The 264,433-nt window shown below is 39.1% G+C and overlaps 1 protein-coding gene and 1 long non-coding RNA gene across 2 annotated transcripts; both read left to right on the top strand.

Moving 5' to 3' along the window:
- Positions 1–22,832: 22,832 nt before the first annotated feature.
- Positions 22,833–247,478, top strand: LOC132098906 (plexin-A4-like). Its single transcript, XM_059505180.1, has 32 exons — positions 22,833–23,375; positions 52,650–53,964; positions 65,043–65,225; positions 166,286–166,417; positions 180,144–180,244; positions 196,578–196,701; positions 201,483–201,636; positions 204,155–204,254; positions 204,340–204,454; positions 209,119–209,319; positions 209,727–209,823; positions 211,445–211,635; positions 214,936–215,087; positions 215,759–215,876; positions 216,987–217,123; positions 217,603–217,770; positions 218,011–218,104; positions 219,580–219,819; positions 219,907–220,053; positions 220,428–220,662; positions 220,842–220,984; positions 222,135–222,403; positions 226,275–226,341; positions 227,659–227,805; positions 229,091–229,250; positions 231,478–231,581; positions 233,957–234,056; positions 235,534–235,724; positions 237,712–237,881; positions 241,211–241,423; positions 244,494–244,644; positions 244,755–247,478. The coding sequence occupies exons 2-32, from the start codon at positions 52,750–52,752 to the stop codon at positions 244,848–244,850; spliced, it is 5,715 nt and encodes a 1,904-aa protein (XP_059361163.1). The 5' UTR covers positions 22,833–23,375; positions 52,650–52,749; the 3' UTR covers positions 244,851–247,478.
- An 11,958-nt stretch (positions 247,479–259,436) lies between these two features.
- LOC132098905 (uncharacterized) lies at positions 259,437–260,043 on the top strand. Its single transcript, XR_009422993.1, has 2 exons — positions 259,437–259,543; positions 259,709–260,043. It is a non-coding gene; the product is annotated as an uncharacterized LOC132098905 (long non-coding RNA).
- Positions 260,044–264,433: the final 4,390 nt, after the last annotated feature.

The raw sequence follows: 264,433 nt of genomic DNA, 5'->3' as shown, positions 1-264,433 counted from the left end.
CTGTGCACTGGTGGTCTGAAAACAGACCACTTCTGCTGGATCTCTTTCACACACACACACATCCCTACTGTATGTTTGACTTGAGTCACATTTATGAAGTTAGTGGAAGCTAGATTGGCTAAATGAAGCTTGTTTTCTGGAGTCGTCAAGGCTGGATGGACAGCACAACACAATGAATCAAAATTTCAAGGCCAGGTTTTTGGTGTAGCATCTGGGAATGTGTTGAATCCTGTCAGAGACCCTGTCAGGTATGTTTTGCTCCATTTGAGACCGTCAATAGTCAATGTAATTAAATATGAACCTTATCTACTTCCTTAAGGAAATAGTTCACCTGAAATTTGAAAATTAGCTGAACATCTACCTCTCATTCAGACAGCACTGCAGAGGATCCATTGGTGAACAAGTGAGGTAATGCTGAATTTCTCCAAATCTGTTCTGTTTCATACATTGTTTGTGGTGTGTAAATCCAAAAAAACTTTCATATTTGTAATCTTTTGTCCTAGCTTTTTCTGTCTTCTTACATCAGTAATCCATATCATTCTTCATCTGTGCCCTTAATGGATCCATGGCCTTTTTCCCTGTCAGTCTTTTTGTGTGTCTACCTTTTTCCCGTCGACATCGTGCCCACAAAATGTTGGCTGTCTCTCACAGCTCTTGGTTTTCTCCATCATTGCCTCTCAGAAATCGGAGGTTAATCTTCATTCTGTAAAGATTATTCCTCTCAGGGCAGATTTCGCTCTCATCTACTCCCCTCAGAGCAGCAACAGGGGAAATACTCCTAAGTCCTCTCTACTTTATCGGTGCTTTTCCTGTCTTTCTACTTTTCGCTGTTAGCTTTTCAGATTGTTCCTGTTTGTGTGCTGTGTGAATGTTTCTCCGGCCTGTAATCGAAGAGAGTTTTTCCGAGAGGGATTATGGATTCTCTTTCTTTGCGTGTTTCTCAGGTACTCTGAACCTTGCCGAACTAACACTTGGCTTTAATGGAGTGACAACAAACGGATTCCTTGTTACATCTTAAAGTATTAGTTCACCAAGGAAATGAAAATATTCATACATTTCAAATCTGGAAGATTTTCCTTCTTCTGTGGAACACAAAAAGAAGATATTTTGAAGAATGTTCATGCTGTTTTTTTTCCAACAAAGGAATTGGCAGTGACAAAAAAATAAAAATAAAGTGGCTATATCCTCTACCGTGCTCTCCAAATAAATTATAAACGGCAGACTTTCTCTATCTTCACCCACACTTCTCTGCGCTGTGGTCTGCTCTCCGCTCTGGTCATTTGTTTCCTGAAAAGTGTAATAGGTCCTTTGCTGCTGCTTTTTTTTTCTTCTTCCATTTGCCCAAAAGGTTATTTTAATTGACCTGTTAAATATGGCTGGAACATTTATTTTAATTGTTGCTAATGTAATTCAGGCAAGACGGGGCATGTAGAATTAATTGTATTTAGTTAAATAATGCATAAATTAAAATCCCATTGACTTTGTGCAGGTAAATGGAGTGAGAGAGTGAGATTCTGACTAAGTGGGTAAGAAAGATTCAATCTCAATCCCTTTCTGATCAAGGGAATCCAAGGTTACAGTCGACATGCATATTTCCTCCTGAGATTAGAGACATGATAATGAGCTTCAGTGCTGCTGTCTTGGCGACAGGAGAGTGACCTTGTGGGCTGAAGGTGTGGGAGTTCCTGGTCTGGGGGTGCGTGTTTGTGAGGGATGAACCTTTCAGCGGGAGAAAAATGGAGAAGTCACAGCAGATTCCTGAGTGTGGCATGTGCTGATAGATGCTTACTTGGCTGCACATCTCTGTCTCTCCAACCAAAGCGAACTGAAGACTGGAAAAGTTACAAAACTTGTTGAAACCCTTTTACCACTAGCTAATATATTCCACTTCCAACTCACCTGAGTTTAAATGTTTTGATAAGGTGCTTTATATTGAGTTGTTTTGGAGACATGGCATGACCATTTGGAATTGAACTAAGAATACCATTTAGGTTCCAGATTTATTCCTTGAATTTGAATTGATGTAGCATACAGGATACAGAATTGCAATTATATATACAGTTCAGACCAAAAGTTTGGACACACCTTCTCATTCAAATAGTTTTCTTATTTTCATGACTATGAAAATTGTAGAGTCACACTAAAGGCATCAAGGGCTATTTGACCAAGAAGGAGAGTGATGGGGTGCTGCGCCAGATGACCTGGCCTCCACAGTCACCGGACCTGAACCCAATCGAGATGGTTTAGGGGTGAGCTGGACCCCTAATTAAAGGAATAGTTCACCCAAAAATGTAAATTTTGTCATCATTTACTCACCCTTAAGTCGTTCCAAACCTGTATAAGTCTCCTTTTTTATGTTGAACACAAAAGAAGACATTTAAAGAATTTTGAGGAACCAAGTTGTTGTTGCTCCCCATTGACTTCCATAGTAGGGAAAGAAATACTATGGAAGTCAACGGGGACCATCAAATGTTTGATTACGAGCATTCTTCAAAATACCTTATTTTATGTTCAACATAAGAAAGCAACTCAAGCAAGCAACTGGAATGACACGAGGGTGAGTAAATGATGTCAATTTTCGTTTTTGGGTGAACTATCCCTTTAAAAATTAATTTGGGCAGCAGTCGAGATTTTAGTGTTTGCCCATTTTAGAAGATAGTACTTAGTCTTGCATGCCCAAAATAGTTATCCAAAGTCATTGCAAATATGGCTGTCAGTTTAACTGACATCGGTTGATGTATTTTTTTTTTACCAGGTTAAAAATGCTTGTTCAAATGGTTGTTCATCAACTCTTCTGAATCTTGCTGGAAGTTGCAGGACATCCAGTTTCTTTTTGCCTGCCATTTTTCAAATACTTTATATTCAGATGTACTACTAGTTTGGGATGCTATTTTTGCAAATGTAGTTTGCATATTTGGATACAGAATGTACAGTATTCTAGTTTATGTTTCACCTTTAAAGTCACAATGAAGTGGAAGCAGTAAGTGACAGATCTTTTCTTTTGCATCGTGATGTACATCTGAGTGAGCACTAGCCATCAGCTGTTAACTGGATTTTGAGATGTGGGTGTTGCACTCTAAAGTGTAAGTCTTGCCATTTTCTGAATGAAATTTGAAATTTGAAATAAAAAGTTATGAAATTTTACAAAAAGATGACAAAATCAAAACATAAAAAAAGAAATGTAAAGGCATATATGTATTGTTCACAATAAGATCAATAACATGCATTTAGAAAATATATAAGGTGAATTTTCATTGCATGCTAACTTTAAGTAACAAGCCTTGTGGTAATTTAACAGGTACAGCCAGTGTGTAAATGTCTGATCCACAGGTGTACACTGACTCAAGCGTTCAGTATACGTGTTCTTTTCTCTCCCTTTGCTGCCGTTTTGTAGACAAAGTGCACTGAACATAAACCTATCCATGTGTGAACTCTCAATCCCTTTTACTGTGAGACTGGAAAACTGGTTTTCCCTTTGAGGGGATTTGAATGATTTCCTCTGCTAGTGTATCTGGCCCCCTCCTGCTCATGTACTCTCTGCTGTTCATCCCTCCCTCTGAGCAGCGCTGAAATGTCTTCAGTCCCTTTTACAAGGCAGTAATGTCCTCTTCCCTGCCCTAATCCTACACAAACCCTTCTTTTTTTATTTGCATGGCATGGGAAGGGGAGAGATATGATTCTATTAAACAAGCCTACAGCGTCACGCCAGACCAGAACTGGTTGATAAACTGGGAATAATGAGAGATTTGCAATGAGAAAAGATAAAAATGATTAATTTCTCTATTTTTCGGTCACACATTCTGAATATATTGTCTGATTCGACAAATGTCAAGTGTCTGTCTCAAGAGAATAGTTTGCTCTTTTTCCTCTGGCACACAAGCGCAGGCGAGATCACTATCGCTTTGTATGTGACTGCTTTCTTGTCCGCTTTTATTGGTTTGTGTCTCGAGGTTGTGAGATTCCACCAGGGGAGCATGTGGAGAAAAATAAACCCGTCTCCATCTTGACTCACCTGCAAAGCTTTGTCATTTCTGTTAGATGTGTTAAAGCTTCCTCAAACCCTCCTGCTAAGAGCACTGGGAGTCGACAAACTGCTCCCTTTATGATGAGGCTGCACACACACATGCTTGTGTGCGTGTGTGTCATGGCAGAAGAGCGATAACATACAGCCTGCACACACACACACACATAAACGTCATATGTGTCAGCTCCAGGTGAAGGGGGGTCCTCTTGACCCTTCCTTGTGGCTGTCCTGTTGACCAAAGGTGCCACTAAATCTCATTTCAACACATTCATTGAATGCTTATGCTCTTACTAATCTTGCATTACTTTCCTTTTTTTTAAATAAAGAGTTTTTTAAGCAGCTGAGTAGTGTTATAGCTTTATACATATAATTCAATGAATTAGATGAATATTCCAAACATATATACATTATTCATTATCATAATATATAGGTTATAACCTATTTTCATTCTCATTAGTCCTTATAACCTGTAGGCCTAATAAAGTATAATAATTTAATCTGAATTTAACGTTTATGGTTTAAAATAATATACTTTTAATTAATTATAAGCATGTATATCAAAATAATAATGTATTTATAAAATATTTATTAATATTTTGAATTGAGCTTTTATTTTTTAATATTAATGTGTTTATTTTTATATTGTTATCAGCTTAGATTTTTGTTTTAAGTTGTAGTTTTGTCTTTGTAATTTTTTTGTATTTTATTATATTTATGTTTAAATCATCTTAAGTTTGTTTAGCTGCATTTTTGTCTTATTTGTAATCATTTTAATATTTCAACTTCCGCATATTTTAGTAAGTGGTCAATTAATCCATTTTTAAGTTACATTTAGTTTTTAGTGTTATTTTAATTAATGCAGGTAACTAATTTTAAAGTTAACAACACTGATAGAAATAATTAGTAGAATTAAAGTTAATTCTGATGTATTAGTGACTGAGACTACTCCTTAATTAATCTGTCATTATTCAACTATGCTTGAAGAATCCACACATTTATATGTATTTAGCAAAAACAGAGTTTGAATAGATCTACACAGCTATTATGTGTGCACCTCTCTGCATTTCTTTTCTTGTTTGCTTATACTATATCTGTCAGTCAGTCAGTTTCACCTGGTGCATGTTGGGTGTCATTTACACTAAGGGCCATTGGTGTCCTGCCTTGTGTCTGACCTACTGCTAACCCTTTCCATATGATCCTGTAAGTCTGATCAGCCTGTCAGGCACAAAGCGGGACCCCTTGTCCGTTTAGTGTACAGATCTTTGTTTTATGCCCCCGCCGTCACCGGTTTCTATTTCAGATCTCATTCATTTCTTCCTTCAGAAGCTCTGTTTTTGTATGCAAATAGCCAAATAATTATTAGTCATATCTTATAAATAGCTCTTTAACATTCATTGCATTCTGTTATCTGCACTGTGTGGTTAAGAACAGAATAGTCATTGGCTTTGTTAATGTGTGTTTGTTTTTTTCAGTGGACATCTTCACACACAAAAGAAGCTAGCTCATTAGGGGCTGTTGAGGGGTCCTTCACTCTAGTGAAATAATCTTAAATGAGAACCCAATCAGAGGTAGCCAGCACTGATGCCTGATGGCTTAATTACATGTTCCTTTAACACTAATCATGGTTAAATATTTATATGGGGGAAATCTTTTGTTTAGACTTGACCTTTCTCTGTGGCTCATTAGCATCTGTTTATTAGCTTTGCTTTTTCTCTTTTCTTTTTGATTTTTTTCTTTCATGGCCCTTATGCTGTTATTGATTTTGATTTTGAAAGTGAGGGTGACCGCTATGAATGCGGGTTAACTCAAAAAACGACATGACATTTGCTTATCTGTGTTCATTGCTTGACATTTGGGATGAATTTGTGCATGTATATGTGTTCGAAGGGGGTCGAGGTGGTTGGGTAATAGTTATTTTCTCTGTCCGAGGAGACTGGGAGAATCTTATCTGTGGCACGCACCATTGTCTTCAATTGACCGCAAATAAATTAGATTCATATCCGCCTGAAGAGCGTGCATGTTTGTGTGGATGAGAATGGCGTATTTTGGTGTGCTCAGCGCTTTGACTGACCAGGATGATTAGATTTTGCTGTTCCATGCGAATTACCATCCAATACGCCCCAAATTCTACAAGGCTCCCCCACATACTCTTTTCCCTTAGGCCATCCCTATGCCCTCAATCACAAAAACAGAAAAGGTCTTTCATGTAAAAATGGAGTGGATAGCATTCCCTCAGGCGAACTGAAATGCAGCAATGCTTTTCTCTTTCTCTCTCACCTCCAGAGTGCGGATGTTTTATTGGTGAGCCGTGTGTCAGTGCTCTGGTCTCAAGTATTTCTCAAGTGTACTGCTGGATTTTGACTGTCCTGTCATGTGTTCATTGCCTATTCAATGTTTCAATAAAGCAGCTTACATGAGTTATACCATCTGTTCTTTAAATGTGGTCATTTTTTCCTCTCACTGTGACAGAGGAAAATTTAATTGCAACAATAATCTCCAAAAAACTTACTAAACATACCTGTAGTTAACAAAAGCGTTAAGAATTTGTTATAATAGTTGCTACACCCAATAATCTTGGGTGTTGTTGCATTGTGATAAATGTGGATATGTTTCAAACTTGAACATTAGAGCAGCTCACATGGGACTTCAGTTTCAGCTTGTGACGTATATTGATCTTGCCTTCTTTCTGCATCATTTCCGGTCATCTTTGTAGAGTTTCTCTAAATAAAAGTCTCGGAATGCCCAAAAAAATAGCATTTAAAACATGTACACACATCTTAGATGTCTCTGTGAGTCATTTATTAGTTATAGGCACCATGAACACTCACAATCCCCACTCTAGCTCGAACTTTTTACCCACCAGCCAGCTCTGATCCACAGCAACAGTCATCACAATTGACCCCGGCTATAGCCGATATACCCTACAAACAAATATCTCAATTTGTACTATAACTATATCATCATTACAAGGACAAATCAAGCCAATAAGTGCTGAACTGGCAACTGAAGTCTGACAAAAGATTTGCACTATCCCAGAGGGGAATCCAGTGGTCGGAGTTATAGATGAATGTTGCACTTATTTACAGAACAATTTCAGCATGCACTGGTCCTCTTCATAACCTCTAGTGGAGTTTGTGTGTGTGTTTCAACTCTTTATGAGACTGTGGCCCAAGGACTGTCATTACCACATGCTAAAGTGTGTACACAATACACACTCTGTCACCAACAGATAATAGACAGTCAATTTGTACCCCAAATAATTCCAATTCTGTTCACCACAGGCACATTTAAGGTCAGAGATCATTGCGGCAGAGGCAGAGCATCGCTGGATGACTTGACTGGCAACCGTCATTATCAAACATGTTCAATTCGACATGTGACTCCAGAATGAGGAGGAGGTGAGAAGGGCCCATGTTCAGTGAGCGTGTAATGAAGCCAGGTTTGGATTAGGGTCACTGGCTCGAATGCCATTTATTTCTGTGAGGAGACTAGTCTGCTGTGTGCTTTAAATGACTGCAGACGGGCTTGGTGAAACCTGGATTACTTGGTGCAGAGTGAGCAGCTGCAGACAGTAATATACTTGTGAGTAGTTGACATGAAATTTCAAGCAGTGATAGCCTTATCCTACAGTGTGTCATGTTATATAAAAAAAAATAAAAAGACTATTTGAATATCTAGATTTGTGTGCATTCAAATTTGAAATCCATGGAGCCAAACGGTTGGTTATCTCCTAACTGACTATGATCCAATTTGACTACGCACATAACTCATGAGATGTTCTGACTACTTTTATGCTACTTTTATGATACATTTTGAAGACCAGACCCACAATGGTTACAAATCAGTTTCATTGTATTGAAAACAGCACTGAACATCCTGCCTAAAAACTGAAGAAAGATGAGGATGAGTAAATGATGACAATTTCCTTTTTTTGTGTGAATTATCCTTTTCAGTTTAAGACATCATGAGAGACTGTGTAATATTTGTCCTTTTTTATTTTTATCCATTTGTCACTGCAGGGCCATTATATATGATATATGGACAATACGGTTTAAAAGTTTGGGTAAGAATTGTAAATGTTTCTGAAAGAGGTCTCTTATGCTCATGCTCACCTATTTTATGCTTTATCTGTACATTTATTCTTTTTAAAAATACAGTAAGAACATAAAACAATATTATTGCAATTGAAACTAACTGTTAATATTTTAAAAGCAATTTATTCCTTAAATGGCAAAGCTGGATTTGTCAGTCTTCGTGTCACATGACCATTCAGAAATCATTCTAAAATGCTGATTTGGTGATCAAGAAACATTTATTACCATTGTCAGTATTGAAAAAAGTTGTGCTGCTTAATGTTTTCATGGAGACCAAGATTTTTTCAGGATTTCTTTGATGAACAGAAAGCCCAAAAGCTCCATTTATTTATAATATAAATCTTTTGTAAAATAATAAATGTCTTTACTGTCACTTTTGATTAATTAAATTAAAAATTCTTATTGACCCCAAACTTTTGAATTGTAGTATGCAGAGTTACTGTATATAATCATCATGTCCCACTATGTGCTATGACTCTAACTAAATGAGTATATGTGTGTGTGTGTGTGTGTGTGTTAATAATTGTAATTTGTGTTCTCCTCACAGACCGTCATTGTCCCTGTGTTCCAGCCTTCAGGACAGAAGCAGTCGTCCATAAACCACATCGTCTAGATCTTTATTTATTTTGCCACCAATCGACACAGCTGCAGCAAGTGAAGTCACTTTATGCTCATTAGCATGGACAAGAGATGAGACCGTAGAAACACACACACTGATTCTCTCCCTCCACCCATCTTGGTGTGTGAGCGTGTTGTGTCTGTGTATGCAGCACTGAGGAGCTCCAGAAACCTCTCTCCAGATTTCGATCATACTATTTGTTCGCATATATATTTATGGTATCGATATATTTAATATGTTTGGATACAGGTTTGACAGTAACACTTTAGAGTAGGGAACACTTATTCACTATGACTTTTCCCTCAATACATTTCTAATTTGCTGATTATTAATAGTTAATAAGTTAGTTGTTAAGTTTAGGTATTGGGTAGGATTAGGGATGTAGAATAAGCCATTAATATGTGCTAAACTAATACTAATAAATGTCTAATATTCTAGTAATACACATGCTAATAAGCAACTGGTTAAGAGACCCTAAAATAAAGTTTTACCAGTTTGACTTCTCAGGAGGGAGCAAGTACCATCAACGCACACTCATACATGAAAATGAAGGAAGTAATATTTGAGAGGAGAGGAGAACTGATGAGAACAGATAGTACATGGTGGTATAACTCATATAAACTGCTTTTTATAATTGCAAAACTAACTTCCCAAACAGAAAAGTACCATAAATCATACCTAATAAATAAGATTCCATAGTATTGTGACAGTACTATATATATCAAGGTAAAGAATGACTTATATTGCAAATTGAAATTGAAAACATGTGAATGTACCATGTTAATCTACGAAACATGGTAGTACAATTGTACTTTATGTATAAATTAAAAAGCTAGCAAGAATATAGAAACATGGTTTTGAGACATTTTGCAGGTTCACCTTTAGAAGAACATGAAAATTGGAAAATTGGATGGCTGTTTTTCATGAAAAGGCCATTTTAAATATGAAAGTTTATCCAAAGAGTGAGTGGAGAGAAAAAAAACCTAAAGGAGCGATGAGGTGACCACGGGTATGAAAGCAATAAAAAGAGAGAGGAGGGAGAGATGGTTAGAGGATAAAAGGGAATTGTGGGTCAGAAAAGAGAAATACGAAAGGCTTTTGGAGTGGAGGGGAGAGATGCAGGGCTGCATGTTAGTTCCTCTTCATTTGCTCTCTGTATGTGGTGTAGAGGTCAGGCTGAGAGCTGGGACTCGGGCCATGAAGGAGAGAGCAAAGACAGCCTTAGGCAGGAATACACACACACACACACTGTACACACTCATGTTCTGTCTATATAGTCCTCTCTCACATAAACATAAGACATATTTTGCTATTTGTAATTTATGTGTTAAAGACATCAGTGTATTAAAAATCTAGTTTAAAACAGTTGGCAAGTTCTTAGACATGCCAGTTTCAAATGGTTTTGAAGAATCTTTTTTGAGTGTACACATATTAATAATTGTCAAAAAGTTAGTGATTTTAAAAGATCTGAGTCACAAATAGTAATGTATGTCACATGATCCTGGAATTGCAGAATATAATGATGTTAGACATAGATGACACACCGCATTTCAATCTTCTAAACATGCAGCAGGCCAAAGATTCCTCCATCAAGTGAGTTCTGTTTACCTTCACCTCAGTAATCATGGGACATAATCAGCAGATGGAGAGAGAGGGGCTGTGCTGTTTCCATTTCCGAAATCAAATATGTGCTCATCATATTTTCAAAAGAGGACGAAAAGAAAAAGCCATCAGAGAAATCCATCGGATCAGCGGAATAAATCTAATTTCCCTACAAATACATCTGTAATATTTCAAATCCACGGCCCGGGTTAATCTAACGCTTCATTTACATTCAAATAAAGCCAAAGTCGTGTCTTATCAATAATAAGAAGCCGGCGGAAAAATAAATGAAGTTTTAAGTCAGTGGAACGGAGACAATGTAGGGTTTTCTTGTGTGTTTTATTTTCAAAGAGTCAACAAAAAATAAAGAGACTTAATTATTCTATTAAGCTGAAACACTGCATCATCACTGAGCGTTACTTAGTCAACAGAGATCGTTGGGCGTGTTTGATAAGTAGCAGAGCCCCGCTGGAGGTGTCTGTTTTACAAATGAAAGAGAGGGAGGAAGTACTTTAAAAGTTGTGTAATGTCTCTGGAACTATGTTATTTTCACCGGTGTTTGCTATTAAACTTTGACATATGACTACTGCACCATTTGTGCCACAGGCATGAAATCTGCCTTAAATCGTTGTTTTACAATTTTTCAAAGCAATCAGACTTTAGCATGGTGGATATAAAAGTACTTTCAAGAAGGGATCTGGGGGCATTCAGTGTTCTAAATGAGGTTCTGAAATCTACATGGTTCCTATTCTGATTTATAGTGCAGTCACATTTACCATTGTTCATTTCGATAGGAATCCACACAATGGCAAAATATATAGCCATGCAGATTTTGCAACTGGTTTGAGTTGGCCATGTCTACAAACAGAAAGCTGCTTCGTTAGAATTTCACTAGTGGGATTGCACCTTTTGGGTTGTTTGCCGAGTTTTCATGAATAAAATTCACACAATGGCAAAAGTTTTACCCATGCAAATACGGATACACTCAAATTTGGTGTGTTTACCAAACAACAGACTGAAATTTCATTATAGTGTGATCATACCTTTACCATTGTTTTCTAAATTTTGCATGAGGATGAAAGATTTACCCTTACAGATTTTGCAACTAGTTCAGGTTGTTCATGTAGATTTGCTGCACTGGCCAAAACAAAGTTGCTTGGTTTCAATGTGAGCTTCATACATTGCAAAACAAAAGACAATGGACCTTTTCGACTGTACATTTTTGCCAAAATTAAGCTAATGTGACCACACCTTTAGGATGTTTCTGTAATTTGGCCCCAGGGGCCTGAAACTTTCTATTGTACGTCTTACAGTAAGATTAGAATGGTTTTAACTGAAAAGACCATAGTTATTAAACATATGGATGAGCCGGTTTTAAATGGGCCAGTAAGAAACCTCTTAAAAACACCATTGTAAACAGCCAAACCACTTTGCAACCTCAGCAATGCACTTAAACAACAACTCCCAAAACCATAGCAGATGCATAACAATACCCTGCTGTCATAGCGGCAAGCACTCATACTTTCAGAAACTGGACAAATTTAATTTTGATTAACTTTATGAATTATTTAATATTGTTCTCCAAGAGGAAGCTGAATGTACTGAGAGAGTGAGATAAAGAGATAGACTCTTTCTCCTCTCAGGGTGTGAGATGCATGCTGACTACACCACACTGCAGTAGTGAGGTCAGGTCCTCTTCATCATAATGAGACATTCTGAGAACAGGAAACTGCAGTGCTCACACACACCTGCAGTTTCCCAATGCTACTTAACATCCCTCTGTTTTCCAGTGTACAGACAACACAATTCATTTCAGTTACCTGCAGTAGAACACATATGATACAAGATCCACACGCTACTGTTGACATAATCACACAACACTTCCATGTTTAAAACAACACACATGCACCTATTCATTGCCATTGTCTTAAATTATGTACTATAGACTGTGTACTTGCACTTAACACTTTGTACTTGGCAAAGTGTTTGGATTTTAGAAGGGTAATATTGTATTAGTGGGAACAAACAGTATAATTGTTCCTTATTTCATGTTTCTGCTAGCTTTAGGATGTTAGCTTGCATTTTAACTTTTTTTCACATTTGTACATAATGTTTTGGTAAATGCACATTTGCCATTTTGACTTTTTATGTTAAACATGTATCTAACCTTTCACACTCACTGTACTGGCAAAAGTATACCTTTTCCATGGTACATGGACTATTCTTAGAGTTCTTTGCCGTGTTCAAATGTGATTCAAATACTTTCCCATCACCCAAAGTTGTGTGACTTATGCTGCCTTATGGAAATTGGACATGAATAGCCTCTCAAGTCATATTTACAACTGAGATAATTCTGATACCCGAGTTGGGTGGGCCATAAACTTGGTGGAGAAGAGAAACATAGCTGTAGTACTGATAAGTTTTGCACGTTTGAAACATGAATGTGCTGTGAGATATGGTCAAGAGATGTGTGTGGGTGTTTTATCATACTGTATATGTTTTATTGTGTGTAAATAGAATCCACTGTGTTGTCTGTACACTGGAGAACAGAGGGTGTGTTAAGTAGCACAAAAATGAGATAGAATAATGCAGACGTATGTAAATTTGGATAGACCTATCCATATCAGATATCAATTACTTACAGTAAAATACAATTTTACTAGACAGACACTATTCCGTTGACAATTTCATTCAACATCTCCTTATTTAAAATTGAATAAAGGTGCACCAATTTAGTAATGTAGTCTGAAACCACTCGCACACCTTTCACCATCCTTTTATTTAGCAACCAATACACAAAAACACAGGTGCACATTGCCTGTTATCATGGTCTGACACACACACACACACACACTCCAGGACATTATCAACCAACACACACTTGTGCTCTTCACCACTACTATTATGGCACTGTCTCAAACACACACACACACACACACACACACACACACACAAAAGAGGATGCTGTTCCTTCTCTGGTGTGTGGTTTGATGGTGATAAAGGTTTTTATGTGTCAGCTGCTCATGGATGCTGAACTGCAGTGTGTGAAACTGTCTTTTAAATGTCACCTTGTGAAAATGCACGGGAAACTCCCACAGGATACAAACACTCGCTCTCATTTTTCAAACAGAATTCTGATTCCCATTCAGGGGTATGTGCTCCACAAGGGGTACTTGGAAAGATTTCAGATTTGTTTTGTTAAACATATAAAACTGAAATATAATTTTAAAATAGAAATGGCTTATCAAGGTTGTCAAAATATTTAAAATAATTGAGAATAATAATCTCTCTTTCTCTAAAAATAATAAATAATAATTTATTATTGAATTCGTTTGCACCAATTCAGTAATGTAGATAATGTAGATTTGTCTACTGTAGATAAATTATCTACAGTAATGTAGATAATGTTTTATCTATCTATCTATCTATCTATCTATCTATCTATCTATCTATCTATCTATCTGCTGTCACTGTATGTATAATATTTACATTTTATCTAATAGATATAATTAATATTCTATAATAACAATGAATATTATAACAATTAAATTATATTAAGCCTTTAAATAAAATAAAAGTCTTTAGCCTATTTAAATACAAATCCTCATGGACCTACAGTACATCTGATATGAAAAAATAATTAAAAAATTTAAGAAAAGAATGAATGTATGGATATATCTGCTAATTTGGCACTCTTTTTTGTTGTTGTCATTTTTCTCTATCAAATCTTTAGTAATCATCATAAATTATATATCATTTGAAAGCTTAGAAGCCCAAGATTCATTCTGTGAAACCCATTTTGAAATTTGCATTACCATGAAAATGGTACTTTAGATTCTTATGACGTTCTCCTCCCCCTTAGTGGGCAGTGTCAAGTGTCATATTACAAATGCATTATGGTCATTTAGAATCAAAACTTTTTATAATCTTGGCAACAATCATATCATTGGAAAGGGCTGAGACTCAGGATCCCATATTTACAATATTGACAGAGAAATCTAGACATTTGTCACAGAAAAATGCATACATTTCTTTGGATGGCACCCGGTGGCTGTATGTGGTATGACACCCTAATTGAAAACATACAGGAACCTCAATTTTTTTCATATCAACTTCAATTTTGGAACATAGCTTATTTAGAAATAATGCTTTAATAGTATACCAATTTTAGAGTAAAACCTGTTATGTAAAATGTTTATAATAAATATAATTAGATTTATTTACAGGAAACTTCTATACATTTTTGATACTTTAATTTTTTGAAAACATTCCACATTTGCCATAATCTGCTGATTTTCTTCTTTAAAAAGAGACCAACCTTAGGTCTATGTTCCAAAGTGTTCATAAATTACAACAATTTAAGGTTGGATAGTGCACTTTTATGTTAAAAAAGGGGGGTTACAGTTAAGGGGTTAACTTTGTACCACCCAACAAACAAATACCAAAACTGCAAATGCAGCGGAAACAAACAACATGCTTCAGTTTGAGAGGACATTATTGGTGAGTTTGTGGTTTACTCACACTAATAAACCAATCATTGTAAAATAATAATCGCTATGTCCATTTCATTCATTCATTCATTCATTCTTTTTTATGCATTTATTTAAGTCCAACAACGATCCCATTTTTGAGTCAAATAAGTTGGGAAACGCTTTAGTAGTGACCCTGAATGTATGAAAGTAAACCAAAAAATTAGAATCCTAAACTTGTGTTTGTTTCCTAAGTTCTCATCCCAACAGCTCCGTCCTGTTTCCAGACAACTGAGGGGGCAGGATGCACCTCCACCCTTGACCCTAATGGGTCTGGGGGCAGTTTACAGTCACACTATTAGTGGTGAAAAATGATCCTCGCCTGCATCCCTGGGCAACACACTGACCTATTAATGCCAATCAAGTCCCACACAGACCAGAGAGAGATTATGATCTAAGCAGGCCAGAGATGGAGAGATGGTATCAGCTCTCTGCTTTCAATCAATACTGGCTGATTCTAATAGGCATTGATAGCATCAAAACTTTGAGCCCAAATCGCAGATGTGATTATGTAATGTACAGGCTGGAGGAAATATTAATCTTACTGTGTCACGTTACTGAACTCTGTCTCTCCGTTGTGGTCATTTTTTTTGATTTATGATATAATAAATCAACAAAATGTGTTGTGACAGCTAAGCAGCTGTGTAACAGTATAGCATGCTACAGTATACGAACAGAAGTATGCTTTGTTATGGTTGAATGTTTTTTATGTGCATGTATTAGTCAGTGAATGGCATCCAGGCTGTTTTTATTATTGGCAATGTGATTAAATAAAGAGTCAAGAAGTAGATGTTAAACATGGTTTCTCATGCAGTGTGTGTTCTAGTTGTGTAGACTACTTTTTAATAAATACTGTAAAATGTTTTTGTTTTCCTGTTTATAGTTGAGACTGGGGCTAGTTGATCACATGAGGAAGTTGGTCACAAGGAAATTTGTCACACAATGAAGTTGGCCACACGAGGACTATATCTTAGTAAGTAAATTATTTTTCAATTCTAACTGTGCTTTATTTTTCTATCTGTGCTTTTAGATGTTGTTTTAAAATACTTGACCTGTCCTAAATTAAGATATTTTTTTAAATTCAAGTATCATCATATTTTTGAATTAGGTTTTTAATGTTGAGTTCCTACGTAACTTGCTGCTTGTGTTCAGTCAGCTGTGTCTTTTTTTAACAACGGTGAAAATATGTTGCTTTGTAGATGAGCTTTTATGTGACTATGAAGAAAATGACTTTAAAAATTAACTTACTTTGAGAAATATGCACTAGTTGACATTCATTAGCTGGTGTTTTATTGTTATTTATATAGCTACTATTATGTTCTTTTTATTCATATTTCCGAGTAGCTTTTATTTCATATTTGTAGTTTTCATTCTTAATATTAGTTTATATTAAAGTTTATATTTTATAAAAGTTTTTATAAAGTTTATATTATCTTTACTTGTATATGAATTACACCTTATTTCTTTAGTACTTCAACTAAACAGTTAGTTGTTTAGTCAAGGCAATATTTCTGTTTCTAATATTTATATTTAATTTATTTTATTATTGTTGCATCTTTTCCTTTCTTTCTTTCATATCATTATGTACAGACCAGTCTGAGAAAGGATGGATGCTGAGAATTATAGTGTTTTCTGTTAATGGCAGGTGTACAGGCAAAGTTTGGTAAATGAGAGGCCAAGTATGAAATATATAAACTCAAGAAAGATTGGAAGAGATTGATTTTTAATTTTTTTTAACAAAAACATTCAGTCAGCATTAACAAATAACACAAATTAAATCTGCAATAAGATGCACATTCAATCAGTCTCAACAGCACAAATTCTCACAAATGAATTCTCCTTCCCACAAAGAACAAAAGATATCATTACCGCTCCACTGTTATTTTTGTGCTGCTGTATTTAAATTGCATAAGGATTGCTGACTTTCTATAAGTTTTAAGCAGAAGTGTAATGTCCTGACCATGTGATAAATGGCTTCTCTAACTATACAATATACACATTTATTCTAAGGTTTTTTTTTTTTTTTTACACATTCATCATTAGCATTATTTTATGCAATATTGTTGTCGCCACATTGTTTTTTAGGTGGTTTGTACAGGTGCATCTCAATAAATTAGAATGTCGTGGTAATTCAACTTAAATTGTGAAACTGTATTAAATAAATTCAGTGCGTACAGACTGAAGTAGTTTAAGTCTTTGGTTCTTTTAATTGTGATGATTTGGGCTCACATTTAACAAAAACCCACCAATTCACTATCTCAACAAATTAGAATATGGTGACATGCCAATCAGCTTATCAACTTAAAACACCTGCAAATGTTTCCTGAGCCTTCAAAATGGTCTCTCAGTTTGGTTCACTGGGCTACACAATCATGGGGAAGACTGCTGATCTGACAGTTGTCCAGAAGACAATCATTGACACCCTTCACAAGAAGGGTAAGCCACAAACATTCATTGCCAAAGAAGATGGCTATTCACAGAGTGCTCTATCCAAGCATGTTGACAGAAAGTTGAGTCGAAGGAAAAAGTGTGGAAGAAAAAGATGCACAACCAACTGAGAGAACAGCACAAGGAATGGAATGAGGCTGGGGTCAAGGCATAAAGACGTGTCAAGGAATTTGGCTACAGTTGTTGTATTCCTCTTGTTAAGCCACTCCTTAACCACAGACAACGTCAGAGGTGTCTTACCTGGGCTAAGGAGAAGAAGAACTGGACTGTTGCCCAGTGGTCCAAAGTCCTCTTTTCAGATGATAGCAAGTTTTGTATTTAATTTGGAAACCAAGGTCCTAGAGTCTGGAGGAAGGGTGGAGAAGCTCATAGCACAAGGTGCTTGAAGTCCAGTGTTAAGTTTTCACAGTCTGTAATGATTTGGGGTGCAATGTCATCTGCTGGTGTTGGTCCATTGTGTTTTTTAAAAACCAAAGTCACTGCAGCCATTTATCACGAAATTTTAGCACTTCATGCTTCCTTCTGCTGACCAGCTTTTTGAAGATGCTGATTTCATTTTCCAGCAGTATTTGGCACATGCCCACACTGCCAAAAGCACCAAAAGTTGGTTAAATGACCATGGTGTTGGTGTGCTTGACTGGCCGGCAAACTCACCAGACCTGAACCTCATAGAGAATCTATGGGGTATTGTCAAGAGGAAAATGAGAAACAAGAGACCAAACAATGCAGATGCGCTAAAGGCCACTGTCAAAGAAACCTGGGCTTCCAGACCACCTCAGCAGTGCCACAAACTGATCACCTCCATGCCACGCTGAACTGAGGCTGTAATTAAAGCTAAAGGAGCCCCTACCAAGTATTGAGTACATATATAGTAAATGAACATACTTTCCAGAATGCCAACAATTCACTAAAAATGTTTTTTTTATTTGTCTTATGAAGTATTCTAATTTGTTGAGATAGTGAATTGGTGGGTTTTTGTTAAATGTGAGCCAAAATCATCACAATTAAAAGAACCAAAGGCTTAAAACTACTTCAGTCTGTGTGCACTGAATTTATTACCTGCACCCTCTTTTATGTTAAAAATAAAGTGCATTGATTATAACAACAAATTACAAAGTCTATTTTAATATCATATTAACTTTAACAATAAATAAATAAATTATCCATCAATACTTGAAGACAATAGGAAGAATGATAGAGTGATTTTAGTTCAAATTTAAACAAAGAAACATGTCTATTTATTTCAGTATTTGATGTCAAAAATCCTTTTGGAATAACTTTGCTGCATAGGCTCTTGAATGATAGGAAATAGGCTTTCTTAAACCGCCAGAGAGAAACATCATATAGAAGAACCAAAACACAAAACAAGAGTCGGTGAAGCAGCCCTTGCGCTGTGCCTGCACACATTGCTGCCAGTGACAAGACCATGTACACAGATAACCTCCCGTTCAGCAGGCGTGATTGAATAGCCTGAGGTGGAAGAATATTCCAGAGATTCTCCTGTAAAAGTTTTAAGTCTGTGTTTGTAACTTGGGCTTATCACCACAGCCTTGGGTAACAGACACTTGCTGCGTCTCAGCCATGCGAATGATAACGGGTTATGATGAAGGGCAACTTCTCATGGAAGTCTTCATGTGTGCGTCTGAAGGCCCCGGGATCTTTGCAGCTTTCCTTGAGTATATCTCCCTCTGTAATAAACCATCCCTCCAGATGAGACTGTCTGACTTCGGCCACTGCACACACAATGAGACACACACAATGCACACAATGATTGCCATTGACCGAGAGGACATAGCGACCAGCTGTGTGCGAGGAACAGTGACAACAGTCATGAATACACAAAGGAATCTCATATAGGCGTCCAAATTCAGCAGACTGGTGAAATCATTGTTGTGAGGCCACATTGAGACATCAGAGCATGATAGTGAAATGAAACCACACGTTAATCCAGTGGACAAGTATTATCTTATCTGTTTGTGGTCTTGTGTAGCTAAACCTCTACAAAACTGCAAAATCTGGACCTCCGATAAGCTGAGGTCATGTACAGTGACTTAGTTTAATTTGTTTCATTATTTGCATGCAGTTTTGGGGTTTATTGGAAAATTGTAACTTAATAAAAGATGGAATGACAAATATTAGTAAAAATTAAATAAAATGTTAAGAAAAAAATGTAAGAAAAAATGGAAAAGAAAAAAATTCAGCTTTATTATATATATATAATAAAGCTATATATATATATATATATATAAAGAAAAAAAATATATATATATATATATATAAAGAATAAAAAAAAAAAAAAAAATATATATATATATATATATATATATATATATATATATATACAGGGCTGGACTGGGACAAAAAATCGGCCCGGGCATTTTTGTCCAGACCGGCCCACTATATGATGATAAACACCACCCATCTTTGCACGCCCTTAATTATATGCATACCAACTCCTATTCATTAAAACCACTAATGCCATGTAATGAGTGAGTATAGGAACGAGTGAGAGTTAACAGATGAAATAAGTCAAAATTTAATAATTATTAATACAGTTGAACTATACTCCACAGCGGTGAATCCTAAAACAAGCTATAAGCGGCTCTGGCATAGCAATACCAGTGTTTCTTACAGGATTTTTGTTAAAACTATGGTGGTGTGTCCTCGGTCCTTCTAGGGGGGTTCGGGGGCATGCCCCCCATGAGAAAATTTTGTGCATTTTAATGTTAAATTCATTAATCTGGTGCACTTTGAGAGTTCAAAATTAAAAGCTCCAACCCATATTCAGTGTGCAAATTAAACAAAGAAAATTTCAAACCTCTTTTAGTTACAGTGTCTATTTACATTACACCTATACATAATAATAGTTATAATATTAATCCAATGCCAGTAATAGCCATATTTTGTAAAACAAATGCACAAAAAAATAAAGGAAACTTTCTTAATTAGTTGTACCAATTTCTATACTTGAAAGAGATAAGCACATGATCTTTTTTTTTGACGCAAACTGCATCAAGCATCAAGCTTTTATTTTGGCGGAAAACATGGTTTACAAACGCCTCTTATTAAATTTCTAGTGCATTGCGGTAATCGTCAACTATGCAGATGTGGAAATAATCTACACTCATGACATGGCCTAAGTGTTTCGAAAGTAGTTATGCTTACCGCAGGCTCTACACTTTCTCATCTCTCTCCTGATCCTCCGTCCTCACTATCATCATCTGCCACAGGAGCTGATGAAGGTCAGAAAACATATGAGATATATCGGCCCAAAAAGCACGTCGGCCCACCGGGCAAATGCCCGGTATGCCCAATGGCCAGTCCAGCCATGTATGTATATATATATATATATATATATATATATATATATATATATATATATATATATATATATATGGTGTGTATAGATTGAATTTCTGCCAGTTTACAAGTAATCAGTACATATTTTTAAAGGATTCCATACTATTGAAAGAACTGTCATCTCTAAAGAAATTGACCTTTTTGTAATCAATGTGAGACTATGAATCAACAGTAATATGTCTGTAAAAACAGAGACAGATAACAAAACAGAATTCTGCTCATGCATGCCTGGTTTACTTGCTACTTCATACCTCAAATAAAAATCTGATACCTTTCAAAGATTTGACAACACTAACCTGGAAATGTAGTTCTTCCTCATAATAGTGCCTATAATATCAAGCTGTAAAAAAGGCATAAGATTTGTCCAGCATGGTATTTTGACACACGGCTGATTGCAGATAGATCGTGAGAACAGATGAGGTCTTGTATACAGCAATGACAGGGATGCTGTTCTCGAAAGGATGTTCATCAGACAGAAATCAGTCTTGAAACACACACAAAGCAGCCAATAAGAGGGTGGACACATTTATGAAGGCAGACACTATAAATCCTGTCTTTTCATTGACAGCCCATAAATAATATTGCCCATGGTGTAAAATGGCTTTGAAATTGACCATAGTGTATATGGAATATAGTGACTTTGGAACTGTATCCATTTGGGTCAACACAACTTGAGCATTTATCATCATTATACCAAAGACGTGTGCATTGATTATTGGCCATTTAAGATTGATTCCTCAGTGGCAAGCTTGTATTTAAATATCCTAAAATCTATTTGTTTTTAGTTTCTCTGTGCATGCAGAACAAGCACAAGGCCATGCTAACTCATTAAGATCTACCACTTCTTTCAACTATTCATTTAGTTAAATAGATAATTGGAAAGAATCGACCCACCTGATGACCAGAGCATCTTTACTATCCCCAAGTAATTATATGTTAAACATTGAAACACTAAATCCTTAACATTAACCCAAAACACCACCATTGTTGCCTTAAAACAGTTCATTAGTTCGTCTCTCCCAAATACTTGATGCACCGGAGGGAATTTCCAAATGTTCCCACGGGCCTCTCATGTATGCCCCACTTTCTGCACTGAATTTAGGAAATGGCTCATGCAGTGCTAAAGTTTTGTTAAATAAGCCAATTAAGCCAAACTATTTGAAAAACTATTTAAATGTTTAAAAAACAATCGGGGAGAAGAGTTTACCTTAAAGAAGAACACAAGCCTGGTTTGCATTTCAGCATTTTACAAACAAACGAGATTTAGATTCATCAAGATCTGAGCCGACTGCTGTCTTCAGGAATGAACACAAGACAATTACAGAAGATTTTTGTCTTTAGAAATGAATGACTGGTGCTATTTTGCACGACTCCTCATTATTGGAGGCTTAATGTCCTGAAATGGGTGTCTAATAAGAAAGACATATAGAGTTTGGAGTCCTTCAGGACCAGGATTGTGGATTGCATGAGGGGTCTGTCTGTGGCAGGCAAGCAGATGGAATATGGATGCAGTATGGGCCTGCAGGTGGAGCTGTGATGCAGTGTTTTGAGACCTTTGCGTTCAGGAATATTGCAGTGAATAAAGCATACCATGATTCCAACAAGTAGCCTACTTTACAGCAAAGTGGGAAAGATTGTCAGATTATTGGTAATTAAAGTTATGCAAATATCAGCCAAAGGTCATAGACACCTGCTGGACTATATTTTATGTCTGCAACGTCATTCTATGAAGCATCTGTAGAATTTTTATTGTAACTCTTGGAGTCAAGAGTACAACTCTATTGTAACTCATATCCATTAGCATGTTCCTTTTGTATAATTAACATCCTCACTTGGATTGATTTATTTACGAATCTGTTTATTCTGATTAATCGCGGAGGGATAAAATAATGAGCGTAAATAAATGAGTTTAAAGCTAATCTCCTGACATAATGTTTGTATTACATGTTTACATCCTAATCTCCAAATCATCTTGTCGATTAGATATTCAAATCCGTAAACCATTCTGTCCGCAGTGTTATATTCACCAGTGTTTCCCCCAAATCCGTTCCACTGTGTAATGCGTGCATTATAGACACATTAAAAGACACTGGGGTGCAGCATATGCCTCATTCATGCCAGCCGCGCGCGCTGATTGCAGCCAATAAGATTTTACAATTAGCCCAATCAGCGGGTAGACTCGGGATGTCACTGCAGTCGAGAAGTCAGAAGGGTTTGTGAAACAAGACAGTCGCTGCGTCTCAGCGGAAAGCCACTGTCTCACGCCTCTCCTCTGGTTACTTGGGAGTCAGCTGCGAACCAGCAAACTCCGAAACAGCCCCTCTGACTGCAGCACGCATTCGCACGGCGCGTTCTGTCCCTCAACTGCTGCACGCGGAATTCCAGTTGCCGTTTTAGCGCGCTTTAAATTCTGTCAAACAGCACGTCACGATGGAAACTATAGAGCGAGCGGCAGTTTTAACGGTCACCAGCACTTCGGTTTAGTGGGTGATGGGATTCTGCAGCTCGCCTGTCATTTCTTCCTGAGGAGATTGAACGCGGAGGATCTTTTCGATAAATTTAAGTGTCTGTGATACTCGAGTGTTTTAAAACGGCGCCTGGCTGTATTTGTGGAGTGAGTTGGGATTCCTGTAAAGGTGTCTATCATCCGCAGTGTGAGCGCGACTGCGGCGGTGAAGTGAAATCCGCAGCAAGAACAGGTAAGCGCTTGACACGGGACAACCGTGGAACGGGATTGGCGTTTTACATATTGAACTTGTTATTTAACAGAATAATGCTTGGGGAAAGGTTATTTGTGCAGGTAAGCGAGGCGTTTTACCTGCTATGTAGCCTAGTATAAGTGCGTACTGTGAGGAGGGCAATGCAGCATCCGCACCCGTGCATTACAGAATTGTGAGAGATTTTACTCCCTGGAGCTTTTACGTTTAAAACTGAGAATAGGATATGGGGACCGTTTTAAACTGCAAATTTAAAATACGCAGTTATTTATGAAAGGCACACAAGCACATACGACTCTTAAAGGGATAGTTCACCCAAAAATGATAAGTCTTGTCATCGTTTGCTCAACCTCATGTTATTCCAAACCTCGTTTACTTTCTGGATCGCAGATGTTGTGTATAATGACAGCCTCCGTCATCGGTCACTTTCATTGTATGGTGACTGAGGCTGTCAATCATTAATATTGTGCCTAACATCATATCTTGTGTACGGAAGAAAGTCATAATGCTCGGAACAACATGAGGTTGAGTAAATGACAATTTTCAGTGTGGACTGATCTATGTCTATAATAGGTAGGATACTTAAACTGTTTAGACTATGTTGTTCAGTTTGTCTCATAATACTAGGCTTAAGACGTGGTTTATGATAGAAAGTATAGCTGACGCAGTTAGCATTCATTATTTTACGCACATGTTTCACCGCAAAAGCGCTGTTTTGGAAACACTCTGCTTGGCTGGCCAGAGATGAAACGCTATAAACGGCGTGCATGGGACTGTTTAAAGTCTAAAGGAAAAAGAGCCCGTTACAGGCACGCGGCTGTACCGCGAGAGCGTTAACTAGAGAGCGCTACTTGCTCTTTGAGCCGCGTGCGCATTACCTGACGGCGCAGTGTGGGGAATGAGCGGCTATTATATGTGATCTATCATCAGCATTGTTTATGCTGGTCTATTTACATACACCGTTGCAATTATGAATGGATCAAGAGTTTTCCCTAATTAACATGTTAAACCAGAGTCCGCTAATTAATCCTGTACTCCAATGGAGCCATTGCCTTGTCAGGGATGGAAATTAACTTTTTTGTCCACCGGCCACTGTGGCTGGTGGATTTCAAAATCTACCAGCCACTCAATGTTTTTACCAGCCACTTTCTTGTTTTTAACCGACAATGTGTAACTGCGTGTGAAAATTAATACTACAAGATCTACAATACTTAAGCAGTTTATTTAATCTCAAGTCTCAGTGAAATACTGACATTTTCTCTTTCAGTGATGCTCAAAAATGCTGCCTATCTAGGCAGCTTACAAGGTTTTGAAACATCCGACTCTTGCTGAAGTAGCTCATTCTCTCAACTCCATAGCCCAACCGGATGATACACTGCACTGTTTTTGTACACATTAATCATGTTGTATTTAATTCCAAAGGAAAGGATTCACCAGTATTTGTATGTGTATTTTTATATTTTTTGTGGTTGAGGGAACACGTGGGGAAAAGTCCCCTGTTCAACACCGTATCACTGAAAGAAATCTCTGCTTGGAAACTTTTACACCATCTTCAAACGAACGCACAGCATTTTTAATACATCGTTTTTACGCGTCTCGTCACGCCAGAGCTGTCAAACATGTGTAGTGATACAATGTTGTTTCTACATAACTTACAACCCTCTACGGACACCTTGGCAATTGAATCGCCATTGGCTAGTAATTATTTTAGTTTACTCCCCAGTCAGTCAAGCTTTATAATAATCAAATATAATTTAAGAATAGAATTTTAGTAATTAGAAGTAAACTTGTTAACCATGTTTGAATGCTTATTAGTCGTTTTAACTGAACATTTTAACTGGACTGGTGGTGGTGCTTTTTTAGACATTCAGTGTTTCTGTGAAAAAAACCTTACAAAACTCCTGATAAGATAATAATAATAATAATAATTCAATTCCTACTAATAAAACACACTAAGGATTACTAAGGATTAATGAGCTGCTGGATTCAGGTTTTGTTTGTTCGCTCGAACTGATTTGCTGAAATCAAAACAGGGACGATAATAGGTGAGCGCCAGCCAATGAGATTGCCATTTGCGCATTAACTCCACCCACTACCGGAAAACCCAGCTGTTCTTAAAAGCTGAAGTCTTCCATAGGAACGCCATTATTTTGACATCAAAATACAACAAATAATATTGTTTAAATCTAGCATGTTAATCCCCTCTCTCTCTTTCTCTATATGAGTTTGCGAGAAAGTGACGGCGATTTATGCTCCTTAACACTAGAGTTCACGGTACATTAAAGGCCATGTTGCAGGTTAACCACCACTTTCGATTAATGGGTACATAAATCACTCAAGATATGCATGTCATTTTTAAAATGTCTCAAAAATGGTCTTAAAGACCAGTTTTTTACTTTTTTGGTATTAACGTTTTTTTTTACGCAACTCTGTGATGACGTCACGTTGGGGAGAAGTCGAGGAAAGGTAGCCTCAGCCTAGTATGATGCTGCGTTCCAGACAATCCGTAACCCGTGTTTTTCCAACCTTAAACCCGTGAAAGTGCACTGGAACAGCAGTCAAACCCGTGACTTCCCACCCATGAACTCGTGTCTCGTACTAGATGGATGGACTCAGAGTTCCGAGGTCACACAGCACGCGAAACAATGATGGCAGCCCCTACGAATAATACTGCCTATGGATGCAGTGTTAATGCAAGTGGTACACGTTGAAGTGTCCTGGTGAGTTGCTATCTTTTAGCATCACAGCAATGAGCACTGGAGCTAGTCTACGAGCAGCAGTGCACAATAGCGACACATATATTTTTTACTGTCATTGAATAGCAACGAGTGAAAAATCAACGTTTTCTTTATATCTAGTGGCAGTGATCATGACGTTAGTTCAGATAAGTACCGGTAACCTTTGTCATAGTGTCGTAGAACTGGTAAACTTTGTCTTTGTCATCTAGAAATAAAAGGCATCATGCCAGCTATATGGACGTTTCTAAGCGTTTATCTCTTCCTCCGGTGAAAATGTTGTTGCAAACATAGCCGCATGTCTGTCGCTGTGTTTGGCAGGTGCTTGTGTGGGCGGTGCTGTCCCATGGAAACTGCGTTGGAAAGCTTGTGCTGTAGGGAAGTGAGTGCGTTTTGGTCGCTGTTGGTCGATATCTCTCTATCTGTCGGTCTATCTATCTATATATCTAGTCTATCTATATATATCTATGTATTTATCTATTTATCTATAATCTGCGCTATCTGAATACTCTCGTCTCTCTAGTCACTCTCAATGCTCTCAAGGCGGGCTTTGGTAAATTCTCTCCCCAACGTGACGTGATGCAATGCATTGTGGGGGAAAGGAGACCGCTGTAAGATTTTACCTACTTTTTCGTATTATATTCCGTTTTGTGATACCCAACAACATAAAATACAATAGATAACAGTTTAAATGTTTATTACCAACAAGCAAATTGCACAAATTCGTAAAAAAATTAACCCTGCAACACGGCCTTTAAACACCGGTGCGTTGCGCATCCATTGAGGAAAAAAAAAAGCACAGATTGTCTGACGGAGAGTCAGAGAGTGTTCGCGAGTGAAAATATCTGTGCTAAACTTAGCCTCCAACTAACACACTGGCGAGTAAAATCAGATAATTTATTAGCCATTGGTTCATATTAGACATCATTTAGTAGCCAGAAGGAAGATTTAGTCGCATATGAGAGTGATTTACTCGCAATATAGAGGGTTAACATACTAGCCACAGAGCTAACTTCTGAAAAAGTACTTGAAGACTGGAAGTAAAATGCATCCCCCGGACAGCAGTTAGACACACAACCGATAATACTGTTTGTTAGTTTGCTTATTATGCCGTTAAAAACAAAAAGATAAACACAAACTGTCCCTATAATCTAAAAGTTACCGAGGTTTGACAGAGATGTGACAGTATGCGGAAACTTGTACACGATAACAAATTCAACTCTTCACACGATCTTGTATATCATGAGCACGTGCTATAAAACGTACAGTAAATAACCAACAAATATATGACTCCGCCGGCGGCACTAACTTTCAGCTGCAAACACTGTACTGGGAACAACGCCGCCGTTTCGAGCCCGGTTTACACCGCCCTTCTCCATGGAGCTGCTTCTGATGATATTATACTTTATTGCGTGTTGTACACACACCAGGGATGAAAACTAATGAAACTGTATGCTATTTTTATTTACCCGCCACGGTGGCCGGTAGGTGAAGCGAGTTTACCCGCCACAACACAAACACACCCGCATTTGGCTGGTGGCGGGTTTTAATTTCCATCCCTGCCTTGTGTCTCAGAGCAATACAACTGCAAACCCCTGTGGTTGCCTTAATGCAGCATAGATCAGCTGAGGACACATCTAACGCATGTTTCTGATGTTCAGTTTGTCCAGTGGACACATCTCCAGTCCTCTGTCCTCACAGCTTGAGCATCATCTTCAGTAACGCATCACTGACTGTTTGAAAACCTTTGAACTGAAAGGTTATAGCGGACTTAAATGAAAACGGTTTTGTTATACTCCTCTTTTTTTCAGCTGAGAGTGTGAGTCTGTGTGGTTTGTACTGGAATCTAAAGTAATCAGAGGAGTTCACACTTGTGTTGAGTGGTATTTCAGTAAGGATTCTATTCATAATGGGACTTCACAGAGTTTACAGACGCTGACTCTATTTGGAGGTTTCTGCGTATGAATTAGGAATTTATGAAGATTGTGTTAATGAAGTATTTAAGTTTTAGTGAACTGAGTGGATTTTGTTCTCTTTAGAGACTGATAGGAAACAAGGCTTTTGTACTGTGAGTGTACATTGTGTCTACATTTGGCCAATTATGGCTTGCATTTTAATAGACTAAAGTAATAAGTGAATGCCAGTATGTGTGTGCATTTGCATGCACCCGCAAGGCAACGATATGGCCTTTTTTGTTTGTGCATCCATTTGTTAAAGTGTAGGTGTTGTTACCTCAGGAGTTGTATTATGTGGATGATTGTGTTAAGAACTCAATGCATTCTTTTGCCTCAGTGCCCCTGAGTTTCAAGGAGAAACGGCAAGTACCATCAGAGTGTGATAAAACATGAAACTTAATTATTTCAGTGTGTTCCAGTGGCGTTTCAACCTTGAATGCGTGACAGTCTGCCTGTCTTTCTACCCCAAGAGAGCTTTCAGAGACCTTAAACCGTGCTATCAGCAAGGATGAATATAATGCTGACATTTTCAAAATCTTTTTCTTCTTGGCCATAGTTAGAGAGAGGCTTAGACATTGATTGGTATACGGAATGCAGTGAATGTAAACATGGAATTACAACCCGAATTCCGGAAAAGTTGGGACGTTTTTTAAATTTGAATAAAATGAAAACTAAAAGACTTTCAAATCACATGAGCCAATATTTTATTCACAATAGAACATAGATAACATAGCCAATGTTTAAACTGAGAAAGTTTACAATTTTATGCACAAAATGAGCTCATTTCAATTTTGATTTCTGCTACAGGTCTCAAAATAGTTGGGACGGGGCATGTTTACCATGGTGTAGCATCTCCTTTTCTTTTCAAAACAGTTTGAAGACGTCTGGGCATTGAGGCTATGAGTTGCTGGAGTTTTGCTGTTGGAATTTGGTCCCATTCTTGCCTTATATAGATTTCCAGCTGCTGAAGAGTTCGTGGTCGTCTTTGACGTATTTTTCGTTTAATGATGCGCCAAATGTTCTCTATAGGTGAAAGATCTGGACTGCAGGCAGGCCAGGTTAGCACCCGGACTCTTCTACGACGAAGCCATGCTGTTGTTATAGCTGCAGTATGTGGTTTTGCATTGTCCTGCTGAAATAAACCAGGCCTTCCCTGAAATAGACGTTGTTTGGAGGGAAGCATATGTTGCTCTAAAACCTTTATATACCTTTCAGCATTCACAGAGCCTTCCAAAACATGCAAGCTGCCCATACCGTATGCACTTATGCACCCCCATACCATCAGAGATGCTGGCTTTTGAACTGAACGCTGATAACATGCTGGAAGGTCTCCCTCCTCTTTAGCCCGGAGGACACGGCGTCCGTGATTTCCAACAAGAATGTCAAATTTGGACTCGTCTGACCATAAAACACTATTCCACTTTGAAATAGTCCATTTTAAATGAGCCTTGGCCCACAGGACACGACGGCGCTTCTGGACCATGTTCACATATGGCTTCCTTTTTGCATGATAGAGCTTTAGTTGGCATCTGCTGATGGCATGGCGGATTGTGTTTACCGACAGTGGTTTCTGAAAGTATTCCTGGGCCCATTTAGTAATGTCATTGACACAATCATGCCGATGAGTGATGCAGTGTCGTCTGAGAGCCCGAAGACCACGGGCATCCAATAAAGGTCTCCGGCCTTGTCCCTTACGCACAGAGATTTCTCCAGTTTCTCTGAATCTTTTGTTGATGTTATGCTCTGTAGATGATGAGATTTGCAAAGCCTTTGCAATTTGACATTGGGGAACATTGTTTTTAAAGTTTTCCACAATTTTTTTACGCAGTCTTTCACAGATTGGAGAGCCTCTGCCCATCTTTACTTCTGAGAGACTCTGCTTCTCTAAGACAAAGCTTTTATAGCTAATCATGTTACAGACCTGATATCAATTAACTTAATTAATCACTAGATGTTCTCCCAGCTGAATCTTTTCAAAACTGCTTGCTTTTTTAGCCATTTGTTGCCCCCGTGCCAACTTTTTTGAGACCTGTAGCAGGCATTAAATTTTAAATGAGCTAATTAAGTGGATAAAAGTGTAAAATTTCTCAGTTTAAACATTTGCTACGTTATCTATGTTCTATTGTGAATAAAATATTGGCTCAAGTGATTTGAAATTCCTTTAGTTTTCATTTTATTAAAATTTAAAAAACGTCCCAACTTTTCCGGAATTCGGGTTGTATTAATGATAAGAGTGAGACTTTTTTTTAAAAAAATACTTTTTTTTATTTATTTCTAATAAAATATTAGAAATATAGCTGTTTGGATGAGGGGCCACTGGCTTGGGCTAAAATGTAAAAGTATCTTCACTTTTCAGTAGGTGCTCAGAGCAGCTGACATGAGGATGAATGACTGGTTTGGGATCAGGTGAATGACTGTCTCTGTCTGCATTTCCAAAGAAGAGCCGCCCCCTCTGTTTTTATAGGTTGCTGATTGGTTGGACCAGCTAATCATGTTAAGGTTTTGCTTTGCTCCAAGGCACAGCATATGTATTTGAGTTTGTCTATTGCTCTGTTCTAATTACTAATTGATGCAGTTATGGTGAGAATAATGGCAATATAATGGCATCGTCTAATTAATAAAGCTGTGTAAACTGCATTATTGCACTGTCAGTGGGATATGTATTATATCAAACATTATCTTTTTATTTATATAATGTACTATATAGAAAATTCTACTTGAATTTATTTTTTTTTGGCAATATTTAACTTCTATTGGGAAGCTCTTTACATAAAGTTTGATATACAAGTGTGTTTAACTTTATCTGCATAAATACAGTATACTCGTGCATATATAATATTTCCAGTGGCTTTTTTTTGCTTGTATCGTCACAAAGTGAAAGTATAATATCCAGACGCAGTAGCCAACAGGAATCTAAGAGGAAGAAAAATCAATTTTTTGTAATCTTGTTGTGCTTAATGAGACTCTGCTTGACTGTTTTTCTCTACCGGCCTGTTGAAAACGTGCTTGTGTGTATGTGTGTGGTGGAACAAATTATCCATGTACTTAATCTTCTGTTATAACTGGGTTACTACAACAGTTTTTAAAGCTTAGCAACAAACACACATTTTTCAATTTTGTCCTATCTATTTTACATGCAGTGTTTCTTTGGGAAATAAATTAATCTTGTACCTGGAAAGTGTTTGCTCTTTGCCAGAGCAAAAAGTTTATTTACATCTTAAATATTTGCGTTAGGAACACAGAGAGACTGTTTCTTATTGCAGATCTGTTTATGAATATGCACATATTCTCATGCCATGAGTGGTTCTATGTGGAACTGAATGGGATTTTATGTAGGTAAACGTGTGAATTGCGAGTGACAGTTCTGTCTGCTTGTGACCACCGGCGGCGCCAGGGGGGGTCCTGGGGGGTCTGAAGACCCTGCCAAAAAATTCCTTGACCCCCCCACCCTCTTCCTGATTAAATCTATCTATCTATCTATCTATCTATCTATCTATCTCCGAGATAAATATAAAAATAAATCTCTTCAAACTACGCAGAACAATAATAAATAATAATTATTTCGACATTTATTCGTACACTGAACGAGAACTGTTTCTATCTGATGCGTCCGATTCGAGAACCGAGGAGCTGATGATACTGCACATGTGTGATTCAGTGTGAAGCAGACTGACTCACAGCTCGTCTGAACCGAACTGATTCTTTTGATGATTGATTCTGAACTGATTCTGTGCTAGTGTTATGAGTGCGGGTAAACCGAAGGCTTGAATGAAGGGCAGTCATCGCGAATGATATTACATCGAGCGCAAAAGAACCGGTGAACCGTTTTTTTTTTTTTTTTTTCAACTGGTTTTATTTGATCGAACTGTCCGAAAGAACCGGTTCACTTGAGCACCTGCTCCTTTGCCCCTTAAGTGCCCTTTTGTCAAAGCAAAATTTCCTCGAATTTTTTTTGTAATAACATTCCCTTTTGTGAATGCCTGCCCACGCCCAATCAATATTAGTACAATTTATTAATAATAATTTAGCCATAAATAAAATGACCAACATGATGACATTTCACCTGACGACGACCTCATCCGACCGGGATGATTCCTCACGCGCATTTTTTAATTGCTAAAGGATATTTTCAGAGCCTATCCTCCAACAAAAAACAACCATATAGGTCGTTTGTGCAAGCACCTTATTACGACCTATATTTACGTTTTAAAGTTAAGCGCCCTCTAGCGGGCGTAAAAATAATGACAGTATCACGTTGCGTCTGTCGTCATGAAATGACGTATAACGTCATTACCTATCAAAACGCACGTTTATTTAAATGCAATGTGTGGGCTTTTTACACCGATCTCACAGTATTTCCTACATATTTTACTAGGTGGCTTATTCGTTCGAATGACCACACCTAACCCCACCCCTAAACCTAACCCTCACAGAAATCATGCTAAATTATGATTTATTGAGCATATACATTTTTGTGCACATCCGTTCCCTGGGATCGAACCCATGATAGCATGATTACCTATCGATGTATAGCGCAATAATCTACCAACTGAGCTACACGAAACGCAAATCAGAGGGCAAATAAAAGAGTACAAAACATTAATATGAAAACGACCTTTTGCCAATAGGGGCGCAATTGTAGTATACGCTCTGATGGGTCGTATTTCAGGGATTTGGACAAACGACCTATACGGGCGTATTGGTTGGAGGACAGGTTGTATTTTCAACACCGCGGCAGCTGGTAAGTGGTGTTTCATTCTCAGCAAAGTGATTTTGATGTTTATTTACTTATTATTATTTTACAAGAACGATGTGATGTGAGAACATGCAGATGTTGTTTATATTGCTATGTGTAGCCTGTAGTGTAGAAGTAACACTAGCGTGCGGTTTGAGGGAGAAAAGTTTCACAGGTTATTTGACTAAACTATTATTATATTACAGTACTTGTTTATTTTTTAACACCTAGAGTGCCTTAAAAATAATTCACAACACTGGTAAGGCTTATTCAGATTTTCTCATTCTCTGAATTATCATTATAAAAATAAAAACAATTCAGAAATGAATTAAAATATAATTATATTTTAAATGTGACGGAAATATTTTTTTTTCTACAATAGCAACAGTGTTTACAACAGCAAGACCACTTTAGCCTGTAAACTCAATAATATCTCTCTGGAAATAAATGTAAAAATATCAATGTCAATAAAAAATACATAATATACCTGACATCAAAGTGCAGTGTGAAGGATATGAATAACAAATGTAGCCTGTCATTTGTTTACATTGCAACGGTGTTCGATTTTAGAAACTACAACAGTAATAATAATATGAATCACTATATTCCAGTGTATCAGTTTTTTTAATGTTTTGTATCAATATTTAAGGTGGACTTATTGATTAGGTGCAAGAGTAGTAGTGATGGTTAAAATAATAGAATAATGCTGAAATAGTAAATTGAGCCTTGTTCCTAGATGGACAGAGAGTGGAAAGTAATAGATCAAATGAGGAGATGGAGAAAGAGGAAGAAAAAGAGGGAAATGTAGAGGCACACGTGACCGAGAGAGCAGGTAACAGCAAGCCAGGAGACAGAGGCTGGTGAGAAAGAGGAAAATGTAGAGGCACAAGCGTTTTCTATAGTTTTTACTATAACGGCTGTTCTTAATTATTCTGTAGAACAGAGAAGAAAAAGCCATCAGGTTGGTACAATTTAAGACTTTTCAGTTTCTAATCCCAGAGCTATTATTATTTTAAACTTAAAATTCTTCTCTATTGTTTCTTTTTCAAAACTGCATCAAAACATTTGCTGCTGTATCAATACATAATCATACATATCGATACGCGAATCAGCAAGGAATGCATCACAATATATTGCTATATTGATATTTTGAACAGCGCCATTTAAAGCCTTGTTCCATGTGCCCCTTTTATACTTTGAGCACCTGCCCCTCCAAAGGTCTCTGCATGGCCCTGTTCAGAGGGAGTGTCAGCCACATTAAAAAAGTTAACCGCTTAAGTCATTTGTGGATTAATGCATATTGGAGAAGCGAACCGTTTAAAGGATCACTTTTTTTGTAAGGATCATTTGTATTTAGCTTTGTATTGTTAGAAACCCAGTCATATATTATAATGATCATGGATTTTTCCTTTATTTTTCCCTGAGATGGGAGAAATAAGGATTTAAGTGTTTTACTTCCTGCTTATGACGTAAAAATCGTCATTTTGCGTCATAATAAGCAGGAAGTCAAAATTCATTGAAAAGTGTAGAGACTACAGACACTAGCTTATTATTATTCCAGGGGGTGGGACCCACTCACCCTACAGGCCTATTACAGATCAGTGGATGGGACTAAACTTACAGAAACGAAAATGAAAATCCGCCATCTTGTTTGGAAGCTATGTAGCTAAGCAAACAAGCGCTTATGGAGTCAGATTTACGAGAATGGCTGGAGGAACAACTCATGATATGGAAGAGGTTTTTCAAAGTCTGTTGCTCGAAACAACAGATGTTCGTGGCTATCTATACGAGCCACAATATAGCGCAGAGCAGCTGAGGCTGATGGAGGAACAGGAGGCGGCGGCTGCAGCCGAGGCCGGAGACCTGCCTGACGTGTCCGAAGAGCCCGGGCGTGCTCGAGCTGGTGCGGACTGGTGGTGCCTGTGCTCTCGTTGTGCGCCTACGGACACAGAGCTAGAGTCCGTCTGCTGCCAAGAATTTCAAAGATGCCAATTTCTCCTAGAAGAAATGTCTGAGGCAGACAAGGACACGGATGTTTGCGTTGTGAACCATCCTAGTTTCGCCCCGCATATGGACAGAGGCGTCCTGGAGACATATTTCAGAATTCCGAAGGTAAACTGGAAACGCCAGCCAGAGCCTGCAGGGACAAATGGACGTCTAACTGTAAAGTAACGTTAAATGTTTCAATTTTATTTATTATTCATTTCGTGAAATGTACACAATTTCTTCAAGCATTATTATCACAAAATGATTCCCGGTTAATAAGTTACGTAACGTCATTTTTTAATGCACAAAAAGCTTACTGTGGCATTGTTTACTACTGTGGCACGTAAATACCATACATCGCTAACTGTGTCCTCAATGTCTTGGGAGTGGGAGTGGCTTGTGGAGCTGTGCAAATGTGTTGCATTGTGGGAGTTGTGGTTTTCCATACAAATGAGCCCTAAAGTTACTTTCTGTAATAACTCGGTCAAAAAGGCACCAAATTCGAAAATTTTAATAGATTTCGACTACATATATGACCCACTTTCAATGAAGATTAATGTTCCCACGGGTGAAATTCTCCTTTAAAACGCAGACCCTTTAAAGTTTGATCATATTGTTTGCAAACTGCAATTGATTAATTAATTAAAAACAAAGTAGTTGATATGCTTTGTTGTTTAGTAGCAGTAATATGCAGTTATTAGCAGTGTCCACTATTTTTTGTTGGTTTTCATGAGACCCCCCTTGAAATGACCAGGACCCCCCATTGCCCCCCCCAATCGAAAATGTCTGGAGCCACCACTGCTTGTGACATCTTCTGAATAGACTCCTGCTGTGCATCTCCCATGTCCCACGTGTGTGCGTTGCTGATGTGTACGTGAGCGCGTTTGTCTGTGTGGATAATGAGGAGAGCGTGACTTACACCAGTGAGAAACTCACTGCAGATAGAAATGTTGAACAAATTAATTAAAAGGTATACAAAAAGTATTATAACAATTGCTAATATACGATTAGTAACAGAAAGGCAAACATAATACTTTCTCATTTGCCGTTAGCATTGGGCAAATACGCATATCATTTAAACAAACCTTTAAACAGTCGTGTCAAAAGTATTGACATTCATTACTCAAGCAGAAGTATACAAGGGTTTAAAAAGACTTTTGTAAAAGTTGAAGTATCAACTCAAGCTTTTTACTCAAGTAAAAGTGTAAAAGTACTGTTTAAAAAACTACTTAAAGTGTAAAAGTAATGTAAGGAAAAAAAATTAAGAACAAAAGCTTAGGCCGCACCACAGGGGCCTATTGTGCACTACCCCACCTCCTAAAATAAAAATTTTTCTAAAGGCCATCGGCCATAATGCCTATAATGTTATATTAAAATGGGGCTACTTGTTTCAGCCGCATATATGCCCATTGAAAATGAATGCATTTTAGTACAATGCAAATACATTAAAGGACTAGAGATATGATGACTAGTTGCCTATAAGTATTGTTATGGTGCAAAAAGTCAAACTTCAGGGCATGTCATTAATAACCTTTAATGGAATGTAAATGTATATCCAAGCTTAGCTGCAGGAATCTGCGAGGGCAATGGACAAGAACATTGGTGCAGGCTAAGAAACAATTAGGTGCGGTTGTCTATATAAAATAAACATTATAGTGCTGTCAAAATTAATGGGGGGGGTAACGAGTTACAAAGTTAGTATAGCCTACTTATCACAACATTGTCAATCGCGTCGTAAATCGCAAATGATAATTTATTCAAACTTCTTGCTACCGAACTACCTACAGTAGCTTAATTTGCGGAGGAAGAAGAGAAGGTATACATTTGGTAAATGAGCCAGTGAGAAATAATAACTTTTAAGTAGGGTCCAGTGCCTTTTCGATGCTTTTATAACGGTACCGGCGTCTAAACGGTGCCTGAACCGATACTTTTAAAAAAGAACCACAAAAAAAAAACTGGATAACATTAAAAAACATTACAAATATTTAAAATAAATCCATAGCTTTGGATGCTATGGATGCTCTCATTTCCCAAGTTATGCTTCCCTTACTCTAAGGCTAATAAATGTATTTCACAATCTGGGTCATTATTTAATACAATACCACACATAATGTTTCTAATGTATCTCTGTCACTCACTCTGATATTTAGATGAGTGCTGTCTGTCTTTATTACTAGAATTACTGTATGCTCATTCTTTATAAAGTAACGTTTTAAGCCAGTTATTTATATCTTTTGCTGTAGTGTGTCAGTAGGAAATATCAGTTTGCCATTCATTTTAACAATAATCTACTGTGATTTTGAATGCACAAGCAGTCTGACAACGGCAAAATGAATGTTTGGAAATGTAAACTGATATTTTATACTGACACACTACAGCAAAATATATAAATAACTGGCCGAACACCATTCTTTTAAGTGAAAATACTAACACTGTGCCTAAGACTTTTGCACAGTAGCTAGTGTATGTATAAAGTACGTATGATTAAATTAAGTATATTTTAATAAGTGTAATTAAAGTATGTGTTCGTACAGATTGAAGAGCGTGGTGAAAGACGGAGAGGAGACTGGTATGATGCCGGTTTCATATGAAATTTAAGGGGACTGACTCTCAGGCGATCCCAAATTTGTGTACAGTTTATGGAGCTAAATGCTACAGCCCCGCTAAAAAAGCCTAGCGACACCTAGGGCTGGGCGATATATCGAATATTATTTTGACGACGATGTACAATTTGAATATATCGGGAATATCGAATATTTCAAATTCAAGCATACTTTCCCAAAAGAACACGCCGGATGTCCAAAAAAGGAACCTGTAACTGTTGACTGCTCTACGCCCCTCTACTACGAGAGCTTTGATGATAGCGGTTGCCAGATAACAAGAGTTTAAATCTCCGAATCAGAGCTCCACTGTTACAAGGATACATTTTCTGCCCGGTGTTTGCTTATTTTAAGCAATCTGGCAACCATGCGCACGTGCTCACGCCTCATTGCGGAAGAGCCGCCGATGATAATCTGAAAACACTAACAAGCTGGAATTGAGCGATCTAATGAAAGCGTCGTTCAGCCAGTCTGTGTTCTGTCGTGAGATCTCAACTGTATTGTTTGCGTTTGTGATCGCAAAGTAAATGCACTTACTCGACCGCTGATGTTTGAATAGAGAAACATAGGCTATGGCCATTTGGAATTACTATTGGGGAATTTCACTGATATGTTTACCAGATTCCATAATATAGACAGAGAGAATGCAAAAGTCTTTGGTATTCATTTATATATATATATATATATATATTTATATATAAGAAATAGCTATGTGCTTCAGCAACTAGCTCCCTAAGAGGGTTTTTAGTGTCAGTAGGAACATAGTTTCATGCCACAGAGCTTCTCTTAAAACCGCAGACAGTTGACAGACTTGTGTTCTTACCTTAAAAACTTAACTTTCTTACCTAAAAAAATTTATATATAATACTTATCCCAGTTGCATAGTTTAAATTGTGAATTGCATGCACTAAAAAGTTGACCGAATGCACTTTCTGTAACTGTTACTTAATTTGCACTGCTTCAGTTACATATAGGCCTACATGTATTCATTTAATAAAAAGCAGTAAGTGATCTCTTGGTCTAGATTTTTTAACTGCTTAAATTAGCTGTTTAATCTAAATCGTTTTTTTTTTTTTTTTTTTTTAATGGGCAAAAGAAAATCATGTTTTATTTTTTATTATTTAAATGCAAATGCAAACATATCGAGATATATATCGAATATCGTAAAAAAATTGACAATATCGAGAGATCTTTTTTTTTTTTTATATATCGCCCAGCCCTAGCGACACCCGTGCTTCTTGTGTACATTTCGAAGGCTATTCATCTTGGATAATGAACGTGATATTACGTAGCTTGTCAGGGATCTATGGCTCTGTCTATTAAGTGCCGTTCCATTTGAAAGCAGGTGATGGCGATTTAGCGGTAATCACGGAACCGGATTTACTGACTAGGTGAGCATGATCATATCGTTAGATATATCGGCCAGCCCTACAGACTTAGTTGAATCCAGCTGTAAGATCTTGTGAAGTGTGCAGTTGTATTTTGCCTGATCGCGTGTGCTCTGTGTGACAGTCGATCCATGCGAATTGAATCCGGACAGGAGGAGAGGTTAGCTTCATTGGGGAAGCGCGATCAACTTTAAACTCATGATTTCAAACTGTTTATTTATGCATGGAAAATGAGTGTTAACTTGGCTTTATATGATTCCCAATGCACACAAACTTCTCAGGTTACCGAGTGCCCTGTTGGTTACAGTGTTTGTCACGCTACACTGCCAGAAGGAACACCGAGCCGAGAATAATCAAAACAGTCTTTATTAATCCATCATAGGGGGTAACTCCAACATGGAGAAAAGGAGGAAAACGCATGTAAGTAACTGGTAAACCTGACAAAACTGAAAGGACTAGGGTTATAAAGGCAAGGCTAAGATATCGGCATCGGCTGTCAGAAAACCAATAACGGTCGACCACTACTAGTAACCCAAAAGTTCGATGTTCAAATCCTTGAACTAAGACCAATGTGCACCTTAAGACATAATTTTGGGGGCAGAAAAGCAACCGAAAGTTCTGCATTCTGAATGGTTTTATGCATAATGATTGTTTGCCTTGTTCATCATGGTACATTATGTGCTGCTGCAATTTGCTGTATGTTTAAGCGTTTTCTTCTGCAATTCATTTCAGCAACAAGAAAATTGATTCCTAGTCATATTGTTTTTTTTTAAATCTCATTTATGATCAGATTTTCAAAGAGCTATGGCCCATTATGCAGCCCACCAATAATGCTAAGCCATCCAGTAGCAGGAATGCTGCTAGCAGCTGTCAGTGTAGCGTCATTGTGAACAGGGATTTGGGACGTTCCAAATTTGAAACATTATTAAGATGAACTTGGTGATGTGTCCATTCCGAAGTGTAGTTTCGGTAATCTAAGAGGAAAGAGAGCAGAACAGAGTATTTCTGTAGCAGATCTTCCCATGGGTTAGGTCTGGAGGATTATATTGAAATCATCCCTCTATGATTGCTTTTGTAGTTGCCTCTGCTAAGCCATACGTGACGGGTAATAGATTAGTTTTGCTTCATATGCATGAAATGATTTGAAATCTGCAGACAGGCATATGTATCTTATTCCTTTTGTAGGTGAACTCGCAATTTGAAACGTCCACCTTAAATCTCTGTTTTAAAGTGGCATCAGAGTGTCAGCAAATGTGTTTTAAGCAAGATTTCTTGTTTTTGCAAAGCGAGAGAAAAGATGGTGTAAGAAGATCATATAATGATTCCATCTTCCACTGGTTTTCAAACTCTTTTTATTTACCAGTTGTGTTCAGGATGTCAGCAACATTTATATTCCATTAATATCCACTTGTCATTTGCTGTTAGGACAGTTAATTTTTCTTTTGAAGGAAACGTACTCATGTTTTGAGTTGAGTCAATTTCCTGTTGACTTTGGTTTCAGTCTGTTTAGTGTTTGTCTGGGAGATAGACCATGGTATATTTGTCTTTTGACGTTTATGCATTCTGGATTGCCAACGTTGATTTTAATTCACCATAATCATTGGACTAGACAAACTAACATGTTTTTCACTCTTTTGATTTCTGCAGGCACAGGTGCATCCATTCAGCAAACTGCAACCATGTTGTGAATGACTATACTATATAACAGATGCATTGAAGCTCAGCAGTGTGTAGTTGCATTTGTGTATAAAATCTGTGAATGTGTATGTGAGTTTCTTTCTCTGTACTGTGCAATAAGCGTCTACGTTTTATCCGTAAGCTTTGGTCCCTCTGCCACCCACTCACTTAACTATATGTGTTCCCATGGAAACATGGCTTTTTAGTTCCATTATCCCTCTTATTGTACCTCCCCACACACAGATGTACACATACAAATCACAACTGCAGTATGGGCTAGAGGGCGCCAGTGAGTCTTTCATCATGAGTGTTGATAAAATTCAAGGGGAATGATCAAACTTGTCTCATAAATCTGCACGGTTCATTTTGTTGCCCATTAAATAATCGAATCGGACACGGAATTCTGAGTAGAGGATTAAGCTTCATTCATCCTTTATAGGAGTCCACATGTTTTTCAGGATTATGAGTGGTGTTGTATTTCCAAACATTACAAGACATTTCTCATGTTCCTCCCCAGCAGCATTTTGTGCCCTTGCCATCCCACATTCTTCCAGCGCCTTCAAGATAAGCCTTTTCAAACCCTCATTGGACGCGCTTCACAAGTCATCTTATTTGGTGCGGTTAACATGAATGAAGGTGATATTAGAATCTTGTCAGAACGATTCATGTCACTGCAGTGCTGTGGAACAGTACATCCTCTTAGAGTAAAAATGGAAGGTAAATGTGGTGAACACACAGGTTATTTCCACTTTTCCAGTGTCAGTGTGATTTAGTTTCTGGGGAGCAGTCATGCATGCTCACCAAGACCCCTTGGATTTACTTGCACAAGAAATGTGACGCGGTTAAGCATGTAGAAAATCAAACTAAACAGCCTGACCAACTGCAGAGAGGGAAAGAAAAGAGGAATGGATTACGTTTCCTTCATCCCAAACCACAGGAGCCCCTGCTGAAAAGTCTCGAAAGCAGCCTTGCGTGTTTACGCCAAGGGCACTGACAAACAGAACGAGGGAGGAAGGTAAATAGAAAACAGAATGGAGTGCTATCTTCCTGTCTTGACTACTGCACGCAGATGAGGAGGAGAAGAGCACTGGCATCAGGCCAGGCGGAGAAAGCTGGGTGCAGCGGCATCCGCTGCTCATTCAATGATAAAGTTGTGGCAGAAATTTCAGGCAGTGATTCCACAGGCAACCATGGACCACATTTACATTTTGATTTGTATAAAATGCATATTAAAGAGGCTCATTTGAATATGTTTTTTGTAACCACTTGCAACGCTTGAGTGGTGTATAATCTACCAGCGTTGGACAATAGCTCATCTGTCTACTCACACGTATATGGATGGAAGCGAGCACATCACTGTTAGCCCTCATCAAAGAAACTTCTATGTGCCTCTTGTTCTTCATTATCTCTGCATACGACACCCATGACGGTTTGCCTCCAGGCCATTACCAGTGTGACATCTTCACTCACGCTGTATGCTCATGGGTCTGTGTGTATGCTCATGCAAACATCTGTGTCATTTGAATGGTGGTATTGAACATCAGTTTGACCAGGAAACCAAAGTGAAGACACCGTGATGGTTATGTGGCATTGTGTTGCTTTTGCTTTTATGGATGCATCTAGACCATTGACCCTTGGAGTGGGAAGTAAAGAAATAATGCATTTTTGAGTGTGAGGGAGATTGCGCACACACCGTTTATTGATGAATTATACACTTTAAATTTAAATCCCTCTAAATGATTGAGTCATTTCTTGAGCTCTGTGGTTGTCTGAATAACTTCATAAGACTTGACATAAGCAGATATGATTTGACTCGCAGTATGATTCCTCAAAAACAAGCTGTAATTTTCACAATAGTGCTAATATAAACTTGTCTTGAAATACAAGGTAAATTAATTTTGTTTTGCAAGGGGAGGAGAAATCCAATAAAATTCCATGCATGCAGAAATTGTTCCCTTGCTCTTAAGTGCTCTTCTGCCTTGTGATTATACCAGCTGACCTTTTTTTGACTGTTGTGTTGCTAATGTTATTTTAGTCATCTCTTGTCGTTCTAAGAATATACACACACAATATGTTTTTTTTGCTTTGCTAGAGGCACAATTTTAGTTGTTTTTCTTGACCTTTTGGGACACCATTTCTATCTCTATTTTCTCTCTCTGTTCATTCTTCCCTTTGGTCTTACAGTTAATGTTGAGGCGGTGATTTATCACTTGTGTGAGTCTGTAAGAAAATGGGTTTTCTCCTAGAAGAGGCGGAGCTGACAGATTCTTTAAAACTGTGCTTTTCAGCCTCGCTGGCTATTACAATGCGTTTCAAACTTTCCAAGCTGTTGAAGTCAAGAATTGACTTCAATGGGGCAGTGATCTGCACACATCTGCCTTCAGAATGCTAGATTTAAAGGAAAAGCTACTGACAGGGTCTTATTGCAGTTCGGGTGTGTTGGAATTCACATTCATATTTACAACTTTATAAACTTTTTTTTTTTTTTTTTTGTTTTTTTGCTCTGTCCTCTGTGCTTCAACGTTCATCACTTGCATTCGTAATTACATTTGCCTACGTTCTATGTCTTCCGCTGGACGCTACTCTCTCGTTAACGTGTGTGTGACGGGTAACAGAAGCTAGAGATTAAGGCTTATAAAGTTGTAAATACGTAATATTTCCTTATACAAACGCATTGCTTTGCTTCAGAAGGCCTTTATTAACCCCCTGGAGCCATGTGGAGTTCTTTTATAATGGATGGGTTCAACTTTTTGGACTTCAAATTTTGGGCTACTATCCACTCCCATTATGAAGCATGTATTAACCTGGACATTATTTAATATAACTTTGATTGTGTTCGTCTGAAAGAAGAATGTCATATGCATATGTGGAGAATGCTAGGGAATAAATTGGATTACCAATGTTGAATCCAGTTGTGTGTATCAGGTCCACAATCCCAAGATTATTTCATCCCCCTAACGCACACACATAAATTAAAAACACAGTTTAACGCTTTATTATAATCCGTTCTAAGCTTGTGATTTATCAGGCATTCATGTCTAAGAAGTTAATCTTGCAGGTCCGGTTCATCCAATGCTGTTTGAACTGTACTGATTGAGTATTAAAACCGTATTCGGGTGACCATATTTTAACTTTCCAAAAAGAGGACAGTGGGGGAGCAGAGTTCGTGGGCGGGGTTTCTCTTAAACGTATACGTAGCAAGTTTTTTGTGTGTGTGTGTGTGTTTGCTTTATTGTTTTTATAATAAATAAAAATAAAACAAGTAGATAGAATAGGTAGTGCTTGTGTTAGAAGGTCATTATTTATAATAAATAAAATATGTAAGTATAGAAAATAAGTAGAAAGAATAGAGAATGGTAATGTCCTTTTTTTTCTTTTATTAAAATAAAAAAAGTCTTTAGAATAGAGTGTAAATGTTAGATGGTAAATTTTTAAAATAAAAACAAGCAGATACAATTTAAATTCGCATTATATTGGAGCGTGTTCGAGTTAGAGGATCAAATAAAGATAAAAGAGAAAATGATTAAGGACTCTGATTTAGTTGAGCAGGTCATTCCACCAGGAGGGAACCGTTAAGATAAAAGTCCATGAAGGTTTTATCATAGTTAGAATGCAAAATGTTTCAATACAAGTATTTTTCAGTCAAATGTAATTTAGGCAATATTTCAAACCTTTAACCCATTTGGGAAAATCAACCCATGGCAAAAGTTTAAAAGTAGCCCAATTCTGTGGAAAAAAAATTAGGACTTGGCATTCATGCATCCAACAAGAGCTGCAGGGGTCAAATTTGACTGATCACAGTTCGAAAATGAGGATAGATGACTGACAAGACCATGCTGGAGTATTTGCTGCTCAGCAGATCCAGAACTCATTGACAAATATCTGATCTTGTAAGATGTGCTCCCTTTACACTCCCTTTTGTTTGCGAAAGTGAACAGCGCAAATGCTAATTCAAAAGGGACTTAAATACTGAGAGTGGCTCCCTGATGCGGCAAAATTATGTTCAATATTAGAATTAAAGTAGTAAAAACGAAAATTGCGGGAGCGAAATGCATGTTGCGGGAGCAGGCGGCAGTGGTCAGAGATTCAGTGGGAACGAGATTAAGAAAACCGCCAAATCCTGGACATTTTGGGCAATTAAGTAATCCCCGGCCGTACGAAGGTTTATTTATTCATTTTTTTTTTTTTTGATGGGTCATCTCCAGTTCAGCTTGTGGAGGATGGCTTTAACAATGCCAAGGTCATACATACCCTGCTTTGGATAAGTGTTGGCAAAATGAATGTGAATGTCTCCAACATCTTAATGTGGACTGAGTAGGCTATTGGTTTTGGAGATCATATCGGGCTTTTTATTAAAAAAATTTTTACATGTCCTAAATGCATCATTATTCAGCTCAGTTTGACTGTGCAATTTGCCTTTAAGCTAAAACTGTTGGTTCCATAGAAAGGAAAAATCTAGGAACCTATTGAGTTGCTAATGTAGGGCCAGCTTTTGCCATCTACTCACATTGATTATTATAGACAAAACTATGCTCAAGTCAGCTGAATCTTTCCTTGTAGTTGATGATATGTGGCGTGCAATGATGACAGTCAGACCCCACCTCCAGCTGGCCCAGCACACATCAGCACTGTATTAGAGACTCTGTTGTGTGGGAAATGAACTTTTATGTTCTCTGATTTATTACCCGCATCAGTGGCTCTGAAACACCCCAGGATTGCTTTGAGGAAAGCTGAAGGGAAAAGACTTCAGTCTGGGTAAGAAATAAAATCCACACCCCACATCGATCCCCACCACACACGTCATCGTTGTCCCCCACTGCTGCTGCTCGTGTGTATGCTAAGGTGTGTTTCTGTATGTGTGTATTTAGTTATGTCAGCAATGTCACTTCATGCGTAAGTTGTACATTAGTTAAGGGAATATATTTAATTTTATACACTTAAACTAACTTGAAGTTGTGGCCTTGTGGTTAGAGAGTTTGACTCCTAACCCTAGGGTTGTGGGTTTGAATCTCGGGCCAGCCATACCACGACTGAGGTGCCCTGGAACAAGGCACCGAACCCCCAGCTGCCCCCCGGGTGCCGCAGCATAAATGGCTGCCCACTGCTCCGGGTGTGTGTTCACAGTGTGTGTGCACTTTGGATGGGTTAAATTCAGAGCACATTCTGAGTATGGGTCACCATACTTGGCTGAATGTCACGTCACTTTAAATAGATTAAAAAAAACAACTATATAATATATATATATATATAATATATATATATAATATGTGTGTGTGTGTGTGTGATTGTTTTCTTTATTGGCAATATTTCACATTGGTTAATCTTTCTCTTATCATGTGCAATTCATAAGCTTACAGCTCAGTTAAAATATATATTTGCTGTAGCGGTGCAGATTCAGCAGCACTGCTCTGAAACACTAGTGTGCTGAATATATTTGCAATGGAAGTGGCTAACATTTTGAATTAAGGTGCTGAACTGTGCATTTGTCTCACAGCAAGTGTTGGGATCATAAGACATCCTCTTAAACACTGAGAGGTGAGCTCTCATGAATGCCATTTGAAAACCAATCAAATAGTGTGGAAAAAAAGGTTCACAGTTAGCAGAGAGAGAAAAAAAACATAGAACATTCAGTAGAGGGCACATAAAAGTTTCAGTATGCAGCTGTAACGTGGTGTGACTGACCAAAGATATGATTTGAGCTGCCCCCATCTTACATGTGGAGGTGAAGAGAGAATGAGGGAATGTGTTGAGACTCATGAATGGTAGACCTTCAGGTGAAAGTGAAAAGACCTGATTTGTCTACAAGCTCTCCTTATCTTCTCTAAAGGCTTTTGGGAGTAAAAAACTGGAAACCCCTTGTTTACTTTTTCAAGAGTAGTGATAGACCAGTATATCAGTGAGGTTATTCAGTTTGCCAGTATTTGTTTATTTACTACTTTATTTTAATTTAACATTACTAATGTTGTGTAAAAGTGTTCTTTTAATATGCATTTTTTTGGTGTTTCTGGTATAAAGTCATTATTGGCGTGGTTGTTTGGTCCAGCTTTGATAATGCACCGACACCTTAAGGAATTAAGTGTTTAACTCTGATGTCAGACAGGCTTGTTTTGTCTCACATCAGTGTATTTTTACACAATGTATGTATTTGATAATCTCTGTCTACTTTTGGGCTGCTTGCTATTCTTTTGTAATCTGGATTAATGTCTAGTGAAGAAAAGGAGGATTTAAAGCTTCTGAAATGACACATACAGTAATGGTTTCAGTCCTTGTTAAAATGGATAAGGCCTAGTTCTTCCAAAAAATGAAAATCCTGTCTTCATTTATTCACTCTCAAAGTATTTTTATTTTGTGTTCTGCAGAAGAAATCAATACAGTTTTACAACGACACTAGGGTTGGTAAATGATGACAGAATTGTCATTTTTGGATGAGCTGTCCCTTTAATGGAAATATCACTTACCCATCCAATCATAACCAGGTCTTGAACATTGAAAACTACTTTGTGGTCTTCCTGAGACATTGGTTAATTGAATATAAGACCTCATTCATTTATAGTAATGAGTGACAAATAAGACATTTGTTTATGTGGTGAGCTGGGCATGGCAAACAGCAACAGGAAGCAGCTTGGAGTCTAACAGGAAACTGACAATAAGATCAGTAGCTCTTCAATAGACCTCTTAACAGTATCGAAACAAAATCTTTATCTGAAGAGATAACATTCAGTGCAGTCAACACCCATGATCCTGGGTATCAGCACAGATAGAGAGCAGGTGGACCAAGTGGGAAAGTGAAGGTATGTTTATGTGCTTTTATGCATGATTGAGGGTGCATCTTTATCTGATTGTTCATCATTTCCATGTGTGTCTGTGTAAAGTGTAGGTTAGCCAGTACAACAGGCCACAGTATCTTTTTATGGTCTACAGGAGACACGTGCCCCCTCAAGGCAGAAAGCACCTCTGACAAACACGTTTTCATCTTCGAGTAAGACCCTGACTCTTTTGATAAAGGTGTGAGAATGGAGAAAAAAAATTGTGTGTAAAAGAGAAGGGAAGTGATTTTGTGTATATGTGTGAGTGAGGGAGAGGAAGATGGATGGAAAGTGTCTGACAGAGTCTGTTTGAACCGAGAGCTGCTGTGGAGGATTACAGTCCCTCTGATCAGAGCGAGGCAGGAAATAGAAAGAAGGAAATGGGAGAGAGAGCAAGGACAGGCAGATGTCATCATGTCTATCAGATCCACTGGATTTGTCTGACCAGCGTTTGGTCTCAATCCATTGATTTGAAATGCCACGATTCAGGGAGAGCTGAAGTTTTGATTTAATTCTGTAAATAACATCAGACATCAAACACACATCAGGTCATGACAAGTACAATAATATAATAATTCAAATGACAATTCATTGCAGTAGTGCTAATGTCACTTTGACTTTCGCATGAAATGTTTCCAGTAGCAACACCGAAAGGAGACGCTACTATTTGGTCATTAATTTACATAAAAAAATATAGTGTTGTATTTGTTTTTGGTGTTCTGCTGTTTAATTTGATGGAGGGCTGGACGATATGGTAAAAAAATATATATTTCAGAACGCTTGACTGATTGTCGAATTAAAAAAAAATTGTAACAAGTCAACTTTAAAATGCTACTAAAACATGATTCATGTAACTTTTTCTTAATTAACATTCTTGGTTAAAAATAATTATATTCCAGGTGCACCACACAGGAAGTTGTCACCATGATGTAAAATGTTAAACCAATCACTTGTTAAATATCTTTGCAAATAAAGTTGCATGAACTAAAATTACATATTGTACAAACTTGTCTTATAAATATATGTTCAGAAATAATACAAGGAAAATGCTTTAAAAAAATCTCTGAATTCAAGGTAATTCAAAATGACTAAAGGTTCAACCCCCATCTTCCTGCATTTTCCCCTATTCCACAGCCCGTGTCACATCTTTGTCAACACAAAAGAGCATTCTGTGTGAAGGGCACCTAGTCATATATTCTACTTATGGTCCTTCACTGAGCATGTCACACATGAGTAGTTAATCACGTGCACCGACATGCGGTTGGATCATTCTTTTCTCTTGACTCTTAGCATTGGCATATTGACAAAGTGTCTACTTCTAATGTTTGGTAATATTTATATTCAAAATCGTGATTCCTCGATTTATAAAAAAAATATAATCGTGATAAAACATTAATTTCTAATTAATCAATAAAATCTGAAACATTTTTATATATGGATGTTGCAATATACTAGAATTGACTATAACTATGAAATAGTTGATATGTTAGGATGTGTTCACATTTACCATTGCTCTCAGAAATTTTCGGAGTGAAATGCAGTAATTTGAATGGGAAGCTGCATCAAGAGTTTCACATGAAGGTGAAAGTTAACTGTGCAGATTTCACTTATGTTTATGTCTGGTCATGCTAATTTGCTGTGTTGACCATCAGAAAACTGTTTGGTTTGAAAGTGACTTCTGTGAGATAAATGCTTTATAGCCTACATCTCTGCACCATTGACAAAGGACCGTATACAGTTTTTTGGATGCATGATTTTGCTAATATGGTTGCACCTTTAATACTAGGTATCTGATTATACTGCAAGTAATCCATTGGCTGTAATTGTTTGACACTCTAACATTGTAGGTGGCGGTATAGTTCGTAAGTGTGGGAATTTTTTATGTTCTGTAAAAAAAGACAAGTATGTTAGTCTTTTACGCTTTTGTATAGTTAGGTTAACAAATTCCTCTCTTTGCCTCCTTGCAGTTGTATTTTGAGTGTGATTCATTGACCAACAATGAGCATACACAAAAAGTTACAAATTAATTTCCTTTATAGCATAATTCTTGTTTTTTATCATATCTATCTATATAAGATTGTTATGAGTTCTTTTTTGGCCATGGTATTCATGTAGTGGTTATTCTAGATTTGTCTGCCCTTAATTTTAAATTCATTATGATTGTTCTAGTAGATTTTAATTGACACTGAAGAGTAAGTGCATTACAGATTATTTGTGTTGAGTGTGACCTTTCTGTTGCTGTCTCCCTTTTGAGCATTCTCTAGTCCCATCAGATTTTGGTGGGCATAGCCCCTTCATCCTCTGGGAGGGCTGTAGATAATTAAAAACCCTTATCTGTATCTGCTTGTTTGTAAACATAACTCATTTTCTTCGTAGCATCCTTCTGTCCCCTTTCCTTCATACCCACATCAGGGATGAATCCCTCCATCTGTCCATAGAGGGATGAGGGGCGCAGGCTATGCTAATGAAAGTGGAACAGGAGGATGTGTGCGTAAGCTTTTGTGTGTATGCGTGAGTTCGCCTGTGTGGGTGTCAAAGAGTATGAGATCTTGTAAAGTGCTGCAATCAAAGTTGAATTGCACTGTTCTGAGATAATGCTCTTAGATCAGGGAGGATAAATTTGAGATTGTTCAGATGCTCTTAGCCCCCCATCCCCTCCCACACACATCTGATGAAATTCAAGGTTGAGTGTTTGCAAAGCCTGGAAAGGCTCCAGTCAAACAGTCTGGTCTTAGTTGAATTTAGTTGCTTATTTTTATTTATTTATTTTTTTTTTTTGGACCGTTGTCAATTAATGCCGCCAACAGGTCTTTGAGACCATCACTTGACCTGATTTGACACTCAGATGGCCTGGAGTTTAGCTTGAAATGCAAAAAAGTTGCATGAAAATAGAGAGTCTACCACTGCCAGCACCAACCCACTCAACTTGAATCCAGGATTTAAGCAGCCTGGTGTCAACTCAGTTTGCCATCCTGAAGCCCAGTGTGGAGCGTACGGTACTTGCCAATTGCTGGACATTTTAGCTACAAGGCCATGGATGAGACAGGCTTGATACAGCAGATTCAATCTGAGATTTTTGAAGGCAACATATGCATGCAAATGCTCTAACAATAATGCTTAAGAAATCTTTTGACCACAATTTGAAATGTTGACTGTTTGGTTTCATTTAGTTCAGAATGGACTGAAATCAATACACATGCGTCCTGCTTTTTTTGTCTTTTGTTTTCTTTAGCACAAATCTCTTTCCAGTTCTGTAGTCCAGTCTTCAGGTGCTTTCAAAAATGCATTTGACTCCCAGCAATAACAAGAATTGTGTAATTGTGTTACTCCAGATAATTTTTACTGGTTTTCTGGAAGCATGTAAAAAAATTAATCAAGTGAGACTTCACTGTCGCAGTTGTATTCTAGAAAGAATTGGAATGAGAAGCATGAATATCCAGTTATTTATCAAGTGAACACACACACAGCTTAAACCCTAAATGTGCTGTTTCCTCACATTCCCAGAGATGTTGCTTGTGTTGTGGTATTAAACACAAATTTATTAGCATTCTTTGATGTTTCTGCTCTGCATGTGGTCTCCAGTCCATGTATATATATATGTGTGTGTGCTGCAAGCAAGCTTTCCAACAGAAGAACTGCTTGTCAATTGGCAACATGCTGGACTGTTGGTCGGTCTGGAGGTCAACTCATGTTTCTTGTTCAAGATATTGGGAATGCTGTATCCAGTCCAACTGGCAATCTCCTAAAGCAACCTATGGGAAGATACTAGAATTTTAAACCCCTGCTTTTGGATGACCTTACAGATTTGCTGATCCTAAAGCACAGTGCTAGATGCGCTTTTAAATATCTTATCACCATGGATTGGCATGGATACTTGATCTTAACATCTAACCATGCACAGATAAAGCCTTTATAAAACCAAGCTGTTTATTATTTTACAATAATTTGATATCTGCACATTAATGTTTTGGAGAGTTGTTGGAGCCACAGCCTTATGGTTAGTAAATATGCTACTGGTCCTTTGAGCCATGGTATTCGAGTGGAAGATGTAGTTGTATATGTAGTCCTGATCCCATATTTCCCCTCTTCTCTCCATATAGTTTAGAGCTTCTGCGTGTGATTGCTTTATGGGAAGGATTTTGATTCATCTTTTGGCTATTATTTGAACCCATTAAGGAGTCGAGGGGTCATAATTTTGTGTTTTGATTTACAAGACCACCTTTACAAGACCAACATTTCCTCATGCATGTTTTTTTTCCTCTGCTCACATCTATATTTTCTACCACTTTAAATGTAATTGCTAGTAAATGATACCTGCTATAGTGTTTTGAAGTGGTTCTTTGCTAGACTTTTCTATCAGAGAACATTATCCCCCACTGCTCAGATTACACACACTACTATATTTCCAACCATTCTCTTCCATACATGTGAACACAGCTGCAGCAGGACCGTTCTCATGCAGAATGGAGAGTGTACAGAACTCTTTATTACTCCTCTATGCCTCTGAGTGTGCTAATACTCCTCCCCTAGTGCGTCTATGCTTTCTGTTTCAATGGCTAATCATTACTGTGGAGTCCATACCCTTCACTCTGTATAACTTCTTAATGCCCACTTCAACAGCTAGGCAGTGATTTTCACATCTAGTGTGAACCTCAGCTAGCTTAGCATACCACTACTAACTTGATCTACAGCTAAAAATACTGTTTATATACAAGACTCTGTTGCGCATTGATGTTCAAACTTTTATCATTTGTACTGCTCAACACTACAGACTACAGAGTCAAAAGTTACATATTTTACTTGAGTATAATAAGCAAACTGTTGTTTTTTGTCCCTTGTTTGTTGTGCAGCCATTAGCAATTCCTTCTAATTGGCCCTGTGGTCCAACACTACTAAGACATTGCAGGCATGACTGTGAGCTCAGCCACTCCTTCAGCTGTGTCAGCAGGTGGACTGCACTGGAAAGATGGAAGAAAATTGGCAAAGCATGCAAATTGCATACTGAGAGGAAAGTCAATTAGAGGGCCAGAGGTCCGGCTGTGAGGTGGGGCACAGGCAGAGAAATTGTGCCCATCCTAACTGTTAGCTCCTGGGGCAAATGCATTATCCCATTGAGAATGGCGTCCATTCATGCCAACTGTGCGAGCCCCTAGAGTGCCCTTTTCCACCTGTCTTTCTCTTTCTAATTACTCATGTGCTTTTAAAATGACAGGAAAACTGTCATATGGTTTTAATAATTTTTGTCTTCCTTTCTCCGTCTCTGAGAATCTTTTGTGGAGGATACAGTGAATTGTGGTATGCAGTTTCATTGCTGTCGAAGCTAATGCTAATATCTTTAATGCTAACATTTTTTCTGTTCTTTCTGTCTGTGCAGGTACAGAATGTCCCCAACTTCATGAGAAGCCTAAATACTGATACAGAGCACACGTAACAAGTAGTGGACAGAGACACTTTTCCCATAAGGCAACGGGGCAATGGCTTCCCACAACAGGAAATGGAACGGTCTAAATTTTTCTTGCTGCATCATTGTCCTTCTGGTTTCCCTCGTGGCTACGAGGCCACAACAGCCTTCAGCGGCATCCAGAGTACATAAGGAATACAGCACATTCCAGGTGGAAAACCCTGAATGGACCTTTAACCATCTTGCGGTGGACCACAGAAATGGGAATGTGTACCTTGGGGCCGTGAACCGCATTTACAAACTCTCACCTGAGTTGGATGTACAGGTGTCACATCAGACCGGTCCAGATGAGGATAACCGGAACTGCTACCCACCACGTATAGTGCAGCCTTGTAGCGAACCACTCGCGTTAACCAACAATGTCAATAAGATGCTGCTTATGGACTACCGTGAGAATCGGCTGTTAGCTTGTGGGAGCTTGTACCAGGGTATTTGCAAACTCCTTCGTCTGGACGATCTCTTTAAGCTTGGAGAGCCCTTCCATAAAAAAGAGCACTACCTCTCTGGCGTCAATGAGAGTGGCTCCGTTTTTGGGGTCATTGTGTCTTACGGTGATGCTTCACCTGATAAGCTGTTCGTGGCCACAGCTGTCGATGGAAGACCGGAGTACTTCCCGACGATATCTAGTCGTAAGCTCACCCATAACTCTGAGGAGGATGGGATGTTCGCCTACGTCTTCCATGATGAATTTGTTGCCTCCATGATTAAAATCCCATCGGATACATTCACGGTGGTACCAGACTTTGACATCTATTACATATATGGGTTTAGCAGTGGAAATTTTGTGTATTTTCTCACATTACAACCTGAAATGGGAGGAGGCCCAACTACTGGGTCGTCCGCAGCTGGGCGTGAACAGGTGTACACTTCCAAACTAGTGCGACTTTGCAAGGATGACACTGCGTTTAATTCATACGTTGAGGTTCCTCTTGGTTGTGTTAAGGGTGGGGTTGAGTATCGCCTCCTGCAGGCGGCCTACCGGTCTAAGGCAGGTATCATTCTGGCACGTTCGCTGGGCATAGGACCGGATGATGACATTCTTTATGCTGTGTTCTCTAAAGGACAGAAAAGGAGGCCCAAGGAGTCATCTCAGGAGTCAGCTCTATGCGTGTTCACTCTGAAAAAAATTAATGAAAGAATTAAAGACCGGCTGCAGTCATGCTATAAAGGAGAGGGAACTCTGGATCTTGCCTGGCTCAAAGTTAAAGACATCTCATGCAGTAGCGCAGTGAGTACATTCAGCACACCCCTGCTTACCTGCCATTAGCAGAAAAATTAAAAATTAAATAACTATAATAACACTCTCTGACTGACGATGATTGATGTGAACACCGCTATTACATTCAGAGCTAGTCATCAAATTCTATACAAACTGAAGTTTTTTTTTTTTTTTTTATAAACGAGACCATTCAAGTTTTTACCAAAGCTAGAGCTAATTTTGGTCTGATAAAGGCACATGTATGAGGTAGTGCCCAGCAATACAATACCACTTTTGATCAATTACCACTGACTGTGTTAACAATTCTTTTGACACCACAGGACAAGGTATTGAAATAAAGTGACATTTTTAATGGTTCCCTGGAAACGGACTGTTTTGAAAGCATAAATCTTGTATTTTAAACTTTAGATGTTTGGGTTAAATGAATTGGAGAATTTGTCTTTCCAATTTCAGTCTGAATTGTGATACCAATATTTAAAGAAGGATAATGATATTTTATCTTGCACTAGATCTGATATCTGTATAATGGTTTTTTGAAAATAACTTTTTTTTTTTTGGACCCATTTTTCTACTTTGTGTTTATCTTTAATTAATTCTCACAGCAGTGATTACATAATTGCTTATATTTTGGTTACCAACTTATGGCCGGTTCCAAGTAAAATAACTAATTTGATCCAGTAGTTTTTTCCTCTGTTCCACAAAATAAGGTTAAAATGTTTGTCACTTGTATAAAACATCTCTTCTTAGCTAGAATTCTCAGTGAGGGTTCAGTTTTTCTAGACCCTTTTGATAAAACGCATCCCAGCTGTAAAAATGTGAAACCGCCTTACTCAAAGAATCAAACTATTATTATAATAACACTTTATTGAATTCCAGCTAGGGAGTAAAAAATTTTTTACCTCCCATACCGCTCCGCACCAGACCCAACAAATTCTTGCTCTTTTCAGAAACATCAGTGCTGGTTGAATTGAGTCAGGTCAGCCACTACAGCAATAAAATGAGCTGTTCAGGCATTTATAAGAAAGATTCCATGGTAATAACACAAACTATTCCTTTGAAGTACCTTGGAGTAGCAGGTAAATACCATATGAACACTATGGTATGTCATCATATGATTTTACCATTACTGTTCCATGTACTGCCTCTGTATCTTTTTTTAAGTTGGTAAATGAGGTAACATGAGGGTTTCTGCATAAAGGGTGCAATTTTTGTCAAGTTTTTCCTGATGTGGAGAGGATATGTGTGTGAACTGAGGTGGAAGTGAAAATGACAAACACACACTTGTAGGCACTCACACACAAGAATAAATGTGAAACAGACTGTGAGAGATTGCTGTCGTGATAAGTGTACGGCTAGTGAGGAAGGAAGGGAGTTATGTTGAGGAATGGTGCCATTTTTGCATGCGCTGCAGTATGGCCACTGCAGCATAAATTAAAGAGAGAGCGTCACAGTGAGGAGAGAGATGGATAGCCTGCATCTCCTCCTCCGGTAACTATGGCTACTAGCTCCTCATTTAAAAGCCAGGCAACTGTTTGATTGGGGAAGGAAAAAAAACAAGTGAGCTCAAACACATATCTGTGACTGATAAATGCTTTGTTGCTGTTTAAATTATCTTCTCCGGGAGCTGTTAGATCTCACACACAAATATAAACACAGAAATACACAAACACATGAATACACAGGCTTAATAAAGACAACATAAAATTAACATTTCTCCTGTTTACTTTAATAAACATCCATGATCTGTTATTCTGAAGAACACAGTATTTCATCAAAATTGGGGATACACAGTATATTGTTTTTTGTTGTTGTATTTTTTTAAATATATTTTAATTTATCTATTGATATTTGATCAAAATCCTATTTATTACAATTTTTATCAAATCTTAAATTAATTTTTTGGTTGTGAATTTATAATGTGATGTCCAAATTCACTCATGGAATTTATTTTTAATTTCTTTGTTTATTATCAATTTATTTAGACCAAAATGTATAATATTTATATTGACAAATTAAAATGGTTATGTTAAATGTCATGCCTGATAACCAATAATATTATTCAGACCAATGTTTTATATTTATAACATAATATATTTATTTGTAATACTTTTTGATATTTATGCAGTTGTGTATTTGTTTTTATAATGTGTAATAGTTATAATATTTATGCTTAAAATGCTCTGACTTGCTCCACGTAATGAGCTGTCATGTCTGGAGAAACCAAGACTATGGTTGAGGAGCAAAATAACCTTCAATTATAATGTAACAGTTTCCATTTTTTTTTGTGGTACAATTACATCCTGATGGATAAAACTGAGCCTCATCCTATATTTGCTTGCCACAGAATATTCTGTGCCATCTGAAAACATGGTACATTATGAAAGTTGAATGCATTGGGAATGCTGTTTCATTTTGTGTTTCACAGTGAGCAGACTACATTAGGTTTGAAGCAGCTTCCAAACACCCACAGGCAGAAGGAACAAGGGCACGATTGCGCTGACTCACCTATGAATAAAAGGACACGCTCCTAGACTGATACATTCAGACACCCATGTGTTTCTGTAAAACACCCACAAATATATTTGAAAGTGTCCCAGGGCAAAAAAGAATGACAAATCTTTCAGGCTGTTCTGTGACTGAAATTAAATGATCTTGGGCTGTGGAATTCCTGGATCTGTGCTCAATGGGACTTTGTTGACAAGATAAAAAGTGGGGAATGACAGGAGTGAGAAAATGGCACTTGAACCTGCTATCTTAGTGGGGGAGATGGATGTTTTGCTAATAACACTCGGATGATTTTACAAGAATTGCAGTTGTTGGTCTTAGATGGGTTTGTGTTTTCAATAATGCATGAAAAACTCACTGCTGCCGAGTTCGAATATTGCTGGAATATTACACGTCATAATTTACTGAGGGCACCGAACATATACAAGCTTCTCAACACAAACCCAAGAAGCAAGAAAGAAAGAAAAATGAAAAATACCTGGTAGCGACTCAGTAGCTTTTTGGCTTTCCTGATATGAAAGTCTAATTAAGTAAGCAGGGAAGCGCAGAGATCAAGCAAGCCCTACTTCATGAATGTGAAGATAACATTCTCTCAATATTCAGCCCTCTGCAAACATTATGACATGATAGTAATGCAGGTCCTGTGAAGATATGAAAGTGATGTATATCTTAATATCCTCTCTGTGCCCTCTGCAAACGATAAGGATATTATGCTGTGAAAATCATAGCATAATGTAAGCCTGGCTCATATGAGATATATCTCTAGTTCTGCCCAAAATTCAGATCTTTACTAGCAGTCATCGTGATGTATCATGTGCAGACAGATGACAGAAGAAAAGCTTTTATATTTTAGATGTATTTCATAAATAATATAGAAAAATATATGAACTATGATGTAATGTTGCTGAAACCCAACAATAAGAATATTTGGCATGAATTGCATAACCATTTGAATGCTTTAATGGTGTTTCATGTGGTTTTTAAATGTGCTAGAGGGATGTCTGTGATGTGATGCATCGGATGTTTAAGATAGCATGTCAAGTTTACACAAAACTGTAAAACACATCCTGAAGACACCTTTATTCTGTCTGTCTTAAACTTAAGATTTGTCCTCCGTAAGCAGCTTTTTCTGTCTCTCTTTTTTGATTTACATTGATGGCTTATGTCACATTACCATATTTTTACTCTAGAAATAACTAAGGTTACCATGGTAAATGTAGTGTGTGTATGTGTCAGAAATGTATTTGCAGAGGCAGCAGCAGTACTCTGTACTCTGCCAGCTCTTTCAAGCTGTTTGTTGTTCTCCTCTCTCATGGTGTGTGTTTTCCCAATTAATATACCGATGAGCAGCCCTACTGCTCATTAGGGCAGTCCGACTGCATGAAGGGGCACTGTTAATGTCAAACATGACACATACACAGACACACACTCACAAAAGAAAGGGTGTGCATTTCACCATGTGAGACAGAGTAGCCAACTTCATCAGTTCATTAAAACAGACTTAGACATAATCTTTTTAGATGGCGATAATGAAGTCATCTCTCACACACATACACAGAGGTGTGCATGTCACACACACAGTGGTCATTCTGTCACCCTCATTAAGAAGAGATTGTGCTCCTTTGAAATATGAACCATTACATGTGATCTGAGCTCTTAATTATGTTTAATGCCCATATGCAAAGGTGCCTCCTTTGCCCCCCCCCCCCCCTAATTTTTCTACTTATTTACGTAATATTTATTATTATTAATATATATATATATATAACATGAGAATATATACCCCACCCCAACGTTTGAAAAAATATATAATTTGCCCAATACATTTGCATTCATGAGATTTGAAGACAGGCCCATGTTCTCTTAATCCCAAATCCAGGGTTCGATAAGTCATGCTCACAGCTTTACTCCCACAGGGTTACAACTGGCAGCTGTGTGCTGCTATTTAAAGATCAGACACACCAAAGGGGAATCCGAATGCAGAGGCAGAGATCTGTAGCTCACTCAAGACTATTGTAGCTTTGGTTCCCTTTACATGTGCCTTTTGGGCCCAGACAGATGAGTGTTTAAACCTGGACAACAAAAGGCATTTTAATCTATTTTTTATTTAGTTTTTTTTTAAATGTATGGGGTTTATTGTTATTATTATTTTTTTCTTGAGTCTGGCACAGTAAATTCACCCTTCTTGTCTCCTAGAGTGGTGTATTGAGGCAACCAAGGGTGACACACAGTGATAGGAATATATTTATATATTTTTTGTTAATTTTATGCATTTTTCTCAACCTCAGCTTGCTTATGGAGACATTGCGATCAGAGAGATAAGAACATTTTAAATTAAAATTGGTCTCATTATTATTAGTAATTAAGTAATTAAAATCTGTATATAGGCTGTTCCCTTACAGCTGTCAGTCTCTCTGCATGCTCATTACATATTGCCAAATAATTAGCGCTTTTCACCCTCCTAGACAGATCAGTTTTTTAAAAATATCATACTATGGAAGTGGCTGTCAGTTCTCGTTAGTTTTTAACTGCTAGACAATCTTATTTTTTTTCCATTAAAGGTGCACTTTGTTATTACTGTGTTTATCTTGCAGTTTTTTTGGGCTTATAATGACATGCAGTGTTATGCAAAAGCAAATGTTTTCAGATAATGCTGCCATTCTAAAAATGTACTGTTCACAATCTGCATGATAGAAAATTTTGCATAAGGGATAAACCTTATCCTTTGCAGATTTCACATTATGTTTAAATTTTATGCAAATTCACTCCGTTGGCCAACAGCAAGCTGCTTGGTTTTTTCTTTTTTTTAATTTATTTTCATTTGTGAAACGTAGGTAAAAATAATGAGTGCACCTGTAAATTCAACAACATGCTAGTTTATCAGTCTGAAATAGTTTTTTCCTCCTGAGAGCTTTTTATTTTTCATGAACATGGCTCCAGTTCCTCGCCAAGTTCCTCTCTTGTGATGCTTTCTGGGAGAACCACTTTATTGGATGGTGTGACATGGTTTTAATCAGTCACTTGCACCGTGTAGTGCATTTCCATTCATTAAAGTCGATCTCTAGGTTTATTGGCCCCAGTAATTACATCTCCCATTTGAAGTACTGCAGCAAAGGTCATAATCCATCATAAGATCATTATCTCCTAATCCGAATAAACTCAATTTACATGTAAGTGTGAAAAGGTTATGTGCTCCAGAACTTGTTGGATATTTTTTGAGCAGTATGCTAATTTTGCCATCTTTTCTTCATTCATTGGAGCCATTCTAAACTTTATGTAGTTTTACACATGCATGTAAAGCCATCTTGACATATGGGAATGCGTACACAAGCACAGCTACAAACACTTTCAAGTGGCGAGCTGGATTGCCTTAGTGTTGCTTAGGAAGGTTGAGATCTCGGAAAACACTATGTGCAGCATAAACCTGCCTTCAACATTCATAAATGCATGAATTTTTCACATCCATATTCTTATCTTTAAGTGCTAACATTTCAAATCCAAGGGGTTTCATTAATCCACAAAGAATGATGTATGCAGTGACATCATTGACTGCTGCTGAATGCGTTTTTGTCATTGAGCTTTTTTTGTCAATTGAGCATTTACTGTACCCCCAGTAGGTCTTGTAGAAGATTTTTTTAATATCACAACTCGCCTGCTTTTTAGATATCATCACAGATCTGTGAAAATCCTGTCCTGTGGCTGCATTTAGATGTTGGACTCAACTGTATTTACGCTAACATAGTGCTATAAGATGAGATTTCGGGGTTTGATTTTTGTATCTTTTAACTCTCATTTTGATGTCTTTTGACAATTTCTTTGAAGCTTGCAGATTCAGCTGGGAGTAGTGATAGTGCCCAGAAAAGGCCAATGTTTGATCAAATAATACAGACAAAGTGCTTTCAAATGGAGGTCTTTTCTATGGAAGCGGAAGCTTGCAGAATCTCTTTCGTACCGAAAGGGTTCACAGTCATTAAGTCATTAGGTGTCATTACTTGCAGATAGTTATGCGATATTCATCACTCATATCTTTTCATTTTTTCTTAGCAGAGTTCTCTGGTACAGTCAGCACTGGGTAGAGGCCACAGCAGGATGGAAACAGATAATGAGGCCTTTAATTCAAAAGAGCGGTGTGGAAAAAGGATGGCATGGGAGTGTAGGGATGGGTGATAACAGTGTAATCAGACTTAAGCCGTTAAAATATTATAATCGACTGAAATAAACCGAAATTTTGGGACATCTCAAAACATCTCGAGGGCCCAGCCCAAAAAAACGACATGTCTATGAATTTTTTTTTTTTTAGTGGTAGTGCTTTAGCTGTTAGTCCATTTTTATGATTAAAAATAAGAAAAAAATAAAATTATCAACTTCATTTGTTTTGGCTTTTTAATAAAAGATTATAATGTACAGTATGAAAATGGATATTCATTTTGTGATTTGCTAAAGATTACATTTAACTTTTTTTAAATACTTTATAACTGTTTTTAGGAGAAATGAGCATGCAAAAATGTATTATCCCATATTTACTGATAAACAAAAAAAATCTATATGCTGTATTAAGCAATACATCATGTCTTCCTATTTGTCAAGTTAATAGTCCAAGTTTAAAATGTATCTCAACCCATGCTCCATTCTCTTGTGCTCTGTCAGGCTCAGGGGTGGGCAACTCTGCTCCTCAAGGTCCACTGTCCTGCAGAGCTTAACTCCAACCCTTAAAAAAAACACCTGAACAAGCTATTCATGGTCTTACTAGAAAGTTACAGGCAGGTGAGCTAAACTCTGAAACAAAGTAGACCTTGAAGACCAGAACTGGCCACCCCTGTGTTTTAAACATAAGCCATTTCTATGTGTCCTAAGAAACATGTTGGACCAAATGAACCCGAAATCAGCCTAATTATAAAACCGTTTAGTGAAGTAGTTGACCGGCAACCCAACAAATAGTGGAATTTGAAAATATGAGGTTTTGTGCATCCCTAATAGAGTGCCATTATGCTGTTCTCCTGAATGGTTCATCTCTGTGGACAGTCAGCATGATTGTCTATCAGTCATTCAACCCTGATAGAAACCATTAAGTCAGAGCGAGTGGAGAATGCTCCCAATCAAACGCATAACAGACACACCAAAAACAATCTCTTAAATGCTGCAGGATTGTACAAGCACATGGATTGGCGTGCTCCGAGCTGATTGAGTGTTGATATAATTACGTCGAAAATAGAGCTGAGATTTGTGGGAAATAATGTCCTTGTTGCTAACAACAATCCCTGCGTGAGATGTTACTTGAGCATGAAAAGGAAAGACTCTGAAAGGGTAATTATATGACTGTGCAGAATTAGCTCTTGAAGAGTCGATTCATCATCTGAATGATGTACACTCGCAGCACTGATCAGGGTTTATTTGCATAAACTGCATTTTAATCAAACTGCGATCTGTTAATAGCGCATTAAAATGTTTTGCGCCCTCTCAGTGAACAGACTAAAAAGTGTGTAGTTCGTGCCCCAGAGTCCCTTTTACTTCTTGTGCCAGATGCTCTTCAAGGTTAGTCTTCTATGTGCTCCTACTGGACAAAAAGACTTGAGGAAAAAAGCTTCTTGAAAAAAAAAAAAATCCTTGGATTTCACTTGTTGTCTTACTATCCATGGACACAGAGATGCTGGCAGAAGGAAAGAGAGCTGCCTTTGTGTTGCAGGACGTAGCCAGGCAGCGATCCCCGTTCTCTGGAACCAGTTAAAATGAAAAGACGGCGCCTGTGCTGATCCAGAAGCTTTTAGTTGCATTCGTCAAATCATTTCCTCCTCTTCCTGCCCCCCCCCCTCCCTCTCCTGTACACCTTCAGAAGTGCAGCGTGAAATTGGCAATAATGCGGCAGCTTGTCTGCTGCTCCGTGCTGTGCACTTATGAAAGCATAAAAGGCGGAGAAACGGAGAGTGCAAAGAAGTAAAGGAGGGTGGCAGGGATGGCGCCCTCTCTCGTGCATGGGGCGTTGAGAGATGTTATTTATGTCAGGTTGACAGACAGGAAGCCTATTTCATTAGATTGCAACACATAGGGTCTGACTGGCATGTTGTTCACCTTGCCAGAAATATCTTGGCATATGCCAATGAGAAGACGTCGAAACACATGCTCCCTTCCCCAATCTGTGTCACAGGCATATGCGCCCTGCCACGCGAAGGCCTGGGCTTTCTGATAAAATATCCGCAGTGCCAAAAGGCATTAGTCTGTGTCACAACTATGACTGTCATTGTGTTTATTCTTAGCACAGTTTTCTTTTTCAGTCTTAACCTCAAAGGTGGCAAGTCTTTGTAGCTGTTGCTACCACTGTGCTGCGTAGGGGCTTTACACATTTTGACCCGTGTAAGCAGGATGAAGGGTGCTGGAGGCTGTGATTGCGGTCGAGTTATTTTTATTTGCATGTGTAAGCAGGTGTGCACATAGAAGCAGGTTGCTGCTGCCTCAACATCCCGCAATGATTCATGGCGCTCAATATGGACAAGAGACATCTGCAGAAAGACTAACACTGCAGAAAACAGATCTTTCTTGTAGCTGCGGCTTTCTAACAAGAGCCATGCACTAGAAATGAGCAACATTACTCTGGGCTGGCATTGGCGAGCCGAGCAGCACGCAGACTTTGGCTGACAGTAGAACATTTCTAAAGGTCAGACAACTGTGGAGAGCGAGGGGAAAAATATATACAATGCTGAACATTTCCCTGTTCTCTCCCCCTCTCTACTCTCTCCTTCATTTCTTTATTTATTCTTCATTCCAGCTTGTATTGAGTGAACTGAGAATTGAGTGCGGTGCTCGCTATCGATTTGGAACGATCACGCATAAACCGCCATTTTAGAGAGACAGCCCCTGTCTTCCATTTGCTTAATGAAGGGTCTTGTATCTTCTGACCACTGGCAAATAGACATTTGCTATATTGCATGTAAAGACCCATCCGGTCACTTGATTGATCGCATCTCTCAGTGGTTTGTCCAATCTGCTGCTCCGCCACAGTTCTGTCCCTTGGCCTTCATTGAATTTTCAAACAACATTAGCTGGGAGCCATTGTTATTAAGATAAATGCCACTTCAGATATAACTGAACTCCCATCAAGGGAGTATGTACATTATATCAGTACATGCACAAAGAGTTTGTGAGTGATAATGTACATCCAGATGCTTCCTCTTACAACCTGGGAATCTCTCAGGATTGCCCTTTGCCTACTTCATCACTGGGGACTGTGCTGTGGGTTGATGCCTGAGGGCAAAGCACAGCTCAAGCTGTCTTGTATTTCATGATCCAGTTGAGAGTATATGCCATTAAAATCTGAAATATTAATAAAAGCGGCTTGAGACACCTGTTAGGCTGCTTAACAATGGACAGTTATGGCTCACGCTTTCAGAATGAAATTAGACCTTTTAAAGTGCCTGACATCATCATGTATGTCAAACTACTATAGATGACACACAAACACTGGAGGTTTTCATAGTATCTTTTTTTTCTACCCTAGCAGATATTTTGCCTATTATGCCATATATGAAATTTATGTGTACTGATGATAAAATTTTTCATTTAATATTTTTACTTGGTCTCGCATTATGCATTATGCATAATCTGTGTAAGGTCTGTCTTTTAAACATTTTCCCCCTTAATTTTTCATAATGTGTTGCTGATTTTTCTTTCAGGAGCAAGTTATTCCGTTTTAATAGTTGTTGGGAGTTTTTTTTTTTCTCAGAATAAAATGCGTAATTGTTAGTGAACCATTAGAAGGAATGTGTGTTCAAGTAAAAAAAAATATTATTATTATTTATTATTATTATTTTATTCTGAAAGATAAAGATTTTAAATGAATCAATAATATTAATCAAAAAAATCTGTTTAAATTAACATTCAAACTTTTTTCTGAGCAGGCCTTATCAGAGCCTGAGGAGACACCCGTGAATGAATTAAAGTATGCTGTGAGCGTATCATATTTGGCAGCGCTTGAGAAGTGTTATGGTTTCATGCCCTCAATGAGTCAAAGCCCTGGGCATCATTAATCATGCTTTCGAATTTGTTTGACATTTTATCCTGAGGTCTGTGCAGCTGTTTCAATGGGTGCTGTTGTTTCCAAAGCTCTTGTAGCAGACTGAAATATGGAAGCATTACCAAATTATTATTTCTTTATCAGAAGCTGTAAATCACTCCGTTCTGGCTGACACTGGCAACTTTCACACTGTCGCACTGCATCACCTGAAATGCCATATTTAAAAGATGTTTTTTAAGATGCTTTTCCACCTGAAATGATAAATGCTCTTGGTCTTAAATCAGATAAACCTCACAACCCCATTTTATATATGACTGGCTGGAATAGTTACAATGATGTATTTGCTGTGAAAATGCCTTGCAAATGGTCTGGTAATGTTGTGTTGCATCATAATCTAGTCAAAGGGAAACAGCTTTGTTCAAAAAGTTGTAACAATTTCCATGTCCTTGCTAATGTTCATCACATTTCTTTAAACTAGAAATGACTCAACTTGTCATTTTATAACCAATTAGTTGACTAGTGTTAGATCTACTCTGCTCTAGATGAATTAAACCTTATTTATCGTTCTCCTTTCTAGCTCCTCACCATCGATGACAACTTCTGTGGTCTGGATATGAACGCCCCACTCGGCGTCTCAGAGATGGTGCACGGAATTCCACTCTTCTCCGAATCCAATGACAAAATGACATCAGTTATCGCCTACGTGTACAAGAACCACTCTCTGGCTTTTGTGGGGACCAAAGGGGGTCGTCTGAAAAAGGTAGGACTCATGTTCCTTTTGCAGGAGAGTGAGAAACCACCGAGTTGACTGATTAAAGGATTGCATTGTTGCTGTGCATTTCTAAAAAGCCTCAGAGGTCTATCAAGTCTTGTGTAGTAATTGCTGGCATTGGGCATTTTATGACAAATGAGAGAGCATGTTCAACTCTGTAAGAACGTTAGATCCAGCGAGTTTTGCATCGTGGTCTTGCTCTGAAATGTTCTGCCGTTGTGTTTGACGCATGTAGAGTGGAACGGTTGGTAAGCGACGTAGGCAGAGAGGGCCATGGGAATCCCTGCACAGGCAGAGGCTGTCGGGGGTAATTGGATGATGCGGTGCAGGGGCTTTCGGCCCAGTACCCTCTTCTCTGACTGTGCCTCAGAGGAGTTATGTCTGAGACGAATCCAAGGGCCAGCCAGACACTGCACAGAGCAGAAAATAACATTAAAACAGGGAGAGAGAGAGAACGACAGCAAGGGAGGGAAAGACGGACAGAGAGGGAGAGAGGGAATGAGAGCATCATATTTCTCTTTTTCTCAAGTGCTAAACCCACAGGGTGTTGATGTTACAGACAGGCAAATCTTTGCCAAAAGGCAGGATTCCAATTTGACGCATTCTTGTTATTGTGGTGGTGTGTTGTGTACTTGGTTCTGGCTGTGGATGAAAATCCATGGCATAACAGATAAGTCCTCTCCCAAAAAAGGAAGAAGGAAGGAAGGAGAGGAGCCATTTTGGCTATGTAAACATTTTTCTGGAACTTTGCAGCCTGTTCACACTAATAAAGATAACTATAGAGATAGCTAGATTAGTGCCCACACCAATTCATGTTAATGTTCTGTTTATTATGAGTGCATGTAAGTGGTGACTTTCCTCTTTATTCTCATAGAGTTAGAATGATAATTAAAACTTTATAGTTGTCTTTATAGTTATCGTCCTTGTTGTGAATGGGCCTTTAGCCACCTAATTAGATATGCCTCTTTTTGAAACTCCATTAAAAATATACTATTGAGACTAATGCAACTGGAGATGGGGCACTTAAGCTTCAAGACAACTCGTGATATCTTTAAAGTAATAAGGATGTTTTCTGAGGACGGTTCAAATAAAAAAATCCTTGAGACTATAATTGATGAAATGACAGACAGCAAATTGAGGATATGAACAGAAGTGTGCAGCCAAACAAATCTCCAGGGAACAGATAGACAACACAGTGACGTTCTCATTCAGGCAGATGGACAAACATAGCCATGCACACACACACAGAAACCTTTTAGTTGCCATTTCGGTAATGTTGATCTCTGCGGGATAACAGCAGATGATGTCACGGTTGCCTTTTAGACAAAACAAGAAAATAGTTTGCACTGGCAGTCATTAATCAATGAAAATTAGTTTATTACCGTTCCTTTTGCATGGTAATTTATAGTCCGCCAGCACGTCACACTCAGTAAATTGTTTACTAGTTGAAGCAGAGCTCATCAAGAAAAGTAAATATCATCTGGAGCAACTCTAATCGTTTATGAGATAGCCGTACGGGAACTTGGTGGAAAAAAGACTCCATAAAATCAAAATGAGAGTTTTGATTTTGGTATTTACATGTTAATGAACTCCAAAATGTTGACTTAACCCATTAAGCAATTCATAAATTTACCGTCTTTTTATTCTGGGAAATTGGAGCAAGGTAGATCACTTTTCCTGCACTGGATTTTTGTCCAGTCCCAAGAATCTTTCATCCCCTAAAACCTGCAACTAACTAGCAAGTAGCAAATTAAGCTTCTTGGCTATTGAAAAAGGAATTTTCAAGGAAGTTTAGATTGTAAATACATCAGCATATGCTTAGAAAAAGGAAAACTGCTCATCAGGCGACTTCTCTGGGGTCAACCTGTTAACCTGACCCCCCCCATTATGGGACTTGCAGCTGAAAGTGCTCTACCTAACTTATAATTGTAACAGTTTCCTACTTCAGTGTGTTACAAACATAATTTTGGTGTCTTTGGAAAGAAGCCCCTTTTGGCTTTACTTTTTATCAACCAGATTTGATAATGCTCAAAAATATTAAAAGTTATAGACACTGAAGTGCCTTTTTTTTTACCACACTTAAATTATTATTTTTTTATTTGATATAAAAATACATTAAATCAGTCCTGGAGCAATCTAGAAAAGTAATGGGTTGAAAGTCATATGTCTCATGAGTTTCTATTTCAAATCTGAATACGATAGCAGGAAAAATGAGACTCCTGCAAATATTTTTATGAGACTATGTCTAGAGCCCCCACCCCCCCCCCAAATATAAAAAATATTTACCAACTGTATCGAAGGCTTCTAAAAGCTATTTAGTCATTAACCATACCACTGCATAGTTCTCTTACGAGAGCTCTCTCGTACTGCGTCTTAGCTAAGACGCTACGGGAAAAGTCTCTTTTCACGAAATACTGAAGCAAAAAATTATCCTTAATTTTGTATTTTTGTAAAGCGCATTTGCAGCAGTACACAGCCATAGGCGAGACGGCTCGCTCGCTCACTGGCTTGTTCTGCGGCAACTGCACAGCCTATCGAGCGCAGGCTGATGCAACATCAGACCAATAAGGGCGCTTCGCGCCCTTCTTGCCACTTCCCGCCGAAACGGGTGTGGCCCAACCTATAAAAGGAGCTCGAAAAGGCTGACTCACCTGATTTTTCATCTCTTCAGCGAAGCTCACGCATCGCTGGATCACGAGGAAGCAAGCGCCGCCTGGAAGAGCATATCAGCAGGACGAGCCATCCTGAAGCCGCTGGCACCGCCGCCTTCCACTGCCGTTCCTGCTGCGCTATCCGGCGCCCATATCCTTTATAATCCTTGTTCTGTTATACTCTGTGTGTGTGTTCGCCCTGCGACGCACATTCACAAAAGAGCTGCGTCTTTTTAAAGATGCCTTCGTGCGGCTCGTGCAGAACCCCGCTCAGCGAAGGAGATCGTCATGTCATCTGCGTCTCCTGTCTGGGTGAAGACCATGCAGCGCTCGCGCTCGCTGATGGCGGATGTCCTCATTGCGAGCTGATGCCTATGGTGACTCTGAGGACTCGCCTGGCATCCTTCTCGAAGCCTGCATCATCCGCTGCGCCGCAGCGCCGTAAGAAGCGCCGCTCGCAGCGCCTACCAGAACCGCCTTCAGCTCGGCCGAGCTCGCCGGTTCCCTCCGCTTCGCCGGTCTCCCCTGCATCGCTTCCCGATGCTCAGTGTCCGCTGCTTGCCGACGCGTCATCGGAGCGGAGGAAGAAGACACGTGCTCTCTGCTTGCTTCGGGCAGTGAGGGTTGGACGAGCTCCGTGGATCTCGCGCCAGCTGCTCAGAGGCCCAGCAGACGGGGGGATATCGATAAGGAGCTGATGCGTGTACTCTCGTTGGCCGTGGCGAGCCTCGGCCTCGAGTGGTCTGCACCAGCGCCCCCTTCGCGTTCCCGGCTGGATGGTAGCTATCTTCCGGATGAGCGCTCTTCCTCAAGCTCAAAACACGCCCCTTTTCTTCCTGAGCTTCACGAAGAAGTGGCGAAGGCTTGGGACGCTCCATTCTCGGCGAGAATCCGCTCATCTGTTTCGCCAGCATTCTCCACACTGGACGGTGCTAAGAACAGAGGCTACCTGTCACTTCCGCCGGTGGAACAGGCTATAGCAGCGCACCTTTGCCCGCCCTCTGCTGGACGGCGGACTAAGGCGGCGTTGCCATCCAAAGCCTGCCGCATGACGTCATCGCTGCTCACACGGATATTCTCTGCTGCTGGGCAGGCTGCGTCTGCGTTACACACCATGGCGACGCTACAGATTTTCCAGGGCGATCTTCTCCGCAAGCTGGATGAGATGGGACCTCAAGCGATCTGTCTCGCGGATCTGAGGAGTGCTTCGGATCTCTCCCTCCGCGCTACTAAGTCCGCTGCACAGGCCATGGGACGGGTTATGGCTTCCGCTACGGTGGCTGAGAGGCATTTGTGGCTGACGCTTTCTGACATCAAGGAGTCTGAGCGCGCTGCGTTTCTTGACGCTCCGCTAACTCCTGCCGGCCTCTTTGGATCTTCCGTCAACGAGTTTGTGGAGAGATTCGCCGAGGACCAGAAAGCTTCACAGGCGTTCAAGCACTTCTTGCCGAAGCGCTCCAGTTCTGCAGCTAGCCGCTCTAGACCGGCCCCACAGAGCTCTCAGTCACGCCCACCGCCTCCTGCTGCGCCATCACGACAGCGTCAGCAACGCAGCTCGGGACCCCGTTCTCGCTCTTCGAGCCGTCGCCCCGCGCCGCGGGAGCCGCGGCAGAGGATTGCGGTGAAGCCAGAAGCCCCGAAAGCATCCTAGCACTGCTGGGAAAGCGCCGGTGTTCGAGTTCAGCTGCGGCCGAGCTCTCACCCAAGCGCGCCGCTGTTGCAGTTCCAAGAGTTGCGACTGCCTCAGTGTCTTCTGCAATGCGCAAGCCTGCACGAGTGCCCGCTTGCCTGCACACAAAAGCCGTTATCACGGCTACCCAGATGTTTCACAAAAACAGCGTTTTTTCTGGTGCCACGGCCGATGGTGCTATAAATGTTGTGACGATGCCCACTCCTCAGTGCCCATCTCCACATGTAAGCACAGCCCTACACACAGGGCCTGCGCTCATAATGTCGACTCAAGTCGGTCGCGCACACTACATAGTAAACGTGCCCACCCCTCAGTGCCCACAATTACTATGTCACACGCGTCATGCGGTTTCTGTAAAAACGAAACCCGTGCACGCTCGTCCGGCCACGGCCGATGGTGCTTTAAATGCAGTGACGATGCCCACTACCCAGTGCCCATCCCCGCATGTAAGCACAGCCCTGCACACAGGGCTGGCGCACATAAGATCGACACAGATCGGTCGAGCGCGCCGCATAGTAAACGTGCCCACTTCCCAGTGCCCACATACACTATGTCACTTACGGCGCGGGGCTTCTGTAAAAACGAGGCCCGTGCACGTACATTCTGCACAGGCAGACGGCGAGTTGGAAGTGGTAAAAGTGCACACATGCAGCCCACGGTTACTCGCAGATATATTGAGTCCCACGGGACCCGCTCAGCCTCCCTCCAGTCGGTTAAGCGCCGGAACGGGGTCGAGGATGAGCGATCTGCCCGCTGTGATCAGCGCGCTCCCCGCCTCAGATGCGCAGCACACTCGAGCGCCGCCGTTGCCCAGTCAACAGAGCGCGTGTCACATCCAGCCCTTAGCCATTCATGCAGATGCATGGTCAGCGCTTCCAGGGGTTTCGGATTGGGTGCTAGGCATTATAAAGAGAGGCTACTCGCTACAGTTTTCTCGACGCCCACCGCGCTTCTCAGCGCGCGTCGAAACTACGGTCAAAACAGAAGTAGCACACATACTTCGGGCCGAAATATCGAAACTGTTGAGCAAAGGGGCTGTAGAGCCTGTGTCTCAAGCTCAAAGCGAGGGGGGGCTGTACAGCAGATACTTTCTGGTGCCCAAGAGAGACGGGGGTCTCAGGCCCATACTGGATCTAAGGCAGCTGAACAAGGCATTGATGAAACACAGTTTCAAAATGCTCACGACCAGGAAGCTCCTCGCGCAGATTCGCGGAGGGGACTGGTTCATGTCAATAGATCTGGAGGACGCGTATTTTCAAATACAGATAGCGTCAAACCACAGGCGGTTTTTGAGATTCGCCTTCGAGGGCCAGGCATACCAGTTTGCAGTCCTCCCATTCGGCTTGTCCGTAGCTCCTCGTACGTTTACGAGGTGCATGGATGCAGCGCTCGCTCCTCTCAGACTCCGAGGCATACGAGTGCTGAATTATTTGGACGACTGGCTGGTTCTGGCCCAATCACGAGCGGAGCTCGTGGACCACAGGGCTGTTTTACTCGATCACCTCGAGAAGCTCGGCCTCAGTGTCAATTGGGCGAAGAGTTCGCTGAACCCCAGTCAGACGATCCTGTTTCTGGGTATAGTTCTGAACTCGTGTTCCATGACGGCGCGACTGTCACCACAGCGCACGATGGGCATTCAGCGCGCGGCGAGTTCTTTCCGCTGCGGCGCGACTGTGTCGCTCAAACACTGTCAAAGGATGCTGGGTCTCATGGCCTCAGCATCTCCGGTTCTGCGGCTGGGCCTGCTCCGCATGCGCCCCCTGCAGTTCTGGCTGAAGGCTCGGGTGCCGCGCAGAGCGTGGGCGTCTGGCCGGCTGCATTTCAAGGTCGATCAGAGCTGTGTTGCGGCTCTAGCACCTTGGACAGCGAACGGCTGGTACCGATCAGGTGTAAGCCTGGGGACTTCCCCGAGTGTGAAAATGGTGTCGACAGACGCCTCCACTTCGGGATGGGGAGCGCTGCTCGAAGGCAGACCGTCCTTTGGCCTATGGTCAGAACGGGAAAAGCTCCATCATATCAACTGCCTGGAAATGCTGGCAGTGGAGAATGCGCTGACGCGCTTTTGTCCCCATATCAAGGATCACCACGTCGTAGTCCGTTCGGACAACATGTCCGTGGTGTCCTACATAAATCGCCAGGGCGGTCTCGGGTCCCGAAACCTGTACAGGCTGACGGAACGCCTCCTGATTTGGGCTCAACGCAACGTGCGCTCGCTGAGAGCGGTGCATGTGCCTGGACTGCAGAATCTGGGTCCAGACAGGCTGTCCAGAGGCAATGTCCCTACGGGCGAATGGTCTCTACACCCGCAAACAGTTCGGCTGTTGTGGGAGAGATTTGGCATGGCGGAGGTGGACCTCTTTGTGTCCCACGAAAACGCTCACTGCCCCGCATTCTTTTCCAAGAACGAAAGCGCGCTGTCACGGAAATGGCCGTGCTGCCCGCTTTATGCGTTCCCTCCCGTCTCCCTCCTTCCGCAGGTGATAGAACGGGTGAGAGAAACGAGATGTTCAATACTGCTTGTGGCACCTCTTTGGAAGAACCAACCATGGTTCCCAGATTTGATGCAATTAGCAGATGTCGCCCCATGGCCGGTACCGTTGAGGAGAGATCTCCTCTCGCAGGCCAGGGGCTCGATTTGGCACCCTCAACCGGAGTTGTGGTCCCTCCATGTATGGGCACTCAACGGTTACCCGCTGATCTCGCAGTGGGAGTGCTAAATACCATCACTCAGGCTAGAGCTCCGTCGACACGACGTCTGTATGCCTCGAAGTGGTCGGTGTTCTCCAGCTGGTGCACAGCTCGAGGTTATTCACCCCTTAGTTGTGAGGTGACGGAGGTCCTCTCCTTCCTACAGGAGCTGTTGGATAAGGGCAGAGCCCCATCCACGCTCAAAGTTTATGTGGCGGCCATCGCGGCGTTTTCTGAAACGGCGTCCGGTCAGTCAATAGGAAGGAACGATTTAGTCATCCGGTTCCTCAGAGGAGCTAGGGGGCTGAATCCTCCCAGACCTCCGTCAGTCCCTATGTGGGACCTCGCGGCGGTTTTGGAGGCCTTGAAGGGTCCCCCTTTTGAGCCTATCCAATCGGTTAGCCTTCAGCATCTGTCGTTCAAGACAGTATTCTTGTTGGCTCTCGCTTCTGTGAAGCGTGTGGGTGATTTGCACGCGCTCTCGGTGAGCCAGTCGTGCTTGGAGTTTGGGCCCAATGACTCAAGGGTCATACTCAAACCTAGGCACGGTTATGTGCCGAAATCCCTCAGCACACCGTTTCGGGCTCAGGTTATTGCCCTGTCTGCCCTGCCGGTGTCAGGGGAGGATGGAGACTCGAGTCTTCTTTGCCCTGTCAGGGTTTTAAGAGCTTATGTGTCTCGCTCTGCTGCCTTTCGGCAGACGGAGCAGCTATTTGTCCCATTCGGTGGACGTTCCAAAGGAATGGCTGTTTCGAGACAGACTCTATCCAGATGGATAGTTGACGCCATAGCGTTAGCTTACGCTTCCAGGGGCCTTCAGTGCCCGTTGGGCGTCAGAGCACACTCCACAAGAGGCGTCGCCTCATCGTGGGCGTGGTCTACTGGGATCTCCTTGCAGGATATATGTATGGCGGCGGGTTGGGCCTCGCCGTCTACATTTATCAGGTTCTATAACCTGGAGGTTCCCGCCTTGCAAGCAAGGCTGCTGTCGGTATAGAAGAATCAGGGCCCTGAGGGGAATTCTGAATTCATGAGCGCTAGGCGCTGCCGACTGTTATATGGGCAGTATTGCGTAAGACCCGCATTGCCACATTGGTCAGGCCTTGCCTCGGCTGTGTGATGTCATATTGCCGCATCTACGGATGCTGCTAGATATGGGACGGAGGGTTTTTCCCCCTTTTTTCTGTCCCGGACTCTCTGTGAGTCCCTCAGGTGACTGTGCACTGTAAATCCTGGGCGTTGCTTCAGGTTTATCGGTGTGTGATCCCTGCGCGCACGGCGTTTTACATCGGGTTCCCGTAGCGTCTTAGCTAAGACGCAGTACGAGAGAGCTCTCGTAAGAGAACGTACTCGGTTACTAAACGTAACCTCGGTTCTCTCTAGAAGAGCGAACGAGTACTGCGTTCTCTGCCGTGCGTACGATTCACTCTGGTTCGCTTCGGCGATGAAATAAATCAGGTGAGTCAGCCTTTTCGAGCTCCTTTTATAGGTTGGGCCACACCCGTTTCGGCGGGAAGTGGCAAGAAGGGCGCGAAGCGCCCTTATTGGTCTGATGTTGCATCAGCCTGCGCTCGATAGGCTGTGCAGTTGCCGCAGAACAAGCCAGTGAGCGAGCGAGCCGTCTCGCCTATGGCTGTGTACTGCTGCAAATGTGCTTTACAAAAATACAAAATTAAGGATAATTTTTTGCTTCAGTATTTCGTGAAAAGAGACTTTTCCCGTAGCGTCTTAGCTAAGACGCAGTACTCGTTCGCTCTTCTAGAGAGAACCGAGGTTACGTTTAGTAACCGAGTATGTTTTTTTTCAATTATAAAACACTAGACAGAAACTTAGACATCATATAAGTGATTTATTGTAGCACTAGAAAAATACAATAAGAATAATTTGAGTAAGAAATATAAGAATAATAATAAAAATAAAAAAGATTTAACTTTGTTTGCCAATTACAGAAAATCCTGGGATTGCTAGAAATGCAGCATTTACAATGAATTACAATGCAAATAAGTGCTGATGTGCTGATGGCCACTTATACAGATGGTAATAACACAAATGCGCCATATAGTAAATAATCCACTCTCTCGATTCATATAGACGCGTTCACTTTGATAGCCGTGATCATACAGCAATAGCGAGCTGATTTGCACTCTAACAGATGGTAATCATGCAGATACATTCACATTCAACATAAAACACACTCTCACATATATAAAATTTGTTGAAAAATAAAACAAACAAAGAAAAAGGCGATCGCTATAAGTTCTGCCTCCATCAGCTGACAGGTGCATCAGAGCGCGTCATGGGCTGTCACGAGAGAGTGCCAGAATTCAAGTATACTATCTTTCGGTTATCTTTCATTCACTTTTTTTCCCGGTGGATCGTCTCATTCTGTTTGTGACACTGTACGCTGCAAAAACATGCCGTTTTTTTTTTACTACCAATCGAATCGAATCTGGTATGTACTGCGTTTCCATTATTCATGTTTTTATGTGTACTGCTTATACAAATGTAGCAAATACAGTCTTTATAAGCTTTCCATTGAAAAACAGCGATCTGTCGTCGATGCTTGAGGCTTAGATCTTTATAATGATATGTAGTTTGTCGCGATTAAATTTGTTCCGTTTTATTTAATCCATTCATAAACACTGACACGTGCGAGTTGAGGGGCGTTGAGGAGGTGCAGGCTAACAGGTTAAGTGGCTTGTTTCAATGAAAAACAAAACCAAAAACATTGCATAATGTAGACCTGTTGAGACTTCATATTGGAGAACAACTAAATAAAAAGTTCTTTGATGTCTCTTGTTTGTGTGTGTGCTGTTGTGATTGTTGATTGTTTTCATTTAATGCAGTATTTTCTGAATGTAAATGTTGGTATTAGGATTACTTATGTGGAACATGACAGCAGAATCCCCACCAGGTATTTATTTTAAATTTGTACGGGATAATCCAAAGCTTACAGCATTCAGCATGGCCATGGTTCTCCAACTAAAGTTAGCGTTCTCTGTGTGATTGACTCCAAGAGGAGGTGCAATGGCAGAATATTCTGTGTCTCACTGCGTTAAAAGACAGAGCTGTAACCAAACCCCAGAGAGAAGCAGTAAACAACTTCTAAACCCTCCAGAGAATATCACACAGACACATTTTTATGACGTGCTCACACATGCACACGGCCGTCAGCATTAAAATCACAGAACTGAAAACAAGAAAAGCTGCATTTGCTGCAGCAGTTGTTCAGCACCCCTGGCACTGCAGCGGACCCCCAGACCAGATGGGGTATTGGGACTTTGGAACCTCTTTGTCCCCTCTTGCTCTCTTGTTCTTTATTCGTCCCCCAATCTATCCATCCACCCATCTATGTCTATTACCCTCTCCCATATGTTTCTCTCTCTCTCTTTTTAAATAATAATAAAAAACGAACTAGTGCAAATTAAGGAATTTATGTTTTATATTTATTTAGATTTATATAATATACATTTATATAAAGCTTATCCTTTGTCCTTAATTTTGTTGCACGAGTACCACACAGTTTAGTCAGGAAGTTGAAATTGGCCAATGTGCTTTTGTTTGGCCAAAATTGCTATTTCCCAATTGTTAATAACTTGCAGGACTTCAGTCAGTAACATGGTCACCACATTTGATTTTATATGTTGGCTTAAAGCTCTCCAATCCCTTTAGTTTTTTTCATTGGCATCTACATTATCCTTTCAAAAAACCCTCATGATGCCTTTGAGTCTTTACGTATAATAAATAGGACATATGGCCAAGGCCTCAATCCTCTCCTTTGGCCGGTAGCTAAGTCAAAAAGGGTGAAATTAAACCTATTATTTGCGGTCAGCGCATCCGTGTCGAGCCAGGGGTGATGTTTACAGGCTTCTAATCCTTTTGCCTGAAGCATTTGCGGCGGCCCGCTTCACAGGCGTGGTACACGCAGACCAGGAGGGCCAGATAAGCTCCCCCGCTGAGGTGATAATGCATCCAGTAGGCCCACTCGCCGCTGACAGAACCTCAGCCACTCACTCAATACAATGAGCAGCTAACCTTGAAGCAGACCTGGCACAGGAAGTCTGGCTGACAGCGCCCTGTGTGAAGGACAGAGGGGAAAGTGTGTGCTTGTGTGTAGATGGGTCAAAGTGTGTGCATTATCTGATGAGGTTCTGTGCATTTAGCCATCAGGTATGCACTGAAGTGAATTCTTCGGCCCACTGAGGAGATGCACAGTTCAAAGGGCGTGATTCAGACACTGTAAAATTGTTCAGGCAGTGAAGAAGGGTTGTTTCAGGATGACTGGTCAGATTGCCGGTTGTCGATGGTGATGGCTGTTGGAAAAGGCTTCAATTTGTCTGTGAATGGTAGATGGTGATAGGGAAAAGGTCACATTATCCTATAGACAAGACTCTTGTATGCTCCCCTTTTGCTTATTCTCCCTGTGCTTCTGTTTTATTGATTTATGCACGCAAGTGAACAGACAATTTTTTAGACATGGCGTTCTACAAATGTTCAAAACTGACAGACATCTAAAAACATTACATTTTAATAAATGAATAAATGAATGGATGAAGAGTTAAGAAATAATCACAATTATAGTAATAATAATATGAATTAATTAATTATTATAAATATATAAAATAGGTAAATTTCAGTTGTTAAATATAAAATTGTTTGTTGTTGGATGACTAGTCAACTGGTTGACCACTGTGCCCCATCCTTATATTGTGTGCCCAAAACTGGTGGGTTGGTTAGCAGTTGTGCATGTGTGTGTTTGATTGGATGCTCACCACGGATGCAGATTATTGAAATGATGTGAGAGAGCTGGAGTCACTGGAGCAAAGGATTAAGTGTTGAAACTTAATGATGAAATATGCTGCAGGACAGCGTGCTTTAGATGCTGGGGAAACTGTGTGTGTGTGTCTGAGTGCATATGTGAATATGAGCATGTTGAGTGTGTGCGTGTCCTTGTATACAACAGTTTTTTTCGCTCTCTCTGCAGCTGCTTATGCCAAACCCCAGAGGAAAATACTGTGGTTTCGAATCGGGCCTTTCTGCAGAGAAACCGAGCAGCCCTATAGAGAAACACCCAGTGTGAAAGAACACAACTCATTTGTAAGAGACACTTCAATATTTGTGTGCCCTGAATATGTCTGATGACAGCAAAACTTAGACTTCTTCCCATGCTTATGAATCTATAAGGAAGGTTGCTATGGCATCCAGCTCTTTTTCGCTTGCCGTGTGTTGTGGAATGTTGCAATAGCTTCACTTATTGGAGAGAAAAGAACCATTTCCTCTCGCGCGACAACAACCCAATCTAGTGATCGAACGCTATTCACATCTATCAGACTGCCTGAGATCAGACAACAGACTTCTATTATTGGAACAACTTATCACATTCACACCATCATAAGAAAGTAATATCTTAATATTTCGGGGCTCCTGGTAAAGTTAGGATTGCTGTTATTTTCAGGAAATGTAAAAAAATATAGTAGTATATCTCAAAATAGTTGTCTTTTGTTTTCCTGAGGCTGCCGTGGTTTCAGTGTCCGCACCATAACATGTTGGTACAGCCCCTCCTGTCTGTCGCTCTCGCTCTCATTTGATCGTTTTAGTTTTAATGACTTGTTTGTGCAGATTTTGAGGCAAGTTTAGCAGCAGTTGGTCTGTTCTGACTTCTGAGGCAGAGCTGGAACCCTTTGCTGTGGTTGTTTTGTGGGTAAAGCCTACATATGGCAAATGAGAAGTGCGGCACAATAATGACCTGGGAGTGGTCAGAGATCCACACCGCTGACAACATGCTGGCCTGTTAGTGTGTCTGGGGTCAGATACGCAAACAACAGTCTCTACTGCTAGGCTTGTTATTCACCTAAAGCCTCAGAAAAGAAAGGAGGAAGGAATGAAGTGACCTCCAGAAAGCATTCCTAAAGCTGCCATGACATCGTAGCATCACACACACACACACACACACACAAAAAATCGCCATGACACGTCATGCATTTGATATGTGTCTATTTATAGTGGAGCTCTGTTTGGTCTACCTCTCCTCTGTGTCTTCTATAATTGATAAAGCATTTTTGCAGCTCATTGGGGTGACCGTGCACATGGCTTCTTCTGTTACATCACTGATTACACACAGCGTAGATGGATCATGGGACTTGTAGTCATTGTGTTATTCATTATGGGCTTGTCTTTATTATTATTACGCTAAATTTTGAGTGCAAAAAAATAAAATTTTCTGTTTTAAATTCAGCATATATCATCCACAGTTCCACATTTGTGAAATTCTTGGATATTTTCTGAAAGGAAGTGAGAAATCAAAGCTAACAGAGACACCAAAATAATGAGAGAGCGAGTGAGGGAAAGAGAATATTCCTGAGTATGCTCATTCAGGGTTATTCATCCTGAGGTAAAGCGAATGCCAGAGCGCTGTAATCATACTAAAGTAATGGAGTATACGGGCTCCAATCTAACATTCAGTGCCAGTTAAAGATATGCAGGGCTTAGATAACCATGTCTATTTTAGCTGGGCTGCATAGTATCTGTGGAAGAGCTTATTTTTTGCATTTGTGTGTGAATTTTGCATTGTGGGGTGTGTGGATGTGGCAGTGTTAAAGGGATAGTTCACCAAAACTAGTTCACTCACTCTCAAGTTGTTTTGAACCTGTATGAGTTCATTTTGTTGAACCGAAAAGAAGATATTTTGAAGAACCAAACAGTAACCAAACAGCTGACAGCAGCCAATAACTTCAATAGTATGGGAAAAAATATATATGGAAGTCAATGGCTACCATCACATGTTTAACAATATTTTTTAAAAATCTAACTCGTATAGTTTTTTTTAACAACTTGACTGTGAGTAAATGATGATGGAACTTTCCTTTTTGGTTGAACTATCCCTTTAAGGATATTGCACTGAAATTATACAGTAGCTTCTTTATAGGTTTATTTTGACATGTTTGATTATTGCCTTTTCCACTATTGCATGCTACAATATACTTGTTGGAAAAGCAGTGCTATTTCAGAGATGGCTGACTGTCGTGCTACTGAAAAATTGAATTAATAGGACCACTGCCTTTATTGCAATACTACCCAATGCTGGAATATGGGTGTACTCATCTGGGTGTATATATTCACATTCTCTCAAATCAGTCCTCCAAACACCATATTTTCTTTCTCTCCTTCCAACGGAATTAGCATGTCTGGGTCCACCCTCTGAAAGTCCAGAAGCCTCTAGTATTTATTAAATGTCCTATTGAAGCACTATGAACCAGACCTCTCATTATAAACAGCTGTAACCAGACCATTAAGACTGCCATAAAACCACCCAAATGCCCTAAAGGAGATGGCCACATTCAAACAGCAGCTTCGGATACCAGAGCCTCTCTGAACTAATGAACAAATGTCTAGAACCATCTCTCTTTCTTAACAGCCTCTGAACTCTTCCAGAGAATCAAACTGTTATGAAACCGTCAGAAGCAGTTGTGTGAGAATTAGATTGAGCCAACAAGTGGTAGTCAATTCTGTATGTTAATTAATTTTGAAAGGTGTTTTTTTTTTTACTGCAAAATCTGTAGATATGTTCTAAATTAAATACTGTATGTTAAATTCTGTATTTCTTTCATGCAATATTTTGCACTTGTAATCTAACTGTGCAAAAATTACCTGAAATTAGATTAACTCATCCTTTACTTAGCTTCATATCGTTCCCAACATATGCATAATATTTTAAAGGATGAATGGTTTTTGCCACAGTTTTTGAGTCCGAAACAACATTTGATCCCATTGACTTACTTTCTGAGACATTTGTCAAAATTTCCTTTATTTACACAAAAAAACAAGATGACAAGTTCAATATTTTTTGGGGTGAACTATCCCTCTAAGGAGTTAATAATTATGAATGATTTTACATAGAGATCATTCGTCATGTTGGAAATGGATGATTAGGTTTAGTGCGTTGCATAAGCAACTGCAACCCATAAATCATCATTGGAAGAGTAATTTCCTATAAACCACCACCATAATCACTCCTGCCGGTCACGTTAGCCAGTTGCATAAGGACTACATCCTGTCCAAACAAGCTTAGAACCTCAATATCTTTAGTCTTGTTTGTACTCAGTAATGTCTTGTAATGTGTTAAGTGTGTTAATCTGTGAGCAGGCAACCATACCAAGCTCAGGCCTTGTGTTCAAAAGATACTACTGTTCAGTTTAATAAATTTGGTTTGATCTGATCCATGCGCAGGAGATGTCCAATTAGCTGTGTGTGCGAGTGACGGAGTTTTCAACATGTTCTTAAACCTGTGGAAGCAGTAAGTGTGTAAGATGTTGAGGGAGTGATTAGAATCAGACATGCTGAGGCACCACTCCTTTCAGCCAGATAGGAACTCCTTGATTCTACATTAATTACTCTGTGTAACAGACTGTGAACGTTCTCTTTCAAACGTTTAATTAAAACCAAAGCTGATCTTTAATTAAATAGTGTGGTGAAAGGTTATTCATATTCATTTGGCAACTCCAAACTTCCATTGTTTTAATTAGACTTCAAAACATCTTCGTGTGCGAGGATGGAGGTTGAGATTGTTTCAGGGACGTAGTTGAAAGCAGAACCAGCATAAAGTGTTTGAGTAGAGGGGTTTAAATGTGTTAAAAAAAAATTCCACTTGTTTTGTATTCATCATTTAAACATGCAAATAAAATCCCCAATAGGCTGCACTAGGATCTGGTTTTTACACAAGCACAATTCATTGCTTTGTCCCCCGAGTTTATGCTATTTTGAACATTCAACTTTCCAGTTACGTAACTCTGAATATGCAAGGCCTCCTTTGTTCAGCTGATTTGTGTTCCTTGAAACTGTAATGCATAAATTATGACCGTCATTGAACTTGTTGTGTTAGCATTGCGACAGAGAAATATCTGGTGTCCTGCTTAACCACAGAGCCAGCTCTTTATCTTTTCCTTTGTTCCTTCATCTTCATTTCTTTTTCCTTTCTCTCTGTTCCTCCTCCTCACTTTCTCTGATTTATGAGCCTTGGTCTTCATGTGTCACTGTAACAGTAGAGGACATATTGCAGGTGAGCTTACATTAGCCAATCAAAGCGCTCCCTCCAGTCTCAAGAGGTCACCGGTGCGACTCTCTACTGTGGAAGCAGGAAAATGAGTTTCCTCACAACTGGGTCACTCATTTTGTTCCCTTGACAATACAAGGCAGGAACAACCTAGAAAAGGTGCACAGCAGGTGTGTGTCTGCTGTTATAGAACTCATTCCCCCCCCCCTGTTTGTCACAGTTTTTAGGATAAATATAATTTGAATATGAAAACGGTTACACTGAAATTTTTTACAAGCGCTATAACAGGAAGATGTACAAAATGTCGTAATTCGGACTCTCACCATTCATTTCCTTCCTTCCCTCCTTTTCCCCGTCCCTTCTTCCCCTGCCGAAAGAACCATCAACCAAACCTTAATAAGTGGATTTTTATCTTGGCTACACCGTCTCTCCCAGAGGATTATGGGGCTTTTCACTACACTCATGGAATGGTAATTACAGATCTTTGAGAGAAACACTTTTCTCTTCTAGCAGATGAGGGACACATGAGATGGGCTGCTCATTAGAGTTTGTGCCCTATGTTTGACTTGCACATAAATTCATCATGCTGTGTCCGTTGTGTTTGCTTAAAGGGAAGTGTGTGTTGTTTGCAATTTTCCTTAGGGCATACAGAATTAGGAAATCATCATATAATCCATTGTACATGCTTAATGGGAATTTCCATTAATTGTACCCTAACCTATAAACATGAGATTGTTGTTTTTAGTAGCACAATAGAGGCCTGGGCAGTCAATCTGACAGAAGTGCAGGGAAGAAATGTTCATGCTCTCTGAGATACTGTATTTGTCTGTATAATTCACCAGGCTGAAGAGTTAATAAGCGGTCACATTTGTGAAATTTCTTGGAAGAATGGTTCATTATTATCTATTCTTAATAGTATAGCAATGTTTGAAGCATAGCTTATACAAGTCACTCTCAAGCCAAGCAGCTTTCTATTGGTATACGTGGTAAATTTGTATTTGTATGATCTTTAATCTGCAAAATCTGTGAGGGGAAATCTTTCACACTGACATGGATTCCTGTTGAAATAAGCGAATTTTGCCAGCAAAAGTTCACTGAATAATGATAAATGTGACCACACTTTTGGACAGATCATTGCAGTCTCTTTCCAGTGTTCACATCTTACTAGAGCTCAGATCTTCATGTGTTCAGCCATAATAGCCAATGATAGATCTGGGTTATCATGTTCTATGCAGTTGGATGTGCCCTTTTCAGTAAAAGACAACAGAAAGGAACTTTTGAGAGAATATTTTTTGTTGTGTTTTAATCAATGGCTTTCAGCCAGTCATGGATCACACAAAATGGGTTTTCGTCCAGCTGGCCATCAGTAAATTTTGGCTTAACTAACTACTTTTCTGAATGACTAGTAAAAATGAATAGTTAGTCCTTTTGTGTATTTCTATAAAAATAAATCTTAATATCGAACAAGACACTGAGGCATGGTTCTGCACTTTCACTTTTAATTTACCCCCCAAAATACAAGACATCATGGGAAATGAAGTTTCAAGTGCGTTCAGATTAGAATATTTGAGGTCTTTGAGTGTTTTTATTCTGTTAATAAAAGAAACTGCTGACAGTCATTTTGCTCTCGTGAGTTTGTGTCCTAGTTTGGACAGATAATCGAGCAAACCTTTTCACTGAAAATGACATGATGAAAAATCAAGGCTTGGTCATAAATGTTTAGCATTTTATAAAGTTAAAGAGACATGTCGTTTTCTCTTTCCCTCCTTAAAGAGATTTTCTGTGTTAGCTGACCAAAAGCACCAGAGAAAGACCAGGGCAATTCTATTGGATTTGTCTTTAATTGGTTTCTGTTATTTCATTATAGCCGTTTAGTCTCAGCTGTTCGCCTAGCAAACCAACCGTTCGTTTACCATAGACTTGTTCCTCAGTGGGCTATACCTCATGCTGACTCGTTGCAAGGCCTCATCTGTTTTTATACGGTAGGCTCTTAACACAAACATGCGTTTCACTCGATCACATCACCACATCAAGTCCTTCTGTTTACACCGTTAAGGGAAGAGAATTGATGTAATCTTCTGCTACAGAAGGTCTAATGGACCATATATGGCCTTCATGCGTTCCCCCAAAGAGTCTTGCAGGTTCTTGTAGCATGGCAGAGCTTGTACTCTGTACTCTCAATCTTTCCCACCTTTTGTAAACCTCTTTTAGCGCTTCATTATTACCTTGATTTCTACAGCACATAATCATTATTGCTATGTTTATTGTTACTACAGTCCAATTGTTGGTTAACATATGGAACACAGTCAGATCTCTTGGGTTGATTAAGCAATAACCAAGAGATAGAGAACGTTTTGAAGCAGTAAAGGGGGAGATTGGCATTAAGCCAAAAGGTTTGAGGAGCGAAGCTAAGTGGAAGACATAGCTTTTCTACATATAGTCTCTGTAGCATGTGGTAAATAGAAAAAGCCCCACAGCGTGACATGGCAAAAAAAAATCTGAGTTCTTCACTCATAGTGACCTCCTGCCCATACGCTAACCTTGACCGGTTTCTTCATTGCACTTTAAAGCTATTATCAGGTTTAAATAACCCTCTACCCAACTGGCATCTGTTGAAATGTAGCTGGAGTGCTCCATTCACTTAGCACTTATCAGCGTTTAGGATTGCTTTATTGGCTCTGGACTGTGCTGCACATTTGCTCCTGTTGTATCATTAATTAATCTCATTCTCTTTTCTGCATGGCCCAGATCAGAAGACTCATGGCCATTCTTTTTATTGTTTTAGCAAAGTGCTCTTGACGGCAGACCCTACTTGTTGACCCCCAATTTCCCTTCGCCCCTCGGACTTGCACTAACACTCTTCTTATCAGGGGAGGACATGCATAATTGATTCAGGAATGAGGAGTGAAATTACGATGATCCAAGCAAAACGCCCGACTCAGACCGGCATGGCTATTTTGGGTTTACCAGGTCGGAAACTGTCTCTCTACGGGTATCTAACAGCTCACTTAACCTTAGGATTGTTTTAGGCTACTTGCCCCCTGGGCCTTCTACAGATTTGAAAAATACTTAAGTAAAAACATGAATTTTTTTGTAAATTACCTCAATGAGCTTCAGGTTTGTTCAGCAACTGCCAATTTGATCTTAATCTTCTCATTGGAGCCATCTGTTTGAAATGAAGAGGTCTTGTTACAGTCGGTGGTTTGATTCAGACACATGGTTTTGTACTATGTTTTCTCCCTGTCTTTTGATATAACAGCATTACGCTTCTATTGTGTGTGGCAGAAACCTAATATGGGCTGGAAAGCAGTGAAGCGCTGGTGTTTTTATGAAACGCTATCCATTGTTTCGGCAGCTGAAGTATCTGTTTCCACACCTTCTATGGGCCACAATCGATGAGGCCGATCCATTTCTGTGGAGTTTGGTGTGCAGTGTTTTCCCATGGCCATGAGTTAATGAATGGCTATTTTGCAGAGAGAGGGACTCTCTCTTGTCTCTCATTTCTGATCTGATTGCTAGTAATCTTTGTCTTTCTCTCTCAGCTGATAGGCCATTCTCCATACACACAGCCTCTCTCTCGGATGTCAGGAGCTTTCTGTTGTACAGTGTTCTTGAACATGTAAATGTGCCAAATAGAACACAAAACAAGCAAGGTTAATTTATTTATTTCATTTTTTAAATTATGTATTGTTTTTGTATTCGATTTATTTTTGTATTTTTATGGGGTTTTTTTGCGGCTTAGTTTTTAATTGTTGGACGTATTTATTATTATTAATGAATGATGGAATCAGCAACGCTTCAGATTTAGTATGCTATAACACTGAGATGCTGCATTGGACTGTTGTGTTATCACTGTCTACAATTATGTTATGTGAACAGGTATACTTTATGTAGCAAAGTCATATTATTTTATGTGGATTGATGCATTAAAACCCTCAGATCTGTCCTCATACTATACCACCATTAGCCTGTGTACTGAATGTGAGCTTGGCTTTTAGCTATATTAGAAACAAGCATTTGTTTAGCCCAGGGGAGTCCAGAGTTAGTCTCCTGTCTGCGCTCTGTCATAACACTTGAGCTGTTCTCACCTCATTTCTGAACGAGCTGCTGATTTATAGGCATAGAGGTGAACTGTGCAGCACATCATATTGTTAGAGAGAGGACATTTATATATCGCTAGCACTCGCTCTTGCTCTCTCACCTGTCCAACAGTATTGATTATGCTCTCCTTTTGAGCTCCCGTAGAGGTGATAGTGTGACCTTCCCAGCCATTCCATTAGCGGTATTACTATTCAGTCCAATTGCACTTTAGTCTATAGACACACAAACACATGTTACCACACAATTATGTCACTGCTAATACAGGTCTATATTACTAATGTTTCGATTGGAAAAGATGAGGAAATATCAAAATGAACAGGCATCAAATGACCGTGATTAAATCAAAACAATTCCTGTGGGGCAAAGTACCAAATTCCTCACAAGGGCTTGTGGGTGTTATTTATTACGTTTGATAGCCATCTACTATTATACGTTGAGATATCATTTTCTCCCCGGGGGCTTCAGGGGTTCAATCTTGGCCCAGTAGCAGACAAAACTGTTTATTTCCAAATATGTGTACTTCACTGTATATAAATAGATAGAATTGCCTTCGGCAGGTTGGGGCCTATAAAAAAGTAGAGTGTATATATAGAGGGACTACATATAGAGACTACATATAAATTCAAAACTTGTTTCATAGAGAAAGATCTGATGAAATGCATCATGAGAGACATGTTTTATTGTCACGCTGAACACCTGTAAACTCATCTGTCTATAAGTGCAGGTAATAAATGTCACTCTGTGATGGAGAGATGCAGTGAGGCCATGAGAAGAAATGCATGGGATTGTAAAAAGAAGGCCGACTATAAAAATATACCTCTCCAGGTGTCCTACTGTTTATGAAACCTCACATTTCCCACTAGATATTTCAAAAGAGACACCCTTCTGATCAAAACAAGGACGTCTCCGCCCCCAACCAGGGGTCGGGGTTAAGAAAGTTGATTAATATGGCAACGAGTGTAAATAGGATCATTACTCTGTGTTTAACATGGATATCGAATCTGATTAGTGGGAGTGCAAATCAACACACACAGACACACACACAAAAATGGTGTGTCTGTTGTTTAAGTGCCACACGAATACACATGTTTTTCAGTGCTTTTTCCCCATTCTCTCACCAGTGCTCAGCGCATCCTTCAGCCCCCCGGCTGTGTCTCTAATTGGAGTGTGATATGAACTATGTCATTTGCTGTGATGTGATGTTGAATGGTGACAATAAAATGAAATGGGTGGGTGTGAAGGGGAGAGTAATGGAGAGAGTGTAGAGAAACCAGAAAAGACATGATTTGCTGTTGGCTTTTTGTGTAGCTCGGAGGTTTTGTGAGGAGTAAAATCTCTTAGACTGCCCACAATAGGCCTTCACTTGTGTAATGTTGTTGGCAAAGCCTAAAATCCCTCAATTTCTGTGCTGGGTGACTGCTATTTTGGATTTCTGAGGCTGATAACCGTAAACACAGTATCTGGTCATCTTTTTTGCAGCGCATCCTTTGACTTTGATGTAGCAATGAACCAAGCTGTACTCCTTTTAAGGGATAGTTCATCCAAAACTGAAAATACTTTCACCTACTCACCCTCATGTTGTTATTTACTGAAAATCCACTGTAGCTCTCATAATAAAATGGCAGTATTAGGTCTGATGTCAATGACAGACAGTGATGACTAATGGTGTCAGTGTGCCTCTTTTGTAGTCTTTTATAAATGTTTAGCTCATGTTATTATAATATAATATATAGACACACACATACTTTTTGGTTGAACTATTTTTTCTTACAGATTGCAGTCTTGGATACAAAAGGGAAACATTTGCTTCACATTTCAACAAAAAGCACATGTGACTGATGACTAGGTTGGTCAGACTGTGAACCAACTGACCAGCTGTTTGTATACTTTGTTGCCCTTGAGCTTTGACTTGATCCCATGCCTGACCCTGACCTCTTTATGGAATGTGTTTTTGAAGACATGAACAGCTGCCATCATTAATTTTAGTGACCTTTTATGTGTTTGACTCTCTTTAAGCACATATTTTTATTTGTGTATTAATTGTGTATTGTTCACCTGCCCAATTCTGATGGAGCCTTCAGGCCCCTGCTATGCTTCTTGGCCAGGGTTGGTTTAAGTGCATTTTTTGTGTTTTGTTTTGGGGAGCCTTGGACAGAAAGACACAATGGGGAAGGTTTGACTCATCTTCTTGTGGTTTGTTTGAAAATCAGTATGTCACTTTTCTTTGGATGTCTCTCCCTTTGTCTCCTTCTGTCTGTTTCCTTCTCTCTTTGCTGTCATCTCTCGTTTAGGATGAAGGGTTTAGGAATCATGCAAAGGTTTACAGTGTTTTAGTCTCTGAATTGACAACTAATGTAATGCACAGTTTGGGTTTGCTTTGCATTATCACATGCACGCACATGCAGATCTCCGTTGCATCTCTGAATAATTAACATTTTGGGAGGCAGCATGTGTTTTTGTAAGAACTCAGCTCAAACTGAGTGCCAGATTGAATAAAAATACGTCTTAGATTGCTTGTTGCGGTATTAGAAAACCTTACCGTACCTTCACAGGACTGCAGTTCTCACACTGTATCTACTGAAAGACTGTTTATGCCAGACATTAAAACATAAATATGGTATTTCACCAACAACCTCTGCATCTCAATCTCCCCGTTTAATATCTTTCTTCAGAAGATTTATAGTTTGAAAAAGGGAATGGGATTATCTTTGCCTTTTCTCAAATTAAATCCCATTCACTGCCATTGTTTGGAAAACACCTGAAAAAGATTTATTTTGGGGCGAACTGTTCCTGTAATCTCACCGCATACGCTTATCCACCAATTCAAATCATATTATGTGTGAGACATGAAAATAACATTAATTTACTGTTAGATAGTGTCAGTGAAGCTGTGCTGTTTTTGAAGTTTAGAAGGCCAGTGATTGTTGTTATGGTAGAGAAAAATTCACATTTATGATGTATAAATCATGACACCCCAAAGAAAAGGCATTTAAATGATGTAGTGTGTATCTAGGCAATAGCAAGTCTATTTCCCATTTTCATGATTAATACTTGATTGCTACAGCAGAACTGTGATCTCTCCCACCCGCAAATGCCAGGAAATTAGTATCATAAATGAGCCTGTTTATTAATACTCTTTACAGAATAGCAAACTAGTGTCTGACACTCCAGCCTCACGGTGTTTGAATATTTGATTATTATTACACTCATGAATTATAAATTGCTTTCCATTACCGAATACAGCTACAAACAAGTGAAGTTGACATACTGGCTACATACAGCAACATGTATGGCCTGTAGGGACTTTAATTTATTGATGCAAAACCAGCTTTGAACCATGTTAGCTAGAAAAACATGATAGTCACAATGGGAAATTTGGCCTGTAGATTTAGTTTTAAGTATGAAGTGCGTGTGAAGCTGAGAGAAAGAGAGAGAGAGAAAGAGACAGCATTAGTAAAACAGTCATACAGCGACAACAGAAATTGAATTGCGAATGAAGAATAAGGCTCTGTTTTTAATCTCTCATTCATTTCAGCGAGTGGGGACGATAGGCTCTGAGTGCTGTTGATGAAGGGATGATAGACCCCCCCCCCCCCCCCCCATCAGATAATACAGCACCTTTCCTCTGCCAGTGTTTTGTGTCAACAGCACCATCCAATCCTCTCCTCTAGATAAGTACGCTCAGGAGCAGTATAGTCTTTTATTGGGTGATTTAATGATATAAATCCTCCCTTAAGCTTTCGATTTGATAACACTTTCTTTGAAACCTGTGTATATAAAAATGCATTCTAATGCACACTGGTAACCCATTATATCTTTTCAGCTGTAGGCACAGTTGCAATGTCACGTTCAGTTCAAAGTTGTTTGTGGGATATTCATACTTGAAATCCATCACTTTCAATAAAGTAGAGTTGAATTGTTAGACAAAGAACTATAATGCTGTTATAATTACATAATGTTGGAATTTTGTGCATTTTAATTGCTTAAAAGTGAATGTTTATTATACTGTCACAATTGTAGAATCATACACTTGGTAGTATTAGGTATGACATTTTTCACATTTTTATTGACCATTTCAAAAGTTGATTAGTCTTATGCTAACTATTTATGATTTCACCTTTTCCTCATGCTGTTTTAATGCATTTATACAAATTGTGACTAGGTAACTGTGGTTACCTTTGTTTACTGGAACTTAGTAAATATAAGGTATTTTGTATTCATTTTGTACACATGCTTCTTAGAAAGTGTTTATTTCTCAACCCGTCCCCCCATTGTCTCCCTTCTTTCACCATCTTGATCTCACAGGCCGTTTTTTTTTTTTTTTTTTTGTCGGAAGATGAAAGTCTCCCCATGACTCTTTTCTAAAGCCCCTCAATGAACACAAATGAATGGGGAGAGATGGCGGCCCCTCCTCAGCCTGCCTCTCGCTGCAGACTGCACAGAGCAGGATCCGGGTGCAGCCCCCCCATGGGCAACGGGACGACATCAGAGTGAATGTATTATTGGGGTGTCCTGGGTCATTGTGATGTGTTTTTTTATTAAATCGTAATCCAGACAGCTGTCCTTGATAGATGCCCACTCTCCAAATTCACTGCCTCACTGCGACTCTCTGCCTTTGTGGCTTCCGCCTGTGGGCAATAGATTCCTCTAATTATACACATCAAGACATGCAAACATCAACACTTTGGTGTCATTTTCTGTTATTCCGTGCCGCAGAGTGTGTTGTCCTAATTGTGCAATTCACCAGGGGACCATTCGCATGCATGTCTAGGTGAGATATGAATCGCACGTCTGCCAAAATATTAATCACATTTTTATGTGTCATAATAATTAATGAGTTTGGTTGAAGGTACAGCTGTACCCTGTTTCTGGAGATTTATCTGCATTAACAAAAACACATGCTCATCAACTCTTCACACTTAAACACAGTAGTAGGGTCTGAGGAGCTCTTTAAACCTGCAGCTGGCTTTTGATCGAGTTGTGTCACACTGGGGGATATCTCAAGGCGAGACACGTGCATCCCTCCCTTAATTACCCCTTCAGCTGCCTGCTTACTTTCAATTCCCCCCTTTTTAACGAAGGCAGCTTCTTGCACAGAGGGGTGCAACGCTTCTCTTTTTGGAGGGCAGATATCAAAAGTGTCACAGTCTCAGTGTCTGGATCTCCTAGAGCTTTCAGAAGTATATTGAAATGAAGCTAACGACTGGTTTAATACTCACCCTGTGGGATCATTCCGAGTATTAGCCCAACCTGACACCACTGGCACACAGATTCTCCCAGGACGGTCAATAAAAGATCACAAAGGGCCTTATGTCACTCATCTGACCAGAGAGGAGAAAGAAACTGAAATGCAGAGATTTATATCTTTAGAGTTACTTCAAAACGTGAATATTTTGGCATTAAATTCAATGAATCTCTACCAGAAGAATCATGCCCATTAAAAACTGCCCTACTTGTGAGCCAAGTAAAACATTTTCACATGAGCCAAGACTTAAACTCTGTGACAGAAATCGAGAAAAATAGAAATTCACTTGTCTAAATTTGGTCAGTCTGTACTTTTCACAGATCATTTGCTTTAAAATGAATTCTTATCATTTGCCAAAAAACATGCAACCCAATACAAGATGTTTTTCACATGGAACACAAAAGAAGTTAGTGTCAAAATTTCAAAGGTGCTCTTTTACATACACAACAATGAAAATGCATGAAGATCACTGTCTGTCCAGCTGCCGTTTTGCTCGGTTCATTAAAAAAGTGTGGACAGGAAGGAGGGGTGAAGGCAGATCTTTTAAAGCTGAAGGCGGTGGTCTGCTCTTTGATGTGTTAAGTGTGCGAGTTGTCCCATTGCAGTAGTGTTGCTCTTTTAACCGCAGGAGTGGGGCTGGGGTCCTGATCTCACTCCATCACCTCAAGTGCCACATCAAGTGCCGTGCAGCTGTGGATATGAATATCAAGAACCGGATTCAAATCAGGCAAACTTATTACATCACTTGATGCTCTCATGCCTGTGTGCATTTGTATATTCCAAGAGGGGTCTATCACAGTAATTCATTCAGGAATTGGCTAGTTGGTTGTTTCTGTGTGTCAAATGGTACTGTAATCTTTTAATATGGGTGCAGGATTAGATACACACTAGTGTCCTGTCTAAAAAGTAGTACTACTTGATTAGATGTCCACATCTGTTTCCTTAGCCCACTGTGACATTGGTTCAGTAAAAGCCTCTGGAGAGAGACACTGCTGCAGGCTGGAGGGTTAACAGTGTCCCATGACTGTGTCTGGCAAAATATCTGGATTAAAAATACATGTGTCTGATGATGAGACTGCCAGACTGAGTTAGACAGTCGAGGAGAGGAGGAGAGAATCTGTGAAATGTATTCTAATGCAGAAATCCTCCCATGCCTCTCCTGTTTTCCATTGATAGTGTCTTAGATGATGCACAATCTGGAACCGTTCAACACATTTTAACTTGTGTTGGCTGAATCAGATGCTGAGTAACTTGGTTCATTTGGATCATTTGGTAAATTTGGATCATAAGATTTGATATTTGAATTGGCATGTGATTCAGCATCGAAATCAAATGACATTGTGAAAACTCATAAGATGTGAAAACACTGGCCATGATGCGTGGTATTTATTTATGAAAATGTTACTGTATGTTGTAACATACTTGTATGTTGTGACACAGTTATTTCAATCTTCAGGTCTGAATTCATTTGAAATACAAAATGGTTCTATACAAGTTTTACAAATCCTGGCACAAGAGCCAATGTGATTTCTGGGGGAAATATGCAGCCAGTTTCTCAATGTTTCCAAATTTTTTCTCTCTCTCATATTGTTTTTCTATTTCGCAATAATGAGCAATATCATGCAAGTCGGCTGGGATGATTAAGAGAAAACATACTGCTGGGAGATGGACAGTGGCCTTTCTCTGGATTGTTTTTCCACTCCTCTGTTGCTGGGTGTGAAACAAGATGGAAAGATACAGAAAGAGCAAGAAATGGAACAGGTCGGAACTGAATCAGCCCTACTTGTTTGTCTTGAGAGGTGACACTTTGAAAAGCATAGCTTTTCACAAATTGTTTTTCTTGGTTTTAGCTTGGACACTGAAGCGCAAGGCTCTCAGCCAAGAGTTTTTAAAGCAACACCCTCAAGGTGTGTCACTTTTTAGAGAGTAATTTTGGGAATAGCTGTTCTCCTTGATCGAGAGTAGGCTTGTTGCGATAGTCGGTGTTACCGGTGATACACGGTGTTTAACCCACCTACCGGTCATAGCACTTGACCACCGGCACAGTCCCCATCGTGTTGAAGTTTTAGCCTATAGCGATAAAGCACTTAATTCAGTTAGTGACTACGTGCCTTCGTAATTTAGCGTAAGCGGAACGAGCGCCGCAGTAAAGCAGCAGGTGTCCGATTTCATTTATCATTTGAGGAGAGTGAGGCGAGCTAACTGGCAAAGGATGGCGGAAGATCTGGTTTCAAAGCGAACTGTTGCAATTTAAAATGAAGGTTTTTCATTTATTGTTTCTCATTTAGCCTATTTATAATTTTTTTTGTACGGTGTAGGCTATGCAGTTAATAGGCCTGCCTCTTTTTTTTAACAGCTTAACGTGAGTTTAATTTTTATATTAGTTTTTTTTTTGCACTTAATTGTCCAGTGATTATTCGGGTAGGCTACCTTATTTAACGAAGTTTTTGATGTTCGTTCGTTTCATATTCTATGGTTGTGCGGTGTTTTTTTTTTTTTTTTTGCTGAAAAAGGCAGGCACTTTATTTAACGAATATTTATAATTATTTAACGAGTCTTGTTTGATACTTGCACGATGTGTGCAGTGGTTCGTTTTGTTAATAAATGCACTTTAAAGGTGTTTCATAAGTGCTTTCGTTTAGTTTTTGCATGGTGTGTTAAGTTATTATTCATTTTGCAATAAAGATGTGTGTAATACAAGCGAGTGTCTTATTGTTTTGTGTATTTTTATTAAGAATAAAATAAATTAACCCATGATTAATTCAAACAAATGCTACTGAATTGCTGCTAATTAAAGTGAAAGTAAATTGAGACGTGTGCACGTCTGCACGACCGCATTTTCGGCCTCCCGAAATCCCCGACACGCAACCCCGGTGACACCGGGATTACCGTTTTTTTTACACGTCGATTAACCGGTGGAAAAAATCCGTCACCGCAACATCCCTAATCGAGAGCTTACAGTAGGTATCCGTATAGAGAAGTGGCATGTGTCTACAGAAGTGTTGTTGCTGTCGATCCAGACAACAGCTGTTTTTTTTAGAAACCGACATGCTCTGTTGTAATTGTTTGTTTGTGTATATTTGTGTGTGATAGACACTTATTATAACTTTTTTTCCATAAGGTGACACTCTCAAACTTGTGTCTGCTTTTTTGAGGGAGCGGAATTTACTACACAGAGCCTTAGTTCACTGACAATTAGGCAATATCACATTCAGTATCACAGATCAAATTACCTGCCTAGTTTGTCAGTGAACTGCAGCTCTTTTTAGTAAATTCTGCTCCGTCTGAAAGCAGGTGATGGAGATTTAGTTCTAATCACAGAACTGGCTTAACTGACGAGATGCGCATGTCAGTCGCATGCGATAAATTGCACAGCCCTATTCCCTCCCCACCCAAATCTGCACATAAATGCAAATAAGTAACCTAGCCAATCTAAACCTCAGCTGTCCAGCACTTTTAGTTCACAGTACTAAACATTACACCATGAAATTCCTCCTGCTATGAATAGCTCAGTGACCTTGCAAAGAAAACTCTGCATTTTTCATAGTTGCCTTTCACACAGAGGTTTTGTAGTTGGTATGTGTATTTGAGAGAAAATCACAGCTGTGTGCTCAACAGACGACTGCTTGATGCTGTTGGCAAAGAAGTTAGTCAGACAAAGTTCTTTGAGGAAATCAGTGTTGAAACATCTCTATTTCGCAACTGTACAATTAACTTTATGCTAGTGCTCTTTCTCAAAATGACTGTGTTTTTTTCACTATTAACTCTTGAAAACAGAGTTTTTGAAGTGACTTATGGTTCATGTTACATGATGGGTTCCTTGGATCAAGGCTTTGGTGTCTGGGTTCCTTAAAGCAGCTGTAAAAAGATCGTCTCAGGCTTTATTTCCTAAGAAGGAGAGAAAGAAAAAGTTTATATGCAGCCGTATGGGTGTATTTTCTTTGTGTGTACATCAGCTCCTTTGTTCCTTTCAACACTAATGGGAATGAATTTTAAATAAGTGCCGGTTGACGTATGGCCAGGTGTTTATGGGTTCTCACATATGCTAGTTGTCTGTGTGTTTAATGACAGCCTCTAGTGTTGCTGACAGTCTGTTTGGGCCATGTGTCTGCTTATGCTGTCATAGATTTATGGCGTTACGTTACCCAAGAATGACACCAGGCCACTTGCTCAAAGTCCCATGTGTACATTAGCACACCTCTTCAAAACACACACGTCCATACATCAGACACACACACGTTTGCATCTGCCTCTAAAGTGCAGGTCGGTGACCGTATGACTGAGTTGGTTCAATAACGCAGCAGCTGTGTGAGATCTCAACCCAAGAGCAGAGTGCAGGACGAAAGCATTGCTTTAATGGCTTTGAACTCATGTTGGCCGCTAAATGAGAGTTTATCCACACTTACACTTCCTGCACACACGTACACCCTTCGTATCATCCAAAATGAATAAATCTGCTCTGTTGGAAAGTTTCCAGCCTGTGCTTATTAATGAAGAGAGATAAACAAACTGTACCCATCCTGCTGATAGAACGATGAGAAAGAAACAGGAATAGAGATAGGGTCGAATCATTTATGTAAAAAGTGCTTAATCATGCTTGATTCTGCCCTGTGTGCTCCCACTTCACTAACCCTCGCTCGGTTTCTTAATTTGTCTGTCTTTCTGTCTTATTTCCATCTCAGCTCCAATGTTTGTCTGCCACCTTGTAAATGTGTGGGTTTTGTGTGTATTAGTGTGAATTGTTGGGTCTCTTTAAGCTTGTCAATTCTTGATACACCAAACTGCATAGCATATAGACAGATTAGTGACGTTTACTACGGCAAGCATCACTATTACTAGTACTGATGCACTCTTAACTTCTTAGCTACTACCTAACCTGTCACCTTGGCAACACACATTTTCTTGCTGGTTCTTCAGTTTTCACATACTGGAGTTACATTATGATGAGTAAATGTTGACATTAAGTTTTTGGTGAGCTATCCATTTATTAAAGGATTAGTTCACTTTCAGAATGAAATAAATAATGAAAAGTCATTTACTCCGCCTCCCAGTTTTTTTCTTGTACACAAAAGAACACTGAAAAATGTTAGTATCCGAACATTCGACTTGCGTAGTATATATATATATATATATATATATATATAGTTATATAAAGTAGAAAAAATATATATTTTGTACAATGTCTGTATTTAGAAAAATGTTAAATGTCTTTTTTAATTTGATCTACAGCCCTATTAACACGGGATTAGTATTGTCTAGGGACCTAGGGTGATTTTGAAATTACCCCCCCCCCCCCCAGGTAATACTAATCCCATGCAAAAAGGGCTTATTTTTATTTTATTTTACTTTATTTTATGAAATAATGCAATTAAATTAAATCTTTAGTGCCATAGCAACATGCATACCTGATCTCAGACATCAGAGCTCAGTGTCATTTCATTTGTTTCCCTTTCCTCATACTGGACTAGTGCCAGTCTAATTACATTGTATACACTCTTTTATTTTGACTGTCCTTCATTCTGTTGATGCCTTAAGCATACACACACACACACACACACACATACACATATCCTGTCCCCTTAAGAGGAGACTCACATGGTGTGACCTGTGCATGTGAGAATTCTCCAGATGCCACACACTGGAAGCATATGCTTCATCTTTGTCTGCATAGCACTGTGCTTTGATTTGTTTCATTGCAGGCTTCCACATGTGCAGCTGTCCTTGTGTCTTTGTTTCTGGCAATCTTTATGATTCTTTGTTGATGATTGTTTGTTTATGAACCTGTTTTAGTTTCACCTGCCAATCTCTCTCTACCTCCTTTTCTCTTTCTCTTTGGTCTTTATCTCCCATTGTTTGACCCAGTTGAGGCTGTTCCGTGTTTAGTTGTGCTTCCTAAAGCAAGCATCACTACTATTATTACTTATTCTAGATTATTGGCCAGTAAAAAACCTCCAGAAAAACCATAGCAACCATGCAGAAACGTGAGCAATGCCTCCACATACACCTAGCAATGCCCTAGCAACTTGTTTTGTTTTGTAATGAGACATGATTATATTTCATTTCTGGGAGGTTTGCGTTTAGAAATCTTTATGGGTTTGAACCATGTCAGATCAGGAGAGTCCCTTTCGCTCTACGGAGACGGTGAGTTTCTTTCTGCGGTCACCCTAATGACGTGTGGAGTGAATGCCCATGAGTGTAAATGTGTTTTTGTGTATGTGCACATGTATGTGTGTTATTCCGTACCATGTCTAGGCTTGCTCTTTCACCAGGGAACTTCGGATGGAAGCACAAAAGATGTATCCAGATCTTTCCACTAAAAGTTACGTTTACCAACCCCTGAACTAAGTTATGATGGTGTGTGTTGAGTTGACTCCAGGTTACAGGGTCTCAGCAGGGACTGCATGTTGTGGAATATGAGGGATCAGGGAGTTCTCCGGAGGGGGTTTTCCTCTCCCAGAGTCCCTTTGGAATACATGGCATTTGCCTCGACTAGTATTGTCATCAACCTGCAGCAGGAAAACACACACGCACTCGTTCTGATCAATGGGCCGGTGTCTGTTTTGAGATTTATCCAGTAGCTCCTCTGACAGTGCAGTGGGTTTTAAAAGACCGTAACTCAGGCAGGGTGGACAAACACCGCCAGACATTCATCTCCTCTCTGTTCAACTCCACTTGCTCACTGTCCAAAACAGAACATTTATGGAGAGAGAGAGACTTGGAATGAGAGAGAGAGAGAAGTGAGAATACAAAACAAGAAACCTCAGAGAAAGAAAAACGATTAAACATAAAGATTAAAAAAGGAAAAGTGAAGGACAAGAGAGAAATGGAGAAAGAGAGCAGGCTCTGTGATGTATTGTAATGCTGTCTCATGTCTCTGCACCACAAAGGCTCTGTGATCTGCGGCTCCACTGCAGTCATGCACTATGATTCTCACATACATGCAATCTTAATATTGTTTGACCTCTGGAGATGTCACACAGTGACACTTTCTTGAAGAATCAATGTACTTTAATTCCATTATTTGTGTGAGGACTTCTGACTCAAAAATATCAAATCCAGTATGTAACGATAAAGTTTATGAATGGTTTAAGCCAGGGGTGCCCATGCTTTTCTGAATGGTGATCTACCTTTTAAGTGACTGGGTCAGAATGATCTAATACTCACATTACGTGTCTTTTTTAATGTACCAAAACGAACACACAATGTCATATTGGCTGCTATTTTGCTTTAATGTTTCACACTTAAATCATTAGTAATTTCTGATTGAGTTTAATTTCTTTACCAATACAAAAAATACAGTAGCAGTCCACAATAGAAGCTACTAATCAACATGCATGTGATTTCATACACAGTGGCACTTACATTACATTTCCCATACAATTCAGTACATTTACATCAAAATCCACACATTGAAATGTAACTTTACGCATTCAGGTAGCACACACACACACACACACACACACACACACGCGCGCAGTCGCGCACGTAACTTTTTTTCAACACTAGGATTTTCTTTTAACAAACATAGCCTACATATACAGTGGCATTTGGCCTACATCACACACTATATCACACTACAATTCACTGTTCAAACTTTGAAACTTTCAGGGAGTGAATTAACTTTATGTACAATAAGTTGCATGTAGTCATTTTCTTGCATACACATGGCATGTTCACATCAGTGGTCAGTACCTTATTCAGATGATGATTTGCATTGGATGGAGTCCACTAGGGATGCATAGTCCGGGCAATAGCTACTGATGGCCAGTCTAAGACAGGCCTCCAAATGATCGTCGGTCAGGGTGGAGCAGTACTTGGATTTGATAATTTTCATATGTGAAAAGGTCGATTCGCACAAGTAAGTAGACCCAAACCTTGCAGTCAGTGATGTTGCACATTTTCTCATGTTGGGATACTTTTCTTCTGTGAGTAAACTCAAGAATTGTTCATGGGCCCTAGACTTCAAGTTAATATCTGCTTGCAGTGTCAAGATCTCATCCTCAACTTCAGCAGAACTGAGCTGAAACATTGTTGCGATTTTGGAAGCGAGGACATCGACCTCAGCATTCTCCCGAAAAGGGAAGCACATGAACGTGGCAACTGGCTCGAGTAGAGAGAAGTCTTGAAATCTCCTGTCAAAGTATGACAGGACAGTGTCCATGGGCGTCAGTTTGGTTTGAAATGTGGTGGGGACAGAGACGCATTCAGAAGTGCATTTTCAGAAGTGATGGGTACAATGATGCATTTTTTTTTTTTCTCTTTCGCGCAGGTCATGTTTTGAAAGACGTCCTGTATCTTATTAATGTAAATAAATAAAAATGTATACAAATGTGATGATGTCCGACTCGTTTTATGAAGAAGAAAGCTGTACAAAGCATTAGACATATGATATATGACCCACTAATCTGCTTCATATCATCATATAAGTACCATGTTGACAATATGACATGGCCATGACGTGGTTTAATGTACCTAAACAATGATTACCAAATTTCTCTTTCATGTTGCTTTGTTATAACCACTGAAAACGGGGAAAAAAATCTAACCCAAAATCGGGCCTCGCTCTACATTATCCCGCTTATTACATGGCTACCCACCAAATAAATCAATAATTTGACAAAATATTGATTTAAAAAAGAGTTTATTGATTTAAACACGATTGTATTGCTTCCGCTAAAGAAAATAGTTCCGTCTCTACGATTAGAATCCTGCCGCGTCCATAGCAACGCTCTTTTTTTCATGGCAACGGTGTTATTATCAAGAAATAACAGACAACACAACTTAAGCACTACAAATTTTATCAAGATTGAAAAAGCAAAAATACGTGTAGCACATGAACACTATTGACTATCACACCATGATCTGACTGCTCTCAATTCACAACAACATGCATCCATCCAATCTACATCAGGCATTTTGACTAAAACTTGATCCATTCCTCATCATCATCATCATCATCATCATCATCACAACTATTCCAGAATTCAGCAATAGATTCAAGCAATAATTAAACAAGATACTGACTACTCAACAATCATCTCCCCCAACACTTGCTGTATGAACGCAAACCGTAACTAGCTAATTAAGTTGGTGGCTAAGGAAGTCTAACGTAACATTAATTGCAAGAGAAGAATTAAAACAGCCGATCCCTTGTGTGCAAATGCACAAGACCTAGCCATAATACCAGCAAATCTTAATAAACATAAGTTATCGCGTCTTACCTTTGTGTCAATGGTCTGCAGACCCATGCTGTGTGTACAACAACATCCATTTGTTCTACAAGTTATCACTTTGATATGTTATAGTCCATGGCACTAGGATGCAACCTTGTGATATTGTATGAAGGCTAAATGACTTGCTCATCTATGATACATTCGCCAGAAATTCTGGCCAATCCCAGCAAAGACTAGGTAGCCTCGTTCCCGCTCGTTCACTGTCCATTCCAAACTGTCAACTCATTTGAAAAACATTCTTTAAAAAAAAGAAGCGCGATAGTCATATAGACGGTTTCATCGGGCACACGCGCCTGGACCTAAGTTAACTTCCGGTCTGTGTTGTGTATATCGGTCTGGCTGCAGTGCCTTCTACAAACGCGGTTAAAGTCAAGGCGATGAGTAGACTGAGGGCTCAGGTGGTTGTGCTGCGAGATGTGTTTCCCATACATTTATTTATTTTTGGAAACTCACCACAATTTTAAAACTGATCGATTTTCAAAAAGGCTTCGCTGAATAAACATGAGTAACGTTATGTACTGCACGTTTAATAATAATAATCCCTTACATTTATATGTTTAAATATCAAAACGAGGCACAGGTGTTTTTTATATCGCTGTATTTCTGAAGGAAGACTTGCATGTTATATGCCTGATAAAGCAGCGTGTGTGAGCGTATTTTGTTTACAGCTGTTACTGGGGAAACCTCCATTTCTCACGCTTTATGTCTATGCTTTAAAACATCTCCTATTGGCAAAGAATGGATTTGCATTCTCATTAAGTCCGCCTGATCCATGCAGCAAACATATTTTGTTTGTTATCAAAAAATATCTACTCTAGAGGGACTTGGCTGTTGTTATTGATTCTATTTGGAAGTCTACCGGAAGTTAAGTTAGGTCCGCAAAAGCGCGCATGCGCAGTAACGTTTGTTTATGTTGTTGCCGTTGAAATCGTCTATAGAGAAAATAATAACAGTGACACGATGACTCCCCCTTCCCCAACCTAGAACGTATCCCAATTTTACAGTTGTTACAGTTTTAATGAACAGAAAAGCGTGTAGCCAGCGCAGCAGCAGAACTCGAGGTTTAAAAAAAAAAGTGGTGGGTACAAAATGACTCATGACGAAAATCCCCCCGAAATCGACGCCTATGACAGTGTCAATCTGTTCTGCATAACATGCACTGTCAATCTCCCTTAAGTCCTTCCCTTGATTATTTATTTGAAGAAAGCAGTTTAAGTTTTCCCTTGAAGGCGTTCACTGAGCTTATCATATTGATCACGGTTTTCTCTTTGCCCTGTAATTCCATGTTCAGCTCATTGAGCAAGTTCGCCAGATCAATTAAAAACGCCAAATCAAGCAGCCAACGATCGTCATTAAGTTCCGCATGTTTTTTTTCATGTAGGAACTGCTTTACCTCGGGAAGGAGATCGCGGAATCGTTGCAGGAATTTCCCCCTGCTCAACCACCTTACCTCTGTGTGAAGCAGTAGGTCTGAGTGGTCGCTGCCAGCCTTCTCAAGATGCAAACGGAACAGTCGTCTTTGAAGAGATCTAGCACGGATAGAGCAGGCTACTTTGTTTGCTACGTCCATGATCTCTTTCATGTTCAACATTTTCGCACACAACGCTTGTTGGTGTATGATACAATGGTAACTTAAAAAGTCAGGAAACGCTTCATCCTCTCGGCATTTGGCAACAAATCCGTTAGAGCGGCCGATCATGGAAGGCGCACCGTCGGTGGTGATTGACACCAATTTGCACACTGGAATCTTATTCTTGTCGATAAAGTTTTTGTTTTTTGAGATAGTTTATCTCAAAAATGTCATCCCCTCATGTGTGTGCGTTCATATGCAGAACTGCTAAAAGTTCCTCTTTTGCAGTCATGTCGTGGAAGACCATTCGAATAATAATAATAATAAATGCACAATTGGGCTTTGTCTGTGATGTCCGTAGACTCGTCCATCTGTAGCGAGAAGCACTCGCAACAGTCAATGTCCTTAGCAAGCTGCTGCACTAAGTTGTCGCCCATCATTTCGCATCGCCTGGTCACTGTATTTCTTGTCAACTGAACAGCTTTGACTGCAGACATTATTTCTGTTTTGTTCGTAAAGTCTTTAAACAAAGAATCCGCTGCCTCAATGAAGGCTTCCTTCACCATAACTCCATCCTGGAAAGACTTTTTGTGCCTAACGATCGTCCGACTCACCCGGAACGATGTCTCTGTTGCGGCCTTCGCTTTCGTTGTTGGCCGAGTGAAAAGAGACTGCTGTCCAAGAAGCTGAGACTTCAACTCCCTCACCTTTCTCTTTCTCAATTCACTGCTTGGAGGAAAGTCTGTATCAAAGGTTCGATGAATCATTCTAAAGTGTCTCTCTACATTCCCCTTCTTTGGAAGTGCAATGCTGGATTGACAGATCAGACAGACACACTTTGAGTATGACATCGTGAATAAGAAGTCATCTTCCCATTCCTGATGAAAATGGTAAGTCTTTGCTTTTTTGATTTCTTTCACTCCCTTATTCATTGTGGCATAATTTTTGTTTGTCTATACAGATACTAAACGAGCAATAGCGAAAATGAAAAGCAACGGTAAAACGAAAGCAATGGCGCTTTTCTGTAGTGTTGACTGCCGAGATCAGCTCGGTAGAGTTTATGGTTGTTATGGTAACGTAGTGTAAAAAAACTTTTTAGCAACCAGCAGACTGGCCTGTCTACACGTCAATCAGCGGGCACATGGTAATATAATGACATGATAGGGTGGATTGCTTTTCTGAAAAGGCGCGTTTTTTCTTCTTTTTTTCTCTGAGTTCTGTGAGCTACCGTCATTGGCTCTGCGATCGACCAGTCGATCGCGATCGACGTATTGGGCAGGCACGGTTTAAGCAGTGACAGCAGCGTATACTTAGTATAACTGTTTTAAATAGCATTTTTTGGGTAATTGTTTTGTATTAATTTAATTACATTTCTGACCTCATTTTAATTGCCAGACTACATGGAAAATGTCATTTTAAAAGTAATTTTAGCTGCATAGGTCACAGTAAATAGAAATAGATCCTGGTTGATCATATATATATATAATATATAAGTATTACCTCACCTTAAATTATTTTTAATGCCGTTTTAAATTAAATTATCAGTGGGTTGTTTTTCAGACCTGTTTTACACAGGTACAACTGTGGCCCTTTAATTGGACTGACTTGTTCTGTCCTGTGTGGGTCTTCTATAGACATCTCTCCCTCCCCAAGAGTGCTGCGTGTACCTGTAGTCAGTAAATTCAGCCTCTTGGGGGACCTCTGTGTTTACCAGAGCTCATGCAACAGGATTTAAGTGGGATGATTTTGACTTGGTTGTCATGTAGCTAGATGTCTAACACTACCTGAAGTAACTGATCTGGTTTTGTGGTCGGATTTAAAACCCTTTCCCTTTCATCCCTTAGTTTTCTGCGTCCAAGAAAGTTTCAACTGAAATTTTGGAGAACAATGAGTATTTTAGGAAAAATGCTTGGAAAAATCATGTTGTCTTAATAGTTTATACTCTACTGCACAAGTGGATTTCGCATTATTTGGGTAGAAATGTTTATAAACCGTTTCATTGAAGAGGCCTTCATACAGCGCTTTGCACGTTGGAACGACGTAATGTAATAAATCAATTCGCCCGTGGGTCTTGACACTTATGGCAGCCCTGTGAAAGCCTGACGTAAACACACTGATATAATCTGCTTCTGATCGGCATGGAAACTTGATACCTTATTAAATGTTTCGCTTGCACTGATGTTCATGCCTACAGCTAATTGGCAAGGTTATGTGTTTGTGTGTATGCGTCTCCTCTCTTTAACCCCTTGATATCCTAGAGCGAATGCCAACATTGCCTTATTGCCTAATGGTAAGCACAGGTGTTAATTCAACATTAGACAGATGTTAGATTTTAGTCTTGGGTGAGAATGGCAATTAACCCCATGACAATGCATGTGATTTTCTATCATTTGATTGGATGATAGAATGAAGACATAAAAGTTAAATCTGGTAACGCATTTATTACCTTGTCAATGCATAATGCACCATTTCTGTATTGAGTTCTTCTGTAATTTCAGTAAATATTGTGTTAAACGTCCATATTTCAGTGATTTGGTCTATAAATAATTTGCTTTCATTACAGTAAGCATTATATCATTAATTGGCCACATGCTCTCAAGATATCAGCATCAGCTAATGAAAATCCCATATCAGTTAACCACTAGTTGCTTATCTCCATCTCATCCATCTGTTTTCATGCGTTCTCATTAGTTTGACTGACTCTGAAGTCTTCAGTGAGCTTTTATTGCCGATGTGGAGTCTCTTTAGCTCAGTGACCCAGTAAATCCTCCCAGACGTGTGGCCTCCTGCCCCCTGCCATACACAGGCCATTAGATCTGCCCCAGGGCCCTGGGACCAACCTGCACGAGAGAAGGAGATGAAGGGATGAAAGAGTCTGGGAGATTAAACACCAGCATCCAAGATGACCTCATCACTCTGTTTTGGACTCATGTACCTTTGCCATTCAGTCTCTTGTTGGCAATCCTTGATTTAGTTAAACAAGAAAGCTGTTTAAGGTAACTGTAGTATGTAGCTAGATAACGTTTTCATAAATTATACTAGAAATACAGTATGTTTAATAAAAGAATACAAAAATCTACATGAAATACAGTATATTTGAAATGTGCACAAGAGGTCCAGGATCATATATTTCAAAAATGATTTAAAATGATTTAAATTTGATTGCTAACTGCAGTTTTATTGTCGAACACTCAGCTGGTGTGTGTGTGGAAGCTTGTCATAATGGTTCTCAATGCATTATGTTAGACACAGCTGCGTGCTACGAATCTGCTCAGCTGAACTGTTCCAGTGAGAAATGAGCTGTTGTGTCTTAGCTGGAAGCCATCTTACTGGAGCAGATGATGGAGAGAGAGAGAGAGAGAGAGAGAGAGAGAGAGAGAGAGAGAGAGACCGTGTTTGTTGCTCTTTATAACTGCCGCTGCACCTGAATCAAAGAAGGAAGGGATTTTTTCTGACACTCGTGAGAGCGATGGAGAAAGGAGGAGGAAAAAAGAGAAGGGGGGAATAGAAAACAGAAGGAGGGGTTGGGGAAAGAGCCACCTCCACAAATAAACAACTTTGCTCAGTTGATTTGAATTATTCAGGGTTGTCAACAGCAGAGAACCAGAAAAACAGCCCAACAAATAACAAATTACACCATCAAGCTCAATGGGGCGGAATAGACAGAATGTTTGGTTGTGCAGTGAGAGATGGAACATGCAGGACTGGAAATTAAAGGAATGCAAATGTCCTTTACAGGAACATGTGTTTGCCTGTAAAGGCTGTCAGGCTACATGAAGTCCAGATCTCATCTATGAGATTTTACTATTTTGCGGTTTATTTAATTTTACATAAGGGAAATGAACATGATGTAAATGGACTGGTACATAAAAGTCATTTTTGCAGAACCTTTCAAAGCAAACTGAATATATAAGCATTCTACATACACACAGCAATTCATCTGATTCACAGTTAAAATTTACTTAGTTGAGTTTGAGTTTTCAAGTTAATAATACATTGTAGATTATGAATGGTTATAGCAAAGTCTATGGATCTTCCTTTAAATACATGAAGCTTTAAAATAAAATTGTAAAAAAAGCATTAAACAGCCTGTAATATTTAGTCAGTTTTTTCTTTTTTTTTATTAAATTGCGTTTTAAATGCTCGGGTGTTTACCATAGTGCAGCTGTATGGCTGAAAGCACCAGTGAGGTAAATAAAGCGTGACTTTCACCTGCGTCACCTCTACACCTGAGACCAGTAGGTCTTTTCCCTTTCCTTATTTTCTGTCCCTTTTCTTAAGCTCAGTACACAGGCGTATCAGTCAATTCCTGGGCTATTTAAATAGGCCATTTTTGTAAAAATAGCACAGATCCACCCAATGATTTCATTGTAGACTAACAAGATCTGTGTAAAGAAAGAAGGAAAACAAGTTTCTTAACCTTGAACTTTCTTTCTACTGCCCGTTTCCATGGCAATAGCGCTAGTTCAGAATAGAGAAGTTCCTCTCTCCTGCCTTTAGCTCAGTCACAGATACACTGCTCTACCCCTTTATCAGCAGTTCTGGAGGATAACATGGCACTTCCCGCACAAACGCGCACGCACGCACGCACACACACACACACACACACACACACACACAACTGTCAGGATTTCACAGCGGCACACAAATCCCAGCATGCCATTCTACACACTTCATGCTTGTCTCTGTGGAGACTGGCACGCAGGGACGAACCGAAACATGCAGTGTACAGGTGTATCAGGCTAGAGGAGATAGTCGTGACAGACTCCTGACAGACTCTAGCCTGGAGCCTCTCCTCCTATCTTCACAATTACTTGGTGGAGAAGTTTCTCAGTAAATAACTATTTGGACTATTTTTGTTTCGATTCAGGTCTGTGGAGTCCCTTGTTGATGACATCACAACATATGTCATCTGTTCACACCTGGCAGGTGCTGCATCATACCAGACTCATTCTCACTCTTGGGGGAAAGAAAAAAACACTATGTATTACCCATCACACACTCACACACATGCAAGAAAGCTATCTTGGCATCCACTGTTTTCCATGGGCAACATGATGTGTTAGTCTCTAATGGCTGCTACATCAGGCTGGGAAATATGACGGAACAGACTAGAGCTGTATATGATGCAATGAGAGCTTCTAGCTTTCACTCTTTCTTACTTTTTTCCTCTTCCTCTTTACCTTTACAGACATGATAGACCCAGAGATGAGCATGGGTGGGTGAAACTCTCAAAACTTAAGAAGTGTTCTTATTTCAGCCAAAATACATTTTGATCCAAAAATAAAATAAAAATTAGGACTTTATTCAGCATTGTCTTCTCTTCCGGGTCTGTTGTGAGTGCGTCACTGCAGTCTTGTGAACGCGCTCAAAACAGACCCAGAAGAGAAGACAATGCTGAATAAAGTCCTAATTTTTGTTATTTTTGGACCAAATTGTATTTTCGATGCTTCAACAAATTGTAACTGACCCACTGATGTACCTAAAATGCTGACAATAGAAAATGTTTATTTTTGCCTGCAAAATTTCACAAAAAAAACTCCTTTAAAATGGAAGTTACAGAAAAAATTCTAATTCAGAATGTCTAGAATGTTCACCCTCGAAATGGGAAATTGGGGATGAGATGTGCTTAATTGTCATTGTTAATTCCTCAAAAGGGGAAAACAATTCTAATATTGTTGACTAAAAACATCCACCTGATGCATTTGCATGAAAATTTCAAAAAAAGTGCAGTAAAACTCCATCTCTAGACAGTCTATCTGTTATGGAAAATTATGTTGGCTACCAATAAAAACTTGGACAGAATGTTTGCGTCTTTCCTCCCTTCCGTATCTTTTCATCCCTCCATTCCACACATGCCTGCCACCTCTCAGTCTCTTGATCCCATTTCTTTCCCAGTTGCCCAGCTGAATTAAACAAAGCTACATATCTTAAGCTAGAACCACTTCCAACAATTAGAACAATTACTGCCAATTTCGCCACCAATTTCGCCACCAATTGCCCTACTGAAAGGAAGAGCGTAGCCCGAGCCAGTGTTTTATTTGCTGGAACGCCACTATCCACAATGTTTAATTACAACTAAGCAGCCACCATTTGTTAAGTCTGTCTTTGAATATACACTGCTCATTCCCTCCTGCCAGCTCGGTCTTTCCATCCCCGATTTTTCTTTTTTTCTTTTTAAATATGTGTGACGTAAAGTGGGTGTGTAGAATTTGTCTGCTTTTAAGCTGAAGGAAACACATCCAACACTTCCTAACAAGAGACATCCCATCTCCGCTATGAGCTACAAAACACACATGCTAATATCGTAAGCAAGCCTGCATCAATGTTAATAGAGCCCCACTCAGCACCTGCAGCAGGGTCGACCGGCCTCTCTCTGAATCCTAATTTACCCCATAAATAGGGAAGAGAAAAACAGAGGCCACTCTTTTTTTGCAATTCAACGAGCAAAGAGTTTGCGAGTGTGTGTGTGTGTGTGTGTGTGTGTGTGTGTGTGTGTGTGTGTGTGTGTGTGCGAATGCCCGCTAAAACCCTTGAATGGGCCTCCCAGATTACTCCAAAGTGCAGTTGTTTCAATGACATGACAAGCTTGTCAATTGCTTGTGCTATTCTTTCCTTGTGTAAATGGTTTGTCTAAGCATTTGTGCATGCAATTCAGTTTTAATGGGTTGTAATGGATATAAAGAGCTCTGATTCAGGTGCTTGTTTAAGAAAAATGCTCAAGGCCGGAGTCCTGCTGCCTTGCTCTTCAGGTTCTTACTTCGCAAGATGAAGCCTTCCCATCCCATCTCATTTTGCTCTCTTTCAAATGAATAAGTGATGAGATTTCATACATCAGTGACCTCGGGCCTTTTTATCAAGTTCATCAATCATCGGGCCCCCTCCTCCTCATAAGGAGCAGATGTTTGGGGGTGCAGCCGTTTCAGGGGTACCACGCTACCGAAGACCAACATCAGCATCTGACCCCTCACAGACCTGAGTCAGCACTCAGACAGAGAGAAGGTGGAGAGAAAGCTAAAAATACTGCAGTGGGAAAGAATATTTTGGAATAAGGGAGAAGTTCAGAAGCAAAAGAGACTAAGAAAGACTGATTGTAGGAGAAATGAGCCACTAGGGATCATTGATCTGCTGAAAGTGCAAAGTCTGCACTGAATTGTAAGTGTAGAAGCTATGCTTTGAACTTGTACAACATGTTTGTGCAAGGAGGAGAAACAGACAGAAAAGAGAGATAAAGAAGACAATGTTTGAATCAAACTTACTGCATTTGTGTTTGATATAGGAATGTGCCCACAGAATCATAAGTTTAAAGCTAAAGGTCTGAGACCACAAGTAAAAATGCTTCTAATGGACTTTCTTTTCAAATTGGAATAAAATTTATCATTCTAAAGACATATTATTTTAATAATAAGAATATATATTTTTCTGATATTGGTGCAGTTTTGCTTTTGATCCAGTTATGATATTGTGGCACATTGCAATGTGTAGTGTCATGATGCAGTTTATGCAGGATATCCAGTCCTAGTTTGCAGAATACTACAGTGCATCAGCATCATATAACTCTCTAACATACTTGTGGTTAGTGATCTCAAAATGAATAGAGTACAAATTCACTCCTGCATTTCCCTGTCTGGTTGTGAACGGTGAAAAAAAAATGAAATCGATATTTATTTTCTTATCAGAGATTATAATCCCAGTGCATGTGGTTGCAGAATGCTGCAGTGATGCATGATATACAGTATTACATTATGTTTTTGCAACCAGTAAATTGTAATCAGTCTTTAGCGGGGCTCATGGGAAAGACAAGCTGGGACAGGTATGAAGTGGTGACAATGCAAATCTCATGCAGATTCTATGCACTATATTATAAACACAAATATTCACATACAGACAAAGAGATTGTTCAACCACAAAAACAATCGAAATGGAGAAAATCAGGCTCTGACTTCTGCTTTGCAACCAATTTGTATGTCCTGAATATGGCTATAGTACAGTACATTTCAAATGCTTCTGTATGCAGCTCTTAATGTATTATCTCCAAAGCAGTGCTGAGGATGACGTATTGATTTGATCAATCAATGCAGTAAAAGCTATAAAGGCATTCTGTAATGGTGGCACTTAAGTAGAGAAGACAAAACACTGATCATTCTCAAGGAGATACAAAGAGAGACCGCAAGAGGGTCCAATAGAAAGCGCGAAATGAAATGAGTTCTCAGAAGAGTGTGTGTAAAGTGGTGTTAAGGCTGCGTCTGATGCCTGTCCTGGTGCTCCTTTTCTATTTTAATGATTAATGTGTAGCTACGCAGGGGGTCTGTTTCATCATTACTCTATGCCTGGTCCTTTATTCCTTCTCCACATCCCTCTGTCCTTTGTCATCCCTCATTTGTTTCCACCCATATGTCATTATTCAGACAATGAGCGTATATGTGAGGGGTTTTATCTGCATCTGCATTATTAGATTGCTGTTCATCATATTGCAGACAATGGATCATCCTGAGATGTTTCTTCCTAAAGATTTAGTTTGTCGCACTTGTCTCAGATGCTTGATTAGAACCAGAATTTTATTCTGATCCTTTTTTAACTTTGTAGTTTTGGTGCAACTACATTAAAGTCACATAAACTGTTCCCTAGACAACCTTTTGGAATTTGAAAAGTCATTTTCTCACCCAAAACTCAAGTGTGAAATCACTCTCATCTTCCATATGCTCATATATTGTATACTGTGTCAGTCCTGTTTATTTTCCTCGTAGGGTCAGATTTTTTTTTCCTGCCATGTCCACACTGCTTTCCCGTCATCTGTCCGTTTCCAGATACTCATTTAGTTGCACTTCTAAAAACACTTAAAGCCCTTCGTGCCCTGGTAGCTGTTTGAGGGATAAAGCCATTTCAGTTCATCAAAGATTCATTGCCCTAAAGTACATACTACGAAAATGGCCGGTATATGTTTTAAAACAATCCTGCGAAAGCTTTCAATGCTTGCTAAGATACTGTAAGGAAAGGCCAAGGCTGTTGAGGACCGTTTCAGGTCTTTTCACTGCAAGCACATTTTTTTATTAATTGGGTTTCAATTTTGGTGACCCAAGTGGTGCAGCAATTCCACACTAAATATTGGTGTTGTGGGAAGTAGATGAATGATTGAGCCGGGATTGGGAATGTTGGTTCATGAGTGAAAAGTTTAACTCTAAAAACATTTTTCCACTTAGTCCTGGGTCATTCACTTGGCCTCCTGAGGGCTCAACGGCTCCTTGGCTCATGTATGTTTTAAGATGGCTCATATCTAGGGATGAAAGGGTATTGACTTGATGAGCTTCTTTCCTTGGGGAGGGGGTTAAAGCTCTTGAGTGCCTCCCTTAGGCAAAAACAGAATGGAGAAAGAGAAGGGGTCTCTTACCTCACTGACCTGTCCAGATTGAGCGAGGCTTTGGACACCGCAAATGGGCTTCTGTGGTTCCACCGTATAGCCATAAGTTTCACCATTAGGATGTCCATTCTGCCTCCCAGTCATTGCTATCTGTACCAGGTGCTGTGATGTTTGTGGGAATAGCAAGGATCACAGGGAATGCATGGGATAGAGGGGGAGAGGGGTGCACAATCTGAGCCTACAAAGGTTAAATATGTTATGATTAATGAGGTAGCTTTAATTGCACACGTCTAGCCTCCCCTATCGATTAAGGCATGGATTATGCATGCATTTCCCTATTTTGTTGGCCCAACAGATGACTTAGATTACAGTGACGGATTTGGGAAATGTGAACTCTGAGCTGATTGCTTTTCCGTTGTGTCACGATGAAGCATACTAGTCCTTCGGATGCTCCGAAAGTTGAGGCAAAGAAGCCTTCCAGAAGCCTATAATAATCCTGGTGTAATATTTGGGAAATCCTATTACGGATGTTTTTAAGTGCCGGAGAAAAAAAAATAGGTAAAGACGACGGCATCTCATATAAGCAAAAACAGATTAGGGTTTAAGAAGATAGATTTAGACATGTATTAGTTTTTCCTTTTCCTCCGTAATCCGCTCCCTCCACAGTCTTGTAGAACAGGGCAAAAACTATGATGCAATGCCATCAACAACAGCCAAAAGGAGGAGAAACAATATATACTGTATGTTAAATTCACACTGACACAGACAAACTGAGAGCATTTTGAAATATTAAAACTGATATAAAAATGTATTTGTAAAGGTTATATGTTGTACTATTGTTATTTTTACATTGCATCTTTGAAATGAATATGTGTAGCTGTGTTTCTGGTTTGCAGCTCCCTTCAGTTCAAACAGGGAAGATTCAAGTGTTCAGGACTGGACAAGTTCAAATAGATGCAGGCAATGTCTTATTCAGACTCCTCTAGAGTATGATTGAGTCTCTGATTTGTGTTTCAGCCCTGTGGGCCAGAACTCTCAGACCTTTCTAGCCGATAACAGAGTCTGACTGCTGCCCTGCAACAGCCAGATGATCACAGAGTGCATTGGAGCCTGATCCCACTCAAAAGCCCAGTGGGGTCTAGTGACTTCTTTTTAAAAGCTGAGCAGAAAAAAAACTTCCTTGTTTATTTAATCACACACAGAGTCAGGCCCTCTGCCTAAAGCCATGACCGGTCTAGATATTCAACCCCTGTGCCGCAAGATCAACCCCAGAGGTCAAAGGTTGAAGGTCAGGCTCAATGGAAAGAGGACTGATTGTGTTGATGTCACCTCAGGGTGTGTTGAGCACATCATGCAAGCATGTGATAAGGTTATACATGCATGAGGTCACTCTCATTTCCCACCTTTGTGTGCATGGGTGCTGATTATGAAGCTTGAGTCATTAATCGTCCCATATGTGTGACTGCTAGCGTGTACTAATATTGTAGAATGTTGCATATGAATGACGATTTTGATTTATAGATGCAAAGGCAAGCTTTAATATTACAACAGTTTCTGTCATGGGAATGCAAATAAAGCTTGAAATATAGTCTAGATGTAATGAAATAAGAAATATATTGTCCAATTATATTCCCAAATAAAGCCTGACAAGTGTTATTAAGTGATAAGCACTGAATGAGCATTCAATCAGAGAGGGGTTTCCTCTGATTTAAGTAAGGTTTGCTGGATCTGTGTTAATTTGTTATAGCTAGTGTGTGTGTGTGTGTGTTTGTGTGTGTGTGTGTGTGTGTGTGTGTGTGTGCAAGCCATTTGGAGTCAAATAATGGGCTCAGGCTGACACACAAGTACAGACTTCCCTGTCTCTCACTCTTCTCTTGATTTAATTGTTTAATTGAAATGACCCCATGGGGTTGTAGCACTGGCCGCAGCAATTAAAACTGCCATGAAGCACAGCCAAGGGAGAGAGGTCAGAGTAAGTGGGATACAGGGCACTGTGAGTGTGTGTGTGTGTGTGTGTGTATAGTACACATTCATGCTCAATCAATAAGAGCTTATGGCTGTAGATAGTGGCCCTGATACTTAATATTTAAAAGGGTCAAGTGCTTTACCTCCCCCCTACTCCCTTCAATCCCACTCCGTTCTTCCTATCAGCTCCCAATTTGCATATTATCTCTTTACGGTCAAACACAGATTGAAACCTCATGCTGGTTTTGTGCAGCGCCCCTGATTTGCAGTATCTCAGTGTCGCCTGTTTTCATAAACTAAATCACTAAAATTCGAAGAAAACAGAGCTTGCAATGAAGCCCCAAGCAGATTTACGGGTATGTGATTAGCAATGACCCGAGATGTTTGCTGTAATTATGCATAGGTTGTTGATAAACTTCTGTAAGTATCTTTATAACTCTGGCATTTGACCATGTTTAGGATGCACCCTCCCTGGTGGGTGACTTCATGTTGGGTAACAAATGGGCTTCTGGAATTCTTCAGCTCCTCTTCTTTCGTCCTTAGCCATATAGAGCCACTTTCTTTTTGTGTGTTTCTTTGATGACAGTGACAGTGTATGCATGTAAAACATAAGCTGTTCCAAAGCCTACTAAGCTGCCTACATAGACAGTGGGTCTCATTTACTAAATATGTGTATGCACAAATTTTTTATTGTGTGAAATCTCTGTACACACATTTTTACATGCTAATGTCAAAGTCTGTTGGAATCATTTGAGTAGTGCTATTTTTGTTTTTGCTTATGTAGAGGATTTCAAATATGCCATTTGCAGTATGAAAAAATGTTTTAATTAGGATGCTACAGTAGAAGACAAGGCAGCCAGCTAGGTTTTGGGAACATCTTTAGTGTGTGCTGACATACCTGGTGTGGTTATCTGCGCTCGTGCTGCTGCTGCTGAGATAATTAGAGCAGTGTGATTAATGAACTGCAGGTTAATGTATAGCTATAGAACAGGATGTAGAGCTCAGATTCACAGGGAGTCTCAACACAGCTATAAAGCAGCCCCACTTCCTCTTGTGCTCCTACATGACTGATTAACATTAGATGCATAAGGACCTCCAATTTATCATTTATAACTTAGCTCAGGAAGCCACTCTCACTCTTTAATGACACAGGTTGTTTGTGGTCCACATGAACAGTGCTGTGCGGTTTTGATCCAGAGATATTATATAGTAGTGTGTCGCAGTCTGTGAAGGTTTCTTTTAATCATCCGTCCCTATCTGAAAGCAAACATGTCTCCTGACATGAGACAAAGGGAGAGGCCTGTGACCGATTCAAAAGGGAAGATCTTGCCTGTTGTGACTTGGCCTCCGGCCTACACAATGCTGGATAATCACGACTGTTCCTAGAACAGCGTCCACTGCACAGGGATGTCAAATCTATTTCAGATGTGTCTTAAATGCTACTCCTCCTAACAGTAAAATGACCTTAAAAAGGGAAAGAACACTTGGTTTACTGCATCACTAACCATAGTCATGATCAATAACGGCCATTGTTTTTCTAGTTACCCCACATGGAATTCCTTTATTGGCCTTTGACACATTTTAATAAATGGTGAGGAGACATAAAATAATTGGAGTAAGAGAGGATAAATGGTGTCAAGACACTTTGTAAGCTCTACTCAAACCTGAATCACCTGCATGAGCACCATAACTCAATATGCCAGGAGAGTTTTTATGACCGGAATAGTCAGGAAATTATGGCTAGAACAGGAGAACAGGTGGGAAAAGAATCCTACATTGCCAATAGGAGCACCACTGCAAAATGTGATGCAGCAATAGTCACTCAATCATTCTTTCTCCAGTTATTCCAAGCTGTGAAATATTTTATGGGGTAAAACTTGAAATTTGAAATTGAAAAGTTCTTTGGGGAACCAAAAATGGTTCTTCTAGAGTGTTGGGAGCTTACCACATGGGACATTTTAAGCAGCTCTGTAATAGAGAAACCACCGTTGACACTTTTGGTCAGTTTCCCATGTGTAAATGCAGTGAAGTTCTACCAAAATCCTTGTTGCTACTATAATTCTACACTAGAAAACAGACTCAAAGTACAGCCAGAGCTGAGTGTTTAACTAGAAGTGTCTTCCTGCTTCATTCTCTGGTATTCTAGCCCCAGGTTCTTACTGTGACATACTGTGGGCAAGATGTTCATTTTTCACACAAGCAGCATGAGCCCCTCAGCGCCCACAGCCATACAACACAAGACGTGCGTCTCTCCAGGAATCTCTCACTGAATGACTTTATGGCCTCAAATATTCCTGATGGAAATGGTGCTGCCGGCCTCTTGGACATGCAGCGGCCCCGGATCTGATCAATAATGAATGGCCCTAGTGTGGAGCTAACAGATTGTGTGAAAGGAAAGGGAGGGGTGCAGACAGTCCAGTGCACCGACACAGTGGGAGCTGTCACTGAACTGCCTCTCTGTCAGTGAAAGAGACACAGAGAGAGAAAAATTAATTAGATTAATGTTTCAATTAAATAGGGAAGTGTCAGCAGAGAGTCCTATTTTACTGCCAACTGCAAAAAGAGGCTAAAACGAAGAATGAAAAACAGACAGAATAGGACATAAGGAATGTGTAAGAAGGAAGAGGGATGTGGAAAGGAAGTCTCTGGTCCATTAAATCAGATCTGTCAGTATGTCTACCCATCAGCCCCGTCTGGAGAACCCTTGACATGTCTGTCGCCACCTTATCTGCACACTCGCTACTGTTGTTATTGTCAATTACGTCCAATTGACAAGTAATTACCGTAATTTTAAGCATCATCATCATTCAGCATGAAGTAACAATGTGAATTCTACTGGTAATTAGAAAAGCCGATGCTCACATTTAATTGGCAGTGTACCACAGCATATAGAGCTAATTCTAAAACATTGTTGGAAAAACATCTCGCACTTATTTTCTCACTTATGCTGCAATGATTTTTACTTTGTCTTAAGTGTTGTTGTTGTTGTTGTTTTTTTTTTTATATCCTGGCACGATTTGTATTATAGACATCTAGTGGTGAAATGTCATGCAAAGCTTTGCTTTATGACTCCCATCTGCTCAAACCTCATCAGGGTTCCCATAATTCTCCCCCTCTCACATTTTCTCCTTCTGTTTTTGTGGGCGTTTATCTAAACAGAAATTGCTTCTGCAGTAGTGTAGCGAGAAGCACATCAGCCATATCTGATTACATCGTGACACTCTGAATTTTTTTATTATGCGATAAAGCGTCTTTCTTGGGCCACATTGTAACATTCATTGGCTTTTATTAATCATACATATAAATCTATGTCAGTGAAATTATGATCCTACTTGAATGAGTTTCCATATTTTCAAACCATTGATATGATAATGTAGCCTTGCATATAAAAGAGTTTAAAGAAACGTACGTATTCCTTTTTGTATAAGTTTTGTGTCTAGGCTTTGCCTTGATTCTCCTGTAAATGTAAATACATATCATGCAAAAGCCATTGTCACTTCAGATTACTATAATGTTTATTTAAAGATTGTGTTATTAAAGCATTATTGTATTATATTGCAGTTCTTTGATGTGGGTATTCCCAGGGTGAGGAAAGAGTCTCAGATCTATGAACTGCTCCCAGGTCAGCGTCTGAGCCGAATGATATGTATATATATTCCTTCTGTATATATATGTTACTGGATGTCTTTGGTTTCGATGCATAGATTATTACAAAAAAGGTTGAATCTGGTGTCTCCGCCATGGACACTGAAGAAATAAAACTTCCTCCTTCTTCAACACATAGGATATTTAGATTAAATGAACCTCTGTTAAACTCCAGATGTAAACCTTTCAAAATCCAGATGGTTCTTTCAGGAACAACTGTTGATTAATACCTCATATCCCATCTCCTTGCGGGTTGTGTGCATTACATAAACATTTTGCATGCATCAAAGCCTGGCTCACTTTCCATGCATTCTTTTTACATGACTGGAATGGGCCTGCTTTGATAAGCGGGAACAGTTTTAGCAGCCCTCCCAAAGCTCATCCATTAGAAATGTGAACTCTAGGTTGCCCGAGTGGCACAGTGGCACAGCCCCAGGTTACCCTTTTGAACATCCAACCTCTTATTTGGCTATTTGAAAAAAAAATGCCTATGTGGGCCACAAGGACCGTTTAATGCTTCAGGACGTGCAATGTCATCTTCAGGGTTGCTGGAGTGGATGCCAGTGAAGCTGGCATGGAGATCAGAGTCATTAGGAGATGAAGAATCAATCTTCAACTAAAGCCAGCTGCCATACTCAGCAAATTTAGCAATGACTCAGTTCAACATTTAGGGGGAAAAAAATCGTAGGATAGTGAAAACCGCAGGAGTTCTTGCCAGGAGTTTAGATTTGATCCGTACTGTGGAGGTGTTGAGCTCATCAATTTCAGCTGTATTCAGACAATTCTCATCCTTCAGGTTTTCTATAGATGTGTGCTGTTCTAGCAGCCTGAAAATGAATTCATTATGTTCTGCAGGATCAAAGAGAACGCAAACATTATAGTTTTACACTTTTATCTCTGTCCAAGCATGTGTAACAGTGAAATCTTGCTATTTTATGATAAATGGCTTTATTGCAGACCTAGTTTTGTGGCCAAATCCATATCCACATTCTTCTAAATCCAAACATCCTTCCGTTTTGCTGGACAATAAAGCATGCGTTGGCCCTTAGAGGTTTCCCATTTTGGCTTGTTGCACGGTGGACCTTTAAAATCGTTGTGCAATTGCCGCAATCCACAATTTCTGGCCACGTAGGACCTTATCATTCTGGACATTGATTAATAATGCCCTCCTACATGCAGAAAAGACACATGATTGGGTGAGAAGAAAGAAAGGCAACAGAAATGTGCAGCTTTCTGATAAAAAGCAACCTTGCCTTTAGCTAATTATCTGCGGAATCCTTGTTTCCCTCCAAACAGCCAGATTCCTTCAGAGGCGGCTCCCCTGAGGATTTGCCTTATAAACGCATTGTCATATCTATACTTTAGGAGGACAATGATAGAGAAGGAAGGGGATTTGCGGTCAGCATTGAAAACTGAGGAGCATCTGGGTGAACAGAATAAGGTTTCTCTTGGGTCTAAAACTGATTAATGAATCTCAACCTTAAGCGCTATGGGTTTTTTTTTTTCTAAAGCAGTGCAGAGAGGAAGTACCTTTTGGTGTAATCGCATTAAAGACAATGAGAAGGAAGAAATGTGCTTCCATCTGCTAAGAGGGAGCAGAGGACTTTAAGTTGTGGAGTCACAGCAAAGACGAGGTGGTGCTGATTTACCTGCCAGAATGCCGTATGTCTGGTCTGTCTCTTTCTGGCCCCTGGCAGTGTTGAGCGTTGATCAGATTGCATCTGTGTGCTGGGCTTAGGCAGCATCTGCTGTCTGCTCTGAACTGCCCACTCTGCCAGCCAGTCCACTCCTCTCACACAGAGCCATCTCGGGGTCAAGAACGGTAAAACGTGCACCCAGAGCGCCTGGTAATTACCGTTTCTCTCTGTCTCTTTTATGTTCTTGCTGTAGTTCCATTCCAAAACCTAGTGAGCTGCCTCATTGCCTACATTCTGTAGGTAACTGCCTTCTAAGACAGCATTAAAACAATCCCAGAACTTCATAGCGAGATTGGTGATGTGAAAATTGGAAACTAGAAAATGGAATGCACATTTATCATAATATTGCAATTAGGGCTGGGATAAACGATTATTTTTTAAACGATTAATCTAGCGATTATTTTTTCGATGCATCGATTAATCTAACGATTAATTTTTCCAGACCGATTCGATTTCGATTATCTACCCATTAATTGACTACTAACAATTTATACAAGTTGATTTACATATCTGAATGAAAAAAACATGAATTCCTTAACATTGCAATTAGAGCCCGACCGATATGGATTTTTGGGGGCCGATGCCGATATTAACTCGAAAAGAGCAGATTTATAAGCCGATATTTTGATTTTAAAAATAATCTGGATATTAGACCCATTTCCTATAAACTGCACTTACACAACATTCAATAGCAAAATATCTGCCTGTTCTATGTATTTGGGCTGTATAAACCATTTTCAGGATGGACTATGTTAAAGAAAAAGCCTTAGATTACAGTCTCAATGACTAAACAATTGCACATCAAAAGTATATATTTTTTAATGATCAAAAAAACAGTCTGGTTTTAAACATTTAACACTTTTACTTTCTTCCAGTTGAAGCTGGTTTTAACAGTCTGTGTGTGTACTGTAAATAAATTATAATACTAAAGTTAAAGTATTTGCAGAAGTAGTCCCACACTTTGCTGCTACAGCATTCACCTTTTTCAGCCATCTGTAGGCAGAAAGAGAGACAGAGAAAGAATAAGCATGTGTATTAATAATATCAGCATGTATCATTACTCATGTCATCATTAGAATTATAATAATAATAAACTGGGATCGCCTACATAGGCAAAAATGAGAAATATATATATATTTTTTATTTGTCAAGCAATAGGTATTACCTACTTATATTTAACAACATTATTTCAACATTTTTCTGTTATGTCTGTAAAGCTGCTTTGAAACAATATGTAAAAAAAAAAAAAAAAAAAAGCACTTGTTCAGCTCACATTTATTTACATGTCCCCTCTGGTTTAATCATTTCTGACGCACCTACTGTAGTTACTGTAACTACACTATGTTTGCTCTCACAGACACATTCACAACAGACCCGTATATCTTCTCCTCTTCTCTTTGTGCAGTCTGAATCAAAACATCGTCTTGCCTACTATTACCGGAAGATTACGGAATCAATTCGAAGTTGAATGGTTAACGTTAGTGTCATGAACACACCGCTGTCAATTTTGAGAAGAACCACCTTCAAACAAGTTAATAGCAAGCATTTAAGGGGCCTGCTTAAAAGGAAGCTATATTAGCGTTAGAGTAACGTAACCAGCCTGAATTCACCAAATTGTTCTCTGGACCTGAGGGTAGCCTCTTCTTCCTTGCTTCTCTCTTAATTCTCATCAGCAGGACTAGCGCTATCGCTCGCTTCTTACAACGGGACAGATACATGTTTGCTGCTGACCGAAAGGAGGAGGAACAGACTATGAAAGAGCTCCCGCTAAACGTTTTTAAAACTCCGCCTATGCCATAGCGCAGCGCAAATCGCGTTGTATCTGAAGGGCAACGCATTGCCCAGCGGCAAGCTCCATGCATACCGCGTCCTGTGTGAAAGGCCCAATTACGTGGTCATTATGTGGGAAACACACCGCAATAGAATAAGAATAAGTTAAACGCTAACGTTATAGTTTGACCTCCTATTAACGTTCACGCTCTTCCACTGATAAACATGGTATTAGCTTTGTGGCTAATCTAATATAGCAATGCATTAGCGGCTGTAAGTGATGTTACAGAATATTTAGAAGTGATAATGATAGGACCGTTAGCTAGAACTACCACACAGTTTTTATATAGAGGGTATGAACTAAATCTACAATCATTTCACATGACGAACAACAGACTCACCGTCAAAACAGTAAGTTACATCTCCTTGGCTTGGCTGATCGTTTTCTTCTGTAGTGGATTTCTGGCGCTGTTGTTAACTCTGGAGCTGCAGAGCTCCCTCTGGTGGGCACACTATGCAACACTCATAACATGAGTGAAGCATGAGACTCTGTTTCTCATGTTTCATCGGCCGTTATAAATGCCGATGCCGATTTAAATGCAATTACCTTATATCGGTCGATAATATCGGCCGGCCGATATATCGGTCGGGCTCTAATTGCAATATATGTTTATTGCTCTTAAAATTACAAAATAAAAGACAAAGAATGCATTACTTTGCACTTGTATAGAGATAGCATTCAATAAAACCTTGAAACCTTGAAAACACATAGCTTACTGAAACAAGCTTACTGAACACATAGGGCCTAGCTTACTGAAAAAAAGTTCTTCTTTCAGATGAAAATAACAACAACTTGATGTCTAGCATTCAATAAAAAAGGTCACCCAAAATACTTGTTTAGAGCAATTGAAAGAATACAGTAACCAATGTAAACTTGAGGGCTTTAAGCTAATACAGAGTGCTTTTCCCCAAAAAAAAAAAAATAATAATAATTAACAGTGGGAGCCAGCAGCCTGTCATGAAGAAAAAAAAAATCTCCGAATGCTCCACGTGAAACTTTGGCGTTCCGCCCTTTTTCTATCGTGTCTAATGATTTTGGTTAATATGCACGAGGGAGAGAGAGAGAGAGAGCAAGACAGCGCTCGTGTAGTTTGAAGACTGAGTGCGCGAGCGCGTGAAACTTTGGTGTTTTTCTATCGTGTTTAATGATTTTAATTAATATGCACGAGGGAGAGAGAGAGCAAAAAGCGCTCGTGTTGTTTGAAGACTGCGCGCGCGCAGCCGGGGCTCTCTCTCGTGCGTGCCCTGTCAGGCGCAGCACAGTCATTCTATTCTACATCACTCACCGATCAAATAAGGCTTTGACAGCCGCCAAAAAAAAAAATCAATGCAGAAAAACCCCTGGATTGGTTATATAACGTTGGACAGAATGTTGATCCGGCCATCGCGTATATTCAGCGCACATAAGGTAAACGTTTTGCAAACGTTTTAAAGAAATAAAAACAGGTCGACGAATCGATGCGCATATTTTGCGTCTACGTATTTTTTGCGTCGACGTCATCGATGACCTTGACACGTTGTCCCAGCCCTAATTGTAATGCTTTACGGCCAAAGAAGAAGAAAATTTCTGAAGCAAGAAAGACATTTAAAGTCCAACAATCTAACACCATTGTTGTATTTATTTATTTTTTTTATAACTACATGCATTGCTACTGCTAGCTAAAGAACCAATGTAGTGTAATGCACCCTTAAGAAATAGCTCTCTACTTTTTGAAACCATAAATATCTTTTTTGTTTGTACCTCTATGTATCCTCTCTACTTCACATTCTGCCACTTTTATTCTTTTCCTTATTGACTACATGACTTAAACCATAGGGGTTTGAATTTGGGTTCTATATCGGAAGCAGTTTTTATTGCAGCTCTTGTCTGTGGTGATATTAACTCCAAAGAAAATATGAAGTCAAAATCAACCCTATGTACTTTCTTAACAGAAATCCCTGGTGCTATTAAGCACAGTTCTTCAGAAAAATGTGTTGCATCTTAACCATTTGGTGAGGCTATCTTTCCCAGACACTCACTGAAAGTTAACTGAGATTGGCAGATTTTCTGGCCTCTTAGTCATTAAAAGTGACTCCTGAGCTGTTCTTGTCTGTCTCCTTGTGCCAGCCTGACACTTTTGATATTGATTTAAAGGTTGAGATTTGATTTAAGGAGACAGAATGCAACAGATCCAGGTGTGCTGGTGTGTAGAAAAGGTTGCAGAGTTGTGTTGGTGTGTATTGATCTGAATGAGCTGCTGTGTGTTGATATGGCTCTGTCTCATCTCTATTTGAAGGAAATGACAGATATGTTTGTGTCTGGCACAGTCTCTCTGTCCCCAGTGTCCTCTCTGGCATGAACTCAACCTTTGGTCAGTGATATAAAGTGTTTACAGTGTAAATGAATGCCTGTGTCTGCAGTATGTGTATATGAACACGTCCTTGCATTGTTTGTTTCTGTATATGAAATCCAACTACACACAACTCTCACACATAAACACACTGGTAAACATTATTTAGAGCTTGTTATACAGCTCTGACTCGATCCCAGCAGTCAATAAAAGGACTGAGCAGATGTATACATTGAACATTACTTTTATATAAGCTTCTCAAAGGAGTATAGACTATAGTTTGCCTTCTCTCGCTGTAGAAATGTGCTCCCATAAATGCAATTTCTCTTCCATTTTTCATTTATCCACATGCATGATCTATATCAAATATAATTTCAGGAGATCAGACCACATTGAGTCTGCTCTCTGTCATGATTGGCTTTCATCACCGGCATGGACACGGAGTTCAGTGTCACCATGGTTACGCCTTGAACATAGCTGCATAACTTAATTACTGGCATTTTCACTCCATTTTCTCTGACTATTTTGAGCAGTTTGAATAAAGCTAATATCCTTGCTGTTTACAATGAGGACAGATAACCCGATCAGGCCTGTAATGAAAGTGATTAGTTTAAATTGTGTTAAGATTCACTGGTCGTGATGTTTTTTTCCATCCAAGCCTTTGAAAACATGCTGGTTGACTTGCACTTCTTGTCTTCTTCATTTAACATGGAGTCAGAAGAGCATAGCTCACTTTTTAAGACCAAGTACAAGTACGAGAATAACAAGTAATTCTTGTTATTCTCATTGGTGATTTCTTTATATTAACTTTTTCTTGTCCCAGTGTTATAAAAAAAGAACAATATAAGCAGTAAAATGAATATTACTCTTAAATAACGTTACAGTAATGAGATTTGGGGGCATTTGCTTTCTACTGCTACAACAAATAAAGTAAAAATAAAATAAATCTTATTTGTAAGATTGACCCTGATATGTGGTTAAAACACTAGACTAAAGATTAGGATAACATCAGTACTGCTTTTAGCTTAATTTAATTCAGTGGAACTATTGCCATTATTCCTGGTAAAACTGCAGTATTACCGTTAATACCACTTTTTTTTTAAGTCATGGCCTGTGTAACTTTTCTGCTCTGCTGCACGTTTCTTTTATTTGTTGTTTTGAGAAGACATAAATCTCTGTTTCTGCTGCTCAGTAGAGGGAAACAGGGATCAGGGATGTTTTGATTCAGAGAATTCTTCTAACACAAATACCATTCTCCTGTTATCATGATATCTAGAAGAAAAGACTTGACCTTTTTGTTTTTTTTTTCTTATCCAAATTGCAGTTGACGGGATTGAGCGCTTAAGGGAATATCACTAATGTACACTGTCCCAGCTCTCATAAATGCTTTCTCGTGGCAAATAGTGAATAGATGAAAGCACTTAATCTGTCAGGATTTGTCAGGAGACTGGAGAAGTTGTGATGTGTCAGAGGGGTTTGTCTGAGCGTGTGCACCGAGACATTTAAACGTGTTCTTCCTTTAGTCTCCTCTTTCCTCCGTCTCACTGCTCCGTCACCCCGACTCCCAGGGTGACTCAATTCCACCTTGAAACCTGCGAAATGCACACAGTTCGACGAAACATGCTTATTTACCCACAAACACACACACACACACACAAACGCAAACTCTGTTCCAAAACATAGTGAGTAACCTAATTCTTACATGGGCCTTATATGACGTCATCCAAATCATCATTATTAGCATGCTGCTAAGTTACCGTATTTTTCGGACTATAAGTCACACTTTTTTCATAGTTTGGCTGGTCCTGCGACTTATAGTCAGGTGCGACTTATTTATCAAAATTAATTTGACATGAACCAAGAGAAATTAACTAACAGAAAACATTACCGTCTACAGCCATGAGAGGCCGCTCTATGCTGCCAGAGATGATGCACAGTGCTCCTGTAGTCTACACTAAGCAGCATATAGCGCCCTCTCGCGGCTGTAGACGGTAATGTCTTCTCTTGGTTCTTGGTTCTAAATAAATGCGATTTCTAGTCCAGTGCGACTTATATATGTTTTTTTCCTCGTCATGACGTATTTTTGGACTGATGCGACTTATAGTCCAAAAAACACGGTAATCATGATACTTTAAATATTCAGTAAAATAAGCTTATTGAAGTGCATTCTGGGTTTGTTTAATGCAAATGATAAATCCAATGGAAAATTTGAATTTTAGATCTTTTATGAGGTGGCATTAATAAGCTGTTTCTTCCTAAGTAGGCAGCTCTCTAGGTTTTGGACCGGCACAAACTCTCTCCCTTTCCGTTCACTGATACTCTTCTTCCCTCTCACCTCAGTGAACTGCTGCACCCTTTTGCTTAATAACCCACTGAGTTGTTTTCCAGCCCCTCAGAGCTCTTGCCTCCCTCAGAGCACCCACAATTTACCAAGGCACCACACTGCCCTCTTTTCTTCTTCTCTGAGGCCTTCTCCATGCCTTGCCTGATGTGTAATGAATGCAGATTTAGGCAAACGAGATGTGCAAAAGAAGAGCCACGTGTCCCAGCATGCCTCCCATTGCTGACTCGTTACCTGCAGGATTCATCGGTCCATAGAAGCAGCCAGACAAGCATCTGTAGGACAATTGCTGAGAAGAGAAGAGATGCAGCTGTCTCGCATCACATGAATGGCTGCTGCAGCGGGGTGGACAAGTCAAGTGGGGTTCATTTCCAAAGGAGTTCATCTTTTTTTTTGTTGGTGGTTTTGATTTGATACATTGAGTGGAGATGCACTTCCATGCTGAATGGGATTTTGAATGGTAGGTTGAAAATAGATGGCACACTCAAGATGACACCACCTGGTTTTCAGTGTCCTCTCCAGACCCGTCATAGTTCAGATCACTTGCCATTCATGATTCACGCTCTCGGCTACCAGTTATGGCCAGACTAGTCTCGCTTAAGCTGCTAAATAAAGACCTAACTGTCCTCGCAGCGGAGGGAAAGTGAAACTGTGAGCTGCATATTTGATTGCATCGCTGCCATCTGCTATATTGAAATTCACAGAGATTGTTTCCACCCCACTGAAATGCTGAGTCATTATCTCTGTGTCATTACACCCTGTGAGTGACAGAGTGAGACTTTACAGGTCATGCTAAAACCCACCAGGAGTGCCAAAATGCATCATAACGCCCTTACAACGGATTATAACATCACAACATCATGACATTGAAAGAGTTTTACCATATTTTAGCTTATTCGTGCTGATTTACATTAATTACTCTTTCAGACTGAACACCCCAACAATGTTGAGCAGCTGCAAATTTGCTAACATAGCATCCTGAAGCTTTCCTGCACAGGATGATGAGAAATATTTAAAGTAATTTTACAACAACTTCAACACTGAATATATCTATGCTTGATATAAACTCACCATTGGACCTGCCTTATTAGCCTATCATAACACATGTGATGACCATGTGGTCTTTCTCTTTCATTATGAAGTATGAAGTATTATTGACTTCTCGTGCACACCATAGTATCATAGCATCATCACTCCCAGGAGTGAATATCTGATTAATATGTCAGGAGAGGAAACAAAGAGATCATAAATCATTTATTGATGTCTTTCTCTTAGGCGCTTAAAAAAAATGCTCAGTCTTATGCAAGAGGTGACACTTAAATCCAGGTCCTTTAGGATATATAGGTGGTCTTTTAAAACCCTATGAAAATCTAGTCTCCTGTGTCTTTAGTCTCTCTCAGATATGTATGACAATCAGTTCTAGAATCAATTGAGAGAAAAAGCATAAACTTACTGGCCTGAAGTGGCATGGCACTGCAATTGTTGAGTGTTGTTTCCATGGAAATTACATGCTCTCAAAAATGCACATTTTTGTGTGCATATGAGAGGTATAAAAGATTTCATTTCATTAAATTTATGTCTGTGTGTGGGCATGTCTTTTTCTATGGCGGTGTGTCCTTCACTTTTGAAATTTGAAATAACCATTATTTTAAACATTGATTCTTCTGATTGAACCATGAAAGCAATCCTTTTGCAGAGAACATTTAGCCCACAGCTGTGTTTTGTGGGTTGGTATAACTGGTGGCGACCCTGATTTCTGCAACATCTTCCTCATGCTCACCTGAGAAAAAAAACTATTTTGATGCTCTGAAAGTTTTGAATTCAAATAGGTTAAGAAGCAGAATTTGTTACAGCACGTTATGCCAAGATTTGAGACTAAAAACATAGACTGCTATCAGTTCATCAAGATTTAATTTGTGTTAGTATGACTGCTGGTTTGTGGTAGCTTAATAGGTCTTAAAGATCAATGCAGTGATTTTGAAATGATATTTTTGTGGCCTGTGTTGTTGTATTTCCTATTAAAGCAGGACGTTTGGGTGGGACATGTGATATGGCTCAGCTTTTTTTGAATAGGCTTAAGACACACTGAAGCAGTGAACCATTTGCTATTTGTTAACTGTAGGTCACTGTGGGGAAGAACATACTCATTCTAGACAGCATTTGATTGGGGGGGGGTGATTTGCATTTATCTGCTAAAAATTTTAGGAAACAACAGATGGTCTCAAAGCTAACAGACTTTAAGCCACAAAACTCAGTTTTGACTAGTCAGTCGCATTTTGTAAACCAGGAAGATCATAGCCAAACTTTCCAGCAGCCATTGTTAGGTTTTGAATTTAAATTGAATGCTTAAGTGAAATATCCTGAAACAGAGTTATGAAATTGAGACCATTATTATATGGTTATAACTTAGAGCTCTAGAAATGTTAAAGTCCATATTTGTTCAACCTCCCACATTGTTGAATTGATGTTTTGGTTTAACAGTTCCTATATAAAAACACAAATTTGTTCCCCAAAATCTCCCTGAACTGCTGAAATGTGTTGCTGAAGCTGCTGTCCTCCTATATGACTTACTCATGAATATGCATGTATTTGCTGTCCAGGAAGCTTTTTCACAACCGTATTGTTTGTTTAACTTTGAGTGAAGGCTAGTTACCACCTACGGTAGTGGCTTCACAATGGCAGCCTGGATGAGAATCAGTGTTGTTCATGAATATGCATTAACACCTGCCCACAGTGGAACTCCGGTTCAGACATCCAGTGTGGAGACAGAACTTTGGATCGAATGATGCGGAAGGAGAGAGAACGGAAAGAGGAAGGCAAGTTTTTTGGTTGGGGCTCTTCCGTTGGGAAACAGATGGTTTAATTGCGCAAATAATAGAAAAGAAAGAAACGCTGAATGCACACTGTGAGATTTCCTCTTTCATAACTTTGACTTTTAACACTGTTTAACGGGTGACCATTCTCTCATCAGGTCTCTTGGTTAGACTCCGTTAATAAGCTCTGCCCCAAGGCGCAGACAAAACTCCATCAAAGTGTAACACACACTGACATGAATGAATACTGTCAGAGATTAGCAAAGGCATTAGATAATGATGCATACATTAACTACAGTAAAGGGCGCATTTGCTAAACCGTTAGCATGCACAATATTTCAGCACAAAACCTTTAACAAATTGGTTGCTAAAATAAATTTGACAATTAAATACTCCCTAAATACCTCAAAATTTGATATACTACAACCTTTTGTTTACAAAGACATTAAATCCTGGTTATCATAACGTCTCTGTGGAAACTCTTTGGCTCAGGCGGCAGGCAGGTGATGAAACGCTGTGTAAACCGCAGGAGGCATGAGTCAGTTTGTGGCTGCTGCTAAAGTGCCAGTTCTCCACCATCACGATGCTCCTCTGGGAATTCCCAGCTCTTGGGCACAACAGGTCAACCTGTTTGCCTAAAATAATAAAGACCTCTGAGGCAGCAGAACAGTGCAGTGATTAGACTATTGAAAATTCAGTGTTAGACAGAAAGGCAGGGGGGGGGTTACCTCCTGCAAGAGTATCCGGCTGATAACTAGCCCACTCGTTTTCTTTCTCCAGCACATAACAGTGGATGGATGTGTGAAGTAGGAAGTGAAGGAAAATTGCGGGTTCTTAAAGAGTGAGCTTTAGATGAACTGTCAACAAGAAAAGGAGAATAAGTAGCAATTCTCATGACGAACAATAAGGAAGCTGCCAGAACAAGAGAATGAGGAAAAACTGATTCTTGTGCAGGTGTATGATGCTTACAAAGAAGAAAAAATATATAATCGCCAGGGCAATCATAGGGCAAAATGAAGGGCCAAAATCATACATTGTGAATTGCTTAGGTGCTAAAGACCTTAAAAGCATAACATCTAGATAACAGCACACTCACTTCTATCGCCGCATTGCTCATTGGTGGGGTTTTATCTGGGCGCTCATGTCAAGCACAGGCATTGTGTCATGCAGACAGGCTGGGGAAAGGTGAGCTAGGTCTGATTAGTATTTATTGACTGTCTGTCATGCTTGGATTGGGCTAATGCTCATCTGTTTTGATGGGTCTGAAGTCAGCATTCATTACATTCTTACTCATGGAGACATCATCAAGACAGCACATTTCTGCTGTGTTTTTTATGTGTGTGTGTGTGTGTGTGTGTGTATGATTGTAAACCATGGGTAATGTGTCATTGTGCCACAATGGCAGCCTGATAGAAAAGTATTTTGTATTTTGTTCCATACTCACTTTATACAGCATGATTTCTAGCTGACAGGATGCATGGAAAAGAAGAAAATGGAAACATTGAGAGAAAGAAAGGGGAGCAGAATTTCAGACCAAGTTAGTGAGAAAGTTTTCTAGGTTCATAAGCGTTTCCTAAACACTTCTTTTCCAAGCTGTGATTCTATAAAAACATAAATTAGAATGATGTTGTCTGCACCCTTTGTGCCATTTTCAAGTATGTTTACAGTATGTACAAATATAAGTTTAACTGGTTGAACTTCTTTAAGTAATTTAGAGACAAAACTACAAAGATGTAGGCCATCTCTCTGGTATGAGAATCTACACAAATATGATCCTGCCCACTATATTTTATAAGTAAAGCAAAATGAAAAGTTTCAGAGCATTGTACAGAAGTTTTTAATAGAGAGGTCTATTAAGAGAGCACTCAACACAATATATCAGAGAGCTCCACTGCTTCTACAGAGTCTATATTAGCGTGCTAAATATAAACCACCTTCTGAAGCCATCAGACCCATTAATCAAACCTATCAAGCTTGCTGTTTCACACCAGGGTGTTTGTGCAAAGCATAAAGTAGGCACTGACGTCACACGACAGAGAAAGTCTGAAACAAAGTTCATATGTGTGAAGAAATGAGTCACAATGGGCAAAGTTTCAAACAATGTTATGTTCACATTCTAAAAAGACCTTTAGAATGATATATGATTTGTTGGAATCTGACCTTAACGAGAATAATCAAGTTAAAGTTTTCTGAAAGTTTCAAAGCAAAATCACCTGCAACGTTGCATTTTTTCCTCAACTTCTTTTCGTATTAATTATTACCATATAGTCACAATATAGATATTTTTTATTTTATTTTTGTTTTTATAAATAAGAACAGATGAAAAAAACAGATCAAATATAAGGAAGAAACAAATAATGCATTACCTTTTTCATTTTACATACACAAGCATTCAAGTAAGAAAAACAAATAATCAAATGTAAAATTAAATTTTCCGGTAGTCTATTAATTACAAATAAAGTGATTATTAAAAAAATACAAAAGCAGTTCAATCAAGAGCAGAGATTGATTCCCTCTTTTCTTTTATTGTTAGATTAACATTGAGGCGGCCTATATTAAGACCTACTGTAATACACGGATCTAATATAATGTTACACATCAGATGTTTTTCCCCCAACAGTTCTCCGAACGTTCACTTAAGCCATAACAGATTATGTTTGTGTGAATACATAAATACTGTAATTCTGTGTATATGTGTATATTTATGGGGATTGGATGAAGTCAGCGTGAGAAGCGGACGGGGAAAAGGTACTCCTCTCCGGAAATTATTATTTGGAGCACTGGGATTGCTAGACAAGGGCTTAATTATCTAATCTCTGTGAAAACCTCAAAATTGACTGAAATCAACATTTTTCACTTTTTTTTTTGCCTCTAGCTAAAAATTAGTCTATGCATATTCGACTCATTTTGCCAGCACAGGTCACATATTCTTTAGAGGGCTAATTTGGGGTCAGTTTTGTACTTGGTTCCCAAAGGAGTAATGGAGAAGAAAAGAAGAGAGCGCTAATATTACCTGTATGTACTCTCCTGTCTCTCGATATCTCTCCATCTGTTAAGGATTTGGTTATGCCCTTTTATACAGTTTACTTTCAATTTTTCATATTTAAATGATTTATAATGTTGTCTATTTTCAATGTGTATTGTTTAATCGTTGGATTTTTTTTGTTTTTATTAGTTTGTACATTTGTGGTAACTTAAGCGTATATATTGTGGCATGCTCAAAGCATTGTAGTAAGGAGCGCAGCTACGGCGCACATGGTTGATTCATCCAAAGGCATACGGTTAAAGAGAACTTCAAGGATTGAGCTCCTGGTTTAAGTGGAGAATAAGGTAAAATTGACTTATCTGTATTGTTTTGGATTTCTTGTTTTATGTAATGTAATGTAATAATGGGTATTAGTTTGTATGTGATTTGATGTATGTTTGTTTCATGGTTTATTTATATTATGTTTTGTTTGTTTTCATGTAAAGCTCTTACAGTGATTTTGTTTTATGGCATTTAACGGTGATTACTGCAAATCTACGGTGACGGATCTTTAATAAAGCTCATTATGAATCAGTGAAAGAGTTCAACATTTTTAAGCCAGGAAGCTACACCATGCTCTCCTCACTTTCACTTGTTCTTCCTGGAGGAATCCAGGAGAATAAAAGTCTGGCCTCTCAAAATGACCTCCACCTTCCTCACCAGTATGAGCTCTTTTTTTGTTTTTTTGACACAGCGAGAGCTGTCACAGGAGAGATGAAAGCTCTGTCCCAAAACCTAGTGAGCAGCCTTGCAGCAAGCTGCACATAGACAGCATTCTAACCATCATTGAATCTTGTAAATTGACTCAATTTAGAATATTCTACATAGACAGCAACTCACACTCAAGCTAACACCGTAAAACTCTATTAAGCATAAATGACATAGCACAGCCAATTATTAGGTACAATAATCAAGTTTAGTGACACCAAGTAATTTTTATCAATACTTTTTAATGTTTAATTTATAAACTTAGTACCACCACCATCTTAGTACCATGAGATCCATTCTTGTCTTCTCCACAAAGGATACAAATGATGTGGCCTTAGAATTTGGATGAAATGAGTTATCTTTGGAGGTAACCTCATTAAATTGCCTTCAGTACCTTTTGGTGATATGTGCCTGGTACCTTAAATGCTTTCTCTGTGTGCTCACTGGGTTTTGAAATGAAGCAAATGTCTTTGAACATTACTGGCCCTGCACTCTCATTTTCCTGTTCCTCGTTCTCATTTCCACTCCTGTTGTGATTCTGTATCAAATAGGCCCGAATCCACAATGACTCCTCACCGAACACAAACACACAGACAGCGAGAGAGGAGAATGAGAGGAAAGCCTTTGGGAGGGTCAGAAAGAAACTTTAAAGGAGAGATTAATTGCAGAGGGACTTTGCACTGTGAGTCAGATATGAAAAGTACTCAGAGCAGAATTTGGGATCTCTTTCTCTCTCCATCTCGCTCTCTGGAACAGTGTCTCTCTCACACACATATATGCCATGGCTCTCAGTTCGTTACTTGGTTATGAGTCAGTGATATGATCCCCCCCCCCCTTTTCCCGTAAGGCATACACAATCAAGCACAAACCCATATGAAAGAAAAATCACAAAGGACATCTTTATCTCATTTCATTTTCATAGACCACAAATGGAGGAAATTTTTACACAAGTTTCATGCTGTTCAGATTTTTCTTTTTAGAAAAATACCTTAGTAATCTCAGTTTCTGTACTGAGTGTCACTCCAGTTTTAGTATCTCAGATTTGCAAAGACATTAAAGCCTTCAGTTAATTTCAAATTGTATTCTTATTTTAATTTTTAATAAGTATCAGATATTGCTCATAAAATTCTATCCACATTAATTTTTTTTACTTTTTTTAAAATGAAATTCATGGAGAAATATCGGAGACAACCTGTGTAAAACACAATGCGGAACCCATTTAGGTCTCCTGATATATAAAATCTAAATCATAACAAGCATGTTTTACTTTGGAAACACTCTCAGGTTTAGAGATCAATGTTTTCTAACAGTAAAGATATCTAGTGTTTTAGATGTCTTTTTCTCTTGGCTAGAGGTCACATTCTACCAAGAAAAATTACTAAAAATCTTTTCTGAGTCGTTTTTCTTCATTGTTCCAAGTAGGCTCTAATGTTTATTTGTTTTGCTGTGAGCTTTTAACTAATGGTCCTTGCTAATGAATGGATTTAACATTTAATTTGTAAAGCTGACATGTGCCAGCTTTTTGCAATTTTCATTAGGTATTACCAAAATCACACAAATAGTCCCCCCCCCCCCCCCACACAGACACAATCATGTTGCATTTACCATGATTTGTAATTAATTTGCTTTTTGTTGAAGGATATTCTAATGGAGTGAAGAGGTGAGGAATGGCTGTCCTGATTGGAACTGAAAGGTGCTGAGGGTTGTAGTGATGCTCCACGACTCTCTCAATTTACCACCGCGGACATTAACGATCTGTCCTACAGAGCTCATCATAATAATGATCAACGATTGCTGATTGTGTTTCTACATTTAAAGCCCCAGCGGCATTAGCTGTTGATTTGTGTCATAAAAGATATCAAGCAAAAAAATGTACACCCATCAATGCCGAGTGACTGGTCTTCATAGTGATGAATGGTTGAATAGTCACTAGGAGAATGGCTCAGTAATGGCCCTCAATCAACATTCTACATGTCTGTAGTACGAGTGAATTTTGGGTTGGAAACGCACACAACTATGAAGCTAGCAGTCCTTAAAGTGTCCACTTAGACTTGAGTATTAAGTGCCAGGGAATGGCTTTTGTTCATAACCAAGAGTGACACTTTGATAATTACGATTCAGTCTTATGACGTCCCAACAGGAACATTGACAAATGACTTATTCATGCGTCTTGCTCTTGCACACAGGAGTGAGAGTTTTCATACATCTCCGCAATGATGTTGAAGGATGTTTCAGTAAGGAAGCAGTTGAGGAGTGAGGAAGCAGTGAGGAATTTGTGCGAGAGCTCTTAGTATTCAGAGGAGACCGTATTGTTCCTCCAGAGAAGAAAAGGGAAGAGGTAGATGGAAAAGGGGAGTTGAAAAGTGCTTGTCACACTGTGCCAAGATGTTGGGTCTCTATAGACCTCTGGATACCTGGCTACAGTTTGAGACTCTCTTCCTCCCCTCTCTCTCCATCCATTCCCTCTAACTTTGGTCCACCGTGCAGGCCCTTGTTGCCATGGTAACTGGCGGAGTGAGAGCTGCAGTGATGGAAGGAGAGCTGTCGGAGGGATTCAGACAGCCTCTGGAATGTGGTCTGACATCAAACATGCCAAACTCTCTCTCTCTTTCTCTCACTCTGGCTATCATTCACCTTCTGTCTCTGAGTTTATGGTGGAAGAGCTGAAGGTGTGTGCCGTCTGCTTTAAAAACTAAAGGTTTCCTTCTTTCTGTTGCTGTGAATGTTTAAACTCTCAGGGTGCTCTCCATCTCTCTGATAGTCAGTTTGCACTCACATTCTTTTGATGGGAGCACAAGAGTGTGTGTTAGCTTGAGTTAAGTCTCAACAGACACTGAATAAAAGGTAGAAGAAAAAAAAGAGTAGATGATACCATTACACTGGCAGCTGTACAAAAGATCGTCATGACTAAAAATAAAATGGAGCCAATCACCTTTAAGGGACTTTGGTCTTGAACCTTTCCATTGCAAACCTGAAGTCTTCAGTTTACCTATTCCCCCGTGTAGTGAAGTATAATGTCAGTTCATACGTTTATATCTTATAATTGTGCCTATGAGTAACTCTGTTGCAGCTTTGTTGTGTCTGTGTCGTGAGCTTAGATGGGTCTTTATAAGTGGCTAGGAGAAGAGCTTATTAACACAGTCTATCCAAGAGCCCTGATGAGTGAGTAGTCACCCATTAAACAGTGTTTTAGTCACAGTTATAAAAGATAACACATCTCAGTGTGAGCGTTCATCTCTTCACTGCCCTCTCTTCTCTTTAAATGGAGAACGGTTCATTACTCCCTGCCTCCATCAGCCTGCTAAGAAAAAAGATCACTATCCAAAGGGAAAAAAGGGAGATTGAGGGGAGTAGAGAAGGGAAATGTAAAACTTGTTCTGTGGGCGAAGTTACTCTGATACTGATTGGTCGACTCGGCTATGTCTTGATCTTTCAGTTTTGTGAATGTTAAAAAAAAAATCTTTTTAAGGTTAAATGCACACGTTATGCCTGATAAATACACATGCGTTAGCCATGCTGCAAGACTCTGAATGATTTTAAAAAGTCTCTTGTGCTCATTTATTTCTCATAGGCTGCATTTCTTTGAACAATCATTCAGTAAAAACAGCAATATTGTGAAAATATAGATTACATTATAAAATACGAACTAAAAAAATACATCGCATTTTCAGAGGAATATGCACATAGTGACCTTTAGTAACAATAGGAGCTGAGATGACCTGCCTTCATGATGTTGAACGGTCACCACCAGACCACATTTCTGCTTATTTATTGTACATTTCTGCAGTGTTGTCATCAGAATGAATAGGGAGACCCTGCATGTAGGCCCATGAGTAATAATAGTGCATGTTTACTGTGTGGACAGTAATTAACCCCCTGAGTGAAAGAGATAATTTAAGTGTAAATACAATTCTGTGTAATGTTTATTTCTGCACTCCTTTTTGCTGTGCTGAGGCAGCCAAACAAAGCCAACCGTGTTGCTTACTCACTCCTCATTACAAACATATCCAATTAATTACACAAACACTCTCTCATCTGACTAGGCAGACAGAGGGATATGGACATGTACAGATAGACAGGAAGACATGCAGTCCTTCTGTTATGGGGCTGATAAATACAAATAAGCAGATATGTCTTGATCAAAAGCGCATGCATGTATGTTTGATGTGGGTGGCATCCACAAGCCCATAGATCTCTGCTGAATCTCATAGAAAAATAGGCGTGCAACACACACTGTTTATCACGCATGTACTTTAGATGTTCTCCTAGTACCTGCTGTGTTTCTGTCCTCCTCCCTGCTGAACACACAGAAATACATACGTGTACACAGACTGTGCCACACTAGTGTTGCTTTCGTCAACAAAAACGAACCTTTATCACGTGATGAAAACGAGACTAGATGCAGCATAAATACTGGTCATGTGGCGATGACCATAATTAAACGTATAATGCAATATTGTTGACAATTAAAAACGAGACTAAATGTGGTTTACAAAATAAAAACAATGCTAAAATGTCTCTTCATTTTCGTTGACCAAAATGAGACAGAAAAAATTCTTATAATTTTATTTTATCTCGTTTTAGTCGCTTTATTATTATAATTCACTCCCTCCAGCCCCATTCGCGGCATTATTTAGAAGATGACAACAAACAAAGTTAAGCGGGATTTATACTTAAGCCTGGCTGCGCTTCGCAAGCCTCCGCTGACTGCGAGCGCACCTTCCCAAACGGACGGGGCTTTTATACTTATCGCGTTCGCCATTGTACTATTCTATGAAATGACAGGACAGCGATGAGGAGTAATTATCTTCTAAAACCGTCGGGAATCATCAGTGAGAAGAAGTAATTTGCCAGTATGGCCGGTACAAGTCTTGTGATGAATGGGTTGATGAATTAATCATTAATAAATGTACAAACTTAAAACAAACTTTTGGCTGTATTTCGCATCAAACACAAGACAACATTAAGCAAATAGTGTATAATAAATGAATTCTAATTCTATTTTATACAATAAAAATAAAACATACTTCAAATAAGAAGCCTTGGAAAAACTATGCCAAAATTTTAAAAAAGCGTCAAAAAGCACCTGATGGAGTTTGAACTTTAAACTGCTTCTGTTGCACACAAAAGCTGGCACAGATGTGTATGTTTTGATGCGGAGCTATGCGGAAAGTAAAAAAAAAAATGCTGTGCACTCCGCCACGCAAAATTATTTTACTCACTTGCAGAAAACAATATATTGATTAAAATTTTCTAAGACACTTTTTGTTGGTAAAAGTCATATGCGAGTAGGCGTCTACTATCATGAATATCATTGTGATTTACACCTGAGAAGACAAAGGCCCGCATAATGAGCTGCACAATGAGCCATTCAGTCATCTGTGTCACTGAGAGGGAGGAGTTACAAGAAAGAATGTGAGGACAAAATAAATCTATATAATTTTATGTTTGTAGTTTATTAAGAATATATTTAATTATCCCACAACATAATTTAATATCCACTTGGGGGAGCAGTTAAACAGTTTATCAGGAACAATCAAAGCTGACTTTCAAACAAATTTTTTGGCCTCATTACTCCGGTCACACAATCCTTCAGAAATCCTTTTAACAATCTTATTTTCTACAAAAAAACATGTATTGTTATTATTATTATCATTATTATTATTATGATTAATATTAATGTTGAAAAGAGCTGAGAATATTTTTCAGGTTTTTAGGGGGAATAAATTGAAAGAAAATCATTGTTTTTACATTTGTTACAGTTATCTATTTGTTACATTTATATTATTTACATCAAGCTTTTGAATGGCATAGTATTGTATATTGTTATTGAAACTGCATAATGTTTCACTTGATTATACATTTAGTCAGTAATTATAGTTAGTCAGGAAAAAGTATTTGGAAAAAGTCTAACTAGTAAAATGTTTACACGTTATGTGAAAACTAGTACAAGTATATAAATTAATAAAAAGAGACTTACTCATGTTTATGATCTCTGCTGAATAAAGTGCTTCATTCTTTTTTTCTGAGGAAATCCATTTCTCAAATCCAAATCATAGAATGGCATTACTAAAAAGAGACTAAAATACCATTTTCATTGACTAAATGTCATCAGTTTTCGTCGACTAAAACTAGACTAGACTAAAAAGAGTATGAACGTCACACAAAGACTAGACACAAAGTAAAATTAAAACAGGCCGCCAAAAACAACACTATGCCACACCTTCATGATCTTTATGATCCTTTCAAAGATAGGATCACATCAAATTGAACTGTGGCTTAGCAGTTAACCCTTAGGGGACTAAGCCCTTTTTGGTCCGTTTTCTCTATTTTTACATTTCGGCTTATAAACCATATGTAATGATGATGGACCACCATGTATTTGGTATCGATGGATTCAGAAGACCCTAAGCTACCATAAGCATGCATGCAATATGTTTATAAAGGAAGTATGAGTGAAAAATTTTACAATAAACTAGAGAATTTCAAAAAACGAAAATGAGATTTTTGTCATTTATTACTTAAAAAATCCTACCTCACACAACAAAAGTGAAAAGTTTTTGACCCAAAAATATATTTTTCAAACCATTTGCTTGACAGAAATGGGTTAATGTTCAATCAAATGTGTAAAGAACAGTTCAATTAACTTTATTTACAAACAGTCCTAGGCGTTTTTTTATTTTTGGGACTAAGCCCTTTTTGGTCTGTTTTCTCTATTTTTACATTTCGGCTTATAAACCATATGTAATGATGATGGACCACCATGTATTTGGTATCGATGGATTCAGAAGACCCTAAGCTACCATAAGCATGCATGCAATATGTTTATAAAGGAAGTATGAGTGAAAAATTGTACAACAAACTAGAGAATTTCAAAAACGAAAATGAGATTTTTTTTGTCATTTATTACTGAAAAACGCACAATATAGAACAGTTTTTGAGAAAAAAAATTTTCTTTGCTTGACAGAAATGTGTTATTGTTTAATCAAATGTGTAAAGAACAATTAAATAATTAACTTTTTTTACAAACAGTCCTAGGCATGCCAGTGAGCAAAGCAAGGCCTCTCCAGGAAGTTGCAGAGGGGCACATGGCATGCCCCACACTGCCAGGGGGTCTTGTTGTACACTTTGCTTGCCTTGCAGTGCTCACAGTACTTTCTGACATCTGCAGGCTTGTGTGCAGGGTTTGCTGGGTCCAAGGGACAATGGGTAGGGGTGTGCGGCGAGTTGTCCTGTCTGCATCCTGCATCAGAGCAAATACACAATCAAACTGGAAGCTTTTTTTGTGTCAAAATTCAATGTAGAAAAAATAACTCCTATAAACTCATCTAACCCTATGAAACTCCACTGTACACTAAAAACACATTTCACCTCTCTTGACCTGAGCAGTTTACTTAGTTCAAGAGTGGTGTGAAATTTGTTTCAATAGACTGACTTACTCAACTGAGTTTACAGGGAAAGAGTAGTATAGTACACTAAAACAAATATTTCATGCCTCAATCGCTATCTGACTAAAAATCCAAAACATATACATACTCAAGATGTATGATATAATAAATTATAATGATAAAGAGGTTATTTGAAGTTACATACCAGTCCTCAAATGGATCTTCCCCATCCTGGTAAAATACTTCGTCATCTGTGTAAAAGCTGTCTGCTCCAGATTTCTCCTCGTCACTTTCCAGTAATTGTTCCAGAGCTTGTTCTGCCGTAAATCTTTTACTGCTTGCCATTTTGATAAAACAAATCTGTAATAATGCTATATCTCTCTCGAATTTATCTCTTTGTGCTCGCTAATACTCCGATCGCTCTATGTAACACTCCGATCGCTTTCTGCTTTCTCCACCTCATGCTGATTCTCCGATCGGTTATTGATTACACCTGGCTGGAGGTCGTTTTACTATAGTCCAGCCCAGCTTTTACAAGGCTACAGCAGAGCTACAGAGTCCTCTGAATGGCTAGAATAAATCATGGTAACCTTCCTCTGATTGGGTTAGAAAAATATTCCTCCCAGCGGTTTTTACATTGGTTGTTGCGTGTTGAATCTGCCTAACATAATAGTTTTCATTGGCCTGTTTACGCAGTGGTATTGCGCAATAAGGGAAGCGTGTTTAATATACAAACTGGATACCGCTGTTTTCAGTGGAATCTGAGGAAGACGGCAAAAAAAACGCATCTCTCTAGCATTAATAGTTTTTGAGATAACTACACATTTGTAAAAGTATGCCATTTTGGGCGGTACCGCCCAATCCGTCCACAGAGGGTTAAACACTGGGCCTTGGTGATAAATTTGAATTCAGGCTTGGCTTATTTTCCAAACCTGCTAAGTTTCCATTATTTTCTGTCCTCTTTTTTTTTAAGTAAGTAAAAGTACCAACAAAATGATTTGTTAATATGTTGACACATTCGTTTCTCTGCACCTGAACCATACTGTAATTATTTTCCAGTATGTCCCCAATTCCCCCGTGTGTCTGATAATTACCACATATTTGAGTAAATTAAACATGATGTCCTGTGTGGATAATACCCTCTAGAGACCCCCGCACCCCAGTGGCTGTAGATCCCAGCAGGATCTGGCCATCCGTCTCATGCTGCAGCTGGCTGGGACATGGCCTGGGAACTGCATTAAGAGCTTTAGCTGCATATGTGCCATGTGTGCCGAACCACTCCGACAGGCCCAGCACTGTGTAAACTTACCCAGCACAAGCACTCAGCCGTGATGTTACACTGCTTGCAGAAATAATGTAACAAATACTCCTGCATCGTTGAGACTACACTAGCCACACACACTTCCTTTTCTCTTTCTCACTCTGATTCATGTGCGCTTTTTCAACACCTCTTTTGTTTTGTTTTTTAAAGAATAGCCTACCTTTTATTTTCTGTAGGAAAATTTCGGTTTGTGATCCATTGATGTCTTCTGCTGCCCCCTAGCTCAATTAGCTAACAGCCAACCATCTTTAAGTCTTTTGTTTTTTAAAATTGCATATGTGAACCTGTATTAAAGTGGTAAGTAATGATAGCATTAATTTCTCAATGTTCTGTCCAATACTGATCCCAATAGAAAAGATCCTAATAGGATAATGTTGCCATGGTTATCACCTCAGGCCAATCGACAAGGTAAAATAAGCATTTTGGTTAATTTGTAATCTAACTTTATATGGATAAGTAAACTTTTTTTTGAAAATCCTGTCAAAGCATATGTTATTTAATTCATGTGTAATTAGAAGCATATATTTAAAACCCCTGTCTTTTCATTTTGACTTTATATGGTGGGGTTCATAACATAATTAAGTGTGTAACCATCACAGCCATTTGAGGGGGATGCATCCACCAATTTTCAAATTAATGTTTAACCAAAAAAATTTTTTTGGTCATTAACATGTGGTTACATCTTGCACAAAACCCCTAGTAATTTACACTCTGATCCCTGAATCTCTTTGATTCTCCCTTTCTCTGTTTTCCTCCTCTCCTCTTTCCAAATTGACTTGGTCTGTATATCTGTCTATCTTTCTTCCTCTGCTTTATCCCATCTCAGCCATGCTGTCTGTTCGTCTGTCTGTCTCTCTGGTGGGACAGTTTGCAGTTATCTCATGAATTAATTAAACCCCTAAATCAGTGGCTTGCGCTTTTTTAATTCATCCGCTTGTTATCTACAGCCAACCAATTGTCTTTGGATTTTATTAAAGTGTGTAAATCAGTGCTGAGCTCTCCCACTGCCCAGGTCTTTTGTTTTTCAAACACAAACTTGCTCATCCCTTATCTGGGACGGTGCATGCACCAATGAAATTCACAATGATATCCGACTGGAAGGTGTTGGAGTTGGTGCATATGCTCTCTGATTGTTCTTCTGGTTCAAATCTGCTCTAGTTTAAAGCTGACTCAACCATGGCAAATCTTTGACTCATCATCTGTGCTCAGACATGCCATATGCAGATTTATAGAGGTGTAAATGTGTCTATCTCTTCATTCATTCATGCACTCTGCATCTTTCCAAGTTCAAATGTCACTGACCTGTTCATTTTCTGTAATCCGGCTTCTGCCCTGGGGCTCTGTGGTGTATGCCACAGAGAACCAGTCACACTGCCATTCTCTCTGCCTCAGGGTTTGCCGCCATCTCCCAGTCCCAGTCTCCTTTACCAGACATTGACCGTGAACACTGACTTCTGCCCGTCAAAGGCCCCTGTGCATTCAAATTGCTCTCACACCACAAAGAAAAGGCCACAGCCAAGCATCTCTTTGTGAAGGGCTCGTTTTTATCACAAAAAAAGTCTAGTATCAGTCCCATTCTGATGCGTGGCAATTGAGGTCAGACAAGGTTATTAGAGGCTTTTGAATGCGATTATCCATGCATTATTTTCTCAGCAATCAAAGGCTCCAAGACAAGATGGAATCTTTGGAATTCTGATTCTCCATTATTTGTAGAACACTAAACAAGCCTCTTTAACGCCCCTGATGAGTGGTAATGTGCAACAGGAAAGCCTCTTTTTGGGGGGTCGGGGTGTACTTTGGCATCAGGATTGCTTTGCTTAAACCATTAGATGGACACAAAATGTAAAAAAAAATCTCTCCACCCTCATCTAGTCCATCTTTGTTCCATTTAGTTTACTGTGAGGATTATTTTACTTGGAATAAAAGCATGTGGACATCTGTGAGTCACTATTAGTCACGTTTATGGTAAAGTGAACAACCTTTGATTTCATTGCTCTCTTTCGGTGTGAGTCAAATATTAGATCACACTATTCAAACTGTGACTGGTCATTTATATTCACATGAACAGCCTTTGTTGTAGAGAGTAATTTATGTGAATGAGTAGTGGGTGTTTCTCATGGTTTTATATAAATATTATATTTGTTATCTTTCAAAACTGATATGGTAAGAATATTCAAATAAAAATGTATACATTATAATATATCATTTTGTCTGCTTTTTAAAACAATCTATTAATATATGCAATTTTAAATTGTCAGTAAATTTATGTTCCTATATTCACTTTCCTACTGTAATAATAAGCAATAAACTTTAAATGTCGTACTCTATCTGCATATATCACACAGCTCATCTATAATGGTTTCAGAAGGTGTTTTCCATCAGGGGGCATAAATTGTGTTGCACTTCAGGGCCATGCGTCCCATCCACTCATGGTGTCTTCTGGGACAGAACGTATCAGCTGGAAAGCACAGGGCAACTCTGCTTAATAATTTACCCTGCCATTCCTCTCCTTACCTGCAGTTACACAGTCGACTGACAAAGGATAAAGCGCCTCATTAAAATGCTAAAGAGTTTCAGGGGGTTGTCATGGAGCAGGCCTTGTGCGTATGACGCTCAAAATGAAAATAGTAGGTTGAGGATTGTTGGCTGGTCTGAAATCAGTTTTGGATTCTCTTATATTGGTTTATATACAGTACCTGGGGGAGTTTAAAGATCAGGTTTTTGCTGGTGATTAGAGCATAATGCTGCCTATAAGCATAGATCTTCTCATATAAGTTGCTTGTGTGTGTGTGTGTGTGTGTGTGTGTGTGTGTGTGTGTGTGTGTGTGTGTGTGTGAGAGTTGATGTCCCCCCGAAGATAAAACGGCATAGGTTGTTTATATGTCGGTAGAGGGAACATATGGTTATTGCTAATGAAGTTTAAAGGCTGCATGAAATTGCTCACAAGTTTCATTTTCTATCATATGCTTATGTATTTTCTATTGAAACAGGAAGTTTGGTTTGGGACGCATTGAAGGGCTCATCCCATGAGTCATCAATATTTATGGCCTCTTTTCCCTGAAGAAAAAGTCTAGAAATTTTAAACACGCAAGTGAATTTTGTCAATGTTTAGGGCTCTGTTAGTATATACAGTAAATTATAAAAGCTAGATTAAAACACTCATGTGCATAAACAGCCTGAGCAGATGACGTGGCATAGGTCCGGTCCAGGTGTTCTGAGCACAGATGACCTGCGTGTAGAGCAGTTGGGGAGGGACCGAGGTCATGCTCACATCGCCAAGAGGAGACATGAGTGAGAGCCGACCATCTGTCTACCTATAACACCCATACAGCCACTCATTCAGAGCCCAGCTCTCTCTGCTGGCTTCTTCTTTCTGAGCTCCATGTCTAATAGCTTTAATGTGAGTTAGCACTGCAACTTATGCAATTTAAAGCTTGACTTTTTGTAGGACTACCTGTAATTCTAAATTTGTTATTCTACATTAAGCCTTGGCTTACATACAGTGCACAGCCTAAATGAGTACACCCCCTCTAAAACTTAACAAATTCAGCATTTACTCTTTACTTAAAAGACATGTTAGGGTTCTTTGAAGATATGATGTTCCAACAAGCCTGCTTGATAAATTACCAAAGAAGAATGCCAAAGGTATTTAGCAATATGAGATTTTCTTATCAAAGTGATACAGTTTTGTTGCAAATATGAGTACACCCTCCTGAAAGTTACTAAATGATACAAAATAAAAGTGCATAGGTTTAAGGCTATTTTTGATCAACAGGTAAGTATATTGAACCAAAACTTTTGAAGATAAGTAATTTCCTGCCAATTAAAAGGGTTTATAGCCCACTGAATCATACTCAGACTTAATGCTGGCAGCAGTGGGACCACTTGGGAGTGAACTGCCAGGTGACTTATTTCTTAGCATAAAAGAGGACAGTGGTACAAGTTGTTTTAAGTGTGTAAATATAGCAGAAGTTGCACCGACTTTCAAAAACAATGGACTAGTTACAAGGCTTGTGAAATTAAAAGGTCTTCACTTTAAGTTTTCATTTAGTGATTAGTGTTATTTGCTAGATAAAGAGCGGGAGAAATAACATGCAAGTGTCTCAGAGCCGGCAAAAGCTATGAAAAGAGTGACACTTTATATTACAGAGTATGACGCAACGTGCAGAAGTGACATGCATGCTTGTTGTCAACACTGGAATTACCCACTGTAGCAAGGCAAAATAAACTCATTTAACCTCTTCCAAGGCCCATATTTACTAAATAGAGACTTCTGGGAATCCATACTCTGGTCTTAAGAGAACAAGTCAATCATTTCAGATCCAAAAGCATCCAAAATGTTCTGGTGCTGCCAGAGGAGGATTACAGTGAGAAGTGCTTGGTACCCACGGTGATGTTCAGTGGTAGTAAAGCTTTAATATATGGGATGAATGAGTGCTGAAGGTGTGCTTTATCAATGCTGGCATGAATTCACACACTACTGTGTGATGTAATACAAAAACTTAAAACAGAAGATGCTACCCTCCCCTCATTCTCTGCATTATTGGGCATTTTTTCAGCATGACAGTGAAGATATTCATTCTCCCAAGGTGGAAATCCTTCAGTGGACATGTATTTCACTCAATCTCAATTAAATCTCTCAATCGGATTTTGTAGAAACGAGCTGAGGAGCAAAACTCCCCATTAAAAAATCTGAGCATTTTAGGGGGTCGTCCAGGAGTTAAACAGGAAAGATGTGAAAGTTTGTCATGAACTTGTACACTCAGAGCCCAGAAGGGTCAGAGCAGTAATCTTTAAGTTCTGGAGGACACACGAAGTTCTAGAATATTATACATTTTCTGAATTAAGTACTCATTTCTGCCATCCTTCATTTAAACTAAATTGGCTATTTTACTTATCTTACAGAAAATATTGGCATACATTTTGTTGTTTTTATTAAGTATGTTTAATACGTTTTAAAATTTGCCATCTTTCAATGAATTATATTAGTGATCAATAAGAAAATACAGACTTTATATTTATTCAGAGGGGGTGTACTCATTTATGCTGTGCACTGTATGTTGTGTGCCTGTTGGAACAGCTTTTGTTTGTTTCAGTAAATATGTCCAGTAAAATTAAAATGTTTTGTTCAATACCGGTTTTCTTCCCAGTGCTATGCTGCAGATTTTTAAGCAAATGATTATTCTGTACAAACAGTGAAAGTTAAAATCTCTCCAATTAGCCCTTTTGTAAATTTGTGAGATAATTAAACACTAAGCTATGCTAACTCGGTTCATTCTGATGCTGTTAATGATGATGCCATATTAATTAATTCCTTTATTAAACTATCAGTTCAGTCCTACTCCACTCTAAGTTTATAGAAAAATAACAGGAATTCATTAAATAATAATTGTCAGTGAATGCTAATGCTTTTAGGCTGTTTAAATGTGTCGGAAATAATTTTCAGCAAGTGCTGATTCTTTTACTTTGTTTTAATGTGTTGTGCTTGAATTGAAGCTTGTTCAAAAATTTTTTTTTTCCTCTACATTGAGGTTAAAGATGTTGAATATGTCCACAATTTGCCAACAAGACATGACCTCTAACATCATATGAAAAATGTCAGCATTGTTCAAACCAGCATTGCATACATTTCAATATGAACCCTGCATGTAAAGCCTGTGACGCAGATGAGATGTTGGACCTAAAATTCAGTCCAGTAAGGTTTTTCTGTTTGTGTGTGCACTGAATTTTTTTTTTTTTTAAATAATTTACATTGAAATTACTAGTAGGTGTCATGTTCCAATAAGTTTGCAATTACTTGGCTATAGTTTGAGGACACTTTGTCTTCAGTACGAGCTAAATCTCATAAGAAAATAGGCTAATATTCCAACATTTCTGGAGATCTTCCCATGTTGCAAACCCATGTAATGAATTGACTGGAGAGTGTGTGTGTTCTTGAGTATGTGTGGGTGGGTGGGTGGCTGGGTGTACACAGAGGTCCTAGAGGACACACAAGCTTTGGCAGGCTTTGGCAACACCTGCCCATCCGACTCACAATTTCTGTGCTCTCTCCACAGCTTCTGTCTGTGGGTACAGAGCTGCCCGGTCTGCCCAAGCCCTGCAGGGTTAACACTGCCTGGGCTTGTCATGCTTAAATAGCTTTGTGCGGGAATTCTATTATGGCTTTAGGCCCTACCAGCCATTTGGAGCCGAAGCAGAGAGTCAAGACTCTGTCCCACACATAAACATTAGAGATATGTAAGCAAGTTTGGGATAGTAACACTGCCCTTTATTAAACATACAGTGACATCGAACACCCATAGAAACACAACTTGCTCAACTTGCCAGCACTAATAGTTACAAACAGCTCCAGGACAGCTCTAATAAAATTTGTGCAGCTGTTTGTGAGTTGTCAGCATCTGCTAAAACTTGCAGCATGAATTGGTCGGTGTTTTTAATTTCTTAAATGCATATAGTTGTGTAAAAATGTGTCATTTGATAGGTAAAACCCTCATTTAACACTTCAGGAACTTGTGTGGATATATATATATATATATATTATATATATAATATATAATGTAGGGCTGCCCGATTAAAAAGTTTTAGGATAACATTATAATACCAGGCATTTTTTTGTGCTTTTTTTTTTATTTAAAGAAGAAACCAATCCAATGTTGACCAATCCAATGTATAGTTGACATTTGAGGCTTAATGCTATAGAAAAGCAATACAAGTTTTTCAGGAAGAGTGTTTTCAGCATGTTTATTTTGAGAAAAAAATAGGCATGCAGTTGCTTCAAACAATGATATGAACATCATTCAATGTAATCGTAATTACAATTTCAAGGGAATAATCAGCAATTATGATTTTTGTCATAATTGTTCAGCCCTAATATAGTGTGTGTGTGTGTGTGTGTTTTTTTTTTTTACATTTTGTATTTGTTTTTACTTTTTTTGTTTTAATCTGTTGTTTTATTCTATTCTATTTTTTATATATTTTATTCTTTTCTTTGCTAGTCTAAGTATTGTTTTTTTTTCTCCGAAGGGCATGTACACTGAATCATCAGTTCCGAGGAAATCTTATTATTGTTCATCTTATTTTATATTAGCTTTCATGCATGATGTAAATTATCCTGAATAAGAGCGTGAGAAATAGAACTGTGTCAGCAACCAGGATTTAGAGTTAAGTCAGTTTGCTAACAGTGCTTTGAAATATGTTTAGACACAGTTGAAGGAAGGACCGTTAGCTTCTCTTATTCCCAGCTCCTTTATATCAGTCGATTTTTCCACTTTCCACCAACCCCCCCCACCCAACCCCCACACACACTTTTTTTTTTTAAACAAACAAGTGCACGGGTAAAAAGCTTCCAGGAATGCTGGCAGACAGGAGTGCTTTACAGTAATCTAACTTGAGAAAGATGAAAGCCTGCAGCGAAGCACAGAGCCAGAGAGCAGCGTCTCTCACTCTCTCTCTCTCTCTCTCTCTCTCTCTCTCTCTCTCCCTTTAACACACACACATACACTCACTCAAATACCTGTGATTATATGAGTGGAGTAAAAAGACATGCAGAACTCACTCAGATTATTAGAAACGAACCTTTGCAACATTCTCTTCTTGATTCGGATCACTGCAGGGGAGTACGGTGGGAATGACTTTAGGGGCCCAAGGCTCCAGAGGACAAGGACAGTACAAAATGTATGTTATATATCAATTAAAAAGTTTAAAATGTTTAAAAAATAATATTAAAATATATTGTAACATTAATGTTATTATAGGATCTGAACCCAAATGTTGAACCTAAGTGCCGCGCAGTCTCTAGCTGCATCCCTGGAGCTTAATGACACAAATTTTAAGTAAAACACAACTTTCTGGAAAGAAAGGAACGGGAGGGAGGACAGGAAATGGACTCCCTACAGTTCCTTTTCTGTTTTCTAATTGAAATCGTATGAAAAGATTTCTTATGACTGTTGACAGACACAATCTCTGATCCTCTTTAGACTTCCGTGTCTGCGGGGAACAACTCATTCCCGTCTCTCCCAAATTAAAGGTTTACGCTTATAAGAGCTGTCTTTCAGATTATACACACACACCTTTTTCTCTCCGTGTTTATTACAGCGTAGTTTGCCTTGTCACTCAGAGTTACTGTTATACAAAGACACCTGCCAGGTCTCGCTCTTTGCTCTTTGATGTGCCACCATGCAGAAAATGATGAGAGCACACACATGTACACTCAAAGATAAACTCACTCACCCACTTGCTGTCACTGTCACAACTTGAAAAACAGAGGTTAATGCTACCTGTATGATATTATACCAGAGTCACAAAAAGGAATAGAAATCAGAAAGCATGTTCTTTATAACTTCTGTTAGTTTCATATACATGCTAGTGTTTTAGTGGCTTGTTGTGGTGTGTGGTTTACATTATGTGTGTGATTGAGAGAGACCGATCTCTCTCTGGGCTCATAGTGAGTGCAGATAGCTGGTGACAGAGCACTGCTGTTAAGTGCCAACACTTCTCTCAGACAACTGAGAAACCGTGTTTCAGAGCTACGTAACACGGCGTAATACAACCTTCACACCTACAGACAGAGAGAAAGAGGGATGGCCTCACAACTAATTAATAAATGCTACATATAGCCTAAGCTATAGCAGAGATTCAGTGGCTGAAGCCATAGGGAAAGTGATCACATGACCATCTATGCAGCCATCTAAGAATTAGATTAGATTTAGAAAAATAAATGTTTAATGAATGCTTTCATATTCATTTTGTAGCAGAGATTGTGCTTTTCATGCAGCTTGCATATAACACACTAATTCAGAGCTAATTCAGTCCACGATCAATCTTCAGTAGTCATTTAAAAAGATTAAGCTATACAGTACCGATACAATATAATAAATTATATACAAAACAAACCACTTTACTTTCAAGTGTGTATATATATATATATATATGTGTGTGTGTGTTTAAACATGAATCCGTTTTGATATTATAATATATGTAAAGTGTATTGTGTTTATAAAGTTTAATCATTATATAATTAATGCTTTTGATTTTAATTAAACCTGTTAATTTTACATTTGTTTCTATTATCTATTATTCACTGGAGAGCATTCTCACAAATGCAGCACATGAAATATGAATTATGTAATTTGATTTATTGCACAAGGGCTGGAATGTCAGATTGGTTTTTTGTGTGGTGGATGGTCTTTGTTGTGAGGCGACAAACACATTTTGAGATGTGAAAATGTGGTAAGGTGAAAAATGAGGCTTATTGCTTATTTTCTCACAGTTTCAGCCCTACACTTTCCTTAAAATTATGTCCAGCACATCAATGGAAAGAAAAAAAATTGGGAGGAAAAAGTGGACAAATACAAGAACACATTCGGTGTCAGTAGATCCTTATTATGTGAGCTACCTTTTCTATGGAAAAATGATTCAAAATAACATTTTACCTATGTTATTTTTTTTTAAACCATCTAAAGTTAAAGGAAGTTCATGTTTTAAAAGTGTTATTTGTTTGTACTATGTATAGCTGCTGTGAATGCAAGAATAAACCCTGAGTGAACTGCTCCTATGAGAGAATTTTCCAGTACCACAGAGAATATGATTGGATGGTACAGACCAATCAACCTACATTTGAAATAATTCTCATTTTTTGTGGGCAGTTACACACTAATACAGAATCAATTTACTTCACTTTGTCTGTGTAGTTTGTGTGTGTGTGTGTGTGTGTGTGTGTGTGTGTGTGTGTGTGTGTGTGTGTGTGTGTGTGTGTGTGTGTGTGTGTGTGTGTGTGTGTGTGTGTGTGTGTCAGTTGCGGACTGGGACAGTAAATCAGGCCGGGAATTTGACTCCACCCCAGGCCACCTCTGTTGCTGCAGTCACCACCACCCAATTCATGTGTCCACCAGACTGCTAAACTCTTTGGCTCTTTCAGTTGTTTGAATTGGGTTATACTTAAAAAATAAATCAAAATCCTTAGACTGTGGACGGGCAAAATAATCAAATGAAGTATCAAGAAGTATGAAGGCATTCACTCTCTATATCATCTTTCCCTTAATCCCCCTCTGTCTCACTCTGCACATTGAGTTTCTCTGCAATATGAAATAAGCACTTTCAATAATCTATATTAATTATGTAGCCATCAATTGTATGTCCCAATGATCACAGTCCTACTACTGATGACCTTATAAATCATAAAAGCACATATTTTTTAAGAGTATAGCCAGCATGTTTAGTTTTGCTTATAGCTTAAACTTTACCTGAAGGTTGCTGCTCTTACTCAAAAGCTGAACTGTCCACCCCCTTGTTCAACAAGATACTGTTGCTTCCTTTGTCACCTTCAAAATAAATAAGCATTGTACACTAGGCTACATATTGTAGGCTAGAAATGGAAAATCAATTTCTGGTCAATTTTGGCACAAAAAAAATACTGTATCTTCATATGTAAAAAACTGTGCTAGTTTGTCATTAAGATGCTCTTTTAAAACATCTATCATTATATACATTATATATATATATATATATATATATATATATATATATATATATATATATATATAATATTGTATATATTGTAAGTCGCTTTGAATGAAAGCGTCTGACTGCCAAATGATTATGTAAATATTAGGGTGAAACAGTTCAACTTTTTCACAGGTCGGTTTGTTTCACGGTTTTAGAGTCACAGTTTCGGTATAGTTGTATGTGCTATGTTTATGAAAAACTATACTTAAAAAAAAATATATATATATATATATATATCAATATCAAATAAACTAACTTTCAGTTCTCTTACGAGAGCTCTCTCGTACTGCGTCTTAGCTAAGACGCTACGGGAAAAGTCTCTTTTCACGAAATACTGAAGCAAAAAATTATCCTTAATTTTGTATTTTTGTAAAGCGCATTTGCAGCAGTACACAGCCATAGGCGAGACGGCTCGTTCGCTCATTGGCTTGTTCTGCTTCTTCGCGCCCTTCTTGCCACTTCCCGCCGAAACGGGTGTGGCCCAACCTATAAAAGGAGCTCGAAAAGGCTGACTCACCTGATTTTTCATCTCTTCAGCGAAGCTCACGCATCGCTGGATCACGGAGGAAGCAAGCGCCGTCTGAGAAAGCACATCAGCAGGATGAGCCCCTATGTGGGACCTTGCGGCGGTTTTGGAGGCCTTGAAGGGTCCCTCTTTTGAGCCTATCCAATCGGTTAGCCTTCAGTATCTGTCGTTCAAGACAGTATTCTTGTTGGCTCTCGCTTCTGTGAAGCGTGTGGGTGATTTGCACGCGCTCTCGGTGAGCCAGTCGTGCTTGGAGTTTGGGCCCAATGACTCAAGGCTCATACTCAAACCTAGGCACGGTTATGTGACGAAATCCCTCAACACACCGTTTCGGGCTCAGGTTATTGCCCTGTCTGCCCTGCCGGTGTCAGGGGAGGATGGAGACTCGAGTCTTCTTTGCCCTGTCAGGGTTTTAAGAGCTTATGTGTCTCGCTCTGCTGCCTTTCGGCAGACGGAGCAGCTGTTTGTCTCGCTCGGTGGACGTTCCAAGGGAATGGCTGTTTCGAGACAGACTCTATCCAGATGGATAGTTGACGCCATAGCGTTAGCTTACGCTTCCAGGGGCCTTCAGTGCCCGTTGGGCGTCAGAGCACACTCCACAAGAGGCGTCGCCTCGTCGTGGGCGTGGTCTACTGGGATCTCCTTGCAGGATATATGTATGGCGGCAGGTTGGGCCTCGCCGTCTACATTTATCAGGTTCTATAACCTGGGGGTCCCCGCCTTGCAAGCAAGGCTGTTGTCGGTATAGTCGAATCAGGGCCCTGAGGGGAATTCTGAGTTCACGAGCGCTATGCGCTGCCGACTGTTATATGGGCAGTATTGCGTAAGACCCGCATTGCCACATTGGTCAGGCCTTGCCTCGGCTGTGTGATGTCATATTACCGCATCTACGGATGCTGCTAGATATAGGACGGAGGGCTTTTTCCCTTTTCTGTCCTGGACTCTCTGTGAGTCCCTCAGGTGACTGTGCACTGTAAATCCTGGGCGTTGCTTCAGGTTTATTGGTGTGTGATCCCTGCGCGCACTGCGTTTTACATTGGGTTCCCGTAGCGTCTTAGCTAAGACGCAGTACGAGAGAGCTCTCGTAAGAGAACGTACTCGGTTACTAAACGTAACCTCGGTTCTCTCTAGAAGAGCGAACGAGTACTGCGTTCTCTGCCGTGCGCACGATTCACTCTGGTTCGCTTCGGCGATGAAATAAATAAGGTGAGTCAGCCTTTTCGAGCTCCTTTTATAGGTTGGGCCACACCCGTTTCGGCGGGAAGTGGCAAGAATTGTTGGTCTGATGTTGAGGCCTTGAAGGGTCTGATGCTGCATCAGCCCGCGCTCGATAGGCTGTGCAGTTGCCGCAGAACAAGCCAATGAGCGAACGAGCCGTCTCGCCTATGGCTGTGTACTGCTGCAAATGCGCTTTACAAAAATACAAAATTAAGGATAATTTTTTGCTTCAGTATTTCGTGAAAAGAGACTTTTCCCGTAGCGGCTTAGCTAAGACGCAGTACTCGTTCGCTCTTCTAGAGAGAACCGAGGTTACGTTTAGTAACAGAGTACGTTTTTTTTTTAGGTAGGTCTTGCATTAGTTTTTAGGTACAGAAATTAATCAAATATAAAACAGCATTGCATTTAGGACTATAAATTAAAGATTATTCTTTATTAAAGTATCAAGTAATCAAGAGCAGTGAGTGATTTCTTGGTTGTTACTGTTTGATTAATATATAGACTGTCACTTTAAGAGAATGCACTGTTCATGATACATAAATTAGAGTAAGCGTAGAGTAAAGGGATTTTTGATTTTCTTGATTTATACTATTTATACTAGATTTGTACTTGATTTATAGAAGTGGCAAATTGATAATTCATGTTGTTATTTTTAATAAATAGAAATAAATATAGAACAGATTTATCATATTGCCAATAGACAATTACATTAATACATGGTTTGTCTGTATTCTTAATGAATATTAGCTGGTTAGTTAAAATACTTAAAATGACATCAATTTTCATGGGGTGACTTTATGAATATCCAACCGTATTGTTGATTATAAAGGCTAAAAAGCTAAAAAACGAAAATAATTTATATTTCATTGTAGATGGATATACAACATTTTTTCTTGTCGTGCGGGAGTAGGTCTGCAAATGAGCAGCAGTCAGGTGAGAATAGAACGTAGACAGCCTCTCACACACACAATACCACTGTGTTCCCAAGATTCATTTCAGTCATTGAACCCTGACATTGTTTTAATTGTCTGCCAATTTCCCTGTACATTTTATAAGAAAAAGCAGTGGTATCGTCAAAGGAAAAAAATCCTATCTGAGGTTTGTATGTGAGCATAAAAATGCAAACAGTAAAATGTTGTGTTTGTACTGGAAACATGTGTGCGTGTGTTTGTACAGTGAATGAATCAGGAGGTCTTCATTGTAAAAAAAAAAAAATCGACATTCCCTATTTTCTAGTGGTCACATCCAATAATTATTTTTTTATTACAGTGTTGTATATGGCTCAGTCAGTACTCCTACTCCCATATATGAAATACAGGGAATACAATGGAATAGTGGATTGCAGTAAGGTTAGTAGCATACCAGCCTACCCTAATAGTCAAATAATATTTTTTTTAATCATACCCTTATTGGGGGCTGAGCCCCCCTAAAATCAAAATCCTAGAATCGCCCCTGGACATGGGTATGACGCAGGTATTACAAGGAGAGGGTGACTTATGAGGACATAACCCATGTCCCCATTTTTCAAAACGCTTATAAATCATACAGAATTAGTTTTTTTGAGAAAGTAAAAATGCACAAAGTTTCCTTTGAGGGTTAGGTGTAGGGCCATAGAATATACAGTTTGTACAGTTTAAAAACCATTACGCCTATGGGATGTCCCCACTTTTCACAAAAACAAAAGTGTGTGTGTGTGTGTTTTAGCAAGACAAAAATGAGAGCGAGAGAGAGAGAGAGGCAGACTTCAGGGCTTTAGGGACGGCTCACTGGTAACTGGATCAGCGATCGGGTTCTGGTCTGATGACTGTTTCTCGTCTGGCCTCGACTCTTCATGTATTATTCACACTTTTAAGGACTGTTTTCACTCATCCCTCTTTCATCCTCCTTTTCACCCCTCTCTCTGCTCCCTGAAAGGATAAAGAGTGCTGTCACACTCCTGACTTTTGACATTTTCTATTTCAAAGTCGGTTTCATTCTTACTGATAAACAGACACTTTTCCAATACAAGTCGTGATGTTTTTAATTCTTTCGATTCAGTTCACCAAATTCCTTCTGATTTGTTCAATGAATCTTTTGGGTAAAATTATTGTATCAATAGATGGTGACTAGTGTATTTTTCTATATGAATAAATCATGAAATCATTCACTGAATCATTTTGAAACAATAACAAAAACATTGAAACAAGTCTTAGTGTACTTTATAATTACTACATTTCTGGCTGTATTAATTTTCTAGAGTGGAAGAATTGTAATGCACTTCTCAAGGAAGAGAAATGAACGACAATGATTCATTCATCTTAAAAGATCCATTAAAAAATCCTTGATTTACTCATTTTAGAAACACCACTACTTTAAAAAAACTCATTCAGGCGAATAAGTCCAAGATCATTGCTCAAATACTGTGATGTCATTTCCTGTCCAACTTCTGGGTGACCCGTATGAACCTGCAAACTTTTTGTTTGTAGTCTAGATCCTCATGTATTAGACAAGCCTGACTTATCAAGTCTGATTTATCAGACTTTCCCATGAAGAGACACACGCTCTTTACCTGTCGCGTCTCTTTGCTCTTCTGTCCCATTGTTATGTTAGCTGCTGTGAATGGAGTGACATCATATCTGTTTCAGGTCTGCCATCGTGAAGCTAACTGAGGGGTCTGCGTGTGAGAGGGGAATCAGACCTATTGTTTTAGCTGTCGGAGCATCTATCATTTGCTGAAGTGCCACATGAAGCTCAGACAGGGGAATGTGTCTGGTGTGTATATGTGGTATGACTGAGAGACTGACACAATCTGCAGGAGTCTATCAGCATCGCTATTTCAGTTAATCAGCCCACAGGTATCAACTGCATGCGAGTACATCCTTGAATTATTCCTGAGCTTTTGAAACAGTTCCAGTGAGTATATGACATTGGTAACACATTACACACTTCCATAAGTATAAAGTACAACTTGGCAGCAAGTAAAATAGATACGCTCAAGCTTTGTTTTCTAAATTAAGTTTGTATAACAATTGAAAAAGACAGAAAAAGTCAAATTTCTCTTATTATAAAGAGACTGTTCCTCAGTCACACAGACAGATTTGAATGCGGTTTACCTGCTGTATAGTAGCAATCTGAACAGCCCCAAACCCGCAGCAGTTCAAACAATGGCCTCTTTTTACTGCCAAAGACCGTAGATCCCTGAGAAAGGAATGTCTCTATGTAACTCTATCAGCATCTGGTCTACCACAGCCTCAGTCTGCCAGACACTACAGACCAAGAAAAAGGGAATTATTGTTACAGGATAGCTTTGTTTGTCACTCTATTGTGTGGGTGCATTTCAGATTGCATTTTGTGAGCTGTTGCTCATGCAAGTCATCCATTACGGCAAAAAGTTTTCACACACTGTTCAAAAGCTGGGGGTTAGTATTTAAATTAATATCTTTAGTCAGCAAGGATGCATTACATTTATCAAAGGGGACAGTAAATAAATCTTTCAATAAGCATTTCAAATAAATGCTGTTCTTTTGAACTTTTTGAACTACTAATAATAGACTATATGATGATATGTCTTCGATAATATGAAATGTTTCAGAAATTTTTGAAAGATCATGTGACATTGAAAACTGGAGAAATTGATGCTGAAAATTCAAATTGCACTCACAAGATTATTAAATGAGCCCCGATGCTAAATTATGAATCGATAAGCTCTGACGTTAACTTTCCTGTTGTTAGTACTGGAGAGATTAAGAAAACACACATACATTTATTGTTGCTAAATAGACATTATCTTGGAAATTCGCCAGCTGTTTTTATATGCAGTAATATTCAGCCATTTGTCTGTGATGCGTTTTTGCTATTGGCAATTCAGAAGCGAGATCGTGCTCACACGGAGGAGCAACAGCACACGCAACATGAAAGCCCTGTTTAGTCTGCTTAGGTTTTAAGCTAATTTTATGTTTATTTCAATTTTGGCTTCTATGTATTATAAAAAAAATAAGGAGATATGAGGAAAAACTATTAAAAGCTAGCCATGTTTCGTCTAGCACATATTCGTTTACTTAACAACAGTGCACACTTGTTCTTTCCTAAAACACAAACTTAACATCAGAATCAGCACAATCGGTGATTGTTGTAAAATGCCGTCTTTACTGTTGCTAAATTGCAGGACTTGTTTGATAAAACATTGAAAGTACAATAATCGACGCAAGAGATGCTGTTCCCCAGACTAAAATGTGTCTGCACGCTCTAATAAGGAACGCAACTAGACTGGCTTCGGGTGCACGTCCAAGCGATCAAATACACACAAAATATGTCAAAATGGCCAGCTCGGAGAGTGTTCACTTAAACAGTTTATGTCTCAAGTGGATGTCAACAGTTGGACGAAAATCCAATGTGTGTTAAAATATTGTCTTAAAGTGACAGCAGTGACTGGACTGAATGTTGTTCAAACAACAAAACGCAAAGAGAAAATTACTTACAGCTCTCCATCTGAATAATGTTAGCTTTAATAAGCATTAATCTATCAATTTATACAGTGAAAACTATGCAGTGCTCATTTACATTTGATTTCTTTAGTAGATTTCTTTTGTAGGCTATAATACTTACCTGAACAATCATGTTAGTAGACCTTCATGGAAAAATGAAAGCAGTGTTTATTTCACTTGTATCTTTGTTTTATTGTATTTGTCGGGTTCTTTTACTTTGTTTCTTTGTTCATATTCTTACTGTAGCTTATCTTATGTATGTAAAACACTAAGTATATATATAAGTACCAATAAGAATATCGTTAAAGTACCGGGTCGATAAGCCGTATCGGTAAGATTAGTAATGCCATTAAAACCTTAACGATACCCATCCCAACACAGGAATCAGTTGTTTTTAAATACTAAAATACACAATAGTTATTTTAAATTGTAATACAATATTACTGAAATATATATATTAAATATATAAAATATTGCTAAAATATTACACAATGCAACACTGTTGTACTGTATTTCTGATCAAATAAATGTAGACTTGTTGAGCATTAGAGACTTTGAAAGTTAGTGTACACGTTTTTTTTTGTCAGATCAACTATTTCCTTTTTGAGGGATGATCTGCTCTTTCTCCTTTCGTCTCCATGTTTTTCTCTCACTTCAAAGCTATCAAAATTCTCATCCACCATATGTCTCACAGCCTGTTCCAAAAACTCTCACAGGTGCTCGAGCACACACCTTCCCCTCTTTTCCTCACACTCGCTTTCTGTTTTAATGTGCATCATCTTTCAGGGCTCATCATTCATGGTGAATGTAGCTTATATATGGAACATAAAAACCATTTGTGCAATATAAACAGTTAATGTCGGTTAATTCACCATATGTAGGCAGTATGAGGCTCCATTCACACTGACAGAGATGGGTGAACGTGTGCAGAGATTTCTAATAAATTATTTCAAGGAGATGGACACACAGAAGCTCTCTTTGGGAGTTACTGCGTCATGTTGCATCTCATTTGCATAGAGTTAAACTTTTCTCAACTATTTCAAGTCGGTGGACATGGGTGTGAATGAGATAAAGTAGGAAGTCTGCAAATTATTTGTTTTCATTTCCCAGTTGGAAAAATGGGGCTGATGGAAAATAGGTTTGTCTCCCTTCTGCAGGTATTTATCACAGATAAATTACTTAATTTGAAATTTCCAGCAACGCCCCGTCTATCTCTCCACCCTGCAGTGACTATAATGAGGAGCAGGAGTGAGAGAAAGAGCTGTATTAAATAATGAATGGCCGTATTGAAAGCTGAAAGTAATACATGGTGAAAGCAATGATAGTGGAGGCTTTTTAAAGATGTTGATAGCGACTGCAAAAAACCAAACGGATTAAAGTCATGAAATGTCATTCACAACCCATTTTAATTCTATAGTGTGCTGCATTTCTGATTGAAATGATGAAAAAGAAAATGAGTGACACTTGATTTGATTAAATGGTGAAAAGTGGGTGTTGCATATCACATAATGCAACTGTTCACCTTCCAAAACACTACTAAAACACACTTGTTGATTGAAAAATCTGTCATTTACTCAATGCCTGTTGGTCAAAAACTTTTTATTTATTTATTTTTTTTTTTTTTGAGAACCGTCACACTTTGAAATTTTGAAACATTCTTTAAAATATCATCTTTTGTGTTGCACAAAAGAACGTCAGATTAGTTTGGGCTGACTTAAAGGTGAGTAAAAGACGGCCACTTTTATTTTTGAATGTGATATCCCTTTTAGCGGCCTTGGTGATGTCACCTGAAAACATGAACATAAAGCATTGCTAAAGAAACAACGTGTGCGTGTTTTTCTCTCTGGTGGATGTGGAGGAGTCTGAAAGTGTGTGCTGGTCAAGCATCAGCCCTAAGAGCCACAGTGAGATGTCTGGCTCTCAAAATAAAGGTGAAGAGAGAAAAAGATCTAGTGCTACTCAGAGCAGCCACAGGCCATGAGGCCTCCTCTCAAACTGAATAAACAGAATGAAGCCTCTTTGAACGGAGAGAGAGAAAGACCAAAAGAGTTATAGGGTAGAAAAGAGAAGAAACAGCATGTGGCCCAGAGGTCACATCTAACCTCAGATTAAACCAGGAACACCCAGTGGGAGAGGATGAGAGAGATGAGTATGGAGAGACAGTCAGAGGAATATGGTGGAAATTGATGCACAAGGCAGGTTTTAAAGGGTTGATGGGAATGAGCAAAGAGATCACAAAATCATGAGGCCAAGCGAGAAATGGACATGAAATGTAGAGAGCTAAAGAAGAAGGGGTAAAAGAAAGAAGAAGCATGGGTAATAAAAGTAGAGAGGAAGAGGAGAAAGATAGACTGATGAAAGGTCAATCTCACAGACACCCTGGAGAGAGAGTGAGAGGGGCGTCCTGTCTGTCACACAGGAGGAGAGACGGGCCGCCCCGGAGACACACATCCCCTTTACTTGTCTCCACAAACACATGGCCAAAATAACCTCTGCAGGGAAATATTATGTGCATGAAACACTTATTGCCTAATATTAAAATTTGACATTTTGTTTTTCAGTTTCATATAGTATGTGGCCACAATTTGTATATGGGTCAATAATATACAAAAGTGTTCATAATATAGAAAAGGAAAAATCTTTTGAAAATCACATGGATTATGTCATGTGACATGAGTACATGTGTTTACATCTTCACGGCACATCAATCATGTTTAAAATTTTCGTATTAATATATATACAGTGTTCATAGTTCATAGTGTTCATATATATAATAGTCTTATGTGACAGTTTATATAATATTTTTTGATTATAAAAATAGATGAATCTGGATAAATAGTGTTTTATGATTATCGTGAATTATTTGGCAGTAATATATTTATACAGTATAAAATGACAAATGGGCATCAGGTCATTAACCCAGTTTTTAAGGCTTTAAATAAAAAAGTTAGTAAACATGGTAAAGTCAAAAAGTATAATACAAATTTCATCAAGTGTCAAAGCTTTTTACTGGTAGTGAACATGAAGCATCACAGACTGGATCTCCAATTTTAGGCCCTCACTTGAGTGTGCATGGCAACATCTCCTCTAGTGAAGCTTTTGTAAAGAGGAGAAATTTGATGGACATGCTCACAACATTCCCCAACCAGACTCTCGTGGGTAATATCTCCCTCTTTCTCTCCCTCTGTGAGAGGTTTTTTAACAGTTAGAGCAGTGTGATCTCCTCTCTTCTCTCTGCGGGACTGAAGAGTAATAGAGGTGACAGAGAAACTTTTAGCCTGCTAATATCCTTTCCACCCTCCCTACAGCCAGCACAAGCCCTGCATATAAAACACACCTTTCTCAAGCAGAAAGAGGATATTTTTACATTTTCGACTTTGCTAAATGAGGAGAAGATATACCAAGATTTCAACGTTCATGCAAACCACCCAAGAGTTCAACGCAATTACATAAAGGTTAACTACATTACGAGCAAGAAACAATTGCTTAAATTGTGTCCCTAAATTGTGTATTCATGTACTACAGTGTGATACAGAGCGTTAAATAAGAATTAATGTGAAAGTTTTTAAGCCAATTTAGGTTCAGACTATGTTGGTCTTAAGCTAGTGTATTTAAAAGCTTTAAGCTTATTTGGAGCCCTGTTGTTGACTAGGTAAAGTTAATTTGGCTGGCGATGACATTGCCGCAATCAGTGTGTCAGAGTAGGTTTGTGCCATGCTGTTAGAGCCCTAGTAATTAAAATCCTGCCGCGGTACCGATCTGCTGATTGCGAAGAAGAAACCGGAGGGACGAACAGATCAGGAAATCTGATTAGGTCTCTCCTCTGCAGGGTTCTGCCTGTGAGCTCCCTGAGACACTAGGGCCTGACTTTGTACACGCATGCATGCGCACGTGTTTTGTGGATCAGAGCTTTTCAACAACCTCAATCTCATAACCCGGCAACCAAAACAAAGCCTTTCTCTCTTGTGAACATGGCGGCTTGCTGGGCGCGACGTGTGTAGAGCGGAACAGGTCCATGTCTCGTTTACTCGTTAGTGATGGAAATGCCATATTAGAAGGGCCAGTTGCCTGGCTGCAGCGCTACCTGATTCTGTAGCCATCTGATGGTTTGGTGTGCTTTCTGGCCAACACAATATTTTTAGACTTGGCATTCACGCTTGCTTAAAAAGTTGTGATTGTTCATCACTGGCACTTTTGCCATTATTTGCACATTCGATCGATGTCATTTTTGGACCCGATGCACTAAAGGAATTATCCAAGTTAGGTAATGATGCAAACAGACCCTCCAAATTTGCAGGTGGCACTGAAATGCAAAACACTGACCATAAACATTTCAGTAAGCCTTTGTGCAACTATAGATGTTTACTGAGATTTTAACACGCTTTTGTACATCAAGCTGTTCTAGAATTGAAAAATCTCCACTATAGGATTTTTTGCCTCCTAGTGTATATCATGATGTTTAGTATTTTGTTAAATGAGTGAAAAGATCTGGTGACTCATTGTAATAATTGCGAATGAACATACTTTGACACAAGAACATTTTCAGGCTTCAATTGACAGGAAAGTTATATTTCTACCAGAAAGACTCGGGAGATAAAACGTATGAAGCATACATTTATTGACAACTCAGCAAGCATAATTATAAATTTCTTTGGCGGAAGGCCCCGTCCATGGTTCGTAATCCGAGGGTAGCGGACTTGCATTTCCTGCCTGAAGACGAAGGCAGGGGCGCAGCTGACCCCCCTGGAAGGTAAGGACAGGACCATCCTGGTGGTGGTGAGGAGGGTGGAGGTTGTTATCACGTCGGCATCTGTGAACTCAAACATGTTTTAGTACGATCTTTTATACCAAAGTATAAAGACGTGATTGGATAATGAGGAAGGTAATTAGTGACGAAGTAATTGAGTCTTCCTGGCAGAACTTAGGCTAAAGCTTTCATTTCATGCTCTAGAAGCAAGTAAACCAAGGTTACAATAAAATGCATTGGAGATTAAATTGTATCAAGGCTATAAAACATATAAAGAACCACACTTGCAAACTAATAGAAAATATGGAGGTATATACAGTATATAAAAACATGTAATTTTAACTTTCTTAACTTCAACAGCTTTTAATATATAAATATATATATTTTATTGCTGAATAGTGCTCCCTGTGATGGCAGACAATGGCTTTCAGGACATGATCATCTTTAATTCCTCAGCTTTGTGTCAGCACATTCGAGTTTCTTTGCAAAACCAGTCGCCTTCAGCTAAGTATCGATGTTGCAAAATGGGAATTTGCAGTTTTCTTTCAGCATTGATTGACATTAAGAGACTTCCCAGTCCACCCACTCCTGCTGTTTACTGCAGCACACTCCAGCTTAGCCAGTGGAGGCATCGAAAACAAAGCAAACCTTTCATTCCACTTTCCTTGACTATAGCAGGCTGGAACACGTCAAGATCTCCCGGTGCTTTAAAAGTGCTGATGCGTAGGTTCTATCTCAAACTCTCCCAGGGGATTTGGCTCAAAAAAACTGAAAACAACGCCTTGACAGAGTCACTCATGTTAGCGAGGCCGATCTGCTTACATTTGTTGACACGTGCGGCTCTATTTTTGTTATAGTCTGGGTTTAAATGGCACAGATCAATATCTGTGCATCAGAGTAGCTCTTGCTTTTAAAGAAACTCTCGAGGGAACGTCAGCACATTGTTTTAATCGTAGTGGCCTTCACCCAAACACTGCCTGGTATCTGGTGTCCCATGAGCTTAGAGATGGGAAGTGTTTGTACTGTCAGATGTGCACCTCTGCAGCCAGTGCCACTTCAAGAGCAGCTGTGTTGAAGTTATTTGTAGTTTTCTTTTGTCACAGCTCTTCAGTGACTCAGTGCCTCTTCTCAGCTTTGTTCTATATCAGTGTCAGCTCGTTCTAAGCCATAATGTAACAGGCAACCAGAAGCATCCCATGTGCTGTGGCAAGCGGACTTCTGCACTGTGTGAACGGTGTATTCGTGACACTGCTGTTGCCCTCACAAACGGAGAGTGTGGGCTATCTCTCGCACATTTTGAAGGTAACAGAAGGAACACCTCCCAAGTGACTGCAGCTTGTGGAAGAAAAGCTCACTACAAGATCACAAGACTGCTTTTGCCGAGGTTAAATTTAGGGTTCATAAAAAGTTCTATCACTCTCTTTTCTCAGTGAAATGCTTTAGTTAACAGAAGGCTTTAGCAAGGACTGCCTTGTGCCAAAAGTAAAGCGTCCTCCTGAGACGAGTGCTCATGTGCTTTTGCAGATTGTTTGAAGTCAGTGGAAACAGCTAGATAGAGAATAAAAAATAAATAAAAAATTATTGAGTGGGAATTTCAAGACGGCTGAAAATTTTCCTGTGAGTTATTTGTACTTTTTGGCTGTTATGTTTAAATCAATCAATAAATGCACCTGAATGTTTGTAGGCAGCCTGTTGTATAGACTGAAAATAATATATAAAATAAATATGTAATGTCATCCAGCATTTCGTATAGGATTACACTGAGAATTGCATAATTTTTTCATGTTTTATTTTAATTTAAAGAGGACTTTGTAAGGTAACTAAAAACCGTAAGATAGGATTAACAAGAAGATTAAAAGGAAACACATTATGAATAGCAAAGCTCTTTTAGATTTCAATTTCAAACATAATGACTTGGAAGTGGTAAAGTGGAGAAGTTCTGCATTCATCGGTCAGTGGAGAGCAAAAGGGTACATTTTCTGTTTTGACTGCGAATCAGTCACCTAAATCAGTTCTTCAGTGCCTGGTTTAACTGAACTGCAGGTGGTTAGAGAATAAGATAAAAGTTTGAGATGCCACACATAATGGCTTCCAACTGTTTAGTGAATTCAGCCCACAGTTTTTGAGAAACTACTCTTCAGCATTAGTCTTAATCTACAGTCATATCACTGGGCTGATAGCAGATCTTAAGATCAAGTTGTTTTGAGCAGCCAGAGGAAATTGCAGTTTCCATGGATGCTGGATAGAGTCCTGCCCACATTATGAAGCTACAGATCTCCTGTGGTTACGGCTTCGCTCATCACCTCTCCTTTTGTTTGCTCTTCGCTTAGCTGATCTTAACTAGATTTCGCCTGCTATTCTCTACTATACTGCCCTTTGACAGTGTGATGCTTTAGCCTCTGCTCTATATCACAAATGAGCAATGCTATGACATTAATCATCCTTTCAATTTTATACTGAATTAAAAAAAAGAATGAGAGATATTGAACCTCAGTGTTTGTAATTTAGCCTTGACTACACTTAATCACGAGTCATTTACTGTGTAACCTCACATAGTGTCTCACATGAATGTTCAGTGTTGTTACAGTCCATGACCACTAGGGGGGTGTTTTGAGCCTGTCCATTGGCTGTACTGTACACCTGAGGTCCCACAGAACACAATTCACAGAGCGGAAATGTGCAGGCTTACTTCTACTCTGAAAATAAAGAGCTCTCCTATTTCTCTCTATTAGCTCTCTCCTGTTATTTTAATTTATGTTGATATATATTGCAAACACAAACAGAAATTGTGACATTGAAGGTTAATTTATGAGGCGCCGTGTAGGATTTAAATCAAACTTCGCTTATCAATGCATACATAAAACACGTGCATATACACATATAAGTTACCTTACTGCTGGCGAGTGTGATATCATGGTGTTCTGAAATGTTCAGTGTCTGAGATATATGGTGTCATTGAGAATAAAGAACTATATATAAAGACTCGTATGCAGTAACAGCTATTTAACTTTTTTTCTCCTTAAAAAAGGTGTCACATGGAAGTGCATGAGAGCCTACAGTTCATGTGGAGAAGCTGTTTGTTTGTAATTGATGTATATGTTACAAATCAGCAGAGTTTGATACTTGCACTTCTGCCTGTTATTTTTTCCTAGTTTGCAGAAGCTATTCTGATGGGGGAGACTTACATTTTCTCAAGTTATATATGAGCCACTATTGCACACATACATGGGTAAACATTCTCAGAATTAACTTTTGGTTTTTTATCGGATGCAGGGGATGGTGGATCTTTATCAGTGTAATAGTTAAACATCATATGCAAATAAAAAAAAATAACTTGTATACTATTTGATACAAATGTTGTATTATTAACCAGTTTTGAAGTTTAAAATAAAACAATAGAGAGATTAAGAATCTTTATATTCCAGTTCATGTGTGTTTTATGTATGTATTGATAAGTGAAGTTTGATTTAAATCCTACATGGCGCCTCATATTAATTTCTGAACTGTCGAAATGGTGTCAGTCGTGGCTTTGAACTGGAATTAAATCCAAATGATTGTATGATACACAGATTAGCATTGTAATCTAATCTGGTTTTAAAGATAAGAATACAATCCACTTTATAGAAACTGAAATGAAAGTGAGAAAATTATATTGCATAGGAATTCACAAGTTTATAATCATGAGGGAAAAAACTTTCATAAAACCAATATTGTTCATACACTGATAACCTGATGTACTTGCTGCTTGAGTTTAAGGTTGTTTTTAAGGTATGCTCTTACATCTACAGTCCTACATCTCTCTGGTGTCTGATTTTTGTATTTTGTCAGGTTTATTAGCATGTTGATTTAGCCATGTTTTTTTTTTCTCCCTCAACCCTATAGCATCTCCTTGCTAATACTAACAGCCATACGTTGAGGCTAATTTGTTTAAGTACGGTTGTGATAATGCCCATCTGATTCACCCGGTCCCTTCAGTGATCTGTCGGGCCACTCCATGTACAGTATCTCTCTCAGTACTCGACCGGGGCTTTGCTAAACCTCCTGCAGTTTATTATTTCACTGCCCACACACTGCCATTCCAAACACTGCAGCTCTTCCTGGCTGAAACCCAATCCCAGCCAAATTAACCAGCCCTCGATCAGGGAGATTAGATAACCCTCTTGCTGAATAAGGCTTTGGCTCGTGTGAGGGGTTTTTACTTTCTTCCGCCCCTTTTCTTCTATTCTCTTCTTTTGTTCAACTTCTTTTTTGTTGGTGACCCTCAGCATTCAAAACAAAAAGCCCCAGAGAAAGTGAGCGCAAATCTAAAACACTTGAAACATCACAGAGACTCAGAGAGGGACTTTTTGAAGTGGTGGCACTAAATTATTTTAGTCATCTATTGTGGTAAGATGATCTTAGGTTGACAGGACTTGTGGTCTGATGGGATTCCAGGCCATAAACGCAGAGATAAAGCTGTTGATTCCGATGGGAATGGACTAGATACCTCCTAAACTGTTTAGTGTCAAAAATGGAAGGGAAATTGCTGATTCATTATGTCGTAATGGGTTATCAGGTGCATTGTAATGTTTAATGGCAGGTAAAAAGACTTAAGTTCTCACATGGCCCTTTAGTGATTGTTTGGTAAGAAGATGTAGTCTGGAGGGAGGTTAGGGTTATATCAAAACTGGAACAGAGTGTGAGTGTGAACTTTTGTGTCAACAACAACAGATGTTCATATATAGTCATGAGACCTCCATCACTGCAGTCCAACTGTGTGAGGATGTTACAGCTCTCTGCTGAACTTGCAATTTATTACACGTAATGTCCCCTACAGCTGTCTAACAACTTAACAGCTCTTTCCCCCTTCCCCTCTGCTTTACTCTGACTCTTTAGTTCTGTCTCTTTTTACTTTAGTAGCTTATTAATGGTGGAGTAACACAATTTATTCTCTCTCCTTTCAGATTCGGGTAGATGGTCCTACCTATGGTGCTTTACAGTATGAAACCATCCAAGTTGTCGACAATGGGCAGATCCTGCGAGACATGGCTTTCTCTTCAGATCAGCACTTCTTGTATGTGATGTCAGAGTCACAGGTGAGTCACTGTTATCATTTGCCCAAAGTGCATCACGATTTACGCAGCATGTGGAAGCTGGTAAAGAAGGAGAGATGAAATTATACCAGAATTTAGGGGTTTCACTTACTGTGATTACAGCCTGAGAGGTGCGCTTGGACAGCCAAAGAGAGGGGGGAGGGGGGGAGGGGGGGGGGGGGGGGCATTTTACATCGTAAAAAATGACATGTGATGGATTGGTGGATTGGACTTTCACACACTGTGTGTGTCCAAAAATACACACACGATTTACACATCAGAATATGCTGGCTCAAAATGGCCCAATTGGTGTAATGGAGTAGATCTGGCTCTCTCCCGGATATCTTTAGCACTACTGAAACTTGTAAATCTCAAAATCAGAAAAACACTGCATGCACTTAGTGCTGTAAAAACACCCTTACACAGATAACCTGTCATCAGGTTTGCAGCTCAGGCTTTTATTTTTGTGACATAAATAATGCTTTTCATATTACCCAACACAGTGTTTTATGCCACCTGCATTGTGGTATACAATGTTTATCATTCAGTGAAAAATTATGTCTGTTGCATTAAATCAAAATAACACTTAAAATGTTATGTAACTATTAGGTGTTTTAACCTTTGATCTCTGACCCCTAGATGAGGTTCTCCCCTCTTTTATATCAGCGTGAACACTCCTGACTGCACTTAGCAGGATTTAAGGCTTCTAGCTCTCTCTCACACACACACACATACTTACAAACACTTTAAGTATCCCAATACTTTATTTGAATATTATGGGAAATTCAAGATGACGTTTTTACCCACAAATCCTTTTAGTTCAATACAAAGCTGCTGTAAAGCCACACTCAGACCTGAAAGCGGATACATAGCCAATGTCAACATTTATAGCAATGGCTATAAATCTGAAATCTCATTCAGTAAAATCCACTTCACTAGCAGTAAGGGTCAGTGAATGGCATCCTGGGATTTGAAGCACACCTTAGGTGGAGCAAGACGATCACATTGGCTGGACACTGCTTGTAAATTGCCTAGTCTGCAAAAAGTTACTAATGGATAGTTGTCTTTGGACACTCTCTCTGTTAATAAGCTAAAATAGGTTCATATTTACAGTTAGGTGTATTTTTGCAAGACAAAACCTAGCAATTTCATGTGTGGGCAAAAGATTTCACAATGCAGATTCACTGTGTTGACATCAATACAGATGTTAAACTAGAATCTAGACTGTTTTAGGTCACTCTCACTAACTTTAGCTATGCTGTAAACATAATTTAAAACCAATTGAAAGTGTGGTTTAAAACTAGGCCATGATCATCAACTCGAGTCTTATGGGAAAGGAAAGATGTTTTCTTTGACGTGAATAAATACTAGAGCTGGACCTGTGGTGCTCTGCCAGTGAATAATCTCACCCTGTTGCAATTAGCCTATTAGCCCAGTTAGAGAGTTGTCGTCTGGTTGCTGTTTAGTCCCAAACATCAGGGGATCACATCTACTGAGGAATCATGCATATATTTAGAAGCTATTTAGTGAACATGCATTCTATCGTCCCACCTGTAATTCTGCCCCCACTGAAAGATTTATTCCAGTTTGCTTTAAAATGTAATGATCTGTGATGTAACACAGTGCTTCTTGCATCACTACCATCGCTGCTGTCTGCTGATTCTACAGAACCACTGTAAACCAAATAAAATTTTACCTGAGTCGTGATCTTGAATGAATGTGATTTTAAAATATTGGCAAGATTGTGTTGTCCTCATGCCTGGACGTAAGTGCGACTAGTGTGGTCTGATTTACTAATACACTTTTTGTCAATTTTTTAATGAATTACAGAATGGTTCGCAGGTCATCCATTTGAATAATAAATCTGATAAGATATGGTAAATCTTTTATTGAACAAACCCTAAATCTTTGACTCATTGAACATTGTTTTAATGCTCTGATAGTTTTTAATATATTTGCATGAATTCAGATCCTACTCATACTTGGTTTTCTTCTGTGTTTACACTTTTGTTTGTTTTGCTATGAATAACAGAGACGTGTCATTTCTTTTTTTTCTTTTTTTTGGCTTGTTTCTTTCAGTCTCGGTCTCTACCACTCTCACAGTTTGACTCCAGCTCTGTGGTTGAGATGTCCGCATTAATATTTATGACTGATAACAAAATGCAGAAATTCTCATGACTGTCTCTGCTTCTCCATGCTTTTGCACACACACACAAACCTGTATCACTTATAACACTTCCCACTTTCTCTTTCATGTACCTTAAACTCCCTCTCTCACACACTTATCTTTTTTGTGTGTGTCTCCTTTATGTTGTGTTACTGTGGTCTCTGTTATGATAAAGCTTGGGGGCTGCTTGGAAATTCAGCATGATACACCTGACTGCATTAACTGAACACGCAAGGAAAATTAGTAAATTAATAAGTAAGATTTAGTCGTTTTTTTATTTTTATTTTTTATTAACTTGTAACAACCCAAACAATCCAAAGCTTAGTGTATGCTAGAACAATAATGAGCACACACAGTCATACAAATTTCCTGCAGGAGAGAGGAACAGAAAAACAAGAGCAGTAGGTCGATAATCTCCTGCTGGTCTAGCCTTAAAGGCAGAAAGGCAAGTTTATTTATATAGCACATTTCGTACACAATGGTAATTCAAAGTGCTTTACATAAAAGAAAGTAAAATAATAATGAAGAAAAATAATAACGAGAATAAAACAAGCAATTTTTTTAAACTTTTAAAATTATTAAAAAATTTACTTATTTAAAATGAATTTAAAACAGTTAGAAAATGATTTTACATAAAATAAAATTAAAAAAAAAACAGTGAAAATATAGTGCAATCAGTTCGGACATTGCACAGTGCTCATTCAATAAATGCACAGCTAAACAGATGAGTTTTAAGTCTAGATTTAAAAAGATTTTTTGAAACTAGATTTGACTAGTGTTTTAGCACATCTGATCTCTTCTGGAAGCTGATTCCAGCTGCGGGCGGCATAGTAACTAAAGGAGGACTCCCCTTGTTTTGTGTGAACCCTTGGTATTTCTAACTGACTCGATCCTAATGATCTGAGTGGAGAAAGAGAAAGAGAAGGAGGGAGGGAATGAGAGAGGATTGGAGGCAGTGAATGATAGTGTTTGGGAGCAGAGGATGTATGGGTTATGTGTGTGATTATGGTAGATTGGTTGAACAGAGCTCAGGTTGTGTTGGGGTTCAAGATCCCATAGTTCTCCACATTGAGTCATTGCTGAGGTCAGCTGTAAGTACAGCACTGATCACACTTCGCATTATACCAGGCCTGTTGATCTCTAGGTTATACTGTATGAGCCGTCGTATACATGACATCCACTACAGTGGACTGATCTTACTTTAAGTCATTTTTATTTTTAATTACCAAGTGTCAATTTTGACACTTACCCATAATTTCATATGGCTGTTCTCTTTAAATTGCATAACAGATGGGATGTAAAAATCCCATTCATTTTGTCCACAGAGGAATTGATATTTAAAGAGAACATAAACCTTAAAGAATTGTTTAACAGTGGAATGCTTTGTGAAAAACTTCAATACTCCCGATTTAAAAAAAATAAAACACAAAAATAAATTAAAAATCTCACCAAATCAGAGAATCAAATCAAGCAAATATATACACAATAAGCATCTTAAATCAATAGTATACATTATAGTTTATACAGTATTTGATTTCTATTGGGTTAATTGGTTATATTGGGTTTAGGTTCGGATAATGGCTTATAACTCTTGAACTAAGAAAAAATCCATATGGGTAAACGGATGGAAATTCTCTTCTTGCTTTGAACTAAAAAGAGACATTTTAGTTTGTTTCCATATGATAAATCATGCATTATAAAGGTGGTACACTTGGATAATTAATAATATAGATGATTTAAATGTTTCTAATGAATTAGAATAGCTGGGGACATTCTGTTATGTTCTATTATACATTTTAAGTTGACTTTATTGACTTAATTAGTTGGGGGGAGGGTTTACTTTTACCTTTACTGATCACTTATTTTCTTCTAAGTCTGTCTCTTTCTCTCTCCCTCTCTTACTCTCTATTTCTAATTAATCCCCTGATTATCCCTCTAATTAAATCTGGCTAGTTTCCTGTATCATTTTAAACAGCAAGATAAATGCGTCTTTTTAAGGAAAGGGGCCAGACTGTCTGTTGAGAGTGAAGCAGATTACAGTTATCAGAGCTTGCAGCTAATTATTGCGCTTGGCTTTTTGTCCACGTTTGTCATCCTTTCTTCTAGGGCTAAGTGTTTTTTATTGTAACTTTAGACAATGTCAGCATCAGGCGTGTGTGTGTGTGGTCAGAGGGACAGCTGTGAGCGCTAATGACAGAGCTATAGTTCCTCCTGCATTAAATGAATGACAGGGAGGTTCAGAGCTCAGTGGATTTCACAAATTGCTGGTCTTGGCCCATTAAAGCCTTTTGTTCTGTCCATCCAAATGGAAGTTGTGTTCTTCTCTCCCGCAGTTTACTGTCATTTTACACTGGATCTTCGGATCAGTCTTTTGTGTGAAATTTGTATGCCTGCATGGGTTTTGTCCTGTCTTAGAATGTTCTGTCCGCAATTTAAGACAAGTGCTGCTTCAATGGCTTCATTTGAATCTAAAGAATCAATGCTCGTTTTCCTTATTTTCAGAGAAATTAAATTGATTTTCTTTGTCTGTGTTTCTCATAACAGCTATGTCACAAAGCAGGCTGGAGACGGTGGCTTTGCTACACTCTCATGCTTGCAGCATATTCATAATTCATGTAGAGCAAGTTGAAGCTGCAGGTAGTATAAGTGTTAATATAGGGCTGTGCAAAAAGTCATGCGATTTTCATGCGCATCTTGTCAGTAAAGGCACTCCTGTGATAAGCAGTATATCTCCATCACGTGCGTTCAGATCAGGATTGCCAGATTTTCAAAACAAAACCTGCCCAATTACTTCTCAAAACTAGTCCAATTGCATTTCGTTTCGGGCGATAAAATAAAAAAAATTTGACGGGGTTCCCTCAGTAAAATTTGCATTTTAGGGGCTGAACATCACGTTATTTGTATTGGGGTCGCTTCGACCCGCGGACATGAAAAACAACCGCAGACTTGGCAACACTGGTTGGCCTTTACTACACAGAGCCATAGTTCACTTACAATCTACACAAAATCGATTTCAAAATTGGAGGCGATTCTTTGTAGATTTTGGACTATGGCTCTGTGTAGTAAATGCCGCTCCACCTGAACCAGTGTTGCCAAGTCCGCTGTTATTTTTCATGTCCGCGGGGTTAAACCGACCCCAATACCAATAACGTGATGTCCCTCCCCCTAAAATGCGAATTTTATCATGGCAATCCTTCTAAAAAACTTGTATTTTAACCCTGGTACGCAATTTATACCGGGGAACCTCCTGGAAACGCGATTTGGCTAGTTTTGAGAAGCAAGTGGGCAGGATTTGTTTTGAAAACCTGGCAAACCTGATCTGAACACACGTAACAGGAGCGCCTTTACTGACAAGATGCGCAGGAAAATCGCATACGATTTTTTGCACAGCCCTATAATTAAAAGCATGTCTCACACAAGCCAAACAGCTCAAAGTCTAAATCTTTTGTTGCAGATCAGCTCTGGGCATTTATTGATTTAATTTCTTTAATTTCAATTATGAATTGCCATTTAATGACGGTCCCATATGCAGCATTCGCCACCAATCCCCCAGTGTGACATCGGGATCTTGAGAACATTTCGTTGTGGTATTGCAGTGGCCTACTTAGACCACAGCACATTGTGTTTGAGTGAATAGAAGTACATTTTCTCGGGAATTTTAATCAACGTAAGCAAAGGAACTTCTCCTGAAATACTGATTTTGATTAAAGGAGTTTTGAGTGAAGAAAAAGTGTGTGTGGTTACTGTATACTGTAGCTATACGGGACAAAAGTACAATTTTAAATGTATTTTTTGATGTGGCAGAGCATTTTGGGGACATTTTCAAGGTGTTTTATTTATTTATTATTATTTTTATCATTATTATATTTTTGGCCAGATGTTAGTAAGTCTAAAATGTAGTTTAACTCCACATGTTTTATATGCAATTGTATTAACTGATGCTACATGCTGTTTTCATTTTTTAAAACATTAGGAGCACATATAAGAGGACTTATGTAATCATTTAAGTATTGTGCTGTCATAAACAGTAAAGCTGCATGTGGACCCATTATTAGAGTTATCATAGAAACGAAACACTTCTGAGTCCGATGACTTGAACGGCTCCAAGTAGAATTTCCAAGTTACTATCTCATAAAATGCAGCAGTAGTAGAATTTTGCTTGGTTGATTTACCCAAAGCATATAAACAACTCGGTGTTGTTTTCATATAGTGGTGGAAATTATGATTCTTTTTAGAGATTCGTTCATTTTCAGTTCATTCACCAAAATGATTCGTTCAGAATCGTTCACTGATTCGTTCAGTGACCATTTCTTCGTATTACACAAAATAAGCCAGCCGATGGCAAAAAAAAGAGTGTATTATGTGTTATGTCTTAAGTCAACGAACGTATTCACTTGTTACAAAAACTGATCTGGCTTTATTAAAATGTGTGTATAATCACATTCAATATATAAAGTCTAATTAAGTTTTTCAGATGAACAAAGCACAAGGTTTTCTTGCCTAATTAGCATTTTAATTGTTTGGTCAGAAAGTTTGTATATTATATATTCACATTCATAAATCGGGGATTAAACGTGATGTTGCTAAATATCAAAACAAGCGTATGTGCACAGTACAGTACTTAACTGCGCTTTGCATTTTTGCGAGATTGACATGCTAAATGGCAGACTAACCCGGTTTACTCTCATTCATTTCGTTCACGAACGAGATAAGCTATGTGCCAGTTCATTTCATTCACGAACGACATGTATCAGCTCATTCACGAACGACATGTGTATCAGTTCAGTCATTTCATTCACGAACGACATGTATCAGCTCATTCAACTCATTCACGAATGACATGTCTATCAGTTTAGTCATTTCATTCACGAACGACATGTATCAGCTCATTCAACTCATTCACGAACGACATGGGTACCAGTTCAGTCATTTCATTCACGAACGACATGTATCAGCTCATTCAACTCATTCACGAACGACATGTATCAGCTCATTCAACTCATTCACGAACGACATGGGTACCAGTTCAGTCATTTCATTCACGAACGACATGTATCAGCTCATTCAACTCATTCACGAACGACATGGGTACCAGTTCAGTCATTTCATTCACGAACGACATGTATCAGCTCATTCAACTCATTCACGAACGACATGGGTACCAGTTCAGTCATTTCGTTCACGAACGATAAGATCTCCAGATCTAGTTCAGACTCATATGAAACTCATTCATTAAGGGCGTATTCGTTCACTACATTCAACAAATCACATACTCTGTCACATCTCATACTCGAAGGCTATTGGCTCAAGGTTGAGTAATTCTTTGACAGGATGAAATGGTTGTTACCCGGTTCACTGAGCTGCGCATGCGCTGCTTATAGCGCCGCGCTGCTGTGAAGGGAGGAACTTCACTGAACGAGAAGTACGAGTCAGTGGATTACATGAACGAGAACGATTCGTTCACCTAAAAGATTCGTTCAAAAAGAACGATTCGTTCACGAACGACACATCACTATTTTCATAATGTTTTTGAGTGACCCAACACAGCAACATTGGCCCAACAAATGGCATGAGTTTGACTAACCAATGGAAGACATGGAGTGTACTTTTTTTTTTTGCAAATCCGTTTGTGCTACTAGTAGCACAAAAATCACCCACTTCACCTTTAAAAAAAAATAAAAGTCTATAATATGTCCCTGTTAAGAGAAAAGCAATAAAAGGTGAGAGGGAGAGTGTTGATAGTTTAGCATGTGTGTGTTTGTGACTGCCCAGATCTGTTTTCTATAGCGATGTGGTTCCTGGGTTTGGTTGCCTGTAGGCCTAATGATGTCGTCTGGACAGAATCAGCTCTGATATGTTTGTGACAGTTGGAAGTGGAGTATCAAGGCCTGAATGTAAATCCAGTTAGTGCACAGAGTGGCTGGGTTCAGAGCACACATTATTGCATTTTCTGTCTGTGAAGCCCATAGGGCCTTGCAGGGCACAGCCTGTTTAACCATGACTATGACCAGCGACCAGACCTGAGCATCCGCTGCGGTTTTAGGGAAAGATGTGTGTCAGATTTTGACCAAATGTATACAGAAAGATAGAAAGAAACCCAGCTATGCGGAGACTCACCTGATAGTAATGGATATTGTAGGAATACAGTTATTCTTGCTTCATTAAAAAAAAAATAATTCCAATTTACTTTCAGTTCAAATATAAAGATGATTATAAGCAGGCCATTATTAATTCTCAAAAAGTATAAACACAAAGCGGCCCAACATCAGCTGAATTGGATTGAGCAATAGATGTCAATAGGAGTTCTCACAATGGTAAATATAAATGTGTTAGTGAGAATGTGTGTAAACTGTAGATGCTTTAATGAAGGATGTATTTTTATCTCATTGTGTATAAATATATTGCATTCTATGTACGTTAATGAGATGATTGTTAAGGTCACAACAGCTTAGTGCTGCTGTGTTTGTAACTATAAGGGACAAGAAAATAACAGTTCATATTACCAGTGTTCATCTTCCACTGACACACTCCCTATACACACATAAATGCACTTTTCATGACCCCCTCTGATACCCAAATGACAATGAGCCAGGCTCTGTGTATGTGTGAGCTAGCAGTGAGATTCATTTAAGATGGACATTGATGGATTAATTTCATAAATCAGTTATGATGGGATGTTGTCATCTGTCTTCCGCTTCACTGGTGGTTAAACATCCAAAATTGGGAAAATACAGAAAGGGAGGGATACACATGTGTGTCTGAGGGAAGATTTCATTTAAATATGAGTGTGTGCTTTTATTGGTGTTCACTACAATTGTTGTGCTTTTCACTTAAACATTTTATTGTAGTTCATTTATTTATTTATTTTTGCTCTCTGATCCCTAGCAGTGCTAGAGCTGGTCCGTGATTGGCTAAAGTTCAGCTAATGTTTGTTCAGCAGGTGATTGGCTGGGTCGATCTTAGTGTGTTGTATGGCAGATATTGTTCTGTCACAAAACAACAATGTTGCTTCTTCCTGAAGCCTGTCGATTCTGTGACACATTGTTTCTTGCAAACATGACATTGTGCCACTGATAAGGGCAACTGTCTCATGCACATATTTTTATTTGTTTATTTTTATTGATGTTGGATTCAGGTTTTTATACTGAGATTAAAATGTGTATATATTTTTATCCCCTACCCATAAACCTAACATTTACAGAAACCTTTCCAGAAATGTTTCATTTAGACATTAATTAATAACACCTCACCCAGTCAGACATGTAAATAGTCTCGTATTTAAGCTGTTTCTCTAATCTGAGTAATTGTCCAACTTCAAACGAGTTGGCTTGATTGTTTAAGCATACATGTATAAACTGTATGATGCCCAAAAATGCTGTCCAGATAGGCAGCTTACAAGGTTTTAAACCACAGCCATGTATTGTCACCTTTAAAGCCAGTTCAGCATCAGTATGCCTTGAACTTTTGCCTTGGCTTTGAGTGAGTCAGAGGAAGTTTGTTAATGCCAGCAGAGGAGCGTTGAGCTACAGATGAGCCCAGTGGATTAGACTCCATAATAAACCACAGCTCAGCTCCGAGATGATTGAGAAACCCTGCTAGTCACTCAGGTCTGTGGGATTTACTGACGGATTTCATAAGGAGAGAAAATGGAAAAGGATGTTATGTTTGATTAGGTAAGTAGGGTGATTAAAGTGGACTTTAATGACCAGGTATTACAAAACAGGTGATGAGAATCCCACTTTTAAATTGACATGCAGTGTGTCATCCTATAGCTATTGTTATGGAAGTTCTTATATTGTTCTATTTACAGTCACAGTCACACAGGCGTGCACTCTGTTCCACAACATTACTATCATCAAGAATGAGCCTATGATGTCATAAAATGCTGTCTTCGTAGGCAGTTAGTTTTTGAAAGAGAGAAGAGAGATGCCCCTCTCTGAGTTAACGGCTGCATTAATCTGTTGGGCAGTGTCATTTGTCAGTTTGCCTCATTATCTGCTGGTCTCAATCCTTTTACAGAGCTCTCGGATAAATGACTTATAATCTAACGGATTTATGACATAATGAGATTCCTGTGTCGGCGCCTTTTCCAGCTTGGGAGGGCAGTGGGAAGTCCTCTTTCTGGACACATTTGTCGTCTTCCATCTCCTGTTGTCTCCATCTCTCTCTAACACGATGGGGAGTGTGTTAAAGCACGCTCTGTTCTGGGCCTCTGAGACAGGGTGCAGACAGCAGAGAGCGCACATTCTCTCTACACCGAGGCATATTACAGTGTGAGCATCCTAGGGTGATGCAATTCCTGATTTGAGTCCTTAATCCTTTTTTTTTTTTTTTTTTTTATCCGTTTAGATTTTTGAATCGATTTTACATTTTGATTCGATTCGTGTGGATATATGTCATATACTTATATTGTGTATTCTGGTTGCACTCTCATCTAATAAATTATACTGGGAACCTTCTACCTTTACAAAACATTACAAAAAAAATAATAATAAAAATAAACAGTAGGGCCCAAACTTTACAGTTCAATTGCTATTTAATACATGATTTTAATTTATAATGGTTCTTTAAAAGGATTCTTAATATAATATAATATAATGTCATATAATTTGACCAGTCACAGTCATCTAATAGACATTGTTGAAGTTTTAACATTATTATGAGGACATAAAAGATCACAATCTCTACGTTGCGCTTGAAAAGTAGATCGTAGAATCGTAGACGTCTTCAAGATAGATCACAATATAAAATCGCAAAATCGCCCACCCCTACACTTGACCTTTAAGGTTAGGGATTTGAACACCATTTTGAGATGTGAATAAAATGGAGACTTGGGGGTGGAGCATTTTGGGCCAATAATGATCCAGACTAACCTAGCAACTCCATACAACCACTCCGAACTCCTTAACAACAGCATTGCTATAACCTATCAGACATGCTAGCATTGTGGCGGTGGGTTGTGCACGGGCAGGCACCACGCTCATATTCTACAGGAAATGTAAAAATCTCATATTATCAATATTATTAAAAGAGAGGTGTTCAGACAGTTGGCTTTGCTTCTGCCCTAAAAATAACCTGCTTTTCACATCATGTGATGATAGGGTTTATGCCTAGCTGAATGGAGAATGTATAAACACGCAAGCACATCCGTACACAGAGAAGATATCATCTGTCGGTTGTCTTATTCATTTCATGTATTTTTTTATTTTTTTTTAATCAATCATGTTTGCCAGATGCATACTGCTCTGATGCTTTGTGAAAGCTCTTGCACACACACAGTGAGACACGTGCCTTTCAACAAGTGCAACAATCTCTTTCATAAATAGGAAGAAAACTTGTTGAATCAGAGGGGAGAATTTCACTGGCAGCTCCTGAACCCTTATCATTTTCTAAAGGTAATGAGAGTCAATCTCCCACTCTGCTCACCAAGGCCTAACCTGCAGTCTCTCAGGCCCTCTATGCTAAGGCATGTGCACTATCACAATGCCTGATAATTTACCTCTTCATAGTTGTGAAATGGAGGAAGGGAATTCAGGTGTGCAGCCGGGGGAGAAACAGGGGCTTTGTGGCGGCACCAAGATCAGCTGACAAATATCATGTGTGCGTGATGAGAGAAATGACTTTTCTCTTGGATTTTGAACCTCATTCTTGTACATGGCAGTGAGATCATGTCATCTGAAGCACTCTTCCAAAGGATGCCCTCTTTCAGTCACAACCTCCTGACCTCTCTTTTTCATGGCTTGCTCTTTATCTTTCTCTAATAGCGGAAAATATAACTATCCCTTTAAAGCCATTCAGATGAATGCTTTTTTCTTTCTTTCTCTCATTTTCTAAGAATCTCAGATATTTGCTGTAAATCCCAGTCAAAAATCAGAGGGCAACATTAGGGCTTAAATGGATGTGCTTTTAAACAGCGGAGCATAGTGAAAGGAATTTCTCATCTTGTCTCTGTGTCAGAAGGCCAGTTTAAGTTTATTTGCAGGGCTATGAGGAGTAATTTAACTCTTAATGTGTTCAAACTCTTATTGTAACAAAATACATAATGTGATGTAATTCAGTCAATGTTTCTCTTAAGAAACTAAATTCAACTAAATTTGGACATTTTTTTTCTCCCTATTTTCTTTTGAGCTCCCATCTCTGTCATGGGCCGAGCATGTCAATTAATTTCTATTGTGCCAAATGCTTAAATTGTCATTACTGGCCAATAGTAGTCCGACGGCATTTAGCAGCTTTAAAAAGAGATTTTCAGAATGATTTATTCTCATAGTACACTCTGAGATGTCAGTTTGAGTGGGAGTATTTAATTAAAAAAGAAAAAAATAAGCAGTAGATAATATGTCTGGAATTTTTTTCTTGGGTGATTTGAGAAAGCACTGACAAAAATCACTCAATGAATGCTGAAATGCTTTTTCTTTTTTCATTTTGCTCACATCCCATCGTAAAACGTTTACCACCTGAATAGGCATCATGACGTTTTTCGTCTTCGTTTTTTGATTTAGTTTTCCCGCATTGTTTTGAACTCTGTAATATTTGTGTCATGTGTCCAAATGATTTCACGTAAATGTCACTGAGATATGTGTAAGAATGTTCCAGAAAGAGAAATAGTTTGACAGAACTTCAAGGCACAACAAGAAGTAAATACGCTGATGGATGAGCGCTGACAACAGAGCAAGAATAAAGTGCTTAAATATGAGCCTGCTCTTATATAAATGTTATAGTCAAATCTTGATCTTAAAATGCCTTCTCACTCTCAAGCATGACTGAATTGGAAAAAAAGGCCCATTTCTTTCTTAAAAAATAAAAATGCCAAATAAAGAGGCCAGTGATGATGTCATCTGTCATTTATCATGCCTGACCGCTCTGGACCTATCGCCTCTCATCTAAGCTGTGACTGACAGTAGTCATCCACCAGTGACAAGTAATCAAAGCAAAGGAAAACTGAGGGCCCCAGGCCATATCCATGCGACAGGAATGGCTATTACATGTGTATTTCAGTGCAGATCTCTTTTTTGGTTCGGCTTTGTTTGGCCTGTATGTTTCCCGACAGCTCCACAGCGCCTCTTCTTCTCTCAAGTGTTAATTGGCTGTAAATGGTAAGATGCACTAGCTAGAGTTGATGACCTAGGATGAGCTCTCTCAGCAGATCCTCATCCCACTGTATGTGAAGAAATGCCACATTTGGCAGATGTGTGCATGTGTGTTCTCATGAACCATAGGTCCTTTGCATTTCTGGTCCTTTTGCTTTCTATTTGAGCTTAAGTACAAGCTATTATCAATTTCACAATGGTTTTTAGAGAGATAAATAAAGTCTTCATTTTAAACCCCAGTATATGACATTTCTCTAATACAGATTAATTAAAATTGAGGAATGCTGTGCTATCCACACATTTCATTGAACGACCGGAAGGTGTTAATTTTCAAAGAGATTTGACAGTATGAGCCTTTATGATGAGTTCAGCTTGTCCACCTCCAATGTTGTAGTCATTGTGAACACACCTTATAAGAGAGACTTAAGTCTCACTCCACACATAACTTAATCTCTCTCTGTTTCTCTGTTTGCAGCTAACCCGTGTCCCAGTGGAGGCCTGCGAGCAGTATTCATCCTGTAAAGAATGTCTGGGATCTGGAGATCCTCACTGTGGCTGGTGTGTGCTTCACAGCATGTGAGTACAACCCTCCTGCTCTTTGCATGACTACGCACTGTCCTGTACACCCGTATGTAGACAAATTCCTGAGGATCATATAAATGAAGTACAGTATGTGTACTAGATGTTGGTTAAAGGGATAGTCAACCTAAAAAAAAAAAGAAACTTCTGTCATTATGTTCTCAACCTGATATTGTTCCAAACATGTATAACTTTCTTTGGACTGTGGAACGCAAGAGTAACCAAACTGTTTCCATTCCCATTGACTTCCATTATTTCCATTATAGAGTGGAAGCCAATGGCAGCAGAAACTGGTAATCAACATCTTTCAAAAAAGCTTTCTTTGTGTCTGTGTTTTGGAAATGAAAGAAATGTATACAGATTTGGAATGACATGAGGGTAAATTATGACACAATTTTTATTTTTGGGTGGACTAACCATTTAAGAGGCATGTAGCATGATATGTTTAGTCATTTAGAGTAATTCAGCTAAGTCACATTTAAGTAAGTGTGTGGCCCTAGAGACTGAAAACAGTTCTCACATTTTTCCTACTAATGGATCTCAGACACGTGCTCACACATGGAAACACATCAACAAAAATACTTGTACACGGCCACCTTTCCACCCACTGTGTAGAAAGGGAGGGAGATGGATGCTTCAGGGCCTCAAGGGATGGCCATATCTCCCACTCCAGTGTGTGTGTGTGTGTGTGTGTGTGTGTGTGTGTGCGCGGCATTGTGATCTCAAGCTATCTCACATATCCACAGCTCCATATTCAATGACATCTAGGTCTTAAAACACTCTTCACACACATGCACACATCACTTGTGCCACTAAGGAGCAACAGGGCAAGAGAATGTCTAGCAGACATTGGCTGTGCTTCAGACCAAAAGCATTGTTACCCTCTTAAGTGCAGGAGAAAGAGAGGGAGTGTGAGAGGAGGTAAAGAGATGTGTAGAGATTCAGAGCCTATCTCTCTCTGTCTCTCTCAGGGCTTTTGAGTTCTCTAAATGCGACAGGGGCCATAGGCATGGCGTTTGCCACATGTCTGCCCAAGGTCAGGCATGCTTAAAATCTCACATTCATCTGTCTCTCAACTGTTCGCTCTCTAAATTCTCTCTCACTCACTCTTGTTTTATAAAAGTGAGAGCTGCATTAGTGCTGGACAGTGAGACATGTGTTCAAATGGCCTGTGTATGTATCGTTTCCTCCTGAGATGTTTGATAGTTTCGTTCTTGAGCTTTGTTGCTTAACATCGGCCATACAGTGCTTCCTGATCCAGTCGATGTTCAAAGGATGAGCACAGGTGAATTGAGCCACTTTGTACTCTTGTATTAAAAATGAGCATACTGTTTTTTTGTTGTTGTTGTTGTTGTTTTTTTATTTAGCCATTTAGCAATTTTAACAAATTATTTGGTCATTTATTTGTTTTCATTATATCATTATATTTAAATCATAAAATCATATAATATTTGTTCATTCTTTTTAGCCATTTACTTAGGCTAAATAGTAATTTGTTTATTTTGCTAATTAGCAATGTTAGCTATTTAAGTCATTTATGTTGTCTGTTTTAATATATCAAATAATTTGTATATATATATATATAATTGTTATATATTTTTTTATTTCTTCTTATTAAAGTTACAAAAGTGATTAAGTCAAGAGCAGTGAGAGATTTTCTCTCATTGTTGTTTGATTAATATGAATAGCAGATGGGACGAATATTGGGCAGGTTCTCCTTTAAGACCGAATTCCAGATCCAATATACTGTTACGTATGAAACAATAGACTTTTTATTTTGTCCATCCGATATATATCGTCATATCGCACATCCCTAAGCAGTATTTATTTTTAATCATCATATTTAAATCACATAATTTATGTATTTTTATGTATTTAGGTATTTATTCATGTAGCTACTTAGCTTGATTGATTGATATATGTACTTATTTATTTTGCCTATATATATAATTGTAATTGGCCTACAATTATTTTTAATATTTAAAAACTAAATACATAGAAAAATAAATAAACACATTTGACTTTTGCTTTCACATGCTGTGAAGACGCAAGACGTAATCACATAATTTATGTATTTTTATGTATTTAGATATTTATTCATGTAGCCACTTAGCACTTAGAGTTCCACCAAAGTAGATTGCGTTTTTATACATTTTGAATTTATGTAATTTATTACTTTCAATTTTTATTTTTTTTAATGTTTTATTTTTATTTAAAGATACCACAGAGCATGGCGTTATTAGTTTTGGATTGAGTCCTGTATTCGCACTGCAGGAATAGGCTGATCAACTTATCATGATTGTCCATGAAAACTATGCAGCAAGAGAGAGCTGCCTCTTTCTCTCCTTCACTCTGTCATTTCTCTCTGTCCTCTGGCAGCAGAAACAGTGTCAAGTGTACACGGGACACAATGCTAATAAAAACAGCAGCAGTTTGTTGTTTAGTCTCAGGTGGAAGAAGGACCAGAACTCACAGGAGGTCTTTATGTTGGTTGGCAACACAACAAGTACGGCTGCATTTGCGGAGGCCAACCCTCGCTTCCATTCAGGCCCTGTGTCGCTTCTTATTATGGACTCTTTTGTCTCTGCATTTTTCATATCACCATTCTATTTGTCTCTTCTGTGTTTTTCAATACTTTCTCATAGCACTCCCTCATTCTCTCTCTCCTCTCCCATGGCCTCATGCCCAGAAAAAGTGAACAGCACCACTCTCTGATGGAGTCAGGCAATCTGACCTGGCTTCCCTGGGTCCCCGGCTGATTGATTGCCCTGGAGTTTACCTTTCCCATCCTCTCCTCCCCTGCATGCTTAACCAGGGTCCCTGTAACTCGAGTCCTGCCCAGAGAGGGCTCTCTCACGCCAAGGCATGACTCCTGTCAGTGCACCCCCCGTTTGTCTGCTGTAATCTACCTGTTTTTCATGGGTAATCATGCTTAAAGCAACATATCTTAACACTGATATGCCACAAAGAGATTCTCTGTCGTACTGCTACTGTATGGATGTCTTTTTAATAAGAGATGAAAGATGCCATAAACAGATCAATAGAGAAGTGCAGAGATCAGATGGACTACACTTCTCACCTTGATCATTTCAGTTTGAGAGGTCTATATCCAGGTCTGTCTGTCTGTCGTGGATGTTTTCATTCTTGTGTTTGTTCTTTTGTTCGTTCTGTTGTTTGCTCTGTCATTCAGTCATTCTGTCGTTCTGTTGTTCAATCATTCTGTCTGTAGTTCTATCTTTTTATCTATCATTCTATCATTAATTGAAATAGAGTTCAAATAAAATGCGAATATTAAATGAAAAATTGCCATTAGAATCGTTGCCTTAACTGGCGTAAAATATGTTGAAGTAATACATTATTCAATATTTAAAAAATAATAATAACCACATGCAATTACTAAAAATTTAACTAAAATTAAAATATAAAAATGAAAGGTAATTTGAAATATTAATTAATACCATTAATTAATACCATTCGTATAAATAAAATTGTAAAATAACACTTGTTTTTCTCTAAAGCACTTTTGCGAGCAGTTTGATTCTTAAATTTCATGCAAGAAACTGGATTCAGTGGAAAACCTCTCTAATTTGAGGTCAGAAATCACAAAATAATGTAAAAAGGCGAAAGGTGCAGATCCTATTTCTAGCTACTCTGATCTTCAGTTTACTTTTGTTGGTGTAACTCACTGTGAAAGGTATATCAGGGAATGCAGAGGAATTGATGATAAATTAACCAAATAAATGTAAAGATAACTCATGCAATTACTCCTCCTCTGTTTCAAAATCCCTGCCACCATAGTTACCCATGGATTTTTGAGGAAAATGACGAGGAATATCTGGCTATTTATGGAAAGAAATGACAATCTTTTTTGTCAAAAACAAAGTTTTTGTGTGTTTTAGGTGTATCAAATGAACTAAATCAAATTCCAACATTTGAGTATGTTGGCTTAAAAACAGGAGATTTTAGTTATGATTCATACCTGTGGCACAACCACTGAGGCACCAGTTTAACACTGGGGTTAGAGGTTTGTTCAGATCCCTCAAGGAAATCGTTATCTCTTTTTCCTGTCTCTGTCTCTCACGACTTTTCTGACACATCAAATAGTATGAAACAGGCTAATGGCACAAAGCACAAAAGAGTTTCAGAAGGCTGTTTTGAGTTAAGTGACAACAACATGTTGGCCAGCAGAGCATCAATATAGTAATCTAGACTGCTAGAGAGCAGGAGTCTGTGATGAAACGGATCACTCCAGTCCTCAAGAGGAATGTAAAAGTCAACAGAGTTCCACACAATCACCAGAGAGAGAAGGAAAACAACACGCTGAAGGGATGGATGGATGACTGGGCTTATTTGCTCAACCTGCACTACTATTGAACATGGGGAGAATAGAGCAGAGGGGTTAAGGGTCAGGGGGTCCATTTGAGTCTGTGTGTGATCCACTTGGGAAGATTGTGTCACTAAATTAAGTATATTTACGAGGATGTTTGGCTCTGACCTTCAGTTTGTTGACTAGACCACCACACAAACCCTCATACCCCTGGGGTTTTTGCTCTTTTGCCTCTGGTCATGATGAACAGTGTAAACTAATTGTAAGTCTTGATTCCATAAAAGTTTACATGCAAAAGGGAATTAAAATATGCTTACAAGGCTGCATTCAGTTGTGCTGAGGAGGCGAGAAAGAAAGAAATCTGAAGTCTTGAATACAACATGGCCAGTGCCAAAATGGTCTCAATGAATCTTTCATCTAAATGTGAGTTACAAGACAAACCTAAGACAACAACAATACCTTGAAAATATGTTTTACAGCTATGAGAGTGTCTGACTGGATAGCAAGGGAGAAAAGTTTAAGAGCCTGTCTGCAAGTTTGTTGTTCCCAATCAACCTTCAGATAACCTTCCCTCTCTCTGTCAACAGAGGACCAAAGCCGCCTGCTCCAGACTTCTGTTTACTCAGAAGATCTCCAGAAGAGTCTGTTAGTCTTGGAAAACAGGACCAGAGAGGCAAAAATCAATAACTCTAGGAGAGAGGGAGGGTGCTCCCCAAGTTTAAATGTTCAGATGTGTAATTTATGAAGCGGTTTATTTACTTGTTAAGGCTTTCATTTTTACCCATTTGAACTCTTTCTGCCCCTTTGACTTGGAAAGGATGTTTTATTCTTGTTTATGAGAGAAGAGGGTGTTTTTTTTTTACACTATTTATAGTTTTTTTTTTAAATCAAAAGAGAATGCATGAAAGTGCCTTTGTAATCAGTATAGTATTTCGTGAATGAAGGATGTTTGCATTCTGTCAGTCTATGGAGTCTATAGTATTTGTTTGATTTTATAATCCCACATTGAGTGGAAAACGTATTCACCACAGTTTAACAACATTACATCCATCCTTGACAATCACACTAGTTCCCGAGGGCTGCAATGAATAACTCCCCTGACTGCTTTACAAATGTCGTGGAAACATTGCCAGAATGTTTCGCAGGCAGTCATTTTGCAGGGTGTAAATGAGCAGTGATTGTGATGCTTTGGAATGGCATGGAGACGGATAGGCTGTAAATCATCATTAAGACAGGGAAAATAATGCTGTCAGATTTCAGTCTCTCCTTCTGAAGAAGGCTGACAGAGTGAGACTGGAGCAGATTGACAAAGATGCAAATTCACACTCCATTATAATATCTTTATGTATCTTTATTAGGATGGTTATGAGATGGATATTATTTTGGGGCATGTCAAGAATATCAGTATGTCTTTATCCATCAGTATCTTTGACAACATGTTACTGAGGCTTTATGAGAAATGAGATCATTGTTTAAAACTGTAATAACTTTACAGATGGCATCCACAATTAAATTGCTTAAAGTCCCATAAAGTTTGATATTTTTATGTACATTATGTCTTATATTCTGAAAATGCTGCTATGACCTCAAATACATTCATCATTAATACAGTACAGACCAAATGTTTGGACACACCTTCTCATTCAAAGAGTTTTCTTTATTTTTAATGACTATGAAAATTGTAAAGTCACACTGAATGCATCAAAACTATGAATTAACACATGTGGAATTATATACATAACAAAAAAGTGTGAAACAACTGAAAATATGTCATATTCTAGGTTCTTCAAAGTAGCCACCTTTTGCTTTGATTACTGCTTTGCACACTCTTGGCATTCTCTTGATGAGCTTCAAGAGGTAGTCACCTGAAATGGTTTTCACTTCACAGGTGTGCCCTGTCAGGTTTAATAAGTGTGATTTCTTGCCTTATAAATGGGGTTGGGACCATTAGTTGTGTTGTGCAGAAGTCAGGTGGATACACAGCTGATAGTCCTACTGAATAGACTGTTAGGATTTGTATTATGGCAAGAAAAAAGCAGCTAAGTACAGGAAAACGAGTGGCCATCATTACTTTAAGAAATGAAGGTCAGTCAGTCTGAAAAATTGGGAAAACTTTGAAAGTGTCCCCAAGTACAGTCACAAAAACCATCAAGCGCTACAAAGAAACTGGCTCACATGCGGACCGCCCCAGGAAAGGAAGACCAAGAGTCACCTCTGCTGCGGAGCATAAGTTCATCCGAGTCACCAGCCTCAGAAATCGCAGGTTAACAGCAGCTCAGATTAGAGACCAGTTCAATGACACACAGAGTTCTAGCAGCAGACACATCTCTAGAACAACTGATAAGAGGAGACTGTGTGAATCAGGCCTTCATTGTAGAATATCTGCTAGGAAACCACTGCTAAAGAAAGGCAACAAGCAGAAGAGACTTGTTTGGGCTAAAGAACACAAGGAATGGACATTAGACCAGGTGAAATCTGTGCTTTGGTCTGATGAGTCCAAATTTGAGATCTTTGGTTCCAACCACCGTGTCTTTGTGCGACGCAGAAAAGGTGAACGGATGGACTCTCGTGCCTGGTTCCCACCGTGAAGCATGGAGGAGGAGGTGTGATGGTGTGGGGGTGCTTTGCTGGTGACACTTTTGGGGACTTATTCAAAATTGAAGGCATACTGAACCAGCATGGCTACCACAGCATCTTGCAGCGCATGCTATTCCATCCGGTTTGCGTTTAGTTGGACCATAATTTATTTTTCAACAGAACAATGACCCCAAACACACCTCCAGGCTGTGTAAGGGCAATTTGACCAAGAAGGAGAGTGATGGGGTGCTGCGCCAGATGACCTGGCCTCCACAGTCACCGGACCTGAACCCAATCGAGATGGTTTAGGAGTGAGCTGGACCGCAGACAGAAGGCAAAAGGGCCAACAAGTGCTAAGCATCTCTCAGGGAACTCCTTCAAGACTGTTGGAAGACCATTTCAGGTGACTACCTCTTGAAGCTCATCAAGAGAATGCCAAGAGTGTGCAAAGCAGTAATCAAAGCAAAAGGTGGCTACTTTGAAGAACCTAGAATATGACATATTTTCAGTTGTTTCACACTTTTTTGTTATGTATATAATTCCACATGTGTTAATTCATAGTTTTGATGCATTCAGTGTGAATCTAAAATTTTCATAGTCATGAAAATAAAGAAAACTCTTTGAATGATAAGGTGTGTCCAAGGTTCTGGTCTGTACTGTACATTTTCATAATCTTATATGCATCTAAGTTTGGGTCCATTCTGAAATGTTTTACCTTGTCGTCCAGAACTTATGTTTGTGTGGCTGGACCGGGAGAGGTTTTAATGCAGCTCTCTTTGATCCACTGTGTGTGTGTGTGTTGGATTGTAAGGCTTTGTTTATGCTTCTAAGGTCCTCTCTCTGGCAGGGCCTTCCCCTGCATTATTTTCTAATGTATGATGAGAGAAGCAGCAATCATTGTTATTGTCTGTACGAATGTCCCAGGATGGTGCAGTAAGAACAAAAACAACAACAAAAATAAATTCAAATAACTAATACTTGTCACACATTACAAAAAAAGTTAACATGAGAGTAGTGATTTTTAAAATTGAATTTTTTTTTTCACAAAATGTAAATATACACATTTTTAAATAGTTTTCTCAATTTTAAATTGATTACATTTTGAAAATTGCATTTTTAAACTCAAACAGTAGAGCACGGTGCTAACAATTTCAAGATTTGATTCAGAAGTGTCTACACTTTGCAGGCATGTTCTTTACCTTAAATGAGATGTAGTCACACAATTTCAAGAAAAACATCCTGGTTTACCAGTATTGGTCCTATGTGTTGTGGGTCAAATTAATCTGGAACATAAGAAATTTTGGCAGTGCCGTTTTTCTTAACAATGAACACTAAGTAGTTACAGCACTTTTGCATGTGGCATTTCTAAAATGATGTAAACTGCAAATGCAAATAAACTGTACTATCAGCAGGGGCAGTTTATTCTTAGTGCATTCCACCTGGGCCTGTCAAGTCAGTCCCGAGTTGTTTTGGACCCAAAACATGCACGGCACCCACTGTGCCCAGCAGGGAGTGGCGTCTCCTCGGGGGAGCAGGACCGGCTCTGTCACCCCTGGTGTTGAACTCCTGAAAAGCCTGGGAGGAGGAGTTTGCGGCTGGCCGAGAGAAAGAAACATGCTCCAAAAGTGACGGAAGCATCAGGACAGAAGTACAGCCACACTCACGACTGTCAGCAAGATTACTCAGAGCGCAGGCAGTCCTACACGACTCAACCTATCCCTCACTGTCACCATGCTGTCACCAGAGAAAGAGCAGGAGACACAGGGAGAGAATGCAAAGGGGAGAGGGAGTAGAAGACAGCAAGAGGGGTGGCCTGTCCTGGTGTGACAGAGTGTGAACTAGACATGGAGACAGACACACCTGAGAGAGAAAGAGAGAGTGCACAGGCATTGATTGAAAAGACAGGAAATAGATGTGGAGGAAGTTAAAGGAATCATCATTATGTATTAACCGTACATAATCTCATTCCAAACCATAATAATATCCACCTTCCATGGAGACCTAAATTAATTCAGAAATTCAGATTTCATCTTTTGTGTTTAACAGAAGAAAGTCATACATTTTGGAGTGACAACAACATAAGAATTACAGAATTCTATTTTATTAATTTATTATTATATTATACTAATGCTAATATACAGTATAAACCACTGGGCAGTTATTAAATTATAATAATATTTGTATGTATATATTAACTAACATCAACAAACAATGAGCATGTGTTACAGTATGTATTCATCTGTTAACATTCATTAATAAAATATAACTGTTCCTTATTAGCTCATGCAAACTCTGATCTGTTAAATATTATCAGATGCAACTTTTGATTTTAATAATGTATTAGTAATGTACAAAATAACATTAAGATTATAATTGCTTCAGACTTTTTTTGTTATTATTATTATTGTTTCATTAATGAAGTTAACAAATGGAACAGTAAGTGTCACCTGTATTACACAAAAGACTTTTGTTTCAGAGTCCATTGATTTAAATGAATGATTTCAAATCAAATCACTGAAGTAAATCAAACTTCTCAGCACGTTTTATGCTACATAAATTATATTTGAGGTTTACAATAACCTTTCTGAGCTCCTTTAACAACAAAAACCTTCTCTAACTAAAAAGTGATGTTAGAGTGTGCTTCAAAATTTATCTTGTAAAAAATAGCTTTTGAAAATTTTCCAAGTCTTTGAATGGTCTATAAAGAAGTCGGATAAAACACCTCTGTGAATTATGGCAAGAACATTGTGTTCACCACAGCAGGTGTGCGGTTTTGAACCAGCACAGGTAGGATAAAGAAAGAGGCACAGTCCTGTCTTCATCGTAGCTTAATTTTACACGTTTCAAATGTCATACATGTTTTTCTTTTCTAAACAGCTCCAGAAATGTGATATGCCAGTTCACAGACTCTTTGTAATTGCCATTCACCTTGCATTGGCACAGAAGCAAAATGTTTTCGTAAATGTTGAACCAGATCAGATTGATCTCTCTAATTTGAGCGTCACATTGATTTTTCCTCTGGGTACGTGGGACCTGTAGGATCATTCTTTTAGGTGCATGAAAACCCGTTTGTTTGCCCTTTGTGATAGAGGACAGACGCTCTAACTATAGCACACACACTCTCAAATTACTCTCCATACTTAGATCGAGTCTTATTGAGTGTGACCTTTTTAAAATGCTTTGTCTAAATGTCTTCACATCCACTCTGCCTTTGTCTTTCGGTCATTCTTAGTGGTCTTCCATGTTCTATATTTCTTTCTGCTGAAAACTCAGTTGACCCCTGCAGCTGAAAGCAAAAAGATCTGTCTGCTCGATCTAAACAGCAAGATATATATATAGAAAAAGAGTTGTAAACGTTCCTCTGAGCTGTATCCTGACAGCCAGAAGGCAGTCACAGGAGACAGATTGGGTGTTAGTATGTGCAATGTTTGATCAGATCTGTAGGGGAAGTGGTGTTGGAGGAGACAGATAATCTGTTTAATATTAGCAGGGTAAGATGGGTCCCCTGGCCCAGGAGGAAAAGGGAAAGCAGGGAGATGAGATGAAGGAGCCGGTCTGAGGTGTTTTTGACAGCTCCTGAAATTGCATGCGAGTTTGGAGTGTGTGCAACTTTGATAGGTAATGTGTCTCTCCAGCTGCGCCGTAGTCTGGAGTCAGATGGATTCAAGTCACATGAAAGGGTTTAGAAATACAGCTCAGATTCTGAGGTCATGCTGCTATTAGGCAGTGCTGAAGTAAATATGGTTGAGCAAAAGTACAAGAATCCATGGCAGTCTTTCCAAACAACCATTAAAGCGATAGTCTACACAAAAATGAAAATACTGTCATCATTAATTTGCAACATTTTCAGGTTTTTTGACCACACAGTGGAAGTCAGATGTAACCGAGAGGCCGCTCTCTTTACTGCACGCACGACCACACGTTTGAACATAGCAACAGTTAACTGTAGTAGCAACCTGAAGCACCGTAGGACACAATCAGCTCTACTGAGCTGACATTGACGTGCCTATGAATTAGGTTATATTAGAAAATGGCTTTTGGCATTTATTTATTTCATTATGTCAAAAGGCTTGTGGTCCAAATGGACAAAGGCGACCCCTTTTAAACCGAGCTGTTACATAATCCAAATTCTGTCTTTTTTTGCACTGTTGTCAGACTTTTTCATTTGTCATGAATAATCTTTTCTTTTGAATTGTGTCCATAAAGTTCCAAATAGAAAAAGAGATAAAGTACCTTTCATTTATTTTAGAATATTTAATTTACTGCATTAACTAAATAGTTTTATAAAAAAGATATATACTTGTCTATATGTAATATATACCCGTAATATAAACTTGTTTATGATTATATACCACCCATGCGGAATGAATATTGGATTATATTTTTTGTACATGGTGTTAAGTGAGTGGATGTTTTCTGTGCTATCATGTTCTATGTTTGGTGTCTCATGCCTCAGTGTGTTGGGGTCATTCCCGGGGTGCTCTATACTAATTTTCCACTCAGCTGTGGTTTGTGGACCAGTGGGGGGCAGTGGGCCTGAGGTCTCTGCTGGGAATAATTGGGTCAGAGCCACTGGGTTGTGTAATGACTCTCCACAAGTATCTTCCTCTGTCTCTCTTCTCCCCTCCTTCCTGCTCTCTGCTTCATGTCTTCCTCTTTCCTTGCATCCCTCTTCTCTGCTCACTCCATAATGATGGTGAATGACTGGCTCTTCTCTCACAGGGTGCTCTGAGGGTCTGGCTCAAAGCGCTGCCTCTAAATTTAAACCTGCCATTTGTCAGTGTGACTGCACCTTCTTTTATCAATGCTCTCCTTCGCTTCCTTTCTCTATGGGTATCACTGCATTTTAAAAGTGTCTAATTTTCTATATGTATAACTTGGATGGGGTTTGTCTGTCTGGCCACTAGACAATAGTTCAGCTCAGTTTCTCCTCCTTGCTCCTCATCAATTTTGATGCTCTCATCCATCCAAAATATTTGAAAGGCAGGCTTGATAACCATTGGGATGAATGTTTATTTAAGTGTATATTCAAATATGTATTGACTCATCCTTCAGAAACCTTAATATGTTACTCTACTTTATGTAGAGAGTAAACTGCCTAGAGTTCAAAAGTATGTCTGCTAGCAGCTGAACTCAGTACGAATATAGTACTGAGGCTTTGCTTTTTTATTCACGCATAATGGAATTTCAGTGAGATGTTTGGAGTAGAATTGGCTTAGGAATGGTAGGCATTTCAATGTAAAAGGTTTTTCCTCTTCTATCAAAACTATAATTACTGTGGTAGCATTTTAAAACACTTCAAATTCGCAGGTTATTGTAAAAGGTAGGCTCTTAATTACTCTGCTTCCTAAGATATCTGCAATCATTTTGGCCAAATTCTAAAGCGGCAATCACAGAATGCACTGCAACAAGCTTAGTGTAAGAAAAACCGAGGCGTTTGGCAAGATGAGAGAAATGCCAATTATAACTCAGCTTCTATTTAATACTAAAAATATGTATCTTACGCCTATTTAGAGTATTGTGTTGTTAGCTTAGCCACGTGTCAATGACAAACCATGTTGAAATCAACTGAGATGACATGCTTAGTGCTTTTACATTTCTCTTTCTTGCTTTCTCTTCTTTTTGCTCTCTGTTTCTTTAAGTAACTCGGTCCAATTTAGTATAGATTTTTTAATTTATTTAATGTTAAGACATTTTTTGTGATTTTTGTGTATTTTATTAGGTCTTCTGGATTACCTCATTTGTTGCATTTGCATATACATACTCTGTACTTCATAAAACTTCAAAAAAAGTCTCTTTCTTAAGAATCCTGCTTCTGTATAGCTCTCCTCCAGTGTTTGTCCTATTAGAGCTGTCTTTGCTTCATGCTACTGGTCAGACCTTGGGAGTTCACACACTTTAAACTCCACTAGGCCAGTGTCATCAGTCACACATGAGAAATGTACTTCCTCGTGTTCATTATAAATAAGTCTTGGCAAAGCGAGGTTGCTGCTATTTTCCATTATGAGTTGCACAGCAAGTGAAACTGTTGAATAAAACTCCTTGAGGGATTTATTATTTTAACAGAACTTATTAATTTAGCTGCTTCTAGCTGACTCTGTTAGCTGCTTTCTTCTGAAGACATCTGCAGTCTGTCTCTCTCTCTATATCTGTGGGTTTGATGTGAAGAGTGGCATTGCCAACTCACTACAAGTCTTTCCCCCGATCAAAACACAAAGCTGGTGAGTAAAATGAATTTGAATGCACTAATTACATGTTTTTATTCATTTATTGATGTGTGTAGTTATTTATTTGTTTATTTTCTCCTCTGATAGCATGGGTGATGCAATGGTATAGGTCAGTGTGGCAGAGAGCAGAGTGAACGCAGGGTCACGAGGGGAACAGGAAGAGAGAGGGCAGGCGAGATGCCAGGAGGCCGTCCTCAGTGTTTTGCATGTGCCCACTCCTGAACTCTCGTCTGCTTGATCACTTTGATGTGATTTCATTTCCTGTTCATTATTCATCAAAGTACTGCATTTCGCCATGTTTGAGCAGTATTTACATAATGAGGGAAACAAATTACTCCTTAGTCTTCTAATAGAACGGTTTACTTCACTAATGATAAGGCATTAAAACAAACCTCCCGCGTGTTGACAGGTGCACGCTGGATGACTTATCAAGGAAATCGGCAATTCATCAGATGGAAAAGCTTTTGCAGAGGGCTGAGGTGGTTTTAATAAACTCATACACACACTCATGCACATACTGTACACACATGTAGAAATATTAATGAACTTGACACACATAACACCAGAAAAATCTAGAAACTGGAAATATAATATAATACAATTAACTTTTAGAAGTCAATTATCAAATTCAATGTATTAATGTTGATAAAATAAACAGTATATTGTCATTTCACATGTATACAATTTTAGATGAAATGTATTATTTTATATTTATAATATTGTTTGTAATATTTCCAGATGCAAAGAAATTTCGGGGGGGGGGGGGGGGATATAGCAGCTGGGAATTGATTTGATAATTAAATAAATATTATGTTAAAAATAAATATTGTTCACAATAAGACTGAAAGTGTGAATAAAGTAAATAGGGTCAGTCTCATACTCTTTTTATTTATCCAATAAATGTTTAATTTATTAAAGGAATGAGATACACAACCATACTGCTATTCATCCTGCAGGTATTTGTCTCTGGGCCTTTTACACAAGCTCATAAATGAAGGCTCATAAATGTTTTTACAGTGCTCTCACACCATAAGCAGGCATCTCCTTTATAACCCTTTTAAATACGAAATATTCCTGCTCTTACAAGCAGCACTGACTTGTTTCAGCCACAACATGTCAAAGCCCCTGTAATCTCGAAATTACAAACAGACAACCCTCATATGCCCCCTATTGGTGAGAAACAGGCTTTAAACAGGCTTCACTGCCTACATGCTTACCAAGTCTACCTGTAGACAGAAAGGGATTTGTTAGATATGATGTTTTGTTAAAGGCCTTTGACAAGTGCATCTAACTGCGGGATGCACAGTCCCCACCAAATCATCCGGCGACTTGCACTGTTTGTCTCTCCCACAGCGTTCTGAGAATGCTACACACTCTCTCGTTTTAGAGTTCAATGTTACACCACCCATAGCTTCCACCTAGCATAAGTGTGTGTGTGTGAGTGTGTAATTGAACACGTAGTACACAGCATGCTTATTAAATCAGCTGCAGAAAAGGGATTCCGGCTGTGTGATTGGAGCTACAAAGGAGGGCATTCTGATTAAATGCATCTTAGACCTGCTTAGCACAGAAGCACAGAGAAAGAGGTGATTGTTGCCATTTAAATCTCTTTCGTTTCCTCTTTCATTCACCAGCAGATTATTCCCATTCTGTTCTCAGAGTTCTCCGCGTTAGGGTTCTTAACTTTTCAATTCATTCATTCATTTTTTCTGTTGTACTGCGGAGCTTCTGTCACGAAAACAAATTCCTCGTATGTGTAAACATACCTGGCAATAAAGCTCATTCTGATTCTGATTCTGTCCTACCTCTCTCTCCCCCCTTCTTTTCTGCAGTGGAAGAAAACCCTGTCACAACTGTCATCCGTTATAAACTTCTCTCCCTCTCATAAGGACTCTGTGCTGATTCGTAGTAAATTGCTTCACTGATTTGAATAAAGCCAATCTGGATTATTCCTCGGAATGACAGGCCAAAAAAACTCGGTCAGAGCAGACTATTTTAGCCAGTGTTGTACTATTCAAGCAAGTAAAACTTTAAAATGTTTAAGTGTAAGACACAATGTTTTATGAACGATTACAAGATGGGTCTTTTACTAAACAAAATTGTATATTGTCTTATGTTGTATCTTGGTTCATATAAATACTTGCTGTATAATTTGTATTTTTAATCACACTTTATTTTAAGGTCACATTTTAACTACAATTTTTGCCTCAATAAACTCCTAATTTTCTGCTTAGTAATAGTTAATATGGTAATTGTTAAGTTTAGGTATTGGGAAGGATTAAGAATGCAAAATATGGTCATGCAGAATAATGTGCTTTATATGTACTAATAAACAGCCAATATGTGAATAATATGCATGCTAATAAGGAACTAATTAATAGTAAGAATTGGTCCCTATACTAAAGTGTTACCAAAAAATATTAATAAATAACAATAATCAATAAATATATAAAATGTATTAATACATTATATTTAATTTTATGTTCTAACTTTATTTTAATATTTAATTAAAAGGACATTCTGTGTTTACTTTTCTAGAGTAAATAATTTTGGTCACGTGAAATCCTAGAAATGTTTAAATGTTAAGACTCTAAATCCATATGTCTTTATATCTTATAAAGTATTAGAAGTAGTGTCTAAATAATTAATCTTTTTTTAATGCAGATCATTACAATTAACTGTCACAGGGTCCTGGAAAACAGTTCACTGTATTGGTGTCTGGGTTCTTTAGCACCAGATTGTAATTCTGCAAGTCAAGCGGTTAGAATTATAAGTCACTAGTATAAAATAGTCTTAAACGAGCTTGGCCTTGGAGCTCTGATTTTCTCCACCTGCAGAACCTGGGAGCCATGAATATGCTTCATTAAGGGTAGAACACAAAGCTGGCCTGTCCCTCAGCCCTTTGGGCCTGATCTGCATACACAAATAGAATCGCTGTTGTTTTAGGGACTCTCTCTGTCCCAACTCCCTGTATCCTGAAATATGAAAATGAAATCGAATGCATGGATTTGGACTAGTAACGAAGCTTGTCTTCCATTTCCTTCATGCTGTGCTTGTCACAGATGGAAGATGGTTGAACACATATGTGAAGCTGTTTCTATTCCCCCCCCATTCTATCAAACGCTTTGTCTTCCTTTTACATGCTGTCTTTCTCCCTTTCTCAGGTGCTCAAATATTTCTTTTCATCTTTGTTTTCCAGGTGCACCAGGAAGGAGAAGTGCGAACGGTCATCCGAGCCTCGGCGCTTTGCCTCAGACATAAAGCAGTGTGTGAGACTCAGCGTTCACCCCAACAACATCTCCGTGTCTCAGTACAGTGTCCTGGTGAGCACTAATTTTCAGTTCTCACCTCAGTTCCGTCTGTGTGATCACACCATAAAACATCCTTAAGGAATACTGAGGTATTACAGAACCCCTTAAAGTGTTTCTGAGGATAAAGCCAAACACTGGACAAATTGACATTAGCCTTTACTAATTCAGTTATGGAGCCCATTACTCTTCTGGCTCCGTCATTAATGTTAAGTTCATTAACTTAAGTTCAGCCTTTATGGATCTGCATGTTACGCTGATGGGTTTATGAAGACACATCATGCTTCCTGACCGTATCACACATGCCATGTTAATTCAGTGACGCTTGAATCGAGTCACACACGCGACACAAAGCTGATCAGGGGTGTTTCTGAAAGGTATACTTCAAAATATTCAGCATGTCATTTTCTGATTAAAATGCATATTCTGGTAAAGCCACTATTCAGAAAAAACTCTACAGCTGCTTTTTTCTTTAGGAAATGCTGAAGATGTTTGCTCTTTCCATTTATTATCCTGTATGTTTGGACAGTAATTTAACACATTAATTTTGTTCATTAAGTTTCAGTCCCGTCTTTAACAGTTTCATACAAGAGCTTGATTAATTGCTAAATTTAGGACAGAAGACTCATATAAATGAAGGCCATGATGTTTCTTTTAATGTAAATCTCCTCCTAGCTCCATATTTTTTTCTTTAAGCTCAGTATTTTATGACTATCTGTATCAAATAACTCCCAAAATTACCTGTTTGGACTCACACATATCTGAATGAATGTTATGGGTTTGTGAATAAGATACTTACATAACCCAAAGTCTAGCTTCATATAAGAATCTATATTATTCCGATTTCTGGAAACCAGAAAATTTGCTTAATTTGGTAATGTAATTAGGTTAATACATTTACATGATGAATGATGCGTTTGCATGAACCTGAATGTGGCCAAATTCTGATTTATATCATAATATTGTTGTGCATGTACAGTAAGCAGAGTCATATCAACTCCGTTTCCTCATGCCAATCACTATGTGATCATATCCCTTGTCAGGACAGTTACTTTTTTCTGTTGGTGTTTTCTTTTGTTGGCTGATCATTTGTTGAGTGTGTGTGTGTGTGTGTGTGTGTGTGTGTGTGTGTGTGTGTGTGTGTGTGTGTGTGTGTGTGTGTGTGTGTGTGTGTGTGTGTGTGTGTGTGCGTGTAAAATCCATCAAAGCAGGCCATGGTTTCAGACTTTATCCTGATGTAATCCAGCACCTCCTCTGAGCTTTTATATCAGATTAATGTCTCCACTAGAGGAGCTGGCCGTTGAGCTGATTCAGGATCTGTATTCTAGGCCCAAAATCAAATCCTTAACTACTAAGCTGTTTAAGAGCTAATAAACTCCCATTACGTCACCATATAACACAAGATCTGTGCTTCATGGAATGATGTTTAACCAGGACCTAGATATGTTTAGATAAAACGTATTCATTTACACAGCAGTGTTTCTTCATATGTAAGTACTGTATTACTTTCAATCAGAGCATTCGTGTCGACTGTATCTGGGCAACTAGTCAAAGCAAATGTCAGGATATTCAGTAGTAGCTGTTCACAGTCATTGAAGAGTTGATGTGATCATATCACAAGAAGTCCTTTTATCAACTCTCCAGATGTGTCAATAGATCAATACTCTTAATTTTCTCTTAATATGAGTACATCCCTGCTGAAAAGGCCAGCTTAGACCAGTAGCCTTGAGTTGGTTTGATGTTATATAATATGACGTAAATAATAATAATAATAGTATAATAGTTTTTTAAGATTTATTTTTATTTTTAATAAAAGTAAAAACTTATGTTTGGTAATGCATTAAACTGATCAGAAGTGACAGTAACAACTTTTACATTTGTTACAAAAAATTCTGTTCTTTTGAACGTTCCATCGTTCCGTTTATGGAAGAATCCTGAAAAAAAGTTTCCAGAAAAAATATTTAGCAGCACAACTGTTTTCAACATTGATTATATTGATAAAAAGACATGTTTCTTGAGAAAATTTGCATATTATGAATGATAATTGAAGCATCATGTCAACAAGACTAGAGTAATGTCTGCTGAAAATTAGCTTTGCGAGATTAAAATAGAGAAATTATTTTAAGTTGTGCACAAAATTACTGTTTTAACAGTATGTTTGTTATGAAAAGAATGGTAAGCAATTTGCAAAGACAGTGTCGGAGAGAGAGAATGACCTTTTCCTTTAAACTGAAATTATTGAAAGGAAAACAACACATCTGCAGTGCAATAAATTGCAAACTGTGCACAGAAATACACTATAGGCATTCATGCTGTTTCTTGACCTTTTTCATTATTAAATATTTGTTTGAGGAGATAAGCACAAAGCTCCTTTGTTCAGTCTGCAGGGAGTATATAGGAATTGAAGTACATTTATAATCCAAAAGAAAACATTTTTTGACTTTCATATATTTTCAAGTTATTTCACATTTTACCCATAAGCCTTCCTGGACCTCCACCTAGCAGCAAACCACAGTAAAGCCCATCTTAAGAAGAATTAGCCGCTTTTAAACTGTTGTTGTTTGAATTACTAAGTGCATTTACCAAAGAAGTTGATTTTGATTTAGTTTCTTTTTAGATAATACAGAGTCTCTGATAATCAGAGCATACCACAGCTTTAGCATTATAATATGACTTTAGCATCTGAAGAAGGATTACACTTCTAACCTAGTTGTTTACGGAAAACATCAATCATGACTGGATTTGACACACTGGATTTGATCGGTGCTCTCAGAATTCAATTATATGTAGATTGATTTTATCCATTATTCATATCCATTTTAAAGTACAACAAGGGGTACAATGGGTAGAGTCTCAAAGCTCTCGGGCTCTCTGGGGTACATCGACATCTCTGTTTCCCTCCACCTACAAATCTTGAAGCGTAATTAGAAATCCGCATCAGCATCTGAAGTCCGTGAGAGTCTGTCCTCTTGATGCATTCTTTAGTTCAGGCAGGAGGTAATCAAAGACACCATATTCCTCATGTCGTACCCTCTGCTGCAAGAGGTCTTTTTATGTTTGTTTCCCAAGTGGGATGATTTTCATATTTATCATGGCCAGCAAGGGTTTGTTCGCAACTACTTGAAATGTAATTGAAGAAATTCTCTCTGCATCCCTCTCTAAAAGGAAAAATAAATTAAATCCCAGAGTGGCGCCACCATCCACCGGTGCATCCTGAACTTTAATGGGAAAGCAGATAACTGCAAGACAGGGGGCAAGATGGAAAAAAAAGTGTCTGCTACATGTCCCTGCCTTTTCATTATACTGCAATCTAAAAACAGCCCCGGTCAGCCGTTCTGTTGAGTAAAGGGTGTTTCAGGCCGTATCACTGATGTAATTCTAGTTGCAGGGCCACTCTATGCAAGGCTGCTGCTTCCTATTAGTGTGGCTATTACAATTTCCTTCACTTCACTTCCCATGATCCCTTCACAGAGCATTACTGCATGCTTTCCCAAATGGAGACCCAACAGAGTCAAACTGACAAGGATTGTTTGTTGTCTTTCTTACTACATACTACTTCATTATTCTCTCTCCCTGCGATTTCCTTATTTTTGTGCACTCTTTGACATTGTTCAGATCGTGTTTCCCTGCTTTAGAAACCTACCCAGGGTAGAGGATATTAAGAAGGTTTAGAATTGGAGAAAATAGTATCTTAAAGACAATAGACTGAGAGAGATGTAAGCATTGGGGAGAAAAATAAAAGATTCAAAAAGAAATGTGGTGGGTTGATTTGCTGTTCATTATATTGAGAGATCAGATCACAAAACTTCAATGTCTGTTGTGTCATTATGAGAGCAAAATAAAACAAATTCTTGTCATTTCGGAGTCACAAAAAGTTTAAATATAAATGATTGTGTATTTAAAAGTATATTTTACTGCATTCATGTTTTACTGACAATACAAATTGAAACTGGAAGATGATAATGACTACTAGTGGTGCATCTTCTGTATTATATACTAAATGCATTTGTATGTGGATAATAAACAATGCTAATGTAATGGCAGGTCTAAAGGGGGTATTTCTTTCAGTCTCATGACAGTTTCTCTTTCTCATTCTTCACTCTGCCAACTTCCCCTTCTGTTTCTCACTTCATCTGACTCTGGTGTCAGGCAACACATGTGCTTCAGAGCAGAGCTTGAAATTCATTCGAAGGCTGGGAGCCAGGGGGCATTGTGGGTAACAGAGATGGAGAGGACACAAGGAGTGAGAGAGCAAACAGCGGCTCTCCAGATGAGAGTCATAAAGAAAAAAGAGAATGAAAACTCTCACCCCATAGCCCTCTCTCTTTCTCATTCTCTCCTTCTCTCTCTCAATTTCCCACCCACTTGTGTTCAGTGAAACACATTAGAGTCAGTACACGCTGACTGAAGTGTCTTGATGTCTCTGGACATTTAGGAGATATGTGGCCACTGGTTCAATGGCCTGATTTGGCTGTGTGGTTGGCCACGTGTCAGCTGGGATATTTATGAAACCGCTGCATGTGTTTTCTGGGATGTCTTGATGTCTGCAGCTGGATTGAGATTTCCCATGTGTGGAGTCTGCAGACTTCCTTCTCTCTCAAGAGCGTTTCAAATCACAGACATGAGAAAATATCCATGTTACGGCAGTTTTAAGGGCAGTGGCAGCAAAATGTAGTTTATTCTGTGCACAAAGATGGTGTGTCAGTTTGTGACACACCAAAGTTTGTCCTGTCTATTATTCCCTTTTATTTTCTCCCCTGAATAACTTCAACTTGTCTTTTATTTTTCCTTGACAGCTAGTGCTGGAGGCACATAATGTTCCAGAACTTTCTGCAGGGGTCAACTGCACCTTTGAGGACCTGGCAGAGATGGACGGTCTGGTTGAGGGCAACCGCATTACCTGCAGCTCTCCTGCGGAGAAGGAAGTCCCACGCATCGTCGTTGACCAAGGTGCGAAGATGTGCTGTCACATGAAATTGGGCAAAATGACTAAATATTGGCATTTGTTGAGGCAATATGAACCAGACTGAGACTAAAAGTGAGAATATGACAGATTATAATATGAGATGCTGGATTCAGAGATCTGCTCCAGACTCCAGAAAAGCTGGCTTTACATTAGAGAGAAGGAGGGAAGACAGTCTAAGAAAGAGAAAAGAATGTGATATGCAAAAACACCTGAGCAGAGATGGAAGTTTAAATGCTCACTATCTTGCCTGCAGCTGTTGACTTTGCCGCAGGACATGTTTTGTAATTGAGTGAATAAAGGTCGTCGAGAGGGAGGCAGTTTTGGCATTCTGTCTCCTGCGTGCTCTTCTGTCTCTCTCCATTTCAGTCTTTCCTTCTGAGGCTCCACTGGCACTGAGGTTTGAGAGCTTTTTCAAGTAAAGGGACTGGATTGGATCTCCTGAACTGAAGACACTCTTCACTCCATCTGCTCGGCTGAAAATGGTTTTGACAGCATTCACTCCAGCAGATAAGAGAGAGAAAAGATTTTTTAAGAGAGAACATTTTGCCGTCCTCTTCCGTACTCTCATTGACGCCGTTCTAACGCCTCTGTTTTCTCGACGACATGCTTGGTTACCCCGACATAATTAAAGTGAGCACACATCTGGGCAGCTGTCTAGAGGCTGGTAATTTTTCATAATATCTCAACGTAAAGATAATTAAGACACGCACTACAGCAGAAACAGGGGAATACTCCTCTGTGTGTAGAAAAGAGAAGAAAAAAAGATTGTAAAACACAACAAGATACATGGCGGAATAGAGGCAACAATGTTCTTTCAGAGCGTCTGGTTTAGAAACATTCGCAAATTACCTTAGTAAGTGGCACAGCCGACTGGATGTGAGGTAGAAAGAGTGGCGCGCAGGGGTGTGATGTGTGTGAATAATGATGCATGCAAGTCTCATTGGAGATGTGAGGCTAGTCAGGCCACCATGAAATTACAGGTCGGCCCAATCTGCAAGGGCCTGGAGCTCTGAAATGCCGCAGTGCAAACACACACTCCTCGCCACTGGATAAGTACACTATTACACACCTGAAGGTGCACACTTATACACTCACACATCACTGGATACACACACCATCACTCTCATACACATACAGTGTGTTTAACCCCAAATAGTAGGATACATCATTAAAAAAAATTAAAGTTGTGAATCAAGATGTGTTTTTAATGGATTCTGTATGGACACATACACATACCCCTGTAGTTATAGGTCATTTATTTGCTCTATCTCCCTTATTCCTCACTTTCCTTCTGTTTCTCACTGTCATGGTAACACTGTGTGTCCTGAGTGACTCATTAAAGGCAGACACACTCTGCAGCGGGTGGCAGGGGGCTTGCACACACACACCGGCGATACCAGCCATCAAGGTAACATTTAGGTGAACTAATTGGGACAGATTCATTGTCAGGCACACTTTCCAGTGAATGATGAATGATTCGATCTTTGTTGAAGAAACCGCATGACAGGGAAGGAGAGTGTGTTAGGAGAACAAGAGGTTGAAGAAAAATATGTGAGAAAAAGAGAGACAGGAAAAGATAGGGTGAAAAATTATGATCTTCCTTTGAGAGGGGAGATATTGTGTCCAGCATGTTGAATTAAACATGAGGTTCTTCATTAGCTCAGACAAAAACATGCTGAAGATGGGCACTTTTGTGCCACATTTCCATTTACTCATACAGGTTTCTTGATCTCACTCTCTGTCTCTCAATTCTGGGAAGGGTATTGGATCATTTTTGGCAGAGGGGAGCGGTCACCTTAATCCACTCACTATATAACATGCTTGCTATTAAGACACTTAGCTTGGTGTCACTGATTTTGGCAACTGCTAATTTGCTATATAAAGTTTGGTAGAGTGAACTTGGTATGCTAATAGCATGAAATTCTAAGCACTAAAATACACAGTAGACTCAGAGTCCCTTTCAAGGAAAGTCGGTGAATGGTGAAATATCAAAATCTCAAAAATTGCTTTACCAAACTCATATTTAAATATTTCAGATCAGCAACAAAATCTGACATGTTTTGATCAAGAAAGAAAGAAAGAAAGTTTATATCAGGTTGGTCCAGTCAATGCGTATTTACAGTACCAAGTACACATCTCAGCACTGTTTCTATGGGAACCGGAGCTTCTAAGCTGCTGGAGTGTTGCAATAACTTTACCAATTGGTAATTGGCTATTTTATTTACATGACAGGATATATACCGCAATGGTGCTCGGTGCACTTTCTCCCTTTCATAATATGAGTTAACTGCATTGGAATATACTTTAAACTTTGAGACTTTGTTTTGTCTTTGATACAAAAATTGACTAAACCTTGTGACCTTGTTGCAGTTCATTGTCACCAACCTTTTGGAACAACCTGTGGTTTCTGTAGGCAGCTCATTTGGCCTTAGGCTGAAGCTTCTGTGAGCAGCACACTAGCAACTGTTTCAACACTCTTAAAGTTTCCTCCCTGCCTCTTAGGTGACCATCAGATTGTCCAGCTCTACCTCAAATCAAAGGAGACGGGACTAGCTTTCGCCAACACTAGTTTTGTCTTCTACAATTGCAGTGTTCACAAGTCGTAAGTATCTTTTGTATTTACATTCTATCTATTTTCACAAACACTCAAGTTAACTGCATTAATCCACATCCATTCCCTTTCCTAGGTGTCTATCCTGTGTTGGAAGTCCATACCAGTGCCACTGGTGCAAATATCGTCACACGTGCACCCATGATCCAAGCAGTTGCTCTTTCCAGGAGGGTCGTGTCAAACAGCCAGAGGTGAGTTATTTGTGATTGGCCACACATCAGGTTTTTTTAATTGGCTCTCACCATTTTCAATTGAACTTAATTGATTTGATTGGTGCAGGGTTACGGCTCAGGTCACGTCCTGATTGTGAGAAGTTACCCAGGATCACCCCCTCACATTGAGACGCTTCATGCACGTCTGATGGCTTTGAATTTAACATAATTCTCATTAAATCTTTAAAAAATGTCTGTCTGGATTCCCACCAACATCTTATTCCTTGTAAATTATCAATAATATTGGCACTACTCGCATGCCTCGAGGTCACCGCAGGCCCATCAGATAAATTAAAAGCTGCTGTTGGGGCTCTGTGCTCTTTGCCAGAGCCAAACCCTTTCCTAGCTCACTCTCCGAGATGCCAAGGAGGGTTGCCGTTGAGTTTGTATCACTGAAACGCCCTTTAATCCCTCCCTGAGGGTCTACATGTTGCGGATCACAATGTGTTTATTTCATTTGCATCATGCAACTGAAGAGAAATTGGCAGCTACCATGAAGATACGATTATGTACGTCATGCTTGTGTGCTTAGCTTTGAAATGCGTAATGAATTATGAGGACACCTGGCCCCAGAGGCTATGTATTTTAGCCACACAAATGTGTAGCCTCATCATTTAGCATTCATTAACATCTCTTAACAGAGCGTTTCTCAGGCTGCCAGCATTTGGCGTTCCAATTATCAAATGGACACGCTGTCAATATTGACCAGTTTAATATTAGGATTCCCTATTGTGTGTTGAGGGACTTGTACACAAAGCAGCTACTGAATATTAGCACATTTTAATGACATTTCCACTGGATGTTTTTGTTTGATTTTTGTTTTAAGGCAGGTGTTTTGTCCGTTTAATGAGTTTAATTTGGATTTCATTAACCCCTTGTACTGGAGGTCTCAGATCCCCTTCCAAACTCCAGGTGGCTTAGAATTAATGACCGGCGATGTTTACTGTGCAAATCTTCCGAGCACACGCTGACGAGTCAACTTTCAACATGGAGAAATGAGATGACCTTTTACATTGACCTTCCACAAATGAATTTCTGTGTTTTAAACCAATTAAGAGTGATCTGAATAATCTAGATTTGTCTTTCAATGGTTTTTGGAAGTGAGAAGCCCCCCCCCAGTAGTCAGAGCTTGTTTCAGTATGCACCCATGAGCACAGGAAAACAGTCCACATTTACAAACAAAACGTGCTACAGCATCAGAATATCATCTCTGGCAAGACTTAACAACAGTGTGTATGCCATTCACAGTCTTTCACATTTTCACATCTTCTTAAACTGTCTGCTTTTAACAACAACAGCAAGAGAAAGTCGTAATGATTGGTTCTGTTTGTTCAGTCCTGGGATTTTTAGTAAAAATATCCATCATCCATCATAGCACAGCTAATCTAATTGTCCTGTACAGATTTCATCTCTGGCTATAGTGTGTATACTAAGGATAGTGCTGATTCCTGTCAGTTGCTGACTGTGTTGGTCCCCTATGTTTCACTCTTGGCCACTGGCATAATGTTGCATGACTAAATGCACACCAGTCTGACCCAAACATCCACTACATTTTGGCAAACGATTGTTATGGCTTGGCTTTTTACATCCTTTTAGGAATTCAAAGTGCCTGTTTACAGCATGCCTTACTGACGGGTATTGTGAAATTGTGGTGTCATTTTGAATAATAGATCAGAAAGCTTAATCACTTGACCAATTTATAAAAACTTATAAACCTTTTGATCTGAAGGCTTATGATTAAATATGTGGAATTTTGTTCTGAAAAAAAAGAGAGAGAGAGAGAGAGAGAGAGAGAGAGAGAGAAAAAAAAAAACAGCATTAAAGTAAGTACAATTTTTTCTGAAGTATAAGGGGGGAAACTATTTATTTATCATTTAAACAGACCTTTTTTACACAAAATATTATTGCTTCTTACAATACCACATTTTTCTTTTTACACTGTATATAGTGAAATCTATTGTAAGATGAGTCTTCTATGTGCTTGCTGTAAGAAGAACTATCTGTGTGACACAAAGCATTCCAAGTCATGACTGTTACAAGCTGCCTATGTTGACAGTAGGAAGCAAGGCAGCACACTCAATTTTGGAACAATATGGAGGTAGACGAGAGAAAGAAAGAAAAGGAGAGAGTTGTTGGAAACAGGAACTGATCGATCCAGTGAACTCTCAACCATCTTATTAAGATGTTAATTGACAGGCAAAATCGGCAGCTTTGCGCAGTTGAGCTGCAGATTGTGAGTAGGAGGATTTGGGTCTGAGTTCAGAACCGTGAGATTGCCCTATGGCCTATGGCCCTCAGGGAGAAACTATGAGGTAAAAATCATTTAGATCTAGGTGGAGGACAAGACTTGAAGAATAGATCAGCTCGGGAGGGGAGTGAGAGTGGAAACAAACAGATGAAAAGGAGAGAAGTGGCAGAGGTGAGAGAAGATAAGAGCATGTATGATGCTGCAGGAAGTAAAATGTGGCAAGAAATAGGAGGGGAGGGTTTTTGCCCGTGGCGGTAGGGAGGCACGCTAAAGCGGAAGGAGTGAAGGGATGCCTCGGTAATCATGCAGCTAACACTGCAAGAGCTGTGGAGAGAATTAGGCGTTTCATCTTCTACCCGACTGAACGCTGCCATTATGCATACATACTCAAACAGTTCTAATTATGGATCTATCACTCCGTGCCAGCTCGCTATCCTCTGTTCTCTGTGCCAGGGCATCTACTTCCCTGCTCGCACTCAATGACTATCTTTGTCTCGGTGCATCTCTAACAGAAGCACACGCACTAAACTTCATTCTTTTCCCCCACCTACAGTATCTCTCTCTGCAGTGTCTAATTATATCAGTCCTATTCTGAGATGTTGGAGATTCAGCTGCAGTGAATTGAATGCCCCCCCCCCCCCCCCCCCCCCCCACACACACACACAGTAGTAAACAATCGGGAGACCAATTGCTGTCTAACTCACTACACGTCCCTTTGACAAACACATCATTATGATTGAACTCATCTTCAGGCCTCTCTTGCTCAAACCAAGACTGTAAACACACTCTCAAGAGCCTCTTTTATCTGTAAAATGCCTATTCTTAATAATAATGTCCGTTTTTTTAATCAAACCCTGCTTTGTTTTCCCTGCACAAATGAGCCGCCTCGGGCATGTCTTGTCAGATTTGACACACGTCACAGACAAGGACGGAAACCGCAGGGTGGAGTCATTTGTCTCATGAATGCATGTTGAATTACTGTCGCTGTATTTTTTATTAACGTCTCTTCCAGTAAGACTCTTCAACTGTATCTGGCTTGAGGCTACAGGAATCATTCTCTCCCTGGACTTAACAGACACTGGCTCTCTTTCTGAGCTCAAGACAGGAAGTGTGGCCACTATTTTTGATCTGCTTTAATTATGTTTAAAGCAGCAATTTAAAGCATTTGTTTGCCATTGTTTCCTTCAAAGTTTTTGGTGACATTCTTATGCAAAATCGTATATTGAGACTGAAATGGGAACTGCCATAGGTTTCAAAATGAGTAATAGACTGTGTTTGTTCCCGTCCCACTTTCTCCCTCTCTCATTGTGTCTATCTCTGTCCTTTCTTCTATGCATTCTTGTGAACCTGGCCCTAGTCTTCAGTGTCTCTGAATACTCCATATTAGAGCCTCCCAGCCTTCAATTATACTGTTGTTATGCTTGGAGTCAATCTCCCACCACATAAACCTGCCAGCGGAGACCTGCTCATCCATCAATAAGAGGCATGGAGGGGTGGGGGGTGACTGGCCAGACACCTTCCTCAAAGAAGAAAGCGAATGCCGGAGAGACTTGGGCGTGAATGGACGGAGATATTAGTGTTTTAGAGGGCGGTTTTCCCTTGTCGTGCCTTATTTATGACTAAGACCACTGCCAATAAACATGTTCACATTATTATATCAGGGTAATAGGGAAATAAATCCTTGGAGGGTGGTCTGTGGAAGGACTTAGAGAGGCCCTTGTAGACCATGGGGCTGGGTAGCTATTATGAAGGTGAGGGGGCTCTAAATGGGGATTTATCGACTTGAATGTTGGCTGAAAGTCAGGTTAGTGTAGGGCTACCCTCAGTGGAATTTGCCTGCATTTTACGCCCATCATTTACTGATGACTTTGATATCTGGAGCTTGTGTGGGTGGAGATATAAGGGTCAGAGTATGAGTGGGGTGTGTGTTGTACTGTCTATGCTGTTTTATTTAAGGCTGCAATTATACATGTGGGTGGTGTATTTGTTTATTTGACATGTTAAGATAAGTGTTTAAGTGTTTATGCTAACCAGCATTGGTGTGCTTGCGATGGTGACAAATTAAATCTCTTTGTCTACTTAAATTTACGGTACTCGCTTTTATTTTTGTAGATAGCTTTTCAAATAATCTATAATAGCTTTTTTTAAACTCTGCCCTAGAGCAGTTCAGCCATGCTAATGAGCTTCAGTCCATCGTTATCGGCCTGTCCTTTCAATATAAGAAGCTGTCAATATGGATTTTGATGCTAAGAACAGGCCCATGCCCATTTTGTGGTTTTGTTGGTCTCAACTAAGGCCTTACCTGAACAAAACAGTCTGAGGAGAAACTCTAGGGAGTTTCTGACTTGTCAGAATTTTTGGTTTGTTTTTGACCTTGCATTTTGTTGTCCTGCAGGAATGTCCTCAGCTTCTTCCAGCGGATCGTATCCTGGTTCCAGTGAATGTAGTGAAACCCATTACCCTTCGGGCCAAGAACCTGCCCCAGCCACAGTCGGGCCAGCGTGGGTATGAGTGCTTACTCACCATACAGGGTGTGGAGCAGAGAGTTCCTGCCCTCCGCTTTAACAGCTCCAGTGTACAGTGCCAGAACACATCGGTAAGACTTTGTGTGTGCGTGTGTGATTGAGTGTGTTCATTAAACATTTCAGCGAATTTGTCTGTGGACACAAGGGTACTCTCAGAAACAAGGCACAGAATTTTAAGCAACACAAACAGTCTTAGACATGATAAAAGCGAGCAGTTGTTTGGAGAGAGCTGTTTTTTGAGAGCAGTTATTTTAGTCACAAGTGCGTTCTGTCCTGAATACTTAGTATATATGTTTGCTTGTTCTCCCAGCATAAGTAGTGTAGGGATTTTGGAGTCCTCTCCACTGTGTGTTACCCAAGGATGAACCTGCCAGGAATGATAAAAACGCACTTCTAGCAGAACGCCTCTAGTAAATGTCTCTCTCTCTCTCTCTCTCTCTCTCTCTCTCTCTGTCTGACTCTGTTCCCATGGCTACAGTACTCGTATGATGGGATGGAGATGAGTAGCCTCCCTGTGCATCTGACGGTCATCTGGAACGGAGACTTCAGCATTGACAACCCGGCCCAAAACAAAGGTGAGGCCTCTGATCCGGCAGCCCTGCTAGTACCCCTGGATTCAGTCTCCATAGCAACAGACTTGCAGCATCCACCCCCTGACATCCTGGTGGAGTTGACTGCTGATAGCCTCTGTTCTTGATTAACTTCTTCTTCGTCTCTTTATTTCAGTCTTTTTTGGCCTTCTGTTTCACTAAATATATCACAATAATTTATGTTCACACCTCTCATCTTCTTCCTGTGTCTATATCTTTGCACCACATAGAAGGTCAGAGATATTTTTTAGCAATTTGATCTACCATAGTCTTTCAAATTGACCTGTGTGTGTACCCACCTATTAGACAGCCAGTCAGATACCTATAGTCAGAGTCAGCTGTTATTTGGCCAACAAACACCTACAGACAGGAAGACAGAGATATTATAATTACAAGTAAATATAACGAATTTATACTCAAACCAGTACAAGCTGTAATCCAGTATGAAACCTTGACATCACACCCACGGGCTGTTGGCTGAATGTCTGATGCATAAATCACACAAAATTGGAAATACTTTGAGAGTTTCATCTGTCTTCATCTGATTGGTTGAATTAAACACTAGATTTTTAACATATTTAAAGTTCACAGCATAGATTCTTGACCACTGAAGACAACGTTCTCGAATGAATGATTTATTTTTTGCACACCGATCTGTTATCTCAGCTTTACATTTTCACGCCCCTAAACATAACTAATTGTGATCAGTTGCTTTACTTGTCAGTCGGGTGGCCTCTTGGACAGTCCTTGGCAAATTAAAGCTGATTCATTGGCCAATTAAAGAGTCCAGAACTTCTGCTGTCAGTCTGAAGGTCTGGCTATGTGAGATTTTCACATTAATCAATATTTTATCTCATCATAATTTGATATTATACTCTTTAATGTAATTGTCTGATTTATTTAAACAATATATTTAGTATTATTTAATTATATAATTTTTTTGTTAGATTTTTGCTAAAAACTATTTTCCAGTGGGGTAAGAAAAATTTAATTAATCCATAAGACAAAAATACTGATACTTTTTTTTTTGCTCTTAAATAAATGCTCTGGCCATTAAAGGAATATTCAGACTAATGCAGAGGCAGTTTGAGCCTTCAGAGATTTTTAAACGTATGCTCCGTGTCAAGACTAGAAGAACATTTTCATTGATATGAAATGGAATTTGGACATGCCATTGCTTTAATCCAAATCAACGAGCAGTTTGAATTTGTGTGAGTGTTATTAAAGCCCTGTGTGTGTGTGTGTGTGTCTGTGTGAAGGTTATGCTAATTTAAGAGGGGAAGTAAAGTGTGTGAGATTTCTCCCCCCTACTAAGGGGGAAACACTCAGGGGGCAGCAGTTGATGGACAGATCATACAAGCATCTAATAGCAATTAAAAATGCCTTTTTGGTTGCCATGGAGATTAAATATAATATTGCTGTACCAGGGAGAGAAGGAGATGAGCAGTTATATTCGCAGCCAAGAGGAAGCAAGTGAATAGAGATTAAATGATTTCTGTAGTACTTCAAGCCATTGCTGCAAATTACATCAGCTTCCATTTTGCTTTGATTGACACCCCATGAGTTTCCCTACCTAACTTGCCCTTTGCCCTCCCTGTATCCCCAGTGCACCTGTACAAGTGTGACGCGCGGCGGGAGAGCTGTGGACTCTGTCTGAAGGCAGACCCTCTGTTCGGCTGTGTGTGGTGTAAGGGAGAGAACCGTTGCTCTCTGAAACAGCACTGTCCTCACCCGCAGAGCATGTGGCTCGAGCACAATGGCATCTATAGCAAGTGCACGCACCCCAGAATCACAAAGGTAAACCTGTGCACCAGTCCAGGCACAAAAATAGACCTTAACACAGAGTCTTTAGAGATCACTAATGGAAATGCATCTACTTTTTCAGTTTTCTGATTGTTTTTTTAATCTAATTCATTTTACTTCACTTTTAATTAATTTCTTTTTTTATTGTATCAAAGATTTTCAATGTGGCTTCACTGTATATGGTATATATAGGTCACTACCCATGACATTGGGGATCTTTCCCAGTGCCGGGCTTGTACATTTACAACTGGTTTAGAGGTGAAAAGTTTCTAGAAGATGAACTATAATTGCTGATACATTTTTTTGTTTAGTTTATACTATACTATAATTTAAAACTTACATTTCTGGGTTTATGTCATTCTTAGTACAATATTATGTTCCGCAGGTACAATAGGATTCTGGTAAATAGAAATAGCTCAGTTGTACTCACTGACATGCATGTTTTATGGTTAACCATCATTGTGAAGAATAAAAGTTTATATAAACTGAAAAAAAGGCAAAGGAAGTACAGATGGGTGCATTGCTGAAATAGTTATGATGGAAGTGTGGCCTTGGGCAGAATACTGAAGGGAAAAAGAATAGCAAGAAAGTGGAAGAATGGAGACGAGGAGCAACATTGAAGCCTCTGCACCACCAACTCCATCTGTAGCGCCCCATCAAATTGATTGATGAACATATAGCAGAAAGGGAACGCTACCTGTTTGAGTGCCACAGGCTCTGAATGACGAACAGTAGTTGTGTCTAAAGCTTGTTAATCAAACTCAGAAATGTGTTGGCATGAGGGACAGCTCATTCACAGGAAAATTATAAAAACTACTGGAATGAAGGTATGGAATGAAGTAGAAAAGCCATAGTAAGCCAATGAAATCATTGCTCAAAATCTTTGTACGCATCTGAATACATTTGAAAATCGCATGTGAAAAAAAATCTATTAGAAAAGTAAAAGCATGCCTACCCTGAACAAGCTGCATAAATATGAATGTCTGTAAAATAAACTGTGATTTATGCAGTAAAGTTTATTACTTAGAGCAGTAATTATATCCGAAAATCTAGTTAATTCTGCAAATGCACCTAGATTTTTACAAACGTACAGTCACCACCACGTTAAACAACCAGTGCTTTGTTTGAACATAGCTGAGGTTCTAATTGGCAATTAACACATTGAAATACTCAAATGGAAGTAAGCCAAGCAGAACTCTGGGTATTGTGAAGGGAAGTCTTGGACTGAGCTCCTCTATTTTTATTCCAACTCCAGATCCGAGCTCTCCTCATGCCTCAAAAATACTCTCAGTCTCTGATTATCACTCTCGTCGTCTTTCTTTCAATTGATCGGCTCACAGGTCATAATGTATTCTAATGCACTATTACTGTGACATTGCAGATGAAGAATCTTTCGCTGACATTCAATTGGGTAGTGATTAAGTGTTTTTCCTCCAACAACCGTCAATTAGCTTGTCAAAGTCACAAATCTAATCAACTCCCCATCTCCTAATGAAAAGAGACTCTGTTTCTCTCTCCCGCCCATACTCATTTACTCTCCTGCTTTTATTCTCTCAGCAGAAGGTTTCAATTTTACAATGACTTTCCAGTATATAAAGCAGGTCTGTTATTTCATTTTAAATAATCATTTGGTGTATCTTAAAACTCAAAGTGGTCCCGAAAAATCCCTAAGGGCATTGTAAAGACATTGATAGTATCTGAGAAGAGGCAGACTATGATTAAACTGGATTACTGGAGAGATCATTTTTTATAGTACTATAATTTTCCATGAATGCTTTGTCCAGACAGGGTGTGTTCACAGTATACTGGCTTGTTTCAGATTTACTACACAGTTAGAGCCGTTGGGATATCAATATTCCCACAGTACTCTGAAACCAATGAAGAACCTGTGAAAATCTTGACGCTCTCTGCTACGATCAGTGCATGTGATGGGTTAAAGGAAATTACCTCTCACCAGGCTGTTAATGAGATCTCTGACCTAAAGTTGGATCATTGTCTGGTAGGAAATAATGACCGAGATGTTAACATGTCTATATTCACCTTTGGGATCCAACGGTCCCTTGTTTTGCCAAGATGAGGAATGAGTGTCCTAGATTTGCCCTAATAGCCGAGCTGTCAATACACGTATAAGACCTGACCTCACCAGACTGTCAGAATATGTTTGATAGGCTCTTTTTATAGTATTGATGGATAGTCACTCAATAAAAGAGCTGTTCATCTTGTGTGGTTTCAGCTAAACACTGACCCTTATTCACAAGTACATTTATTCACAAATGCATTGTGGGAATGAATTGCATGCAGGCTTTACTCCTTTTTTTTTCCTTCACCACATATCAGTAAGTTAGTGGTTTCCAAAGGAATCGTAAACTGGTTTTTATTTTATTTATTATTTAAACTGTTATAAACCTACTGATCAGAATCAGAGTTAGAAGAATAGTTTATTCAGATTGTATGGCTGGGTCTGTTATGACTATATGGATCTTGCTTATGGCATTTAATAATAACTTCACCGAGCAGATATAACTCTTGTCTACATTAGACATCACAAGATATGTTTAATGGCAGATGAATTGCCAATTAAATTAAGTGTGATTTCTTTTTAGTCACTACATTTTAATGCACCATAAATGCCTTCCTTTAAGGGTTTAATGGATCAGCAGCCAAGTGTTTCTTGTGTTAATTGTATAACACCCGCAAAAGCATGAAGATGCAAGTGATAGCACCGTGTGAGTGCATTACAGATACGTTAGCTCTAATCATGTGGTTTTGATACTGCTTAGCATCGCTAGGAGCAAAGAATAAAAGGTGTTTGATCGCCTAACATGCACAGATGAAAACAAGCATCCTTGTGCACGCCTGTGTTTATATTCCAATCTTAGCAGCATATGATTTTACATGCTGGTGGCTGCATATTTTCTCCCAGAAGCCAACTCTGTGTTCATAAATTAGCATGGCTTTGTTTTTGCTATAGTCAGGAGTCGGCTGGCTCAGCTGGCTGTGCGGCTGATCATTATTCACCATAAGCACACAGGCTTTGCTGCTCTGACAGAAAGCGGCCCAATTATCCCACTGAACCAAATCACTCACAGCTTCTCTCACTGTCGCCCGCCCCTCACGCTGTCTCACAATCACTGACTCCTGCAGGTGCATGAAGGAATCGCTAAGTCATTCTCCACTTCCTGTTGGTTTGTACCAATGATAAAGATGCCAGGGGGTGTGAGAATTCTCCATGTTGTTTCTTATTTCATGGGAATAATCACACTTCCTTATGTCTGTATGGCGACTTGTCTACAGATCACCCCACTTCGAGGGCCACGTGAAGGTGGAACACTGGTGACTATTCGTGGCGAGAACCTGGGACTTGAGTTCAGTGAGATTAAGGACCATGTGAAGGTTGCAGATGTGGAATGTACGCCAGTTCCCGAGGGATATATACCAGCAGAACAGTAAGTGTTCTAAATTTAGGAACACTTTACAGAACACTTTCAGGGTTTACTATAATACCAGGCCAGATTTGATAATGGCACATTTTTTACCTGGATTTAATGACTATCTGTGTTAAATAATGTCACCTCCCTTGAATTGCCTCAATAGATTTGTTTTACTCTCTAAACATGTGTTCTTTACAGACGCAGCTTGAGTTAGCATAATGCAGGCCTAATAAATGTTGCCAAGAACGCTGTGTCTTTTAAAAGTGCCTGATATGGATTGGCAGTAAACACAGAGAAAGCATTAAAGAAACTTTTAATCTGAGGTCAGAACAGCAAAAGATAATTATGCGTTATTTGGCAAGCATTTGAGAAAGCCCTGCTGACAGCGTGAAAAATTATCCAGTATTATTGCCCTGACCTGAAAAACCCTATTTTACTCTGAATTTCTCTGCTGCAGATTGCGGCAGCCCAATTGTATTATTATTATTAATATTTAAAGGCAGTGATTAGCTTCTTATTGTGGTGCATGAGAAAGTTATATATATTATATATACTATATTATCTTATGCCTATATTATTATGGCAGAGACAGACATTGTAGTCTCCTGTGTAAAGTTTCATAAATTGTTTGCTTGTTATTGTGGAACTGTTATAGTTGACTAATTGTGTATGTGTGTGTTTTACAGGATTGTGTGTGAAATGGGAAAAGCAGAAAGAAGCCAGTTTGCTGGAAACGTCCAAGTGTGTGTCGGAGAGTGTCGTCCCGAGTTCATGGCCAAGTCATCGAAGTACTACTACTTTGTGGTGAGTACCTCAGCAAATCACTGGCTGTAAAATAACCCCCCAATGAACTGCTGGGCTGTCTACTATGTTCTGAATCATGTCTGTATAATTACAAGTACACTTCAGGGTTTAAAGTGCTTGGATTTACTGTTGTCTCTAATAAAGAGTGAACACTTTGGCCATGTAGCCCTGCTGATGTACTTAGTCATATCAGTGGGCACTTGACCCCACCAAGTGTTCGGTCAACACCCAGAGATGCTGACCATAAAACTTGAATTTTACTGCTGCTGTAGTGTAAGATTGTTTCCTCCGACAGAAACTTTTCCCCCCTTTGCTCAGTCATTATTGCACTTATTTTTCATAACGTAAACTATGTAATATTTCCCTTGATAGGGATCTTGATTTACTATTTGAATAAAAAAGGTATGCTTGAAGTTTTTTATTTTATTTTATTTTTTAGAAAATAGTGTATACATAAACCCATAAGCAAGGCAGACAGGTAAATCATTTACAGTTATGCAAAGATAGAAGGATAAGGGTATTCTAAGCCAATATGCTTACCAACTGAGAAAAACTGAGAAGAATCATTAGTTTAGCATTTATTGTTTCAGTTATACAAGATATTAATCAGCATATTTATATGGTTGAGACCAAATACATAAATCAGATTTGTCGGATCAAAAAATGTCTTTCAGCCAATAGGATTCCGTGTTTAATAGGATCTTGCATGACACTGGCCACACTAATTTCTATATCCATTCTACACTTTTCTCTTGCTTCTATTACTCCCAGCGCACATGCTGATGTAACACCCGTAATCAGATTGTGATCTAGCCATCCAAATGAATTGAGTTGCAATGTAATTTTTCCCGTTATAGAGCCATATTATAGCATTTATCAGTTTTATGCAAACATTAATGGCTTTTATGTCTCATTCAGATGTAGTAATTGGATTATGTGATTCTTGGGTGAGGAGAGCAATTGGTGTTCTGAGAAAAGGAGGTGATAATCAGATTGGGAAAAAGATACAAAGGAAAGAAAAACATGAGGGATTGCTGCCTCATCTCTGTCATGTGATGTGTGTGCTTGTAAATAATTCCCATTGGTTTTTTTTGACCTTGATCTCTACAGATCCCTAGATTGTTGAGTTTAAAGCCGAACCGAGGACCAGTATCTGGGGGGACCATAGTCAACATCACCGGCAGCAACCTGGACGCGGGCAGCAATGTGTCAATCATGTTCAAAGACCAGAAGTGCACCTATCAAAGGTAGGGTTGAATGGAAAGGTACAGAGCATTGCCCTTTGAGATTTCATCATCCTTTTTGGTTAGTTTGCCGGTCTTTCAAAGCCTCTGGCGGATTCAAACCACCAAAGACAGTCAATACTGATCTTAAGAGCTTGAGAGTTTCTGATCTTTAATCAATAACATCAATAGCCATCACTCTAGTCTTGCATCAGGTACAACCGCAGTGTCTGATTATAGGAGCAGAAGATTAAATTAGGTATGCTGAATACTCTATACAGCCACATAAAATCTACAAAATCAAATCTTTAATAATACAAAACCAATTAACGTAACCAATTCCTAGGTATCAATACACTTATAATGATGACAAAGGAGGAGAGACAATTTAACCTTAAAAAAAAAATTTAACTGAAAGGTTAATTTAGTGTTAAGCTTTCAAATATAAAAAAATGCAAAGAAAATCTATTCATACACTATTTATTTTCTTTTTGGTGAAACAGGAGAGGAGGACAGTGGATAACATGTCGTTCTCACGCCTCCATGCAAGGCTACGGAAATGTGTCTGTATCAGTGTTTGTGGATAAAGCCCACATTCACAAAGACCTCAAGTTTGAGTATGTGGAGGACCCCACTATCACCAAACTCGAACCTGAGTGGAGCATTTTCAGGTGTGTGTACTACAAACCCAGTTAAGACGGGGAAACTGACCATAATGTTGCCCCAGAACCTGCGATTAGGGAGGAGGATCAAGAATATTATTTTTATATATGATTTTTAATTTGTTCAAATTAAATGTCATTGGTTAAAAGTCAGCGTGTTGTTGATTTTAAACTAAAAAATATTATCTAAAGATTATTGTAAGGAACTGCACAAAGTGAAAGTTCACAAACATGGTATTGTTTTCACAGTGGCAACACACCAGTGACTGTGACTGGGACGAACCTGGACATCATCCAGACTCCTCTCATCAGAGCCAAGTATAAGAACTTGGAGACAGTCAATGTAAGTGCAAAAGTTTTCCACAGTAAACGATCACTCGGCCTTCACCTAACCTGAGGCTAGTGAACTGGAATGACCATTAGCAGACTATTCCCCCTGCTCCAATCACCTCTCTCAGCTGCGCACCATTGGATCCAGGACAGTAGCTGCATGAACGAGGGAAATAAGGAAAGAGAGAGAGACAAAGAAACAGACAGAGAACAGGAAAAGTGCCAGGTCTCAGCAGCAGTAGCAGCAATGTCTCCTTTGTGCAGGAAAGAGGAGAATGCCGTAACACAGGGTGGATGCATAGACAAGGGTATCATGTTCCCTGTCTTCAGAATGGACCCAAAGAGCCATGGGAGGCTGCACTCAGTGAGATCTGATTGAAAGGCAACAGAGACAAAAGAGCGTAATGTTATCTCGTGCACGTATCTCACACATGGCCACGTTTTGCATTTGGGCTGCGATATGATTAGGCTTTGGCACACTGCTTCTCAAAGCACAGCAGAAAAAAAGTCATACCCTACTTCGCAGTCTTTGAATGAAGTTGTTTGTTGGGCACAAGACGTCTCATATCCTTGTTTGTAATGCGATCGCTCATAACTAGTGTGAAAAGAGTTTGTGCCCTGAAAAAAATATGGTGACCTGAAATCTATTTTACCTTGAACAGTTCCACCTGTTATGACCTTCTATAGAAGTCTTTGTGTTAGAGGAAGTGAGGGTTCAACTGCCTGGCTGCTACAGCTTTGATAGGAATCCAATTAAAATGGCTGGAGATATCTGTAGGGATGTCTTTGATGGAGAGTCTGCTGTCTGGGTATTTTAACAGCCAACTGCAAAGCAGTGTGGGTTCACAAACTCAAGGGTCTTGTCTGGCTTTTATTTATACATTTCAAAGGGAAAGCATATAGACTTGAATAAACCTATGCCATAACTTTACATTTAATAAACCTGACCTGTTAAGAAGAAAGAAGGGGGAAAAGTAAAGAAGTGGGCTGAGAAACACTGACTTCCTGTTAATAATGACATATACAGAATCAGATTAAATAATCAATTTCCTGACATCCGCATTGAGCTGCAGTATGTATATGTGACCTGTGTGAGAGAAGGAAGAGAGATGAAGACAGACAGAGAGTCAAGGATAGATGACAATGTCAAATCTCTCTCAGGGAAGAAAGATAAGCACAGTTAGTTATCTGTGGGTGAGTCACCAGCACTGCAGGCACAATCAGAGTGTGGCCATTTTAAAAGTGCTAATAATTTAGTGCTGCTTTGTTGAGACAAATTATATCTCATTATTATGTATATACACTATGAACCTCCTTTGTAGGAAGTTGAAGTTAAATCCAGGTCTTTTAATCTGAATTATTGTTTGTAATGTAAATGCAGTAGAGTTAGTTGTAAATCTGAATCTAAATGTTCCTGTTTATTCTGGAGCACACATGGACTGCAAATGACTTATTGAACATTCAGTGATATTTATTTTCTCCTACCAGATATGTCAGGTTCTGAGTCCCACCACTATGCAGTGCATGGTCCCAGAGTTTCCCTACAGTCTAAGCAGGCAAAAGGAAGTGCCAGAGAGACCTGATGAGTTTGGCTTTATCCTGGACAACGTGCAGTCTGTGCTGGCCCTCAACAACACCAACTTCATCTACTACCCGAATCCAGTGTTTGAACCGCTCAGTGTGTCTGGGGTCCAGGAACTCAAGCCAGGGTCCCCAATTATTCTCAAAGTAAATCAAGCATTAACCTAAATCTCAGCATTGTTGGTCTATTGATTATCTATTGCAGTTGCAGCATTTTGTAAATGTGAATTGCAGGGTAGAAACTTCCTCCCTCCAGCCCCGGGTGGCAATGGAAAGCTGAACTACACTGTTCTGATTGGAGACAAACCTTGCACCTTAACTGTATCAGATACTCAACTGCTCTGTGAATCGCCCAATCTGACTGGACGCCACAAGGTTCTGGTAAGTTGCTGAGTACTGGGGCCCAAATTCACTTTTCATCATGAACTAATTGTTTGGGGAGTTTGTGGTTATTGAACTTTCTGAGAGGCTGATAGAGAAATAGAAACTACCTCCCCAATAAGACTTTTTAGATCTGAAGACCCTAACAATTTATTTATTTATTTTTTTCCAATGGGTACTCGGGCTGGCTGTCTGTTTCATTTTCATTGGCCTTACTATGACACAATGACATCAAATAAAATATCATTTTTAGATGTATTTTGATCTGCTTTGAATGGTTGCTTAGGTTATTGAACAAGGTATCAGACTTCAAATTTTACCTACTGCAAAGTATTGGTTTCATTTAAATCTTCACAAAACGTACTCCATTTTAGGCCCGTGTAGGTGGCATCGAGTTCTCTCCAGGTGTGGTCCACATCACCTCTGACAGCCCCCTCAGCAGCACCACCGTCGTTAGCATTGCTGGGGCAGGAGGCCTCCTCATCTTCTTCATCGTCATTGTCCTCATTGCCTACAAGCGCAAATCCCGTGAGAGTGACCTCACTCTTAAGCGCCTGCAGATGCAGATGGACAACCTCGAGTCCAGAGTAGCTTTGGAGTGTAAAGAGGGTAAGTAGTCAAGAGGTGGTCTAAAAAAGAGATATCACTCCAGATTATTAGTCCGAATTTTTACAATCCAGTAAACAATATTCAGAATACTTCATAAACCGCCTCGTTTGTAAGACATACACATAGTATGTAGTTTAGCGATCAGCCTATTTGTTCTTCATGTTTTGCATCTTCCGCAGCATTTGCAGAGCTGCAGACAGACATTCACGAGTTGACCAGCGACCTGGATGGAGCTGGTATTCCATTCTTGGACTACCGCACATACACCATGCGAGTGTTATTCCCTGGCATCGAAGAGCACCCTGTCCTTAGAGACCTGGAGGTAACCTAACAATTTTATTGATGCAAAAATGTTTTGTGAAATGACAAATTTGCATCCAAAGGGCCCTTTACTGAGTTTCTGAGATGTACATGCATATATTTGCATATTCATGTATGCATATAATTACTGCACATTGTACCTGTGTGAGGAACAGTTACAATAATGGCTGCTAAGTATATTTTTCTCTTTCTCCTTTTTGATTCTGAAGGACTAACAGCACAGTGGGTTTGTTGGGAATTAAAGCTGTCACTGTGCTCTTTGTGTTCACTCTCAGTAAACAAAAGGCAGCACCTCTCATTATAATCTACATGCAAACTCTTTCTCTCTCACTCATTTTTTTCTTAAAGTAATGAGCTGCTCTCTGATTCACAATCAGTCTTTTGTTAATAACAGTAATGACATGTGACTCAACTGTTTTTTTTTTTCTGAGTGTGGAGAACAGAATTAAAATCTAACGCAGAGTCCACCGTGCTATGGGTTATTTACACCCTGCTATTACTGTGATGGACAGTTTTAATGGCATCACACACATTTTTTCAGCCAGCATACGAGCTATACCTTACCTGCTTATGCCAGCTGAGCTCTGGTTCAAATCAGCTTTATAAATTAAGACTTAATTGGAATAAACATCCCCTCTCTCTGGAAAAGTTTATTGTAAAATCACAGCTAATGACAGGAGCCGTCTCGAGATTCTGACAGGTGTTTAATGATTATTGATGAGGCAGTGATGTCATGAGGTCTCTGCATGGTTAAGTGTTTGATATAGTTGTCATGAGTCGGTTAGCTCTGAAGGAAACAGTATTCAGAAAGCTCTGAATACTGTATGCTATAATTGGATGCATTTCTGACTGAAATGGGACATTCAGTGAGATAAAAAAATGTAGAGTAGGACTTTGTTTTTAATTCAAAATTCAAACAATAATAATAAATGTAACAACTGAATAAATAAATAGTAATAAAATAACTTGCATTAATAAATTGTACAAAATAGGACCAAGATTGTTGATGGTTGTTTTAAAACTAATTGTGTCAATTTAGATTATTTATTTAATAAATATGCTGATGAATTATCACATTCAGGTTGTGAAATGTCATCTGTTTGTAACTGTTTTCTTGTTTTGTGTTTTTATGTATTTATTTTTCTCTGCAGGTGCCAGGTTACAGACAGGAACAGGTGGAGAAGGGCCTAAAACTGTTTGGACAGCTAATCAACAACAAGGTTTTCCTGCTGTTCTTCATCCGAACACTTGAGTCTCAGAGAGGCTTCTCCATGCGAGACCGCGGCAACGTCGCCTCCTTGATCATGACCGTTTTGCAAAGTAAACTAGAGTATGCAACGGACGTGCTCAAACACCTGCTTTCTGACCTTATTGACAAGAACCTGGAAAGCAAGAACCATCCCAAACTCTTACTCAGAAGGTACTAAGACACATTGCACATCTCAAAAATCTAGTCCTGCAGTCCATTGGGTTTTACTGGTTATAAATGTCCCTTAAGTGAGTGTAATCAACAGAGCACATGCTCTAAATTTTGAGATCATTTCAATCAGCCTGATTTTAATTATGGTCAACTTCATAGATGAGGACAGATGACCTCTGGGAATTGTCTTTCATTTGTGGACTCTACAGTATTGCTGAATGGGAATAATTGCATTTGGGGACAACCAAATTGCACACTTTCTCCCCCAAATATGTAATCCACTTACATGCTCGTCATTAAATTGTAATTAGGAATAATTAGTTTGAGATCCAATTAACAGTGCATTAAAAAACTACTAATTGTAGGGAGATAGGTGAAGCTCAATTCCCCATGCAATCAACTCCTTTGTATCTCTGTATTTTAACAGCATAGAGGACAATATTATTACTACACCATATTGATTTTTCTCCACTGTCCGCTCATAGAAAACTTCTAATATTTCTTTATTTTTTCTTAATGTTCTAGTGATTGATTTGTTAACTTGTTGACTGAAACTTCGGATATATGCTGTTCTGAAAAAAAAAATAGAGCTTTCAGAGCAAAATAATGACATGGATTACATTATTATGTTTGGTCAAAACAAGCTTGCTAATAGCGATAGGCTGATCATGTTACTACAAGAGGAGTTCCCTGACTGAATCATAAATGATTTAACACACTTGATGGCAGGCATGATCAATTGAAACAAGTGAAGGGAAGATTAATTGCATAAAGAGCTGCTGTACATATTAACGGTGGAAAATAAAAGGAGATTTTGCTGTTTCAATCAGGCTTCTGTCAGAAACAACCATGTCACCTTTTTGTATGCACTTGAAACATCTACACTTTGAGGTGGAAGTCTGCTACAATGTCCCATCATCACCTGTAGTCCAGTGGCTCTAAACGGGTTTTGCTTCATGTTCCAGATTCAACATAATACAAAAATTATTTTTTTCTATACAAATTATCATTCAAATAAACACTGACGTTTATTAAAATCTCCATGGACTGCTTAGACCCAACGATATGCAAAAATAGTATTTGTTAATGTTGGGTTATTTGTATTTGTTAAGTTTTGGGTTGTGATCCTCCAGATGAGAAGCACTGTTTTAGTCAATATCTTTCAATGGATTAGACACTTATATAGAGCGATCTTTACCACATGGAACCTGTCTAACCTCCAGCACCTGCTTAGCAAAGCACAATACAGAGCACAGGGCCAGAAGAGAGAAGCTTAATCTGTTGTCTGAGAATCATTTTCTCATCCCTGCCTCTATTTCACCGCATGTGTTTAAAATGCAGAGAAGCAGGACATCTTTGGCAGAAGCCTCCAACCAGCTTTCATTTCCCCAATTTCCAAGAAAGCGCTTGCGACGGCCGCCCCATCTGTCCAGCCTCAGCCTGAGTTCACAAGCACACACAGGCTGACTAACTAACGGGCAGCTTCTAGAACCATCTGTCTTATTTCTCCTTCTCCCTCGCTCCTTGCTGCCCACTCTCCTAATCTACAAATAAAAATAACCTCTCAGATCATGTAGCCTGTTTTCTCTATATGTATGGCATCAGTGAAGTCTCCTGTTCCTGCATATGCTCGTGCTGATATTATTACTCTGACATTTACTGACCAACACATTCGTACACTCTTTCATACACACACACACAGTAAGGCAGAGTTTAATAGAAGTCCTGTGATTATTCTCTGGGGATAATCCTCAGTTAAGGGGGACCATGGTTACGCAGCGGGACCCAACAGTGCGCTGAGTGGACAGTGTTCTCCACGTGAGCCGGAGTGCGAAATTGAAATTATTCCTGGCTTCAAGCTGTGTCCTTTAACACGTGCATTATGGAGGGGGCATACAGGGAGTTTGTTTCAGCAGACGATTGTTTGCTTAAGAAAATAAAGCCTATGGTGGTGCAAGGTAAATAACGTCAGCCCATTGCCAGCTTTTAGCTGAAGCATAGTTTCAATTTCACAGCAGGCTGAGACTAAGTCTTAGTAAAACCTTTACTCAGTTAACGCCACATGCTTAGCAACACAGTTAAATCTATTAACTTGTTTACGAGATGCATTTTCCGCATATTGCACACATTAGCAGTGTAGTATCTGTCATAGAGTGACAGTTCTCATTTCTGCAGGGTCTCTGGAATCATAAACCACTCTCAGGTCCTCGATGTTGGCAGAGCTGGCTGTTCACATCCATTTGCGGTGGCAGAAATCAGCATCGAATGCAAATGGCCTTTGCTGAATGCTAGATATGATGAGGAAGATATATGGAGCTCTTTCCTCTCCCTCTTCCTCTGGTTTATGAAGCATAGCTCCAATGTGCCTCTTTGCACATTCGGCATGGAGGAATCCTCTAGCAGATTTTACTTTGTTCCACTTTGAAATGGCTGTTTAATCAGAGGGAACTAAGCACCAGGTGCTGCCTATATCCCATACCTCACCGCCGGATGGGCATCACTTTCCTGCCTCCCTAAACCAAAACCAAACAAGCACTCGCTCTCTGTGCCAGTGATATGTGACATAAGGATTTGGGGGACAGTGATAGTTGGTTGCTCTTGGCACTGTGGCAAAGTTATGGAGAGGTTGTGCCAGGATTGTCTGGCAATGAGGCTACTTATTCCCCCTCCGGTGAGCTGAGAGGTAACACAGGATATGGGTAAGTGAGTTTATTGGGTCTTGCCAACAATAACCAGCTGATAGCACAAGAAATGAAATGCTAATGGGAATAACAGTACACCAAGTCGAAAAGGTGGCGAAAAGCCGTTTTCTTCCTTTATCTGTTTTTGTTTTTGTTTCGTTTTTTTTTTGCGGTCCATCTCCAGGTTTTCCCCCGCCTACAGTTTCTCTTGTAATTGGTCCAGGAATTGAGAACAGATGGAGTGAGGATGATTACAGGGCAGTGTTAGGATGGAGATGAAAGGAAAGATGAAATGTGACCCTGTTGACCCCTGGATCTGTCCTCTTTTGGCTCACTCAAGGCAGTGGCTACAAAACAAGGGGACACTAATCCTTTCCAGGTGTTGCGCCAGCTTAGTGGGCACACGCAGCCACGCATATATGCACATGTACACACTATACTGTGCAGCGCCAAGTCTCAATACGGCAGCGGGACAGAGGGAATGCAGGTGGCAGCTGGGATACAGGGAGGCAGAGGAGGAGTAGATGCACACACATCACAATGCTGTAATCCTGAAATATTGATGCTCTGTGCCCTGGCTCATTCCAGGGTGCCTTGGCAATTCACCAGCTCCCTGTGGCACACATAGGCTGGAGACACCGGATCTATGTATATTGAGTTTCACGTTGTTAGAGTTATTATGTATGAACATCTCTCATGCCCAATCAGAGCCTGTGGTCCAAGCGAAGGTGTTAGCCAATCATTATGTACTCCGACACATCCCAGCACTCCATTCAGCCTTCTTCTATTGTAATGTCATTAATCCATTTCAAGCTCAATGGTCAGACTGTGGTGGGGGAGGAAATGAGTCTGGTCTTATTCCAGGCCAGAGTAGGTTCACTTGGCATCAATCCAGCCAGATCACATAAAGGCTTTTAATTGGGTTTCTTGTATTAGGGTCTCGTGGATTATTGTGGTAATAAAGACAGCCTGCAGATTGGGGCTATAGATTGCAGAATGCAATTCATGTTCCAGCAATTGCGTTTGTTTAACAAAGTCCATTAGGAGACACGTCCTTTGTGAATAAATTTTTATCATGGTCATGGTAATTGCATTTGTGCATGACACACACAGTGATAATCGTGGCTTTGTGCTGCTTTTATTTATTTATTGATTGATTTATTTAGTCTGTTTATTTGTTTGTTTTCCAGAACGGAGTCTGTGGCTGAGAAAATGCTCACAAATTGGTTCACTTTTCTGCTTTACAAATTCCTCAAGGTAAGTCTGTGTTCTGTGTGTGGATAAGTTGTGTGTGCGTTAACACATATTCCGGTCTGGGAGGTCAAAATTTTATAATTAAGAGTCAACCATTAAAATTGCTGAAGAATATTCAGATTAGTGGTTGGACATTATGCAAAGAAAAGAGATCAGATACCTTCAAGGTCATTTGGAACATGCACTGTTGAGCACGGAGGAGTCAAGTGAAGTCCTGCGGGAGCATTGGCAGTGATGCACTGCAGGTGTTTGACAGAGAGAGTGTGTGTGTCTTGTGTATGAATATGTGTAGGTGTGTATGTACATCTGTATATGAGTGTGCCTGCATGCAATTTTAATCAAAGAGGATTTAAAGTCAGCCAAGTCTTGCTGAATGCAGCAGTTTTTCTGTTCCTATAATGAGACAGTCGGCTTAGCAGGTGCGGCTCAATTCTACATATAGCACTTTGACCGTCAGCACCAATGCAGTCCTCTCTAGCACTTGTCATTAATCTCTTAATAAACACATCTGCTCAAATCAGAACATGGCATGTGCAATTTCGCAAGTGTACAGAAATGTCCTGAATTCTGAAAAGTACAAAGGCAATAAACTCTGGAAGTCAAGGCTGTTTTGTCCAGTCTGGTTTAATGGATTAGACCTGAATGAATGAAGCCGAAACATCACTCGAGAGCTTCAGGATTCATTTAAGCTCAAATTGGACTGCTGTAAGAGAAGGACTTTATTGTGACCTCATCCATGCAAAACCGTAACATTATAATTGTAGTCACAGCACATTGATTTGAGTGTTATTGAACAGTGCTTGTCCAGCTGGCCAGACCACTAGTTGGTTTTACTGTCCATTTCTCATTTCAACAAGCATATTTTGCCCAAATTCAGCTAGAGACACTGCACTTCAGCTTAATTTCTAGCTCAGCGATCTTCAACAGGGGATCTACCAATTGTTGTTTGATCTTTATGTATAAATATTATTTTAATGGCTATGTGATGTCAATGTAATCATACAAAGTATGTAAATACATTATTATGGTATATAATTTTAAGCCAAGCTAAAAATGTTAGACTTTATGCAATATTTAACAGTGGGTCCTTGCTCTGTCTCTATCTGTCCACCAGGCATCGAGCTTAACTATTAGTGGAATCCATATAAGTGAAATTGTCGCATCAGTTGAAATTGACACACTAGCACCACAACTGTAAAGCTCCTTTCAAAATGTCTATTATTGTTACTGAATGTGGGAATGATAGTCCACATTCTCTGTAGGTGGTTGGAGTGAAATTTAAGAGAGTGAAAGTGACAGTCTTTTTTTTTCATTGTGTAGGAGTGTGCCGGGGAGCCCCTCTTTTCTCTATTCTGTGCCATAAAGCAACAAATGGAAAAAGGCCCCATCGACTCTATCACCGGAGAAGCCCGCTACTCACTCAGTGAAGACAAGCTCATCAGACAGCAAATTGATTACAAGACTCTGGTAAGGCTCTAAACCACAGTGTGGATGGAGAAAGGAAAGAGGAACCGTTTTGGAAGGATAGAGAAGGAAGAGGAGTAAACTAAAATAGGAATGAAGAAAAATACAAGGATAAATGGCTTTATAAAAAGAAAGAGGCTAAGGAGCTTGAAAGCATTCAGAATCAGACAGGTGTAGAGGTAGAGAGAAGGGTAAGGTCATTTGTTTGAGTTGACGCAGCATGCAATGCCCACAGTCTTCATGCCTGACAGGGAACACACAGGTTTGTTATGACCTTTGACCTGTCTGCTGTCCGGTGGTGAATGGCAGTGTTGTGTTTGGCTGGTCACTTTGACAGGTTTTGACAGGACAAGTCTGTGTTGTCAGGGCCGCACGTATGCCAGGACTGGCTGTTTACTGGAACAGCACGTCAGGAGGGTAATCTGTATTCTGTGTGAGACTAAGAGAAGAAAAAGTCAGAGGAGGAATGTGGTGACTAGTGTCTTCTCTTGGCATACGACCCATTCCTTTGAATGCCGCACTGATTTGATGACTGTAGGAGCCGTTTCAGCTTCATCATTCTGTCCTCACTTCTAAAACACTTAGATGGCTGCAGACTCGCCACAATACAAGCCACTACCAATAGCACATTGTGCCTTCCATGGCAAGATATGGAGGGCATTTCCTGGTTACATTATCAATCATTTTTTACACAATAATGCATGAGATTGGCCTATCAGCATCCACAACATTTTATCACTGTATTGAAATACTTAATACTAATTTTTATTCTTATTCACATATTACCCACTTATAACTTCAGGGCACCTATATACAGATCTTAGATCTGGATTAAAGACTATATTATATAGATTATTAGTGTGTTAATTGCATACTTTTGCAAACTGAGGTAAGTGAAGTGACCGCTCCCTCAGGGTGGCCAATGGGCTTTTATGTTTGCACCGTTACACCTGCTGACTATGTTTACTCATTCAGTACGACTGGATGACTGTCATCGATCAGAGGACTAGAAGAGAACAGAACAGAACAGACACTCTGAGATATGTTGTAAACACAGGCCTCAGTAGATATGCTGTACATGTTACAAGCTCTCTGTATGGCTTGATTAAACCTTTAAACATAAAATGTGTTCTAATGGTTATTTGGCTGACATACACGGATGCATTTTAGCAGTCTTTAAACTCTCAATAAATTTTAAATCATGCATAAAGATCATTTTACAACCACATAAATATTCATGTGTCTCCCACACATGTGCTAATTGGTGTCATTTTGTTCTGTCATGTAGGTGGTGAACTGCTTGCATCCAGACAATGAGAAGAGCCCAGAGGTGCAGGTGAAGGTGCTGAACTGTGACACCATCAGCCAGGTGAAGGAGAAGATCTTGGATGCCATCTATAAAAACATCCCCTACTCGCACCGATCAAAAGCCTCTGACATGGACCTAGGTATGAATAACATTATGCTAACACAAGCTGCCTTTACCCTTAAATAACTGTCTTCATCAGTCCTTCATTTGCCCTGGTCAGGAGATTCAATGTGTAAATCAATGACATTGATCAATGACCTCTTTGACAGACTCTCCTGTGTAAAATGCTTTTATGGGCCCCAGAGGGCAAGCATGTTGTTTTATTATTGTTTTATTAGGGGGGAGAACTGGATGTTGTCTATGGGAGTGTGTGTGGTATGATAACGCAGTGAGCATCCCCGGATGAGAGAAGGCATCTCGGTATTCAGTAAACGGATCTCAGGGTCTCCTGAGCCCCGGCACACTCTCTGGCCCTGATATGGGGGCCAGATAAAGTTAATGGGTAATAGGAACGAGGTAGCCTCCATCTCCACGATCCCTCTGAGAATGATTGGACCGGAGTGTTTCTGTCCCTTGCCTTTGTTTTTAATTCTCTCTTACAAAGTCCCCTGAGGGCAGGGATTGAGGGAGGGAAGAGAGAAGGAAAGAGTGAGAGAGTGATGCAGACAAATCAATGCACTTCAGCCCATCTCAGTCTCTATTTTAACTCTCTCTGTCTTTATTCTCTATCCAGCTACATCCTGCTGTTTTCATCAGAGATTGCTTCGGTTTTATTTTATTCTCAATGATTTTCTGTCCTTTTCATTTCACTTTTAGTCTTTTTTTAAGCATTAATAAAGTGTATTATAAAAATTTTCTTTTTTTTGTTGTTGTTGTTAGTCATTCTTTCTTTTTGTGTTTTTAGGTTTTCTCATCCTGTTTCTTGTCGACTTTTTTCTTGTCATATGTTTTCTTTTCTTTCAGTTTATTTTTTCTCTTAGTTTCTGTTCTTCTCTCTGTTTGCACTTTAAGTCGAGGCTCATTTGCATGTTTATAGACAGTACAGTAGTGAGATATAAAACAATGGCCGGGCCTCTCCTGGAGATTTGAAGTTATTCTCATCACCCAGAGACATGTTTCATCATCTCGTCTGTGATTGCTGTTTCGTGTTTCTGGTTGGGATCAGAGCGAAAGGTAGCAGCAGGTGGCTTGAAGAGGCCTCACTCCTCTATCGTTCCAATCATACATTCATTTGCAACAGAGGGGAGTCCAAAAAAAAAAGAATAAGAGAGACGTCTCTCTTGTTCCTGGCCATGTTATCTGTACATCACTTTGCAAAGGGATATGTTTATTTCATTCAACGCCGATTTCCATCTCATTGCTGTTTCATGTTGCTGTTTTTGCTGAGGCTGCAGACAGCGACTGGTGGGTGATGAGGGGAGGGTGGGAGAATATCTCCGCATTTTGTTGTGCATCTCTAGTGAGCTCGGTAACTACAATAAGAGCAAACTCAGCAGAAGGCTTAACTTGGTCGATGAGGGCCGTTTGGGCTCAGGATGCTCAACCCACTACAGATGAAAAAGGAAGTTGCTTTCAGCAGTAGCTGTAATCACGCCCATCGATCCACTGGCCACGAAGGCCCGGCTCTCTAACAAAGGCCAGAAGAGATTAATTTACTTTCCTTTCCTTCCTCCCTTTCTCAAATGCTTCTTCACGTACCCTTATTTTCTCTCTCGGTTCAATTTATTTCTCCTTCTCTCTCTCAGTATAGACTTCATCCCTTACCTCTTTTCTTCTATAGTTCCTGTCTTCATTTTTAAGTTTTAAAAGTCTGTTTTTTTTTAGCTCCACATCTTCTTTCAAAGCTGAAGAAAGAGCACCATTTTTAAGATTACTATATACTATAAATACCAGCAAATTTATCATCACAATAGGTTTTTGTACAACACTAAGATGTGCAAAAAATTTGGAAGCTTAAAGTGGATAAATATTTTGAAAATATTTATATATTTCTTTCAAAAATGAAAGAAAAAGAGTTGCTGTGGTTTGCTGAGGTTGATGTAGTTTTTGTGTTGAAATACTTCCTATCCCAAATTAATATTCAGAGACAACAATACAAGTTATTACACTCTGTAAACAGTTCATATCTTTAAGTTGAGATTAAAAGAAATGTAATGATTTAATGCAAGATTCCTTGTTCATTGGGGCACATATGATATATCATTAAAACTTGTGTATTCTGTAAAGCTGCTTTGAAACAACCAATATTGTAAAAAGCAATTCACAAATAAATGTGAATGGAATTCCTGCGCTTTCCAAATTACTATTTGGAGTATTAATATTGGAGTATTAAACATTAGATGCAATTACTTGTGTTTTCGTTGCAGAGTGGCGTCAAGGCAGAGTAGTCCGAGTCATCCTTCAGGATGAAGATGTTACCACAAAGATTGAGGGTGACTGGAAAAGACTTAATATGCTGTCCCACTACCAGGTAAGATCCGGTGTATGTACTATTCACTACCAGACACATTTCCAGGTAAACTTTTTCTTGTAATAAGGTGTTCAGTTTTATTATTTTATACAGTCAGAGGTCCAAGACATGAATGCTTCAGAAGGGGTGCATTCTTTCTTCTTTCTAACATCCCTACCATCTACTTCAAGGCTTCTCATGAGAAAAATTGATAAAGAGGTCATTTGTTTGCTGTTTAAGACTGAATTCTTCTTCAGTTGGTGTACAGAACGAAATCTGCCATAAAGATGGCTTTGAGCCTTTGAAATCTATCTTAAATCAGAAGGAGGACGAGCATTGTACCTGCTGGTTTCTATTTAAAGCAGCATCTCCAGATGTCCCAGTATATTTCATCTGACAGCAGTGGGATGCAGGTGCAGGTGGATCTGTAGCTTGACACCTGGGTTAGATGATCTAGCTAATGACTTTTGATAAATGGCTCTGTGTGATGTGAGTAACTAATATTGGAACAAAGAGATTTTGAATGCAAGATGAATGTCTTTTGTGAAGCTCAGAAATGTAATGCTCTATTTATGTTCGTCTCAGCTGTAACAAGGAACCTTTATGAAGTGATTAGCACAAAAAAGGATGCTAGCAGAGAAAATATACTCTATGATGGTAATTGCTTTTGTTTCTTGTGTCTTAATTGAACTAGTTTAGGGAAACAAATACTGTTAACATTCATTGCATCTCAGCCATATCAAACACTCTTATGCCCCTGTTGCTCTCCATAATAGGGTGCAGTCAAGGCACTTCCAGGTCACTTAGAAAACCTACTCTGACTGACGGATCTCCAACATTGTAGACAGGGACCATTGAGATTCAGTGGTTAGGTAAGGCAATGCTGTCTAAGCAGGGGACTGATAAAGTCTGTCTGTCTGCAATTATATAGACACTCTAAGAGTGAGAACCCCAGACATATCTGTCTGGCTGGGAGGGGCAGTTTAGGGTGGAGAGGAGACAGGCGGCGCTTCATTACAGTGTAAATAATTTCCTCCATAAGCTGCCCTCCAAATGAGCTTTTTGAGAGAGAGGAGTCTGCACAGTACTTAAATTAAATGTCACGGGGCGACGCATGGGTGAAGGGCTGCAAGCGGCATAATGGATTAACTGTTGATTGGAATCGGAGATGAGATAATGAAGACAGAAGTTAATTAATTTTCAGTCGGGGAGGGCATGCTATCATTGACAAAAAAAAGCTATCAGACACCCCTAAGTCTGTTAAAGATGCTTAAGAGAGGGAAGAGGCTCTCCATGCACCTTGCACCATCTTCTATTCCTTAATTTCTCTCCTTGCGCCACATACGTGTTCATGACTGACTTCCTTTCATTTCTTCCTCTCTATTAGCACCCAATTCCCTTGTTTAGTCTAGTATACAACATGAAAAGTCACAGAATGTCTCACTAAAGTATGACAGGTCAGTCATAAAGGATTCTCTGTGCATTTCTAATGTATATATCAAGTCATCTTTGATACTTTCCTCTAAATCGAGGTACTACAAATGCATCTGGCTCTGACGTTAATTCTTTGAAGTCTTCATAGGAAGCTTCACACTGGGGTTGTATAAGCCCCATCTCGGATATCTGACATGTCTGAATGCTACCGGGAACACAGAGACTCTCTTAAAGCGTAAACTTGCCCGCAGAGGAAAGATAAAAGAGAAAATCTCTGCTGTTTTCTAAAAAGACCATTTTCAGGGAAATATAGCCCTTGTCTGAAGTCTCCTTTCACACAGTCATTTATCTATACTGAGGTGTGAGATATATTTGTTTGATTTTGTTGAAGTTTGGACAGCTGTCCTCATGGGCCGTGGCAGTAAACGAGGGTGGCTTCACGTTGAGTTTGTCCGGGAGGAAAGAGGTTAAGGGTGTAATAATAATGTCCTAATGGTCTGTGAAGCCCTTATTCTCCGTCCTGTTGTGGTTTGGGTTCCCATGCAGTCCTCAGCCCAAATCATCTACTTCTACACCATCACTTCAATTAACCCTGTAAGTGCTGCAGGCATCCATTGGTAAATTATGTGGATGGAGGGATGTGTGGTTGGGGAGTAGAGGCCCCCACATGTTAATTGAATTTGGCTTTCTAAGACTTACTGTGGTTAGCAGTTGCAAAGGCATATCGTTCTATAAAAACCCAGTTCATCCCACTGGAAGAAATTTATTGAAATGGAAGCAGATAATCCAATCTTGTCCCTCACTTATGCAGTTTAACATCTACCTGGATGAGAAATAAAGGACAGATAACCCTAACTTTATGTAACCATGAAGCTGAAGACATCAAACGTGTTTTTAAAGTCTGAAATGTAGATATTTTGTTTGGTTTTTGTCCATAATATCCTTTGTTTCTTTGTCCACAGGTGACTGATAATGCTGTGGTAGCTCTCGTACCAAAGCAGGTCACCGCATACAACTCTGTGAACAACTCCACTGTCTCCAGAACCTCTGCTAGCAAATATGGTTTGTGTTTGTTATTCCTTTTGTAATTCTAAAATGCATCCATACCCCCGAAACAAAACGTATGGCACACTATATAAAACCTTAATAATCAGCTGACTAACGTTTCTACAGCAGAGTAGGGTAACATTCAACCTGATCTACACTAAGTACAGAAAAGGAGTTTTTAAAAGAAAAACTAGTCTTGTCATCTCACATGGAGGTAAGAGAAGTTAAATGTGTAGCATCTCAGCCACTCACAAAAGGGAGCAGAAATGAAGCTCAAATGGAATTACATGGAAAGAGCCGAGATAGTCGGGCAGCATACAAAGGTAAAAGTAGGAAAAATGAGTCTCTTTGCACTTGACTTCCCTCCTGAGACTCTGAATCTGTCCCTGTCATTCGCCCGCCATCAGTCCCTCGTACGATTGGGTCTGATAAAGCGCAAGATCAAAGCTCAGGGCCTTCCGAGCACTCCCCCTACACATCAAATAGACCATTAAGATCATCTCATCTCCATATACTTTCCTGCACTCTAAATGAACCTAAAGAAGAGAGAAGGGGAGTGTGACAGATGGGAAAGACAGAAAGAAAGTGCCATAGATCACTTCGCTCTTCGCTCAGAATTAGCTTCAGACGACATTTAGGTTCTTGTAACAGGTTCAGCAAGAGACACATTTTGAAACACCTGGAAAGACAATTTGTGAGACCTTTGTAAGGCTGCAACAAATTGATTAATCAGATCTCCACCAAATATGGACTACATTCACACAGTCAGTGCTCTATAATGAACCGAAAACTAGTTTGGTTCATACAGCATATATCAACTCACTCTCAAAATTTGGTCAAGTCAATTATTATTTGGCACTCCAGACCGAGGCAGTGTGAATGTAGCCACACTGAGATCAGCAACAGTGATGTGAATGCAAATATACACGCTCGATCTCATTCCTTTTTTTGTTAGTCATCCTCTCTGTTCTTCTTTTTCTGAAGGTGTTATTGTCTTTCTTTATCAGGTTCCTCCTACTCTTCTCTGTCTTTCCCCTGGAGAGATTGATTTCTGTTGCATCTGCCACTGTGAACTGCTTTTTTATCTTACCAAATCAGGCCTTTGCCAATCAATTTTTTTTCACACTGTGTAAACATTCATCGAGCTCTGTTGTTTTTTTTTTTTTAAATGTCATGGCTGATCTCTCCCTATTGGCTGAAACATGAATATTTCATCAGGCCTGACACCTGTTCGAATTTGTGTCCGCCAAAATGAGCGAACACGCACGTTCGCCAGAGAGAAAGTGAGCAAGAGAGCAAGGGATGAAAAATTAAGCATCCATACGTTCTAAATGATTCATATCCAATCTTGAGTACTGCACAACAAAAGGCAATGTGTTTTGTACAGATAGGAACAGATTTGAACAGCTGCATGGGACATTTGTCAGCAAAGGAAGATTGAGGAGGAAGTAACATCTGATGGTCTTTGATCTTTGTCTTTTCACTCCAACAGAAAACATGATCAAGTACACGGGCAGTCCGGACAGTCTGCGTTCCCGCACACCAATGATCACCCCTGACCTGGAGAGCGGCGTCAAGGTGTGGCATCTGGTGAAGAACCATGAGCATGGGGACCAGAAGGAGGGAGACCGTGGCAGCAAGATGGTCTCTGAGATCTACTTGACCAGGCTGTTGGCCACCAAGGTAGGCTTTGCCACCATGTCTAATATTCTCTGAATGTCAGATTTTGTTGAATGGCCCTAAAAACAGTTGTCAACATATCTGATCCTTCCAAAGACGTGTACTTTCTAGAATTAGATTAAATGGCTAGATTGTGGAGTTAGTGGAGTTGAGACCACAGTGTCAAACAGTTCATGTTTATGCTATTTGCTCCGAACTCCAATTTGTCTGTTTTCTCCATTGGTATCACGCTGACTGACTTAACATCACAGCATCAGCAGAGCTGGTAAACAGGCACTTGTTTTGGGTTGAATACAGATGCCCCACTACCAGAAAAGCATAATGCTTCAAGGATATCAGGAAATCGAAGAAATGGAATAGAAAGCATTGTTTGATTAGGAAGACATCACTATTGCTACTACTCAATGTTGAAATCCAAAACCCTTAGTATTTTACTTTGGCACTTAACGCATCCTGTATTGTAATCCTCAAAACATAGCGATTTATTGATGACAGTTGTGCTATTATATATATAAATGACTCGATGATCCACAAAGGGAAGATTCACAAAGAAACCCCATAGTTGTAATTTAGTGTTTGGGTAATCTTGGATGTCAAGGACCAGTTTTCTTAAAAGCTGATGCTGGGAAACTGAAGTCATGGCACAGAAATCAGCTTTTTTGCATGTGTCTGTGATTCTGACGTTCCTGATGTAACCAACCACAAGAGCACACACACATGCACAAATGCCCTGGTGATTACCCTATTCCGCTTGCAGACTGTGACATATTTTTAGATTGATTATTTCAGTGAAATAACCAGTTTATCGCAGACACCATCTCTCTTGGTGAAAAATGATTGGTGTGACAACACAGTAATTGACTGTTTGGCTTTCACCCCTGCAATAAATACTGATCTGCCTGGGGTGCTGACGCTTTCCACATTCCGTCCATTAGAGTCTCTGAGGATGGGTGAGCTTTACCTCTTTCCATCTCCCTCCATAATGCCAGGCTTTATTTAATCTCTCTTCCTCTACCGTTCTGTCTTTGGCACTTTTCCATCCTCTTTCTGTTTGCAATTACAAATGTTCCTTTCCTCACCTGTCCGGAACAAGATCACTTATAGTTTAATGCTTCTCTGACTGCCTGCCTGTGTCTGATAGCCTGCTTTTAAGTGCGCTATAATGACCAGGTACATTTCAAATGGCTGCAAATAGCCACTTTGGTTCTTAGGCGACTAATGATGATGTCAGTCGTCACACAGGAAGACACCTGTCAGAGCCCTCACAGTCATCCCTGTTGCCAGCCTCATGCAGCTGTCACTGCATTTATACAGGGCGCGAGTGAGAAATATGTATTTTCATCTTCATAGGGAAAAGATAAGCTGTCAGGGATCTGGGACACATTAGAATTATTGTTGTGATTGTCAGCTAACAGGATTTTTTTCTTCTTTCCCGATGATTCTTGCCGTCTGCTCAAACGGAAATAGGATTTTGTGTGCTGTGCCTCGTGTACACCTCATCCGGATGCGAAGCCGGTGCTGGCTGCGAGATACGGCCGGCGCTTTTTGATACTTTCCTCTCTCTCTCTCTTCCGTGCTTCCTATCAGTTATTTCATTACAAGTGGATTAGATTCTGTCATCTTCTCTCCTTCTTAGACTCGCCACCATTAAATCAAATTAGGGTCAATAGTGTGGGGTGGATGTTAATCCATCCGCACAAAGCAGATTAGGCAGAATTGCTTCCGTTATGTTATATTAAAGGTGAACTTCAAAGTAACACTTTCACTATCATAGAGCTTGATATATCACAGATAGCTGTTCTGAGGAACACAGCAGCTCATGTCATTGCTAAATATCAGGTTCATGCAGGGTCTTCGTGGAGATTCTTATATGGCCTGCCTCTGTAATGTTGGTAACACCAGTGTGTCATTTAAATAACGTGTAGGACAGAGTAAATGGAGAACAGGGTTCATTTTCATCCATCTATCCCATTTCTTTCTGGTTCCTCAGGGCACTCTACAGAAGTTTGTGGATGACCTGTTTGAGACCATCTTCAGCACAGCACACAGAGGAAGTGCCCTTCCTCTTGCTATCAAGTACATGTTTGACTTCCTGGATGAGCAGGCTGACAAGCACAACATACACGACCCCCACGTCAGACACACATGGAAGAGCAACTGGTAAGATGCCTCACACACATAAATAATATAATATAAATTCATATTTATTATATAATTTTGAATAATATACATATATATGAATATTAGGTCCAAAATAGGTCCATATATAATACAACCTAAATTAAAATGAAACTCAAATGCAATTATAATAACAGACCCATAAAAGCAGATTACTTGACACTGCCCCTAATGTAGTGGTAACTATGGACATTACCATAGCAATGAGTATGAGAGAAATTAATACGCTCATTTCCAAATTAATTTCACCCAACCAATTTAGAGGCACGTCCCCATGGTGGAAGGGGGTTGTGGGGGTTAAATAAACAACCAGCAGATCGAGTGAGAAAGGAAGAGTGGATGAGGTGAGGGGTGGAGTGAATGACAGGGGAAAGGAAAGCTTGGCGTCGCATTTAATGAGTGGTAATCTATCATTAGCCTCTGCCAACGTCCTATCACGCACCACCTCAAAAGGCTATGGGGGATGAAGTGATGATATTGATGTGAAGGCATGGCAGGGGGGGTGGTGGGTAGAGTCCCTATTTACTTTGTTTTATAGAGCTAATTTCTCCCCATCTTCCACTGTGTGTATCGGGGCCATTTGAGAGCATTAAGTGATTTTGGAGAGCACAGAGGGTCACTCTTGCATTGCACATTAATGAAATCGTTCTTACGAAGAGTGGAATGTTAAATAGCGATTTATCATCTCAGGCTCCTCGCTGGGCATTACAGCCTGATGCCACTGTGGCATCTGTGATATTTTTAATGCATGTGAGAGGGTCTTCTACAGGACTAATGCACTGCTACACAGCTTTTTGCTGACAACTAATGTCTCTCACAGAAAATGAAATAGCTCCATTTTCAGATATTGTGCACAAAACAACAGGCTCAGCTTTATATTTGTGGCTAGATGTGGTGCTGCCACCACACAGGCCGATAATTGAACCAGAGCTGTGGGTGGGGCATATTTGCTGTCTGTAGAGGATTTTAACACTCTAAAGCTAAATGCTTTTGGTCATGAAATCACAGGCTTAATCACTATTTTGTTTACAGCCTGTTAGTGTTTGCTCATCAATTCTCTTCACCAGTTATTATTGTTCTTAATGGGAAAGTGAAATTATTTGTGCAGGGTGCACTGAGGGGTTTCTGATTTTGATTGATTTTGCAAATGAGAGATTTCCAGACAATCCAGATGGCAACTTAAGATGTCCAAGTCTTTTGCTTATCCTCTTATTTGAGTGTATCCTACACAGACAAACACTTCTTTAATATTAGTGGCGAGAATAACAGTCTAGACCACCCAAATGTAGTATCTCAGCATGAAAACTTGCATCTTTTTCACTAATCACCCATTACAGAGCACAATTTATTTTAACAGACATTTTTTTTAAAGCAGATTTTTGGCCATTTCATTCATTCAAACAAATCACAACCTAAATGATGGACTCCCCAGTTTTGTTACAAATCTCTTCTTCAAATGCATAAAAGGAAGCCTTAAGCATCAGATCTTTAACCAAAGCCAGTCAGAGATGGATTGCTGATGGTCGAGGCTCTTGTGAATCATCCATCATGCCATTGTCTATCTTGTGGTTGGGCGGTAAAGCTTGTCAACCAAAGTACAAGCTGTCAATGCATAGATACAGATAATAAAAGCAGGTGTGGTTAAATTAACTCTCTTTGTTGAGCTACTCAAAATGCAGATGACCAAAATTAATGCCATTTAGCTTTCAATGGGGTGTTCACACTCACAATGATTTGTGGCAACAGTGATGATGCAACAAAGTTAAACAATGCAAAAAAAGCTTTTATACATACAGAAACATTAATGTCCACAAACATGGCAAATGCCAAGTAAGAATTAGCAAAAGTACATATTTTCAAAATAGACTAAGGTTTTGGTCCAAGTTGCTGGTACAATCACCGTTGTTCAGCAAATATTATATATATATATTTTTTTTTTTTCATTAGTATTCCACACAATCGGGAATTTCCTTATGTGGATTTTACAATGGGTTCAAGTTGGTCAACACGGTGGACCTTTCTTGCCTGCAAAATGTGGCAGTAATTTCACTGAATTTTGCAGATGTGACCGCACATTTAAAGTCCTGCAGAATCAGGCTGGTTTCAAGTTCACCTGACCTCGATCAAATGCATTTCTAGATAAACCTCACTAATCCACTATTCCGAACACTGAGATACATAAGACATTTTTTAAATCACTTTTTCGGACATAAAAATATGGTTCCATAGTACATCAGAACATTTTGCAAGTTACAAATATTTCTACCTTTACACACAAAAAAAACAGCAGAAGAAACCCAAAAGACTGACAGAAGAATGTTAGGCTTTTCCCAGAGAGGGCTGTGTTGAGCTGAGTGCTATATTTAGCTGGGATCTAGTCCATCCAGACATCATTCCCATCTCCTGATCTACTTACACTATCCACTGAGTGCTCACTAAAGTATGGCGCTTTAGACGCATCCTGCTTTTTGTTCTGTCCGGAGAATATGATCTTCAGAGGCCAGCTGTGGCAGGTTTACGAGGGTGTCGACTCATTGTTAAAGCATTGATATCCTTTTGATAGAGTGCAGATAATCCCAGTTGATTCTCTCTGATTAATTTAGAAGTCATAATATGTGGTTTGCTCTCTAAATCCTTTTTGGTGCAGTTGTTATTTTTGAATGAATTCAGAGGGCAACAGAGAGGGGGCTGGTACGGAACAGCTTTTGTTGACTGTTTTCTCTTTTTTTCTTTTCTTTGCGAAACTGCATCCATTTCACCGCAGTGTCCTTTCTTATTCCCTCTTTTCCTCTCTTCAGTTTTTGCTATCTAAGACAAAACCAAAGCTCTCTTGAAAACTAATGAGAACTCTGCAGTCTCAGACAAAAGCGCACAAAGTCCCAGACCAAACAACATCTGTGACCCTTGAGACGTGCACAAACACACTCAAGTTGATTTCACTTTAGCACAAATGGGCTGGGGTATAAAGTAGCCTTGTATATGTTTATTGTTTTGGACAGGTGCACAATTGCAGGGCAGTGCTCAGATACAAACAAACCAGTATGAGATGTGAAGCACTCTTGAGTATGGCTCAAATATTCATGCTGCCATTTCAGACTGAATAAAATTGCCTATGCACATCTAAATTAAAATGATTTAATTTGTCTGTATCATCCCAGTATCAATTCCATATATATTTAATACATTTATATGCATGTAAAGGCAGTCTGAGGTTTCGTAAAGCCACTGCTTCCTGTTCCAAAACTGCCTTTTTATGCATTAAAGAGCTTTTGAAAATAAAATGCCATTAATACATTCTCTGCTCTCCACAGCCTACCTCTACGGTTCTGGGTGAATGTGATCAAGAACCCACAGTTTGTGTTCGACATCCATAAGAGCAGCATTACGGACGCCTGTCTGTCTGTGGTGGCACAAACCTTCATGGATTCGTGCTCGACGTCAGAGCACCGCCTGGGCAAAGACTCCCCCTCTAACAAGCTGCTGTATGCCAAGGACATTCCCAGCTACAAGAACTGGGTGGAGAGGTGAGCAAGAACATTTCTGTGTACACAATTCCCTTTCTAGATCTTTCAAAGTGATTGAACATACAAACAAAGACTGTCAATCACAGTATCTGGTGGAGCACTGCAGCCTTAGAAATCTATATCAGAAAGAGTAGACTTCCATATTCCTTCAGTTTGCATGGTTCTAAGGTCTTAGTGTGAAGAGAAACCTGCAGAAACTGCTGGAGTGTTTTAATGTGTATGCATGTGTGAGGGAGAATGAGAGGCTGTATGTGAGGTGCACTTGTGAACGGTTTTAATCAGAAAAGATGCAAAGATATAGTGTTTATGTGGGTATCAGCGTGAATAAAGGCCCGGAATTGTATTATGTCCTGCAGGTATTTTGTGTGTGTGTGTAGCTGCTGGTAATCAGACTGAAGTGTGTTGTAGAGCTCCAGGATGATGAATTGCAGCTCTATTGTAGTTCACTAGATCTTCTGGGTCTACCCAACACTGCACCAAAGCAATTAGTCACTGTTTATTGAGAGAGACAAACTTTTCTTCTTTTCCCACAGTCCTCTGGGTCAGAAACTCTACGTTCAACAATGCCAAGAAAGCAAGAGCAATGACTATAAAAATCTGCATCCGAAATTGCATGCTGTGTAGTAGTTATTGCATTTGGGTATTTAGTTTGTGAACATTTAAGTATGTAGTGTGCATATAGGTAGTCTGAATGAAATTTAGACGTTGTCACATGACCTACTGGCATCAGTTATGTCACTTCACCGCCATTCACAACTCCTCACCCGTGGCTTCACGGTACTTCTTGCCTAGTATTTTTCGAATGCTGTGATTTAAACATACCACTTTTTTGGCATGCTGGCATTTTTCCCATACTATATAGTTTGGAATAAGGCCTATTCAGACACAGCCAAAGAGCTTTGAATAATTCTATTGTTTTCTGCTCATTTCAGCACACCGTGCTGGTCTACTCGAGCCCACCACGCTAAAATAAACAGCACTGATAAACCTCATCAGCGCCGTGTGTCTCTGCTCACGCTCACTGACCCTCAGCCTCTGACTAACGTGTTTATTTGCCGTGAGGTATTAGAGGCTGCAGGAGGAGATGGGTAGCTGGCAGACGAGCATGATGGGGAAAATGATAAGACCGTAATCATGCTGCCAGCTCACTATGAAAGAGCTGAGATGGAGAGAAAGCTCATTTTCATGCATTAGCTAATGTGTTACACATCTTTAAGGTCTGGGATCATACTAAAAAACGTGCCTACTGAGATGAGAAAAGCCTGCTTTAATTATAGGTGGTGACATCGATGTTTAAACCAGGTAAAATATCTTCTCATTGTCACAAACTTATCAGACCACCCACCCAGTGTAAGGTTTGTGCCACAGCTGCCCTAAACAGTATTGGTGAGTGCCAGAATAATTTTTTATGTTGCTGTAATGGTTAATCCATCAGTATGTGTAAGCTCTTTGCTAAAATATAATTATTGTTATCCATAAATTGTCAAATTTAATGTTTTATTAGAAAGGCAGAAAAATTGTAAAGCACTTTTTTTTATTCAAATGCCTAATTACAGTCAATAAATACAGTCTAATAAATATGTTAAGCACACCACATGTCATAATAAAAAGAAAACATTAATATTTTAGGATTCTGCTAAAAACCTGTTTAAAACTAAAACTGTATTGTCATTTATTAGGCAAATTACAAACTGAAACAACAAAATTAGTCTTTATTCACAAATTTTTAATATATAAAAATGTCTTTTTTTCTGTTTGCTGTGAAAAATCTCTATGAAATTTATTTATAAATGGCATTTTCAGTTTATTTATTGTTCAGAAAGCGTAGCAACTATTTAGTCATTTGCAATACATGCACGATACGAGGGAATAACCAACATGGACTTGTTCTGGCTGACGAACAGCTGACATTTAAACGTGGTATTAATTAGTGCCAGACGAGCTGCCAGTCATTAGCCTTGGGAAGCAGAGGGCGCAGGGTGAGAAGCTAAACTCAAATGTGTGACCTCATCTAGGAAGTGTACCTGATTCCTTTGGGAAGGCCATACCTAAAGATTACAACTTCTCACTATCTTACTCGTTCAACACAGTGCCATTGTCCTCCACTAATGCCCCATGGTGCATTGCAGCACATACTTGCCACTCAAGGTGCTCACGGGAGCCTGAAACAGACATGCATTCCATCGGTAAGTCAGTCAGTGTGTTGAGTACAGGAGTTGGCATGGTGCAGGAATTAAAATTGTAAATGACCTGCCTTAATTAACGAGTCGACAGAGCCTCTGCAGCTGCAGCTGACAGTGACTGATTGCTTTTCCTCCACCAACATTCTTTCACCAGCCACCAAAAGACATATATACAGTGTTACTCCGTTCCGAAACCTAGAGAGCTGCCTACACAGACAGCATTTTCAAGTCATCGTGGGTGCTCACCAGGCATGGCGGCTGTTTCAAAAGATAGTAATGTTAATTATACTGCCTCATAAGATATACCCTGTAGCATCACATGTTTCCTCCATGGAAAGGCAATCCCAGAATGCATTTATGAGTTGAGTGGAAAAAAGTTGGTGAATGAAGCGAGAGAAATATGGATTAGATATAATTGATTATGGATATAACAACCCTGTTTCATTCAAAATGTAAATTATGGATAAAAATTTTGTGTTTGTGCGTTTTTAAGATTATTAGTGTATCACCATTAGCATATGGTAACATCAAACACAATTGCAATTGCATTTTGTTTTGGATGTGCTAGTGTGTGTTTAGTATCAGTGTATGTGTGAGGCACATTTATTGAATCTTTCCAGCATCCTGCAGATTCTGCTGATCTCAGGACAGTGGCTCATTAAGACTCAGTCACTCGCTGATGTAAGCTGCAGCTGTACTGCCACAGAAAGGAAATGCCGAACTGATTGGAAGGGGTGTGACAGCTCTCACCCAGTGACAGAAATGACGCTGAAACATGTTATTCTCATTCTACATGAGTTATAAAAAGGCTTCTTGAGCCCTGTCACCTATCCAAGTTCTAAATGTTTGTTAAATAATCTATTTCTGTTTCTCTGCGTTTCTTACAGATATTACTCCGACATTAGTAAGATGCCTGCGATCAGTGATCAGGATATGAACGCATATCTAGCAGAACAGTCCCGTAGGCACATGAGCGAGTTCAACAGCATGAGCTCCCTCAGCGAGATCTACTCTTATGTGGGCAAATATACAGAAGAGGTACAGAAAACTATTAGTCTGTTAAATTACTACATTTTAAAAGTGAAGATGAGAAGGATATGTGGTTATTTGGAGGCGTGTGTAACTGATGTGTCATCTCCCTCTGGCAGATTGTGTCTGCGCTGGAGCAGGATGATGGTGCCAGAAAACAGAGACTGGCCTATAAGCTGGAGCAAGTGGTCGCCTTCATGAGCCTGGAGAGCTGAGAACCACTTTTCCCAGAGTGCACTGGGATATCCATCAGAAACCGAGCCGTGCCTGAGTGAAGACCTGTCCATCTATCTCATCTCTTCTGTTTGCAATCTTCCAACAAAAACAAGCATTTGAATCATATTAGCTCTGCTTCCTAGAAGATTAGAGATGGGAACTGGAGGATGGGCAGAGGAGCCAAGGACTACATTACCCATGATGCAGTAGAGTGGGTGGCCATCAGGCTCTGCTGTGTAGAGGAGGGGTGGCTGCCTATGAGTTCGACGTCACTGCATCCTCCATCCTTCTCCCTGACTAAAAAAAAAAGAAAAAAACATTTCTGTTGCCTTCAAAGTTTAGCTGATAAGCAGAAACCACAATGTTTGGTGTCATTTTGTTCTGACTTTTATGACTAGGGTAGTGAACGACACTAATGTAGAGTCCAGTTCATTGTAGTACCTTTGTTAAACACGCAAGACATAAAAATGGTACTGCATGAATCTGAGGAATGTTGTCCATTCTGGCCATTTCAAAAGACACAAAACACCTCGATGACACTGGATTTACGGGACATGCAAGATCATTTATACGCCTTGATAAGAGAACGATCAAGCCTTGAGAATCCCAACTGCTTATTCTCTCTTTGAAGACAGTGAGGTGTATTTAAAACCCTCTGCGTTTAGTGGAAGACAGCAAGTCAGTGCTTCAACTCTTTCATCTCTTCCGGGACCTTACTTTACAGTAAAACTGAAAGACGAGACCTATCGTCTTGTGGGACACCCACATCTTCACCACTTCACCACCAGCCTTCATTTCGGCTTTTATCCGGCTTGTGCACATCTGAATTGATCCTCTCTTATCTAGATGAGTGGAGGAGAAGCCAAGGTTCGTTCCCCTTAGAATCAAGCACACACACACCCCTCTTCCAGAGAGCGACGCCTTCTCTCTGTACTCCAGCGAGGTTGCCAGGACCTACGCTGTGTTGCAAGAGGACGAAGTAATCTTAACAACAAAAAAGCACATTCAATAGGTGTCTCAGTTCACACATCCAGTAGGGGGACTAATTACAAAATAACCTACTCAGAATTAGCCGTTAAAGAGGGAAATGGTGCGTTATTGAAAGTGTACACGTGCAGCCTGCACTGTTCACTGCCACAGGGTCCCACCTTTAACGAACACTCTGGAAGCCTCTAGAAAAACCCAAACATGGACAAAGTTGCTCAGCAGAAAACCAAAGGAGCCCGATTTAAAAAAAAAATAGCAAAGTGAATAAATCACCCCTGAGAAAGCAAACACAATGCACTGTTTGTTTTATGACCTACAGAAGGAAACTGTCTGCAGCCTCATATTTGTTACTGTCCATTATTCTGTGCACGGAATAATGGACAGTAGTCCATTATCTTGTTATTGTACAACTGGGAAGGTGGAAAGAAATCCTGATCTGAAGTTTAAGGGCTTGCTGTAGTTTAAATGTTGCTGGCAGACTTGGTAGATGAATCTTACCTGGGCTTAATGACTCCAAAAGCAAACGGATGGCGTGATGAGGACGTAATTAATATTGGATGTAACTTTTACAATGGGAAAGAGACAATTTAGCTGCCCACCTTTCCTCTGTCCTCTGAATCCCTCTTTCCCCTTGACAGCGTACCCTATGTGGTGATGTGAAAGTGTGGAGAATCTGCCCAGGTCCATCTTGGGTGCTTTATTGGCTTTTTCAGCGCATGTATTTCAATTTAATCTTCAAAAAAAAAAAAAAGAAAAATGGAAAACAGAAAAAATAAGCCTTGCAATTGATGATGTGGATGTGTTCTTTTCTTTCTTTTGCTTGGAAGAACTAGATGGAAAAAAGTGGATGTCATCTTCAAAATTGCAACCTCTTGTTAAGGTGGAACCTTTATCCTGCCCTTCAATTCAGCTGCCATGACCATGTTTTGTGAATGTGTTAGATACTAATAAGACTGAGGTAAACCTTAAGCAGATATAGTATATACCCTTGCATGCTGACCTATTTGGATTATATGAAATGAACTGCCTTGCTATCAAATACCTACTAGGGATTTCTAAACCGAATCAAACTCTTGTTACAATTTCATCAGACTCATTTGTTCTTTTCCTGTCAGGTGGATTGCCTTTCTCGAAGGCTATCTATCTGAGAGTTCTCGTTCACCGATCACATTCACGCTGAGCAAATGTGACCACGACGTCACACTTAATCACAACACATAACATTTATGTTTTTTTACTGTATGTCTTTAATGTGCAACTCTAAAGAGTTGATTCCCTGAATGTGTTCATTTGTTGTTCAACGTATCTGTCCGTATTTTATATTGCTGCTTTTTTCTATACATTTGAATCATTTTGCCGCAACCTAATGCTTTCAAGATTCCATTAGCATTACACCAATTATTTTTTTATGTTGTTTTGGATAGTGGCTCTGTATGTGTGATTGCTTTGCGCTCCCTTGTGTTATTTTTCAGAGTGGCTTAGCTTGATTGAAGAGCTGATATGTTCCTGGATTTCCTCATGACTCTGATCCTGTGTTATGTTTCATGTTTCATCTCTCATGTGCATTTATAAGGACAACCCCCCCCCCCCCCTTTATGTCCAAAAGACATGATAAAGTTTCCACCTTAAACATTTTGTAAGGACAACCCCCCCCCCTTTATGTCCAAAAGACATGATAAAGTTTCCACCTTAAACATTTTGTAAAAAAAAAAGTCCTTTTAGCTCAGTGTTACAACAGGCATTGCAGAGACCTGTTCGAAAAGACTTTTAAATTTTTCCAGATTTGATGCAAGATAGATTTATCCTGATGGGAGGAGAGGAAGAGAGAGACCAGCGGAAAGGCAAGCTTCTCTAACTTTGTTATAATTCATTGTATACCTGTGTATGTAAATATAATGCATTCCTATTTTGCAGTCAAGAACAAAATACTATTTGTAATATAGAATAAACTTTATTATGAAACAGATGGCATTTTCTCTGTTCTTTTATTGTGCCTGTATCTTGCTTTATATTAGCTTAATGGGGAAGTCAGATAAGTTGTGGTTTCCATGGAAACAGAAATTGCGGCACAAGAGCTCAGCAAAGCCCATTTACACAACTTTTGAAACTATTCCAAATAAACTATTTTCAATTTAGCTGTCTATGAAAGAATATAATCTCACTTGCATACTACGACAAACACTGAAGAGGGTTATATGCATCAATCTCTAATCTGATTGCATATAGCCTCAACCTTCACTTCCACCCTTCTAAACCAGACCTTTACTATTTCTATTCCTGCTTTAATAACACTACAGCATTTTTACAACCGTCATCTTGCAGAAAAACAAAAACTGTCTCACATTGCCATAGGGCTCAATTGCCACCTTTATTACATTTCATCTCATTGCACTGTATCGCTTCTCTCAGTTAACGAGAAACCGTTCCCCTCCAGAACTCCAGTACGTTCTCTCTGACCTTTTAGTGTTTGTCTCTTGTTTTTCATGGAGGAAAGTTAGAGCGAGATGGCCATTTTAAAACCTCTTCACAAAAATGCCACCTCACAACAGGTGCTAAAAGCGTCTGCTCTTGTTGAGTGGTTGCCTTTTAGCCTTGAGCGCAAGGTCATTGTTACAGCAAGGATTTACTGCATAGTGGTCTGACTGGTTCTTTTCAAAATGCATTGAATGTTAAATCTAGTTCCTCTGTTCCAATCTATCAACTCGTTTTCCTCTGAATCTATTCATTCCAAGACGTTCCGACAGAATCCTCACCAGCTGCAGATGCAGTGAAGGCCGGCTAATAAGAATGCAGCGTGAACGATGGTGGTTCACAGAGTAAACAGAGAAAACCAAACAGCTCAAATGGATGGAGATTCTGCAGACAGCAATGAGATCTGCAATCCATGACCCACACAGCTTAAATATGATTTCAAAAGAAATATATCAATGTGCTGTCTGCGCCCATCTGGAGGAACAGAGATGCGATCATTATCAAATTCACCAGAAATGGCCCAAAAAGGTAGAGACAGCTAAATAAGAACACTTAGACTTCTGAGAATGTCTAAAGTCATGCTGAATCTCTTGTGGAGCTACTCATTTTCCGAGAGTACCATTTCACAAGGCGTAGATGAAGAAAGGGAAACATACAGCTTTTACACATCCACTATCAATTTTTGTATCAGTGATGGAGCAGCACTGCCCTCCACTGCTTCTCTCTCTATACCAACCACAACCCCTCTAAAACTATTGATCCATCCCTTTCCAATACAAAAACATGGGTTTGACTCACAAGTATTAGCCCTTCAGTGTGTGCTTTGGAATCAGTTACCAGCCCAGGTTCATTTTCAAAATTGATTTCATTGTGTGTGCAGCGATGCTTAATTTTTTTTAGTAAATGCGTGACGCTCTGGCAAATGAATGTTTCATATGAGGAAAAATTGATTGTGGCACAGACCGTGTTCAAGTTCTGGTGGCATTATTATGTTTGCATGTCTCCAACAGAATTGGCTGTTTAATAATCTAATTACTGTTTTGTTGTGTAGTAAGATCTAACAAGGATTCTCACAAAGAGTGCATCCATCATGTGGAAAAAACGGACTATTGGATTCAGTAGAGAACTAGCATTTCTATACATGAAAGCACAACATCTCTTGATTGCAACTGGCTACCTGTATTTTTGTCAAACATATGTTCTCAATCTGTCTGGTGACTCTTTTCTCCAATATGGACACTGCTGTAATTCAATTCCATCCCCATCGCTTCAGTCAAACAGTGGAAAGATGCCCATCACCTGTGTCTAGCACTGCTTTCCCTGTCTGAATAAAGCCATCTCAAACATCAACAACTGACTGTGCATTCATTTTCATGCCATTGATTAATATCAGAAAAGCTGACAGACATTAACGTCACATCTTTGTTACGGTCCTTTGGGAATATCCGATGTGCACTGGGAAGAATGAGCAATATTTTATAATGAAAAGCAACAACAATATACATTTAAATATCAATGCAGACATATTTCAGGTGATTACAAAGGTTCACTGCCTCTTGTACACCTTCTAGCGAGATTTCACCATGCTTCTACAAGACCACTACTCCACCCATAGCTGTATGGTGCACAACACTGTAGGATTTCTGCATCTACCTGAGACGGGCTTTGTGTATCTTAAAATTGTCTGCTCATCCATATTCATGTGTTTGTGATGTGGGCAGTGCTGGTGAGGTGAGTCTCATTTGCATGTAAAGTGCTTTGGGTGTCTACAAAAGCTCAATACAGATGCTATGACTCATTTATTCAAATTTCATACGTTTAATCAATACTTCACAAATGAGTTTAACAGACAGTTCTGGACAGCTTTGAGAGGACGCATATAGAGGTGATTGTGTGTCTGATGAATTGTGTGATCCAGCAAATAAACTTCTATGGATGAGGATTCAATTTCCCGTAAGTCACAGCAACCCAGCTAGAAGTGCAAAGTTTGTCCCATCTCCACTAATTAAAATAAAATATGCTACATCTCCGTAGCTCCCACAACCCTGCACTGCTCATATTTCATCTGTACTGTAAAGTTTCCTTCCACCCACTGGGTGTGAGATTAAAATGCAGAGATGGTTGGCACATGGCCGCTGTGAAACAGATAGGTGCATCCATGAAAGTTTGAAACACCATATTTTGTTGGAGCTCATTTCAATTTATCTGCCCATATGGAGAAGTCATCGTTCACATAGACTCTGTGGAGAAGGCTGGCATGAAAACAAATCAACAGCAGTGCCCTTCATGAAAAGTACACTTCCTTCACATCCCTCTGCGTTAAAAGTACATCATTGTGGCAAGTTGTCTGCATTTTATCTGTTCTGCTAATGGTGCCGTCACACCGTGATGGGTAAGAGGTCAAGGCACAGTAAGAACTTCAGGAAGTCAATAAGAAAATGTTATGTTACAGTTAAAAGAACAGTTCACTAAAGTTATACTTTAATGTTCCACAGAATACAATTACACACTAGTTTGGAACAACATGAGCATATTCATGATTTCACAAGTACATTAAATCTAAATATCTAATTTATGCGCATTTGGCGTGCTGGCATGCTGCAGATGATAGAGGTGAGAATTTGCTATATATACACTGACTTTCTCTTGCACTGATTGGATGATTACCTGAATGTGCATTAAAATGATTAGAATACTTGATTCTGATTGGTCACACTGGTTACACTGTTGAAGTTTGCGCTGCCATAATGACCAGCTGACTACATTTGAACAAAAAAATAATAAAAAATGGACTGTTGTAAACTTTTTTGACAAATGTAGCCAGTCATTTCAGTATTCTGTGAAAAACTGGCATATATTATGCACAGTATACTAACTACATGTATATGATGCAGAAATGGTAAGAGCACTACTGTAGAATGCTGAACAGTCTATAATATAAACTTCCACTGCTTTGAGGACCTTAAAACTATAAAAACAGACAGAATGTGAATTAAGATTTTAGCAGTAACCCTCTGGAAATCTCATTAGATCTAAGCAGGAAAACACAGAAAACCTTTTTCATGACTAGACATTACAATTCACGAGAGCAATTGATATAATGAGTCTTGAATGTCTGCTATGATAAAAATTTCCATTTATCTTCATGAGAGGATAAATTTCACAATAAAAATGCACATCTCTGACTATTAGCTTTCCACGAGGCTAATGTTCGATCTGACATTTACTATCAAGTTAAAAAGTTTGGCATTGTACCTCCTATTGGCTTCAAAACACATCAATCAATCCTGTCACGGGAGGCAAAGACCTTCCACCAGTTGTCATTGAATAATACTTTAAATGATTAATAGCTGGACAAAATCAATCGATTTTCGTGGTAAAATAGGGTCTGATACTGAGAAAAAATGGCTGGCTTTCTCTATTGGTCATTTAGATGGCTAGATATACAAAAAGGGAAACAAAAAAGCACCACAACTATCAACTTCAGCAAGGCTTGAAGACAAGCCACTCATTCAACTAGATGGGTAAAGTCTGTCAAAACAAACGCCGAAATTAATTTGACAATTTTAGAAGCTTGAAGTTTGAAGGTTAATTTATTTATTTAGACATTGGCCAATTGTCATGACACTGTTTTAGGTTGCCCTTGATCAAGTAATACACCTGAAGAGAGCTGTTTTGCAGCTGGACTTATGGAATAGTCAAGTCTTGTTTGCTGCTGCGAAAAGGTAGGTTGGACTGTTTCCCAGAATGCACTAGAGTATGAATAAATCATGCAAATTACTTCCTCGTCATTCATTGTTTTAATCTTTGCTGCACTATTTGCACTGATTGAAGTTGTTGTTGTTGCCTTTGTGTTGTCACGTGAGGTTAATCATTAATTAATGTATTATGGTGTCACAATCTTTGTGTTTGTATTTGAAAAATGAAGGATCATGCTGAATTTAAACAGCTTAATGAATTATTTCATTTGCATCTCAAGGTGGCGCTCTTGAAAGTTCAGTTTAATCTTTTAAAATTCAAAATATGGTGTTGTGAAGTGAGGCTCAGCTAGAAGATCCTTGTCTTCAAGATGACAGAGACTTAGGTGCCATCACCCATCAGGGGCCCGTTTCACAAAGGAGGTTAAGTGAAAACTCTGAGTATGTTTTCCCAGAAATGAGGGAAACTCTAGGTTTTCTGTTTCAGAATGGGAGGTTTGTCAAACCTGAGAAAGCAGGGTAAGTCAAGCCCGTTTCTGAAAGAGAGGTAACTTACACTCAGAGTCAGTTACCATGGTAACTTACACTATGAACCTAACCTGGTTGGGAGCAGGTTTTCTTCGATAAACCCAGAGTTTATTTCGGTCTCCTCTCCCTTTTTAAACACTTTATTAATGCACGCTGGAAAAATGCTCTTCTTACTAAGTGTTTATTTCTTCTTTTTTTTTGCCCAAGTACAAATATAATCAAAAAAAATTATAAAATAAAGATTGTTTTCTATATAAGAAAATGATATAAGAAATGTTGTCTTGTTTCCTGGGGGGGATCTAAATTAAGTGCATTTTACTTAAGAAAAATTATATGCCTGTGTGGTAATAAAAATAATCTTAATGCAAATGATAAACCTTATTCTGAGTGTCTATTACTAAGTGCAAATCTACTGTAGCTCCGCCCTCCATCGACACATAAGGTTAAATATGACAAATGTGAATAACGGCTTCAGTGGTGTAGGCACTAGGCACTAATGTTTTTGGCACGGAAACTAGCTTGTAACGCGATTGATTGGGTTAGAGTCAGGCTTTTGCCAAGCTCATTCTTCTCACTTTTCCCATCACATGTCACATTAGAATTTATTTTCAATAAAAATGAACAAAATGTTCTAAAAGTGAAAGTAAAGTGTCTAATGAGTGTTTAATAATGATACAACTATTTATAATTGTAATAATTATAATCATTTACAATGTTATTATTGCATCCTGTTAATGTATCACAATACTGAGGTGCAAATGTATCTGCCAGTATAAAGTATAACTAGCATCTAATTATTATTTACACTTAGTCTGTTGCAAATAACTGCTACTTTTACATGGTAAATAGAATTGTGATAAAGTTCGTATGGCAGAGAAGGAAGGAGACCAGGGTCGGCGTACTGAGGCTCGTGGGAACTTTATTATGCTGAATCAAAAGAACGAAAAACAAAGCCGCGCCACATGCGCATAAATCATAACATTGACACTTTCAGGCTCTCGCTTTCTGTCGGTCGTTTCCTCCCACGAGTCCTCAGGTCTCTCCTTTGTCTCGGGTTCCCAGCTGGCTTAAATACTGCTTCCCCACGCCAATCACTGCAATGAGAAGCAGGTGTCACTTGTCTCTCACTTAACTCACTTACCACCGCTGATCTCCTCACTCTCTCTCCCGTCGCAGACCTCGCTAAACCACACCTCCCCTGCCACAAGAATATATCACGATTTTCACTGTACATTTTTTCTGTAAATAGCATCTAGAGCTACTTGCACTTAGTCTACTGTAAATAGGATCTATCGCTAAGAAAGTATGTTAATTCCACTTAGTGTAAATAGCCACTGCCTTATTTTTCTTACTCTATTGGCAGATCATTTGTAAAATAAGAAAAATACACTTAAAATATTATTATTAATATGATTATCTTATATATATTTTTTTGCCCATGAGATACCGTAAAATGATTAGCTATTAATTCATTAATCTAATGTTCTGCCAGTTTTCACCTGTGATATTATAACACTGATAAGAATTACATTTGTATCGAGTCTGAAGTATGCAGATGGATTTTTGGCGGGAGCTGTTGCCATGGTGAATCGTAATATCGGCACTCCATTGATAATGGCTTTTTATAGTAGTGCTGCATGCGCTTAACTCAGAGTCAGTCAATTTAGAGTTGATTAAACCAACTCATTTCAGCTGTTCTGTAACCGAAAACTCATAGTTTCCCATCTCAGGGTAAGTCAACTCAGAGTTCAAGTTTAAACTCGGAGTTGGTTGAACCTCCTTAGTGAAACAGGCCCCAGGACACTGACTTATATTTTGTATACTGTTGTAAGACATGATTTTTGGACCAGGTAGACCAGGTAAGTTTTGTCCAACTCATCTTCAGTCTCAGCTAGAATGGGAATTTTAGATGAGTTCAACTCATTCAGTATTATGTATGCATATCGTCTTATTAAACATTACACCATGAAACTACCTTAGCTTTTTATGAGAGGCCAGTTGGTGTGGTGGTTAACAACAGGTCTTTGTCAAACAACATATCTACACAAGCATGGATTCAAATCTAGCAAAATATCTTTTTACTATAGCCAATTTTCATGCACAAGTACAACTACCTGCTGAACCATTCACTGGCACAAAGGTTTAAAGGCTTCTTTTAAATTCTGTTAACTAATAACTTTTAAAGTATATTTTATATAAAACAAATCATTCAGGCTTCGGTTTGTATCCCATTTTTTGTGTCAGGAAGTTCAGTTGGTGTGATGGTTAACAGCAGGTTGTTAATAGACAAAACTATAATACAAGTGTGGGTTCAAATCCTACAAATAACATTATTTTATCCTTTCAATTCAAGTTTATTTGTATAGCACTTTTTACTGTACAAATCATTGCAAAGCAACTTTACAGAAAATTGTTTCTACAATATTTAGTAGTAGTTTATCAGTGGTGAATGTCAGTTTATTTGCATATGACAGAAACACATACATTTGTACAAGTAGAAGCCATTAATTAATGATTCAGTGGTGCACATGATAACAAATTCCATAACATTTAAAGCCTTTTTATAAAGTATAGAGTTTTTCCCCCAAAAAAGCACCAGTTTCATAAAATCCTGTTGGAATGGAGATTAACACAAGGTATTTGACAAAGGCAACTACAACACAAGCACAGATGCAAATCCCACAAATTAGCTTTAGTCATTTTATTTTATTTTTATTACCATACTTTAAACGAACAAAAACAACTGAGCGATTCAGTGACATAAAGGGTAATCGTTTGCCTTCCAACAATAAAGGCTTGTGTCAAATTCAGTCATTTTTGAAGTTTCTTCTATATATAACAAAACATAGAGGCTTGTCACCCCAAAAATAGATTTTTGCTTGTGAAAGGCCAGCTGGTGTGATGGTTTGACCAAAAAATAAAAAAATAAATGCATAACACAAGTCTGGGTTCAAATCCAATGGTTGTAAACCTCTCTTTTTAACCTAGACTAAGGTCAAACATTTTTACTTCTACAAATACAAACAACAGTCTGGCAATTCAGTTGCCTTCCAATGGAAACATCTTGATTCAAATCCTGTAACATTTAAAGGGGTCATATGATTTTTCCTTTCTCTTTGGAGTGTTTCAAGCTCTTGGTGCATGAAGAAGATCTGTAAAATTGCAAAGACTAAAATCTAAAATCCAAAGAGTTATTCTTCATAAAAAGTTAAGAGTCAGCCACGCCTTGCTAAAATGGCTTATTCAAACATGCCCCCACATGTCTATGATGTGGGAAGATTTGCATAACGCTGCCCAAATGTTCACACAAAGAAAGAAGGCATAACTTTTATTCTCGCTGTTGTCGCCAGTGCCATGTTGTGGAGTCGTTGTGTGTTTCGTTGTGAAAGCTAAAGTACTTTGTTTGGCCTTCCAAAAGACGACACAAATAGAAATCAGTGGTTAAGTTGTATTTACAACACTGTTCCAGAACAGTTCAACCCAAATATTCAGATGTTTGAAGTGCAATTTACGGAGGATGAGGTCTGTTTCCTGAACCAGTAGCCTGCAATGCTACTGTGCACAAAGGCAGTTTCTATAAAGTGGGGAAATTCCAACTTTGCAAGGACAGCCTGGAGCTTCTGACTCACAGCCTGTAAGTACGTTTACATATTTAAAGACTATGCCACTGATGATTCATACACGAGTTTTGAGCAGTGCAGAGTAATGCTTGTTTGCGCAACACGATATTCAACGCAACGTGTAAAAGACAGTATAAGCCATTATAATCAGCACTTATGTCCCCACTGGATGCAGCAAATGCCTCATTTGTAATGTTTTTATTGGTTTTGTTTCATCGTGCCGGGAGACGCCATCATAGTATGGTAAGTGGTGTAACATTTCTGTCACACGCTTGAGGTATTCAACCAATCGCAACGCACTAGATAGCTGGCCAATCAGCATACACCTCACTTTTCAGAATGATGTGCTTTGTAACAATCTACACGTTTCAGAAGGCGGGGCATAGAGGAGAAACAATAATGTACATTATGTGGAAAATAATTTGTTTTTTTTAAGCTTAAACTGCATAAACACATTGCATTAAACCAAATACAGAAAAGAATGCTCTTTTTAGCAACATCATATGACCCCTTTATAGTTTCCTAATATAAAGAAAGAGCATTGATGCTTGAATCTTCCTAAAAAAAAAAAAAAAGTCACCAAACCTGTCAAAAAGACACCAAAGACCTGTTGGTTTAGTGGTTAACAGGTCTCAAATAATAATAATTATATATATATATATATATATATATATATTTCTGATTTAGTAAAAATAATGATAATAATAATACATAAATGGTGTAAACTGTGTGTGTGTGTGATTACAAAAATATAGTAAAAATGAAAGATAATAAAACATAGAAAGTAATCATATAATGTCTCGCGTGACGACTCCTATACTGACGTAACGATATCAACTGCAGAAAGAGTCTCTGAAAACGCGGAAACACAGATAATCAGAGTGAAATAAACAATGACAACTCAATAGAAATATGTGTTTTCCTGACATTATTTCGCGGATATATGCCGTATTTGAACTGCAAAGTTGTTGTGGCATGCGTCTGCCGCAGAGGTGCGCCCGCGTTGACAGCAGCGCAAGAAACACTGTCATAGAGCAAAAACACCGAATCCGATCTTCAGATTCAGAACAAAAGCTAAGAACCAAACGAAGTCCTTTTAAAGACGTTTTATCGTAGAAATAGATGTTTTAACCATCCTTACTGCTTTATAATGCATGCAAGTGGGCAAGCTTTAAGCGGAAACGTAGGCTACTTACAGGTGAGTCGCTGTTGTGTGCAGTACATAGCTCAGACTGGCATTTGTTTACTTGTTAATGACAGTCCGTTCTAGGCGTTGTTAGGGTCTTCTTGCTGGTAACTAGACATTCCTAGGTAGAATTATGAAATGATTGCCAGTAAATCAATTTGGGTCGGTAACATTTTTTTTAAATCAATACTTACAGTAAAGATTTTTAAAGATGTAACACAAGGTTTATATCTAAAATGAATGCTGTTCTTTTGATCTTTAACATCATATCAGTTTCCAAAAAATAGTAAGCCTTTTTCTACATTCGATAAAAGAAGCCAAAAGTTTCTATTTGCAATGTGTTTTACCAGAGTTGAGTACTGTAGCCAGTCACAGGCATGTCTGTTGGTAGCATTTTTCTGCAAACAATCCATTCACAATTTGAAGAAAAGCTAATTTGTCATGTTTCTGAGATCTCCATGTCCAGCGTCCACCTATAATGCAAAGTCTCAGAAGTGACAAACACATTTAAATCACAGAAGTGAATCTGCTAAATAGTTCTGCGAGTTACTCCTGAAATTATATGATTGACATAGCAATGGATGGGACAGAGCACCTGACAAGCCAATGTCAAAAGAGACCTGTGTGTAAAGTGTTGGAGTGTAAATGGCTAGACCCACAACAGTTACTTTTTGCTTGAGAATACTCTTTTATTTGATTTAGTCAAGTAAATGTTTTCAGTAATTGAGATCGCCAACAACAGCACATTTATAGACTTGGATGAGCAATTCACAGACATCTTTCTTGCACATGAAATCAAACACATGCCAACAAACCAATGAGAACACAAAATCAGTCAAAGAGAATTCATAATAGAGCATAGCTGCCAAAACTGGATCCTCTCAGCCCAATCACTCCAATCGCAGAATTATAGACATTTACTTACATATCCCCATGTGTTTTTAGCCTTATATTACACCTCAAATGACAAGGGAATTTAAGTTAATATTTAGCCAGTCTCCAAACTCATTCTCTAAAATAAATCACTTATTGCATTGAATGAATCAGTGTTTTGAATTAATTGGCTGATTAAGTGATTCAGTGAATCTCTCACAAAAAGTCACAAGATGATATTTTTATCTGCATTCAATTCAAATTAGGTAAAATTACAGTTATAAATCAGTAAATTAATTAGTAATTAATTATTTGAAATTAGTAATCAATATTTGAAAAAGTAATTTAAATCAGAATATTCAAATGATTTGTGAATGATTATGTGACACTAAAGACTTCCTTAATGGCTGCTGAAAGTTCAGTTTTGTAAATAAAAATGAAAACAGCTGTTTAGATTGTAATATTATTTCACAGTATTGTTGTTTTATGTATTTTTTAATCAATAAAAGCAGCCTTTCAAAAAAAAAAAATCTTACAACCCCCAAATGTTTTGCACAGTAGTGTAGAATTCTAGCTGAGTTCACTGAAACTGAATGACTGCCTCTCTAATCTTTCACTGGCGCACTAAGTGATATGCGTATGTCTCCCAGCATTCTGACACAACACATACAAAAGGCAAGAAAAAACAAAGAGCTCTTAGCAGATTGGAACATTTCACACATCTAAACATATCTGTGACTGTCTGAAAACGCTATAAACACTTTTGTCATTACCACAGGCACAGAAGAAAGGAAAGCCATCACTTTCAGTTAGAGTTTGAATGAAAAGCCTAACCATATATGAACACATCAGCTCAGTCTAGCCTTGCAGCACAACAGGATGCTGCAGTCTCAGAAAACAGGTGCTATCTCAGGGCAGAAAACCTCAGCCAGTCTGACATGTATTCTTATCAGATTTCCCACAGTCCTTTAGGCACATGGAGGAATGTTAGGAGACAGAATGGAATGGAGTAATCCAAATGCCTGAGGAAGTGAGATAATTGTGTATCGTACTTAACATCCACTATAGCAGCCTGGTCAAACAAACCAAATCGAAATACTGACCAATCCAATGTGGAGTTAAAGCAAGCAAACAGACCTCAAAAACATTAGTATACCGTTTGAGAGTGGTAGAGTTCCTACAAGTACAATATGAAGTAACATCTGTGTTTATGTCTTCCCCTGCAGAATATGAGACATGTTTGGACTGTTATACCCAGCCAACAGAAACAGAGCTCTGGACATGTGGACAGACAATGACTGTAAAGATGGACATCTGCTGATGCACAGGTAACGCTTATAACATTTCAGTGTGTGTTGTTGGCTTTTGAATTTGTAGGTTACTATCATTTTCTTTCTGAAGGAGCACTTCTTTGGAAAGCAAATTATGGTAACCTAAGCAGGAGGGGAAGGGACGAGGCATTAAAATTTTTATAGCAAATTTTATTTTTTTAGGCCAAAAGCATAACCCCTTCTGGACATCGTGCTGGAGCTCAGGGGGGGACCCCACGATCCCCCACACCTTCTCACTCATATCGCAGAGATCTGTCTGGACTCAAACCAGCAACCTCTGAACCATGAGGCAGTGCTCTTACCACTGAGCCACAGATCTCTTGTGAGAACATGTGCAGGAATTTATATTTCACGATTTACATGTATGTCACTTGGGATTTTACAATAAACCAATTAAAGTTACAAGCTAACACTGAGCCAGGGTTTGAAGCCATGACTCCATCGCAACCATGTCCATAACTAACATGTGTTTTGCCACTGCACCATCACAGCTTTCATGCTGAGGGGTGGCATTTGGGGCACTTTGTTGGATATAATGACATCATAATCAATTTAGCCTATGCAAGAGTGGGATTTGAACCCATAATTTCATTGCAACCTTGGCCACAAATAACGTGTATTCAGCCACTGTACCATTGTGGCTTTCACATCAAAAAATGGCATTTAGGACACTTTGCTGAATATAATGACAACAACTTAATGTATGCAAGAGTCAGATTTGAACCCATATTACCATCACAACCTTGTCTGCAAGTTAGTACGTTTAAGCCACTGTGCTATCATGGATTTCACAACAAGAAATGCCATTTGAACACTTTGTTATTTTAAACTCAATTTTAATACATTTATTAGAAAACACGGCATTTGTACTGTAAAACAAGTAAAAGATAGTAAGAAAATATTTTTTTGCATTATGGGTGGTTGTCACTCTATGCTAGACATACACTGTACCATATCTGACTCTAGGTTCAGGGTCAATAAGACTAGAGACTATATTTAGACTATGTTCTAGGAGGTGTCCATCTGTTGCTTGGCGAGTCATGAGGCACGGGCCCAGAGTCATGACCCCATATTGATGGGTGATGGAAATGTCTATGCAACCCAAAGCCAGAGGTGATGGTGATGGTCAGTTCAGATTACAGACCGTGACCTCTGTGTGGTTCACAGCTGACTTTGAGAGGAAAAAAGGTCACGGCTGATGTTTAGCGGAACCAGACCTATAGCAAAACCCAATGAAACTTGTAAAAAAAAAAAAAAAAAATGGGACAACAGGTAAAATTTCAAAGGTTCAACTTACTATAACCATAACATTAATAACATACATATAGGCCTTAATGAACATAAATCATGCTTGAATTAATGAATATGTGCTCTTCATTAAATAGCTCTCTGTATTTTATTTTACTTTAGCCTCTTTGCAGACCAACATGTTTATTCAACATGTTCCAATTTAGCAGAAATATATTCCACCATTTTGCTTTCGGAAAACCCTGGATGCTAAAGTGTTCTTCAGAGCACCTACACGCTCGAATGGGCTTCAGATAGCAATTAGGAAATGGCCTGTGAAATGACTTGATAACAGCAGAATCCAGAGATGGTGGAGTCCAATTTGTTTAAAGCCGAGTATTTGTGGCCGCTGGGGCTTGGGGGCAGAGGCTTGCTGATAGTACATTTAAATTATGTCTTGACCACAGACCACAGATGTAAGCCTTGAAAAACATCATTTAGCTGATGCAAAAGTCATAAAAAACTCAAAAGCCGTCTAATAATACAGCAGCATCCGAGCGAACACAGGATAAGCTCTGCCTTCATTCACTGTCATTCACAACCGCAAATAAATAAAAAACCATCCGCCAGTTGACCAAACTTTTTTACTGTTATTATCAACATCCTGGTGGAGTTTTTTTCTATTCAACTTAATTTCGATTTAACTTAATTTAATCAAATTAATTTGCCTATGCATATGTTGATTGGTTCTTTTTCGCTAATTTTGAGTTCTGCTTAGCCTGATATTAATGGTGGTTACAGTTTTTCCCCAGTGATTTCCCAGTGTTGTTATTGTTAACTAAAATTTAAATTTAAAAATATGCATTTAGCAGACACTTTTATCCAAAGCGACTTACAGTGCATTCAGGCTATCAATTTTTACCTATCATGTGTTCCCGGGGAATCAAAACCCCAAACCTTGCACTTGGTAGCGCAATGCTCTACCAATTGAGCTACAGGAATACATGAAAATTAAAAACTTTTATTTTTCTTCGGTAATTAAAATAAAGCTGAATAAAATAAATAAAATAACAACATTAAATATAACTGAAATAAACAGGTTAAAAGGTTGAAGTACTAAAATTACTAAAACAGAAACAAAAATAAAGATAATTAAATGCTAATAAATACTATAATGGTATATAAATACTAAAATAATACTGAACCTATAAATATACCTATAAAATAAAAAAAGTGTTAAAAAAAACTGTCATATCAGTAAAGGCAAGAAGTTGTATTTCTCACAGTGTGACTTTCTTTAACTATTTCTCATAAATACTCAAACTTTTTGCTTCCACGAAAGGAAAAAATAAATAAATAGGTCTTTATTTCATATATAATTCAAAATCTTCAGGAGGTGTAGTTTCACCTGTTCAACTTGAGTGGCACAATGACCTTTTGTTTGCCACAGATTTGCAAATGAATTTGTCTAGTGACAAATATATAAGAAATATTTATAGCTTGGTATATTTTCTCAATTCACCCACCACTGACAGATGTCATACAGTGAGAATAGTAAGTCAGTTTGGGTTTAATGGGATTGTTTCCCCCCACCCATATATGACACATTGCCATCTGCGCCTGTCAGACTGAATTGAAAGCTGTTGATCATTATTTGTGTAATATCCAGCAGCTAAAATAGAATATATTTTGATAAAATAACACTAGCGAACAAATAGCTGAGGGTAGGACCATAGGACCATTTTTGCATGACCATAGTTGTATTTCTTAATAGCAGGAGTTCTCATTTTTCCATTTTTAGAAATAAATTATAAAATGAAATCCTCTTGTAACAGCCTTTATGTTAATTAATGACATCTATTCCACTCAACCAAGAAAGAAAAAATCCATCTCGCATAAAACTCCTATTCCTCCGACAAACCCCTCATCAATGCAAATGGCGATGCTGTAATGTGGTATGAAAACAAAGACTGAATGGACATGGAGATAAGCTAATTGGTCTCCTAACAGAGCACATTCTGAAGCCCATCACATAATTGCATTGCTGTATGACTGAAGCACTTCTCGTCATGGAAACGGAAGATATTTACATTCTGACAATTGAGATCAGTGGTAAACCGCTCACTGCCCCAATTAGTGGGACGACCAATGACATCACATGCTACTAAACTGATTAACAGGGAAACTGAAGGAAGCCTTGACTGGTACACGAGAAGACAATGTTCCAATAACAGCTATCTTTCTCTATAGCATTTTATATTTTCTTCCATATTTTAAGCAGGTACGGTATCATTGTCAATTTTAAAAAGGATTATATTGCTGTGGGATATTATTCGTTGAAAATCACACCGTTCTTTTGTCCCCCTTGCTCACACCCCGTAGCTAATATTATTTTTATTGCAATCATATTTTCCATTTATTTGCAGAACTATTCATGGACCACTGAACATAACATTATCAGAAGCACACAAACATTTACTCACTGAGATTTTCAATTTGTAAATGATACAAGAAAAATACACAAACATGATTGCATGACACAGAAGACTGATTTAATACATCTACAATGAGTAATTGTTTTAATATGATAGGAAAAGTCCCACAGCAAGAAAAACATAATCACAATAAAGTATTAGGAATATTTCAACTATATATGTGAAGTAATATAAAATAAATGTATTTTAATATATAAAATTAATAGAAGCAAGATGAATACAGAAATACATCTTTTTATTTTTTGATATTTAAAAAAAATGTAAAAAAAAAAATTTACAACAAGTATGGTTTCTTATTCTTACGATTCTCTCAATTATCTTTTTTAATGAGCCCTGTGTCTATGCAGGCTCATTCCAATGTAATGAACGCAAAAGCATTATCCAGCTAGGTTAATGACCGACAAACCTGCCTCGCTTAAACGATTTGGAACTGAGCTATTGTGCCCCTCAACAGCTACAATGACAAATTGTCCCATATACACACACAACCCATAAACTGTATACCCAAACTGAACTGAATCACAGAGTAGATGTGGGATGAGAGGGGAATTATTGGAAGCATCTATAACATCAGGGCCATTGCTTGTTATGAGAATGATTTCAATGTAAACAGAGACCATTTCAGAGAAACACAAAGCTAAAATGTTGCTTATAAACTTTTGCCAATTGAAAAAAAGGATGACAAATGCAATGTTAATTAAAAAGTATATAGTCCAAGTTGGATCTGAAAGCCTTTAAATGTGAACTTTTGGAACCCATGTTATCATTTTCTCAACGCAAAGAGGGAAATGCATTTTTTTTTTTATTCTATATTCAGTAAGGGGCCATTTTAATATCCAGTTTTTATGGAGAATGAATATCTGGCCTTCATCTAAACTGTTTGATTCTTTCCTTTTACAGCTTCACATCTAAAAAAAAAAAACAGTAAAACAAATGTAGACAACAGACTGTAAGCTTTAAGGAAAAAATAGTATATGGGTGTTACAATGCTTACCGTCCAGCAGATAATAAAGAAAAAATGTTTCTTTTACACAAAAGATTTGATAATCCACTTTGTGGCAGGTTGAATGAGGGAGCTTATGGAAGATTGATCTTGATACTTCTTTTTCCATCTACTCCGAGATGAATCATAATTGCCCAAAGGCCTTGATCGTGTAGAATCATA

This window comes from Carassius carassius, chromosome 22, assembly GCF_963082965.1.
Source record: "Carassius carassius chromosome 22, fCarCar2.1, whole genome shotgun sequence".
Taxonomy (NCBI): domain Eukaryota; kingdom Metazoa; phylum Chordata; class Actinopteri; order Cypriniformes; family Cyprinidae; genus Carassius; species Carassius carassius.
This window is presented reverse-complemented; position numbering and strand designations above follow the sequence as displayed.

What these genes read in the sequence shown, in the direction of transcription:
- LOC132098906 (XM_059505180.1), top strand. Translation starts at nt 52,750, where the DNA reads ATGGCTTCCCACAACAGGAAATGGAACGGTCTAAATTTTTCTTGCTGC. An exon ending in CTGTCCTTAGAGACCTGGAG is followed by an intron (nt 220,985 to 222,134) that starts GTAACCTAACAA and finishes TTTTCTCTGCAG; the next exon opens with GTGCCAGGTTACAGACAGGA. An exon ending in TGGGCAAATATACAGAAGAG is followed by an intron (nt 244,645 to 244,754) that starts GTACAGAAAACT and finishes TCCCTCTGGCAG; the next exon opens with ATTGTGTCTGCGCTGGAGCA.